Raw genomic sequence first — 255,375 nt, forward strand, 5'->3', positions numbered from 1 at the left:
ATGTGTGCAACAGTTAATCTCTTTAAGTCCTAGTTTGGCATCTGGAAAAAGGCATAGTAGTACCTGCTTTGCCCCTTGGAGTAGTATTCTGAGTATTATCAATGGGAGTTACCTCATAAACTAGGGGTGCAAACATGATCTCATCTCTTTACAGAATTAAAACTAGCCCAAGATCATATGTTCTCATCTAGCAGAAAGGAGAAAGGTCAGTATCTCCTTTTGGGGGCTATCCCATCCCTGAATTTTCAAGAACCTGAGGATCATAGAGTCCTAAGGTAGGTGGGTAGGTGGTCAGGTGGCAAAGCGGAGCTATAATCAGCCTATCGCCTCTGCTTCCCCTTGCTGCATACCGTCACTGTCAAAGCCACCTCTGAGCTCTCAGAGACTTCCTGCAATCTAGAAAAGGATGCCTCCTGTGGGCAGGTAGGGTGCTTGCCTTGGCAAGTGAAACTGGGGCTAGATTTCAGCCCTCACTTGTTTCCCTGAGCTGTGTGTCCTCACCTCCACTGGGAGGACCCGAGTCATTATGACACCAGGTCCTGCACTGCTGGCCAAAGAGATGCTCGCGAGGTGCTGACTGAGGTCTGCGTCAGTCTCCAGGGAGCTCTAGCGAGACATGGCTCTGCCTTCTGTGGGTCAGAGGGACAAAGCTCCTACTGCTCAACTACTTCAGCCCTTCAGGCTGCACAGTCCAGGAGGCAAGAGGCACCTGGGGAGCACCTGTGCGGTCTCCTCCTGGACGGCACACAGAGGGCCTCAGACGTGCCCCTCTGGTGAACTCCAGGGCCATTCCCCGTCCCCACTCCTCCCTTATTTTAGAGCCCTGCTGGTGATATTTCCTCCTAAAGCTGACACAAGTGACTTCCAGAATGTGCTATGACTGAGCAAAACAAAAATAAAAATTGCAAATTAGATTTCCCTCAAGACATCTTGACACATGCAAACATCGTACTGTACGATGATCTTTTTTCTTTAATATGCTGTTATGCTATAAATCAGATTTGATTGTGAAATAAGTCAGTGGCTTCATAATCCTTAGCAGGAGCCTCCAAAGATCTGAACCTTTCAGGAAACCCAACAAGCGTTTTTTCTGGATGGATCAGCTGTGATGGATTTGCATATGCAACTGGGGTGCTGACTCACCCTCCCAGTGCTCTGGTAGCAGGAACTGGGTGCCTGCAGCTCTCAGCTGGCCTTCCTTGTGACAAGTGACTTCCGCAAACAGATGTTGAGATTTAGGGGCCCAGCCTGGGGCTAGGGACTACAATTGCTGCACCTGGGAGTCAGCTGCTTACCTGCTGGTCTTCTCTGGATTAGTATTACTGCCTTCTTCTCATCTGAACTAAATGACCCCCACAAGCTAGTCTTCCTGTTAGAATCCATGGAACCACTGGAACCATGGTAGATGACATAAACAAGGAGGTTTATTTTTCTTTGTTTAGAATTCTAGCAAGAGTGACTTTTTTTTTTTTTAACTACTGAAGCTCAGTTAAAATCAAACCAAGGATTAAGTGAAAACACCAGCCAACAAAATCAATAAATCATTAACTTGAATGAACCTTAGAGGCCTGTTGCCTGGCTCGCTTTGCCACGTGACAGAAGGTTCAGTGACTTCTAACGTGGAAGGGAAGTTGGTAATGATTTCCCTGAGTGCGAATTCATTTATTTTCCTTGAGCTCCCGTAGTGAAGGGCTGACAGCAATGCTCTATCACCACCTAGTGATAAATACATGCACATCATCTACACCGATGGGCTCCCAGGTTGTCATGACATCCTCCAAATGAACTACTGTGTTGTGAGGAAACCTAAGTGCAACCGATCACATGTGACCGGTACCAAAGTAGAATCATTCCAAGACTTTCCACACCTTCTGATTCCATGCGCTGATTGTGCTGATCTGAGGGAAGGTGTAGAGAGAACTGGGAAGCTGGTAAAAGATTTGGGTAGTTGGAATTCCACTGCCTGTGGAATGGCAGGAAGTGAGCAGGAGAGATAAGTCTGTAGGAGCAGAAGGAGGAGACAGTGCCCAGGACGCAGCTTGGAAAGCTCTGCTGTTGCTTTGTCTCTTTGGTGAGAGAAATTAGGGACTTCGGGGAGGTGGAGTCCAGTATGGATGTTTAAGAAATTCTGATATTTACTTTACAAGGCTTTTTGTCATTTGACTTGGGAGCAGTGACAGGACTAAGCTAGATCTTAAATCAGGTGTACAGATAGCAAGCAGGCTACCTTTTATTTGGGTTATGCACAAAAATATGACATATACTATTATTTGGATATTGTCGGCAGCCGGCGGGGGGGGGGGGGTGTTAAAGATTAGAGGGGATAAACTTGTTCTAAGAATGGTGGGATGCCACTGATATATAGTGAAAAATATCAATCCTATGTGCCAGGCCCCCTCCTAATTGTGCTCTGATGGAGCAAAGACTGCAATATCATGAACAGCCGGGGACAAAGGGGAGTGAAATGAGGTGGAAAAGGAGGTGAACTAGAGCCTCAAAGCAGCTAAAGGAGACCCTGAAGGAGGCACAAAGGTAATGAGCCGAGGGCCCCTGTAATGGAGCCTGGCCACTGTCTGCTTCTCCCCGGGGCCCCGCTTGATGTCTGCACTTCTGAAGGGCAGGGCCACTTTTTTGTATTGAAGTATAGTTGATACACAATATTATACTGACTTCAGGTGTACAACATAGTGACAGGACCACTTTTGGAAAGAGTGTGAAGTTTTCTTCATGGGATTTGCAAACATGTGTAATATGTAGGTCAAATCAGCTGCATTTTTCTCCATAGAACTGTGTTATTGTTAAATATCTCCGTACCAAACTGCCAACACTTCGGCAGGCTCCGAATGTCACCATCCTTCCCATCCATCCATCTGCCTGTCTGTCCGTCCACCTAATCCGTCCATTTATTCCTCCTTTATCCTTCAAGTACTTGGGTTTGAGTCAAATGGTAGGTTAAGCATTGAGTATTCACTGGGGCTCGGTGCTCCAGGGAGTTCATCCACAACAGTCAGTCTTCTAGACTCCAAAGAAGATGTGCCCATCTCACCGGGAGAGTGTTTACTGCTCAGCCAGCTGGACCGCTGCTGATGGCCCATGTCACTCACGGAAAGAGCAGATGGCGCCCCTCACTGTTCATCATTCATGTCTTCTACTTATTCCCTCTGGGATTTCCTATCATGTTTGGGGCACAAAAAGCTTCAGGACTTTTTTGGCACCTTTGTCCAGCCCGGTCTAAGATATCACCAACAGAAAAACTGTTAGGAAGTGCCGCTGGCTCATGCTGCTGGCTTCCCGGTGACACCCCGGAGCTAACACAACCCAGGGGAAGAGAGTTTAATGCCCCAAGGAGTGAAATGTGACCATTGAGGAACAGGAGACTGGAAGGAGCGGGTAGCTGGGGGACCCCACCTGCTCCCTGGTGGACTGTTCTGGACTGTTCTGAGACAGTGTCCACACGGTTTCTCTGGACAGGTTCTCTATGATGATCAGAGTTTTGGTGGCACTGTGGCGAGCTCAGTAACGCATCACCTTACCTGCTTTCCTCCCTTTGCAGTTTTGCTTCCCTCTCCTCCTCCTCCTGGGCCCTTGGGGTGGCGCTCCTCAACAGTGTGCGCTCACCTGAATTTTGCCCCAGGCTCTGTTTTCTAGGGGCGCTGAGCTAAGACAGTCCACCTGTCCATCTTGGAACAATTACATCTTGGGTCCGGGGGACCCAGATGCCCACTGGTGAGGCGCTGGCGAGTGCGGTGCTGTGACTGAAGTGCCCATCAGGATCAGGTGGCATAGGGGGATGAATTGCCCAGAGGAACAAGAAGGAGGATAAGGGGGCGGGGCGCACAGAGCTGGTCAAAATACACGGGCTGCAGCCCGCATCGCCACTCCGCTGCCACTTCTAGTGGCGTTCATGGAGCAGCCAAGCAATTTCTGAGTCATTGAAGACATACTGCCCTACTTTAACCATGTGGTCCAACTTAATGTCACCACAGAGGGACCAGCTGGTGTCACGTGCCTTTGATGTGGTATGGTACGAGGCACACTGAAACCCCCGTGAAATTGTCTCAACAAAAACCTTTGTTTTAAATACAGCCGAGCTTTAGATGTAACTTTTCAAATGATAGGAAATAGAGATAGAGGAACAAGTTCAACAACATCACAAGGAAAATACTTTCAAGACTAGAATGCGGAATATTTTATAAGACAGCTGGCCTGGTGTATTAGTCCCCCAGGGCTGTGGTAATGAAGTACCACAAACGTGGTGGCTGAACCAACAGAAATGTATCGTCTTACAGTTCTGGGGGCCAGAAGTCCAAGACTGGCAGGTTTGGAGCTTTTTGAGGGCTTGTGGGGAATAATCTCCACGCCTCTCCCCTGGTTTCTGGTGGTTTTCTGGTGATCTCTGCTGTTTCTTGGCTTGAGGAAGCTTCAGCCCAGTCTCTGCCTTCATCCTCACACAGTGATCTTCCTGGGTCCAAATTTCCCCCTTTTGTAAGGACACCAGTCAGAATGTGGGCCCATCCCACTCCAGCATGACCTTGTTTTAACTCATTACATCTATGGTGGCCTATTTCCAGGTTAGGTCCCATCCTGAGATACAGGACGTTAGGATTTCAACATACAAATTTTTGGGGGAACACAGTTCAACCCAACACACCTGGTCTCTTCAAGAGTTCAGTGTCATTAAAAAAAAGAGAAGATCAACCTACAACCTAGATTCAAAGGGACTAAAAAGATACAGCAACAAAATGCACTGCATAAAGCTTGACTGGAAACAGGTTCCAAAATATTGGATATAAAAGTTATCTTTTGGGACAACTGGAGAAATCTGAATATGGACTGGATATTAGAGGATATGAAACAATTATTATTGACTTTTTATGATACTGTGGTTATGAAGGATAATATTTTTAGGAAGTACATGCTGACATATTTAGCACTGAAATACACACATATAGGAAAATTAATTCTTGAATTGAATCTAGGTGTATAAGGATGTTTATTGTTTTAGTCTTTCCATTTTATATATTTGAAAGCTTTCAGAATACAAAGTTGGGTTGAGGGAAGAGGTACTGTGGAGTGCAGCCTCTCTGGCCTTTAGTTTTAGTGTCAAATGCTGTCCAGGGTAACCTGTCCATATGTAACCACACTCCATGTTGGAGCTATCACTTGGACCCTAAAGCATGTTTTGGGATGTTTTGTTTCAATGAAGGGAAAAAGCCTTCAGAAACAATGTAGATAGTCAGATAGCCATATGGAAAATGTAATGGCTTAGTTCTAATATCAAATAAATCTATACCATTAAATAAAAACAATAAAAGAGACATGGGCTTCCTGCATTTGGAATCAGACAGACCTGTGTTCTATTCCTGTCTCCACTGTTTACTACCAACTCTGTCACCTTCATTACATGGCTTATCTGTTCTGAACCTTGGTTTGGTACCTGAAAGTGGCGACAGCTATTCTACCTTGTGAGGACGCAGCAAGGAAGTGCATTCTTTATACACAGCATGATATCCAGAATAGAGTAGGTGTTCCTACTAGTTTTTTATTGTTCTGTAACAAATGATCTCCACATAGTGGCCTGAAATGACAAAATGTACTATCTTACCATTCTGTGGGTTAGAAGTCTGGCCTAGGTCTTAGTGGACTCAAATCAAGGTGTTGGTGGGGCTGTATTCTCTCCTGGGCACTCTGGAGTCCGTCTGCTCCCTTGCCTTTTCCAGTTGCCGGAGGCCGCCTGCACTCCTTTCTCTTGGCCCCCTTCATCCATCTTTCCTGCTGGCAACTGCATCTCTCTGACTTTTGTTCCACAGCCCCATTCCTCTCTGACCTCTTCTGCCTGCCTCTTCACTTCAGAGTGGGTACATTGGGCCCACTTGTACCATTCAGGGTAATCTATTTTAAAGTCAGCTGATTAGCCACCTTCCACCAGCAACTTTAATTCTACTCTGCCATATTGCCTAACATATTCACAGCTTCTGGGGAAAAGGATGTGGACACGCTGGGACGATTATGCTACCTATCCCAGCGCTTCATTAGGAGAATTCATTATGATAATTATTTAGATATTCAGAAACTACGCTACCCTATTGATTTCCATATCCTGTTGATTTGGGTCTGCCAGGTTTCCATCTAAGTCACTTCCCCTTTTGTCTGTGGATGTGACTATCCTCCAAACAGAGCTGACTTCTAAGGTGCCTCCTACTGTTCTTAATTGCCCTGCAGAAACTTGCATGTTGAGGCGGAGTTCCTCAGCGCTGAGGCTGCCCTAGTCCTGTATATAGTGCCAGGGATCATCTTGAAATCTTCAGCTAAAGGCAGGGGCCCTCTCATACCCTGCTCTTTTCTAGGCAGGCATGGACATTTGAACTGGGAAAGACATTTGGTAGTAGCGCTGGTCATCTACTGCTATGTAACAAGTCATGATGAAACATAATGACTTTATCAACAACTGTATTACTATAGTTCATGATTCTGTGAGTCAGAAATTTGGCCAAGGCTCATACAAGTGATTCTCCTGATCCACCTAGGATTGACAGAGGCCCCTTGGTAATAATCAGTAGCCAGATGGGTCTTGAGGGTCCAAGACAACTTCACTCACAGGTCTGGTGTTTTGAAGGGCTGGGCTCAGCAGGGCTGTTGACCAGAGATCCCATCAGGATGGCTTCAAGTGTTAGAGTTCATATAGGTTGCTCAGGGCTCCCAGAAAGGACGTTCTAGTAACGAGGTAGAAGCTGCCTGGCCTCCTAATTTACTGTTGCTCTGGGAGGATGGCATTCCCTGCCTGGGGCAAGTTCCCTATGAATTTGATGAGATGGAATAAAGGCAAGTGCGAGATGTTGGGGGCTTAAAAGGGGGTTTTCATTCTCATGGCAGTAGGTTTCAGTATCTTTTCTGCTTGCCGCTGTCCCCAGTGCCGCTCTCTTTTCCCATCCCTGGCACTGGGAGGAGCTCTGTGGGCAGGTCTCTGGTGATCAGTGTACACTCGACCAATTATGTAACAGGAACACAGGAAAAGGAGAGAATGGGTATTTCCTCTCCACCTCTCCCCTGTGCCGGTATTCCTGGGACCGACCAGCGGCTCTGTCTCTGGGAGACATCCCATAGATGTGTAAACAGGTGTGGATGCTATTAAGACTGGGTGGTGAATCCTGGTCAGAAATTCCCATTTCCTCCACAGCTACTCAGTGTCACTTTAACTGTATTTTGCTTGCCTATAAAGCCATGGGCCACAGATTTTATGCAGCCACAGACCTCACCTCTCCTTGGGTGGAATATCAAAGAATTTGAGGCATGTTTAAAAACCACCAGGAGGGGCACCTGTTTGGGAATCATTAAAGATGCAGTGGGAGAGCAGGGTCATCCCCATGCTGGGCTAAAAGAATGGTTTTAAACTTTTTTTAGGGGGATAGGGTGGGCATCCTTTTATATTCTGATGAAAAGAATTCTGTCCTTAGGAAAATGTCAAATACAAATCTTAGGCAGAAAGACAGACATAAGTGGGGTGGACAGAGAATAAAGCCAGTAAAGCTCACTAAAAGGGACTCAAAGAGTTAACCAGATAAAACCAGAGAGCCAGAAAGGGCTCACAGAGTTAATTAATCAGTTGAAGTTTTAAAGGCCAGGAGTGACTTGGAATATCTGGATATTCCCCAGATGAAAAACAATTCTCCGGATAAATAAAAGTATCAGAGCACAAACACTCCCCAGATAAAGAAAAACATCATAGTGCAGCCCATGTCCCCATTGTACCAGTTAGATTAGGCCTCCAAGGCCAAAGATTGTCAGTCAAGGACTTCTCCGCCCTGCCAAAAACCCCATAAAAAGAAGCCTCGTAGTAAACAGAAGGCCTGTCTAACCTTAGGCAGGCCTCTCTGTTGCTCTGTTACAGGGCGCAATAAAACTTATTTTACTTTCTTGACTTTGTTTCACTCTGACTTTCCTCCATCTCTGAACCAAATTGCTTTCCAACACAAACACATACACATAACTATATGTATAATTTCAGGGGGTCCATGGATCCTCTGAAAACCATCCAGGGACTCTAGGGTGAGAAGGGTACATGTGTGGCCTGACATCTGGTAGTTATTTTAGAGATTTCTGACTCCGAGCTTTGGGTGGTGTGTGGCATCGCCCATCAAAGTACAGAACACAGAAGGAGGAACAGGTGTTGGTCATTTGTCATGTGTATGTGTGTGGGGGCTGGGACATACATGGAATGTGGGGTCTGAAGGTTGTCCAGATGGTTTGTAGGGGGGATAATTAGCAGACTCTTGTAATTAAATCTGGAAACCCTTAGACTGGGGCATTTCAGGGAGAGGTTTGCTGTTGAAGACCCTTATGGCTGGGGTCTAATCCAGTGAGTTTTATTAAATATCAAGGAAATGACACTTTTCTCAAATTCATTTCTTTAAGTAATGGCAGAACTGGAATGGAAACCATTGCCCTCACACAGAGCTACATGCCCTCACATTTTGTTTGGAATTTTGTTGTCTTCCATTTTATACCAACTTAGGGGTCACTGCAGGTTTCCAAAGAGTACAGTAGGGCCAGCTTCCTTAGTCTTCCTCGGAAGCCAATCCATGGAAAACAGAGTGAACAGTGGTGCCTTGGGCTTTCCCAGCACCATTCCCTTCTCTCTTCTGGACTAGCACTCAGATTTTCTTCTTCTTTTCTCATTCTTATGTTCAAGAGGTACTGACCCCATCTGCTGAGCAGGGTGGGTGTGTTGCCTATCCCTGACCAGTGAGTGTCCTGTCTGTCCCTCCAGCCACTGGAATTGATTGAAATATGGGCATATGAGAGACCTGTCCAGCAATTTGGAGAAAGTCACTCTCTTTCTACCAGGGTTGCTAACTGGCTAATGTAGCCTGAAGCTGCCGGGACCCTATTTTGGGTAAACCCTGCCTATGGATGAAGCCAGCCCACTAAACAGAGTGTGAGGCATATGGCCTGAAGTTCTGTATGGAGCCCCTGAACTAAGTTGTGTCTGAAGCCAGTCTTGACCCTGGACTTCATAGTTATTCCCAGAACCAATCAATTTTGTTTTGACTAAGCCAGTTTAACAGGGTGTCTGTCATTTGCACCTCAGGGAGTACTGGCCAAAATAGAAAGTGGCTCAGGATTAATGTGTCATTAGAAAGTGTCATTGTACTAATGTGAATTCCATTACTAATTTGGCACCACAGGTCCAGTTAGCATTGTTAGGAGAAAGGTATACTCCTTGAACATTTCTAACAAAAGTTAGATTTTGAGTAGCCCGATTGCCTAACTACAAACCATTCCTTACCGCAAGCAGAGCAATTCAGTGCTTTCCCTACTGATGATGCATCAGTATTGCCATCTCTACACACAAAGAATCGAATGTTCTAGAAAGAATGTAGGAGGTACACTTAAATTATAACAACTTACTTTTTTTGTTTTTTTTAGTTTTATTGAGAAATAATTGACATATATCACCATATAAGGTTTAAGGTGTGCAGCATGATGGTTTGATTTAGACATGTTGCGAAGTGATTCCCACAATGGGTTTAGTTTACATCCATTATCTCATACAGATACAATAAAAAGAGAAGAAAAAAAAGTCGTTCTTGTAATGAGTACTCAAACAACTTTTCTATATGTCATACAGAGGAAGAAAAAAAATTTTTTTTTCATGTTTTCAAGTGAAAAATATTTTGACACTTTAGCCAACATGTGTTGTACTACCAATACTGAAAGGGTGATCCAATTATACAAATCAAATGGGTTATGGACCAAATACATTTTGTTAAATCATAGTGAGCTTTTAAAGGGGATTGGAATCCAAGCCTTTTGAAAGGACGTAACTGTCATAGTGAAAAATAGTATGGTAATAATTTATTTCCCTACAAAGTAATTGTAACAATAAAGAAAAATCTTTCATCAACATCTTTCAGTATGAACAGTGTCTAAGTACTAATCTGATTTGAGAATTTTGGTAGTTTTAAGCAGTTTACAACAGAACCAATTTCAGTTATGCATTTTGATGCAATATGTTAAAGGAATAATATTAAACTTATGACACAGAAGAGGTGCGAAATGTGTTCTATGAATAAATTGGAAACTTGTCTGTTTGATCTGAAGACAGATTGGGACATCTATCAGTAACACTAAAGAAAAATTTATCCCTGGCCTTATAATCAAGTAAATTTTTTCTAATTTCTATCTCCAGCATGTGGAGGATGTCAATTCTGACAGATTTTTACAAATCAGTATTTCATACAGAGTTTGAAGTGAGTTCCTGAAATGATTAAATTTTCAACCTTTTGAGAGCCTTTAGGATTATGATAGTGTTAAGAGTAAGATGGGACACTTAAACGTGTGTTTAAGGGAGATTAAATTTGAATATAATACATTCTCAAAGGCCAAAGCATCTTTGAGTCATGGTGCATAAATCACTCAGATCTGACTTCAACAGCCTTTTTCATTTTCTAATAACTTAGAAGTAATTCATTACTCTCTTTAATACAGTATTATTGTGGAGTAGAACATAGTTAAACTAGTAACCCCTTAAGAACTTTGATGTTTGAACAAATCACAGTGTTTGAATAAAAATACCCAGACAATTGAGCATCATCTGGTCTTACATTGCTTTGGAGTGCTTTAAAACTTTGGTTGTAGATTATACGTGGGTTATGCTCACACAAAACACAACAGTCATTTTCCTTCTTCAAATTCTTGGAGAACAGAGGTTGAACTCTGCATGTCTTGGTGTATTTCGGGCACATTAACCACAGCTTGGGCAAGCTGGGTAGGTTTCCTGTGGACCACTGTTTCTACTGCTCTTTGTAACCTCCCATAGTACCAGGTATAATGTCATTCACTTATTTAATAAATATTTATTGGGCACCCATGGAGCAGGACACTGTGGGATTTCAAGGAGCTCACAATTTAATGGAAAGAGAGACGACTGAACTCTCAAAGACAGCCCAATTGCAAGAGTGCTCCATTGCCCCCTTTGACCCAGTGGTTTAATTTATGTGATCTTAAATAAATATGTAAAAAGCTAAATGCACAAAGATGTTCACTGCAGTGGTAAAGATAACAGTGAAAAACTGGAAATAACCTATATACTCAATAATAGAGACAGGGGAAGTAAGCTTTGGCATATGTACTTGATAGGATATAAAATGTACAAAATACATTTATTTGTGATTCATATATACTATTACGGGAAATGCTTAAGAAATAGGGCTAGGTGAAAAAGGCAGATTTAAACTGTGGTATTATAATATAATGGAGATATGCTATTGCTTGGGAAAACAAAAATCTATGCATGAAAAAATGTTAGAAAACATACTGAAATGTTGGTGGTAGGACTACAGATGATTTTTTTTCTTTCCTCCTTTCCTCTTTACTCTCTTTTTCTTCAAAATTATAGCACGTCTCTGCATGAAACTGTACTTGATATAAATGAGAGATGTGCCCATCAAAGGAGAAAGAGGATCGGTTTGGAAAGACTTCTTCTACCACAGTGGCTGCAGCCTTTTCAGTCCAAAATGTCAGCAGCGGTGGAAGTGTTGCTGAGGAAAGAAGTAAGGGGAAAGGATGAGAGAGGGAAAGGAAGAGGCGAAGTAGGGGAAAAGAGGTACAGAGGGTGGTGGTGGGGTCAAGGGTGCCCTTGCTTTCCAGACTCTGGACATGAACTCTTGGCAGACCTTTTAGCACAGCTAGGAGGATGGTTACATGGAGAGGAGCACGCTGCGCCAGCAGGTGTCAAGCATCCTATCAGCTGCATTTCCCTGTGGGAGGCGGAGGTGAGCCGTCAAGAGCTGGACTGATCATGACCCATGTGACCACACCTACAAGCAGGCGACAGGCTCCCCCTTCCTGCCTGCTCCCCAGTACCATCAGAATTGATCACTTCTTAATGTCCTGTGTATTCTGTGTCTTATAAATACAAAGATCACATGGAATAGGTTATGGGATTTGAGATAGCATGGGGGAATAAGAGATCATTTTAATTCAAACCTCAAGTCACAGCTGAGGAATTTATTGAGCACTGACTGCATAAGATGACAGAGAATGTTAGCAGCCAGCCTGGGTTGATCCTCCGTGTACGGTCTGGCAAGCTGCTTCTTGCTCTGCTCTGTTCTTAGAGACCAGCTCCTTAAGGCTTTTTAGAGAGTGTCTCTTCTGGGGGACCCCAAATTTGTACTTAACACCTGGGAGTGGATAGAGAGGAAGCTGAACTGAAAAGTAATGCAGAAAAGGTGAAGGGCTTCCCTCTTTCACACCCTTCCTGGGAAGTAAATGTTTCTCACTTAATAATGATGATGATGGCCAAACCTCATGGACAATTAGTAAGTGGTAGGGCTTATTTAGATGTTTTTATATATTAATTTTCTTAATTCTCTTAAGATTCTTATGAGGTAAGAACGATTATTGTCCTCACTTGTGCAGATGAGGAGGACACTGAGGCAATGGTCAGAGGCACGCTACTAAAAAGGGGCGAAGTGAGGACTTGAACTCAGAGAGTTGGATGGAAAGTCCATGTTTCCAATTACTAATTCACTTAAAAGAGAGGAGGAGGAAAAAGAGAAAGACAAAAAGGGAAGCAATGATAGGGAGAAAGAAAAGAGGGAAAAAAAGAAGATTGGGAATGGGCTGGAAGGGGGAAAAGGGAGTTTGAGGCTTATTAGAGGTGTGTCCACTAGGAAATGCCTGTCTCCTTACAGGAGTGAGGCGATGGACAGAAAACCTGCCTAATTTCTTTTAGGTCAACAATTTTTTTTTTTTGTGGAAAAATCCCCCCAAGACTTTCTACATACATGGCTCCTTTATGCCCTAAATTCTTTGTAATGTGTTACAACGTCATCCAGGTTTGGGAACATTGTTCCTTATGCCTGGAATCTATGGCTACTCAGAGACTTGCCAAGACCATGGGACTGGTGGGTTTCCAATCTCTTCCTGTTCTGTGTGTTGGAGTCCAGACAGATGGAAGAGTGGGAGTAGGTATAAAGGATGGTGAGAGGGAGGCTTTCTATTTACTGAGTTTCTTTGCCAATTTCTATGACTTATAGCCAAAAGACCTTATTTTAAAATTTCTTGATGAATAAACAATCTTACAGGATGATGGTTAGTAAAATTTCCTTTACCTTTGTTATACTTCTATTATGAATTTGGCCTGGTCTCTGAAAAAGAAATAGGTGTATATGACATTGAAAATAAGAGCTGAAAAACGAAAAAAGGATACACAATTAACTGTTTATCCAATGTGGTAACAACAATGGCTTGATTGGCTCTTTGGAACCGGTTGTTTTTTGAGCTAATGGGTTATGGTCATAATAAAGCTGTGGTCTGATATCCTCTTCACCCTCACGAATTCTTGTGACTTTTAAGTGTGTAGATTAGTGCTCAGAATATAGCCCAGAATTTAAAATCTGGACAGTGTTGGGGGGAAAATTAATGGGAATTCTCAACCCATTAGTCTTTGGCTAGAATTGCCTTCTCAAAAATTTAAAATCGGTAGTCTCTTTCATCCTGTTTATCCCACAGTGCTGTGTTTACTTCCCTAGAAATGTCAAGGTTTCTTCTCATCCCCATTTTTCATCAAAACCTGTTCAGGTGCTTCATTCACACCCCAGTGAATATGAATCCAGAGGGTTGTTTGAATATTGATAAGAATTAGAGCCTTAATATAAGGGGATAGAATATATGTAAAGTAAAATATGTGACAAAAATAGCAGAAAAGCTGGGAGGAGGAAGTGGAAGTATACCACTGTGAGGTCCTTACACAGTTGAAGTAATATAATATTATTTAAGATGGTTAAGTTAGAGATGTATAGTGTGAGGTACGCATCTTTAACTTACCTAAGGTAATTACTAAGAATATAAAATTAAGATGATATAGCCAAAAGGGAATGAAAAAATAAAGCAATGAAAACTCAATCTACAAGAAGAAAAAAAAATGGAGCAAAGCACAGAAGTGACAAATAGAAAACAAATACCATGACGGTAGATTTAAACCCAAACACACCAATAATCATATTAAATATAAATTATCTTAACACCCCAATTAAGGGGTAAAGGTTATCAAATTGATTAAAAATAAAAAACAACACAAGATCCAACTATACTTTCTACTATACAGATGGGTTAAAAGAAAAAGGGTAAAGATAGACCAGCCTGACATTAATAAAAAGAAAGTGAAGTGGGCATGCTAATACCAGGCAAAGAAGAGTTCAGAATAAGGAATATTTTAAGGGCTAAAAAGATTCATTTCATCATGATAGAGAGGTCAGTTTATTAATAGCATACAATAGCATACAATAATTCTTAATGTTAATCTACATAATAACAGGGCTTCAAAATATATAAAGTAGAAACCAACGGAACTGAGCATAGAAATAGAGGACAACACATTTATAGCTGAAGGTTTCAACACCTCTCTCAATAATTGATAGGACAAGTAGACACAAAATTATTAAGGATGTAGAATACTACAAAAATACCATCAACTAACTCAATCTAATTAAAATTCATCTACTGTTGTCCTAACACTTTACCCAACAACAAGACAACACAATTCTTTCCAAGTGTGCACACATTTAAACAGAAGACATTTTGGACCACAAAATACATTTCCATAAATGAAAAATCACTAACATTATACAACACATATTCACAGATCATAATGGAACTGAACTGGGAATCAGTACCAGCAAGATATCTTGAAATTCTAATATTTGGAAACAAAAATCACACACTTTGAAATAATGTGTGGGTCAAAGAAGAGATCACAAGGAAAATTGGGAAACATTTTGAACTGAATGAAGATGAAAACATGACTTATTATTTATGGGGTGTAGCTACAGCAATGTTAGAGGGAAATTTATAGAATTAAATACTTTTATTAGAAAAGCAGAAAAATATAAAATCAATAGTCTAAGCTAACACATTAAGAAACCAGAAAGAGAAACTTAAATGCAAAGTAAGCAGAAGAAAGGGAATAATAAAACTAAGAGCAGAAATAAATGAGACATAACAAGAGAAGAAGAGTGAAAATAGTGAAACCAAAACTGGTTCTTTGATCAATAAAATCAATAAACTTATCATCAGAAAAATCAGGAAAAAAAGAGAGAAGACACAAACGACCAATATTGGGAATAAGAGCTGGAACACCATTGAAAGAACATTATAAGGATGATAAGGGAATATTATTAACAATTCATGCCAAGAAATATGACAAGTTATATGAAATTCATTCTTTGAAAAGCAACAACTACCAAAGCTCACTCAAAAAGTAACTGATAAGCTGAATAGCTCCACATCTATTACACAAACTCAATTGTAGTCAAAAATCTTTCTGAAAGAAAATTCCATGACTAAGTGGGTTTGCTGGTGATTTCTACCATTTAAGGGGGAAAAAATGCACATTGTAAGCAAATACTTCCAGGAAATAGGAAAAGAAGAAATTCTTTCTGCCTCATTCTTTACATGTACCCTGAAACCAAAGTCATGAAAAGAAATGAAACTATAGACCAATATTCTTTATGAATTTAGATGGAAAAATTCGGAAAAAAGTTTTAGCAAGTCAAATCCACCAATATATTGAAGGGAGAACACATCGTGGCCAACTGGAGTTTATCACAGGAGGGTAAGGTTGGTTTATCATTTGAAAATCAATTTACCATATTAACAATAAAAAGAATATGGGAAATCTGTGTTATCTTCTGCTTAATTTTGCTGTGAACCTAAAACTGCTCTAAAAAATAAAGGCTATTAACGAAATATAAATCATATGGTCATCTAAATATATAGAGAAAAAGCCTGTGACAAAACCCAATATTTATTCATGATAAGAACTCTTAGAAACTAGGAATTACAGGGAACTTTTCTATCCTGATAAAGAGCATTATGGAAAACCTATAGTTAACATTAAACTTAATGGCTGAGGGAATGCTTTCCCCTTAAGACCAGGAACACAGCAAGGGTGTCCTCTCTTACCCCCTTTATTCAATATTGTACTGGAAGTTCTAGACAGTGCAACAAGAAATAAAAGGTAAACAGATGGAAAAGGAATAGATAAGTCATATTTTAATCAACATTTCAGTGTTGGCAAGGATTTCAAGCAACTGAAACTCTCAGATACTGCTGGTGGGACGCAAAATGATACCACCATTTGGAAAAAAGGCAGTTTCTTAAATGTTATACCTATACCAACTACACAGCCCAGTAATGCCACTGCTAGGAATTTACTTAAGAGAAGTGAAAGGAAGTGTTTATATAAAGACTTATCTGTGTATATGTGTAATAGTCAAACACTGAAAATGATCCAAATATTCCTTAAAAGGTGAATGGATCAACAAATTGTGGCATATCATACTAGTTACCAATAAAGAGCAACAAAATATTGATATGGGTATAACAACGTGGAAGAATTTCAAAATCACTAGGCAGAGTGAAAGAAGCCAGACAAGGGTACTAACATATAATTTCATTTTTATAAAATTCTAGAAAATGCAAACCAATCTACATTGACAGATAGCCAATGGGTGATGAGAATGGGTGATGGATTAAGAGAGTATGATGAAGTTTTTTGGGAGTAGTGGAATGTTCACTGCCATTGTGGTGAGGGTTTTTTGTGTGTGCACATGCTGAAACTCGTGCAGGTGCAGTTTCTTACATACATGCAGTGTATGCTATGTCAGTTACAGCTCAACAGAGCTCTTGGGAATTTAGCAAGCACGAAGCAGAAGGTGGAAGATGATGTTCTGGGGACTTTCCGTGCTCCTGAAATTTCACCATATAAGACTGTTGTTACCTACACTGCTTATATCCAAGTTTGGCCCTATTTTGGTGTAGACAAATAGCTAATCATAATTCAGGATTCCTGTGGGAGGCTTCCAAACATGCAATGTATTTATTTCAAATGGATCAACTGTTTCTATGTTACCTTGCTGTACCCAGTCTCCAAGAAAGAACTGGCAGTAACCACGGCACTAAGCTCCTTGTTCCAAAAACCGGGGAATCAGGTATGAGGCAGCTTAAAGAGCTCTTATTTTTAATCTTATTTTTTCCCCCAAATGAAATATATATACCCTGTGTAAATGCTTCAGAACACTGAGAACGAACACAGATGGTAAATCAAATTTAGGGAGGGAGGGATGTTCTATATTACTCCTAAATGCCAACTTCGAAACACTAGATGGCTCCCGTAATGTATTTTAGATTGGAGTTAAAAATAGGGCTCATCAGAATTATTGAGAAAGATGACAATCATTTTTCAAGCAATGAGTGCATTCATATGGACTCTGGCTGATGAAGAAAAGGAAAATGTAGTGCAGACGGAATAAAAACACATTCTTAGATTAGTACTTGTGACTGTTTCTTTCTCATTAAGGATTATACACACCATGTAGAGCCTAATGACTTGGTTGCTGCTAAAGTATTCAGGAATATTTAAAGAGTGTGACTTGGATTATTTCAGAAAAGAAACAATAAATTAGAAATATTTTAAAAACATGTATTTGACAGTTGGTGCTGAAAGGTTGCAGAATATGCCACCCCAAAATATGCCTGTAGGAGTTCAGGACATGCCTCCCCAAAATATGCCGCTTTGGCATATTGATTGAGTCAGAGGCACTTGAAAAACAAGAAATGCAGGGAGAGGCTTTCTCTGAACTCCTCTGATCTGCCTAAAGGCAGATACCCCAAAAGGAACTCAATCACCATAGATCGCCTCTCCAGGAGGTTCCTGAACTAGGGAAGACTAACTCTTGTCACAGGAGAGGGAACTAGAAGTGGACACCATACCCAGACAAACTTCTTCAACAACTCTCCTATCTCCCATGTGTGCTTCAAAGGGCACATTGATATGTGCTAAAAATCATTTATTCTCCCCTAAGGAACCTACACCCTCCCTCCCCTTTCCCTATTAAGATGGTACTTAAGCCTGAATTCTAGGCCACCTCCAGGAGTTACTCATTTTTCCCTGGGTTCTCCCGTGTATACATGTTAATGAACTTGTGTTTGTTTTTCTCTTGTTAATTTCTCTTTTATGGTAGGGGGTCTCAGGTAAGACCTCAGAAGGGTAGAAAGAAAATTATTTTTCCTCCCTTGTGGTATGATACTATAAATAGCAGTAAATAACTAAATGGTCAACCTTAACTTCTGCTGAGACCCTCAGGCATATTGATTATGTTTTGGATGTTTTGGAATGACTGTGGTGCTGAATTTTGGGAGAGGCCAGACACATGCATTGGCTAAAAGTTAAAGAAACAGATGAAGAAGAAAAAACACAGGTTTCGGAATTGATCATTCTCAAATATTGCCAGACATGTGAATTTACCTCACTTTTCTCATCTGTAAAATGGGAATCCAATAAACATTAGTTTACTTTTACCCACTGACGAGCAGACTTCATTCTCTTTATAGTAGAAACATCCATATCTATATCTGCAGAGTACCTTAGAATTTGTAAACATTTTCATATTTATGAGTGATTTGCAAACTTAAAAAAAATGTGATACACTTTTTCTTGAAATGAAATACTATGTGGATGCACCTTATGTAAGAAAATACAAAAGTGGATTTGCTCTGGTTGAACAAGGGGTGGAGTTTGAACCCTTCCAATGCCCCCACCACCATCTACACCTTCTTCCCCTCAATAGGGTCCCTTCTTCACGTAGCACAGTTTGAAAACCTCAGCTATACACTATTATCATTCAGTGAAGTACAGGACTTAGAATGGGCATTTATATGATAGAGAATTTTAGAAGCCAAAGGATTGTGTCTACAATAAGATCACATGTTTACTTACTCAGGGGCTTTATTCCAAGAGACATATGGTCCAATTTTAGAAAAGGTGCTATTATGGGGGTGCAAATGGATATTTTTTCCCAGCTGGTCTGTTGACTGATTGAGGAGATCACTTCTGTTTCCATTTCCCTGTCTCTAACATGGTTATATTAATTAATAGCAACCTTTCTTCTGTTTTCAAGGATGCCAGGGAAGGGATTCAAATTCACTGGATGAATCATTTTGCAAAGCCAGAGAGAAGTAATAAACCTAATTTGAAAATGGATACGGGCAAAGAAATTTCTTTTTATCTTAGACAAGCCAACATTTTCCTTGATGCCAACTTTTATGTAAATCTTGGCTTAGTGACAAATAATGGAGTTATCTGAAGTTTTGGATTGGAAAAAAAGAAATTGCTAGTGGAGTGGTGCACAAGGGATTCTTCTAAAGCAAATGAGCACCCGCTTCCTTCTTCCGGGTAGAGGTGATATTGTTCCCCTGTCAGGCCCTGTGGGATAGTCTTCCTGGAAGATGGTCTTGGCTCCAGCTTCTTTAAGCTCCACAGGGATGGGCAGATCTCACTCGTATATGCTCATGACCTTGACCACCACACTAAGCCTGCAGGTTGCTGTGCTATGAGAAGTAGGTTACTCATACTGTATTCATATTTGGTGATTTGGCTCCTGACATCTGCTATCATTATCTAGAAGATTCAGTTTGGGATTTCAGGCCAGGTGTGTTGGGTACTGAAGGGCATGAATCTAACTGTGGGAAGGGCTACAAAGAGAACTTATTTTGAAGAATCTGATCATACAGGAGTTGGATGAGTCAGTCATTTGGGTCTCTACCTCCTCCCGGTTGCCTGACTTTCGTCATGAAGGAGAGGAGAGGAAGAGTTCACTGAAGTCTGTCTGGGTTGGCAGCCCTGGCAGAAGATTTGGTGCAAGAGGGAGGGGGTGGAACTTTTGGTTGTACATGATTCCTGGGTTGTGGTGATTTCAAGTATCCAGTTTTTCCCTATATATTTCAGGCTCTTTGAGGAAGAGGGGTAATCAGTACACTCATCTAGGACAATGGAATCCAGACTTTTGGATTTTCACGGACCAGGAAAATTTCAAACAAAGTTTTTGGATCAACAGAGAGTTACTGGCTTTCTATTTAACCAAATAAAGTCCTTAAAAAAAACTCCTTTTGTCTTCAATTATCACCTTATTAACAAACTGACCTTTACATATCCCTGCCTCCCCCTACATGAAGGGAGGATTTAATCTACCAAAGGCAATCTTAAATTTAAAGTTTGGCTTCATTATCTTTACTTTCTCATTTTGCTGTGGAATTAGGAGCATTCTGCCATGGACTAGCACTTGGGAACCCCACTGTTGAGAACTCTGAAATAGTAGGGTGGGTATCTTAGGGGTGTGCTTCATGTAGCATTAGCAGGTAGTCTACAGTTTCAAGCAAGGTCTTCGAAGCTGCTGACTTTGATGAGGCACTCATGACCTTGTCAATAAGACTTTCTACCTTCCATATTTTGGATGGTGTTTTTGGTGATTGGGAGATACCAGAGGGAAGAAGAAAAAAAGGGCATCATCTCCTTCCCAGATTATGGACTTAATTCCAGCACAAGGGGCTATTTTGTCTGTGGTTCTGTTTAGGGTCACTCACACGGCACTTTGTTCAGTCCCAAGAGCAGCTCGTGTGTGGTTCCTGGTGTGTGTGGAGGGGGCAGGGGTTACAGGGAAGCTAAGACCTAATTAAAGAGTATCAGAGACTTCAGTAGGAAATGGGGAAATCAGGACCCTCCATTCAGTCACTTCATAATCACTGCATTCTTGGTGGGGGAGAGTGTCTTCCTTTATCAAGATCATCGTCAGGAGGGCAGCATCAGCAGAGGTGGGAGTAGGGCTGCCGTAATGTGGATACAGTCCAGACAGAATCAAGGTGAGGTCAGCCCATGCTGGGCAAACAGGAGGATCAGAGGCATCAGTGGTCACCAGGGTAAAGGACAAGAAATAGCAGAGGAGGGTTTCAGTACTAAAGTACTAAAAAACAGGTGCCCGACTCAGCCCAGAGAAGGGAGAAACGTGGGAATCTCCATTTCCATGATGCCTGTGGTTGGGCCGTGGGGTCAAAGATTAAAAAATAATAATAATAGACTTTATTTTTTAGAGCAGTTGAGGTTACAGATAAATTGCTCAGAAAGTATAGAGAGTTCCCATATAAACCCATCCCCCCAAAACAAAATTTTTCCCTATGATTAACATTTTGCACTGGTGTTGCTATAGTCCAAATGTTTGTATCCCCAGCCCTTCCCCACCCCCCCATTCATATGTTGGAAACCTATGAATGTCCAAGGTGATAATATTAGAGGGTGGGGCTTCCGGAAGGTGACTGGGTCCTGAGGAGCCGAATGCAATGAGTGCCCTTATGAAAGAGGCCCCTTGCCCCTTCCACCATGTGAAAATATGAGAAATTTGCAACCCAGAAGAGGCTCTCACTCAACCACGGTGGCATCCTGATCTTGGACTTCCAGCCTCCAGAACTGTGAGAAATAAATTTCTGTTTTTTATAAGCCACTCAGTCTGTGGGATTTTGTTATAATGGCTGGAACTGAGACATTTATTATAACTGATGAACAAATTTGTTATGATCAATGAACAAATATTTACATATTATTATTAACTAAAGCCCATGATTTACATTAGGGCTCACATTTTGTGTTGTACAGATCTATGGGTTTTCACAACTGTATAATGAGGTGTGTCCACTGTCATATCACACAGACTACTGTGGTCACTGCCTTAAAAATCCCAAGCTCTACCTATAACCTCTCCTTCTCCCCTAAATTCCAAGCAGCCAGACTTTTTGCCAGCTTAGAGTTTTGCCTCTTCCAGAATGTCATGCAGTTGGAATCATATAGGATGTAGCTTTTTCAGAGGACTTCTTTCACTTAGCAATGATGCATTTAAAGTCCCTCCATGTCTTTGCTTGGATTGATAGCTCCTTCCTTCCTTCCTTTCTTAAAATTATGAATCATGTTAAAATATATATATAAATGATAAAAATTGCCATCGCAACCATTTTTAAGTGTATAGTTTAGTGGTGTTCAGTATGTTACATGGCTGTGCAACTGTCACCACCACTCCTCTCCACTTTTTTTTTATCTTGCAAAACTGAAACTCTGTACCCATTGACTACAGCTCCTCATTCACCCCTTCCCACTATCCCCTGGCAACCATCATTCTACCTTTGGCACCTTAATTTAACTACTCTATGTATTGTATGTAGGTAGAATCATAGATTATTTTTCCTTTTGTTTCTGGCTTACTTCACTGTGCATAAGGTTCTTCTGCATTCATCATGTGTCAGAATTTCCTTCCTTGTTAAGATTGCATAATATTCCATTGTCTGGTTATATCACATTTTGTTTATCCATTTATCTGTCAACAGATACTTGGGTTGCTTCCATATTTAGGCTGGTGTGAAATGTCCTGCTATGAATACAAGTGTGCAAATCTCTTTGAGACCCTGATGCCGGGTCAAATGGTAATTGCATTTTTAATCTTTTGAGCAACCACTATACTGTTTCCCATAGTGACTACAGTACTTTACATTCCCATTATCAGGATACAAGGGCTCCAATTTCTTCACATCCTTACAAATACTTGCTATTTTCTGTTAAAAATTTTTTTGTTGATAGTAGCCATCCTAACAGGTGTGAGGTGGTATCTCACTATCGCTGATCGCTCATTTCCTTTTATTTCTGAATAATAGTCCACTGTATAGGTATACTAGAGCTGATTTATCCATTCATCTATTGAAGGACATCTTGGTTGCTTTCAACTTTTGTCAATTATGAGTAAAGCTGCTGTAAACACCTGTGCGTAAGTGTTAGCGTGGACGTACATTTTCAGTGTATTTGGGTAGATGCCAAAGAGCATGATCGCTGGAGCACATGGTAAGACTGTGTTCAGAGTTGTAAGAAAGCACCACCTGTCCTCCAATTACCATTCTGTACTACCAACAAGGACTACTTTTGTGGTCATTACTCTTGTTCTGTGTCCCTTGCCTTTCCTTCCTTGTGGCTGCTGTGTCTTGGGAATGGGAAAACTGTATATGCATCACTCACAACTGCCAGAGTCTTACTTTTATGCTTCTGCAGTATGACCTTCAACCAACCAGCCCTCTGGAGACTGAATCTGGGATACAAAACTGCTTGGCTTTCGGTTCTTGCCACGAGAATTCATTTTCTTTAGAGATTAAAGGATATTATGAAAATTAAAATTCTGAACACTCCCCAAAATAAAACTCACAATGCTGAACCTAAGGTACAAATCACTAATATTCTTTTTGGCTACACTTCCTTGCTGCAGGTAGTTGAATACATCGCAATATTTGGGACCCTTTCTTCCATAGAAATCTGTTTATTTTTCAGATAAGGGAAAGTGGTAAAGGACTCTTCCTGAAAGTATGGATCTGGAACTCACAAGTTTAAAATGCCAGCTTCTTCAGGACCATTCAGAATTGTTTTTATAGGTAGAATTTCTAAATGAAAATGACCCTTAATAGATACAATCCAAACAGAAATATCTATCTATATATATATATTTGTTCTCAGATTGCTGTATGTATTAGCCCCAAATGACAGCAATCCTCCACCAACAGTAGAATGGATAAATCAAATGTATTATCTTATTCTATTTATATTTCTTCTAGACAGACCTATCTCCATTATTCTTCTTTAAGTATGGAAGTATATACTAAATAGTTACTATCTTAGTACACTTTCCTCACTGACATTCATTTTACTCATGTGTGTGTGGTATATATGACTTATTTTGCTAGGTGCTGGGAATATAAAGAAGGTTAATGCAAAATAACAGCTCTGGTGGGCTTTACACTTCTAAGCAGAAAAGATATGTTGTCAGGAAAAGTAAAGAATACATGAGTTGAATCACAAAATAAAACAATAATAAGAAAGATGTGTGATAAGGCAAATGACCTCTTGTCAAAGTAATAATAAGTACGGTGAGCTCAAAAGAAAAATCCTTGTGAACTGGAGTGCTCTGGTTCAGCCTTTTGGATAATGAGGAATTTGATTTAGACTTTGAAAAAATAGGTTGATGGAGAGCCCTAGAGTTTGGGGGCCTTGTGCAATATCATTTATATTCATGGGTCAGTAAGTAGATCAAGCTAGCAGGAGTGTAGGCTTAAGAAGTGGGAAATAAATTTGACAGGTGGGTTGGTCAAAATCTTGTCTACTGTATTAGTTTTCATTGCTGTTGTAAGAACTGCCACAAACCTAGTGCCTTAAACAACACATATTTATTATCTCACTGTTCTAGAGGTCAGAAGTCCAAAACGGGTCCCACTGGGCAAGAATCAAGGTGGCAGCAGTGTTGTATCAAATTCTGGAGGCTTTAGGGGAGAATCCATTTTCTTGCCTTTTCCAGCTTCTAGAGGCTGCCTGTACCTCCTTGACTGTGGCTCCTTCAAAGCCAATGATGTCTTCTGGTGTCTTTCTCCCATTGCTCTTTCCATCACTGACTTTTCTGCCTCCTGCTTCCACATTTAATGACACTATCTGGGTCATCTAGGATAATTTCCTTATTTTTTGGTCAGCTGATTAGTAAACTTAATTCCATCTGAAATCTTAATTCTCCCTTGCCATGCATGATGGTTGGTTTTATGAGTCAACGTGGCCTGGGTATACTAGTCTTCAATTGAACACTATTCTAGGTGTTGCTGGGAAGGTATTTTGTAAGTGTGGTTAACATCTTCAACCAGTTGACTTTAAGAAAAGACAGTACCCTTGATATTTGGGGTGGGCCTCATTCAATCATTTGAGAGATCTGAAGCAAACACCAAGGTTTCCTTGAAGAGGAAATTCTGCCTCCAGACTACAGCATCAACCCCTGCCTGCCAGTTAAGACTGTTGGCCTGCCCTACAGATTTTGGACTTGCCACCAAGGGCAACTGTGTGAGCCAATTCCTTGAAATGAATTTCTCTCTCTCTTTCTCACATTCTCTCTCTCTATAGTTTACATATAGTCTCTATATACAGATATATATGGATTATATATATATATATATATTATATATATATATATAGCTTTTTTCTTTTGTGGTAGACAGAATATTGGTCCCCCACTGAGAATATATATATGACATCCAGCTAAGGAGTTTGATTTCTCTTTACCTTTAAGGAGATGTCATTGAAGAGATTTGAATGGGAAGTGATATGTTGAAAGATTACTTTTACAATGGTGTGTGGTTATATGGAAATGGAAAAAGACCAGAAAAGGGTAGAAACAAATCTAGATATGAGGTGATGTGGTTCTGGGTCAGTGTGGGTGGCTTTGGGAATGAAAAATAGACTAAGGTTTTCAAAGACTTTGGAAATAAGAATGAGCAGAATTGCAATGAACTTTATAGAGAGGCAGAGGGCAGGACAGAAAGAGGATTTGGAGCCTGAGTCACACTGAAAGATATCCAGCTAAGGTACAGCAACCATGCCAATAATTTAAATAGGTAGCATTTAATGTAAAGAACTGTTACCTAGTAAAGAGGTGGTTCACTATTAATAGGGGTAAAATAGAGCTGTAGGGAGAACACAGAATGTGACTGGAGAAATCAGCTATTACATTCATGATGGGGAATGTGATCAAGAAAAGAACTTCAGAAATGCTGTAGAGATCCCTGCCCTCCACAAGTTTGAATTCAGTCCTCTTTGGACAGGGCATGGTAGCCACAGAAAAGGTATCCTGCCAGCGACTGGGGAATGTGCTGGGGGCCTGTGAGGGCTGCCTAGGTGAGTCACAAGGTCCTCTGCATGACGCGTGGCAAGTAGCACTACAGAAGAAGGGAGGGTGCTCTCTTCTTTGGCCTGGCAATGTCCTGCCAGCGCCCCCTGTTGACAAAGACACATATCAAGCTAACTGGCAAAGAAGTCTACTGGGTCCAGTTCCATATTACAAAGCAGGGTAAAGAAAGGTGGATTTGTATCTGAGGAGCATTAAATTAGCACAACTTCCATTATAAAAAAAGGAAAAGAGCAAATAATAGAGAATATAGATGATAGTTCTTTGTTCATATATCTTGCCTTTCACTGAAAAGAAGTGACAGTGTTGCACCATGGTAAAACCCTTAATAAAACATATCTTTGGGAACAGAGAATAGGAAATAAAAGTATGCTAACTTTACCAGAGGAGCACTGGAACCTGAAGAAAGCAAGATGACTGGCAGCTGAGGATTTTGTGGGTCAGGGAAAGCTGGGTACAGCTCACTGTATAAGACATTTTCAATTATTTTCTACATTATTTATGCTGTTTGTGTGGTGGGAGGAGGGAACAAATGTGAGTTGATTTAATATGAGACTAAAGAAAAAAGCTGCCATACTGGTTCTTGTCTACCTGTTCTATGTATTCTATGTGTGGATCACCCTGACTGCCTTTCGACTGCTTGAAGAGTGTCCAAGTCAAATATTCCGGCTTTCATTCATATTGACGGCACTTACCAAAGACATGGACCCCTGCTCTGCTATGTATTGATCACGTGGCCTCAGTCAAAACTTCGTTTATTTGAGAAACAAGTTCTAAATTTGTAAAATGAAGAGTCTGAACCAGAGATTTCTAAGATTCTCCTGTCTCTGTAAAAGCTTTGAAAAAAATTCCCCTTCTTATAGTCCTGTTTTCCTCATGAATTTTACAAAGCTTTATTACACATACATCTGCCTCACACTATTATGTCTGGGGCTGAACTCTTTAACGTGGAGTCAGAGGGAGGCATACCTGAAACTCCCCATGCTTCCGTGAACTTTTTGGAAAACACAGCACACTTTTTGAGCATGTTGGGTTCAGCTCTGTTTAGCTTATTTTGCCTATAATATGTACAGAAAAGAGAACAAATGGCACAATACATAATTGGAGAGGAGACATCAATCAGTCTTCTGTCATCTGGAGTGTAAATTTTGAAGGTGGAGCTTAGATAATTTTCATCTTCTTGAGAGTCATCCAGTTAGTGCTGCGGCCATCTGTGTACTCAGAAGATGCTGGTTGAAGTGAGAGGCTTTGTAAATTCCAATTTCTGGTAGTTATATTTTATTATTTTGAAAGACTAGTTAGCCTGGCAAAGTTAGATGGTGTTCTGGCCTGAGCCTCATTAACTTTTGTTAACCTGATTAGTGGTCACAATGAACTCTCGATCATATTTGCTAATTTTCAGATTTTAAACTTTCTTTTTTATTCCATATGTCTAAAGGGAGTAGGATTTGATTCACAATACTAAGCTTCAAAAGTAACTTTGGGTAATGCCGAGTGCCAGTTCAGAAGCATGCATAGCCCCCTTTGGAGGGAATGCTCTGCCTGCATGCACTGGTGAATGGGGGGGGGCCTCTGGGCATGGGGTGAGCACATCCCCACTTCCCACCTGGCTCCTGCTTGCGACCAGGACTGGGAATGCTGCCCAAGGACTGCTGTTCCATAGGCTGGTCAAACCTTTCTTTGCGCTCTAGTTTCTAATGTTCATTAGTTTCTCTCTTGAAAGTTTGGATTTAAAACACACAGAAAATATGCTGAAACCCAAATATTAGGACAAAAGAGGTGGGAGAAACTTATGATGAGCTGTGCTTGAGGTAAAGTCAAGAGGTTGGAGGGGTGGGGGGGCTGGGTGGTAGAAATGATGAGTCAGCAGGAGTTGAGTGATCAGGAGATACAGAGAAAGGAGATAGAGTGTAAATAGAACAACCAGCCAAGGCCAGAGGGAAAAGAAGCAGATTTGCTATTTAGAACCAAGCAGTGGTCCCAAGATGTAGGGCGCACTGATTGCCTGATGACACAGTTGTGTTTTACCTGCTACAAATACTGTAAACATGCTCTTGGCAGAACTCTGGTGTTGAGTCTTGGTAACTGCTGATACTTACGTAACCAGATAAATATGGTGTTTCTCTTTTTCTACCTCTCTCTACCTTCAGTCCTAGCTGGACACTTAATACCTTCTGACTTTAAAAATTTATTATTATTTTACTTTTCCTGAGGTAGCTCTCTTCCTCTCCCATTCTCAGCAACTATTCAGACCTTTGATCAGCTGCTGCCCCTTCTATCTTAGTAGGCAGACTTATTTTCTTTGTTAAGAAAATGAAGGCCATTGGTCTCTATTCCTGAAACTTCTCTATGTTTGATAGCATATGTTATATATACTTACAAGGTATATATGAGGTTTAATATCTATTTAAATATTATAAATTTATTAATTTAAAACATACACATGTACTATAAAATTTATGATGTGATGTAATTATGATTAAGTCACATAACCTTTGTTATGTATCAACTTTGATATATTCTTTTGAAATGTTTTTCTCTATATAATGCTTAATATATACAAAACTGTGTTAATCACTCTTTAGTTGAAGGCTGTTTCTCTAGGACAAGAGAGAAGGTGAGGGCTGATGCTTGGGCAGCCAAGCCCCACCATTCAGGCAAAAGGAAATGTAAACCAATATAAAAAGAAAAGACAGATGAACTTCCATATTCTAAAAGCAGTAACGGCACAGGGCTCAAAATGGCTTGATGAAAAATTTCACTTTGTCTCCTCAATCAGCCTCAATTCCACCAGATGGGGCTCTTAATACTCTTTTGGTTCAGCAACTGAAAATTCCAAGTCATTTAGTTTTATCTTTAGAGAAGGAAAATCTATTTCCCATTATGAACCTCCAAGAGAATTTACCTTAGATAGGATTATCCTTAATAAGCATTATCATTGCTTAGTATCATTTAATATTATAAGGTGATTTATATATATAAGTGGCTAATTTGCTAAAAATCAAGGCATCCAAGTAGTTGAAATAAATCAGTTTGAGCAGTTGTGCTAAATCCTTTTGCAAGCTTTCTTTCAGGAAACAAAGACATTCATACACAAATGAATGTGTATTAATTAAGTGTTGCTCCGTTTTTGGGTTTACTGACATAACTTAAAATGTGAATTATTAAAAATTGCATTAAACCATTATGAAATTTATCACAACTGCAATACACTCAGCCCAATACAGCTATTTTGACAGGTTACGCTTTAACCTAGTGTTGGTAACTGAGATATTTTTTTTCAAGGCAGGGTGTGGATTCTCCAAAGAAAACATTTTGCTTCTATTTTTCTGAGGTTTAGACTTGGAAACCTGTGTCTCTTCTTGGACGCCTTCTCCATAACTCATAACTTCTGCTCAATCTGCAATGAATGACAACCTGGGAAGTCAATCTGAATTCTGATTTAGAGAGGGTGAATCAAATCATATGTCTGAGATTGAGCTGGATGAGATTACACAGCCCACCCTTAAACAACAGGGGTTTGTCCTGCACGGGTCCACTTAACACGCAGATCTTTTTCAGCACATACATCGGAAATTTTTTTAGAGATTTGCAGCAACTTGCAAAAACATTTTCTTTTCTCTTGTTTACTATTATAAAATATATCTCACACACAGAATATGTGTTAGTCGACTAGTTTATGTTATCAGTAGGGCTTCCAGTTGACAGGTTATTAGTAGTTAGATTTTTGGGGAATCAAAAGTTAAACATGAATTTTCAACTGTGCAGGGGTCCCTACTCCCTGCGTTGTTCAAGTGTCAACTGTGATGTCATCCTGCTGAACGGTCCTGAGTTAGGACCAGCGGCCATGGTTTAATAATACTTCAGGTCAGCCAGTCATGAAACGCCACCACCACCAGTAACAAAGGTAATTGCTCACACTCACCGTACGTTTCGGTACATTGGCTATTTTGTTCTTCTCCCGCAGGCCTCTTGGTGCTGGCTGAGGCTCCCTTTGGTGAGGAAAATTCTCCTGGGAAGGCGGCAGCTGAGTTCCTAGTGGCGAACACTCCCAGCAGCTGGGGCACGGGTGCACATACGTCCTGTGTATCTGGGGTCCCGCAGTTGCACGTTGCAAGTCAGCTCGGCGTGTGGCCCCGGCGGGGACACTCCCAAGGTTGCGCAACGCCGCAGGCCTGTTTATGCCACAGTCCGCCTTAGTCCCGGTTTCGCTGTCCGCAGTTTCAGTAACCAGGGTCCTGCGTGTGGAAGCAGATGCTTCTCCTTCTGACGAATCGTCAGAAGGTGAATAGTAGCTTCACGCTACGTCACAGTGCCTACGTCACACGTCACCTCATCTCATCACGTAGGCATTTGATGGTCTCACAATCTCACAGGAAGAAGAGTAAGTACAGCCCGATAGATATCTAGAGATAAGGGCAATTATATTGTTATAATTGTTCTATTTTATTTGTAGTTATAGTTGTCAGTCTCTTATTGAGCTTACTTTATAAATTAAACTTTACCATAGGTTTGTATGTATATATATATAGGAAAAAAACAGTGTCTCCAGGGTTCCCTACTTTCTGCGATTTCAGGCATCGCTTGTGGGGCTTGGGCCATATCCCCTGTGGATGAGGGGAGACTTCTGTACTAATCTTTCTAAAAGGAAAAGTGTTTTAAATTGTGAAGATTACTAAACTTTTATTTTCAGTATATGAAGCCTAGGAAAGCTGTCAGTATGTAAACAGACAGCCCAAGCGCCCCACCCCCACAACATTTGTGGCTGAAACATTAAAAGTTTGAGAATATATATGCTTATTGAAAAAATTAGGTGTATTTGTCGTATCTGGTGCCACGCCCCGTGATAGGAAGGATTGTGAGACTTCAAAGGGGTCGGAACCCTCAAGCCCACCCACCTGGGGAGGGGGCTTGGCCCAATCAGCTGGAGACAAGCGGGTTCCAGAAGGCATGGTAATAGCCAGTGTGGAGGGCCTCTTACAGGGTGGGAGGCCCTGAGAAGAAGCCTTCCGGGGGATTCTCTCCCACCTGCCCACCGTTAGAGCAAGTGAGGCTGTGACTTGTTCCCGGCCACGTGGCAGGGCCACAGGAAAGCATCTGGCACTGCTGAGCTTGTTTGGGCAATAAGGATCCTCTCGGGAAATGAGGAGCCTCGGAGCAGACAGCCCCCGGAGATCTGCCCAGAAGGCGGTCAGCCCCCGGGAACTCTGTCAAGATAGTGAGAAAGGAGTCACACTTGGTGAACACTTGTTATGAACCAGACTCTGACACATGGAGGGCTCAGTATGTGGGAGGCCAAGGAGGACAAAGGCTGTGGATTCAGATAACCACCGTTAACCTCCTGATTCTGTCTTTTCCCAGGCTGACAGTTCTAAGTGACTGAATCCTCTCTAAACCTCAGTGCATGAACTTTAAAATGGAAGTGCTTGCCCCTTCTTAACAGCCTTTCAAAGGACTGACTGAGATGACTTGCATAAAATGCTGATTTTACAGGGAGGAGGGGACAACTTCCCAGGTTTACGGAGCTGGTGAGAGGTCAGGGGATACCCACTGAGTCTCAGACTCCAAAGCCCTGACTCTTCTCGCAGTACCCGGTAGAGATAGGCAAAGATGAGACTAGATTGAAGGCCTGGGCTTATGTCACTTCAGCACCTGCACCTCTCGGGCACCGTGTTCCCCTGCTCCTTCCCCTTGATGACTCTCCTGGAGCACTGGCTGGCTCCAGCCTCAGAGTGTTAGCATTAGCTGAAGGGCAAGCTGGGATTCCATTGCCCCAGCTACTGCCTGACTGACTCCCTCACCTTCAAGTATTTGCTGAAACGTCACCTCTTCATTGAGGTCTCCCCTCACCACACAACCACCAGTGGAATTCCCAATATACATTTTTCTTTCCAAAAGCTATACAAGGGCAACAATCCTTGTCTGTCTTTCCCCCTCCATTGATGTCATGAGTCATGGCCACTTGCCCTTGATAATCCAGAGCAGCCAAGCAGAATGGTCCTCCAAGAGTCGCTTCCAGCATCTTTATATGATGGGAATGGTTAGTATAGGTGCTTTCCTGGCCAAGGGTTCAGCCCCAGGTCTTAGTGAGTGTAAAGAGATGTGGGGGTTCAAGTCCTGGCCCTTTTAATCTCTTTGGATCAAATATTCATTATTTTTCATTCATTCAAAGTGCCTGCTGTGTGCCAGATCCTGTTTGTTGCCCTGAAGCTGCAGTAGTGAGGTGACCTGTAAAATCTGTTCTCACATGGCTTACATTCTAATGTGGGGAGACAGGCAATAAGTAAAACATAAGTCAGTTTTAAAACCCTAGAGCATGGGCAGAAGACAATGTGGGCTGTAGCCTGTGATGGGGCCTGCCTTTGACGTTTGAAGAAGTCAGCAGAGCCCATTAGGAGTGCCTTGTATGTTGACTTGAATATTAATTTTTATGTTTGATTATGGCTTTGACGGTGGTTGCTGTTTTCTGGTACAGCGCAGAAACAATACCCCCCACATATTCTTATTTTACCTCTTGGGTTTGCGATGCACATCATGGTGAGATTAGACCAGCATTTGCTTCAGGTGACTGTGGTAAAAATAATCATAATACCATTTGGTTTTCTGATATTTCTAGAAAATTGATCATAAAATATGAGATTGATGATAGAGTGTGCACCTCTGTAGTTCTATGAATTCTGTGATAACTGGGTGTTTGAAAAATGGGTAGCAAGGTCATAGCAAATAAAAATAGACTTTTTAGGAAAAGCTGTTTGAGTTTCCCTGATTAGTGATTGAAATCAATTTCATTTAAGTCAAACCTACAAACTTCAAAAAAATTCTTTGAAAAATGTAATATGTAATACAAAAGTACAAAGTACTGTTAAGAACTGTAATAGAGTCTGACTCTATTTTTTGATGTCTGACTGCTGGCAGCTTTCAAGCATCAGCCTGCCTCTTCTGTGCCCCATGTTTAGGCAAGCTGATGAGAAAGCCTGGGTGCTGCCTCCTTTGGTGCTGGCAGGAGGCTCAAATCAGCGCAGGGTAACCCTCACCAGCCCTACCTCCTAGCCACAACGTAAACTAGGCTCCTTTCCCTACCCTCTCAGGTTCTTTTTGGACCAGTGTCCCCATAGTGCTTCAAAATGTGCCTAATAACCCTCGTCATACTCTTGGTTTGTGTGTGGCATCGGCAGTCGGGACACCCAAACCAAATTTTGAGTGAGGTCCACCTGACTCTAAAGAGTGGACACAACAAGAATAGCTTTCCAGAAAACATCAGGTGGAACACCCTCTCCCTTGTTTACCGTTTATAAATATCCATAACTATTTCACTAATTTGGCTCATTTTCAACAACCCTGGTGCAACCACAGTCTTTAGCAACATCCAGGCTGACTGTCAGTGCTTGTCTTCCAGCCGCACCTGCTTCTGAAACCAGCCCTGAGCTGGTTTAGATGTGTTTTGGGACCCATTGTGTTTGGCTAAGCCCAGGACACACATGTATTCTCTTGAGTCCCTTCCCTTTAGTCCTGTTGAAATGATCCAATCCATATGCTGCCTCAGTCTCTCTCGTTAGCCAGCAGTTTTGACTTAAATCCACTTCTATTGGAGGAGAGTCTTAACATTTCCCCCAGCTGGGCTCCACTCTCTGTTGTCACCAGCACTAACTAATGGTCTTTTGATGGACTGATTGCCTAAGACCCAACCAGCTGTTGAATCTCACCATTCGGATAAGACCTCCCCAGATGTTGAGATCTGCCCCAAGAAAGAGGTTTGCCATGTCCTTTGGACAGCGGACTGGGCTTTTTAGTTACCCTATGTGGGGACTGGCCCTATAGTGTGGGCACTATATTTCTGCGTCCCTTACATCCCAACATAAATGTACACCACCCACCCATGCCTGAATGCATCCACACAGACACTTTCATTCTGGCTGTGTTACTTTTGTCTTAGTATGCCTGATGGCCAAGGCTGCCAAGTAATTTTGCATAGGGCTTTATATTTTGTGTTTTCCTTGACTAAATTCTTATGTCATGATTCTACATTATGTTTATTTATTCAGTCAGTCAGAAAATTATCAAAATATACATCCTAGTCATATTTGCCCCCATCCATAGCTATTTGTAACCATCCTGTGAGAACTTCGTCCCTCTTTTTTACAAGGTTGGGGCTGGGATCTCCTGGTATAAACCGGTTGTAGGTGGTGGCTTGTATATGGCAGGGCTGTCCTCGTGCTGAAATTAGAGGAGATATTGCTTAATGCATTTGTTTTTAGTCTGATTGCATGTTCTGAATATGATGTTGTCAAGAGTTATCTTGATTTCACATGAAATAGGAAGGGCCATTAACATTTGTGCAATTGTTGATGATAGCGTCTTAACTGCAGAGCTGATTATTGAGCACACAGAACCAGGCATTGGTTTGCCTTTCCTTGCACCATGCAGATGACAGGTAGGCACTGAGGAAGGTGCTGAAGTTAGGGCAGGAGGCTGGGGCTCTAGGACAGCTCCGTGGTAGCTCCAGAGTCTGTTTGAGGGCACTAGCTCTGACCTGGTAGGGAAACTGAAGACAGAGTAAGACGTGCCTACAACCAGATGCTCTGTGGGGCCTATGCTTCAAGCACAAGGAGTTGCAGTTAATAATCTAAATATAAGAGTGTCCTGCCTGAACAGTCTCACAAAGCATATTTCACTTAAGTATATTTTTGGTTTAAGAACATCAGTGCAGAACTATTTTCTGAGACTGAGGAGCAGCATTCTGAAACCAGGGCCACATATAAGAATGATCTTGTGACTAAGTTTCCCCATTTTGCCACTTGTGTTCGTAGGCATTGCTCCTACAAACCAGTGGGAGGAAGCAGGAACACAGTGTTCCCATTTCCCTGTACTTGAGTAGAGAGACAAGAGGCAAATGAGGGGTTTTGACTGAATCAATTAAGTCCAACACATTTCAGTGGAAATTTAAAGGTGTGAATGTTTGCAAAGTTTAGATGAACATTTTATATTCCCCAGCTCCACCTGTTGAAATATTTCTCCTTTTAGGCTTATCTCCAAAGCCACTATTCCCTGAAGGCTTTCCAGATTTCCATAAGATGGTGTGCAGCCACTCCTAAGCCCCATGACTATTTCTTTGAGAATCTCACTTAAAGCACTGGTTTGCCCAAGGTCATATATTTCTTTCAAGACTTGTTATCCTCAGAGTGGTTTGTGGATGATGCGAACTTGATGAGACTGATTAGATCACAGAAAACTCTGAATAACAACTATTTGTAATGTAATGGCTTCAGTCAGGGGAACTTTAGTTTACTTAGTGATGTTCAAAACAAAAATATCCTGGATGATGGTGGGTCCATAGACGTGGCAAAGGAGGGAATGGGAGCTCCAACCTCAGCCTCATTGTTAAGATGTGGTCAGATAGGTGCTTCCAAGAACAGTCAAAATCTTGCTATGGAAGCAGGAAGCAATGTTTTGATTTTGGGGGCAAAAGTGTGCCCAAGTAAAGAACACACAAAGTCATTGGTGGTGGGCTCTAAAACTGCTGATTTTCTCCTCTTAATTCACTGAAGTGTTTAACTGCAAAGGAGTGCTCCCCTGACCAGACACACTCTGTTTGAGGTGCTGTTTTATTGGATCCTTTCTTGGTGAGAGCTTCTCCCCTGGGAGCGGTGGTTGGCAGTGGGGCTTATCGCAGAAAAGTTCCTGAGAGGGCACATGGCAGGAGAATGAGAATCCTGGCATGTCATCACTCAGGGGCTGATGAGAAATGAAATGGTTGCTCAGGACAAGTTATGGAGCTGTAAATGATTGTTATGTCTGATTTCTCTGCTCTTTCCACCTCCTCATTTCTGACCTTGCAGGGCTATGAATGGACTTAATCAAGGCTCTTGGTTGCAGGAGAAGGCTGTGATAAAGATTTGATAGTCAATCATGGCTAGAGAACTCCTTGCCAGCAGACACTGGACTGGCTGGATGTATGGTGCTTGCCTCATACATGTGATAAAGGACGCCTGTTCCCTCCCAACAGCTACAGGAAGTGAAAATTGGGTAAGTGATCTTCTTGGGTTGGGGTGGGGAAAGGAAGGAGGGAGAAGAAGTAAGTCCCCAAATATAGGCTTACCAATTTTATTGTAGTGCTGTCAGGGACCTTAGTACTTACAGAGTTTTGCCACCCATTGGACTGATTAATTCATTCAATAATGTTTACTAAGTGTTTACCATGTGCTTGGTAATGGGGGTACAATAGTGAACAAATCAGATAAGCAACTCTGCCTTCATGCAGCTTACGTACTAGTAGTGGAAGACCCATAGTAAGCCCATGCACAAGCAAGTTACGTGATACAGTAGAAAGTAAAGGACCTTGGGTTAGTGGGGTGGATGAGGCAAGTGTTTTAAATAGGGTGGTTCTCCTTGACGATGGGTTGCATCACATTTGTCGAACACTTGTGTCAACAAATAAGGGAGCCTCTTTCATTTTTTGGAGTACTTTCCTAGAAGCCTCTTGTTGTGCATTGAATTGGATCTGCTTTTCTGTAATGGGCATCCATTGGTTTTAAGGCAGCTGAATAATATAGCATAGGATGCATGGCTAAGGTCATAGGCTCTATAACCACACTACCTGGGCTTGGTTCCAGTTTTGCCAGTGACCACCTTGGGCAAGTTGCAACTCCTTCATGACTTGGTTTTCCTGTATTAACATAAACATAATGATAATGGTAATACTACCTACCTTGTGGGAGAGGTCAGAATTGCCTGAGTTGCATAGACCAGTATTTGGTACATTAACATGCCCAATAAAGTATCATTTAGTATTACTCAGAGGGTGTTGTGAAAATGGCATAAATGTATGACAGTGTCTGCATTAGATAGGAATCAGTGAATATTATTTTTTCTGTCTCTGAGATCCATTATCCCTTCCTTTCTTCTTAATTTTCGTTCTCCTCCTGCCACTCCCTTTTCTTTACAAAAGCTTAGCCACCATCTCAGAGGTTCTATTAAGAGGCATGAGTTCTATAGATATTTGCAGATTTATCAAGAAGCTGATGAGTCAGAGCTTCTAAGACCCTGACTTGCACAGCCCCTTCCAAGGGAGGAGCTCTAGCAATGTGTTTATGTGGTTCTGTTTTTTGAAAAAAATTGCAAAAGCAGGATATTCTTATGTTTTTTTCTCTTAAAAAGAGACACCCAGATTATTTAAATGTCAGTCCCCCACAGAATCTGGATCCGTCCCTATTGTTAGGTAATTATTTTATTTATTTTTAATTTATATTTAGAAAAGATATAGGAGGAAAACAGAAGTGGTGCTCAAAAAAATTTCTAATTTCTCTGATTCCCTGAAGATCCTATCCCTAAAAGCAACTACGAATTTTTTTGCATTCTAATAGGAAAAAAAATTTCATAAACCAGTACAGTAGGTATATATCTCTTAAACCTTTTACAATTTTACTGCCCACTGTTATGAAACTTAACTTTTTGTAATATGTATTTAGGAGACATCTCCATATTTGTAAATACAGAGCCATCTCATTCTTTTTATCATCTAACATTTCATCATTTCAATATATTACTTTTATGATACATTAAATCCATTGTTGATTGATATATGTCATTTCCATTTTTTACTATTATAAATAATGATTCATTGAATATCCTCTTACATAGATTTGAATTGTAAATTCGTAAGGCAAGTAAGAAATAGGGCCCATAATGAGGAGAAAAATCAATTAATTGAAGCTGATGCAGAATTGACTAAGATATTAAATTTAGTGGACAAGTACCTGAAAATAGTTGGAACTTTATTCTGTATGTTGAAATGGCTAAAGGAAAGGTTGAACATGTTTAATAAAGGCTTGTAAAATATTAAAAAGACCCACATATCTAGAAATAAAAATTACAGTATCTGAAATGAAAAAACACTAGATGGGATTAAAATCGTAATTCATTGCAGAAACATGCTAGTGATGCTGAGAAAATATCTATAGAAAGTAGCCAAAGTAAGGCAGAAAAAAACTCTGAGAAAATTGAAGAGAGCATTGGTGAGCTGTGGGAGAACTTTGGGTGAACTAATATACATGTAATTGAAATATCTGTGGGAGAGGATAGGGTTGAAGATAGAAAAATTATTTGAAGTGATAATGGGTGAATACTTACCAAATTCTATGAAAACTGTAAACCCATTGATCCAAGATGCTCAGTAGACCCCAAGCACAAGAAACATGAAGAAAATTACACCAAGACACTTCATAATCAAAATACTTAAAGTTAGTGATATTGAGAAAATCTTAAAAGCACCCAGAGGAAAAAAGAACATGTAATGTACAGAAGAAAAGGGTAAGAATTAGAGCAGATTTTCCTTAGAAACAAAGCAAGTAAGAAGGTAGTAGAGCAACAGCTTTAAAGTACTAAAAAAAAAGCCCATTCAGTGTAGAGTAGAATTATTACTTAGTGAAGATTTTTTCCATAATTAAAGAAGTAAAGACTTTTGAGGCCAACAAAAGCTGGAAGACTTCATCAGCTGCAGATCCACAGATCCACCCTGGGAGAAATGTTAAATTAAGTCCTCCAAGCAGAAGGAAAATAATATCAGGTGGAAACCAGGATCTACCTAAAGGAATAAAAAGCACTGGAAATGGTAACTGAATGGATAAATTCATAAGAATTTTTCTTATTGTTTAAATCTCTTTAAAAGGTAATTGATTGCTTAGGCAAAAAGTATTAACAATGTACTGTGTTGTTTTCAGTATATGGGTAAGTAAAATGTATGACAAAAATAGAACAAAGTCCAAGAGAGGACAAGTAGGATATATACTGTTGAAAGTTCCTATAGTATGTCTGAAGTGGTATAATGTTTTAAGGTCAAGCATGATGTGTTAAAGATACATACTATAAAACTTAACACAATGGTTAAAGTAACAAAACAAAGAGCTTTATTAATAAACAAATGAAAAACCTCAAAAGGAACCTCTAACAATGTAGCTAAAGAGAAAAAAAGAGAACAGAATACCAGTAAGACAAATAGAAAGCAATTAGCAAGATAGGAGATTTCAACCATATAAATAATCGCATTCAATATAAATGGTCTAAACAACCAATTAAAAGGCAGATGTTTTCAAATTAGATTAAAAACAACGAGATACAACTATATACTGCTTATAAGAAACACTTTAAACACACTTTAATTATAAAAACACAAATATGTTTAAAGTAATGAAATGGAAAAGATATACTATTTTAACATTAATCAAAAGAAAGCAGAAGTGGCTATAATCAGACAAAGAAGATTTCAGAGCAACAAAGATAACCAGAGGTAGAGTATCATTTTGTAATGATGAAGGGGTCAGGACCTCAAAAGGACACAAAAGTCCTAAATGTTCATGCACCTGATAACAAAGGTTCAAAATGAGTGAAGCAAAACCAGAATGACCTGCAGTGAGACATAAACAAATCCACACTTAGAGATTTCAATACTCTTCTTTCAACAACTGGTTGAACAGGTCAATAGAAAATCTTCAGGGATATGGAAGACTTAATACTATCAACCAACTTGACCTAATTGGCATTAATACAACAATATAACATTCTACTCAACAACAATATAATACACATTTATTTTTCAAGTGCATATGCAAACAGTTACCAAGGGAGACCACTTCTGGAATATAAAACCAGTTGCAGTGTATGTAAAAAGATTCTATCATAAAAAATATGTACTCTGATCAAAACAGAAAGATTTCTGTAAATTCAAAAACTTAATACTGTACTTCCAAATAATAAAACTAAAAATAAAAAAGGAAATTAGAAAATATTTTGCAACAAATGAAAATGAAAACCTAACATGCAAATGTTCGTAGCATAGTGATAAAAGAATACTTAAAGAGGAATTTTTATCAGTCAGTAGAAAAGAAAGGACTCAAGTCAACAACTTCAGCTTCTACTTTAAGAAACTAGAAAAAAAAAGTGAATTTAATCCAAAATAAGCAGAAGAAAGAAAATTGTAAGATTCACTGTAGAAATCAATGAAACAACTGAAAAATGACTGAGAAAACTGAACCCAAAAGTTGGTTCTCTGAGAAAATAAATTAAAATGGATAATCCTCAGGTCAGACTGATCAGGAAAGAGGGAGAAAATAGAAATTACCAATATTGTGAATCAAAGAGGTGATATCACTATAGATAATAGATAATAGGGGAATACTATGGATAATTTTATGGCAATAAATTTGACAAGTTAGATGATACTGAAAAATTATTTAAAGACATAATTTACCATATATATTATACACACATATATAATATGTACCATATGTCTATATAAAACTTGAATATCTCTATATATTATATGTTACCACATATATATTACATATATACATACATAAATTAAATTTGTAGTAAAAAATTCTTACAACAAAGAAAACCCTTGTGCCAGATGCCTTCACTGGTGAATTCTGCCAAAAATTTAAGGAAGAAATAATAATAATTCTACAAATACTCTTTTAGAAAATTTAAGAAGATAGAATGCTTCACGCTGATTCTTTGTGGCCAGCATTACTCTCATACTAAAATCCATGAAAAGACATAGTAAGAAAAGAAATTGTATTTTAAGGGAAGACCAATATTTCTCATGCATATAGATGCAAAAAATTTAGACAAAATTTTAGCAAATAAAATCCATCCACACACACAAAGAAGTTTATCTGAGTGGAGCTTATCCCATAATTCAAGGTTGGTGTAACATATGAAACTTACTAATGTAATACACATATTAACAAAATAATAAAAGACAAACCATTTGATCATCTCATTAGGAACAGAAAAAGCATTTAACAAAATTCAGCATCTATTCCTGATATGAACTCCCAGAAAACTAGGAATAGTTGGAACTCTTTTAATATGATAAAAGGCATCTATGTAAAACCTAATAGCTAACATTCTTAATAGTAAAAATCTCAATGTTTTCTTTCTAAGATAGGAACAAGGCTATGATGTCTGTCCTCATCATTTCTATTCAACATTATACTAGAGGTCTAGCCAATGCAGGAAGGCAAGAAAAAGAAATAAATGGCATCATCTAAATTGTAAAGAAAGAAGTAAAACTGTCTATTTGTAGATGACATAATTTTTGTAGATAATATGATGAAATCTGTAAAAGAGTTGCTAGATTAATAAGGGGTTTGGGAAAGTTGCATATTACAAGATCAGTATATGAAGATTAACTATTTTTAAAAACTAGGAATGGATAATCCAAAATTAAAATATAAAACAAATTAGCATAAAAATATTAAATACTTAGGGATAAGCCTGACAAAAGACATGCAATGCTTGTACATGGAAAACTATAAAACACTGTTGAAAGAAATGAAAGAAGACCTGAATAAATGTGTTTGCTGATCAGAAGATTAAATATTGTTGAGAAGTCAATTCTCCCCAAACTGATCTATAGATTCAACACAATTTCAAACAAATCAGCAGAAAATTTTTGTGGAAGTAGGCAACCAAATTCCAGACTTCTCATGGAGATGCGAAAAACCTAAAATGAGAAGGGCAATTTTGACAGTGAACAAAAGTGGAGGTAATACTACCTGATTCAAGAATTATTATAAAGTTACAGTGATAAAGGTAGTGTAGTATTAGCATAAGGAGAGACCTATCAAAGAAAAAGAAAGCCCAGAAATAGATCCATGCATATATGGACAGTTGGTTTGCAATAAACAAGCAATGGTGATTCAGAGGAGAAAGGATAGCCTTTCCAATGTGTATGTACAGTGACATTTGTTGCTGTAAAAATTAAGAAAAGTTTCTTTGGAATCAAGAGATGTTTAGTTGCCTTGGAGCAGAAATACTTTTTTTAAACAGCTTATTGAGGTATAATTGAAATATAAAAAAACTTACATATTTAATATATATGATTTGATGAGTTTGGACATATGCATACGCCTTTGATGCTAATACCACAATCAAAGTAATAAACATATTCATCACCCCCCAAGTTTTCCTTTGGTACCCCCCTTTTTTTGTGGTAAGAACACCTAACATCTACCCTGTGAACAAGTCTGTAAGTGCACAATACGGTATTGTCAGCTGGAGGCACTGTCTCGTACAGCGATTCTCTGGAACGTCTTCATCCTGCATAACGGAGACTTTATACCTAGTGAACAATTCCCCATTTTTCCCACCTCCCAGCCCTTGGCAACCATCATTCTCTTCTTTGCGCCTATCAGTTTGACTGATTAAGAAATCTCATGTAAATGTTAATACAGTATTTGTCCTTCTGAGACTGGCTTATTTCACTTTGCATAATGTCTTCCAAGTTCATCAGCAATTACTATTTTATGTTCACAAGGAGAGTAATTTATGTGAGTGGCTGGTTCATAGCCATTAATCTGGGGAATGTGTGACAGAGGCTTTTATTGTGCGTTGCTTAGCAAACCAAGGAGCTGAGGGACGAGTCACCTGGGGTCTTGGCCCCAGTGGCCTCACCCCCACATCTGATGGTCGGCTCTGGTCCTGTGGGCCTTCCTTCCCCCAAGCCAGGCCACTATGGTTCGGCTGCTCTCTTCAGCTGCCGCTCTCTCCTCTGGTGGGTGCTCTGCAGATTTTATTGCAAGCCTCAAAACGAGATGCTATTAATTACAAAAAGCAAAGGAGTTCACAATTCGGAACATGCCCACCTTCTCACCTGGAGGAAGGACAATACCTTTCCATCTTCCCAGGCTCCTGTAGGAGCAAGAAAAAAAAATCACAAATTAATATCTCAATAAATTATCCTGCCACAATTGTTTACCCATTAGTGTCAGAACTGTTTATCTTCCTTTTAAATTACTCTTGAGCTCCGTAGAGCAGAGTATTTTGTTTGATAAAATTTATCATTGTGAAATTACTTGCCACCGCTCCTCCAGAACCTCAGGTTTCTGAGTTAGTAAAATGGAGCACTGCAGTAGGGCGACTTTTCTTTATGAGGGATGTAGAGCTCTGTCCTTTGGATTAAGTAGAAATATCCGTTAGCATACACAAGTGCTTAGACTGGTATTTAAAACATTAGCAAAAGATTCTTGTAACATTTGGAAACTTCAGTTGGTGTTTTGAAAAAAATATATATAAAGAGATATTCAGTTTCTATTTTCTTCTGTAAATTTAACAGACAGCATATCCAGTGGTGCAACAGTGTATACTCCTCAGAATTCAGAATAAAGCCCAAATCCTCTTCCCTCGGATTCTAGATGTGCAGAGTGTATATAATGAACAGGGCCACCATGAACACTTGTGCAGAAGCCTTAGGCCTGTGGGGCTTATTTACCCAGAGGGATGGACACGGTTGTCTAATTCTCCAATAATGAGAAACTGGGGCAGAGAAGTATTTGTGTATGAGTTCATATTTGTGTGTTCAATAGTTTTATGAACCATGGTTTTATTTATATTTTTAAAGGCTATCAATGTCTCTTTTTCTTCCCCTTCAGAGCTGAACTTTGTGGGTGTTGGAACAGTGTGCCCTTGAGAAGATACTCAAAACACTACACTGGCCCTGTGTGGGATTGGGGGCAAGGGTGCAGTGTGAATAGAGCAGCTGTCACTGACAAGCCAGTGACAATCTGTTGATTGATGACAAAATCATAGTTGGACACACATCATGCTCCTCCCCAAAGTGTGTCTTCAGCCTCCTTGTCAAAGACCTTCCTCCCTCCCACCCTCCTTCCTTCCCCTGTTCTCCTTTTCTCACTCTCCCTACACCCTGCTGTCCCGGCCTCTTTCCCTACCTCCTGCGTCATTCCTCTGCCCTCTCTCCTTCGCTTTGTCTTTCCTTCCTCCTGCAAAGACAACGTCAGAGCAGATCTTCATGAAGAAAATGTTGGAACCTCCTCTATTGTGGTTTACATTCCAGTAGAGTGATTGGAGCCTGTCAAGTTTCGGGCAGGTGTCTAAGAATGTTAGAAAGGCAGAATACACTGGCATATTTCTAAAGGAACATGTAAGGTATTGTGTCTTAGGGCTTGTGTTACTGAAAAAAGCAAAATAAGAAGTCACTGTAATGGTTGGCTCACCTGGCCTTTGAAATGAGCGAAGAGCACGTTTCCAAATGGACTGCTGTTTCTATTAGTGCCTTCACTCCTGGGAAACTCAGAGCCATACTGGCATTCATGAGATTATTCTTGTTCTTGACTTTTAATGTCAGTGTATGTACTTATTAAAAATACTGTGGGAATCAGGACAGTATATGATTTAAAAAACCAAACACATGTGCACATAGGTTATATCTTCTGCTTCCGACAGTGCTGTGTTGGGGTGCCAGGCCCTTCCAACAGACAGGCAATAAAAGCTCCTAGAGGGGTAAATAACACAGATAAGGTCCTCTCGAATTAATAAGAAACCAGAGCAAATTCAGATTTGCAGATTGCCCAGAGCTTTTGAAAACATTCTAAGTGTTTTGACCCAAATGCTGTGGGAATGAAAGATCTGGAGAGTTTACCTGCATCTGAGGGCCAGCTTAGCTGCCATTTCCCCAGAAGGTCTGAGTGTGAGGCCTCTTAATTTGTTGGGTGACTATCTGCAGTTAGAATTGGGAATTAATTTTGGAACCAGTAATTCTTAGTAATGTGGGGGTGTGATGGTCTTCTGGGCAACATTCTGCCTGAGAGCACTTCCCAGGGGACCTTCCCCAGGGGAGGAGCTAGCGAAGCAAGAAGTGCCAGAGGGTGACTCCAGGGAAGAAGTTCAGTGTGTAAATGGAAATAGGATTGGCACCAGGAAGGTCTCTGCATTTATCAGATGGCTCAGACTCAGAGAAGCTTCTCATTGGAGTGGGACAGAGAAGGGCTTCAGAAGGCGCCCCCTGTTGGCGATAAAACCAGAAAGGAAAAAGGGAAGGAGAGGATCTGGTTCAGAGCTGGCAGAAACTTTACAAATACTCAGCAGAAGAGGGATGGTGGTTAAGCATACGTATTATACCCTCATACCATGTATGTAATGTGTCATGTATATAAGCAATACTGTATTATAAACAAACAGAAACTCATGTTGAAGTTGACTGAAGTAGATCTGTGCATAATTTATTCTTTGTTTTGGCTCTGCTCAGTGGCCCTGCTCACTCATTCATTTACCACTTTGGTTCCTGTGTTGAGACTGACACTCTATTGGGCGTTGAATGTGTAAAGATAATAATAACAGTACTTTCTGCAGAGAAGCATACAGTCCAGTGAAGGAAATAGCACTTTGGATGCATACTTACAAAGTAATGATAGAGATACATGGAGGGCTTTATGGAAATGCAGACACTGGGGTCTCTTAAGGGTTGAATTGAATCCCCCCCAAATTCATATGTTGAATCTCTGACACCCAGTATGTCAGAATGTGACTGTGACTGTGGAGATAGGGTCTTAGTGAGGTAGTCAAATTACAATGGGGTCATCAGGCTGGGCTCTCATCCAGTGTGACTGCTGTCTTTGCATAAGGGGAACTGGGGAAGCACACAGGTACACAGGGAGGAGGCCGTGGGAAAATGAAGGCAGAGATGGGGCCAGTGCTTCTAGAAGCCAGTGCACACTAAGCATTGCCAGCAAACCACCAGAAGCTGGGAGAGAGGCATGGGATGGGCTCTCTTCACTCCCATCCGCAGGACCCTTACCTTAGCTTCGGGGAGGAGGGTCAGAGACGGCTTCTGCAGAAAATGACAGAGCTGAATTTTAAGAATTGAACAGGAAGCTGCCAGATGAAGGGGGCACCGGTGTGTCAAATGACATTGCTGGCAACAGGAACAGCAAAAGTACTGAGGTAAGAAGCAGCTGGGGAGTGAGGCATGGGTGAGGTGTGTCGGCAGTGCAGAGAGCAGGCAGTGGGGAGAGAGATCTAGAGGATGTGGAGCTTGTGGCAGCTGGCGATACACAACAACATGTCAAGACAGAGTAGCCATGTTTCCTGCCTCTGGGCAGAGCACGCATGCTTAAATGCCAAGCTGGGAAACCTCTGTGGAGCGGCCAAGCCATGCCACTCTCCTGCTCCAGATTACTGCCCTGGTGGTTAGACCAGCTGCATGGCTCCATAGCGCCGGTGTGCTGACGGGGCCAAATCCTCGTTCAGCCGCGAGGGAAGAGCCGCGTTTCTGGGCTGCCAAGTCCCATTCTTGGGTCCCGGGAGGTCTGGCCCTGCTCTGCCTGTGGCGCCTCTCATCTCAGGGACAGTGATTTCCTCCTCTTTAGTGTTGCACAAAAGCTCCCAGCTGATGTTAATTATAGGGAATATTTAAGCATCACCTAAGGTCATGGAAATGTTCTGATTCCTGAACATTTTGTGTGTTTGAATTTCCTCACAATAGGTCTACTGCTAACGGAAGGGCTTTCACTCAGCTGCTTTGTTGCACAGGGTCTGGCTTCATAGGTAAGACGCGGTTCCTGTAAAGGCCTCCTGATGTGCAGCACTGGCCTCCTCACGGGATTCCAGGTGGCTTTGTCTGCATTTTCTTCCTCTGGTAGACATTTAAAGGATTCTTGTGAAAAGAAATGCTGTTCAGGGGTCATATGGCCAGAGATGCACAAAGATTTATTCTGGCTAATTGAGAAGATTTTTGTTTTAATGCCAAACCACCTTTTATGTGATCTTTAAAAATTCTGGTGCTCTGTACTAGAGGTCAGCCGTTTTCCCAGGAGGAGCTTAAAATTGAGGACATTTTTAACCTTTTCTTTTAGGTTTATTTAAAATTAAACTTAAAGTAAATATTATAGCTGGGTAACACTAAAATATAATGGTCTTTCCTTTATATAATTGACTTAAAATCATATTTGAATTATACATGAAGTATCCTAGTTATGAGTAATACACATTTCTTTTGAGAATGGTTTCTAATTCAGGTGATCTCCTTAATTTAAAAGGAAAACATCAGCATTATTATATACATAAGAATACTTTGTATTCTGAAGAATTAAATGGTCCATATGAACACATAATTGAAAACTTAAGATTTATTTTTTGAACTGAGAAAAGTTAAGGACAGAGGTCACCAGCATGTTGCCACCAGCATTCCTGCCGACACTCCACTTCCATTTACATTGTTGAACACTGACGGGCAGAGCTCAGGTGCTCAGCACCAAAGGTGAGCCAGTCACTACTCAGGAGCAGCCCCAAGTCTGAATGAAGGGGACACTGATGCATAAGTAAGTCAAGTGCTGTGTCAGGATCCGAACATCTGAATAGGGTGCAGCCCAGCTGAGCAGAGGAGACGCTTCTGGAGATGATACAACCTGAGGCCTGAAAGCTGGGCCTGAGCTCACCAAGTGAGGAAGGAAGGGAGGCAGCATTCCAAGGAGAGGGAGACCCTGGATGAAGGAAGGGTGGGTGGGGGCTGGAGGGTGCACGCTGGGACACCTGGGAGCTCCACGTGGCCAGAACATGATGCAAAGAGACGTTGGCTGGGAACGAGGCCAGAGCAGTAAGGTGAGGGCTCAAGAGGGGGAAACTGTGCCACGAACGGCTTATGGACTGTTTGTAGGGCAGTGTATGGAGAGCCTGGTCAGGTCTGTTAGTTTGGATGCTGATCTGGCGGCACCATAGTGAAAAGGTGGGAAAGGAAGAGCAGCAGGAAAGCCAAAGCAAGCAGTCCCGGCGAGGACGAGGGGGCCCGGACTGGAAGTGTAAAGGTAGGAGCGGGAGGAAGGAACGGGCCAAAGAGAAATTTAGGGACAGTGACCCAAGAATTGGGGTGTCTGCCAGATGTGGGGGGGAGGAAGAGTCAAGGAGGGGCCCTAGCTTGGTCCGTGGTGCTGTGGACTGAATTGTGTTCTCCCCAGATGTGTGTGGTGACGGCCTAACCCCCAGGGTGACTCTACTTGCAGATCGGGCCTTTGGAAGGTCACTAAGGTCCTAAGAGTGGGGTCCTGATGCAACAGGATAAGTGTCCTAGTAAGAAGACCCCAGAGAGCTCTCGCTCTCCCCACCCCGCCGTGGGGGAGCCCATGGGGAACAGGCAGCCGTCTGCCAGCGGGAAGGGAACTTCCACCGGAGGCTGAATCTACTGGCACCTTGATCTTGGAATTGCCAGTCTCCAAGACCATGAGAAAGAGATGTCTGTTGTTTAAGCCCCCAGACTGGTAGTTTGTTTGGGCAGCTGACCTAAAACAATGCCATTAACTCATAAAGAAAGAATATAGGGGAGAGAAATTTTTGTTGTTGTCTTATTTATTTTTAGTTTAGTTTTGGGCATGTTAGGTATGAGATGCTAATAAGGCACAGAAGAATGTCCACTAGGTAGGTGGTGATGGAGCAATGGGAAGTGGTCAGGTCCAGAGATAGTTTGGGGAGTTCTCGGTATAGAAGCAGAAGCCAGCAGACTGGAGGAGATTGCTAAGGAAAAAAATGTAGAATAAATAAGAGAAGAAGTCCAGGAAACAAGCTGCGGAACACTTAAGGCAAGCAGGAGAAGCAGCAGAGAGAGAGTAGCAGGAGAGAGACGTGTTCTAGAGCCTAAGGTTGTGTGTGTCACAAGGCCATTTGTCAATAGTGTCTTGTGCTGTGGAGGGTGCAACTAGGCTGAAGACCAGAAAAAGCACAGCTGGTAATTAGATCATTATTAGGAGCCATCTCAGTGTAGGGTTGTGGAATGAAGCCAGGTTACAGTGGGTTGAGAAATGCATGGGAGTTAAGAGAGATGAGCTAGACTATGATTTTAAGATACTTGCTTACAAAGCACACGACGGAGATGTGTAGCTTGGAAAGGAGGCAAATGTGAGACACAGTTATTTCCTTCTATGTTTTCAAAACTCCACATTAATTCCTGTTTTTATGCTAAGGAACCATGGAGAGCTAGAGAAACAGAATCATACTTTTCTTTTATGCAAAACATCCCTTTCATTGTTTGAGATTTTTAGATGTATGTCTTCCCCCCAACCAGGACAAGTCCCATGTCCCCTTTCCCTAGAGCAGCTCTATCTCACTGGTTCATTTCTGCTAACCTCCTGATGAACATCATGTTTTAATTAGGTGTCAGGACTCCCAAAAGTGAGGTTAGGGGTATGCATGCATTTGCCCCTGTAAGTGTGAGTGTGTGTCAAGGAATGTGTGTGTGTGTTAGGGGACAGGATATGAATGTACAATATGATGCCAGAGGCCTATATCCCATATGGGAAATTTAATATTACATATGTGTGTGTGTGTATGTATAAACATTGCCATAATTTAAAAAAACAGAAGACAAAACTTAGCCACAAAATAATTATTGTGGCCACTCTCTTTCCAAATTCAGGTTATAGTTAGAATGAAAAATGCTAAAGAAAACATGTGTTTTCTTTTTTCCCTCTGTATCTATCCCACATTTATAGAAAGCTACTTAGATATGCTTGTATGAATCTATCTTGGAGATTGGCAGTCCGGTGGGATGTCATGTAGGTCTCTGTTTTAAATTGCTTAATAGTTGAAGCAAAAGAAAATATGTATTAGAACATTTTTCCTGTAATATCTAAATAATGCATTAATTTAGGAAAAAAGTGATTCATATGTGACCTTGTATAATAATTTGACTTTTTAAATGCCACATATAGCACTTATCTGGTTTCTAGCCTTGCTGGGAAATGGCTGTATCCAGCAAGGATAAAAGGCTTCCAGCTGGGATAACTATCCTATAATTAGTGATGCATTTTTAAAAAGGAAAACCAGAAATTACTGGAGACATTTGATGTAAAAATCTCCACATTTCTAAAGTATGTGTGTTGATAGCATGACAGGTTTAGCCCTATGGGTGCAATGTTAAACACACACACACACACACACACACACACACACACAGAGTTTCTCATGCCAGAGTATTTGAGAAAGTCAATTTTCTTTCTACTGATTTCAGGAGAACTCACTGGGAATCAAATCTGAGTCTCTTGTGAATTTGTGTCACTTTGTGATATAATATGAAATATGTATTTAGTCTTTGGTCCCAGTTCCTGGCATAGAGCTCCCAAAACTATTGTAATTTCCTGAGTGATAGGAGTGTCTTTTGTTATAGTTCTAAACAAGAACTTTGTTCATAGTTCCTAACAAGAACTTCTAAACCTCCTGGAATTTTCTGAGAGACAGGGTGAGAGAAGCACCTTTTGTTATTCATAATAAGCCTGCCGCAATCTTACCTGGGTTTATGCTAATGAGGTGACTCTGGGTGGGCCCTTAGAAAGCTCCAGGATACGGTCTGGTTGTCCCAGGAATCAATCATGTGATTAGAGTGTTAGACCTTTCAGTCCCATCTCCCAACCTCCAGGCAGGGAAGAGGGGCTGGAGATTGAGTTAATCATCAATGGCCAATGACTTAATCAATTATGCCTTTGTAATAACACTTCCATATGACTCTCCAAATGACAGGTGTGATATAATGAGTCATAAGAAATACATATTTGGTCATTCACATGACCAAATATGTATTTCCCAGGTATATCTGGTCTCATCTACACTTCCTAAAGACACTGCAGAGTCTTCAAGGTGAAATGGGGTCTGGTCATGTTAAGGAGAGACTTTTGGACCTTACCCAAAGGCAGGGGCTAGAGGTTCAATCAGCCAATAGACAGTAATTTAGTCAATCATGACTATGCCATGAAGCCCTCACAGAAACCCCTGAGAAGAGCTTATTGCCTTCTTGGATCTTGCTTCTCTGTCAGAGAGAGTTTTGACGCTTGGGGAACCAGATCGCCTCCACGTGCCACCAAGCTGGGCCCCAATCTCCATGAGGATAGAAGCTCCTTTATTTGGGACCTTGCCCTTGGTCTCTCTTCATCTGGCTGTTAACTTGTATCCTTTATTTAACTGTATATAAGTGTTTTCTTGAGCTGTGTGAGCTACCCTAGCAAATTATTGAATTTGAGGAGGTGGTCATGGGAAGCCCAGATTTATAGCTGCTTGGTCAGAAGCACAGGTGACAACCTGGGACTTGAGATTAGCCTCTGAAGTGGGGACAGGCTTGTGAGACTGAGCCCTCAGCCTGTGGGGTCAGGGCTAACTCTGGGTAGATAGTGTCAGAACTGAATTGTCAACAGCTGGTTGGTGTCTGGAGTGTGAGAGAATTCACTGGTGGGAGAACTGCGACATATTTGATGGTCAAGAGTGTTGTGAGTAAAATCATCTCAAAATCTGTGTCCATAATACCTGATGATTTTATCACAGTGGTGTGTGATATGATAGGAAAAAATAGGAGGAATTCTCTATTAGAGCCTTAAGGATAGGTCTGTAGTATCTCAGAAATGAAAGCTGAAACCATTCCCCCTACATTACTTGGCAATTAAGTCTTTCCTTCCTCAGTGTTTCTGGAACATTCAGCTCATATCTTTATTGCTTCATTTTCCGTGTTGTACTGTAATTATGAGTTTGCATGTTGGTCTGTCCATTAGGATGTGGGCAGGCCTACTGGGAGGTCGCATACTGGACAGTGCTCTCAAACCTGGCCGTGGTCACAGTCACTGATGATTGTGTAATACTGATAGGTGTATTCCTGGTCCTCTGAGAATTAGATCCGAAACAGGGTTAGATAGGCAAAATATTTATTGGGGAAAACACCTGTGAAAGATGAGGGAAGGAAGAGCAGGAGTGGGCAGGGAGACCCAGCGGACCACCGTACAGGCCTGACACCTGTGGAAGGAAGGTTTGGGGGAGGAAGTTCCTCAGACAGTTGTGGGGATGCGTAGGTGAGGTTTATGGGAAGTGCCTGAGCAAAAGTTGCCTGAGAGAACGTTCTTGAACCCAGTAGAAATGAGCAAGAACTATGTCTCACCATGCACAGTATTTGGCTGGAGCATTGTGTGTGTGTGTGTGTGTGTGTGTGTGGGTGTGTGTCTGTGCCATAGACCGACCAACTGTCCTGGTTTACCTGGGACTGGCAGGGTTCAGGACCTGGGGCTTTTATGCCAAAACTGGGAATGTCCTGGGCAAATTGGGACAAGTCGGCAACCCTAAAGTGGTCTCGGTACAAATTCAGGGTGGTACCCAAAGGGGCAGCAGTGGTGCCACCAGACAACTGGGACATTCTCCCCTCTGCTCGTCCTTTTGAAAGAAAGCAGAATGGCTTGCTTCATCACTGCCACTGCCCCTGTGGCTTTTCCTGATACTAACCAATTCTCCAACTCTGTACACCAACTGGATGTCCAAAAATTCAGTTCAACTCTGACTAATCTACTTGTGTTATATTCCAAAAGTCAAAGGGCTAGTCCCACCAGACTGCCCCCATATCGGGTACCAGCCATAAGAGGGGTCCCCAGGAGACCCACTTATCTATCAGGTGACTACAGATTTGGGGGCTTCCACACCATCCTCCCTTTATGATTTGGGGACTCACTAGAATAACTCAAAGGACTCAGGAAAGGGCTCTACTTAAGGCTACCGCTTCATTATAAGGGTACAGCTCAGAAATAGCCAAGTGGACGTGATGCATAGTGCAGGGTGTGTGTAGGGGCAGGAGCTTCCGTGCTCTGCAGGTGTACCAACCTACCACCTTCTTGCAGCGTTCACTCACTCAGAAGCCCTCTGCATCTCATGGGTGCTTACAGAACTCAGCCCTTTCCGCAGAAGTTGGAGTTGGGCTGGAAGTTTCCACCCTCTAATTATGAGTTTGGTCATTCTGGTGACAAGTTCTCATTCTGACTATCTAGGGGTCCACCCTGAGTCACCTCATTAGCATAAACTCAGGTGTGGCCCAAAGGGGCTCATCATGAATAACAAAGACATGCCTATTACTCAGGAAATTTCAGGGGTTTTAGGATCTCTGCTGAACTGGGGTCAAAGACCAAATAGATATTTATATTATACCACAGCTCCTCAATCAGAGATACTGTTTGAAATGACCCCGCGTGGGGCCCAGACATCTAAATTTATTAAAAAACCACCCTAAACAATATACAGTCAGAGTTGAGAACCACCAGAAGCCATTCTTTACATTTGTTTTGGTGTTTGAAAAGGGGTGGAAAAGAGGCAAGGACTGTTTGGATGAGGTTTGTTTTGTGAAAGCAGCCGCAGGATTAGGGAGTAGACTTGGGCAAGTGGGCCTGGGGCTGAGGCTGGATGAGTGGGTGGGTTCTGGGGTCTGTGCTGAGTGTGGGAGACCTGGTGACTTGAGTGCTGGGAAGGCATATGCTGTGGTCAGGGTCCTGTAGGCCTGAGCTGGGCAGACTACCTGTACCCTTGTGTGGGGAAAACAGAACTCTCTGACCAGGATTCCTGCCTGTCCTTTGTAGTGCCCATTGTGTATATGATAAGAGAATGTTTGCATATTTATGGGATGTTTACCGGTTACAGAGCCACTGCTCAGTCATGGGAGTACTGTGCAGGGGAGGGGTAGAGAGGAAACACCCATTTTTTCCTCTGCCTGTGTTTCTGGTATATAATTGGTCAGGTGTCCGCCAGTCACCAGGGACCCATACACAGAGCTGCTCCTGGAGCATGGGAGCAGGGTGCTGGGCTGCTGGGAGAATGGAGAGAGAGCTGCGGAGCCCTGGTGCTCCTGGAGAATTAAGCCCGAGTGTGGGAGCAGGGATCTTGGAGGGCAGGGGGCATATTCGAGCCAGTGCACAGCTGTGGGTAGTGAGCTGCCTGTGACCACAGTGAGGATTCACATCCTCTTTTTCCCCCAACGTTTTGCCCTTGCCTTTTTTTCTGTCTTATCAGATTCATAGAGAACTTGCCCCAGGCAGAGAATCCCCTCCTCTGGAGCTACACCTTGGCACAAACCTTTATTCCATATCCCTGGTCTGTGACACAGTAGAGGCCAATTTTTGTGTAATCATAGGACTGGAGTACACTTGGGAACTTGGTATACACATCCTCCTCTGCCTGCCTGTGGGGCTCGCATTTAAACTCTAGGCCCCAGGAGATTCACAAAGCACTGAAAGCCAAATGGAAGGGAAAATACAGAAAACCTTCATAAGGAGGAGACTGAGTTCCACACAGATAGTATGTAAATTCTTTCAGTCTCCTCTCTACCTCTGTGTTAGTTTTTGAGGGCTGCTGTAACAAAATTCCACACACTGGGTGGCTTACATAGCAAATGTATTCCCTCACAGTTCTGGAGGCTTGAAGTCCAAGATCATGGTTCTGGCAGGGCTGGTGTCTTCTGAGGCTGTGAGGGAGGATCTATTCCACGTGTCTCTCTCTGTGGTTTGTGGGTAGCTCTTCTCCCTGTGTCTCTTCACATTATCTTCCTCTGTGCCTGTTTCTATGTTCAAATTTCTCCTTTTTTATAATGATACTAGGCATACTGGATTAAGACCCACCCTAATGACCTTATCTTAACTCAGATAATTATATCTGTAATGACCCTATTTGCAAAAAGGTCACATTTGAGGTACTGGGGTTTAGGACTTCAAAATATGTATTTTGGTGGGGGGACATAGTTCAACCCATAATAACTTCTTAATAAAAAATTTCTACTTCTGGCTTTCTCTTAAGTGCTTATCAAGAAAGCAACAGCTTGATAATGGCTATATAACACAAATTGTTCCAAGTTCTAGGAACTGATTCTCAGGTACATTGTGTTTGGTAAGACTAACCCTGTTTTTAGGCCAAAATAGTTTAGAAAGAGTCTTTCCATAATGATTGAGTTCAGCAACTAAGAACACTGTTAAGGTAAAATGTACCTAGGGATATAAATGTTGTGCTTTCTCTCTAGAAAGAATAGTCAATGGGAGGAATTACATTTCATCCTGTCATTCAGTTATTCCCAAGAGAGAACAAGCCTGGTAACAACCTCTGGGAATCACATGAGGCATGGGGCACATTGACTCTAAGGTGGGGATTACTCTATTGGTGATATCCTTAGCAACACCTCTGCTTATACATTACTTTACAGTGTGGAAAGGCACTTTCAGATACATGATCCTGTTTCCTTTCTCAGCACTGCTGTTGACGTAGGCAGAAAGGAAATTATCTTTATTGACTGTTGAGAAATAGGGTCTCCTAAGAAGAAGTAAATTGTCTAGAGTCACATAGAGAGTAGGAGGTAGAGAAAGACCTCATGCACGCTGACCTGAGGTCCTTTCATCTTATTTTTAACATTATTAAACTGTGAAATGCATCAGTTACATTGAAGAATGTATAAACCATACATGTATAGGTTAACGAATGCTGATGAAATGTGTGCCATATGTCTACCATGTAGGCTTTGTTTGCTCCTCCCTAACACATTATCACCCTTTCCCAGAAGTAACTCAGACCCTGACTTTTGTGTTAATGAGCTTGCTTTTCTTTATAGTTTTATCATTTAAATATGTATCCCTAATGACACACTGTTTGATTTTAAAAAACTGAGTCATGTTTTTAAAAAACTGAGTCATGAACACACCACTGGGTGTGTAAGGAAGGTGTAGTCACTGCCAGACAAAGGCTCCCGGGAGAGAGTGAGCTGATCTCTGGGCCAGAGTTGGGCTTCTGCTCTCCTACTAAGAGTTTGAAAAGCCTTTTGGGGAAGTCATGCTGAGGCTCTGAGTGAGTCCTGAGGAACATGGGGCTCAGGAAAGTCAGGGAACACCTTTTGTATGGAGCAGGTATTGGATCTCTGGAAGAAATTTCAGAGCTGTTTGCTGCTTTGTATTTTCTGCTTCTAAGCTCATTGTGGATGAATTTCCATCAGGGAGGATGTTGAGCAGAATCCTCGAAGGGGTGGGTAAATGAGTATCCCCAGGTGGCCCAGGCAGTGGTTTTTAAAGGGTGACTCCTGTTTTTAATGTGGAGATCCTGCACTCTGGAAATTTTCACCCTTTAATTCTTGGTATTTTCTTGTATTATTTCATTGATGATTTCCTCCCTATCTGTTTACTCTCCCTGAAAGTTTGTTTATTTGAGATTCAACATCTGCACTTGTCTTCTAATTTTCCTTGCTTTTCTATCATATTTTCTACATCATTATCCTTCCAGGAGACTTCCTTAATTTTGTCTTCCAACACTTCAATTGATTTTTTAATTTGTGCTGTAATGTTTTAATTTTCCGCAAGCCATATTTGTTTGTTTCTTGAATATTCATTTGTTTGCTTTAAAATAGCACCCTGTCTCTGTTCCACGGATGCAAAACTTCTCTTATCTCTCTGAGGCAATTAAAGCTATTTAAAAATATTATTTTTCTCTCTGAATAGTATGTAGATATTTACAGTTAATAATTTTTACAATAGGGATGAAAACTCAGTCTAACTTCAGAGCCTGCTCTCTTCACCATTGTCCAAAAATGCCTTCATTTTAATAAACATTGAATTTTGGCCATTTAGTTTGGCCAGTTCCACTAAAACTAAATAAAAAGTTTTAAAGAATTAATACACAGAAATCTGTTGCATTCCTCTACACTAACGATGAACTAGCAGAAAGAGAAATCAGGAAAACAATTCCATTCACAATTGCATCAAAAAGAATAAAATGAATCTAACCAAGGAAGTGAAAGACCTATACTCTGAATACTACAACATACTCATGAGAGAAATTAAAGAAGACAGCAATAAATGAAAATACATCCCATGCTCATGGATAGGAAGAATTAATATTGTCAAAATGGCCATCCTGCTTAAAGCAATCTACAGATTCAATGCAATCCCTATCAAAATACCAACAGCATTTTTCAATGAACTAGAGCAAATTGTTCTAAAATTCATATGGAACCACAAAAGACCCTGAATAGCCAAAGCAATCCTGAGAAGGAAGAATAAAGCTGGGGGGATTATGCTCCCCAACTTCAAACTCTACTACAAAGCCAGAGTGATCAAGACAATTTTGTACTGGCACAAGAACAGACCCATAGACCAGTGGAAGAGACTATAGAGAGCCGAGATATAAACTCAAGCATATATGGTCAATTAATATACGATAAAGGAGCCATGGACATACAATGGGGAAATGACAGCCTCTTCAACAACTAGTGTTGGCAAAACTGGACAGCTACTTGCAAGAGAATGAAACTGGATTATTGTCTAACCCCATACATAAAAGTAAACTCAAAATGGATTAAAGACCTGAATGTAAGTCATGAAACCATGAAACTCTTAGAAGAAAACATAGGCAAAAATCTCGTGAATATGAACATGAGCAACTTTTTCCTGAACGCATCTCCTTGAGCAAGGGAAACAAAAGCAAAAATGAACTCATGGGATTACATCAAACTAAAAAGCTTCTGTACAGCAAAGGACACCATCAACAGAACAAAAAGGTATCCTACAGTATGCGAGAATATATTTGTAAATGACATTCTGACAAGGGGTTAACATCCAAAATATATAAAGAATTCACATGCCTCAACACCCAAAAAGCAAATAACCCAATTAAAAAGTGGTCAGAGGATATGAACAGACAGTTCTCCAAAGAAGAAATTCAGATGGCCAACAGGCACACGAAAAGATGCTCCACATCACTAATTATCAGGGAAATGCAAATAAAAACCACAATGAGATATCACCTCACCCCAGTTAGGATGCCAGTATCAAAAAAACTATGAACAACAAATGCTAGCGAGGATGTGGAGAAAGGGGAGCCCTCCTACACTGCTTGTGGGAATGTAGGGTAGTTCAGCCATTGTGGAAAGCAATATGGAGGTTTCTCAAAAAACTAAAAATAGAAATACCATTTGACCCAGGAATTCCACTCTTAGGAATTTATCCAAAGAATATAATTTCTCAGATTCAAAAAGACATATGCACCCTTATGTTTATTGCAGCACTATTTACAATAGCCAAGATATGGAAGCAACCTAAGTGTCCATCAGTAGATGAATGGATAAAGAAGATGTGGTACATATACACAATGGAATACTATTCAGCCATATGAAAGAAACAAATCCTACCATTTGCAACAACTGGATTGACCTGGTAGATACTATGCTCAGTGAAATAAGCCAGGCAGAGAAAGACAAGTACCAAATGATTTCCCTCATTTGTGGAGTACAACAGCAAAGCAAAACTGAAGGACCAAAACAGCAGCAGACTCACAGACTCCAAGAAGGGACTAGCGGTTACCAAAGGGGATGGGGTGTGGGAGGGCAGGTGAGGAGGGAGGGAGAAAGGGATTGAGAGGTGTTATGATTGGCACACATGGTGTTGGGGAGATCATGGGGAAGACAGTGTAGCACAGAGATGACAAGTAGTGACTCTGTGGCATCTTGCTGCACTGATAACAGTGATTGCAATGGGGTGTGGGTGGGGACTCAATAATATGGGTGAATGTAGTAACCACATTGTTTTTTCATGTGAAATCTTCATAAGAGTGTGTATCAATAACATCTTAATAAAAAATAAATTAATAAAAAAAGATTTAAAGAAAACAAATCATAGGAGGGGAAGAAGAGGGGAAGATGACAGCCACAACATTTTAGAAACTGGATTTTTGTGAGAAAATATTGAGCTAATTTGTTTAAAAGGCTTAGCATGGTGACTGGCACCCAATAAATACATCATAAATTTTAGAAATGATTAATATAATAGTGCTTTTAAAAAATAAAGAACTTCTTTTCAAAAATATTTTTTTTTTGAGAGGGCATCTCTCATATTTATTGATCAAATGGTTGTTAACAACAATAAAATTCAGTATAGGGGGGTCAATGCTCTATGTACAATCATTAATCCATCTCAAGCCTAATTCTCGTCAGTCTCCAATCTTCTGAAGCATAACGAACAAGTTCTTACATGGTGAACGAATTCTTACATAGTGAATAAATTCTTACATGGTGAACAGTACAAGGGCATTCATCACAGAAACTTTCGGTTTTGATCATGCATTATGACCTATAAAGAATCAGGTCAAATATGAATATTCGTTTGATTTGTGTACTTGATTTATATGTTGATCCCACATTTCTCCTATTATTATTATTATTTTTATTTTTAATAAAACGCTGAAGTGGTAGGTAGATGCAAGATAAAGGTAGAAAACATAGTTTAGTGCTGTAAGAAGGCAAATGTAGATGATCAGATGATCAGGTGTGTGCCTATGGACTAAGTATTAATCCAGGCTTGACAAGGGCAGCAAGACATCCACGGATGCAGAAGATTTCTCTCAAAGCAGGGGGGGTGAGTTTCTGAGCCTCACCTCTGTTGATCCCCAAATTCTCACCTGATGGCCCCCCTGCGACTGTGCCTGTCTTAGGTTGTTCCTCCCTTGAGGAATCTTACCCGTCTCTGGCTAACCAGTCATCTTCCGGGGCCATACAGGGAAAAGTAAAGTTGGTAAGTGAGAGAGAAGCCATATTGTTTGCAAAGGTTAGCTTTTACTTCTTTGCAGATTTATGCCCTGTGGCTTCTATGCCCAGCACTTGTCTCGAGGTATCTTTACCACCTGGAGGAATTATGATACTCGGTAAATTCGATATGAGGCACGAATTCTATTTAAGGGTTGTAATTAGGAAGGAAGAAGAAAAGCTATAGATGTAGCATATGAAGGAAACATGGGAGGATTGATTATTTCTTTGACATATCTTCTTGTATAGTACCTTAAGTATGTATAGGTTTTAAACTACTAACTAATTTGCACACACATATTAACATAATAGGAATACAGTGACATAAACAAAGCAAATCTATAATTACCATCCATCTCCAGTGAAGCCAAGAAAACCATTTAGGCACCCTAGGCATTTGTGAAAATTTATCTATGATATGATGGATATTGTCCAACTGTACTTGAACCATCAGACAAATTAAAGCAGCCCATTTCTGGGATCTGTTCACATCCCATATGTTCTTTTAACCATAGATAGTCTATAGTCATGAGATTTTGGAGCGCTACAACTTGCACCCCTCCCAACTCCTGGTTGAGTTCCAACAGTACAGATCCGGTCAAATTCGTTGTCTCACTGTATGCACATGCCAGCCTAGACATCTACCTCCTCATTCCTATGGCCAGTCCAGGAGACGGTGGGCTGGATGCAGCCACAACTGCAGCATCGTCCGGATCCCTGTGGAGGCTTTTTGATGATCATCCCCCGGCACAAGTCCTCCAGAGAGTGCTGATGCCGGAAGCTCCTCCTCGTATCGTATCTTAGTTCATTTTCTGGGTATCCAAGCTAGGCCTTGATCTTCTGCATAGAAACAAACAGGCCCTTTGCCCACACTTTGACATGCCGTCTATACCACTGTGCAGAACTCATTGGAGGTCAGCACACAGTAACTGCTTTTTTTTTTTTTTTTTAATTAAGAGAAAGGTATATTATCAGAAAAGAGTACCTCCAAAGCTGATCATCTGACACCCTTTAAGTGATCAACATTAAGGGTATTTAAAGCATGCGTTGATCTTTGATTTACCAATAGTTTTATCCTGTTAAGGAGTAATCCCCCTTTTCTTTCTTTCTTTCTTTCTTTCTTTCTTTCTTTTTTTTTTTTTTTTATATTTTTAATCTACACTTACATGAAGAATACTATGTTTACTATGCTCTCCCCTATATCAGGTCCCCCCTAACAACCACATTAAGGTTACTGTCCATCAGCTTAGCCAAATGTTCTAGAGTCACTACTTGTCCTCTCTGTGTTGTGCAGCCCACCCTCCCCTTTCTCCCTCCCCCCCATGCATGCTAATCTTAATACCCCCCTTCTTCTTCCCCCCCCTTATCCCTCCCTGCCCACCCATCCTCCCCAGTTCCTTTCCCTTTGGTACCTGTTACTCCATTTTTGGGTTCTGTAATTCCACTGCTGTTTTGTTCCTTCAGTTTTTCCTTTGTTCCTATACTCCTCAGATGAGTGAAATCATTTGGTATTTCTCTTTCTCCGCTTGGCTTATTTCACTGAGCATAATACTCTCCAGCTCCATCCATGTTGCTGCAAATGGTTGGATTTTTCCACTTCTTATGGCTGAGTAGTATTCCATTGTGTATATGTACCACATCTTCTTTATCCATTCATCAACCGATGGACATTTAGGTTGTTTCCAATTCTTGGCTATTGTAAATAGTGCTGCGATAAACATAGGAGTGCATCTGTCTTTCTCAAACTTGATTGCTGCGTTCTTAGGGTAAATTCCTAGGAGTGGAATTCCTGGGTCAAATGGTAGGTCTGTTTTGAGCATTTTGATGCACCTCCATACTGCTTTCCACAATGGTTGAACTAATTTACATCCCCACCAGCAGTGTAGGAGGGTTCCCCTTTCTCCACAGCCTCGCCAACATTTGTTGTTGTTTGTCTTTTGGATGGCAGCTATCCTTACTGGTGTGAGGTGATACCTCATTGTAGTTTTAATTTGCATTTCTCTGATAATTAGCGATGTGGAGCATCTTTTCATGTGTCTCTTGGCCATCTGTATTTCTTTTTTGGAGAACTGTCTGTTCAGTTCCTCTGCCCATTTTTTAATTGGGTTATTTGTTTTTTGTTTGTTGAGGCGTGTGAGCTCTTTGTATATTCTGGACGTCAAGCCTTTATTGGATCTGTCATTTTCAAATATATTCTCCCATACTGTAGGGTTCCTTTTTGTTCTATTGATGGTGTCTTTCACTGTACAGAAGCTTTTCAGCTTAATGTAGTCCCACTTGCTCATTTTTGCTGTTGTTTTCCTTGCCCGGGGAGATATGTTCAAGAAGAGATCACTCATGTTTATGTCTAAGAGGTTTTTGCCTATGTTTTTTTCCAAGAGTTTAATGGTTTCATAACTTACATTCAGGTCTTTGATCCATTTTGAGTTTACCTTTGTATATGGGGTTAGACAATGGTCCAGTTTCATTCTCCTACATGTAGCTGTCCAGTTTTGCCAGCACCATCTGTTGAAGAGACTGTCATTTTGCCATTGTATGTCCATGGCTCCTTTATCAAATATTAATTGACCATATATGTTTGGGTTAATTTCTGGGGTCTCTAATCTGTTCCACTGGTCTGTGGCTCTGTTCTTGTGCCAGTACCAAATTGTCTTGATTACTATGGCTTTGTAGTAGAGCTTGAAGTTGGGGAGTGAGATCCCCCCTACTTTATTCTTCTTTTTCAGGATTGCTTTGGCTATTCGGGGTCTTTGGTGTTTCCATATGAATTTTTGAATTATTTGTTCCAATTCATTGAAGAATGTTGCTGGTAATTTGAGAGGGATTGCATCAAATCTGTATATTGCTTTGGGCAGGATGGCCATTTTGACGATATTAATTCTTCCTAGCCATGAGCATGGGATGAGTTTCCATTTATTAGTGTCCCCTTTAATTTCTCTTAAGAGTGACTTGTAGTTTTCAGAGTATAAGTCTTTCACCTCTTTGGTTAGGTTTATTCCTAGGTATTTTATTCTTTTTGATGCAATGGTGAATGGAATTGTTTTCCTGATTTCTCTTTCTATTGATTCGTTGTTAGTGTATAGGAAAGCTACAGATTTCTGTGTATTAATTTTGTATCCTGCAACTTTGCTGTATTCCGATATCAGTTCTAGTAGTTTTGGAGTGGAGTCTTAAGGGTTTTTTATGAACAGTATCATATCATCTGCAAATAGTGACTTTTTAACTTCTTCTTTACCAATCTGGATTCCTTGTATTTCTTTGTTTTGTCTGATTGCCGTGGCTAGGACCTCCAGTACTATGTTAAATAACAGTGGGGAGAGTGGGCAGCCCTGTCTGGTTCCCGATCTCAGAGGAAATGCTTTCAGCTTCTCGCTGTTCAGTATAATGCTGGCTGTGGGTTATCATATATGGCCTTTATTATGTTGAGGTACTTGCCCTCTATTCCCATTTTGCTGAGAGTTTTTATCATGAATGGATGTTGAATTTTGTCAAATGCTTTTTCAGCATCTATGGAGATGATCATGTGGTTTTTGTCTTTCTTTTTGTTGATGTGGTGGATGATGTTGATGGATTTTCGAATGTTGTACCATCCTTGCATCCCTGGGATGAACCCCACTTGGTCATGGTGTATGATCCTTTTGATATACTGTTGAATTCTGTTTGCTAATATTTTATTGAGTATTTTTGCATCTACATTCGTCAGGGATATTGGTCTGTAATTTTCTTTTTTGGTGGGGTCTTTGCCTGGTTTTGGTATTAGGGTGATGTTGGCCTCATAGAATCTGTATGGGAGTATTCCCTCTTCTTCTATTTTGTGGAACACTTTAAGGAGAATGGGTATTATGTCTTCTCTGTGTGTCTGATAAAATTCCGAGGTAAATCCGTCCGGCCCCGGGGTTTTGTTCTTGGGTAGTTTTTTGATTACTGTTTCAATTTCTTTGCTTGTAATTGGTTTGTTTAACTTTTGTGTTTCTTCCTTGGTCAGTCTTGGGAGGTTGTATTTTTCTAGGAAGTTGTCCATTTCTTCTAGGTTTTCCAGCTTGTTGGCATATAGGTTTTCATAGTAGTCTTTAATAATTCTTTGTATTTCTGTGGAGTCTGTGGTGATTTTTCCATTCTCATTTCTGATTATGTTGATTTGTGTTGACTCTCTTTTTCTCTTAATAAGTTGGGCTAGAGGCTTATCTATTTTCTTTATTTTCTCAAAGAACCAGCTCTTGGTTTCGTTGATTTTTGCTATTGTTTTATTCTTCTCAATTTTGTTTATTTCTTCTCTAATCTTTATTATGTCCCTCCTTCTGCTGACTTTAGGCCTCATTTGTTCTTCTTTTTCCAGTTTTAATAATTGTGATGTTAGACTATTCATTTGGGATTGTTCTTCCTTCTTCAAGTGTGCCTGGATTGCTATATACTTTCCTCTTAAGACTGCTTTCGCTGCATCCCACAGAAGTTGGGGCTTAGTGTTGTTGTTGTCATTTGTTTCTATATATTCCTTGATCTCTATTTTGATTTGTTCATTGATCCATTGATTATTTAGTAGCATGTTGTTAAGCCTCCATGTGTTTGTGAGCCTTTTTGTTTTCTTTGTAGAATTTATTTCTACTTTCATACCTTTGTGGTCTGAAAAATTGGTTGGTAGAATTTCAATATTTTGGAATTTACTGAGGCTCTTTTTGTGAGCTAGTATGTGGTCTATTCTGGAGAATGTTCCATGTGCACTTGAGAAGAATGTATATCCTGTTGCTTTTGGATGTAGAGTTCTATAGATGTCTATTAGGTCCATCTGTTCTAGTGTGTTGTTCAGTGCCTGTGTGTCTTTACTTATTTTCTGCCCGGTGGATCTGTCCTTTGGGGTGAGTGGTGTGTTGAAGTCTCCTACAATGAATGCATTGCAGTCTATTTCCCTCTTTGGTTCTGTTAGTATTTGCTTCACATATGCTGGTGCTCCTGTATTGGGTGCATATATATTTAGAATGGTTATATCCTATTGTTGGACTGAGCCCTTTATCATTATGTAGTATCCTTCTTTATCTCTTGTTACTTTCTTTGTTTTGAAGTCTATTTTGTCTGATATTAGTAGTGCAACCCCTGCTTTCTTCTCACTGTTGTTTGCCTGAAATATGTTTTTCCATCCCTTGACTTTTAGTCTATGCTTATCTTTGGGTTTAAGGTGAGTTTCTTGTAAGCAGCATATAGATGGGTCTTGCTTTTTTATCCATTCTATTACTCTATGTCTTTTGATTGGTGCATTAAGTCCATTTACATTTAGGGTGACTATTGAGAGATATGTACTTATTGCCATTTCAGGCTTTAGATTCGTGGTTACCAAAGGTTCAAGGTTAGCTTCTTTAGTATCTTACTGCCTAACTTAGCTCGCTTATTGAGCTGTTATATACACTGTCTGTAGATTCTTTTCTTCTCTCCCTTCTTATTCCTCCTCCTCCATTCTTCATATGTTGTGTGTTTTGTTCTGTGCTCTTTTTAGGGGTGCTCCCTTCTAGAGCAGTCCCTGTAGGATGCCCTGTAGAGGTGGTTTATGGGAAGCAAATTCCCTCAGCTTTTGCTTGTCTGGGAATTGTTTAATCCCGCCATCATATTTAAATGATAGTCGTGCTGGATACAGTATCCTTGTTTCAAGGCCCTTCTGTTTCATTGCATTAAGTATATCATGCCATTCTCTTCTGGCCTGTAGGGTTTCTGTCGAGAAGTCTGATGTTAGCCTGATGGGTTTTCCTTTATAGGTGACCTTTTTCTCTCTAGCTGCCTTTAAAACTCTTTCCTTGTCCTTGATCCTTGCCATTTTAATTACTATGTGTCTTGGTGTTGTCCTCCTTGGATCCTTTCTGTTGGGGGTTCTGTGTAATTCCATGGTCTGTTCGATTATTTCCTCCCCCAGTTTGGGGAAGTTTTCAGCAATTATTTCTTCAAAGAGACTTTTTATCCCTTTTCCTCTTTCTTCTTCTTCTGGTACCCCTATAATACGAATATTATTCCTTTTGTATTGGTCACACATTTCTCTTAGTGTTGTTTCATTCCTGGAGATCCTTTTATCTCTCTCTATGTCAGCTTCTATACGTTCCTGTTCTCTGGCTTCTATTCCTTCAATGGCCTCTTGCATCTTATCCATTCTGCTTATAAATCCTTCCAGGGATTGTTTCACTTCTGTGATCTCCTTCCTTACCTCTGTGATCTCCTTCCAGACTTCATCCCACTGCTCTTGCATTTTTCTCTGCATCTCATCCCACTGCTCTTGCATTTTTCTCTGCATCTCATCCCATTGCTCTTGCATTTTTCTCTGCATCTCTGTGAGCATGTTCATGATTTTTATTTTGAATTCTTTTTCAGGAGGACTAGTTAGGTCTGTCTTCCTCTCAGGTGTTGTCTCTGTGATCTTTGTCTGCCTGTAGTTTTGCCTTTTCATGGTGATAGAGATAGTTTGCAGAGCTGGTACAAGTGACTGCTGGAAGAGCTTCCCTTCTTGTTGGTTTGTAGCCTTTTCCTGGGAGAATAGCGACCTCTAGTGGCTTGTGCTGGGCAGCTGTGCGCAGACAGGGCTTCTGCTTCCTGCCCAGTTGCTTTGGGGTTTATCTCCACTGTTGCTGTGGGCTTGGCCTGGCTGGGGCTGTTCCTCCAAAATGGTGGAGCCCCGTTGGAGGCGGAGCGGCCGGGGGGCTATTTATCTCCGTAAGGGGCCTCTGTGCTCCCTGCTGCCCAGGGGGTTAGAGTGCCCAGAGATCCCCAGATTCCCTGCCTCTGGTCTAAGTGACCTGTCCTGCCCCTTTAAGACTTCCAAAAAGAACTCTCCAAACCAAAACAACAACAGCAACAATGAGAGAGGGAACAGAAAGAAAAAAAAAGGAAAAAACACGCGATTTTTTTTTTTTTTATGTCCTCAGGTGCCTGTCCCAGGCACCCACTCACTGGTCCTGCTGCCCTGTCTCCCTAGCACCAGGGTCCCTGTCCTTTCAAGGTTTCCTAAAAGCACCCACCCACCGGTTCCGCAGGGAAGGAACGCTCGATATTCTTTGTCCTCAGGTGCTGGTCCCAGGCACCCGCTCACCAGTCCCGCCGCCCTGCCTCCCTAGCACCGGGGTCCCTGTCCCTTTAAGGCTTCCAAAAAGCAGTCGCCAAAAAGAGAGAAAAAAAGGGGAAAAATGCGCGATTTCCTCTGTCCTCAGGTGCCGGTCTCAGGCACCCGCCCCCCGGTCCCGCAGGGAAAAACTTGGGATATTCTTTGTCCTCAGGCGCCGGTCTCAGGCACCCGCTCACCAGTCCCGCCACCCTGCCTCCCTAGCACTGGGGTCCCTGTCCCTTTAAGGCTTCCAAAAAGCGCTCGCCAAAAAGAGAAAAAAAAAAGGGGGAAAACGCGCGATTTCCTCTGTCCTCAGGCGCCGGTCTCAGGCACCCGCCTGCCAGTCCTGCAGGGAGAAACGCGGGATATTCTTTGTCCTCAGGTGCCGGTCCCAGCCACCTGCTCACCGGTCCCGCCACCCTGCCTCCCTAGCAACAGGGGCCCATCCCTTTAAGGCTTCCAAAAAGCACTCGCCAAAAAAAAACCGCTCCGGTTTCTTTCCACCCGCCGGGAGCCGGGGGGAGGGGCGCTCGGTTCCCGCCGGGCTGGGGCTTGTATCTTACCCCCTTCGCAAGGCTCTGGGTTCTTGCAGGTGTGGATGTGGTCTGGATGTTGTCCTGTGTCCTGTGGTCTCTATTTTAGGAAGATTTTTCTTTGTTACATTTTCATAGCTCTATGTGTTTTTGGGAGGAGATTTCCACTGCTCTACTCACGCCGCCATCCTGGCTCCGCCCCCTCAAAAATATTTTAAATGTGTTGTGTGTAATTTAAGAGCTTCCTTGTACTTAGCCAGGCTCTTACTTCTAAATGTGAAAGTTGAACCAGGAAAAAAAAAACCTTTATCATGACATTGGAGTAATAATTTTTTGACTAAATTCATTTATATTCTAAGGGAAAAATATCTGATGCGTGATGTATAGAGGAAAGAAATACCTTATCAAAATATGAATATGAAAGTTCATGGTGAGTGGTATATTGGAACTTGACACATCTCATTTCAACTGGGAGACACCCATAGATAATGCTACACTAATGTGGAAACAACACATAAAATATTATATGAAAGTATAGTCTCTAAATCATGGCAAAAGTAAATAAATTCAGAAGGGTTTGTTGAACACCGATGATATATTGAAAAAACCAAGTGCTGATTTTGGGGCGAATCAAAAGATAAAATCTTGATCTATACCTTCAAATAGCCTGTTGGAGCAGATGAGATACTTGCTAGTTAACTATAAGTCAAGGAAGAATTAAGTAGTGATTTTAACAGAAGTGCAAAGGAGTTTGGCAGAAGGAATAATTAATGTTGACCAAGGGGACTGATGAAGGATTCACTGAGAAGGGGGCATTTGAACTTGATTTTGTGGTTGGGCTAGGGCTCCCTCCTTTTGAAGGAAGTTCAGAAGCAAAGCGAAATGGGGAAATGTGTTTCCTATTCCAAGTGCTATCTGGCTCTTAATGTGCTGTCTGTCCTCACCTCTTACTATAGGTGGGGCAGGGTCACACAATTTAAGTGTTAAATGTTCTTAAATGAGTTCATTGGCTGATTTTCTTTCTCAAGTACACTGTCATCTCATAAGAGACAGATACCATGTTACATAATTATTTTGTATTTCTCCCCAAGCAAATCTTGCAGTGTTGGTACATGGCAGATTCTCCATAAACACTTGTTGATTGATACAGGAACTTTTCACTGCTTAGACAATACATTTTAATGTAGGAAAGCAGTACATAAGCAAAATATTAGAGCTCTAGGATTCCAATTATTTCAAAAATATTTTGAACTTAGTTAATATATACCTATCTTTTTAGTGGATGAGTCCAAAGAGTAATCACAACAACAAAAAAATCAAACACTTGAGTTCTCAAAAATGAATTTACTCATACAGACACCCACTGCAAAAAAAAAAAAAAGCCATTAGAAAAGTACTTATCTCCCAGCGAAAGTGCCCATGCTGAAATATTTAGAACTTTTATGAAGGAACTCCAGTAGAACTGGATCATGTTGGAAACACATGCCCCCTTCTCAGTGAATCCTTCAACAGTCCCCTTGGTCAACATTAATTATTCCTTCTGCCAAACTCCTTTGTACTTCTGTTAAAATCACTACTTAACAAAAGGACATAATGTTTGCTGCTCCTTGAGTAGGGTTTATTTCTGTAGTTCCTACTATGCAACTCATTGGACTACTTAGAACTATCTAAGCCTCTGCTTGACTGCCTCAGAGTCCTGCCTTAGGAATTGCGCTTCTTTTAACAGAACAAACTTCCTAATCTATTTTAGAATTCAAAGTTCAGCAATTCAACTATTAAACCATTTTATAAGATATCCAGAAAGGACGCCATTCACATGGACTTCCTTGATCACCCTTCTGTGCAATGCAGGCAAGTCTCTTCATGCCGTGAATTTATTCCACTAAATTGGTCACACACACACAGAGCTCTCATTTCTGCAAGATTTGAGCATGGACTGAAAGGTCCTAAAGGATGCACTTCTATATTTGAAGAAATGTTGAAGACAATTGTATGCATCTGAAAGTCCTTTGAGAAGAACAGATTCCAGGGCAATAACGTGAGACCTATCAAGTATAAATCCTGGCAGAGCAATTAAAAATCTTCAGGGACATTGTGGCCAGCCACCTCGTTGAAGTATAAGCCAAGGATGTAATCTTCCTTGACTTTCTGAAGATCTTGGTGTTTACAAGAACACTCACCAAGAAATGGAAAACAAGCTGCCTCAGGGACACACAAGTTTCGGCAGTGCTAAGATGCAGACACAGCTTCTTCACTGGGCTCTCTGGCTTTATTCCTGCCTGGGATACTGCCACACGCCCATGACAGTGTAGGGAGGTAAAGGAACAGGGACAGGCAGCCCCCTATTGCTGTGGTTTCCAGGGTGTCTTGTTCCCAGAGGGAATAGGGCGGAAGAAGGACACACCAGCAATATCTAATGCTTGTGCATTACCCTTGAAGTTTCCAAAGCATATTGCATGAAAGGTGGCTGTAGGAGTGTGTGTATGTGTGTCAGGGTGAGGGGGTGGGAGGGAGAGGTGGGGAGACCAGAAGCAGCAAATGACCAGAAGGTCCTTTGAATGAATTACTTTTCAATCCTTTCATCTTTAATGACCAAGTTTTCTGTGCCCAGAAATGCCCTGTGCTAAGAATACTGTATTAGACAAAGAAGTTCAAGCAGTAAGTAGACTTGCCTGGTGGGAGGCTTTTTGCCTCATAGGTGGTTATGCTCACACAAGATTCAACTGAGGTGAGCTGAAGAAACTTACCTGCCGTTATTCAGGTAGTGCCCATCCTGGAGAACCCAGGTTGCTCAGGTGTCCAGTCTGATAACCTAGTGGGACTTAGAGTTTTGGTTTGGGCTGATCCTATTTTAGGTGATAAGCTCCTTAAGGACAGGCAATATTTTTTCTGTCTTCAGGTTCCCAGTGCTTACCAGCATGTTCTGGAGAGGGAGGGAATGTGGTGAGTTCGAGAACCTAATGTTTGCTAGCCAGTTCCAGAAGCTAGGTATTTTAAAGGGAGAGGAAATTGGGAAAGGGGGAAATCAAGTGTTGGCAATAAAGCAGGAAAATTCTACAGAAATAAGAGTAATGAAAGTAAGAACCCAGTCCTGAAAAACATTCTGAGATCAGGACTGGGAGGGATGAGCAAAGAGGCCGTGCTAGGGAGTGAGGATAAGCAGGTTCAATACCTTGGACAGTGTCCTCAGGGCCCTTGTGCAAGCGCCTTGGCCTCTCAACTCCTGGGGAACGAGCGGGTCACAGGAAGTCTGGTATCTGATAACACCAAGTGGCCAAAGTCATCTCAAAAATCATCTTCTGCCTCCCTTTCCTTGGCCTCCTTATCTCTTGTAATATTTTCCTAACGGCAAGCCTGGGCTGTCTTCTTTTGTGTCAGTCTTATTTTCTCTAAGACCACAATGTTTCTTCTTTCATGTTCTTTGCAGTTCTGTCAGTGAACTGCATAGTAGGTGTTTCAGAAACTCTTAGTCTGAGAAACTCCCTGTATCCCTGGTGGAAGGGCTGTGGACCCCGTCCTCTTTCCTGTTTCCTTTCAGGCTAAAGAGAATCTCTAGAGCAGCTGTGCTTTGGATGATACCCGCCAAGGTGTGGGCGTATTCCCTCCTTGGCCAGGGAAAGTGCCCTTTGGTTTCAAAAGGATGGGGGGAAATAGCAAAAATGAGTTCTAAGGATATTGGTAAGCTTCATCCGAGTATTGGGTCTAAAATAGATGTTAGGCAGGGGATAGGGAGGCAAATACCAGGGTCAGAGGATGAAGCCAAGCTGAAAGTGGACGGGAGAAAGGGGACAGCTGGGCCAAGGAAGTAAGAGGTGGTGGTTTCCATGCTGCTTGCTAGCTTTGCTGCTGGCTCACGTTTGAGTGAGTGTAGGCATCTACAGAGGCCAGCGCAGGGATAAAGTATCGATTTCTCAGGCAGGGGCAGGGTTAGACAGAGACTTTCCTTTGCCTTAAGCTGCCTGAGATGCAGACAGAGAATAGTCTCACACAGGATGGGTCACACTAACCCCTCCTGCCCTTGGGAGAGAACAGACTTGCCTGACTGCAAAACCTCTACTTCTGTTTCTATTACTGCCAAAAGATAGCCATCTAACTGGTTTGCACAGAGAAAAATGAGTATTTCAGAACAGGAAATCCCATCCTGTGCACAGAGGGTAGTAATTCGGAACCCTGAAGTGCTTGATGCATTGCAATATGTTGTTTTCAGGAAAAATTCAATTTGGTGTCTGATGTCACAACCAAACTATATGTCTGTCACTAAGTACTCTGACTTTTGTCCATGAAGATGGAGAGAATGCTTTTGACAGGAAGGGAAGAGCTTTCTACTGATGTTGCTTAGTAACCACAACCTCACTTTTTTTTCAGTTTGTTGTTTTTAAAAATTCTACATCATGTTAAATTAATCTGAGGCATTTGGTTCCTATTTGTGTTCAGTGGCTGCTGTACAAACACAAGAAGGTGGACATACTTCCTTCTGGGCATTTAACTTACTAACCTGGCCACAGGATCTAGGAGCAATTGTTATCAACTTGAGGCAATGGACAAATTGGGCAGAAAAGGCTTATCTGGGACAATGAACATTGTCTTCACCCACTCACTTTATTGTCCCCCCAGCTGAGAATCAGTTTCTCTGCTCCTATACTGAAGGGTGATCACTGAAGTGTCTTTCCTTCTTGGCCACGGCCTCTCTGGCTCTGGACCTCCATCAGTGGGTGCCATGTCTTTATCTGTCCAGTCTACTTTTTGCCTGTTTCCAGCTGCCTGGTCCCTTTGCTCAATGACTTGGTATGGTGGTGCCTACACTGACTCTTCTGTGATTAAAGTATGGTCCTGGACTGGCAGTTCAGGACACTTGGTGCCAATCCTAGCTTTGGCCTGAACTTGCTAACTGAACTTGAGCAAGTTGCTTGGTGCATCAATTAGGATAGGTAAACTGTGCTGCAGGGACAAATAAATCCCCAAATCATTGTGGCTTTACACCACAAAGGTTAGATTCTTGCTTAGGGGGGTCTGGTGAGCACTGGGCAGCTCTCCAGGGCAGCTTTCTTCCATGGGATGATACAGGGATCCAGGCAGCTTTTATACTGAAGTTTCACCATCTCAACATGGGACCACCAAGGGGAAGAATAGAGGGGCACATTAGCTCCTCACTATTTTGGCCAGAAGTGACATGTTACTTCTGCTTATACTGCATGGGCCAGTTCTAGTGACATAGCCACAGCCTAACCTCAGAGAGACTGGGAAATGTAGGAGAACATCTCGAATATTTGGTGAGCAGAAGCTGTCTCTGCCACTCTTGGCATCTTGTGGCTCATTCTAGGCTTCTGCAAAATGACAGGGTTGGACTAGATAATTCCTTAGGACCCTTTATAGCTGTAAAGATCCAGGAGGCTGTGACTAACCACATCGCTGTGATTTCAGAGTAAGTATTCAGACTTCTCTAAGCATAGTTCTATTTTTAAAAAGAATAGATTAACATTATCTTCACCCACTCACTTTATTGTCCTAAGTGGAATAGTGTCACTTCTTTTACCATAAAAACTATTCCTTATTTTTAGAAAAATTAGACAAATTAAAAAACAGTAATTCTATAGGTTAAACTTATTTCAAAACAAATTCTTCAGTTGGGGGAATTTAAGAAAATTCTAATCATTTATTGTCCTAACTACTTCTTAAACAAATGATGAAAAAATCTACAGTATGTATAAACAACTCATTTTTCAATGAGGAAAACACTATTTGGCTTTCTATATTAAAGGATCGTGAAGTTATCTCTAAATTAATGCTGAATTCTCAGAGAAGTAAATAATTTCAACTGAAGGACTGAATTTCAACAAGGAAAGAAAATTCAGGTCTACTTATTGTTTTAAAAAGATATGCCCAGGGGCATCTGTAAATTAATACTTTTAATACATCCTTGTTCACCGATAAGTGAGATTTCTAGCAGCTTGGTAAAGTACTGTGAACGTCTATCCTTTGAAGAATGTCAGTCACCTGGCATTGCCAGTGATGAGCCCATAATTCTATGTGTCATTCAGTTCTATGTAGTATCTATGGTCCTTTTGGTTCTATGGACAGATGGAAACATTTTCTAAATATCTCTTTTGAAGGGTCATTGTTTAATGAGTATACCCAAATAAAATGACTTCCAGACCTGTTCTTCCATTTTGGATTTTTAGCAAAGTTGGTTTTGATTTAGCATGATATCTGCAGTTCTTAAAATTCCATAAATCCCCCTTAGTCTGAGACAGGGAATTCTCATTGTTGATGACTCTAGTGGTTTTAAAACATGGATGAAAGTTATTTGAGACTCATCCCATCAAGAGGTAGATTGTATATGCCTCCACCTCTTGAATCTGGGCAGACTTGGGTTGTTCTGATCAGTAGAGTATGGTAAACTGATGCAGAGGGGCTTAAAAAGTTTGACCATCAAAGGCCATGCTGCTTTTGCCTTACTTGCAGGAACACATGGTCTTACAGCCCTGAGCTGCCACATAGGAAGTCTGGCTGCTCAGGAGGCACCGTGCTGTGACGTGCGGAGGCTGTGTGCAGAGATCTGACTGGTGGTCCCAGTTTAGACCCCGTTTAGTGCAGCTGAATCATATCAGCCCAGGTACTGGACATGTGAATGAAGAAGGCTCCAAATGATCCTGTCCCCCAGCCATTAAGTCTTCGCTAGAGGTTCCAGACCTCGTGGAGCAGATGTAAATGTTCCCAACTGGCCCTGTCTGAATTCCTGACTCAGCACTGTGGGCATGATAAACCAGTGGTTGCCAGGACAGTCACCATCCCTGCTGGCTTGGAATTTGGAATATGCATTATCATGCTTTTTGTTCATTTACAAATGGAATATCTTAACATATTTAGCAGCAAAACCCACACATTTAAGTAGACATTTTCTTCAACAAAGCCACATTCAAAAATGGCATAATTTGATTTGATTTCTTGCTTCTCTACTGCATGAAATTCTAATACTTGAAGGCATGGATTGGATCTTTTCATCTCGTGTGCCCAGAGTCTGGCACTTAGGAGGCATTTAGAACATGTTAACTGAATTGTAAAAGACCAGGTATTGACACAACATCGACAGATGTCTCAAGTTGCCAAGAGATTTTGATATTAACCAGAATGGCTCAGAATTTCAATTATGAAGTTAAAGAGGCTATTCCAATCATTAGTTACCAGGGATTGGCAAACTATGGCCCATGGGCCACATTCACCCCACTGCCCATTTTAATAAACAAAGCTTTATTAGAATGCAAACACCCATTCATTTATGTATTGGCTATAACTGCTTTTATGTTACAGTGGCATAATTAAGTAGCTGTAACAGACACTGGACAGCCCGCAAAGCCCAAAATAATTATCAGGCTCTTTCCAGAAAACTTGCCCAACCCCTGAGTTAGACAACTTGAATGTTAACCTAGTAGTGTAAGAAGCATTGAGAGGTAGTGTAGACTCAAACAGTGGTTCTCAAACTTGAGTGAGTGTCAGATTCATCTGGAAGGGTTGTCAAAGGACAGAGGGCCTAGCCTCACCTCTTGAATGTCTGACTTAGCAGATTCAGGGTAGGGTCTGAGAATTTGCACTTGAACAAGTTCCTGGGTGGTAATGATGCTGCTGGACTGGGGACCATACTTTGGGAGCACTGGAGTAGTAGAAATAGGAATAAAGACAGACACTTCAAGATCTATTCCTGGCTCTGCTGTGACTCTCTAGCTGGATGATCTTGAGTAAGGATCTAATTGCCTCACCTGTATGTTCAGGAGACAGGCCTAAAGCAGGCCTTCCCAGATAATGTCTCAAGGTACTGATTTCGTCTGCTCTCAGGAGGTTGGGTGGGGCCTTGAGCCACTAGCCTCCTTCCCTAAACAACCTCCTTCCTTTATCCCAGAACGCTTTACAAATATTATTTTCCACATGTGCTAAGACATGTAGAAGACCAGGAAGTGTTGGACCAGAGGATTCTTAAGGTCTTTTTAGCTTTGAAATATTACAGGTTTAGGTGTTTTGATTCATAAACACTTCCATCTCAAATATGTATTGGTCATTGTATACTGATGTGGTGGTTAGCCTGTACCACACGTAGGTGGTGCTTGCATTTCTTTCTTATAAATTGGATGCTTTCCTACCTGGTTGCTTGCTTTTTCTCAGGCTGGGATTATGTGTCTGATAGCCTATTCTAAGGCACATGGATTTGATGTTCATCTGGCCATTGAGCACTTACTTGGCACTTCCTCGATGCTGGGGGCTGTCTGGGGTTTGTATCTTCTGCCCTTCCTTGAAAAACACCATCTGTATTCTCCACAGAGGCGTGGCTAGGAACTGAGGCTGTGTTGTCTTTCTACCTCCTCCTCCTCCTCTTCTCTGTTACAACAGAGAAAAATCTGAGAAAGCTATAAAGAGACAAAAAATCTTTTCCTCCCATCTTAAGAGTTCTCCCTGGCATGTGGTAACTTAATAAATGTTGACTGAATGAATAAACAGATGGCATAGTGTGGTGTATGCAGGGCAATAAAAAACCAAGCACCCCTACTTACTACTGTCTGAAATGCAGGCTGTCTCCCTATATATGTATTTGTGCATGTATTTATGTACAGGTATATGACTGAACACACACACACACACACACACATATGTATACACATATTTTGTTAAAGTCAGTGCCATGCTGGATCTTGTTCATAGATATTTCCATGCAATACTGTATGTATTGAACACCTACTAAGTTCAGGTTTATATAAGATGTTGTATAAAGGAAAGTTAAATACAGCTATTATTTTCAGTGAGCTTATAATTTTGCTCTGTAATTATTCTTTGGAAAAGTAGCTGAGAGAGGAGGTGGGCGAAAACTCTTTACTGAGAAACCATCTTTTGTCATAGGTTTGGTTTATAGTCTTTCTGTCTAGTGCCTCCAAATGATATTGAAATGGAATTTATTTGTTACATGGTGAGTGTGAGTCATCGTCTGATGAAGTGGGCACGGTGAATTCCAGAGGCAGCACAGCTAGAATAACATTTATCAAAGCAGAAAAAAGCCAAGGTTGGAAGGAAGCTTGCTCCAGAATAAGCTGAACAATCAAAGGTACACGGTGTACCTTTCTGCACTGAAAAGCTGTCTAGTTTTGTTGTGTATGTGGGTTTAAAAGGCCATTTCTAACTTTTAGCATTACAGCTTCACTTTTGTGGCATTTGCACATTTGCTGTCTGGGACTAAATGTCTGATTTGCTGCCCAGTTTAAAAAAATTTTTCAATTGAAATATAGTTGATATGCAATATTATATTGGTTTTAGATAGATCACATAGTGATTTGACAATTATATATGTTACTAAATGCTCACCACAATCAAAGAGATTACGATATTATTGGTTATATTCCCTATGTGTTACTTCCATCTCCATGACTAATTTATTTTATAACTGGAAGTTTGTACCTCTTTATCCCTCTTCATCCTTCTCATCACTCCCCTTCTGTCCACCTGACAAGGTAACCAACAATCTGTTCTCTATGTTTATTAGTCTATTTCTGCTTGGTTTGTTTGCTCATTTGTTTTGTTTTTTAGATTCCACATATAAGTGAAATCATATGGTATTTGTCTTTCTCTGTCAGACGTATTTCACTTAGCATAATACCTTCTGGATCTATCCATGTCACAAATGGCAAGATTTCATTCTTTTTTATGGCTGAGTAATATTCCATTATGTATATGCACCACATTTTTAACCATTCATCTATTGGTGGACACATAGATTGTTTTCATACTTCTGTATTATAAATAATATTGCAATAAACATAGGGGTGCCACCCAATCTTAATCAGACACAATTGGCATTGAATGATTGATTTCATAAATGTTTACTGATTGCCTACTATACAACTTATAATGGTGTAGCTACAGAGATAGATAAAATCTGATTCCCAACCTCAGATTGGTGGAAGAGAAAAAACAACTTAAAACACTACAATAAGATAAATCCTGAGAAGAGGTAGAAGGAAGAACTAACTACTTGGGCAGCTTCACGGGAATAAACGCTTTTGAGACTTAACATCAGAAAAGTTTTAATATACTCTGTGGTTCATTAGAATGACCTCCAATACAATTAATGAATTTTTGGATTGAAATAAAATCTTGGGAAATAGGATGGCAAACTGAAACTGCTCTTTACTAATATGGCTACATTTTAAGGGGGTTGATCTTTTATTATGAAAGAAATGTGTTGTTGAGTGCCATCCTGAGTGTGGGTGGGCTAAAATAAGTCTGAAGCAGTGTCTGGGAATAGAGGTGGAGAAATTTAATTGTTCTGCATAGAAGAGGGAGAAGAATTGGTAGTCAGAGGGATTAATGGGAAGAGTTATGAGAGGGCAACGAGGAAGGGAGAAGCCGGTGAGGTCATGGAGAGTGGGTCTCTAAGTGGCCTAAAGTGACCAGTGGAAAAGAATCCCTGGGAGTCCAGTGATCTAACGATGGGACATAAGGACATGGTTGCCCAGTGTTCTATCTGAAGTTGCATTGTTGAGATTCACATTGCTTCTTCCTAAAGTTTCATGAAACCTAACACATGCAATTTGTATGTCCTAAGATGCTTTGTATGGGTATGAGTTTGTTGAAAACCAGCTGAGAGCTGCATTCCATGGTGGGTTCTTTGTCATGCAGAAGAGAGAATGTGAACAAGGGGTCAAGAAATTCAAAAGTGGAGCTAATTCACAGGTGAAGACTTCCCAGACCAGAGGTGGAGCTGAGAGTAGAAATTCCTCTGCAACCTGTCAAAACCTTGGCATGAGCATCAAGCTGTAACCAGGAACAAGGGTTCAAGGCAGTTTCTCCAGTATTGGACGGGGAATGGTGGTTATCACAGCCAATAATATCTGGTTTCAACTAGAAATAGACTCTGCCACCCAGTGGCCACCTTTCCTTTGCTGTGGCTTGTGTGATGATAATTACTTAGTGATACTGTGTAGGCCAAAATAAAGTCCTTGACATAAAACATAGATTCTTAGAAGCTGAGATAGCAAATTAATCTGGCATGCATGAATTTTTTGTACCATTTTTCACATTTTGGAATGAGGTAAGGTACAAATGAATGAACAAACAAGAGAAATGACAAATTAGCTTCTTTTGAGACATTTACTTTGACAGCATCGGTTAATTTTGGGGGTTATGATGTGGATTCCTATGATCCTTGGCCAAACACACTAATTTTGTCCCCCATGATTTATTGCAGCTCTTTGGTTAGTAAAGATCTTTCACATCATAAATTGCTGTGTTTGGCAATGTGCTGCCGAAGTATAAATTACGAATCTATATCAACTTGATCAAGTGTTAGAGCAAGTGCCATAATTTGTCTTCCAAAAAGCAGCACAGAATGTTTTCTTCTATAGAGGTGTAATGTGAATCTTTCAACAGAACATTTATTGAAGGCCTACTGCATACAGAGAACTGTTCCTGGGGCTGAGGGAGGAACAGAGGCCCTGGTTCTGTTCATGGGGTGGTGACTCAGAAGCATACCCAATCAATGATCCTCAGCAGTGAGGTACATGTAAAGAGTCACATGAATAGTAGAAGCACTAAGTACTCATGGGTCTCTAAGGAGACAAGCAAAGTGGTGGCTGGGGTCAGATAAACCTCTTAGGAGATTTGAATTATGAACTGCATTGTGAAGAAGATACTTTTTATTTTTTAGAAGTGGCATCCATAAGGTATACATATTTGAAGTGTAAAATTTGACAAGTTTTGGCTCAGGTACACATCCATGAAACCATCATCAAAGCCAAGATAGCATATTCATCACCTCCAGAAGTTTCCTCGTGTTCTTTTGGACCTCTTTCCTCTCACACTTTTCTCCCTCCAGGCAGTCACTGGTCAGCTTTCTGTCATTAGAGTTTGCATCTGCTAGAAATTTTTATCTGGCTTCGTTTAAGTAGTACAGCTATTTTGAAATTCCTCCAACTTGTTGCATGTATCAATAGTTTGTTCTTTTTTTGTCATTGAATAGTAACCCATTGTATCTGCCCATCTGTTGATGGACATTTGAATTGTTTCCACTTCTTGGGTTATTACAAATACGTATGTACATTCATATACAAATCTTTGACAGACATATGCTTTTATTTCTCCTTGGTAATTACCTAGCAGTGCAATGGCTGGCTCATATGACCAGTGTCTGTTTAAGAAAGTTATACATTTTCCATTTATGAAATGATGGTACTATTTTTGCATTACCACCGGCAGTGTATGAGAATTCCACTTGTTCCACATCCACACCAACAGTTGGTACAGCTGGTCTTTTTAATTGTAGCCATTCTAATAGATGTGCAGTGGTATCTCTTTATAGTCTTAATTTCATTGGCCTAATGACCAAAGATGTTGACCATTTTTTCCTGTATTTTTTTACAATTGAAATATCTTCTCTGGTGACATGTCTGTTCACACCTTTTGTCTACTTTTTATTGGGTTGTCTGTTTTATTATTGAGTTCTGAGAGTTCTTCATATATTCTGGATTCAAGCTCTTTATCAAATATATAATTTACTCATATTTTCTCCCATTCTATGGCTTATATTTTCATTCTTTTAATTATATCTTTCAAAGAACCAAGGTTTTTTAATTTTGATGATATTTGATTTATGACATTTTTAATCTTATCAATCATGCTTTTGGTCGTATCTAAAAAATCTTTGTCTAACCAAAGGTCACAAAGTATTCCTCCTATGCTTTCTTTTAGAAATTTTATAGTTTTATATTTTATATCAAGGGCTATGACCCATTTTGAGTTATGGACTAAATTTTAATGAGAAATGAGGAGGATAAAATATGTGAGAGCAAAGGGATTACGGATAATTGCTCCAGTGTGGTCTGGGGACAGTGAGATGACTGGCTTGGGAGGAGCTTGGCACTGTGTGCTTTCTGTACTGCAGTCACATGGCTTCTTCTCTGTTCTGTGAACACGTCACACTCCTTCTGCCACAGGGCCTTGTACATACTGTTCTCTGTATTTGGAGTGATCAGCCTTCAGATCGCTAGTGCTGAGCCTGGTCAACCCAACGTAACCTTTGGCTCACAACTCAAGTGTCCCTTACTCAAGCTTTGTCTGACTCTCCAGACCAAGGCTGCTGTGTTACTCCACTCCACTCCATGTGGACTTCCCCCCAGAGTGGTACAAAGGCATGGTGTTCCTCTTAACTAGCTCAAAAACCTTGTTATACACTTGCATGACACACACAACTTTTTCTTTACAGTAGTCCTTTAATTTGTATTTGTGTCAGTATTTGATTAAAATCTCTTCCTCCAGTAGGCTTTAAGCTTTTCGAGGGTAGGGTCCATGTTTTCTTTTCTTGTAAATGAATCTCTACTGACTAGCACAGTGCCTAGCACATACTACACGCCCCATAAATATTTGTTCAAGGAAGGAAAAAAGAGGGGAGGGTGGAAGGAAAGACTGCACATAACACTGTGAATTAGATTGTTGACAGTGACCTGTTAAATAATTTGGGCTTTATTCTAGACAGTGGAGTTCTAGTTAAACTGTTCAAACAGGGAAAGTAGTATGAATAAAGCAGTATTTTAGAGTATTGTTGATGTGTAATGGGTGGACTAAGGTATGAGAAATGAAAATTTCAAAAAAACCAAGCATCTGTTTGAAATAGTTGGAGGAGCAGAGGGAGAAATGAATAAATGGATGACAGCTGTTACCTAAGGAATGACCTACAGGATTGCGCTGGCTGATGGGAATGAGAAAGAGTAAAGGGGATAGAGCCAGAGTTAACTCAGGAAAGGAAGTCCAGATAATTAGGAATTAGACTGTCACATGGGTTGATAAAGATACTGAGAACAGACAATATTACAGAGAAGATACAAGAAAACTATTTTAGTGCACTTAGTTTAAAAATATTTGCTTACATTTTAAGCTTTATTTGTCTTTGGTGAATTTTATGTTTATATTTATTTTACACTCTAGAAAACAAATATTTTGGGAAAAATCATATGCTTTTTGCCTGGAGCAAAATAACTATGTAAAATTACCTAAAATAGTGATTTGTGGGTTCTATAAAAATGTTATTTGTATCTTGTTTATTTTGTTAAAACTAGTAAGAGTGGGACATAGCTTCCATCCAGTTTGGCCCCCTAAGTCTGAATTCTTCCCTTAAACATCTAAAAGCTGTCTTGGTACTAGGTATTTGGAGGTGTATAAGAGCACCTTTGTATGTTTCCTGGGGGGTTCTGTTTACTCCCCTCAGTGCTCCAGACCATCGGTAGACCTTCAGTTTCTTTACCTGATCCGGAGGAAGGGCTGCCTGTTGGGGGAGCTTTGTGGCTTTGGACAAAACTCATTTGTGCAATGAGGATGCTAATAATGTAAGGTTAAAACGAGATAGTAAACTGCCTTGTACACAGTGTCTAATTAATGTTATCTCTTTTGGACTAAAATAACTTGCAGCCTACAATAAAATTATGAAGTTTGACAATACCAAATGTATGTGAGAATGTGGGTCGTTAAGATATCCCATAAACTGCTGGTGGGAGGGTAATTTGGTATAATCTCTTTGGTAAACTATTTTTCATTGTCTTATAAAATTGCAACTTCACATATTCTGATCCAGAAATTCTAGTTCTACATATGTACCCAAATACAATTAACCCATGTTCATGCCCATTGTGAGATATGTATAAGGATGTTCACAGATGTCCTGTTCGTAAGAACAAGAGCAATGATAATGGGCATTCTACTTTTATTGCTTATTCCTGACTTTAAGAATGTTTCTTTGAGAACGTTTCTAAGGCTAGCTCTGAGTTGAGACAGATTTATTTACCATGTTAAAGTAATATCCATCTATTTCTATAGTATAAAGAATCTTAAATAAGAATGTATGTTGAATTTATCAAATATATTTTTAGCATCATTCATAGAAAGAATACATTTTTATTCTTAGAAGATGGTATGGTGAAATATATTAATAAATTTCTTTTAGTATCCATACATTTTGTATTCTGGAATATACTAGGTCAGATGTATTACCCTATTATAGGTGGATATTATTTGCTAACATTTTACTGAGTATTTTTCTATTAATAGTCATATATCAGTTTGATTTGTATTTGACTTTTCCTGTTAAATCTTTGCTGGATTTTGGTGCCAATATTACTTTATTAAGAAGTACTTAGAAGTTTCCCTTCCTTTTTCATGCTCTAGAACAGATCAGATATTATTGCAAGTATGTGTTATTAGAAGATTTCTTAGAATTCCCCTGTGTAACCATGTGAGCTCATCACTTTTTTGATGGGAACTTGGTGAGACAGAACTCTTTGACAGTTTTTCTTATTTCTTCTCTAGAAACTGGTCTGCTAAGACTTAATAACTTATCTGGTGCTAGTCTGAATAAATTGTGCTTTTCTAGAAAATTGTGCATTTTATCTAATTTTTCAAATTTATTTATAGAGTTGGGCAAAGATCTCTATACATTATTATAATTTTTTTATAGTTATAGTTATTTGCTTCTTACCTCTTTTAAAAAAGTTTTGTGTATTTGTGGTTTCTTCCACTTTTTCCTGTGGTTTACTGCTATGTAACAAACCACTTTATATTTCAGTGGCTTAAAACAATGAACATTTATTTCTTGCTTGTGAATCTGCAGATTAGCTGCAAGTCAGCAAAGCTAGGCTATACCTTAGTCTCCAGGTTCAAGGCTGCAAGGTCAAGGCTGCAGTTCTAGTTTAGATCTGTTCCATGTGTCTCTCATCCTTTCTGGTCCAGTGGCCTCCTGAATTCATGTTGTGCAAGATGAATGGCAGGAAGCAAATGGAAACACAATTCTGAGTCATTCAGCATGGTACTTGTGTGCCGTCAAATATACCCACATTTCATTGGCTGAGACAAGTCACATGAACACCCCCAACATCACTGATGTAGAAAAATACAGTCTGCCTACTATAATGTTACTATAAAGTCATATAGCAAAGGAAGTGGCCATATAATTCTAATATTGAGTGGGCATAAGACTTGAGGACAACAATGTATTCTACCAAAAAATTTATTCTTTTGTCTGTTTTTTACATCCGTCTCACATGGAAAATATTCTTACTCTTACACAGGACATTTGAAAGTCTGATCCAATTATGACCTCTGGGGTCTTATTTATATTACTTTTGAATTTGTTCCTCTTTACTGGGAGAAGTGTGAATTTAAAGACAAATTATTTCCCCTTATTCATCCAGCATGCGAATGATGCAGTAGGGACAGGCTGACCTCCATTAACACACCTATTCAAAAGGGGATGAAGAGGTGGTACATAGGCTGTCTTTGGTTTATAGTGATACTCAAATTCTGTGAGCAGGTATTGCCTAGCCTCTTTATCCCAGGAGTAAGGCATATTTCCTTGTTAGCCTGAAATTCACTTCCTGGGAGTAGGTCCCCATTTTATTGTGCTCTGTGGCTCTTGACTTTGCTGTCTGGGAGTTTCTTTCTTTATCATTATATTCCATAGCCACTTCTGAAGCATGTATTAAAGAATATGCTATCCAAGCCACTTCCTGCCAGAAGAAAGTTGGAACAAAGGTCTTGTATCTTAAATAGTTACAGGCTTAATCCTGAAAATAAGCCTTTTTCAACTGGAAAAGTTTAAATCTCCTGTTAAAGAACTTTTGGCTCAAAGATTCAGAATCAAAACAAAATCTTATAATATCTAGAAAAAAATCATAAAAAAAGGTTTTTTTCAGAATCCATGGATTCTATCTAGGGGATCTTCAGTAGACCCTGCATAAATATGCATAAAATGTCTCCTAAAATGTCTGTGTATATAGTCTTGATTTTCCCAGAGTATGTATAATTAATTCTTGAGAGAGAAGCATATCTGAAAGAGAAGTGTGAGTGTGGCTATCAACACAACAAAGATCAAATATTTAGAAAACTCATGGAAGTTCTTTAGGGACTTGGATTATGGTTTATGTTCTGTGAATATTTGTTCTATGTTTTTTGGTGCGTCAATATTAAACATTATTGTATCTTCTTTTCAGATTTCTTGTCTTATTCTCAGTTAGTGCTTTTGGCCCCAAATTCAATTTTTTTCCCAGTTTTTACAGAACTGAAATTGTGACCCTCTGTTCCTCTTTGACTTTTGCATTTTCTTGGTCCTATGTTTAACACATACCCCTACTTGAGCTCTGCTTTCATCAGTCTTTCCATCTAGTTAGTGGTGTAGAATTTTCTCTTGCTTAGTTTCACCATGTGGGGTAAACTGCAGAATATCCAGAATCTCTCACCTCGCCTTAGTTCATTTACCTATCAGTAGGTGTTTATCCCTTCAGAGCCTCCTGTCGATCTGGGGCAAGGGGTGGAGAGGAAAACGGCCATTCTCTCCTCCCCTCTGTTCCTGGTACCTAATTGGTCTGACATCTGCCGGTCACCAAGGACCCCCCAATGGAGTTCCTCCTGGAAGGGGTGGGTGGGAAGTAGAGAGTGCACCGTGGAGGCCGAGCAAGAGCGGCGGTCAGAGGAGATGGATGGGGCCGGGCCTAGCTAGTGAATTCGAGCAAGCTGTGAGCTGTAAAAAATGGTTTCTCCCAACCTACCCATTCCCTTGACTTATTTCAGTTCCACCGGTTTCATAGGGCATTCACCCTAGGCCAGTAACATCCTTCCTGCTGGAGCTACACTCATAAATGGGGCTTGCGTTTTTGATTTCTCATTCTCCTTGTGGCTTTCAGATGATTCCCCAGCAGGTAAGAGGTTATTCTAAATTTAAACCACATCTTTAAACTGGAAGTTCAACTTAAGAATTATAAAGACAGGTGGGCTTTTATGACAACATATTTAACTGTGTTGATGTTAGTTTTGGTAACAGATAATTTCAAGAGCAGCATAATGACCAATATTTTGATCTGAGAGAAAAGAGGACATCAAGACAACCATGTCTGGATGTATTTTCCAAAAAACTACCAGATAATTTCAAAACTGTATATGGAATATCCCCAATGAAGTTTTTTTTTGAAGTCCTTAAGCAAGCTTCAATGTTCATTCCATTTGTAATTTTAAAAATAATTATATAAAAAGAAAATAATATGAAATTATATGTAGAAGAACTTCCATACTATTGAAGTAAATTGAAGCCAATATAATGGAATGGATCCTGGTTTGCCTTATTTAATCAACCTAGATAGAACTTAAAAGTTTAATACCATGAATGTTAATTTACACCATGAATACCAGTTGATTAAGTAAGAAGTTTGTGGTAATTTTTTAATAAAAGGTTGGGCATTAAATATTCATCAAGAATTATTTCCTTGATTAGACTATTGTTATTAAGGAAGAAATAAGATTGGACCAGAGTCATTCTGAGTCTAGAAATGTACTGTATAAGCATTAGCAGTTTCTTTAATTGATGTTGTTTTTACTGAAATACCACTTTTTGTACTGTAAAAAGAGAATAATATTGAAATATTTTTGTTTTAAAATGTTTTTATTCTTACCTAGAGTCTTGGAATTCAGGTTTTTAAGTTTCTCTTTTTCTTACTATTTAAAGGGGAAAAATCTTTTCCTTCTTACAGCTGAAAATAAAGTATCTTGTATTTTAATAAAATAATTCTCTGTAATTGGCATACATATTTGTTTCACTCAAGGATATTCCTGGTTACTGTTAGCATAAGTGAAGAACACACACAACTGCAACCACCATCACCAAATCTTAATACGGTAGTGTTAAAGCATGTACATAAATTCTTTGATACTCCTCCCTTCCAGGGATGGAGCTTAATCTCCTTCTTCTTGAGTGTGGGCTGCACTTAGCAGCTTGCTTCTAATGAATACAATATGGTGGAAGTGATGGTGTATGTATTCCAGGACTTGGTTAAAAAAAATTGTGGCTTTTTCTTTGATCTCTCTTTTTGATCTGAGGGGAAACCAGCTGCCATTTTGTCAAGAAACTCATAGTCCCATAGAGCATTCATGTGACAAGCAGCTGAGGTCTCCTGACAACAGCAAGGGACTGAACCTTCTCTCAACAGCTGTGATATGGAGGCCACACTGGAATCATATTTTCCAGCCCCCGTGGAGTCTTGAGGTGACTGCAGGCCTAGCCAATGTCTTGACTGCACCCTTACAAGAACCATCCAGCTAAGCCACACCTCAGTTTTTATTCCACAGAATCTGTGAGATAACAAATGCCTGTTTTTGTAAGCTGATAAGCTTTTAGATAATTTGTGACACAGCAGTAGATAGCTAAAACACTCAGTGTGACCAATTTTATTCTCTATAAGGACATACCAGTGCAGATCTTGTGCCTATATTCCACAGAGTGCAAAGAAGCCAGCTTAATACCCATCTCTTGTTTACTTCCATTTCAATGAACTGGTTCTGTCTTCAAAGATCTTGATATCCCTACAACCTCCTTAACAGTTGAGCCAGTACTAGAGAAAAATAGTAAAACATCAACATTTTGTGGATTTAATGGAAGGAAAAGACTAAATGTTTTGCCAGTAGAAGTGGGTTTCTTGTCCAAATAGGGAAAATTAGAAGCCTCAGTGGCTTTTGGCAAGAATTTCCAGAAAAGGAGTGAGTGAAATGAAAACTTCTCAATTCCTCACTTCCAAAATTCTAATAAATACAGATCAACAAGAAGAATAACAACCATGAATCCTGCTGGCTTACCTCATGAACTACTCCATGCAGGCTATAGCTGGAGAATGACTGAGGTAGCAGCTATTGATTGATACAGCAGACCAAGGGCAGTTTTAGGATTCAGACAGTGGATGAGGAAAGTGAAAAGTAAATGGCAACATAAAAGGAACAGTGGATTAGTGTTTACCCTATCCAGTCTCAGGAGCTAAGGCAGGTGATTATACCTGGGGCTTTGTTGTATTTATAGAGCAACTGAAATCTAAACCTATTTTCTGCAAGAAGAAGGCAAGTTTTAGATGATGAATCCAGTGACCAAATAATTCCTCCTACCTCATTTCTACCTTGAGACTGATTGATTACTTCCAGGTACCTTAGTTGGAGCTAGAAAATTCCTCCTACCCCCAAATATCTCCTCTACTTGAAACATGCCGTTTTGAATTTTACTTCAAACCGTCACTAGAAAGGAAGCCTGGTCCAAAAAGATCTATACAGATAATAGTATGTGAAATTGGCTTATTCTGATGGAAGATCAGAATGTATCATTTAAGAACAGTGTATTTTATCAGAAAATTTGTACATGTAACTCGTTTATGGAACAAGCTGTCCTTAATGGCAGCAAATCATGAAATATTTTTTTTCTTTTCCTAATGACTTCCAACATTGCTATGTTGAATCTGATCACACTTTGAGCTGATCCCATTGCTTTCCTAGTCACTTACAGGTTTTATTTTCATCAATTAATATTTCATTTTTTTTCTGCTCATCACAATTTTATTACTCTGTAAAGCTACATTTCAGTTAAAAATGTTTAATTGTGATAAAATATACATAGTGTAGAGTTTACCATCTTAACCATATCTAAGTATGGTTCAGTGGTATTAAGTACATTTATATTGCTGTGCAGCCATCACCATCCATCCCCAGAACTCTTTACATCTTGTGAAACTGAACCTCTGTACCCATTAAACAATTCCTGTTCCCTGCTTTCCCCCAGCCTCTGGCAACCACCATTCTATTTTTTGTCCCTATGGATTTTACTTTTCTAAGTATGTCATATAATGGAATCATACAGTATTTGTCACTTTGTGGCTGACTTATTTTACTTAGCATGCTGTCCTCAAGGGTTACCCATGTTGCAGCAGTGTCAGATTTTCCATCCTTTTTAAAGCTGAGTACTATTCCATTGTGTGGATATACCACATTTGTTTCTCCATTCATCTACTGATGGACATTTTGGGTTGCTTCCAACTTTTGGTTATTGCGAATAATGTTTCTATGAACGCGGGCATTTAAATATCTTTTCAAGACCTTGCTTTCAATTCTTTTGGGTGTATATGCAGAAATGGACATGGTGAATCATAGGATAATTGTATTTTAGTCTTATGAGGAACTGTGATACTGTTTTCCATAGAGGCTGCACCATTTTACATTCCCACCAACAGTGCACAAGAGTTCAGTTTCTCCATATCCTCACCAACATTTGTTATTTTCTGTTGTATTTTTTCATAGTAGTCATCCAAATGGGTGTGAGATGGTATCTCTTTGTAGCTCATTTTCATTTTAACATACTAAAATATGGAGGCCAATCAGTCTAGCGTCCAAACTTCAAGCACTCATTCAGTGCAAATAATGTTATTTATTTCCCACCCAGGCTCTTTCTTGACACATGCTTAGAAATCTACTATGGGGAAGATGGAAGTGAAGGCACATTCTCTTCCTTTGCTTTCTTCTCTTTTTCTCCCTTCTTTCTCCCATGTTCTTTAGCTGCTCTTTCTGACACCTCCAGGACTGAACACAGAGGAGGGAGGAGTGGTGGCGAAGGGCAGGCTCACCTCATCAGAGCTGATCCTCATGGCTCAGAAGGGAGTGAAGGCCACAGGGCAGCAAGGCAGTTTCCACCAAAGCTGGGGAATAAGAAGGTCTTTCCCATGGCCGGAGTGAGCCCCGTGGACAGTAATCAGGTTTTAATCATCCTTAAAGGCTTCCCCTCTAGATATCTGCCTGACAGGGCTAGGTAACTCTAATAGAGAGAATCCTTGGATATTCTGATATAAGTAGGTGCTAAGGAGGGATTCCATGAAGCTAGTCAGCTAGTGGTCAATACTAAGTCCCCAGTGAAATACTAAGACCCCCCAAAGGGCATCATTAGAGAAAGCCTTCCTGTCCCCTGCCAGAGGGCACCAAGACCAGGTTACAGCCGCTCTAGTCAGGTCAGGCCTGGTCTGCTCCTTCTGTCATGTTGGATAAGCACCGTTAGAAGCAGATGGCAAAAATGAAGCGGAAGGAAGGTGAGGAGCACAGCAGAAGAGGACCATGGCCCACCCTCTTGCCCACTGCAAGCTTCTTCATGAGCTTTGGTAGGAGAATAAGCTTCCAACTGGTTGGGAGACAGACTGAATCTTTGATGTAAGACTGGATTGAACTTTCTAATATGTCAATGTGGGGATGCTAGTTCATACCTGAGAGTGCCTTGAAGAATGTTATCTGACTGGTTTAGTGTCTAGGAGTGTGATCGGACGGCATAGCTCAGAGTCATGGCAGGGGCAAATAAAGTTGTTTTATCTGCTTGCACTCTTCTGAATCCAGCTTATTCTTATTAAATAACTAAAAACAGAGAATAGTAGCTAGCGCTTATTAGGTGCTCAGTAAATGTGATGTGTTATCTTCAAAATGATTATCATCACACCTAATTCTTTTCATGTTCAGATCCCGTCATGAAAAATCAGTCATGGAATAGACAGCAGGAGAGGGGCCATTTTGGGATCCATACAGGTTGTTTGGCATAGCATTGGAGTTACTTTATTAGGTACGGATAAGTACCTGGTAATTCCCATTTTCTGTTTAATAAAAGACACCCAATTAATAATTAATGTGACTTTGGTGCTTATTTCCTCTTGGCTACACTGAAATAATGAGGTGCATCGGGTATACTCCTAAACCACGCTAGAGGTCCAGGGAGCATGGAGCAGAGAAATGGGCTATTGAAGCGTCTTCTGTATTTTCAAGCTTCCTGACGTGACCGTAATGTAGGTGCAAAGACAGGCAGGAGTCGGAGTGGATTTTCTAATCATCCAGGAATCCTCCTGAAGCTGCAACATTCCAAGCAGATCCCAAGTTTACCACTGCCTCTAGGGAAGCGCCCTTGTTCCAGCCTGGATGCGACTCCTTCGAAGAATTTAAGCCAAATGTGAAACTGGAGGGCAGATTAATTGCTTATTAACCATCCTTCCTGGACATTACTTAGCACTGATGATTAGCTTTTGTGGTTAATAAGCTTTTTGTTGTAGAACAGTTTTAGATTCATAGAACTGCTGGATGGATAGAGTTCCCATACTCACCACACTGGCTTTCCTCTGTTACTAACATCTTACATTAATATGCACATTTCTTACACATGTACCCATATTGATACATTCGTATGAACTGGAGTCCATGCTTTTCCTGTTTCCCTCAGTACTCCCCTCTGTGCTTTCTCTGCTTCAGAGTCACATCCAGGATGTGACACTGTATTTTCTAGCCAGGTTTCCTTAAGCTGCTATTGGCCGTGGCAGTTTCCCAGACTTGCCTTGTGTTTGATTACTTTGACAGCTTTGAGGAATAACTTACTGGTCAGATATTTGCAGGCTGCCCCTCAGTTGGGATCCATTGCATGTTTTTCTCATGATTATATGGAGGTTATTGGTTTTTGAGAGGAAAATGAGATGCCATTCTTGTCACATCATATTCAGAGTACATCCTGTCAACATGACTTATAACTTTGGACGTTGACCTTGAACACCTGGCTGAAGTAGTGTTTGTCAGACTTCTGTACTCTAAAGTGACTCCTTCCCTTCTCCCCTTGTGCATGCCCTACTCTTTGGAAGGAAGTCACTTTGTGTAGCCCACACTTAGTGAGTGGGAGTTATGCTCCACCTCCGGGAGAGCTGAGTAGCTGTATTAATTATTTGGATGCTTCCTCCTGGGAGATTTGTCTCTTGTTTCACATGTCTATTAATTCAGTCACTTATTTATATCAGTAAGGACTCAGTATTTACTAGTTGATATTATTATATTGATATGATATGTTGATTTGTAATTCATACTATGTTATTTATTTTGTTGCTTTAGTTGTCCTGCTCTGAGCAGTGGGGGCCCCCAGAGTTGGCTCCTGTGTCCTGTAGGCTCCCCCAGCATTGTGGAGGTGGTTGCTTTAGCACTGTCTCACTTTCTGGCGTATGTGGTGCTCCAGGCTCAGCCTGTATGTCTCCTGCGGCAGTTCTGGAATCAGTCCTTTCTCCAAGGAGCCCTGATTCCTTTTCCTGGAGGCCGAGTCAGAAATAGTGAGCTGGGTGCAAGGTGTATTGTTACTAATGGCATGTCTTTGCTTCTAAATCCCCTTATCTGACAAAGCAGGGAGATGTAGTTTTATATATTCTACCAATGTATATACACACATCTAAAAATACTTATGTAACTATCTGAATCTATGTTAAGCTAGACACAGATTTATACTCATGTGTCCAACTCGAATCCATGACCACGTGGACCAGTGTAGCTTCCCCGCCTCGCTTACTTGTAATCTCTCACTCCAACAGGGAGAAACTTACTTCCATCATCCTCCATATTTATTTAACTGTTCAATGATTGTGCGTATGTGTAGTGGTTTCAGAATTGCTAATCCATACTCTTATGGGAAAGTCCTTTATCAGCTAGATTACAAGGCTATGTACAGTTTTGGGTTTTTTTTGCCTTTAGTTTTAGAGATTATTCATTTTCAGAGTTATTTAGGTCAGCATCTTCCCCTGCCCCCTTCAGTGAAGTTGTTTCAGAGATTTATAATTCAGCTAGATTCTTATGTCACACTCTCCATGCCAACTGATCAGAGTAAGGGCACAATCAAATGTAGCTGTTGTTAACAGATGTTTAATGGCTGCTTAATATTCATGGTTCACAGACCGTAATTTACTTAGACAACTGCCTATTGCTGAACATTTAGCCAATTGTCTTTTACTGGACAATTGCCTGTTACTGGACTGTTACAAATACACCAACAACAATCTTTTATATTAATCTTTGTGCACACTCATTATTTCATTATGTGAAATTTCTATAGATGGTTAAATCACTGAATTAAAGAACATGAACATATTTAATGCCTGTAATATTGTAAATTACCCTCTGAAAAATGTAACTTCCACCAGGACTAAATTAAGAAGCCTGGAAAGATAGACAATTATGACTTAAAACTAATTTTTTTCTATGTGACATATCAAAAATATATTTTACTACATTACATGAGGCTGAGCAATTTCCCACTATTTGTATTTAATCATTCTTTTATGTCTGTCATGCCCCTTACCTATTTTTCTTTTACATATAAGCTTTGTTTTTCATAAGCTCTCAGTCATGTGACTGTTCCGCTGAGCTTGAGACCTAATGCTTCACTTGCAGCAAGTCACCGATGTCCTCCCTGTCATCAGTAACACTGAACGGTCCTGCTCTATGGCTTACGAAGAGATTCTGTTTTCTGAACACAAACCGTGCAGACAGGCTTCCCTCTCTCCCTGCTGTTCTCTGGAGAGCCCAGCCCAAGAGACTCTTGTCTGTCTGCTCAGAGACGCAGGACTTAATTCCTCAGTAACTGTAATTATCAAGGAATTATAGCAGTGGTCTTTATATTTCTTTTCAAAGTGCTGTTAATATTTGAAGATTCTTTTCCTGGAATCATCCTCCTAGAATATGGTTTCAGAACTCTTCGGAAGGAGTGAGGATTTCGTTTGGTTGTACCCAATAGTGTGTCTGTGTGCATGGAGAAAATTTCTCCTCAGTTGACCTATACAAAGAAGCGTGCCACCTGGGCAAGACTGATCACCTCAAGGAATGCTGAATCTGAGACTCTGTAATGCATCTATCAAAAAAGTCTCCCTCAGGCTGAGTCATGAGACTTATTTTCCTCAGTTGGATCATGTCTTGGTTTTTTGGTCATTGGTTTCTCAGTTGAACCAATTCTTGGGGTCCTCATGGTTTTATCTTAGTGGTCTTTTTTTCAACCTGGAGCCTTGAGCATCGAACTGGACAGTGTGAGAGAATGGTAAGACCACAAGGGCAGCCCCTTGTGCAGCAGGCAGTCTTGGAAAAGTTACCTAACAGGGTGCCTAACAGCAGGACAGCTTAGACAGTTACCTAACCTTTCTGAGCTTCAGTGAGGATGGTGGATGGTGGATAAAGGAATTGGGCAAAATGGTTTCTTAATAATCACTAAGGACTCTTCCAGTTTCATATTTTGAATTGGCCTTATGGTCACATTTCACAGAGTGGCCCAGTCTAAAAGCTACATCTATGTTGCTTAACTTCTTCAACCCCTAAGAAAGGTCAAATCCATCCTCCAAATTCTTTCCTTTTCATAAATGGAATCGGAGGCAAGGGAACAGCGGCTGTTCTCTTAGTTGCAGTAGACTTTCCACTTCAACTGCTCACCTTCTTTCTTGTGTTAAATTTAGCAATCCTTTCTTCTTCTTTCCTAGAAAAGGAGCTATAAAAATCACTCCCTTTCTCAAACTCAAATTATGTCTTCAACCAGAAAGTAGTTCAGAATTTGGAATCGTAATGTTTTTCAAGGATTTAAAAGTAAAGCAGTCACACAAAGGCTACTTCATCATATTTTAATTCTATTTCATTTAGTGCTAATTTAAAACAGAAACCTGTGGAGTGGAACAGAGGGGATGGCTGTAAAGCTAGGAGGTAAAAGCTTGGGAAAGCAGATAATATCCTTTTCCCTCTTCCCAAGGACTCACCCCTTCCTCCTGCCCACGCCCAGGTTTCTCAGCATTTGATTTAATAATTGCAAGGGGTTCTCTGGGCTGAATTCATAGTCTCTTCCCCAGTAAAGCACGCCACCTCTCCTGATGACTCTGCCATCCCCTTTACAGTGGAGCCAGTGCTATCTGTCTGCTCCACGAATTCAATCAAATGGACCAGCGAGATGCAGCATCTGCAGGAGTAGATGAGAGCGAGAGCCGAGGGTGTCAGAGAAAGAGAGATTTATCAGCATTCTCAAACGCATGCTCTTCACTTGGCTCATTGCCTGCCAGTGTTTTTTTATTTTCTCTGCCCCCTCCTCTTCAGAGGCCCCAAGAACACTGAAGCTTCTTGGGAATTTCAGGCATAATTGAGAACTTCTTGGCGTGAGTATGATAACTGGTGAGACAGATACATGCTTAGCTCTGTGTGGCTCCACTTGCTGGCACTCCAGGGCTGATGCTGTAAGATTTGATGAAAACAAGTAATTTTTTTCCCTCAAGAATCAAGAGTGGAGAGGATCATACCAGGCAGAGCACATGGTCCAGCTATGCAGTGTGATGCCCAGGGGTCCTTCCAGGCAGCCATGGGACCAAGTAATGCATGAGGCCTGGGATAGCTTTGATTTTATCTCATATGATGTGTTCAAAATGGGAACCACAAAGGCAAGAGGGAATGAACCTCCCTGGCCAATGATGAGTGAAAAAACATCACCAGCTTGACATAAAGGAATAATACTGTGCCTTAGCTTTTCCAGTATTCTCATGGCTCAGAATGGTGTGATGAGCTGGTAAAGAGTTCAAGCTTTTAAGATCTGTGTGTAATTTTCAAATTCTCACTACACAGAGATGATTGACAATGTCAGGGAATGGGAACCAGAATTTGGGGAAGCCCCTTTTTTCCCCCTCCTGGTCACCTGCAATCCTTAGTGAGTGGGGGTGGGAGGAAGTAAATAGAATGGAATGCCCCATTCTTCCAGCATTTTAGGATTGCTCCCTAAGAACTTGGTCCACCAGACACATGGGAACCAAAGTAACCAAGTTAGGACCAAATAAGATCTTTGGAGTAACAAAGCATGGTGCCCTGGGAACTCAGGAGTGCTGGCATGTCACTGACCTCTGCCACAGACAAGCTGTGGGATCCTGAAAGAGCCACGTCCCCTTCCTGGAACTCTGATTCCTCATCTGTAAAATGTAATGAAACTCTGATTTTGGGGGGAATTGTTTTAGGGAGTACAGTAAGATTGCTTTAAACCTGTGTGAGCTGTCACAGAAAGACAAAGAGAAACAAACTGGATGTGTGTTCATTTTACAGTTGAGCCTGCGGAGAAGCACATTTTATGTTTACTTTCTTTGAACTAGAGCCTTCACCCGCAGATAAAAATGGTGATTATCTTTTAGGGTTGTGGTAATACTTCAGCTAGAAAACCACAAATCTGTATTCAAGGGCAAAGGGAAGATAAAACGAGGAAGGACAGTGTTGTCGTCATTGTAAATCAGTTCAGCACAGGGAATACAGTCAACAATACTGTACTATCTTTGTATGCTGACAGTTGGTAACTCCACTTACTGGGGGGAGCATTTTGTAATGCTTATAAATGTCTAATCACTGTGTTGTATACCTGATGTTGTATATCAACTATACTTCAATTCGGAAAAATTCTGTAAAGAAGCACTTTGGTGCCCTCACAAACTGGCTCACCCTGCGAGTTGCAGGAGCTTGATGCAGGCATCACTCTGCACGTCCACTGCCCCTGAGGATTTCTGGGTTAAGATACTGAGGGAGAAAGAAAGTCAGATGCGACGTTCAGAGTACCATCTACCAGGAAGGAGTCTTGTTCACAACTAATGACAGAGTGAAAATCTTCTTTTAAAAATTTATTTTGTTGTCATTAATCTACAGTTACATGAAGAATATTATGTTTACTAGGGTCCCCCCTTCACCAAATCCCCCCACAAACCTCATTACAGTCACTGTCCATCAGCGTAGTAAGATGCTGTAGAATCACTACTTGTCTTCTCTGTGTTGCGCAGCCCTCCACATGCACCCCCCCACATTGTACATGCTAATCATAATATCCCCTTTCTTTTTCCCCACCCTTATCCCTCCCTTCCCTCCCTTTCTCCCCAGTCCCTTTCCCTTTGGTAACTGTTAGTTCATTCTTAGGTTCTATGACTATGCTGCTGTTTTGTTCCTTCAGTCTTTCTTTGTTCCTATAGTCTTTGGGTTTGAGGTGAGTCTCTTGTAAGCACCATAGAGATGGGTCTCGCTTTTTTATCCATTCTATTATTCTGTGTCTTTTGATTGGTGCATTCAGTCCATTTACATTTAGGGTGATTATTGAAAGACATGTATTTATTGCCATTGCAGGCTTTAGATTCGTGGTTGCCAAAGGTTCAAGGTTAGCTTCTTTAGTATCTTACTGTCTAACTTAACTCGCTTATTGAGCTATTTTAAACACTGTCTGGTCATTCTTTATTTTTCTCCCTTCTTATTCCTCCTCCTCCGTTCTTTATATGTTGGTTGTTTAATTCTGTGCTCTTTTGTGCTTTCTTTAACTGCTTTTGTGGGTAGTTGATTTTATTGTTTGCCTTTAGTTAGTATTTGGTTGGTCTGCTTTCTTTGCTGTGATTTTATTTTCTCTGGTGACATCTGTTTAGTCTTAGGAGTGCTCCCATCTAGAAGAGTCCCTCTAAAATACCCTGTAGAGGTGGTTTGTGGGAGGCAAATTCCCTCAACTTTTGCTTGTCTGGGAATTGTTTAATCCCTCCTTCATATTTAAATGATAGTTGTGCTGGATACAGTATTCTTGGTTCAAGGCCCTTCTCTTTCATTGCATTAAATATATCATGCCATTCTCTTCTGGCCTGTGTTGTTTCTGTTGAGAAGTCTGATGATAGCCTGATGGGTTTTCCTTTGTAGGTGACCTTTTTCCTCTCTCTAGCTGCCTTTAAAACTCTGTCCTTGTCCTTGATCTTTGTCCATTTTTATTATTATGTGTCTTGGTGTTGTCCTCCTTGGGTCCTTTCAGTTGGGAGTTCTGTACACTTCCATGGTCTGATCGATTATTTCCTCCCCCAGTTTGGGGAAGTTTTCAGCAATTATTTCTTCAAATACACTTTCTATCCCTTTATCTCTCTCTTCTTCTTCTGGTACCCCTATGATGCGGATATTGTTCCTTTTGGATTGGTCACACAGTTCTCTTAATATTGTTTCATTCCTGGAGACCCTTTTATCTCTCTCTGCATCAGCTTCTATGCATTCCTGTTCTCTGGTTTCTATTCCATCAGTGGCCTCTTGCATCTTATCCATTCTGTTTATAAATCCTTCCAGAGATTGTTTCATTTCTGTAATGTCCTTCCGGACATCATCCCTTAGCTCTTGCATATTTCTCTGCAGCTCCATCATCATGGTTATAAGCTTTATTTTTAATTCTTTTTCAGGAAAACTGGTTAGGTCTATTTCCTTCTCAGGGTTTGCCTCTGTGATCTTGGTCTGTATCAATTTCTTCTGTCTTTTCATGGTGATAAATATATTTGTGGGTAGCTGGCACGTGTGTTGGGTAAGAGAAAGTCCCTTCTTGCCAGTTTGTGGCCTTCCTCTCCTGGGAGAACAGCAGCCTCTAGTGGCTTGTGCTGGGCAGCTGTGTGCAGATGGCGCTTCTGATCTTGCCCAGCCGCTATGGAGTTTATTTAGCTCTGCAGTTGCTGTGGGTGTGGCCTGCCTCAGGCTGCTGCTCCAATATGGCGGAGCTGCGTTGGAGGGGGAACAGGCGGGAGGCTGTTTATCCCCGTGAGGGGCCTCCGAGCTGTGCTGTGGGGGTTCGGGTGCCCAGAGTTCCCCGTGATTCCCAGCTGCTGGGTTAAGTGTCCTGGGGCACTTCCGTCCAGCTGTGGAGTCCCTGTCCCTTTAAGACTTTCAAAAAGCACTTTCTTTTCTTTGTCCCAGGTGCGCTGGCTGCGGGGACCTGCTCACAGGTCTTACTGTCCTGTTTCCCTAGTTTCCAGCACCCCACGCACGCACTGTGTGTCTGCGCTCTGGTGCGGATGGCTGGGCTGGGTGTTCAGCAGTCCTGGGCTCCCTCTCCCTCCCCGCTCCAACTCCTCTCCTCCCGCCGGGAGCTGGGGTAAGGGGTGCTTGGGTTCCGCCCGGGCTGCGGCTTGTATCTTATTCCCTTTGCGAGGTGCTGGGTTCTCGCAGGTGTAGATGTAGCCTGGCTGTTGTCCTGTGTCTTCTGGTCTCCCTTTTAGGATTAGTTGTATTTGTTGTATTTTCAAATATATATATGGTTTTGGGAGGAGATTTCCGCTGCTCTACTCACGCCACCATCTTGGTTCTCAATCCAGAGTGAAAATCTTGAAAGAGGAAAGTTAATGCTGCGTGGCCTTAAGTGTAGTCACACTCTGTTAAACACAGCAGAGGATTGCAGGGCTTCTGGTAAACCTCACGGTAAGCTGTATTCTTTAAACATACACAGGTAGTAAAAACCTGTTACAGCAGGGGTGCCCACAAAGGGAAAGACAGCTCTCTCTCCCTACATGGGCGGGATAAATAGGCTTCACTACATAATCAGTGTTTGCTAAATACATTATGTGTGATACAGGCTGCTAGGCACAGAGAAAAATACAAAGAAAAATGATAAATGAAGGAGCCCTTCTGCCAGTTGTCCATTGTATGCCCTTGCTTGCACAAGTTAGTCAACCCCTCAGTCTCTCAGTTTTCTCATCCAAAACTGAGGATTACACTTTAGGTTATTAGGTAAAGCATTTGGCAGAGTACCTGGCATCACACACAGAATGCTAATTACTGTTTTTATTCTGTATAAAAAGTAGTGGTAAGCTTCTTGGGAACTTATAAACCACTTTGCATTTATCAAGTCAGATGAGACGTCACAGTATTCATGCCTGTGTTCCCTGTACTGAAGGACTTTACTCACGAGACAATGATTTATCAAGTCATTGGATTCCTATAGTAACCTGGCAAAGAAGGTATTGTCATTTCCACTTTACAGATAGGAATGGAGGCTTACCGAAGGTTACACGCCTAGTGGCAGGGGGGTGGCTTTGAATCAATTCATTGTTCTTTGCACGACCAGCTGCCTCCCATAAAGATGTAGGGCTCACCCAGAGCTCACATGCTCAGGAGTCTTGCTATTTATTGGGATAGCCAAAAACTGAACAGGAGAAAATGACATGAGATAAGTAAGTGTCTGACACCCTAGTGCTAGCCATGCACCAAACATTTGTGACCAATTTTAGGGAGAATGATGGACTCAGCGATTGCTGTGGAAGTACAGCGAGGACGGGCCGAGTGAGAGAGAGTCAGTGCTACCTTGTGAACATCTGGTGGGTGTGATGTGGGAACACTTACTGCATCATTACTCATCTGCCCATGGCACGTATCCAGCTGTGAGGCAGAATTAAGTTCTCTTAGTCCTTGCCTCCCCTGTCTGTGGCCTCTCCCCTCCATCTGCCTACCTTCAGCATCCCGGTATCTTTGGGATCTGTCAACCTAAATGTCGCCTCCTCAGAAGCTGATCACAAAGCTCTGTAAAATTCTTAGAAGGTGAAAATGACAATTCAGATTTATGTAATCGTCCTTCCTCATTCTGTGTTTGCTACCCTCATCTCAACCCTGGTATGTGGACATTTGCACAGGGAACAAAGCCTGAAGGCAAAGTGCTGGTGAATGATCAGGCATGAGTAATTTGAGATAGTGAGAAATTTTCAGGAATGAGGGGATTTCTTGGAGCCATTTAAAAGATGTTACACACTTTCCCCTTCTGGTCTGCTTTTTAAAGATGGTGTAAATCTGTGAAGGTCAGAAATCAATAGGATCTTAAGTAAGTGAGCGCCGAAAGGTCAGGGAGTATGTCTTTCTTATTCACTGTTGGATCCCCAGCACTGGCATAATGATTAGTATATAGCAGATGCTAAATAAATGTTTGTCAAGTGAATAAATTATTCATTGAATGAATCAGTGTACAATGAATCAAATTATAGTGTGGCTCTTAAATTTATCCAGCCTAGATGAATATTTTGAGAATCATGAAATATTTGACTTGTTATAATCCCAAGATTTAAAGAAAGCCTTTATTCTGAGTAAAAAGAAAATCTCTTCAGCAAAGACAATGATAAATTGCATGGAACCTATTATTCATCTGCTGTGGAAAAAATACACTGTTCACTGGTTGCCATTATCACGTCACCCTGCAGCATGTACATACATTTCCTCTTCTTCTAATGCACTGGAATAGTCAGGCATTGACTTGACTTTAAATGGTATTGGCACATGTGTTTTTCTAGGACCTCCAGCCAATGGTTCATGAAGAATCTCTTGGAGACTGGCATCTTTAAACATTGGAGATAAGCTATAGAGCACTAGCAGTTACTATTTTCAGGGCTCTTCAATCCCTTTGTTAGATCTGTATTTCCATCTGATATCATCTTCCTTCTGCCTGAAGGACTCTCTTAAGCATTTGTCATTGGGTGGTTCTGTTGGTGAAAAATTTATTCAGACTTTGTATATTTGAAAAAGTCACTCTCTGGCCTGAATGTTTGAGAAATATTTTCATTGGGTATAGAATTCTAGGTTGACAGGATTTGGGGGTTTGGAGGGTGGGTGATAGAGCACATTAAAGATGTTGCTCTGTTAGAGTAGGTAAGTCAGTTAGACATAAACAGGAGGAAAGGGCCAGCCCATCACCAAGGAACAGTCTTCCCTGGACAATCACTAATCCTTCCTTAGTTCCCATTTCCACAGTCAAGGATGCCTAGCTTATCAGGAGGCCCAGACAGTCAAGGACACCTTGACTGGCAAGAGACCCAAGACCACAGAGGCTTCTCTGATTATAGTGCATGTGCAAGGTCCAAAGACCTTGTCTGAAAGTAACCTCACCTTATTAAAATAACATCTAAATCTAATTAGCACTGTGGTTTTTGCTCCCATCGGGGCTTCCTTGGGGTACTTATATGTAGGTGCCTGTGCACTGAGAAAAAAATTGTGTACTTGGACTGTCAATCAACTTGTCAATCAAGTGATGTAAGATGCAAGGCAGGACTTCTTGCCACCCTAAGAAAAACATAAAAGCCAACCTAATCCTAATAGCAGTGTGGCTTCTGGTTTCCAGACAGCTCATTCTCCACCCTTCTTGAGAATGTACTTATGCCTTGCTTAATAAAGTCCTGCTGTTTAAAACTGTCCTAAATCTGTCTCTTGATTGAATTATTTCCTTTGAGAAGACAAGAATTGGGGAAACAATGTGTTTTGTCGGTAACATATTCACTGTCTTCTTGCTTGCTTGTTTTTGATGAGAAATCTGCCATCAGGATCTTTGTTCATTTGTACTTAATGTGCCTTTTTTCCTCTGGTTGCTCTTAAAGTTTTCTATTTATCACTTGTTTTAAGCACTGATTCTGATGAGACTTGGTGTAGTTTTTTTCATGTTTATTTAGCTTGGGATTCATTGAATTTCTTGTATCTGTGCATTTATAGTTTTTATCAAATTTGGAAAAATTTTGGCCATTGTTTCTTCTTATATGTATATTTTTCTGTCCTTCCTTGCTTTAGAGACTCCAATTAAGCATATATTAAGTTGCCTGAAGTTGTTCCACAGCTCACTGGTACTCTGCTCATTTTTAAAAGTTTTTGTATATTTCATTTTGAACGCTTTCTATCACTACTTTTTCAAGTTCTACAAAGTCTTGCTGATAATCCCAGTCCCATCTGTGTGTTTTTCATCTCAGAAACTGTATTTTTCATCTTAGAAGTTCAATTTGAGTCATTTATTCCCCGTATCTTCCAAGTTTCTACTTAACTTTTGAACATACAGAATACAGTTGTAATGTCTGTTTAATGTTTTTGTCTGTAAATATATCTCTGTTAGTCCTGGGTCAGTTGTGATAGACCGATTTTCTTCTCATTATGGGTTACATGCTCCTGCTTTTCATGCCTGAAATTTTTTTTTGTACTTTTTGCCAGACATTGTGAATTTTACCTTTTTAAAATTCCTGTAAATATGCTTGGGCTTTGTTCTTGGATATATAATTAAGTTAGTTGGAAATAGTTTTGGATGAGGGCACTACTGAACCACAGCACTATTGCCATTCTGGACTGAATGATCTTTTTTGTAGGATATTCAGTAGCATTCCTGCCCTGTACCCACTAGACACTCACACCTTCCCCATGCCATTAAGTCATGACAATAAAAAACCTCTATAGACTTTGCCAAATATCTCCTGGGGGAAAAATTACCTGTGGTTGAGAACCACTGATGTAGGGTTAACTTTGCCACCCCAATGCTGACCCTTCTGAATATGCTACCCAGTGCCCTGTGAGTCTCTCCCATCTGGCTGGTGACAACACATTTTTTGCTAGCCCTGTGTGAGTATTGGATAATTATTGCCTGTAATCCTTTGGAGTGAGTCTTTTCCCAGCCACAGGTGGTTTCCTTACATGTATGTGCTGATTAGTATTCTGCTGAATATATCAGGGGACCCTCTGTAGACCTCTAGAGGGTTCTCTCTGTGTAGCTCTCTCCTCTGCTGTTCTGTTCTGCAAATGCTAGCTGCTTGGTCTCCTTAGACTCCTCACTTAGTCTTCTGGGTTCCTTTGGCAGCCCTGTGCTGTGACCTGGAAAGCCTCCCCAGGCAGTGACCTGGGACAGCATGAGAGTCGACTTGTTTCCTCTCTCTCAGAGATTACTAGCATCCTTTGTTGCCTAATATCCAGTGTGTTTGGTTAAATTATTATTTTTATATAACTTGTTCTGTTTTTTGGTTGTTTTAGACAGAAGGATAAATCTAGTCACTGTTATTCCATCTCGGCAGAAGTAGAAGTCCCTTTCTGATTTTAAAAGTAATACAATTAAATGAGGGAAAGCTTAGAAAATTAAAAAAAGTATAAAGATGGACTCAAATCACCCAGAAGTAATCATTAGTAACAATTTTAATATATTTCTTTCCATTGATTGTCATTCACATTGAATCCTCACCAGTGCTTAGTATTATAGCAGAAAAATATTTTGCTAATTTGATAGGTTAAAAGTAGTATCTATATTGTATTTTAAACTTCCATTTCTTTATTCATTAGATGAGGCTGAATTTTTATGTTTAGCCATATTTGTTATATTATTGTATTGTATGAGCCCTTAACATATTGAAGATACGAATGCTTTGCCTATCACATTGGGTGTCAAAATTTCCCCCCAGTTTAACATACCTTTTAATTTAGATTTTTTGACAAATAAAAATTTTTATGTAGTCAAATCGATCTTTTCTTTTGTAATTATATCCCTGTAGTTTTTATGTTCAAAAAGTCGTTCCCATCTGAACACCACGTGAGTATTTACCTGTATTTCCTTCTAAGTTTTCCTTTTAGTGGTTTAATTGAAATTCTTGTCTCCTTATGGTGGCTAGAATTTATCAGTGAATGAAGTGCTGAAGCAAATATCAAAATGGATTTTTTCCCAAAGAACTTCCTGATCTCAGCCCATTAATGAAATAGCTCATCCATTACACACTGTATTTTCAAAAAATTTATTTAACCTATCTTAGGTTCATCTCCCAGAGGAGGATCTTTATCTGGGACATCCACTTTGTTTCCCAAATCTGTGCATCCATTCTCAGGCCCGAGATATTTTTCGATTCGCACATTTCAGTGTATACTGAATATGTACTACAGAATCTCCAACATTTCCCACTTCCTTAGCCAAGGAGTTCCTGGTGGGAACAGGGTGTGGACACCTGCCAGTGCCACAGTGGAGCTATCTGCTGTGGCCGCTGATTCTCAGACATCTCGACCCTGGTCATTTTCTTGTAGGCTCAGTAAAGCAACCTCCTTCCCACTGACAGCTCTTCCCTACCAGCAGACACACTCACACACACAAGCCTGGTGCTATCTTGTCAGCTTATCACCCCCTCTGCCTGTCACTCTTTATCTGTTGAAGAGCCAAAGTAGGGAGAAGGTGAGAAGAGAGATTGCTGGTGCGTGTGCCACTGTCAAAAATCTAAATATAGGTCATACGAGTGACTAAAAATCATCTCCATGAATTTCATCTTTTCCCCAGCACATTTTCTCATATCTGCAATCTAATCCGTTCTTTGTTTTAATTAAATTCTTTGCTCCTGTTTCCTTATACTTCTCTACCTTTCTGACTACTTCCTCCCAGCAGAAATATATAAAACTTTTCAAAGGCTCACAGGCCTGTTCAGGAATATTCTGATTTTTATTCCTTCAAGCACATGGTGGGATTGAAACTCAGGCATGTTCCAGTGACATGCTTTGGCCAATAAAATAGCATAATTTTAAAGAATTAGTGTGTTATTTGGCATATAGCTGCACAACATTCCAGCTTGTTGGCTGCTGCATCGGCTTAAATCCCAGTGTAAGGATGACTTGGAATAGAGCCCTTAGACAGTAATGAAGAACATGTCCTGTAATTGAGAAATAAATCTTTGCTGTTTGAAGCTCTGAGATCTGGTGGATGTTACCACAGCATAACCTACCTAATCTGACTGATATGTAGTAAAAAGACTATTTTCAAAACCGAAGAATGGGCCTTATGGTTTGTGAGTCCTGGATGTATGTATACCTGTTACATGTTATCCTCACCATCTCCCAAGAACCTGGGTGGATGGATTGGTCAAGGACGATGGAGAACCCCCAAATGACAGGGTAACAGAAGCAAATATTGTAAACCAGAACTGTCCTTGTACCTTGCATGCAAAATACCACAGATGCTTTTCTTAGGATAGCTGGGTAGGAAGAAAATCATAGCCTTGTTTTCTGTGGCTCAACTCTTAGTTCAGTGTTTATGATAGACACTTGGGGTTAGTACACCAAGATGCAAAGGTTAGTTCATGTCCTAGTTTCCAATGATCTTGCAATTTTGTGCACTTCCCCAGCAGGTGTTCTGTGAAAGCAGATAAAGAAGTATAAAAATTCTAAGCAGATGCTTAATCAATGGTAAGCACCAGCATTTCTACATCTTATCTCAGGTCGAAAGCAAGGATCAGCATATTTAATTTTGGCTTCAGTTGGGCCTTTGTGATATAGGGGTCTTTTCTATGCTGCTTCCTTGTCTGCTATGTTTGAGCCAATAACTTTATTAGGTAAATGCTTTAGCTGAGCTGGTTGAATGGGGTAGTCATTTTTTATTTAAATTAGTTATTTCAAGGGTTTTTCATAGTCTGGATTTGAAAAGATTTCACTGTGTTTCATGGATCCTAGAGATTATATTCTAATTATTTGGGTTTGTTTTTGCCATCATCCCTGTCTTAGTTGTGGTTGAGCTTCATTGATGGGCACTAATTGGGTGGAAGGTTAATGTAAATTTGTTACCAGACTGAATTCGAGTCAGTTTTTAAAGAAATGTGTTTTAAATGCAAACAGCAACTCAAACAATCCTCACAAAGTTCTGACAGAAGACTACCAAGTGGAAGTCCTGCTGAGCTGCTGTTTTGCATAGATAAAACTCCTTTATAATTAGCATCCCTATTTGCGTACAAACAGTTGATGGGCTAAAGTCCTTAAAAATTATTTGCTCTTGCAAAGATTAAATGTGCTCCTGCAGCCTAATCTTTCTGCTTGGCAGAACCACTTTTCAGAGGCTCCTCTGAACCCCAGCCTAACCTACACTGAAATACGACAGACTGAATTAGCTCACGCCAAAGAAATACAGTGTTATTGAACACAGCTGGGTGCTTTTAAAATATTAACTGAAATTTCTAAAAATCTCTTGGCCACCCTGTTCCAGCCTAGGGAACAGAGGGAGAGCAGAAATCTCAGTCATTAGGAAGTTTCTGTCACTATGGAATGGGTTGTTTGAAATAGAAATTAAAATTGAATCGTAGAAAATTTAGAAAATATTTCCTGTGTACTTTTGGATGTGGATTGAAATCCATTCCTACAATTATGACCCTATTGCCTAAATAGGACCCTAATTCTAGATGCCATCCAAATAGAATATGGTGTGAATGGGATCCCATGGGACTGAAAGACTATAGCTGTAAAGCTATCTGACCGAGATCTCCTTGCTTGTGGCTATCGATGTGAGGATACGTGTTGCTCTTCCTTATTTATCTGACCAGGCTGCACTCAGCCTTTAAGACTCAGATCAAATACCACTTCTTCGGTGCCTTTCTGACTATCACTGGTGGTGGTCATGGCTTCAGCAGGAAACAGGTGCATACTCATATTGGGTGGTTTGAGGGGAGTTTGTAAAAGGGCTATTTACAAAGGTCTGGGCAGGGTCTAGGGAAGCTGCGTGGGATCGTGTCACACCAGGGCCTGAAAGAGCAAAGGGACAGTGTGTCACTAGGATGTGATGACAGTAAGTGTATGGCGGTGACCATAAAATAGGAACCAAGGCTTCCACAGCCAGTGCTTAGTGACTCAGTAGGGAAAAAGTGGGACGCAGACTCGCAGCCTCTCTCTGGTTCCTACCTTAACCCTCCCTTCATTTTTAGTGACTAGTTGCTAATAGTTAATCCTTGGGTTTTTGCATGTAACTTTTTTTTCCAAATAAAAAAAGGGGAAAGTGAGCTGGAGTTAGCGATCCATTTTGTTAACCCCAGGCACTCCCGTGGGCTTTCTGTTAATTACCTAGGCTCAAGTTCTCTCCACCTTTGGTGTTCTGGCAAACTCCCTGCTTGTACCTCAAGGACGCCTCTATGTGGCTCTCTCATGTAAAGGAGGGCTGTGGCCATCCATGGGGAAAAAGAAGTTTCTTGGACACATAGACCAGCCCTTAAAAGCCTTGGACAATAAATATTTTACAAAATCAAACCAAGAAAATCTACTGTTCCTACGAGGAGATTTCTATGGTGGGCTTTGAGGCTCTTTCTTAGAAAAGCTATAGGAGAGATCCTTGTGGACAAAGAGCCAGAACCGCCTGAGTGTATCTGTCACAGTGTGTGCTTTACTGCGCGTGTCAGCCTGCCTCCTTGGCACGCCTACTCCTGTCTAAGATCTCTTCTGCAGGGGGAAGCTGGGAATCATTCTAGAATCTCCTTTCCCTGAATGGTTCTGGGATACAGTTTGCCACTGAGAGGCAAGCTCATGGGACTTGGGAAGCAGTTGTAGGCAGATGTAAGTTCCATGGCAACTTCCCAGCAAGCTCGAGGGTAGTGGTTCTCAAGTGTTAGCTGCATCCGAAGCACTGGAGAGCTTGTTTAAAGCACAGGTTGCTGGGCTCCACCCCCAGAGTAACTGACTCAGTGTGTCTGAGTCAAATTGGCATTGCTAATAATTGCCCAGGTGATGTGGATATTGCTGGTCCCCATACCCCACTTAAAGAACCGCAGCTTTAGACAAGTAGCTGCTTCAATGCTTCCCTTCCCCTGAATTAAGACTCATCATATGTGGAATACATAGTGCAGCATCGGTTTCTCTGAAATAATGTGACCAGTCCACTGGGCAGGAGCAGAAAGGAGTCTTTCCAGGATGCTGTGGTTCCCAGCAGGAGGTCAGGTGGGCTAGGATGTGCTTCCAAGACCCACGTGCCTCCAGGGACCCCGGCAAGGCCCATCAGCGGTGCTGGTCTTCACCTTTCAATGGCGAAGGAACACCCAGGCCTCTTGCCATTGGGTTCTTTGACCCTTTGCTCTGTCCCACCACACAGCTTGGTGGACATTCACAGCAGGGCAAAACCTCCTTCTCCCAGCACTGGGAAGCAGCTGGGGAGTTGCCCTGAGTCACAGCTTGTTAGGGTCCAGGACTCCGGGGTTTCCCAGAGAACAAGACACACGGACACGGAGATGAAAATCCAAGCAAAGTCTTTATTCAGCCAGCAAGCTGGGGTCGACAGCACCTCCCCTGACACGCAGGCCGAGTCCGAGCTGCCGACCCCCAAGCAACTTTAGGTATGGTTTATATGGGATTTCTAGTCATTGCTCCGGAGCCTGCACATTACCCCAACCAATGAATTTGAAACACATTCTATACTTTGGCCAATAAAATTGGAACAGGGATACACCAGGTGCCTGACCTTTGCACAAGCATTCCTATGTGACTTTATCACGAGTTTCGATCCCAGGGGGGTCGTTTACTTCTAGTTATCTAACTTAGGGCAGGGTCCAGGAATGTTAGCCTTACGTAGTTTCTACGAAAACTGGGTGGCTCAGCCCTGTTCCCTGCATTCTTCTACATTCCCCCCTTTTCTTGATTAAACTGAGGAATCTTCCACAGTGGCATCCAGGGCCTGATATCTCTGTCGAAGGACCAGAAGTTGGACGGCGTTAACCCTTTCCCGCACAAACCTAAGCAGCCTATTTATTATGCACGGACCAATCGTAAGCAATAACAGCAGGATGACCAGTGGCCCTGTAACAGCCGAGAGTAGGGTAGCGAACCAAGGTTTGTATTTGAACCAAGAGTCAAACCAGCTTTCGCTACTGTCATATTCTTTACGCCTCTTCTCTAGATCTTTCTTTGGTTTGGCCAGGGAATCTCTGACTGCACCTGTTTTGTCTGCATAGAAGCAACACTCTTCCTTTAAGGCGGCGCACAGTCCACCTTTTTTTTTTTTAAGAACAGGAGGTCTAGGCCCCTTCTGTTTTGTAGGACCACCTCAGCTAAGGAGGTAAGAGATTGTTCCAAGTCTGATATTGTCTGTCGAAGTTGTTCTAGGTCCCTGTCGACAGCCCACCTCAGAGCTGTGAGCCCCTGTTCTCGAGTTACAAGGGCTGCGACCCCTGTGCCAGCCCCTGCCATCCCTAGGGCAAAAAGGGCCCCAGTGGTCAAGGCGGTAATAACTTCCCTTTTTTCCCTGTGGGGGTTTGGCCATTCTTCCCAATAAGAAAGGAGGGTCTCATGAGAACGATATACTAGGCGTGGTAGAATGGCCACAAGTACACAAAACTCACTGTTAGCATTAAACACAGAGGTGGATATGGCCGGGGTGAGGCCTGTCTTTAAACAGAGCCACCAACCCGAGGAGGGTATAATCCACTTGTCCTGCTTCCATGTATTGTACGTGTAGGACGAGCATAACTGGCTCTGGACTACCGGGACTGAGTTTACACACGCTCCCGCGACTGAGACCTGAGCGACTGTAAGTCCCCTCGGCCCCCTGTCCCAATAAGTGGGATAGGAGTCGTTAATGGTGTAGGAGCCATTTATCCCGATTGCCTCATAGAAGGGGGGTGAACCTGGATAGCATAACCAACAGGGACCGGTGAGGGAGGGAGTGGTGCGGTTCAGAGTCTCTGCGAATGCCTGCACCATTTCCCATAAGGGGTTACCTAACCCGGAGAGACCCGAACCCGGTTTTCTTGCGGGCCCTGGAATCAGCTTCACCCATGTAGCTTCCTCGAGAGTCCATACGAAGGCACTTATCAGCAGGATCCCCTTCATCTTCGACTTAGGTGTATTTTCAGGGAATTCGCAGGATGCTGCTGCACTTTCCACTCTTCCTCGTGATCACCCGGGTTTTTGTGAGGCAGGATTTTCCGAACGTGGGTGTGATGCACCCAACGAGCGATACCGTCAACCTTGAGAGCAGTGGGGATGGTAAACAATACAACGTAAGGTCCCTTCCACCTGGGTTCAAGAGTCCTTACTTGGTGTCTTTTGACCCATACCGTATCCCCTGGGACTATGCCATGTTCTGGGCTCGGAATTTTCCCGCCCCCGTAATATGCTCTGATTAGGGGCCAGATTTCCTGCTGCACTTTGGCAAGAGCCTGCAACACATTCAGATAGTCAGGGGCCAGGTTCTCTGCACCGGGAAGCTGCACTCGCCGAATTATGGGTGGAGGAGCCCCGTACATTATCTCAAATGGAGTTAAACCATGTACATAGGGGGAGTTCCGAGCGCGGAAGATGGCTAAGGGAAGGAGGGTCACCCAGTCCCTGCCAGTCTCCAATCCCAATTTAGAAAGGGTCTCCTTTAGGGTCCAATTCATTCTTTCTACCTGCCCAGAGCTTTGTGGGTTATAAGCACAGTGTAACTTCCAATCTATTCCCAAAGCTCGGGCTAATCCTTGCAGGATTTTGCTTACGAAAGCCGGGCCGTTATCGGAACCTATAGCTTCAGGGACCCCATACCTGGGGATGATTTCCTCAATTAATCTTTTTGCTACTACCTGGCTAGTCTCATGCTTGGTTGGAAAAGCCTCTACCCACCCAGAGAAGGTATCTACCATAACCAGCAAATACTTATATCCATACTTTCCTGGTTTTACTTTGGTGAAGTCTATTTCCCAGTTCCTCCCTGGAGCCCTCCCCCCTTTCCCGGGTACCTGCCGGGTGCAGCCCTCTTGGGGCTGGTCTTAGCATTGCACAGCTACCGCATTCTTTTGTGATCTGACGAGCTGCCTCATTTTGGTGGGGAAACACCAACTGTGCAGACTGAAAAAGGCTGAGCAGCTTTTTCCAGCCTAGATGGGTGGACTTATGCAGATTAGCAAGCATGTACTGCCCTAATGCTTCTGGCAGGATCAACCTACCTTCTTGGTCTCTACTCCAGTTTCCCTCCCCAGACACTTCTCCCGATACTTGTTTCCTAATCCACTCAAGATCCTGGGGGGAATACTCAGGTTTGGGTGGCAAGGCGGGCAGTTCAGGTATGGGTATTTCGAGGGCTGCAAGTACAAGGGAGTCCAAGAGGGCTGCCCTCTTAGCTTCCGCATCAGCATGGCTGTTGCCGATGGCCTCAGGTGTCTTCCGTGATTGGTGGCCCGGTACATGTATAACTGCTACCGCTTTGGGTTTTTCTACAGCAGCTAGTAGTCTTTGGACTTCTCGCAGATTCCTCAGTCCCTTCCCTTCCATGGAATGGAATCCTCTTTCTCCGTAGATGGCACCGTGGACATGGACAGTGCCAAAGGCATATCTGCTATCTGTGTAAACATTGGCCCGCTTGCCTTCTGCTCTTTCCAGGGCCTCAGCGAGAGCAGTAAGTTCCACCTTCTGTGCTGAGGTGCCAGGGGGCAGAGCTGCGCTCCAGACAACTTCCCCTTCGTGGGTTACTACTGCTGCCCCTGCTCTCCTGACCCCCTCCTGCTCAAAGCTGCTCCCACCCGTATACCAATTTAGCTCACAGTTTGGTAACGGTGTGTCTTTCAGGTCTGCTCTCACCTGGATAATTTCAGAAAGGATGTTCCCGCAGTCATGGATGGGGGTCATTGGATCTGGGTCCGGCAGAAGGGTGGCAGGATTTAGGGTTACCGGGTCAGAGAAGGCGATTCGTGGAGAGTCTAGTAGGAGCCCTTGGTAGTGGGTGAGTCTTGTGTTCGTCATCTATTTTCCTGGAGGATGCCTGAGGATCCCCTCTACGGTATGTGGGGCTGTTATTCTTAGATTCTGGCCAAAAGTCAGCTTGTCTGCCTCCTTTACCAGTAGAGCGATGGCTGCCAGGATACGCAGACAAGGTGGCCACCCAGAGGCCACTGGGTCTAGCTGCTTGGACAAATAGGCCACAGGTCTTTTCCACGGGCCTAGCTGCTGAGCCAGGACTCCTTTAGCCACTCCCTTCTTTTCATCTATAAACAGGATAAAGGGTTTTTCTGGGTCTGGTAGAGATAGGGCGGGGGCCCGGAGGAGAGCTTCTTTTAGTCTGTCAAAAGCCTCTTGTTGTTCCTGAGTCCATTGCCAGCCTGGCCCTTCTTTGGTCACTTCATATAGCAGTCGGGCTATTTCTGCGTACCCTGGAATCCAGAGCCTGCAAAACCCGGCTGAGCCAAGAAATTCCCTCACTCCCCGGGGTGAGGAAGGGACGGGGATAGTCAGGATAGTTTGTTTCATGGCCTGCGTTAGCCACCTGGCCCCATTAGATATTTTGTACCCCAAGTAGACCACTGACCTCTGACAGATGTGGGCTTTCTTGGCGCTGGCTTGATATCCCAGTTTGCCCAGTTCAGCCAGCAAGTTCCCAGTGGCTTCGCACTCCTCACGGGTTTCCGTGGCCTGCAACAGGTCATCCACATACTGCAGCAGTGTCACACGGGGGTGGCTCCTGCAAAAGGGCTCCAGGTCCTGGCGTAGGGCTTCATTGAATAAGGTGGGAGAGTTCTTGAAGCCCTGTGGTAGTCTAGTCCAGGTAAGCTGCCCTTTTCTTTCCCCCCCTGGCTCTTGCCACTCAAAGGCAAACAAAGGCTGACTGACTTCAGAGAGTGGAATACTAAAGAAGGCATCTTTCAGGTCCAGAGTAGTATACCACACATGCGTAGGTGGCAGGTGGCTGAGTAGGGTGTAAGGGTTGGGCACTGTAGGATGGATGTCTTCTACCCTCTCATTGACCTTTCTCAAGTCCTGCACTGGTCTGTAATCTCTACTGCCAGGCTTCCTCACTGGAAGCAGGGGCGTATTCCATGCAGATTGGCAGGTTTTAAGGATTCCTGTCTCCAACAGTCTATGGATATGGGGTGCTATCCCTTTCCTAGCCTCTTCCGGCATTGGATATTGCCGGACCCGAATGGGTAGAGCCGTGGCTTTGAGTTGAACAACGACCGGGGATAGATGTTTAGCAAGACCAATTCCTCCGGTCTCGGCCCATGCAGAAGGGAACCTCTGCAACCAAGAGTCCATTTCTCCCTGGCCCCCCTTTTCTTGATCCGCCTGAAACAGACGATGTTCGTTGGCCAGGGACAGAGTTAACATATGCGCTGGTTGTAGGGGCTGCCTTTCTTTGTCCATGATTTTTATCCCTTCGGGTTCAAAATGAATGCGCGCCCCAACCTTGGTTAGTAAGTCTCTACCTAACAATGGTGCGGGGCTCTCAGGTATGACTAGAAATGAGTGAGAGACCTGATGCCTTCCTAGGTCCACTTTTCTGCTAGTAGTCCAGGCACATTTCTTGGACCCTGTTGCTCCCTGGACTATACTTGTGTGTCCTGGGTTCAGGGGACCATGGGCCTGGTTGAGAACTGAATATTGTGCCCCAGTATCTACCATGAACCCAATGGGAGTCCCCTCCACGCACAGGGTTACCCAGGACTCAGGGAGGGGTGCCGAGCCTCGTCCCTGTCAATCCTCCTCTCCTAGATGCAGGGTTTTAATGGGGTTCCCTCCTCCTTGATCCCCCCTTTGGGGGCACTCCCTCTTCCAATGTCCATATCTCTTACACAGGGCGCATTGATCTCGTCCTTGTCGGGATTGGCGGGGTCCTGTTCCTCGAGGTGGCCTAGGGCCCTCCTTCACCCTGGCCAGGAATATCCTGGCCATCTCCTCCCTCTGCTTCTTATTCTCTCTCTTCTGAAATTCTGTCTTCCTTCCTATTTTTCTCCTGCATTACCCATTTCTCTTTCCTCAGCCTTTCTTCTCTATCCTCCAGAGTTTCCCTAGCATCGAAGACCTTCTCCTCCTGCTGCAGCAGTTCCCTAATAGAGATCTCCCCCAGGTCCTCCCGCTTGTGGAGTTTTCTCCGGATATCGGGGGCTGCCTGGTTGATGAATGAGAGGACTACAGCTGACCTATCCTATGTTCCTCTGCTTCCGGGTTTATGGGGGTGTACTGCCTGTAAGCGTCAAACAGCCTTTCCAGATACGCGGCTGGGCTTTCCATTTCCCCCTGAACAATAGTTTTTACCTGAGTCAGGTTAGTGGGCCGTCTGGTGGCCGCCCAGAGACCGGTCATCAGAGTCTGGCGGTAGACCCGGAGACGCTCCCTACCTTCTGCAGTCCCGAAGTCCCAATCCGGGTGCGTAAGTGGGAACGCCTCGTCGATGATGGGCTGGAGGGTAGTGGGTCTTCCATTCTCTCCGAGGACATTTCTCCTGGCCTCATTGAGGATACACTCTCGCTCTTCTGTCGTGAAGAGAGTGCGGAGCAATTGCTGGCAGTTGTCCCATGTGGGACGATGGGTAAACATAATGGACTCCACCAGACCTATAAGACACTTGGAGTCCTCTGAGAAGGGAGGGTTCTGAGTCCTCCAATTATAGAGGTCACTAGATGAAAAGGGCCAGTATTGATATTGTTGAGCGATGCTGGTACCGATGGCACGCACAGGCAGAACCGGCACTGCTCCTTCTGAGGTGGAGGAGGGAGCCTCCCCTTCTCGTTCCCTGGCCCCCCTGAGGCCTTAACTGCATTCCTCCTGTTGTACCTGGAGCCCAGCGTGGGGCCAGGGCAGGGGAGTGTGGGGAAGCTCTTTCCGGCCGCCTGCCTTCCTCTGCCGAAGAGTCTGGGGAAGCTGCGGCCGCCTGGTTCCCGCTGGGTTCCCCAGCCTCGTTTTCTATCCTCCCGGCAGCTTCACCCCTCTCCTCCGCATACGGGGGTGGCTGCTCAATTGGCGGGAGGGGGTAAAGAGGAGAACTGTCAGGGAGGACAGGTGGCACACTCGGGTTTTTGGCCCTGCGATTAGGGAACTTTAAATCTTCCTGGGTAACTAGGACGGAGGCCCTTGGTGGGTCAGTGGGAGGTTTCTCCACCAAAAAGGGCCTCAGCCAGGAAGGGGGATTCTTAGCCAAATTTTCCCAAACAAGGATATAGGGAAGTTGGTCAGGGTGGCCCTCAGGGTTTGGCCGGGAGATAACGGCTTTGACCTTGTCAATAAGGTCCATGGAAAGAGACCCCTGGGTCGGCCAGCCTACTCCAAAGGAAGGCCACTTGGCCGAGCAAAAAGCATCGAGCCTACCTTTCTCGATGTTAAAACCCACATTCAGGGCCTGTTTCCTAACCTTCAGAAAGTGGGAAAGGATCAGACCTTTAGGAGTAGTCTGAGTCTGGCCCATAGTGAAAAATACGAGGAAGACAAGGGTAAAAGGTAGAGATGCCACTCTAACAAGATGACTGGTATATGTGCTTGTGAACGGGTGCCTGTTGTTGCACAGTTTTTCTTCTGTGGGGGACGCGAATTTATCTGGCATTCGTGGCTGTGACCCCCTTATCCTGTCACGGGAGTCTTCTAGCGGCGGGCGCCCTAATGGCTCTTAATTGCCCGACCTGTGCCCGCAGGGAATGATTTAGTGGCAGAAAGGAGGAACAGAAAGAACAGGGAACCTTAGAACAGGGAGACTTAAAATAAAAAGTGCAGAAAGAAATATAAACCGAAACCAAAACACAGTAAAACAATCAATGATAACACTAAGCACACACACCACATCTGATCGCACTCGTTCGGACCGGTCCTTCTTTCACTCTGGTGGCACCACACTCACCACTTTCAGGATCTCAAAAACTCTCGTGATTCTCCCGAAAGGCATCCACTCGGACTGCTGCAGGGTGACGAGCTCGATCCCTTCCTCCTCGGGCACCAGGTTCCTGCCGATCGGACTTACTTTCCTAAGGCCGAGTCACTCGGACCCTAGGGCCAGGATTAGCCACCTGGACTTCACCCAGGGTCACTAACCCAGGGGCCAGGACTACCAACCCGGACTTTCTCACTCGGGGTCACTAACCCGAGACCATACACGGGATGGCGACTCCCACTTTATAATGGATTTATGCAGACATGAGGGGGTGACCCTTGAATTACACCGCCCCATCCGGACAATTAGACCGTGCCTCCAGCCGTCCTTTGTTCTCAGGGAAGCTGCACAGATCCCGGACGAGCCCCCAAATGTTAGGGTCCAGGACTCCGGGGTTTCCCAGAGAACAAGACACATGGACACGGAGATGAAAATCCAAGCAAAGTCTTTATTCAGCCAGCAAGCTGGGGTCAACAGCACCTCCCCTGACACGCAGGCCGAGTCCGAGCTGCCGACCCCCAAGCAACTTTAGGTATGGTTTATATGGGATTTCTACAGTCATTGCACATTACCCCAACCAATGAATTTGAAACACATTCTATACTTTGGCCAATAAAATTGGAACAGGGATACACCAGGTGCCTGACCTTTGCACAAGCATTCCTATGTGACTTTATCACGAGTTTCGACCCCAGGGGGGTCGGTTACTTCTAGTTATCTAACTTAGGGCAGGGTCCAGGAATGTTAGCCTTACGTAGTTTCTACGAAAACTGGGTGACTCAGCCCTGTTCCCTGCATCCTCTACAAGCTGATGATGGGTCCCCTGGGGTGGTGGGAACATACAGGATGAGTGGCAGGCAGGGACTAGTGAAGGAAGGTAACTGCAAGTGGCTGTGTATAGTGAAGGGGAACAAAGTTGCCTCTTTTGAGTAAAGGCACTGGGCTTCTGGTGAGGTGGAGGCCAAGGTGCAAGCTAGTAGGCCGTCTCAAGAGCCGCCTGTGGCAAGCTGAGAGGCCTGAGGTCCGTGGAAGGGGCTGCAGGATCACACAGGACCCTTTGGGCCACATGTGATGTCAGAAGAACCAGTGTTTGTATATTGCTTTACAGGCTACTGGGTCTCACACATCTTGTCTCTGAATTGTCATGATCTCATTGAATCTGAAGGTGGCCTTTTCTGCAGAAGAAAGACATATTTTACAGATAAAGAAACAGATTTGGAGGCCGAGTGACATAACCAAGATCCCAGAGTGGATTAGGTGGGAGAGCCAGAGCCACAACCAGCTCCCGACTCCAAATTCCAAATTCTATCCCAGGTGGCCTCCAGCCCCCTCGGGAACCCTGACTCTGAGGTCAAGAGGAATTCCAGGAGGTGCTCTATTTCAGATTTGAAGAGTGCCTCTTTCATGTTCTGCCTGGGAAAATGCACCTCCCCCTGCTGAACTACACGGCTTGTCTTCTTTTTTTTTGGTAGCAGAGCAAGGGAGAGGCTTTTATTGAGAGATACAGCGAGAGGACAGAGCTCCTCGCTCACGCCAGGAGGGGACAGGAGAGCCCGGAGTGGTGCGTTGTCTAGGGGATTTGTAGGCAGTTGGGGATTTTTGGGAACTGATGAAGGGCTTAGGGTGTGGGCTTGTTAAAAGTGGTCTTAGGATGTTTGTCCTTCATGAGACATTAAGTCCCTTTTAGCACGCTAAAGTGAATCTTACACATGATTACAAACGATTAGCATAATAAAAACATGGGCTGCTTTATCTGGGGAGTATCAACTGATCTCACTGAAGAATGACTCTAGAGTTTAAAGTTTAACACAAGAGTTTTTGTAGGGGGTTTCCTTGCATGTAGTTACATTGCTCTGCTTGTAAATATCCTGCCTTGCTTTTTCCGTAGGCCCTCTGCCTACTCTGACTACACCCACAGTCCCTGTCTCATTCCCCTCCTACAGATAGAGACCCTAGCTGATGCTAGGGAAAGGGGGCGAGGACAGCTCTGGCTGCTTCATGCTGAGAAGGGGTGCGGTAAGGAGTGTAGCTAGGTCTCCATCAGTGGTCGGTCAGGAGGGCCTCGGAAGATGGGCGCTTCCATCCTGGGTTCCGTTAGTATTACTATTTGTAGTTTTATGGCTTTTGGCAAGGCTGCCGGGAACCCTGCAAGCAAGGCACCAGGCCTGTTCTTCCAAGGGACTCTGCCAGCTCCACAAAGTCAGTCTTAGTTCCTCAAAGCTGTCTTGTTCATTTCTGAGTTTACGCATCTGTCTCTCAGGCACGACATTACAGTCAAAGCCTTGGCAATACAACCAGTGCTCTTAACTGGTCCATATTGTAGTAGTCCACTGGACTTTTGACTATTTTCCTTCCTTGTAGCAAACTGTTTAGCGGCATAACCTTATTATATTGTATACTTCTCTCAGGGGCCAAGCCTCTCTAATCAGAGAGTTTGTATTGAGGCCAGGCTTGTGTGAAGAAGATAAAGCCCTTCTTTTTTAGGGTTTAGGGATCGAATTGCTCCCAGCTCTTCAGAATTCATGCCAGAGGCATGTCTGGCTTTAACCTTGAAGAGGATGCTCCCACCTGGAAGAGAGAAAGACAGGTGTGTGATACCTGGTCGGCCTTTCCTCCGTGAGGGCGTCCCCTCGCCTTGGAGCCTGGGTGACAGTGGTTAGTCACCTCCTCTGCCAGGCCTACTGGACTTAACCACTCCTTACCAGTGTGGCCTGCACTCTGCCTTGATTCCCCTCTTGTCTTCCCACTAAGCAAGAGTCGCCTCGGAGCTCTGGATTTAACTGGACTTTACCAGTGTGCTCCTACTTTATGCCTTTGGGAGTTTTAATTCAGATTCTAGTTTCTTCTGCATGGGCTTTAGCATAGTACATTCAGGATCATTTCTTAAGCGCTCCCTGCCTGTCCGATAAGTGCAGGGACTGTATGACCTCTCAATGCCAGAGCCTTGGTCAGAGTCACAAGCCTGTTTCACTTCCCTGGGGCTGCAGAAAAGGAAATGCCACAGCCCCAGGATGGCTGCCTCTAAGATAGGGAGGTGAGTCGGATAGAGCCATTTACATGTCGGGCTCAGGTTTTAGCTTGACCACTTCACAGACCTCATTTACATTACACAGGAGAAAGTGGCACAGCCTTAAGAAGACAGCTTTGAATGAGGAACAGGGGAACTTTTCCCAAGGCTGGAGACAAAATTTAGACAGGCTGTTATGGGCAGTTATGGAAGGTGGTGGGGGGTGTCTGTATTCTTAAACACTAGTTTCTGTCACTCCTGAGAATTAGCCTGCTAGTTACCCACTGTAAGAAATCTGATCTGTGAGACAAGAGGTCAGGGGTCATCTGCTACTCTTACTTAGGCAGCAGCCTAGCCAGAGGTTCACTTTGTGCCATCAGATCGATCAGCCGGACCTGAGATCCAAGGACCACTGTTTGCTAGTCTGGGCTGCCCTCGAAGTCCGCAGATTAGGATAAGAAAGTAGGAAATCTGCTCAGCCACTCCCTGACATTCCCGTCCATGTGGAGGCGGGGGATCAAGGACCCGCAGACACCGGGAAACCTTTCACTGGAGACTTAAGACTAGTAGCTGACGCTATTCGTCTTTTAAGTGGCTAAAAGGTGCCCAGACACATTTTATGAGATAAAAAAAGTGCAGTATTAAGTCAGGAATAATAGCGAAGCTTAGGTCTCCAACCTTGCAGTGGTGAGCATCGGTTCCGTGAAACTGATGAAGTTAGGAGAGAGTTAGGGACGCCCCCTGCCTCACTGAGAGGCCAGGGCGGCCTGAAGAAGCAGGCTGGGAGTCAGAAGACAGAAAGAGAGACGCTCCTCATGGATACCCAGTCGGACTGTTGGGGTCTGATTCAGACTCACGGGCCTTTGAGAAGCCGCTGACGTGCAGCCTCAGCCTAGACTCTTGCAGGTGCCCACGGCCTCCCTCAGTTCCTCGCATCCAAGTAGAGCCTCTGAAAGGGAATCCTGGCCTCCACTCAGGAGACTTGCCGGGGGATCCACTGAGGGAGACACGGGGGATCCACTGAGGGAGACACAGGGGAACCTATAGCACGAGATTTGAGATCGTCAGCCAGGCTAGTCCCATTTAAGTGGCTGACGCGCGCCCGATGTTGTGTGCCACAGACGGCTTCCTTCTATAAGGACAATGAAAAAAAAGGATGGCTTGGATGCTGATACTCACCTCCGAAGCTATCCCGGACAAGCCCCCAAAAATGATGCCGGGATTCTAGTTCATGGAGCCGAAGAATGAGCTTCGCCAACACTCAAGGTAGGAGAGCCAGGGAGAGGCTTTTATTGAGAGATACAGTGAGAGGACAGCTCCTGGCTCATGCCAGGAGGGGACAAGAGAGCCCACAGCTTGTCATTTTATGTTGTACTTTAACATTTTGAAGTAATTACGTACTCACAGAAGTTGCAAACAGCGTAGACCTAGGTCATGTGAACCGTTACCAGTTTCCTCCATTTGGTACTCATCTGACAGAGTACATGCTCAGAACCGGGACAGGTGATCTTTTTAAGGAGCAGGTTCTCATGTAAAAGCCTTCCAAACCTGAAAATGCAGGTGTTTAGGAAATCTGATCATTGCTATAATTCTTACTGTCAATTAATTTGCTGAGTGCCTTTAATGCTTCAACAACAGGTGACATGAGATGCCCCTGCTGGAGAAGAACATTCCAGAGTCTCTTCAGAAGACCAGCCCCCAGGATTATTTCAAGGTTTTCTCACCTCTGTGTGCCTTCTGTCTCCTCTATGTGAATGACAGCTGGACCTTTATGAGATTTTCTATTAAAAGCAAATTCTGTGAAGGTTAGTGGATAGAGCAAGCCTGGCAGGCCTTTCTGGAAATGTCTATCTAGTAAAGAGAACAGAATTTGGAGCCAGTCAGATCTCAGTTTGAATCCTCATAATCAGGCATGTAATCGTTATTGACATTTCTTCTAGTATTGTCTTCAAATGTTAAGTAAAATTATAAATAATTTCTTATGATTTAACTTTCTATGTACATCTATGTTATTGGAATTTATAAACTCCTAAATCATGGTGCTCTCCACTTTTTTGCATTTTCCACTATGGTTTGATGATTAGATCTGGAAACACTGACAAGGTTGTTGAAACACAGGTAGGCTGGCTTCAAAACACTGAAATTCAATGACTATGCAAGGCATAATCTGCCAATTTGTAGTTATTAAAGAAATTAAAGGTACTGGTAAGCAAGAGCAGGTGTGTCATCCTAGAAGTGGAACGTGAATGTTAATTTAGAGTTTGGTAATCAGTGTCATATTGTCCATCTCAAAACCATTTACTTATGCTTTAGATTTGAGTACTGAGAACTCACAATGTGAATACCTTTAAAATTCTCAGAAACTCCACACTTGGGTGGGTTTCAGAGCCCTGTAAGAATTATCTTATATCCCTAAGATAAGCACAGTTTTCACAATTATTATGTGTTAGATGAAAGTCAAAAACAGCTGTACCAACCTTGAAAAAATACTGTTTTTTTTAAGGGAAAAAAATGACCTAGTTCCAGTGTTCCAAATAAATAGTGATTGTTGAAACAAATGCTATAGGTATCTGTTGAATGATGTGAGCTGCCTTCTTTGTTCACTTGATATTATATCATAAGCATGTCTCTGTCACAGTGTTGTATATGGAAACAGCAGCGCCAGGTAGAAGGTAGATGTGCAATAAATAGGTTATGGAAAATATATTGAAGTCAGATGTTTCCATCAGGCTGTTAAGGTTTGGATTTTGCAATGGCCTTTAGTCTTTCGCACAGGGCTTTGAGGTTCATGTAGTGCACAGAAAACATTTGTGAGTCTGCAGCCCGAAACTGTAGGCACAACTCTTCAATCACCATTAATGTCAAAGATTGCATACAATTTTTTGACAGCATTTATTGTAAGCAGCTCCTGTGGCTATGGTTGCTATTATCCTTGCCTTTTCTCCCTGTTTAAAAAGAATATCCTCAACAGGGCTGGAGTTAGTACAGGTCCATGTCAGCAGCCTAGGGCTGCAGGCTATTGTGTTTGCACTGGTTTCCTTTGTGCTGTTGGTAACGACTTGATTGTCTCAACCAGCAATATGATTTTCAACATGAGAAAAAATTATTTGTAGAAAGAAGTATTCATGCTATTGAGGCCTCAGATTCCTACCTTTTCAATGATAATGATCCCAAAGCAATTTCAAAAGAGATCACTGCTGATTATAAAAATAATGGTGCTGAGAATGGATTATGATTTCCCCATGTGTGACTTAAAAGCCTGGCAGACATATATGTGCAACGATTCCTGTAAGATCTTCATGAAACAGGTTTACTGCCCAAAACAATTTGGTGTTTTTCAAGTGACTTTTAGGATAACGTTGGGATTTTATCTCTTTGTTTGAGGGTGGGACAGAGCTTTTACAGCCCATGTCATCCTTGGCAGTCAGATCTAGATCTTGACAAGCGAGGATTTTGTTCTCTTTACTTAGTGGTATCATTGTGACTTTCCAGAAGTGAAACACCTTGACCTCGATGTTTTAAACATGCATGGTCCTGCTGCCAAGTTCGATTAAGCAGTGTCTGTTGCTCTTTGATGTGCCTTGAAAACGTTGTCACAGTCAGTTTAGCCTGTTAGCAGCCCTGGCTTGTGGGACTAGTTGTAGGGTGGCCGCTGGGCTGTGCAGACAGCTGTCCGTCCCATTGTGCTCACCACTGCTGAGTTGTATTGCCTAAGAAGCCAAGGTCAGTTTCATTTTCCTGCCCACCTGCAAAGAATTATTCCATCTACATGCATTAGGCGTCAGAGAATAATATGAAGTGGACTCCAGTTGTCTTTGGATTTGGATCACTTTGCTTCCAGATATCCTTGAACTCTTGGAACAGAGCAAGAAGAATCTATGCTTTTAGTGTGGTCTGACCATGTGGTGCCCCAGAAGTTATCTCTAAATATTTTTTCCAAATGACAGGCAGAGATGTCTGGTCTAGAGTTACTGTGTGTCTTGTATTTGTTGAAGTGGCCATCAACGGCATCTTGCTGATGACCCTGGGTGTTCACTGTACAATGATGACTGGAAAAGACTTACAGAGGCGAAGTATGCTGGTGTGTGTATTTAGCATCTGTTGGGGACCTTCTTTTTATTTGATCATCTGCAGAGCCTTCAGTGAACTGAGACTCACCTCTTACTATTTGTTTGTTACCTAACAGTATCTGGCAGAAATAGGTCTGTTATGCCTCCGTTGTAATCAAAAGGATCTCAGAACAAAGTTTTGGTTCTGGGCATGTGGACAATAGGTATTGTGAGCATTGTGTCCTAAGTTCCCTCCTGGGCATCAATGAGAAATCACCAGTAAAGATGGTATGACATCAAGTGTGTTAGCTCAGTGAGCTCATGACATCAAGGGGAACTTAGGGTTTGGTTGTGTTTGACTGCCCTATGTTTTTCAGCTTGTGTGTTCATTGGAAATTCCGTGACAAACCATTTGTAGAATAGGAACCTAGAAAACTTGTCCCTGGATCACACATCAATTCTAGGGACCACTGGGATCTAGGTTGCCAGATTCTTTATCTCAGGCTTTCCCTTAGAACTACATGCATAGAGTTCCAGTTAATGGGGAGCACTGTGGGTGTCTGTTCTGAAGGTGGGTTCCTGCTGGGACTCTCCCTGTTCACCAAGTGAGTCCTGTCTGGGTTAGATGCAAATTCTACAATGTCACACAGTTTAGAATATAGTAGAAGTTTTACTGGAAAAATGAAAAACTAACATAGGCTTAGGGTCATTGAGAGAAGAGAGGGCACGGATCCCCTGATTCTCTCATCATCCCAGAGAGGTGTGCTGGGCCAGGGCACTGGTGGACCTTCAGTGTGGGTCTCTATTCCAGTGGCTGGACCCCACTACTCTATAGGACTCCTTTTTTTGTTTTTTCACAGGCCAGTTAAGAGAAACTCCCCATGCCAGTGGGGAATACACAGATTGCTTGGCAGCAGGCAGTCTGAATTTGGGCTGCAGACTGTAGGTAGTAATTGTCTGGGAACATAAGCTGCCCAAGACCTAGAGACCTGTGGCCTACAGGACGTTATGCTCCCTCCTTCTAGTGGGAGGACGTTGCGGGTCTCATGAGAAGCTAAGCTTGGATGCAGCCCCTTCCTGATCCTGGCTGACTTGTAGTCCAGGCCACGCAGAGAGGGGTCCTATGGTTATATTCAGACACTTCTGCCTGTTGACCCCACCATGTCAAACAGTCCTGGTTTAACAACCAAGAGCAGGACAGGAAGACAGGAATTACTGTGGGCCCTGTTAATATTATCTGTTTAGTTTTATGCCATTTTGCCCATAAATTGAGTGGAAAAGGATAAGGAAGGAAAGAAAAGTCATCATGTATCCTAAAAAGACTTGTGATCACCTGGAACCCTATGTAGTAACTTCTAATTCACTGGTTCTGCAAATGTTTACTATTGTATGTCTGATACTGTGCAACATAGTCTTTGACCTTAAGAGGCTCACAGCTCCGGGTACCCCATAAGGATGTAATAAATATTTATGACTGATGATAGATAGTGCTGAATTCCATGGGGTGAATCTTGGGGTAGGAATAGAAGAAAAAAAGAAACAAATATTGCATTAGGTCCAACTATTTTCTCTTCAGGGTGTAGCTTGGAAACTGCTGTATTCCCGTAATGGGGAGATCTGAGCTCTGCTGGCAGCCATGTGCAGCGGTGTCCTGGGGCTACTTACACTAGCCCACGAGAGCCCGTTGTTACCTTTTCAGGAATTTTGCGAGGTGGTTGTTAACCACAGCCATGATAAAAAATTAAATGACATAAAATTACCCTTAAATAAATTATACTAAAAAAGAGGAAAATAATACTTAAAATTGATCACTTCCTAAATATTTTAGTACATTTAACTTTTATCTTTGCGCCTGAGGTTATTTACACCTAGTGCTTTTGCGTGGTGGAAGTCTGATATAATGGTATGTTGCTGTGCATCCCTTTCCCACTCTGCATCCAGTGAGGAGACAGTGGTAGCTTGAAATTGACCACCATGCAATCTTTACATTATGGAAATCACTGGACACTATAAATTAAGACTTGATTCACTTCCCAAACTGGAAAAATTTCAGTTTAATGAATATAATCAATACAAGGGTGAGAAATAGTTGAACCAGACAATCACATACCAGGTTTAATGACAGTACCCTTATTGGGAAAAGAGCGGATTTACTCTGCATTTTCTATAAAGCCACTGACTGTGTGCCGAAACTATCACTGAAGTTGCTAGCAGGAGAGGCACTGTTAATACAGCTGGTTCCCTCTGATCACGTGGAGGAAAGGAGATGGTCACTGCTGGTGTCGTGGACACGTCCACTGCTCGCCCTGGTTCTCCAGGTCATCCTTGCTCAGCTGCTCTCCAGAGCTTCCTCTGCCCTCGGCTCCGTGTATACAGACGGCAAAATCCTTTCTCTTGGTTGTGAGAACACAGTGCGATTAAAGCACTTTATTTTCAGTGTGATGATTGTGGACATCCTTGGAGAGCTTCATAGTCTTATATTTCTTGTAACAATGCTACAAACTATCCCAAACTGGGTGGCTTGATTACAGAAATGATCTCACAGCTCTGGGAGCTCGAGGTCTGAGATCCAGGTGTCAGCAGGACTGGTTCCCTCCGGGGCCTGTGAGGAGAACCGGGCCTGGCCTCTCTCCTAGCTTCTGGTGCTTTGGGGGCAATCTTTGGTGTCCCTGGTGTCATCCCAGTCTTGGCTTCACTCTCCCCATGGAGTTCTCCCTGTGTGCACAGCTGTCTCTGTGTCCGCATTTCCGCTTCTGTAAGGATGCAGTTGCATTGCGGTAGTGCTCACCTGAATGACCTCATCTTAACTTGGCCAGATGCGATATGGACCTTTCTCCAGATAGAATCATGATCACAGGTACTGAGAGTTAGGACTTCAGCATCTTCGGTGGGAGACACACACTACAGATAACACGCTCAGGGCACTATGAAAATTGAACTGAACCCCATCTCCTGGTCATCCCCAAGGTTCAGCACCAGGGACCCACTCCTGGAGGTGTTTTGGCGCTGCAGAATGAGCCAACTGCCTCTTCTCTGAGCTTCCTGAGCACTTACTACTTTGCTTGTTCCATCTCTTTATTTCTCCAAGTCCTTCTTTTTGGCGGTTAGAGAGAGAGGGAAGTTCTTGTCCCATGTCATTCTCAGGGAGAACTCGTGGAGTAACTGCAGGGGGAATATCAGTGTGGTAGTGGGTGTGGAAATGTAATATACCCTGTAAAGCCCTTAGAATCTTCTCCTGTAATTGTTGGCTTTCTTCGTGTTCCCCATTGGCCTGTGCATGTTTCCTGAAAGTCAAGGCTGTGACTTGTACTCCCACATTCACAGCACCAGTAACTTTGTTTTAAAAAGGTCCATTTAGTTAAAATTTTCCTTCTTTTTCCCACTTCCTTCCACCACACCTTGCTCACCTTCCTCAAACAATTTCAGAGGGCCTCTGTGTCTTAATCAATTCTACCACCTTAACGGTTTCCTTACCTATGCCCTCCTCTCCTTCCATTCATTTGTCTTGGTGTAGACACCCTTTGTTCAGCCAGACTGCCAGAGTGGGCTCTTAACCAAGAACTACCCCATACTTCAACCCAGCTGGGCTACTGGATTCATCTTTTAAAAATACTATCTGATTATTTTCTCCCTTAACACCTTTTCAAAACTGACTCATTTCCTACAAGATAATATTCAGACCCCTCAGGATAGAATGCTGTGCTCTCAATGACCTGGCCTCAGTTCCTGAAGCCTGTCTCCTGCAAGCTGCTTCTCTGAACTTGATGCTTCAGTGTGCTGAATTGGTCAGTTGCCACAAGTTACTGTACTATGTCATGACTGCTTTGGAGTATACTATTTGTGTTCCTGGAATGTCTTTCCCTTCCTTTTCCTGGCAAACTCCTTTTCACCTTTTGAGACCCAGTATAAGTTTCCATTACTATGAAATCTCAGATCTATCCAGGCAGAGTTGACACTCCCTTCATCAGAGACCAAAAGAATTTGGAACTTTCTTCTGGGGCAGTATTCATTGCATGGGATTGCAATGATTTCTTTGCATGTTTCTCTTACCAACGGGATTGGGGGCTCCAGCTTTATTCACTTTGCAAGTGAATCGTTTCATATGGTGTCCAGTGCCTGTAGATCTGGAACAGATGCTAAATGAATGAATACAAATCTGCTGACATTAAAAAATAAGACCATAAAACCTTGTGGCCAAGTTGCATCATAAACTCACTAGTTAACATTTAGTTAGGGTTTTTCTATCCTGTCAGTCTTTCTCCCACTTTACCAGTGAGCAAAGTGAGGTGTGGATGAGTTAAATTGCCAAGTAATAGATAATTAGTGCCACCTTGTGAGTTTGGAACTCAAATCTGACTCCAAGACTATGTTCTTAATCACTCCCTTCTACATACTGTAATATGAAGATAAAAATGATATTGGCTATAAAAGATTTTTTAGGGATAAGAGGTATCACATTTATTTAATTATCCCTTAGGGTTTAATTTGTTACATTAATATTTATTCCTTTCAGAAAAAAGAAATACTTGTCTTGAAAAGCCAACTGTTATCTAAATCAAATGGCAAGTGAATTTCCTTCAGAAGTTTTAATCAAACACTCAGATGGGGCACCTCTGGGAACTGGAGAGCGTCCATCCCAGCAGAGACTGAGGCCCTGGGCTGGCTTCGCCCTTCATCGGTTGCCTAGGGCATGAGGAGCCTGTTAAGGGTTTGAATTTCATTTTTTGTCAGGATAGGAGTCAGAAGAACTCAAGAGTCATGACAAGCTTTCTGTCACCCTTGCTGCCATCGAGTATTCAGAGCAGCTCTGTAAGAAAGGAAAGGCAGGGATTTTATCCCCAATTCACAGACTAGGACATGAAGGCTCAGGAGAGATATATGAAGCTACACTCCTGTGCTCCACTATTTTGGAGTCTACTTAATTCTCGAATGTATGAAAGGATTTTCTTTCAAGACAGACTCCCAGAGTTTCAGCAAGAATTTGACAGAGGAGCTGGTCCCTCTGTTTTAGAAGGGAAACATGCCCAGTTTATTTTTGCTTGCTGTTTCCTCCTTACTTGGCTTTGTTTGCAGCTGGGACTCCCGTTTTTAGTGTGCATGTCGATAGATGAACCTTAAAATTGACCCAGAGTAAGGACGTTTTGGTGTTGACATTTCCTGTCTCAGTTTCCTTCCCTGCTTCCTTGTGATTAATGGTCAGCCCTCCTCCCACCTGCGTTTCTGCCTTCTAGCGAGAGATGCACTCTCCGATAGGAACTGTTTTCCTGTGGTTTTGTAACTAAAAATAACAATAATAAAAATCTCCAATTAATCTCCTGTCTCCCCAATCTGCTTTGGCAACGGCTCTCTGGGTTGTGCTTGTGTGTCAGGCTGGGCAAGCGGCTGGCCAGTTGGAGAGCCTCTTCACACGCCAGCGGGAGCTGGGCCTGGAGGCTCCTGGGCAGGGGATCATTTCCCAGGGTCGGAGCAGGCAGCAGACAGGACCTTAGCTTGTTTTACTTTAAAAGAACCTTCTGTTTATTCAAGACTTATTGTGTGCCACTCAATCTCAACATGTCAAACTCCCTCTTCTATTTTTGACCCATCAGCAGATATTATATATGTTAAGGCAAAGTGTTTTTTTCGAAGCCATTAAAGAGAATATATAAGCCAGGTCTCAAGTCAGTGACTCCATCATCTCTGTTGTTTTTTTAAAAAACCTGCAGGCGGGGTTCAGTAGATCATTAGTAATCAACAGCACCTTTATTATACCTAACAGCAGAACAGGCCAGGCCACCCCTTCTGTGTGTCAGTAGGTGGCAGTCTGGCTTTGCACGCACTGTGAGCCTGGGATCAAGTGGGATTCAGAAATCCACATGCTGTGGAAATCCCCATCACCAGCTTTTTCAGATCTTTCTAGACCTAAAAGCAATGCATTTTCCAAGCCTGAAAACAAATGTGTGACAGAGCCATTTCAAGAAATCCTAGTTAATTGAACTCGGGGGAGAATCTTATTGGGACTCTTTAGTCCTTGTGGTGTGCAGTCAATTCCACCTTGTCCATAAATGCTGTGCCTGCTGGACACTTTCAGATCTGCCCTGCATGGACAAGGTCCCTGAAAGAGGCCTCTAGTTTTTACTTGAATGGCAGCTTTTTCCTGTTCTTGCTCATACGAGAGAATTCAAATAGCTGTGACTTGCTCCAGTAGTTCTGAATTCCCTGCGATATCATCAGTTGTGATGAAATGATCATGGGACTCTAGTAACCTCACAACTGAGACACCAATAATATGATATTTGTGATAATGACAGCTAATAAGTTTTTCCCATAAATTATCTATGAAAAATTTGTTTGCTAAGAAAACAACCCCTAAAAATGAAGTGGAAATCCTGTTGAATTTAAGGGAAGCAAGGATTGTACATGCAATCATAGACTGCATGAATTGTACCATGGTCTAGATGAAGTTGCATCATAGAACAGTCTCATTATTATATCAGGCTTTGCAGAATTTCTCAGGAATTTCTGAGTTAGTGGTAATCTTGAGTTGCTCATCTTATTACAAAGAATAAGGTAGCCTTCCTTTTGATATATATATATACCATATTATAGACTTTAAACTTGCAGTATCTGAATGTCTTTAAATTAGTAGATTAACTAAATTAGTTTCACTCTATTTGGGGATCTAACTAATTTGGTTAGTTTGACTAAATGAGTTTTACCCTATTTTTGAGTTTCATACACAAGGAATTGATGTAATTATCTAACGACTTTCCTCATCAGAAGATGTTGGGTCAATTTCCTCTTCTTCCCTTTCAGGGATCCAGTAATTGGTGACTGCTAAATGAGACTCTTTAGGAAGCATCAGAAGCTCTCTTAATAAACCACTGGAAGCCACTCTTCATTTCTTTGCTGTCAGAATAAGTGCTTACATCCTGGAATTAAACTAGAGCTAGAAGGAATCTGTCCCATTGGCTTGATGGGAAGAGTTTCAGGAGGGCATCTGCCCTGAAACCCCTCCTCCACACTGCCAGGTGTCTGAAAGTTGGGCTTCAGAGATGGTCCAGACTCACTCTCAGTCTTTTCAATTTCATTCATATCATGCAGTTATTTGTCTTGGACATAAATTAAAACCTTGGGCAGTTAGCAGTCATTTTCCAATTGAGAAAGCAATCCAGGGGCTCTGTCAAGAATGTGCCCAGAAAGACCCTTTGAGAGAGGAGGAAAGCTGAATGGTACTGGGAATGAAGGGGAGGGACAGACAGAGAAGATAATGACAATAAAAGCCCTTCTGTGGCCCCCAGGAGCCCTGGCCTGGCCCTGCCCACCTCCCCGACCTCACCCACCATTGTCCTTCCCTTGGCTGTTCGGCCTTTTCTTCCTGAGCACATCCTCCTCCTTACTGCCTTAAAGCATCCACGACGCTGTTCTTGGAAGATTCTCCGAAATGTCTTTCTCAAGACTTTCTCAGGGCTGGCCTACCTTGTCACAAACGTCTCAACCCCAACTTCACTGCCTCTGAGAGGGCTTCCTTGACCACCAGACCTCAAGTCTTCCCTCTTTCCTGTCTGCCCCAACCGTTGTCTCTTATATTATCCTGGATTGTTTTCTTCTAAGCATTTACACTCTCTGAAATGATCCTGTTTGCTCATTTGATTATATACTTATTTTCTATCTTCTTTCACTTAAATTTTGTTTTGTTAGAGAATTTTGTTTTGCCCAATGCTAGACGCTCTTATCTCTAGCCTCTTGGAAATTTCTTGGCTTTGATTAGGCAGTCAATAAATAAATGAGAAAAGAATAAAATATGAGCTTAATGGCTTCAAAACATGGGCTTACCTGTTAGAATCAGTAACATGAGACTGTTAAGAACTGACACGGGTCAGAGATTTTACCCTATCTGCAAGCTAATGAGTTAGCCTGCCACAATTTCATGTAAACTGGTGGAAGACACAGGACTCCCAGGTTTGAGATAAAGGATAGTTGATCATTCACAGTGATAGCAGTAGCTAGAGCATCAGCATTTTCCCAACCCTTCCTTTCCACAGGGGAACATAAAGAAGGCAAGGTAGCATCTGCACCTGGAGTAGGGTGCTTTGCAGGAGATGTACTGTGAGCTTAGGGGACCCAGATATCTTATAATGGGCTATAAGCATGCTTGACCATTGACTGGAGGGAGGCATCATTTTTATTATACTGGACAGTAAACAATATAACTACGCCTTTGCCCCAGAGGGAATGTGCTTGTATGTCCACATTCAAGCATAGTTTTTCAAGGATGCTTGATTGTATACAAACTTCTTTGAGAAGATAGTCTAGAACAAAGGTAGTTAGTGCTTCTGATTGCAAGATATACAGAAATGTGTGAGACTCATGGGGAACTGGCTCTCCTAGCAAAGCCCATCTTCCTGGTCTGTCTTTCACTAATCACTTTATCCCATGTCTTCTTCCAATCCCAGGAGAAAGTCAAATATTTGTTTAATGGGTCACTTACTTTATCCTATCTCTTACATACTCCTTTCTTTAGGGAATGGCCTATCAGTAAGTCAACCCATTCTCACTGAGGAATGGCTACATAGTTAGCTCTGTTTCAGGAGCTATGGAGCCTATCTTCACAGACTGCAGTGCCCATCTGTCAGTGGGTTTCTGTTGGAGTGCCAAAGGGCAGGCAAAGCGTGGCATAAAAATAGAACACTTTCGTGGATTATAATTTTTTCCTAGAAGAAATGGAGAAGCTCATTAGCTTTCTATTAAAATAAATGTAGATATTATATAGAATGGGGTACAACCTTCTCAAGGGTTTTAAAGATAAAGCAAAGATTTCCTTAGGCAGCACTGCTACCCCTCCCCTGCTCCAGAGCACAGATGGACTGTTTTTCTGCCACTTTAGCGGAAAATTTTGAAAGCCCTTTTTATAGAACAGTGTATTTCAAACTATGGGTCAAGATCTGTGAAATCAATCAGATGGTCTTGATTAACAATTAATAATAAAAAAGTACAATAGCATGAACAATTTCAGGGGGCATCATAAATATGAGTATTATTTTATTAAACATTTATATCATGTTTTGTAAGTAAATTGTGTGTGTGTGTGTGTGTGTGTGTGTGAATGAACTGGTTTGCAATGTTAGATGTATTTCTCACTGGGTTTTGGTTGCAGAAGTTTAACAGCTACTAATTTAGCAGATATTACAAAGCATAGAAAATTTTTTGAATCCATAAACATGTTCAAATCCATTGAAAGATGAGCTACATGAAAAAAATTAGTGGCGAGTGATGATGGAGACTTGGAAATAAGGCTTTCAAATTTTCAGATGGCAAAGCTGGAAAGAAGAGCAAATATGATGGATGATAGAATACAAATTCCAAGTAATCTTGCAGGAGTAAATTAGAGAGCCATGAAAGGAAATGTAAGCAATCAATATGAAATCCTGGCTTTATATATGAAAAAAATTCCATCAGTTAGGAGAGCCACTATTTCCAGGTTAAGGCAGGTTACAGCTCTGCTGTACTTGTGTATTCAGGCACATCAGCAGACCTCTCTTCAGTTTGCGGAGGGGTTCATTTGGAGAGGAATTTATAAGCCTGGTAGAGAGCATCTGGAAGATACTTGGACAAGAGTACACTAGAGGAATCAAGAGTAACATTTATTGATCATATATTCTATTTCAGGGGGCTTACACACTGTCTTCATGTATTGGGAGGTTATCAGCTGAAAATAAAATAGGGACTCTGGCTTCTGCTGCTGTAGTTGATGAGAGCTGTCATTCATTGAACATTTGCAGGACACTAGACATTATAATAGATGCATTGCATCATTTCTTACAACAACATAACTACATCCACCATTTATCAAACCCTGACTATGTATTAGATATACTTCAAAGCCTTTTACTTGGACTATTTTATTTAATCCTCCCAGTATCTTTGAGGAAGGTAGTAATTTTATTCCCATTTACAGATGAGGAAAGTGGGTTTCAGAGAGGAGGTAGTCACTTGCCTGGTATCACACAGTTACTAAGTGACAGATTTTGGCTCAGTATGAAGAACTCCTTAACCATTAAAACTGTTTCAAAATGGGGTGGCTTCCTTCTTGAAGAAATGAGATCATTGCACTCGGAACTAATCAAGTTGGAAACACCTTCCATTGATTTGGGATATTTCTCTGGAAGTCGAAGTTCAGATATACAAAGGTGACTTCAGGCAGGTGTAATAAGAGAAGTCTTCCTGTAGGAGATGGGATTTAGCCTGGTCCTTGAAGGGACAGTAAGAAGGTGATGGAGAAGAGCAGGGATAGACTTTTACAGATGGAAACTTCACAGTAACAAAAGCAGGTCTAGGCAACATGTATTGTACTGTACCTGAGGGAAAATAAGGAGACCTGCCTGGCTGGTTTCCTTCTCCACCAACCTCTTTGTCTGGTTGCACCTTCCTCTTATGCCCTTGATGCCAGTAGCATCCCCACTGTCTTAACTCATCACAAGGCTAGAGTCCTAGGTGTGCTAATGCCAGCCCTCCATCTTGTGTCTTGGGCAATTTCCTTTTGCCCCAACTAAATCCCACTCTGGATGGGGTTGCATAGATGAAGTTTAGGTACCTACTAAAAATTCTAATGTCCTCCTTTCAGCTCCTAGTTTTTGGTCCATCCATCCATCAGTTGCCCATCACTCCTTTCACTGAAAGATCTGCTCAGCTGCACTGACTACACTTCCGATTTGTCCAGGCCTCACTTACAGAGACTGTTGGGTAATGCCTCTAGGAATCCCTGCTATGCTGGGATCCAGTTTGAGCCTCAAGAGCTTTGTGGTGATCGTTTGATTTGTCTTGAACTCTTATCTGTCACTGGTGTGTCAGTTTTCTATTAGTGTGTAAAAAAATTACTGCTAATTTAGAGACATAAAACACCACCCACCTGACTCTGAGTTAATAAGTCTGGCTTGGCTTAGTGAGTCCTCTGCTTAGGGTCTCACAAGACTGAGATAAAGGTGCCGGCTGGGCTGAGGTCTTATCTGGAGACTGGGGAAGAATTCCCTTCCAGGCTCATTCGGGCTGGTGGCAGAATTGAGTCCCTTCCGAGTATGGGATGGAGTCCCTGGTTCCTTGCTCGCTGCCAGCTGGGGGGTCACCATTAGCACTCAGAGGCCACCCGCAGTCCTTGCCGTGGAGACCCTTCCACTGTCTAAGGGACTCCCTTGTCTTCTCTGCTTGAAATCTTTCTGACTTACCCTCTGCTATCAGCCTGAGAAGATGCTCTGCCTTTAGGGCTTCTGTGATTAGATTAGGTCCACAAGAGTATCTCTCTTTTGATAACTCAAAGGTGACGGAAGAATCCCTTTAAGTTTGTAACTTTCATCACATAATCACAGTGGAGGTATCTCATCACATCACAGGTCCCACCCACGCTCCAAGGGGAAGGGGTGACACAAAAGTGAGAGTCACCGGGGGTCATCCTGGGCTTCTACCTAGCACATTTAGCAAATACATCACTTTGTCTTCTCATCTCACTGCCTGAACGCTAGTGACATTAGAATGGAAGATGCTGCTCCATAACCTACGTCCCCCTTTAGCACCCTCTGTATTATTATCTTATTTGACTTTTATGTCAGTGAATCTCTAGTACTTGGATTGTGCAGTGCCTGGCTCATAGAAAATGCCTCATAGGATTTCGTGAGTATCATTCTGTGAGGTCATATGCTCACTCCCCAAATGTCAATAATACAACTGAGATTATTGCTCACTGCTGTGGGGGAGAATACCACCTCATCAGAGCTTTGGCCGTGTTTCACGGCGGAGGGCAAGGTCAGAATTTACTGAAGCCATTTGGTTTAAGGCAGGTTGCTGCACATGTAAAGTGTGTGGATGGTAGGGCTGAGTAAGGTGGATAAGGATCACCATACAATAGCCCTGTATTGTTGGAAACAGTGAGGGGAGGATTTTTGAGGCAAGGATTCAAAAAAGCTGAGGTACAGTTGCTTTCTCGTGGAAGAGTTGATGGTTTTTTAGGGAAATTCCTGTAATGAACAACCAAGGTCTTTGCTGGGCAAGAGTGTTCTAGAATAATAATACCATGTTAATATACTGGAGAGCCATGTGTGTATGGGTGTAGGTAGTTACAAACTTCATTCTCAAGCTGTGCCTGGGAGTAGATGACTTTGGTTCTCTTCTGGAAATTTTTACAGTTGTGTTATATTTTAAAATACTTACTTATGATTATAAAAATGTATTTACTAGCACAAAAACTTTATGACATGAAAAAAATCACCCAGAATTAAATCTCCTGGAATTTATGTTTTGTGTATCTTTGTCCACTTTTGTATTCTCCAGCATTATATTACACGCATTTTCTTATGTAATTCATGTTCCTTAAGAATAAAACTTTTTAATGGGTCTGTAATATTCTGTTTCATTAATGTGATGTGGTAGTTTTACACTATTTTCTATTATTGGACATTTAAATAATTATTTTAAACAATGATGCAAAGTATATGTTTGTACTTTCTTTGATAGATTCCTAAATGTCAGATTTTTGTGTTAGTATCACAAACTTAAGGCTTTTTACACATACTACCAAATTTATCTCTAGGAATATTATACCAACTTATATTACCTCTAAGATAGTCTGAGCAGTCTTATTTCACTGCAATCTTTCCCACAATCAGCCATTTAACATCCTTTGGTCAATCTGATTGTAGGTTGAACCATCTGAACTTGCCAATATTGGGCGGTTTTTGACCCACAAAAATAGCAATTTCAGGTGTTCACCCTAAAATATTAACAATAAAGATTAAGATAACAGCAACTATTTACTGAGCAGTTATGGTCCTCATGGGTGTGGGTGAGGGATTGTGTGTCCCCAGCCAGTGACAGAGAGAGGCTGTACTTTACTTTCTTGGCTTATCTTCCCAGGAAACTGCTTTGGTTCTAAGCTGTCTCCAGGGTTGATGCCTTAGCAAATTTGGCTATTATTTGGAGTCGTGCCTCTAAGGTAACATTTGTAGGAAGCTGGAAAGCAATTCACTTTAAAATTCTATCCAGGTAAGAGAGGTCAATTCTTTGGCATGACTGTCCTTTTCCAAATAGGAAACACATGCTGGAGTAATCTGGGGATTTGCCATTGTCAATAAATATGAAATAAGTTAAGAACTGCAGATTGAAAATTTCTAGAGCATTTCGTAATTCACCAGTACTTGGTTATAGGCTAACCCTGAAGACCCGAGTGACACCTTTATTCCCCGAGGGGCCTGAGATCCTGCTGGTCTCCAGGAGTCTGGAAGGCATGGAAGGGGTGAGCAGTTGATGTTTCTACCAACCTGATTTGGTTTCACTCTGGGATGAATTTTCTTGCTGAGATGAATTTTCTTCTCCTCTAACTCTTGTCAGCTCCAGTGCCTTGAGCACTTCTGGCTCCTAACCAGGCATCTACTTTAAACACAAAGCACAATTTTGCAATTCCATAATAATTTTCTGAAGCCAAGGTGGTATTAGTAATGGCTTCTGTCTTAGTCCATTCAGGCTGTTGTAACAAAACATTTCTGGGTGGCTTATAAACAGCAGAAATTTCTCAGTTCTGGAGACTGGAAGTCTGGAATCAGGTGCCAGTGTGGTCAGGTGAGTGCCCTCTTCCAGGTTGCAGACTGTGTCTGCACATTGTGGAAGTGTGTAGGGAGCTCTCTGGGGTTTCTTTTGTGAGAGCACTAATCCCATTCACGAGGGTTTCACACTCCTGACCTGATTGCCTCCCAAAGACCCCACCTTCAAATATCACCTTTAGGGGTTAGGTTTCAACATAAGAATTTTGGAGGAACATGAACATTCAGACCATAGCAGTTAGTTTCCAGCAGTTAAAAGTTTTGTTCCACATCTGCATAGTGGTTTATGCAAACTGATGCTGGGCTTGAGCTTTCTCTTTTAACTTGAGCACATCTCAGGGCTTGCCGTTTAATGATTGCAGGTGAAAATGACAGCAGCTATGCTACCCCTCGGGTTGGGGGAGGTGGAGGAGAAAACCCTGTGCCCTTTGCAGGGGACCTCAGAGCAGCTGAGCAGCAGCCCCAGGGCATTGACTCGCTGTCCTGTGAGCCTGGGCTGCTGTGTCAGGGGCACGTGCCAAGTCACAGTCACTTCTCAGTTGCCAGAGGTCTTTGCTCACCCCACCTGCCTCAGTCTATTTCAGGATTTAGTCCTTCTGTCAGGAGTTCCTTCTACTTAAAATTTAAAAATGCTGTTTTCTTCCTTTTTCCCCCTCTTCAAGTCATCTGGTGCCATGCAGGCAATAAAGCCCTGACCTAGCAAGTTCGAGATAAGTTTATTCATGTTTCTGTTATATGATTCGGTGATCATCTTTTATCTAGATCTTTGGGGTTTTACTTCTTCCCTTTTCAGGCTGACATGGACTTGGCAATGGTGGGGAATGGGTAGGGAGTGTTGTGTACACTAGTGTTTCCCAAATCGTGATGCTTACAAGTCACCTGGGGACTGAAAATGCAAATTTTGATCCTTTATACCTGGGTCAGAGCCTGAGATCTGCTTATGAAAAAATCCCAGGGGATGCTGATGCTCTGGTCCAGGGTCTGCACTTGTGGATTTTAACTTTGCCTGAACATTAGAGTCATCTGGGGAAAGTAAAAAAAAATACCAATGCCAAGGCATCATGCCCAGACCAGGGAACTCAGAATTTATGGGAGTGAGACCCAGACGTGGGTTGCTTCTTTAGGGGGGGAGGGGGAGTAATGACATTCTTAGGTGACCTTATGCTGTACCCAGAGTTGACAACCAGTGGATGTGGATCAGTGGGGAAAAGTATTAAATTCAGAGACAGAAGCCAAAGTTTTATCCCAAGTATACCACTTCCTTAGCATATGATTACTCAAATAGATGCACCTACTCTAGTGATAACATGTAATAATCAGTATATTTGTCCCCACCCATCAGGTTTGGTATCATCATTAGACAAAACGATCTGTGATGACTCTCCATTACATGTACCACAGACTCTCAGCTGGCAGTAGAAACCCTACAGATTTTGGCCGTCCTTGTTCACCTCCGACTATACATTAATTTTGTCAAATATTGTCCCTGGACACACAATGGGCTTTTCTAACCCACCTGACTTTGCTATAGCTATTCCGTCTGTTTTGAGATCTTCTCCTTCTCTATTCCCTTCTATCAGACTCCCCATATTATTTGGGTACAGCTATAGCCATCCTTCAAGACCTACTTCAAATCTAAGTTCTAAGAAACCTTGCCTTACTCCTCTCATTCATTATAAGTCTGTGTTTTATTGCACTTCCTTGTGTAATTTTTCAGTTTGTTGTGATTGTGAACTCCTGGAGAGCAAAGACTGTGTCCTATTTATCTATTCCTCCTGGCATGAAGCACAGTGAGTTTTCGCTTAGGGGAACTCAATAGTGGGTCGCTGAAGTTGAAAATATGGCCTCTGAGGGCTGTGTTGATGATCTTTAAGAGGTGGATTATGGCCAGCAGTTTCAGATCCAGCAGTCTATTCAGTGCTTTGGGCTCAGTGTGGAATAATTTTTTCAGTTGAAGTAACTTCAGAAGATTCTATCTAGACCATCTAAGTCAACTCTGGTTCAAAGGTAGGCCGAGTGTGTCTGACCCTGAGAACCTGAGGCGCTTGGGTGCCTTCAACATGTAAGGTTCCCTTGGCATCTCAAACCAGGAGTTCTGTGACAGGGGCTGACTCAGAATGGGGTGGTAGTTCTTAAGCTTTGTGCTGGAGGGGGAGGGGAAAGGAGCTAATGTGTATTATCACCAACCAGTTATTAAGCTGTTTTATCCATATGATCTCATTAACTTCTAATGACCCTATGAGATGGACATCATTCCTATTTTAAAGATAAAGAAAGAAGAGTTCAGCTAGATTAGTTTTCTTCCTGAGGCCACACAGCCGATGCATCTCACAGCTCAGGCTTGTACCAAACTCTGAATGACTCCACAAACAATAGCATTTCTTTTTAAGTGGACAATCTACACCTGGTTGTCTTCCAGTCTTTAGTTGAGACTCCCTTCTCATGATGGTAGAAGATGATCCATACTACTTGTTCCTGTGCCTTCTCACCCATCAGGATGGGAGAGCTCTTGGGAGAACCCTTCCCCCTTCTATTCATTCTAGACTGTAAGTTCAGTGAGAGCAGGGATGGAGAATTTCACCATTATAGGAGTAAGATTAGAGAAAGAATATTAGAGAAAAGGTTAGGAGCATAGACTTTGTTATCTGGCAGTGACCAGACTTCATGATCTTGGTAAATTACCTAAACTCCCTGAGTCTGGTTTCTTTATGTTATAGGTTGTGGTAAGTAGAGGAAGGTATTTAGTTTAGGACCTGACACATAATAGGCAGTCAATACATTTTAGAAGGACCACATTTTTCCTGATTAGCCTATAGCAGATGTGACTGTAAACCCAAATCCATACGCATGTTGTACCCTTCTGTAATTCACCTTAATTTAATGTAGGTCCCTTTCTTCTGGGATGAGTGAAAATGCTCCCGTTGAGTCTCTCATTCCCTTTCCAGGTAGGCATATGTAGGTTTAGGTAGTGCCAAGGCAAGATGGGGATGGAGAAGCTCTGGTCCCTTATGGCATCTGTCTGCAGTGGTGCCCATGGTTCCCTGGGTCCCAGTGGTGGATCTGCGCGCAGATAAATTCCCACTCAAAGTGCTTCCTTCTTGCAGCTCTGCTTAGCCTAGGAGTGCAAGTTCCTTCTACCTTTGGGTCTCACCACCCCTCTGATAAGCTTTGCTGCCTCCCTGGGACTCTAAACAGGAAAAAAGGCATAAGGCCCTTTCACTGGGAGCTGCCAATATTCGCTTCCCGTTGACTGACTGAGTCACTTCACTCAGAGACGCTGACACAGCACTAGCCATCTGTCTCTTTTATCTTCCACAAGCCTGGAGAATCTTTCTAGTCCAAGAAGGAGAAAATGTCCTCTTACCCCCAGCAGGCATTTTGTCCAAGCATTTCTATTTCTCTAAGGGCACCTGCCTTTGGAACACAAAAGATAAAGGATTCTTTGTTATCCTTTCCTTTCCACAACGTCACACTTTTCCTCTGAGGCAACTGAGCACAAACTGGCTTAATTGGGATGTGGGCGGGAGAGGTTAGGAGAAGCCACGGGTGGTGGGGGGATAGAAGTGCAAGGGGAAGCGAGGGCTAACATCTGAGAAGAAGCCTCCTGCCACTGCTCCATGTGGCTTTGTTCCCCCTGGTGATTCAGTGAGACCCTGGCCTTGTCCTTCATCCTGTCTGTTCTTAATCTTCAGTCTTTGTTCTTTCTGTGATTAGTCTGATTCTTTATGTGATTAATGCATTGTATGCAATTGTTCCTGTCAGTTTTGCCTGTTTGATTAGATAGTTCACTCATTAGTAATTTCCTACAGAGTCTATCTGCTGTTCTCAGGCAGTGAATACCGAAGAAATGTTGACTGACTAAGTCACAGAGGTGTAGACATGGATGCAACCATCTGTCTTAATTTTCTTCTTAACTCTTATTGTAAAAGGGCCTCTTGTCAATGTTCTTGCTATCACATGAAGTCCTTGTTACCAAATGAAACTATTTCTATATAATTATCTCATATTACTTGAATGTCACATGACAAAAAGTCCACATAAGGAACTTAGGCCTACTAAAATATGCACTTTGAGGTCACATATATTAAAAAGCAGATAGCCTGTTTTGAAGTATATCAACTTCCTGAGTCACACGGGGCTGCATGCTGCGTGGAGCCCTCGTGGGAGTGCGTGTGAAGCATTGCCCGGCCTCAGTAAAGGTGCAGGAAGGGGAAGTCAGACAGGAATAAGCAGAAAGCCATTTCCCTTTTTGGATAGAGTTTGGGCAAAACTGGTCTTCTGGTTTCCGGTCTAGCATGTAAGGAACTTCGAACCAGAAAAAAGCTGAGCAAAGTGAAAATCAGTAGTAACTCTTTTTACATCCATCAGAGATGTGAGGCTACAAGGCAAACCACCGCCCCCAAAACTGGAGAGAGAGGCAGCTAGAACTACACTCATCAGTTCAGAAGCCCAGGAGCAGAGTCTCCACAGAAACCATGACCCACGTGGGAAAACCTAAACTAAGATCGATGAGCTTCTGAAGGCTCAGTGCAGACCAGGCGGAGAGTCAGGGATTCCGGGGATCCAGGCTCAGGGAGGGGAGGGGAGGGGAGGGGAGGGGAGGGTTCCACCCGGGAGGGTCCCACCCCCCACCCCACCGAGGGCCCCACCCCTGACCCCACCCATTCATGAATTTTAGCTACCAGAGCCCTGTAAAGTTCTCAGCATGAAGATCAGAGAAAGAAAGAAACCTTTGTGCTTCAGGCAGGGGAAGGGGAAAAACAGCTGTTTTGAAATATATCCAGAAAATTTGCTCTTCTAAACAAGGGAATTTTTTTTTTTTTAAACCAGTGCCTAACCTACTGGGATTTTATAAAGGATTGACGCGGCGAAAGGCAACACCAACTCCGGCCCCCTCTAGCCTTGTCTCGCCTAAGTGGGGAAGGAAACAAAACAGAGCTGAGAAGTCCGGGTCACAGACCTTGTGAGGGTGACAGGCTCACAGAAGAGACTGAGACCTCATCCCAGGACTGCAGGACGTGTTCCTCCTCCCACACATCATGGCCACACCGATAGGGCTCTTGCGCGATAATAGGAGATTACAGTGGAAGGGACCGCAAGTCTCAGACGTTATTTTAGGAGAGGTTTGGCAAAACTGATTCAGGTAGAGATGCTAACATCAGAAAGGGCAGGTGGTTGGGCCACAAAAGACGAGGTGAATATGATGAGTCCAGGATGGGCCCACGAGTAATGTGCCGAATTCTGTTCTGGGCAAAAGCTAGCATGGCCTCTGCCATCGGGCAGATGTCCATCAGATAATGACACACATTCATGTAAATCGAATCTATGACAATTTTGAGGATCTGAGGGGCAGTTATGTTGTGCTATAAGAGCCTGTAGATGAGGAATTAGGACTAATCATGGAGGTATAGTAGGCTTTCCTCAGGAGCAGGTGTCTAAGAGCTAAAAGATGAGTAAATCTTAAACTAAGTCAGGACAATTTTGAGGTAGAGGGACAGAATGTGCAGAAACTCTTAGATGGGACCTACGTGGTGACATCAGCAATTGTGAAAGCCAGGAGTCTGGCATCCCTGGGTCTGCAGGAGCGCCCAGGAGTGCGGGATGGAGCTCACGGAAGGTTAGCAGGAAGTGCTGGTTAACACTTACAGACCAGGCAGTGTGTGTGTGTGGCAGACATGTTCTTTAAACTTCTATGCAGTTCTATAAAAATGCAGATCTCATATACAAATGACATCCAGTCTAAAAGTAGAATGAGAACAAAGCAGGATGATGGATGTACATGGATGGCTGTGCCAGCTGCTTAAATCATTATGCAGTTTATCAGGAAACTGAGTCTGGGGTACAGGAACCTGAGGCAAAAGTTTAAGGAAGTTAAGGTAGGAGCTTGGCCGAATGAAAAGAGCATGGCCAGAAAGTTGTCAGGCTTCAGTCCAGGCCTAGTCTCTTATCACAGCTTCTCTAGCCCATTTCCATGTCTACAGGTCAGTTTTCTTATGTCCAGAATTTTGATGTAATTTTTCAACAATATTTCCTGGCATTGCCAGCTCTTGGGTGTGGTGAAAAATACCAAATTAACAGATGGGAAGCAGGGCTGTGGGAAGGTGGTGCAGGTGTAGAACAGTGCAGGGGAGACATGGGGAATGCTGTTGGTTCCTTCACGGGTGGCGCCCATTTCACTTTACACGTGCGTGCTGAGTGTTCCTATGTGGTGAACAGTAGGAACACAGTGAATAAATAGTATGACATGCACATCCTGGCACCCGGACGCCTTCCCTCCACCATGTGGCCTTGTCGCTTAATGCAGCATCAATAGCTGTGAACACAAGCGCAGGGACTAACAGGATAAATCCAAGTTCCGCTTCTGTGGGTAAGATGTTTAGTTAACTTTCGGGAGGATTCCATGAAACAGGAGTAAAGGAGAGGGGGTGGGGGTAGCAGTCAAACTAGTGGGAGTGCAGATGGAGGGTGGTGTTAGGAGGCCTTTGCAGAAGAGCTGAGTTTTGAAAGGAAAGGAAGGGGACTGATTATAAAATGATGTACTTAAAAAGTTTTTATCATATACAGTATTTTATGTACAGGCCCTTTTGTAATAACTCCATATATGTGTTCCTGAAAACTCTTCCGAAAAATTGTGGATTAAAAAAATAACAAGATTTACAGCATAAATGGGATTGTACAAATTTCTCAAAATCAATAGCATTTTGTATCCAGAGACATATAAAGGTGATAATATTCTGATAAAACACAGGCCTGGAGAAACTTGCATGTAGGTCTGTGGACTCAGAACTGGTCCTTAGACGTTTATACCTCTGGGATTCATGAATGGTTCATTTCTAATAGTGACCAGTTTCATCAGCATTAAATTTAAAATCCAGTCTTCATCACTGTTTTTCTTATCAGAGGGAAACTGTCTTTGTAGCTTATTCATTTGTAATTGCAGCTTCCCCAATAGGCTTAAAATAAATGTTGTGGTTTACGAAGTTATTAAACCAGCCACTAATTGCCTTAAAGTCACTTCCATGGGATTTTAAGCTTTGTTTTAAGATCTTCATGTATTTCTGAGACTTTTAACAATGCTGAGAAAGGTTGCTCTTGATTGAAAGGGAAAAAATAAAATAATGTACTCAGAAATATGACAGAAGCAACCCAACCTCTGGATTTTATAATCACCATTCACTTAGTTCTCTATGAGCTAATTTGTGTTAAAGAAACAGACATTTTAGCAGAACAGATTGTAAATCATTTTATAAAACAAAGGCACTGGAAACTTGTTTAACCAAGTAAGTAGTATTGTCATGACAGAAGGAAACTGGGCAGACAATATGCTTTATGGCAAATAATGCTTAAAACTTTAGAAAATTCTTCATTTCTAAATGCTCTGTATGGACTGCACTGTGTACCCAAAATATGTATGTTGAAATCCTAATGCCTGATGGGACTATATTTGGAGATAGGGCCTTTAAGAGGTAATAAAGGTTAAGTGAGGTCATAAGGGTGGGGTGGAGCCCTCGTCCATAGAATTAGTGTCCTTGTAAGAAGATGCATGAGAGATCTCTCTCCCTTTGCCCTGTGAGGACACAGGGAAGGTGGCTATCTGCAAACGAGAGGTAAGTCCTCACCAGAAACCAGCCATGCTGGGATCCTGATCTCGGACTTGCAGCCTCCAGAAACTGAAAAATACATTTTTCTTGTTTAAGCCACTAGCCTGTGATATTTTACTATGGCACTCTGAGCTGACTAATACAGAGCCCTTAGTACAGTCTTTTAAATATTCCCAGAATAACAAATCTTTGTCTTAAAAAGGCACACTTGACTTTTAGAATCAGTCAAATGAAGCCAAGGCTATTGAATAAAAATGGATGAGTGAACAGAATAAGGGTATTTTCTAAAATAAGACAAAAAATGGAACATAGTTGTAAGCTACAAGCATTGCTTTTGATTTGTGTCTGTAAGACTGGATTTGGGGAGAATTATAAAGTGAGCAGAGGCTGCATCATTGCAACAGTTGTGTGACTCTCAGAGATTGACTTTGAAGGACAACAGTCATTTACAAAAGTATTTTTTCCTCAGTTGTAAGATAACAAAAACCTATTAATATTTAATGAAGAAAATTTCAAAAATTTCAAATGTATAGAAAAATAGAAATCTTCCACTACATCACCCTAGAGATGACCACTGTGAAATATTTGTAGGTTGCATTCCAGAATCTCTGGCCCCCAAATATCTACACATGCACATATACCAGCTCATGTATTTGGGATCACACGGAATATGGTGTTACGTCCCCTGTCTTTTTCCACTTAGCATTATATTACGAGCATTGAACAAGTAGCTCAATAGACTTGAAACCACGATTAAAAGTATTTGTGTAATGTTCCATAACATGAATATCCCAATCATTTCTTAAAATTGTCTATTGTAAGACATTAAAAACTTACCTTTTTATTTTTATGGTCAAAGCTTATAAATTACGAGATTTAAAACTTTAAGTTGTTTTATGTACTGTCCAAATGGATTTGAATGTAAAATGAGGTCTTGAATTTTACTTCATTTACAGCAAACTAAGTGCGTGTATTCCTCTTAGCAGGCAAAATTTTTAAGGAAATGAGAGTATAGTAGGGATCGGGTCAAGAGTTTTAAAGTAATCATCAGATAAGGCATATTTTTGGTGGAATTACATCACCACAGTGGACTTTTAATCCTATAATTGGCCCAAGTATTCCCAATGTACCATAAATTTAATCAGAGTGGTCTAATGTCTCAGATCAATGTTCCCAACTTTTTATAGTAAACCACTTAATACAAAATCCATAGCTCTATAAAATCTAATTATGAAATCCCCCTATTTTTAATCAGCTAATAATAAAGCTCTCATATCTGCACTTTAGCAAAAGAAAGACAAAAGATACATACTCGAGAATTTTCTGACATAGCTGAATCTTAGTTATTATTGAAGAAAAAAAACATGGAACATAGGCCATAGTTCACATGCACTAACTGTAATCAGCTGAAAGAAAAGAAGGAAACCAAAATACTGTTTTATCATACATGTCATTGCTCTATATTAATGAAATCCTTCACAAGTATAATTTGTTTTTCTCATCCTATGCGATTTTATGTTTCTATCCTTCAGCAGACCTACAAGGTAAGCATGCAAAAAACTAGGGAGGGTGTTTCCAGAACCACATCCCACTCTTGGACTAACTTCCCTGTTACTGGGTTGACGTGACTGTGGACATGGGGACCCCAGGACCGAGAGCTGGATCTTCTGCTTGGTCTCTGCCTGGAGAAAGGACCCACTGTCCTTAGCAGTTGAAAGCCCCTCCTGGAGGTTGTGACAGCTTATCAGATGCTCTGGCCAAGAAGTGAGATTACTGTAGTCCCCACACTTCCTTCTTCTCCATATCCTGTCCCAGTTCCTTGGGAAGCAGGTCAAACGTGGCTTCTAGTGGCTGCATATGGACGCTCTGAGGGACTGACACCACGTTCTCTGAAGAACAGGGACTAGAGATACTGGGCGGTGACAGTCACGGTGTTTGGGGTTGCCCTCTCTTGCTTACCCGTAGCTCCAGGGCTCATCCACTCTCCCCAGGACTATTTTAATAGTCTCCTAATTGGCTTCAGACTTTATTTTGTCCATAGCTATCAGATCTTTCAAAAACTTTAAATGTTTAGTTCTTTACGGCCTGTAGGGTTAAACTCTAATCTCTTATCATGACATTCAAGGCCCTTGAGATCTGGAACCCCCGCTCTCAGCTTCTTTCCCAGCCCCATGCCCATCAGACTCCATGCTTCAGCAATAAAGAAATTGTAGTTACCTGAACACATCTTGTGGTGTAAGGTTCTACATATATGACTTAGGGCAAGTTACTTAGCTTTTCTGTGTTTGGCTCATTTAGACATGGGGCTCCAGATAGAATCTTCCAGATAGTGTTATTATGAGGATTCAGTGAGATAATATGTAGATAGGGCTTTGAGTTGAGTCTGGCACATAGTAAAATTCTCAACAAATTCTCATTGTTATCCTCTCTTCCTGGGCTCTCCACCTTCCTCTGTGGTCTGATTCCTGTTACCCTTCAAGATGCAGTTCAAGTATCAGTGTTTACTTGCCTCTGTTAAGTCAAGATCAGTGCCTCTCTTGTCCCCCCCATACTTAGTGCCCACCATTCATATCTTCAGTTACACCCCTTGTGGTTAGTTTCTCACTGACTTGTCTCTGTCATGAGAAGAGACACATCTCAGTCATTTCAGTAGCGTTTGCGTAGCACAGGCCTTAGCTCACAATGAAACCTGACATGACTTTTTTGGGGTAATGGATTAGGATTAGGGTTCTACAGCTGCCTAATTCCTTCCCAGCCTGGCACCCATGTGTGGGGATGGGTGCTGGGTCAGCTGGGTTTCAGGCACACAGCCATGTCAGGTGGTCTCTGAGTGTCTGGCCACAGGAAGACATTACAAATGCCTGCAGCTGACTTTGTCATCCCCAGAAAGGACTTCTCAGCAAAATTTTATGTGCTGGATTCAGCGTAAGAGCCACCCTGGGAGCACAGAGGAAACAGATTCTGAACCTGTACCTTTCCCCTGACAGATGCTTGATTTACCGTCTCAGGCACATTCAGGTAGGTCCTGCACCCGTAGGAATATTTCTGTTGAGCACTGAGGTGAAGCTATAAGGCAGACCTGGACGTTGGGGTGGGAAGGAACATTGATGTTGCTTTCAAATATTGCAGATTCTTCTTATTACCAAACAAAGTTGTCCATGCAGCAGTACTGACCCTCATAAATCTCCAGAATAGCTCTTGTTTAAAATCTGATATAATTCCAAAATGTCCATAAAGATGATTAGAATATAGCACAAGAATACCTTGCCACAGAGAAACCTATTTAAAATCAGCTCAAAGCTGATTTTGAAAAATTGCAAGAAGGGAAAATATGTAAAGTAGGAAAAATGTGCTATAAGGAAAAAAAATACGTGTGAGAGACTATCACTCCGTGAGAGAATTGTAATCAGATTCCTCAGTTCTGTTGGAAAGATGATATTGGCACTTCAAAGTTTAAAAAAATGTTATTGAATTCTGAGGCTAAGAACAAGATGCCAAGTAAATAACAGATTAAGGGGTCAAAAAAAAAAAAAGAGAAATGTCCAATATTAGGACCCTTTGAGAAAATTACGTTACCTCCACAGTACTATAAAGTTATTAAAGCAGTATTAATAAACATTTTTTAATAACCTGGGAAATAATAAAGAAATAACATTAAGCCGAAGAAGAAAAAGGCAATTACAAAATTCTATGTACAGAACAATCTTAAGTATGGAAAATGCAGAGTAAGAAATAGAATCTGTCATACCATCACCATTGTTGTCTCTTAGTAGGTCATGGAATAATAATGCCCTTTTTCCTATGCTTGGCTTCTAGCAACTTATCTAATTAAATTAAATGAAAACATTTATTTATCATTTATTTGGCAATGTAATCTTTCATTTACATTTAGAACTGAGGCTTGCCAGCTATTTGCTCTTCTGGAATATTCCTATTTTCAGGGGTGTTGAGGCCTTGGGAATATAGACTCTCAGAAATAAAGTACCAGGTAGTCCAGCCCTACTGGAGGAATGCATTTGCAGCATTCCAGGTAAATGCTTGTTAGGACTTGGGAGCAGATGTGGCAAAACTTTAATTTCCTGTTTCATGTGAGCATCGCAACTTCCTGCACCATATGACAGCCTTCAGGTTTGAATCGGCAAGCGACAACACAGGGGCGGGGCTGGGGGGAGAAGGTGGGCACCTGTCACCGGAGACGAGGGCATCTAAGGGGGGCAGGAGTGCAGGGGAGGATGGGAGCCAGCTGGACAGTAGAGCCGACTGAGGCACAGGTGGCTTCGGGAGCTGATAGAAATGCAGGATGGCTCCGCTTGGCCTGGACTGGAGGTAAAGAAGAGTGCTCTTTGAAAATCACTCTGAGATTTCTTGCTTGGAAGCAGGTTGTTTTCTTTTGGAAAATGAGATAGACTTCCTTGCTCGTATGAATTGGAGTGAGATATCTCAATTTGAGAAGATTGATGATGACATCAATCTGTGAGACCACCCGAAAAAGCCAATTTAGAGAGATTTGTATACTGTGTCCATCCCTCCTGGCTTCCAGAGCCCCTGTCCAGGATCCTCATGTTGCTGAGGAAACCAAGGGGAAAACAACTTCACCACTTGTCAGAATCCTTGTTACATTTCAGCCAGAAATGTGACTTGTCTTTGACTCAGGAGTCCTGGGCAAAACCGCTTCTCATTCTAGAGCTGGATGGCCAGTGAGCATGATGCTAAGGAGTCTGGTCTGCTTAGATGATTCAGACGGGTGGTTGTAGGTTCCTCTTGTCCTTGAGAATTGCAGGGAGCTATCGCAGTTGATTCAGCAGATAATTTTGAAGCCCCTGTTACATTTCAGGGCTTGTTCTAGACAATGACAATAGAGTGGTGAGTAGTAGTTATATTGTATATATAGGTGTGTGTGTGTGTATATACTATAGGGAATTGGTCTAATAAATATCATTTTCTAAAAGAAGAGGGGGGACAAAAGATCACAGTGTTCTCAAAGCTGGATTTACAGTTGAATCTCTGAGACAGGATGTAATAAAGAAAAGAACATGAACCCTGGCACCAAACAGGTCCAGGTATGTCTCTGGGTTCTGACCTCGAAAGCAATGTAATCTTGGGCAAGTTATTTAACCTTGTGTCTCAATTTCCTCATTTATAAGATGGATTGCTACAAAGAGTCAACTTTTCTAGATAATGCCAAGTTGTTTTGCAATGTGTACCTTCCCATTAGTCCATATCTTCACTACTACTTGGCAATGCCAGACTTCTTGGTTGCCTGCCAGAAGCAAAGGTAGATCTTTCTCGGAGGAAGATAATATAAACAAAAGCTTCAGATTCCTCCAGTATTTTTTTTCACAGTATATTTCCCAGTGTGAAACAAATAGGTAATCTAGCATTCAAGGAGACAAGAACTGACCAAAAGCACCAGAGACACAAGAGACGAAACAGAATAGACCTACCAGCTAGTGAGGGTATTATACATGGACTTTAGGATAACTCGGTTTAATATACTCAAGGAGAAAAAAGATAAGCTTGAGGAGATCTTAAAATTATTTTAAACCAACCAAGTGGAAAGTGTAGGATTAAAAAATACAAAAGAGCAATGGGACTGTACACTTAAAAATGGTTAAAATGATTAATTTTATGTTATGTGTATGTTACCATACAAAAAGAGAGCAGTGGATGAATTTAACAGAAAATCATATATTGCTTAAGAGGTTATTGGTGAACTACAAGAAAGATCGGGAGAAAATATTGACTGAAACACTTAAAGGAATCAAAAGATAGACAAGAGTGTAAGAGATACATGGAATGTGGTGATAGGCCTAACATAAGGGAAATTGGAATCCCGGAGAGAGAGAAGAGAGAATTTGGTAGAAGCAAATATAAAGATATAGAGGCCAAGAATTTTCTAAAACTGATAAAAAATAATAGTGATTCAAGAAAGGCTATGAAGTTCAAGCAGAAGGAATTTATAAAACCATACCTATGCATATTATACTCACTGCTGAAAACCTAAGACAAAGAGGTAATTTAAAAAGCAAGGGGAAGGATAAAAGACACTTTGTTTATAACTTCTCAACAAAAACAAGCCATAAGACAGTGGAATGGCAACTTAAAATGATGAAAGGAAATAATTGCCAACTGAGAATTCTATGATCAATAAAATATCTTTTCAAAATGAAGACAAAATAAATATTATTTTTTTATTTTCAAACAAATAAAAACAAAGATAATTTGTCACCAGTAGGCTCACACTAGAAGGTTGTAAAAGTGGCTCTTCAGACTGGAGTAAAATGATCCCAGATGAAAGCATACAAATGCACAAAAGAATAAAGAACAGGAAATGTATGTGAACAAATTTAAATGAATATTGATTGTATAAAACAAAAATTAATAATGCCTTGTGGATATATATAGATACAGATATGATTAAATACAACACAAAATATGGGAGGTATTAAATAGAGTTAAAGTGTTTCAAAGTGTTTAAAAATCTTTGCATTATCCAAAAAGTGGCAAAAGTACAAATTTGTATTAGATGCTCAAGAGTCAAGGATGGATGAATAATGTCCATGTTGAGCTGCCAAATAAGAGAAAAGGAATGTATAACCAACAAGCTAATAGAAGAGTAAGAAAGGAACCAATGAAAATCAAATAAAGATGGTAAATTTAAACCCAAATACCTAAATAACTACACCAATGTGGGAGTGCTGAATTTTCTTTTTAAAAGACCAAGATTGTTACACAGGATTAAAAAATAAAGCTCAGCAATATGCTGCTGAAATATAAAGATATGGGTGGCTTAAATATAAATGAATGAAAAATTATGTGCCATGCAGAGACTAATATATAGCTGTATACTAATATTAAACAAAATACACTTTCATACAGGAAATAGTACCATAGATACAGAGGTACATTTCATAAAAAAAGGGCCAGTCAACAGGATAACAGGTCTAAATTTGTTTACAATGTGTAAAATAACTTAAAAACACATAAAGTAAAAATTGTCAGTGCTAAAAAGGGAAAAGACAAGTCTGTGCTCATAGCTGACGTTTTAAAAATAATGCCAAAATTCACTCAGTAACTGAAAGAACATGCAGGCAGAAAATCGATACACATACAGAAGAATTGAGCAACATGGTAAACAAAAGTGATGACGTAAGTACATCTATGTATTTTTTATTTGTCCAATGGCACATAAAATGTTTATATATATATATAGGTCATAAAGCGTAACTCACCCAATTTAAGGGGATCGAAATAATAGGCATCTGATCATGATGGAATTAAACTAAATAAACATGATAGAATCAATAATAAAAAGTGTTAGAAAACAGCCATTTTTTGAAGATAAATTCATTTTAAGTAACCCATGGGTCAAAGAAGAAATTTTAGCAGAAATTTAAAAAATATTTTGAATTTAATAATAAAAATACAATATATCAAACTTGTGAAATATAAGTAAAGCAATGCGTAAGAGGAAATCTGAAATCTTAAAGGTATATATTAGAGTGGAAGAAAGACTAAAAAAGTGATCTAAGCACACCTACCTCGAGAAGTTAGAAAATTCTAAGGAAGAATAAAGAAGAGAATAATAGTAATAAATTAGTAATATAGAAGGGAAATTTATAATAAAGAAAATGAACACGTTCAAAAATGGATTCTTTAAAAAGACTAATAAAATAGATAAACCTCTGCCAAGACTGGTAAGATAAAAAGAGAGATTTCACAATTACAATATCTGAAATAAAAAGGACCCATCAGTATAGATCCTACGTAAACTGAAAACATAATTAGGAGATATTATAAAAAAACTTTATGCCAACTGATTTGAAAATTTACTTGAAATGGACATATACTTAGAAAGACAAACCCTCTCCAAATTGACACAAGGGCAAATAGAAAATGTGAAGAGTACCATTTCTAAGAAAATAATTTACTCTGTGTTTAATAACCATTACCAAATAAAAATTCTAGTCTATATTAAGTCCTTGGAAAATTCTCTTCAATACTTAAGGAAGAAAAAACACCAATATTACACAAAATCTTTCCAAAAAAAAAGGAGAAATCCCTTTCACACTCATTTTATGAAGGCAGTATAACCTTAATCCAAAAATAAATGACAAGAACTTTACAAGGAAGGAAAAATCATAGGCCAGTTCCTCACAAATATAGATGTAAAAATATGAAAAAATATATATTGGCAAACAAAACTGAACAATAAATAAAAGTGATATTATTCCATGAACAAATTGACCTTATTCAAGAATACAAAGTTTGTTTAATATTCCAAGTCAATCAATGCCTATTATTATTATGTATTTCAGCATAGAAGAGGTAAAAAGACCATATCATCATCTCAATAGGTGCAGAAAAAAAACATTTGATAAAATGTAATACAACTTTAAAAAAATATTTACTTATTTATATTAAGGTGAAATACACATAACAAAACTTACTAATACTTTTTTTAGTGCATTAATTCACATAATCCACATATAACCCTGCAGAATAAGAGATAAGCACTATTATTTCCCTAATTACATAGCTGAGTCACAGAGAGATTAAGAAACTTGCCTAAATTCACACAGCTGGTAAGTGGCAGAGCCATTACTCAAACCCAAGCAGGCTCAGTCTAGAGCTTGTGCATCAGCCACTAAATTCTGTTTCCTGCAATGTACTCAGCTAACCTTCCCAGATGGAAAATGAGAATGTGAGCACAGGGCAGGTGGAGAGCCTCCTCTGGAACATGCTGTGCACACTATAGCTTCAGCTTGAATACGATGTGGGGTTGCAGGAGGGACAAGAAGAGAAAGAAATAATGGCTCTTCCAAGGGCCATGCATACGAGATTTGATAAGTCTGCCTTTGTGCTCAAAATGAGCCCAAGTTATAACTGGGGTTGTCTCCAAGCCGTGGGATAAACAGGATTTGTGGGGGAAGGCATGACTGAAGGTGGTGCCTGTTAGAGGCACCAAGCTCACTTGTCGAGGACACACAACCAGAAAAAACTCAATGAATGGATTCTAGTGGGTCCCTGGGGAGTGGGTGGCTCATCTGACCAGTCTGCTCCCAACAAGCACCCCCAGCACCCCTCTTAGGTTAATGAAAGAATGGTGGAGGTTTTCCAAATGAGTTAAAAAATAAACACGTCATCTCTTGAAATGCTTAGAAACTGAGAGAAGGAATAGATCCTGGGAGATGTTTTTGACCCACATTGTACCTGAGGTTTATTCCCAGATGGGCTGGGCTGTGCAGCTACAGGAGAAGCCAGCTCATGATTTATTGTCCTGGCCCCCCCTCCATGCATGGAATCCTTTCCCAAAGCTCCCCTTTCTGGACGGTTATTCCCTCTCACTCTTATACCTCACTCCCACTTCCTTTAAGGGACAAGGCTGAAGAGCAAGGTCTTTTTGTTCAGTGGTGAGGAAGACAATGGACTGTGACTTGTCTGACAAACAAGTCCTACAATCGTAGGAAGAAACCTGTCTCAGTTGATGACCATACTCCACTCAGGGTCACAGGGAGTCTGGTGTACTGTAATACAGGGTATGGTCTCTTTAGAATGGCTTGGAGTTCATTCTTTTGAAAGCTGTGAATATAATTCCCTAGAGATGTCACTAGATTGGGAGGTGGAGCGCAGGGCTCCAGAAAAGAAAGAGGCAGGGCATGACTCTCAGACATGAATCCAGGAGCCACAGACAGGGCACCTAAAAATAGTTGGTAACTGGTTGGGACAGGCTCTAACCCATGAGAATGGACACTGATGGCAGCTAAAGGCAGTAGGGCTGTGGTATTGTCCCAGATGAGTATCAGCCTGCCTACTATTGAGGGGCATGCTTTACTCACCACGGGGCTGCTCTGCCCGCAGCTCAGGCTGGCAGCAGGCCGGGCTCTGCCCTGGGCTGGAAGGGCAAGGACGTCTGCTGCTCCTCCTCTCCTCCCCACCCGAGCCTTCCTTTAGGCACGGTTCCTCCAGCAGGAGTTGCCTCCTGCACACGCCGATGTTCGTGCCCATCCAGGAATGGGGGGCCAGGGAACAAACACCATCCGTCCCAGCCAGGCTGCCTTCATGCTTCCATTGCTGTTACTGATTCCCTGTGTGTGTGGCCTCTGTGTGCCCTGATGACTTCCCATCATCGTGGGTACTGTTGGCTTCTTCCAGATCTCCAGTTCTGCTGAGACACTGGTCTCTGGGCCATCTGATTTCAGCTCCTGACAGTCACCCCTTTCCTTCTCCTTCCTCTAGGAGTGACTGACGGAGCCCTGAGGTTGCACAACTCCGGGAGTGAATTCCCAGTGTTCTTGTGAAAGGCATCACTGGCAGGCCTTAACGCAGAATACAGTGTTAACAGTGCCTTTGGGACTTGGGCAACCCTGCACCCTTATAGCCATTGTGCTTTAAAGAGGGAAATTCTGTGAAGCTGGAAACACTAGCTTGTTGAGAGATTTTTTCTGTCTGCGTTTGTGGCTTGGTCTGTTGTTTTGGTTTGACCACCATCTAGGCCTCCTGCTGTGTTTCTGGGTCAGCTAGTCATGGTACCTCTGGCACCTGGCTTGCTTGGTCACTTATAGTTCCCATGGAGACGGACATGAGACCTGGGACAGGCCTGTCGGAGCCCTTCTCTAGATTTTCTTTACATGCACTGGCAGGAAGATGCTCTCTTATTGCTGTGGAATTGCTAATCTGGGGCTCCAAGCATAGAACTGTCTATAGCCAAGCCCTGCATTTGTACAGACCATAAGAAAGAGGAGGGATTTAGACCAAGCACTGGAGACAGAGACAGAAACAGAGACAGAGAGAGAGACAGAGACAGCAAATAGAACTTTACTATTTGAATCCCTGAGGTCTGCTCTACCTTTGGACTGCCCCCTTATATAAGCCTTTACATGTCCAGCTTAGTTGAGTTTCTGTCTCTTGCGGAACACCCCTAAAAGCAATAAAATCCTGGTAACTTAGGCCTTTCTTACATTTGAGCTACAATAGTAACCGCTGGGGCAAAGTCTCTGGCAAGTGATCTTAAATTAAAATAATACATGTGAAACAACACAGCAGGCACCCACGTCCAGCCAGCCCTCCGAGCATGCCAGCAGAAGGTGGCCTCTGCACAGGGACTAAAAGCACTCAGGCCAAGCGGGGGCTGGAACCTCCACCCTAACTTTCCCCAGGCCTGCAGACCAGCATCCTTGCTACCCTGGGACCTGACAAACATTTTCTGCAAGGACAAGGCAGGACAAAATGCCTCTCATTTTTGTTGGCAGCCAGAATGAATGGAGAGCTGACTGGTCCCACACTGCGGAGGGTACCGGGCTGACGCACTGGTTGCCATGGTGCCCAAGTGCACTCTGCCGTTGCTGAAATCTCTGCACCTGTACCTGCAAAATAGCACTGACGGAGAGCTTATCTTTGTGCTGAAGGTAGTTAGTCATGCATTAAGAGCCCAGGAGAGCATTCTGCTGACCTGGAATGCGATGTCTCCGTAGGTCAAATTGGAACACTTCACTGATGTTCAATGTCATTTAAAAGCATTTACGGAGAAGCAGTGGGCGTCAGATCCCTGCAGGAGTGCAGAGAGCAAGGAGATCTTGCCCTTTGAACAGGGAGGCCAGGCAGTCGTAGCTGAAGGGTTGGCTTGAGTGAATCATAAAAAGCACAGCTTTGCTGGTGCTTGAAAGCCACCAGTGGAGAGAGAAAAGGACGTGCAGAAACTTCACATTTGTTGTTGCAGTGTGCACTGCCAGGGTGGGGACGGTGGCACAGACAGGGCCCACAGCTCTCCCGTCCTCTCTACAGTCACCCTACTCCAGGCCCTCCTTACCAACTTGTCCTGGACAATTGCAGTTGTCTCCTGCACATTGATCCCTCTTCTCCCTGAGGTTCTGTCCTCTTTTCTGAACTATCCTCCATCTAGAAGGGAGGTAATTCTATGGCTTGACCGGGATGCTCCCTTGCTAAGGAAACTTTAGTGGCTCCCTTCTGCCTTCAGCTTGGTATTCAAGGTTCTCCATGATTATATGTGACCTTCCTGTCCAGCTTTGTCTCTTATTCCTCTGCTTTATACATTTAGTTTAGCCAGATGGAACCAGGCACTTACCACAATACCCTCCCCATATCTCTGAACCCTGAAATCCTCCAAGGCACAAATCATTAGAAATTTCTGTCATGGATCCTTCCCTCTTCCCCTGGCCAAACATATTATATCCCTTTCCCAGTTCCCCTCTTGCATGGTGCTTGTCAGTGATCTTGAATCATGATTATTCCATAATTCTTTGTGAGCATCTTGAGGGCAAGACCATGCTTATTCTTTGCATCATGTGTACATTTTAGCATCGTTCCTTGTTTTGGGTGCTCAATTAGTGTTTGTAGTGAGTAAATGAATGAATGGATGAATGCATATTTGGGAATACGTTGTTACAGAACAATTTTTAAAATAGGGTCTAATCATGACTCATACAAATTAAAAATGAACAAATGTTAAAAATTTTATTTGCTCTTCAGTGAGGAAACTAATAAGATGCAACAACTGGTTCAAAGGAGAATTTTAAGAAGCAAACACACAAACAGGAAATAATGCTAAATCCATGTACAAATAGATGCACCAGCTTGTTGAGAGGGATGGGAGGAGAGGAAATCAGTTGTGCTTCTCTGGGAAACAAAACAAAATTCATCTGCATGTGTCTGTGGACAAAAAATATTTGTGAGATATTTTATAACCCCTAGAGTTGTAAAATAGTTCAAAAGTAGTAAAAGGTACACAGATATTACAGAATCAGATAACCCAGAAAGGGTACTTAGATGACACTTAGTTTTCCCTTGAAGACACCCGGCGATCATTTTGGTCCATTTAAAAGTTTTCACATTTTTTCCCTATACTACATATTATCTGAAGGGGGCCCCCAAAGCACTTTTCAAATTTGAGGTAGTGATGAGTTGCTGGTAACCAACAGAGCACCTCACCCTCTTTCTTTGTCTTTTTAATTCTTGAATACTTTTAGTTTCTTTACAGTAGATAGACATCTATTAAGATACTGGATAATAATGATAATAGCTAATACAATGTGCCTAGCACTATTCTAAGTGCTTTATTTATTTATGTAATTTCACAACAACCCTATGAAGAAAGTGCTAATATTCTCTCCATTTTAAGATGAGGACACTGAGACAGAGTGATAAAATAACTTCTCCAAAGTCACACGGTCGTGAGTGATGGAGCTGGAAGTTAAACCTAGAGCATTTGGCTCCTGAGTCCTTATACTTAGGTGCTTTTCTGGTAGGGCCACCCAAGGCCTGAGGGAGAGGATGACTGTATTCCAGCTTTAGGGGTGGGTTTAGGGTCTTTCCTAGGTCAGTCTTGCATGTTCTCCAATTCTAATGCATATCGTCAGGAATTCCAGACAAATAGTTTTGGTTTTAAGGCTCCTCTGGAGGAAGGCTTTCCCCTGACTAAGTATGTTTAACATAAAAACCTAAAATTGCAAAATCACCACATCTACCCTGAGGTTCCTTCAGGATTCTTCCAGGTTACTCCGCACCCCTACAGGTTAGAGTACAAGGTGGAGTGAGTACAAAATGAGGGTGCCAGTAAGTTATTCTCATTAAGTTAAATGAGCTTGTTTGTTAATATATTCATTCATCAAACATATTAGGAACATTGGCTGTGTAACCCCTCTTATTAGAGTTGTAAATGCTGTATTTGCACTAAAGCTTTGCGGTTTTAACAAGTCTTAATCATCAATATCCCTTTCAGTTTATCACAGCAGATGCACCGAGATGGTAATTTGATGAGGATACTGGAAGAAAAGACCTTGACGGGGCTCTAGGTGACATTTCGATAGTGTCTGAGAGCATCATGACTCAGCAGCAAAAGGCTCTGAGTAAATGAGGAAACCTGATGCGACCTGCCTGAGCCACGGGCTCCATTCCCAGCACTTCTGGGGGCCTGGACCTTTCTGTCTGGCTCTGGCTTCACAGCTTTCATGAAAAGCTTGGAGGGCACTGAGGGAACCAAGCCACAAATGTTGTCAAGTCTTGCAAATGTTAAGGCTTAACATCAAAAGAACTAAGATTATTCATGAACAGAGAGATATTTTGTGGCTGCTTTCAAATCCATGAAAAATAATTTTTAAAAAAAGACAGTGACCAACTTTTCTTAGGGCACACTGAATATGCGAAGAAATGGGTGTAGACATAAACATTGCTCAGTTGTGAGCGTTGTTAAATATTGGAATCCATAAGAGAAGTTAGGGATTATCTTCTGGTGGGCTTTAGAAAAAAACAGATTGCACATTTATAGGAGGCACACATGTGTGGCTTCACCAAAGGGTCAGAGGGCTAATGAAATTATTTCCTAAATTTCCAGGTAGAGACAATCTATGAATCTTGCCCAGAATATTTCCTCAAGATTATAATTTGCTCCAGGCAAATGTGAACCTCACATTAACAATATGAGAAGACATTAGGTAGGCTTGTTTTTGATTTTCCTGTAGCTGCCTTCTCCAAAACCCACATGCAGATACACTTCTAATATTTACTTAGTATTTATTTTATGTAAAGGCTTTGGTTAAAAGCCCTGGTTCGCGGCATCAGACGGGTCTTGTATGTGCCCTCACTGTGCTACTGTGCCTTCTCTTCACAGCAAGTTACTCATCTCTTCTGGGTCTCAGTTTTTTATCTGAAAAATGGAAAGATTATCTCTTCCCTCAAGGGATTTTTTTGGGTAAGAGAAATATGATAATGTGTAAAGCACTTTATAGTTCCCAGGACATTGAAATAGATAAGTAATAAAGTGTTACCAAATATTACTCTTTGCATACCAATAATAGGAAAATATTATTTCAAAAGTAACAATGCTCCATTTACATTTAAGGGATCACACTATATTTTATGTAATAGTAAATGTTATCCTAGTTAAAATATAGGCATATATATATATATATATATACAGCTTTCAAGCTAAAGGGCTTTTTTTCCCATAAAGGTGTAGTAGTACCAAATATGCATGGGGACAGGCACGTACATGTATGCACGCACACACACACACACACACACACACACACACCCCACAACATATTCTCAGCAAACATATGCATGAAGGTCTTTGGTGGCAGGTGATTAGATTACCAATTTATTTTGGTAGTTACGGATGGGCTTGCTAACTTCCCTTCCAGCCATTGCTACTCTCACTGCTATTACAGCAAGGCCAGAAAAAAATCACATAGGAACTGGGGAAGGGAAAAGTCAGTAAAACGGGAGGGTGAAAAGACAACGCAGAGCCACACCATCCCCTTCTCCGTCCCTCATCATCCTCCCTCTTCTGTATCTGAAGGTGGAGGTAGTCGGCAGGAAAATGGCAAAATACACAGGACTTCCACCCCGTGCTACACATTTCCAAGTGAGCAGTGGAAAGAAAAAGTGGGCCTAGGGTGAACATTCTCTCATTGTATCGTGTGGAGCTGTGAAGACAGGGGCAGGAGACAGAGAGGGAGCGGGGCAGGAGCCAAGATTCTGCTTCTTGGGACACCAGCGGTTGGGTATCTAGAGAAGAGCAGGGGACTCATTACCCATTGGAATAGCATCTTTGGGATAAAGAGGCACTGGCTTAGGAGAAAATGTAGATTTCTGGCTTGAGTAACACAATGGAACTTTGCGTTTATAATCCTGTTCCTCAACAGGGACCAAACTATCAGGCTATTTTATTTCTAAAAGAACCTCTGTAGAATGAGTGGCACAGCCTGAGGCTAGGCACAGAGTATTAAATGGTGCCTTGGAACCTGTGTGGAGAGGTCTTGGCTCGTTAGGGTGTGCACATGAAACCCCCCATCTCAGTGCAATTTTTATCAATGACTTTATCCCAAAGATCCTATTCCATTGGGTAATGAGTCTTCTGGTAACATGTTAGCCAGCTTCTATAACTCTGCCCACTAGGTTAGTAGAACAGTCTAACTCTGGGATTTAAGACACAGTCTTGGTCACTGTAAGATGCACAAACTCAAAGCTGCTTTTCTTTCTTCCCCTGAATGAGGGTAATCTGTCTGTGGCACTAGCAAGAAAGATTACCCTCAGCCCTGGCTGTAGCTCGGAACTTTTCAGTCTCCCACCCTGAGCCATTCGGGGCTGGGGCTTGAGTGGAGGTAGTTTTCCTAACTCCCAGGTGACTCTAATGTGCATCCCAGGCTGAGAACCACACCTGGATAACAGCTTGGGTGGGGGCGTGGCGGCCCATTGTCCCGGTCCCTGCAACTTCCCTTTGGCTTCCAGAGAATGTGGCAGGAAGCAGGAGAGCAAGGAGCCAGTGGTCCTCATTGAACCGAGAGTCGTGGTGGTCCTCCCCTTAGCTGGTCGCTGCTACTTCCCTGGCTCACAGTGCCTGGCACTCTGTCCAGTGGGTATCTGTATGCTGGCTCTGTCCTGACACACAGGTATGGGTCCTTTGGAGGGCCCTCAGGTGCTGGGCCAGATGGTGAAACCTAGGTGTCTTTGATTAACCTGCTTAATCACAGGGAAACTCACATAGTGTATCCCTGCCATGCAGGAGGCGGGGGTACACCTGTCAGAGTCCCTCCATCCTCCATATATGCCTCTCTACCTCCCTCTGATTCCCCTTTCCTTGCTCAGATGCCAGACCAGCACTTGTGTTGGCTGACAGATACCTGTATTAGTCAGGGTTCTTACAGAACGTGGAACCAATAGGATGTATCTATACATCGATTTAACTATCGGGAGATTTATTTTAAGGAATTGGCTTATGTAATTGTGGGAGCTGGCAAGTCTGAAATCTGTAGGGCAGGCTGGCAGGGTGGAGAGTCAGTGAAGTTGGTGTTGAAGTCTTGGGTCCAAAGGCAGTCTGGAGGCAGAATTCCTTCCTCTTCAGGAGACTTAAATCTTTTCTCCTAAGGCCTTCAACTGATTGGATGAGGTCCACCACATTATGGAGGGCAATCTGTTTTACTCAAAGTGTACTTGTTTAAATGTCAGTCATATAAAAGATGACTTCACAGCAGCATCTAGACTGGTGTTTGACCAAATAACTGGGTACTACAGTCTAGCCATGCTGACATATAAAATTAACCATTACAAAATTCCACTGGGAAATGAAATACAGAACCCTTGGTTCCAGAGAGAGTAAACAGCCCCTTCTCCTCACAGAAGGAAATAGCTGAGAGGGTCACCCTCTCCTTCCCTCTCTGCCCCATCTCCCAGTGCCTGGGGGAGGTGGTGGTGGGAGGAGGAGCTGGGTGTGGACTGGTGCTTCTCCTCTGGCCTGGAGGCTGGTCCCTGCTGAGATTTCCTGCCATCTTGTTTAGCATGTGGAATGCTTAGCCCCTGTTTTGTTCTCAACTTTGGGCCTTGTTAACACCCTTAGGATAACAGGAAAAGTCCCACTCAGTATCTTGGTATGTACTGAATGTTGCATATGATAACATAGTCCCAATACATGGTTTATTTATTTCTTACATGTATCTGGAACTCCCTTAAATACCTTGTGAACTGAGATATAGTCACATTCCAGGATTTGAGGGGCCTGATGCTTATACAACTTGGGGAACTCTTTTTAAGGAAAAATACACAGCTACGAACACAAATACAGGTCAGAAACTTGGAAGGGAAGTAAGAAAGTAAGAGCCCTGGAGTTTAAGCTTTATTATTGTGATGGACTGAATTGTATCCTCTCAAAATTCACATGGTGGAGTCCCAACCTTCTGTATTTGGAGGTAATTACATTAAATTAAATGAGATCCTAAGGGCAGGGCCCTAATCTAGTAGGACTGGTGACTTATTTATATAAGAAGAGGAAGAGATTTCTCTCTGTTTCTCTCTCCACTATTCTCTCCCCTCACGCCTGTCAGGACACAGTCAGCAGGCATCCGTTTGCAAGCCAGGAGGAGAGCAGGAGAGCCCTCACCAGGTGCCAGAGTGGCCAGCAACTTGATTTTGGACTTCCCAGTCTCCAAAACCATAAGAAAGAAATTTCTGTAATGTGCAAGCCACTCAATTTAGGGTATTTTATGGCAGCCCAAGCTAGGACAATCACTCTGAGGGTAAACTTGCCTTTGTTGAGATAACACGGGGAATATTGCACACACACACACACACACACACACAAACACATATAAACATATAGAATTTCATGACTTTCTTTTCCAGGATACATGAAGTTTTTCTGCCTTATTGGACAAACATTTTTTTCATTACTTCTCAATCCCTCTATTGCCATCTCACTTAACTCCCGAGCCCTGGTTACAGGTGTTAATACATCCTTATTAACAAGTGTTTTGGAACAATTCATACGTCTTCCATATGGTAACGGAAAGTTTTAACTGCTTGGAGTGACCTGTTTGATCAGTCTCTTTGTCTATTTTCTTTCAGAGGATAAAAGAATATTTGTTAGGCTCTGAATGCAAGGGAAAATTCCAGAGCCCACATTTAATGTCTGTTGGGTACAATTTATATTTTAAATATCATAATTGTAGCCTTTCCAAATCATTATTTTTTAATGTGGTTAAAGAGAATTCATTAACACGGTGCTGAAAATAGCAGTGACATCTGCATCACTAGTTGCCATGTAATCAGCAGGTTGGAAACCCACGGATATTTCTGGGGCTCAATGCCATGGGACCAGAGGGCAGTCACGCCTTATGCCATTGGCAGGTGGGCTTCAGCGGGTGGTAACAGTGGTCTCCACGTGAACTGAGACCAGCTTGTTCTACCTGCATGGCAACCCCACCTATGGTGTGGTGACCAGCTCTCTTACATTACACTCTGAGAATGCTCAGGGGGTGTTGTGGAGATCATGACTTTCTCTTGGTTTTTATTTACCTTTGTTTACAGAATTCTGACTGTCTACACAGAATAAAGGAGCAATTCTCAAGAAGAGGAAATTGCTAGAGCTATATAATTCTGCCATATTTCAGTGTTCCACACTTGCCTTCGTGAATAAAGATGCAGAATAAGAGTTTCGAGAGCAGGATGCAAGGTGCAGGGCAAAGGACCACACTGAATTCTCCAGCACTCCCACCCCTTGCCTCTGAACCCCAGACTTAGTCTCTTTCTTTCTCCTCTTTTTAATTTGCTCCCCAGGTACAATTTTGTCCTTAGGTTTCTTTTCCCTGTCTTACATCGCAGAGTTTTCTTTTTCTTCCATTTTTCCCTGCATCCTCCTCTCTTTTTCTCACTACTGAGAGTACTTTTCACTCCTCAAACTGAGGACCCACTATGGGTCCTTCTGCGTTCATCCTGTGTGCACATGCACTTTGAGGGGACGGTCCTCACTGCAGGGCGTGGCTCTAGGAGCTCAGTGTGGGTCTGGATATGCTAACGATGATGCTAACATCGGCGGAAGCACGGGATGACAGGTGACTGGAGCGTGTGCGCCCACTGGCTGGGGCTCCTTCTCCGCTCACCTGCCCTGCTGCCTGGCGCCTTCCCAGCTTCTGCCCAAGCTTCCACAGCATGCACAGGGACGAAAGCTGCTGCATGTCCCCAAGCGCTCCTCCACGTTCTCATCTCCTTTGGGAAGCCCCTGCTGCTCTCAGAATGCAGGAGGGGAGAAGAGGAGTAAGCTCTCCGTTGTCTTTGGCGCTCAGTTATTTTCTCATCCCTAAAAGAAAGAGAGAACTCCTTAGCACTCTGAGTTGGGATATCTCTAGGTCTGCCTTTTGAGGAAAGCCTTAGGGGGGAGGAAGACTTATCCATTCTTTCTCCCCCTTTGCGGGGTTATGGAGGGGCTCATTTTCTAAATCACCAATTCCATGGGGCAACTTTTAAAAGTAGAGACGTAGGGTGTTAGAAACAGGACTCTGGTGTGAGTCCTACTCCTGTGCTTCCACTCCTCTGGGTTCCTTCCCAAAAACTCTATTATTGTTATTATTATTATTATTTTCATGTAGGGCTAGGGGAGCATGTAATATTGAGTCAAGAGGTGGAGGAAGGCACTAGAAATTTTCACTTGCTCTTTCTACCCTTTTATACCTTAATCTTTATTGTAGATTTGTCATTGCTGCAGTAAATTTGTCATTTACTGACATTTTATAACAATAAACAATATAAATAGTGTAATAATAGCATTTGAAAATAATAAGTTTGAGTTTTCATTTACTTAACATAGTGCCTGACTTATAGGTACATAATAAATGTCAACTATTAGATTTACTGCCTTTAAAAAAAAAGTTCCATTTATTTAATTAACCTTCTTCCATACCAATAATTGACTCTTTTTTTCTCTCCATTGATTTTTATTTATAAAAATGGAGTTAAAAAAGAGAAAATGTTTCCCATTCCCCATTCTACTCTTTTCCCTTTGTTCTCCTCCCAGCAATTTCTCTCAAACTCCCCATGATGATGAAGCGGATGACATAGTAATGAAAAGCTCTCCTTTTTTACTCGTTTCTTTTCTTTTTGGCTCAGTTTTAAAAAATAGTAATGTTTCAACCTAGTTTGTTGGGGTATAAGTTTTCTATCTTTAGGGAAAGCAATGTTTTTAAAGATGTAAAAATACAGGGATTTTTTATTTGAGTGAGAATTTATGCAAGATATTGAAGTGACCCACATTTACTTGATTATTCAGGAAATTTGCACAATGTCCTAATAGTCAGAAACTAAAGTGGGACTGAGCTCATAGAAGAACATTTTCTCTTTTAAAAAGGCTTCTGTATTTAACAAGTAATGAATGAACCGGTAAGTGAAAAAGGTAGTTTGAAGGTGGATATCTCTGGTGTGCTCAGCTAAGGAGTGAATCACTCCATTAATTACCACATCCTTCTTGAATGTTGTGTGCAAGAAGTCATGTGTTCTGTATATGCTGATTAGGGGAGCTCTCTAGCCAAGAGAACCTTCACAGAGCATGCACCAGGTACTGCACTGGGGGTTCTAGCTAATTTCTCCATCTGTCGGCTGAGCTCTAGAGCAACACTGCAAATGCCTGTGAAAATCTCTCCTTAGATATTGTTCATAGGCTCTCAACTGGGCACGGCCAAGACTGAACTGAACTTCCCTCTGTCTGTAAAATGGCACCTTTTCACAGCCATGCCTGGTTGCTGCCTCTCCGCCATCCATCTCTTCGCATACGTCATGAAGGTCAGCTGATTCTCCCTCCTGTGTAACAGTAGAAGCTCTCTCCTCCCCTCACTTGCTGTTGTTACCACTGACCAGGCTCTTGTGTTTTCTCACCTAGGCTTTTGCAATGGTTTCATAGATTGTGACTCTCTAGAAATTCTTGCATTCTTTTCTGTGTGGTCCCTGCTAGAGTAACCAACCATCCCAGTTGGACTCGGAATGAGAGGTTTCCTGGGATGGGAGGACATGCAGTTTTAAGATAGGACAGTTCCAGGCCAACTGGGACAGTTGCTCACCCTACCTGTTAATATCTTTCAAGTCAAAGTCTGAGTCAGGTGGATCGGACTGAGCACAGATCATATGCCTACATACATTAGGAAAGGAAGCTGAGAAAGAATCTGTCTGGCATTTTTCAACTTTTCTAATGGAAGTTGGGCTTGGATTCACAAAGTGTAGGAGTCCCTGACTGGAGAAAGAGGATTCAGGATCTGGGTGACAAAAGTAAATGACAGTATATTCAGACCCTCTTCCTCTGCATCCAGTCTCCCTAATTATAGTGTCTTGTACATTCTGTCTCAGAGTACAGCTCACATTCTACCAAGTCCTCTCTACCCTGGGAATCCACTCCTGCTCCCTACAAAAGACACAGTCCAAACTTCCTAGTGTGGCCTATGTCCCTTCATGCTCTGGCTCCAAGCCTCCATGTCCAGGGTCACCTGCTGCTGTTCCTTGTACGCTCCTTCCAGCTCCCGGGACACTCTTTGCAGTCACGAATTGTGCCACATGTCTCCATTCTGTGGGTTTGGGATAAGCTGTTCCCTTCGCCAGGACCGCCCTTTGCTCCGCGTGTCGCCCCTGGGTGACGCCTTTCTGACCGCTCCATTCCAGAGCCAACTGGGCTCGATCGGTTATTTCTTCCTCTGGATGTTAACAACACTCGCCACGCTGTATTTTCATTTTTTATTTACATGTCTGTCTTTCCCATTAAATTATGAGTGCTTTAAGTGCTGGACAAAGAGAAGCCTTTTCTGGGAGAAATGGAGGAGGAAAGCAGGACAGCCCACTTGAAAAAGTGATATTCACTTAATCTGAATGAGTTCCACAAACCCATGTGGTAAGATATTAGTTGTTCCCTAAATATTAATTTCCCTGCTTTCACTGTACTAATAGGACCTCATAAACTTAACAGGCACATGGCTGCATACTGTCTACCTGTTTATTTTTGCTCTCGTACTGGTTGGACTGTGAACATGGGGCAGGAATTGGAGTAACCTTCCTCTACTTTAAGGTGTAGAGGCTGACGTTGAGGAAAGCGGATTAACAAGAGAGAAGGAACATGGATCCCCAGTACCTATAGCCAATAAATCATTCTGTGTATGAGAGAAATAAATTATATCTTGTTTAAATCACTATTCATTTGAATCTTATTGCCACAGCCAAGACTGTAAAGCAGTTAATGTGAGAAAGAAAAGATGTTAGAGGTGAAATAGCCTTTTTATATTCTGACTTAGGGCAAAGTCTGGTAGAAGAATGGGTGCGGGAGAGTTGAGCAGATACACAGATATATAACCCCTCTGGTTATGTCAGAGTGGGAGTGTGGGCCACTTTTTGTTACAAAAAATGTGATCCACTTCTCTGCATCAGCATTTCCAATATAGTTTCTTCAAACCTTTCCCTGAGGCACCAATCCCGTGATAGACTAGGCAGAAGGAATGAAAGTCACTTTGTTCTCCTTTCTCTGCTGACTCTTTTGATCTGGCTTTTGGATGATCATGGTGGTCATTAAGATTGCAGGAAGATCTATTACTAAGACCCTGCGTCAGTCTCCTGCAGAAATGCCACAAAGCAAGACAAGTGGACAAGACATATACAAACAGAAGACAAAAGTGGGTAGGTACATAGTCAGCTAGATCAATGACAGAGTATTGCTTAGTCAAAGCTCCTTCTTAAAGATTGAAAGAATATTTGGAAGAGGGAGAGGCATTGTGGCATGGTAGCAAAATTAAAGCTTTAGGGTGACAAGTGGGACTTGTCACTTAGTCATATATAGGCTGTCTGATTGTGGATAAATTCCTTAATTTATTTAAGCTTCACTCTCCACTAAGAATTGGCTAATAATACCCACTTCCTATGATTGTTATGAGAATTAGAAAACAAATTGTGGGTTCTCATTGAAATAGGTGTTATTATTTTCTTTTATATTTATGTCTTAATCCATGTGAAATTTGTACAGGGTGAGATAGACATTTGATTTTCTTTTTCCCATGTGGGTTCCCTAATACCTCTGCATCATTTATTAAAAGGAAAGGTCTGCAGTGCCACCTCTGTTATTTATCAAGTTCCATATCAACCCAGGTCTGTTTCTGGTCTTTGGTTTGTTGCTCTGTCGTGACCCAGTTGCTCACTGTCTTACGTATATATACATTTTATATGATGTCTTTACATCTGATATGGCAGTTCTGCCATCTCATTCTTCCTCATAATTGTCTTGACTATTTAAACTCTTCATCCAAATTTCAACATCAAGATTAATAAGAAACACTGTCAAGATTTTGATCAGAATAGCATTAACTGTATAGATGAATCTGGGGAGTGCTCGAAGCTTTAAAGCACTTAAATGTGGGTAAGATTTGGTAGGCAGAGAGGAATGAGGGGTGAGGAGGGAGGCAGGCAGGAGGAACAGCACGCGGCAGAAATGCCCACGGTGTGTTTGGTACATGGAGTGGTCTAGTTTGGCAAGTGATGGATACCAGAAGGGACATAGGCTGGGAAGGTACCTTATGTCAAATGTAAAGTGAACGCACAGAGAGAAGCCCCGGCCAACTCTAGAGCCCAGAAAATCCTGTGACATATGTCCAATGAAAATCAACGTCCCATCCAACTTTGTGAAGTAGTAATGCAATGAAGATTCATGTAAGAGAAGCTAGGGACACAGTGAAAGCCAGATGTTAATCAGACACAAAGCTGTGAAAATGTTGCTCTCAACGGGAGCCCTTTTTAAATGTAACATTATTTTACCTGTGGCTACTAAATCCATCTGTAAGCTCTCTGTAGAGATAAGAGTTAAAAAATGTACATTCTCTGATGATTTTCCACATGTGCAACCAGCTTAACCAAAAACACGCTCAGCCAGAGGCACTCATTAACTTTAAAAAGTGGAGCCTATGCAACCTGCCTGAACCTGCTGGGGTGATACTGGTTGTCTGTACACACATTGCACATTCAGCTTTCCTGTTGCTTTATCACTGTGATTTTCAGAGCCTAGAAAGCCACGCAGTTCTGTGGCTGTTATGCAGGACCCATGCTGGCTGAGTCCCCAGCAGTCATTTTAAAGGCCAGGCAGGTATTAGAATGTGCAAACTAGTGTTTGCCTAATCACAGTGTTTGTGAGCTAGATGGACTTTAAGGCTCAGTCATCCATCCAGTCCAGCCTCTCATGTACTCGGAAAGGAAGCAGGTCCAGAGGGGTGGATCCACTGCCTCTTAGTGAAACAGAACATTTGGGGCAGAGCAGTGACTAGAATTCAGATCTCTTGCCCTGTGGTTCACTGTCCATCCATGACTTGCCTTCTCCTTGAAACATCTTTGCTGTCTTACTGATTATTCTCCTTGCTGTCTGTCAAAAACACTGCTGATTTTCCTTTTCTGTTTTAGAGCTCTGGATTTAGGCTCTGACTGGTTTTATGTGTTCCTTGGGTTGGAGTTGTAATTACATAACTCACACTGCTTAGTATACACGGCTTGAGAGGAAAAACTGGGTCACAAAGCCAGCGTTCGTCTGCCTCCTCCAGGCCCACTCAGACTCCTCCTAAATTGTCCTTGAGTCCCACCAGGAATGGTCTCCAGTGGGCTTCTCAGATGGAGCCCTTCAGTGCGCTGCACCCCCTGCTGTTTTCCTCCTCCTTGTGTTGTGATGATATGCAAATGGTGGACAGGCAGCCCAGGTCCCGATGCTGACTTGTTGCCGGGGTCCGCCTCAGGCATCACGGCTGCTGCCAAAGATACCAAAGGAGCCAGCGATGCTTTTGCCAGGGCTGAGGACTAGGGCCCTGAGGGAGTCTCCAGCCTTGGGAGCCTCCTGGGTGTAATCTGAAGCCGGCATTGTACATTGAAAGCAGGGAGAGACCAAAGGAGGAGGCAGACCACCCCCGATTGGCAGGTGGCAGGTTTACTAAGCAAGGACTTTGCATGTATGACTGCAGGGCAGAGAGATCTCCTCATCCGCTGGCCAGAATCTTATGAGTTTATGTACAGGCCTTAACTGAGCCTACTCTCTCTAGATGGTCTCAACACCACGTTTCCATCTCATGGTTCTTTCCTTGGGCTGCTTCTAGTGAGGGGAGGTCAAGCAGAGCGTACGTTCCAAGCACAGGGGAGGGGCGAGGTTCCTGTGATTGCCTTGGTCCAGCTCATGTTACCTTGCTGACCTCCTTCTAGACACTGCCTGATGCCAACTCAGTTACCAGTGCCTGCCCATCACCCAACTCCTGTACCAACACTAAGATCCCAGCATGAGTTTCTGAGTGGGGAAACCTGAGTAGCATAGGTCAGGCTGTCCACAGAACATGCTTCTCCTCAACCTCAGATCACTTCATCAGCTTGAACATGGGTGCTGAGATTTCCGAGACCTTTTCTATGTAGGCTCTTGATGGACCCATCCATCTGCCTTCCAAAGACGCCAGAATCCAAGCATGGATTCACCAGTTCATGCTTAGACTCAAGCTGGGGCTCTTGCTGCATTTAACTCGGAAGAGAGTCTGTTGATAGTAGAGTGTATATAGAATATAGTTTGACATTAGTAGAGCAGATCAGAGCATAAGCTCTGGAGTTAGACTGTGTATATCATGATTTCCCTACTTGTAGTTGGGTGTGACCTTTGGTAATTTATTAAACTTCTTTGAGTCTCAGTGTACCCATTGAGAACAGTTGTGATTATCAAATAACATAATTTATATGTGGCATTTAGCACAATGCTTGGGATCTAGTAGAGTTCAAGAACTGTTGAATGAATAAGTCAGACATCTGGGAAAGAAAGCATTGAAAGAACAAACTTTTAAGGATGTATTTAAGTCTCAGAGACTCACAGAACATGAAACATGGAACACAAATTTGCTTAGCAGGTTCATTTTCACTCACCAAATTACTCATTTATCTAGTAAATATATGTCTTTGGATCTATTACATTCTGAGTACTGAGGTAGGCAGTGTGCATACCACCATGAATAGGACATATGTGGAGTTTATAGTTTAAGGAGAGAGAAAGACAATTCAGTGTGATTAGTTTCATGAGAGGGAAGAAAAGATATGAGGCTAAGATGCCGGAATTTGTGAGATTTATCATTTTTATGCACCTCTAAGAAAAAAAAGTTGGCAGTTTTAATTGTAATTGATTGTAAGACATCAATTTGGATGGACTGATCAATAATTTTCATTCTAAGACAATTTTCCAAGCTGTTAAAATGAAAAAAAAGTGTATCTTAGAATAAACTAAAACTAAATGAAATAAATAGATGGGCAAGAAATAAGAGTTTGAATATTTATTTTAGAAAGTTTCTGTAGAATAAAAAGGACAAAATATATAATTTGAAGATTAAAAAATAATATATAGTCAATCATTGTAGTGGACATTTGTTACTGTTTAGCTCCATCCTATCTGGGGAGAGGCCTCCTTTGTGAGAGTTGACTTTACCTCCCGCTATAAAAGCCAAAGGTAACCAAACATTCCCTTTTCCTACCACCTGGCAGTGGGTGTGTGATCACATGGCCCAGGTTTGGCCAGTTCTTTGCTCTTCTCTGGAACTTTGACCTTCAAACTAGTGACACGAGATGGAAGAGTAGGATTTACTCATAATGAGGGCAGCCAGCAGTGGAGCGAGTACTGTCTGTGGCAGGTGGTATAGGTGTTCTGAAAAGGCAGCTTTGTCTCGGAGTGGGAGGGACAAAAGGGCCTTTGATGGCGCTCCGACTGATCGCTCTCGTATCATGAGCTGGTGGGAATCTCTGCTCTCTGGATTTTACCATGGTGGGTTCTAGATCTTTTTGTATTCTTACAAATATTTTTGAGCTCCTATTCTGGAAAGTAGCTAAGTAATTTGGAAAACAGTTTGATCTTTTTGAGCTTTGGTTTTTAAGTTTTGTTAGGCTTGATCAGAGCAGGATTGAGTCTAAAGCTAATGTTACCTAGTGCTGAGACTGACCTTCAGGGTACTCTACCCAATGCTCCTTGACCTACCACACTTCCAGTCTGGTAGAAATAGGCACTCTGTTCTCTACAGTGGCTCTTCCCCGGCCTTCGTGAGGCTTTTTCTTGCATGTGTGCACTGATGTGTGCGCAGCTGGATCCATGTGGGAATCCTCTGCAGGTCTTCAGTTTTCTCCATGTAGCACTTCCCTCTCCAAACTCTGACCTGAACACTCGAGTCTCTTTGGTCTCCTGGAACACTGAGCCCACTTCCTCAGTGCGGGGGGTCCACTGGTCCCTGCCTGCAATCTCCTCCTCACACCGTGGTCTGGAATCTCTCCCAAGGCAGTTAGCTGAGGCAATGCAAGGGGAAACTCATTTGTTCCTGTCTCTTAGAGATTGTTTCCTTTCATTTGCTTATGTTCATTGTCTTGAAAGCATTTGTTCTATATGTTTTCAGTTTTCAGATGGAAAGTTCTTAAAGTTCCTATTCATCTATCTTAGCCAGAAGTAGAAATTCCCATTAACTTTGTTTTAGTTTGAAACATGTAAGTGTGGATTCTTTCCCCAATCTTTTAATGTAGGACCATGAATCTTTCTTTCACTTGGATTTTAAATATTGGAGTTGCTTGTTGTAAATTAAATTCGTCTTGCATTGCCTATATTTTCTAGTTCAGTTTCTTTAAAGTGGAAGCAATAAATGAAAAATAATTAGAAATAAATCTGAGTATATTAATCTTCTAGAGTTAAGGATTATTCTTAGTCCACTACTCTTGTTTCCCCCACACTGAATTTAACAGCAATCATCTTTTCAACTCATATTCTGTCTGAAGTGCAGCATTCAGCTTAGAATTCTAAGAAATAACTTTTCACTTTTTGAAACACTTTTTATACATCTTTTATTGATTTTTTAAATGTTGATTATGTAATTGCAATAGCAAGTTCATAAATAGGCTGTAAAATAAAAATAATCAAATTTTTTTATTGAAGTATAGTTGATACACAATATTGGTTTCAAGTATACAGCATGGTGATTTGACCATTATCTATATTATTAAATGCTCACCCTAACTAGTGTAGTTACTGTCAACAAAGATGTTATAGAATTATTGACTATATTCTCTATGCTTTACTTTCATCCCTGTGACAAATTATATTGTGACTGAGATTTTGTGCCTCTTTATCCCCTTTTATTTCACCCACTCACCCTAATCCCTCTCCACCAGTCACTTCTCAGTTTCTGTGAGTCTATTCCGGTTATGTTCATTTGTTTTTTTCATTTTTAGATTCCACGTGTAAGTGAAATCACATGGTATTTGTCTTTCTTGGCCTGGCTTATTTCACTGAGCATAGTACCATCTAAGTCCACTCATCACAAATGGCAAGATTTATTTCTTTTTTACAACTGAATAATATTCCATTGTGTATATATACCACATGTTTTTTTCCATTCATCTGTTGATGGACTCTGATTGCTTCCATATCTTGGCTATTGTAAATAATGCTGCAGTAAACAGGAATATATATATTCATTTGAATCAGTGATTTTGTTTTCTTTGTATAAATTACTTAAAGTGGAATTACTGACTTGTATGGTATTTCTGTTTTTAGTTTTTTGAGGAACCTCCATACTGCTTTACATAGTGGCTGGACAAATTTACCTTCCCACCGACAGTGTAGAGGGTTCTCTTTTCTCCATATCCTTGCCAACTTGTTGTTTCTTATCTTTTGGATAGTGGCCATTCTGACTTGTGTGAGGTGATATCATGTTGTGGTTTTGATTTTCATTTCCCTGATGATTAAAGATGTGGAGCATCTTTTCATGTGACTCTTGCCCATGTGTATGTCTTCTTTGGAAAAATGTCTATTCAGGTCCTCTGCCCATTTTTAATTGGGTTATTTGTTTTTTTTTGGTGTTGAGGCATATGAGCTCCTTAGATATTTTGGATATTAACCCCTCATTGGATAAATCATTTACAAATATATTCTCCCACACCACAGGTTGCCTTTTTATTTTGTTGATGGTATTCTTCGCTTTATAGAAGCTTTTAGTTTGATGTAGTCTTATTTGTTTATTTTTGCTTTTGTTTCCCTTGCCCAGGGAGATGTATCCAGAAGAATGATCAAGATGTTCGAGACATTCTTGCCTATGTTTTCTTCTAAGAATTTTATGGTTTCATGTCTTATATTTAGATCTTTAATCCATTTAGAGTTTACTTTTGTATATGGTATTAGACAGTAATCCAGTTCCATTCTTTTGCATGTAGTTGTCCATTGTTCCCAACACCATTTATTCAAGAGAGACTGTCTTTTCCCCATTGTATATTCTTGCCTCCTTTATCATAAAGTAATTGACTATATATGCATGGGTTTGTTTCTGGGCTCTGTTTTGTTCCATTGATCTATGGGTCTGTTCTTGTGCCAGTATCATGCTGTTTTAATCACTGTAGATTTGTAGTATAGCTTGAAATCTGGGACCGTGATACCCCCAGCATTGTCCTTCTTCTCTCTCAGGATTGCTTTGGCTACTTAGGGTCTTTTGTGGTTCCATAAAATTTTAGGGTTATTTGCTCTAGTTCACTCGAAAATGCTGTTGGTATTTTATTAGGGATTGCTTTGAATCTGTAAATTGCTTTTGGCAAGGTGGCCATTTTGACAATATTAGTTCTTCCTATCCATAAGCATGGGTTAGATTTCCCCTTTTTGTATCTTCAATTTATTTTGTCAGTACCTTAATAGTTTTCAGAGTTTAGGTCTTTCACCTACTTGATTAGGTTTATTCTTAGGTATTTTATTCTTTTTGATGCAATTGTAAATGGTATGGTTTTCCTGATTTCTCTTCCTGTTAGTTTGTTATTAGTATATAGGAATACAACAGATTTTTGAATATTCAAAAAATAACCAAATCTTGATTAACATTTAGTTAGCTGATGAGAGCAGAAGTGTCATGCAAATCCTAGAGAGGCATCTGTACATTTAAGGTGTTGGTTATCAGTCAGTCTGTTTACTTGGAGAGTTAAACTTGGGGAGTGTTGATTAATCCTGCTTGTTGGTTAAATGAAGATACATTAAGGGAGCAGCTGTAGTGATCTTTGCACTCTGCTCTGATGCTGTTAAGTAGGTAAGGGGAATGATTAGTTGGTATCTTAATGAAGTAAAAAGGGGTTTCAGCTGAATTTAAAAAAAGTGTGCATATATGTGTGTAAATAATAGTAATTATCTCTTTGACGTTGGTCCCTTTGATTCCAACTTGAATTTCAAACTTTTTCTCTTCTGATTTGTAAGTAGCTGCACAATTTTCAGTCTTCCTCTAAGGTATCTTATACCACAGATAGTAACCATTTTTGTTACTTCAGTGTCTGACATGTACTTGCAAAGACACCCAGAATGAAACTCTAATTACTGTAAGGTGATGCCTTGCTGAGCTAACCTAGTATTAAGGGAGCTTCTAGTTAATTTTAGTCTAGGAAGATGCATATGTAGTGAAGGCCTGAGTAATTTGATCTTTTCTTGCCTATATCATCATTCTTCATATCTTATCAATTGTTATATGATGCTAGATAGGAGTTTCTTAGCAGTTACGACTTTTTGGCATATTTGTTTGGTTAATTACTAATTACTGTGTTTTTCTTAGAATTTCCTTACTTCCTACTGACTTTCCATTTCAGGACAGTAGCCAAGCTTTGTTTTTCTTGCCTCCAGTGTTTTTACTGGGCACAGAGTAGAAGCTTTGTCCCTTCCTGTCATTAGAAACAGCAAAAGAGCTTATGCTGGGTTTTCAGTAGGGTACCCAAAGAGAAGACTTCTTGGAAGACAAGGACAAACATGCAGGGACAGGCATGAAGCCGGTTTGGCTCCAGAGCCACGGGGAGGTGTCAAGACCTCAGCACTGAGCCCCAAGCACTGCGTCTTTATCCTCAGCAGAGATTTCCATTAGACTGTAGCATGAACGCAGAGGGATACTGGACCCCAGAGGAACACTTCGGGTGTAGACAAGAAGGGTAGAGCAACAAGCAGGAGTGTTTGAAGGCTAGAGGCATGTCTCTCATTTTCTAGACATCATGGAATCTTTCTCAATCCTGTTGTGATCCTGGGAGGGAATGGGGCCATACTACTCAATATCCATCAATCTAGTGTACTGTGGCCTGCAGTCATACTTACATTGATTTGAAGACTACAAAGAAATAGATTCACATTTGAGTTTGCAAGCTAGAATTCAAACATGCTGCAATTTTTTCTACAGATATATTTTGAAACTGGGTGTGAAGCACAGTATTGGGATATAAAAATTAATGATGACCAAAACATAGACACTGGCTCTGTTCTCATGATTGTCTGTATCAGGGATTGCAGCCTGGGGGCCAAATCTGGCTGCAGCCATTTGTAAATAAAGTTTTGTTGTTACACAATCATGACCATTTGTTTATATCATAACCATGGCTGCTTTTGTGCTGTAACAATAGTGTTGTGCAGTCACAACAGAGACCATATCGGCCCACACAGCCTAAAATATTTACTATCTAATGGCTTATAGAAAAATTTTGTCACAATCTGGTCTATAGACATCAATCAAAGATCACACAAATAAATTCATAGTAAGTGTTCTGAGAGAGATACACAGTGCTTTAGTAATAGCTAATTCTCATATTGCACTTGGTCCATACCAACCACTGATTTAAGTACATCACTAACCCAATCCTCAGAACAGTGCTGTGAGGTAGGCAACATCATGATCCCTGTTTTACCAAGGAGGAAATTGGGACACAGAGAGATTATATGGATACACAGCTAGCAAGTGGGGCAGCTAGGATTCTAACCCCAGGGACTCAGGACTTTGAGTCTAGGCTCTAACTGTCATACTATACTATCATGTGTACTATGAGAATATGTAATAGGGGACATGTAAAAATGAACAAGTCAAGGAGGGGAGTAGGGGTTTTCCTTAGAAATTGGTGACTAGGCTAAGTGAGGATGGAGCTAATGAGGAAGAAGAGGCACTAACTTGGCAAGGGGGGTGGAGGGGTGGGTTAAGAGTATTCCTACAGAGGGACCAGTGTGCCCCAGATCCAGGGGTAGGAGAAAGTATGGCAAGTACCAGAGACTGAAAAGAAGGGCGGTATATTGTCTGGGCTTCAGAGAAGGAGGAAGGACTAGTTGGGGATATCGAGGCAGTGTATGTTCGCTATGCTGCGTAACAAAGTGCTGAAAAAATTTAGTGCCTTAAAATAATAACTTTATTATAATTGATTTCAAGGTTATATAGATCAGTGTGTAATTCTTCTGGGTTGGGCTAAGCTGTGCGCACTGGGGCTCACTCACCGTCTGTGGTCAGATTGGTAGGTGGCTGATCTTGGTTGCTTTCTCTCATGTGTCTGGGGTCTCAGCTGGGAAACAGCTGGTCTTGGTTTTGCTCTGCTTAGTCTGTCATACTCCAGCTGGCTTGCTTAGGCACATTCAGTGGTGGTGGCATGTTTCCAGTGGGAACGCACAGTCTCTTAAGCCGTAGTTTCAGTCCTGACTTTAGAACTCTGTTATGTCCATCCCGTAGTACTGGCCAAAGTAAGTCACAAGGCCAGGCTGGATTCAAGACTGGGGAAATAGACTTCACTTCTTAATGGAATGAGCTGTGAAGTCATATTGCAAAGCCCTGGATACACGGACAGGTGGAGAATTGGGACCGTTTTTGTAATCGACCACAGGTGGGTTGAGGCCATAGCAGGCAGGGCCTTATGGAGATTTTGAGGCATTTGGATTTATTCGGTGGGTATTGGGCAGTCACTCAAGGATTTTAAGGTGGACTTTATCTTTGCAAAGAGCATTCTGGCTTTGGAGAATGGACTATAAGGAAGAAGAGTGGACGTGGAGAAGCAGCTAAGAGGCTATTGCAGAAGTTCAGGTGAGAGATGATGGTGACGACCCAGGCTGCCCTGGGGCGCATGGAGTTAGAGAGAGTCGAGCTGTTGTAAGAGACAGTTAGAAGGTAAAATCTATAGGGTTTGGGAGTGGACTGAATATGGATTGGATGTTGAGTTTCTAGACCATAAGCTACTTGAGGGCAAGGATGGCAGTTTTCACATCTCTGAAATCTCCGTGCCTGGAACATCCTGGGTATTCAGTAACTATTTGGAGAAAGAAAGAATTACTGTATTTCACAGGGCCTGTTTTTTTCTCCTCAGTTATATGTAAATCCTTGGTGTTTATATGCAGCTCCCATTTTTTTTCTTTATTTTTTTGGTGCTTCTCAGAATCAACAAGCCCAGTGCCCATCCAGGACTACGCGAGGGCAGTTCACCTGTTAGCTCTCCCACCCGCACGGCAGGGCTGGCTGGCTCTAGCTCTGACGTACGGACTTAATAAGACATTCACACCCCCAACATGCCTTCTGCAGTGGTGCCTTCTGGAAGCTGCCCAGCCTCTTGCCTGATGGGGAAGCACAATATGGGCAAGTGATTGAAGCTGAAGGATATGGCGCCCTGGCTCTGGTTAGTTTGTTGTTATTTTCTTTCTCCCTGGGAAGGAATGTCACTGTGTGAAGCAGAGGTTCAATTATTTGAAAACAAATAAGGAAATTGAAGACCTAGCTCGTAGTTACGGAGTATTTGAGCAAGAGGCACTCAGCATAAAGGGTTTCGAGGGCAAAGGGCGCGCTAATGCGATTCTGGAGATGGAGACAGTGAAGCGAAGTGAGCAGTTTGCCTCTATTTCATGTCTGCTGATCGGGGCGGCCAAGGAGTTCTGCCTCCTTCAAGCCGAATCTTCACTCTCATATTTGCTGCTCTTCCCAGGGGAGCCAAGGATTTTGCTAATCGATTGGCTTTCTCTGGAAGGAAAGGGAATGGTTAGTCACTACTGCTGGAAGGGTCTTCCTGCCTACCTTGCTCTGCACGGTTTGGAGAGGCATTCACTCTGCTAGTGTCTGGGACTAATTTAGTGTGTCCAGCCCAGTACATTTCACAGAGCCCACGGAAACTGCAGTGATTGGAAAGGCGAGATTGCATTTTAAAAATGCCTCTGAGCTTCAGAGTGAAATGCAGAATAATGCAAACTTATTTTCCTGTATAACTAGCAGAGCAAGTGGTGTTGGCAGTTTTATATAATAAAGCCTGAAAATGGACCCCCAGTGCAATTTATTCAGTGCTTACAAGCTGCCCACTGGGTTTTTAATGAGGAAGATAGCTGTGCCTTAAATAATTGGCTCAAATGAAAAAACTGAGAGCACTCCTCTGCAAGCAACAATCTGGAGCCACTTCTGGGACTGTTACCTGGTTATTGTTGTGAAGTCAAGCTCAGAATGACGACCTCTCAGACTCTATTACAGAACAGACCCATTTTCTTTTTTTTTCCTGAGGAGACAAGATCAGGGCAGGTTGAGCAGGCTCAGTGTGAACCGAGTCCTCTTCATGCTTTTTTATTTTCAAAATATTGTAGGAGAAATTTCCAGCCTGGTGTGTGGGCACTTAACCGCATGCCTCCTATTACCACTGATGAGATTCATGCAGCTTGGCCCCTGCACTTCTCCGTACCCTTTAATTTAACAAGTTCTCCCATCATGGAGCTATTAACAGTAGTTTTCTAAGAAAAACAACCAATACCAGTGCACATACCCTCTGGCATTTTCCTGTCACTGCAGATATATACCCATCCAGGAAGCTTTTATGTTTGACACTAAATAGTGTGGGAGAGACTGACTATGCAAATGCGCAATGGCTGGGACGTATGTACACATAGAACTCTGACCCACAACCTGCAGCGGCCTGCCCAGGAAACCAGCCTCCTGTCTATAGTAAACAGTCAGGAAAACCAGCCTGCTGTAAGTCAGAGTCGTAGGAAGCCAGATTGCTGTCTCTAGTGACAATCCTGGGAGCTAATTAATAATTTTTATTGCAATCCACCTAAAATGGCCAGCTTCCCTTATTTTTGTCCCAGCTTCCAATTTAGAACCACCCAGAGAAGGCCAAATGTGGACCCCACCCAATCACATAGGAACTCTGCCCCTAGTCAGCCCACCGCCTCCAGCCTTCCCGGGGCAGCGTCCTCCTAACAGGGCACACCTGGAGCCTCCCTCTTTGCCTAGGAAGCTCCCCCTCCTCTACCTGCCCTTCAGGCTGCCAGACGCAAAGGATGGTGGCTGTTGTACTTGTTACAGCAGGCTCTGAATGCGTGGCCTCTGCCTGTTCTCATTTCCTTGGTCTTTGTTTATTTTCACACGTGTCTCAGTGATTGGGAGAGTTTTACATTACTGGGTGTGCCGGGGACATTTCTGGAGCTCCTTCTGCCATTCTCACCCTAGTCCCAAACGAAATGGAGCCGATGGAAGGCAAGCCCTGCCGCAGAAATGGCCTGCTTCAGGAGCAGAGCAGCTTGCCGGCCACTGCTTTCTAGGGCCGAGCGCGTCTGGGCAGCAGCATGTCCAGCCCAGTGTGGGAGTGCCTTTGAGGTGGGCCCTTCACACAACCCGGTGTGTCGGGCTCTCCGCCACCCTCCGTAGCCTCAGGCCAGGGCAGCTGGGGCTCCTCCGGTGGAAACATCTGTTCTGTCATCCCTCCTTTCACTTAGTCGTTCAGCATGCGTCTGTCATGTGCTGAATAGAAGGATGTAATTCATTATGTTTCATTTTTAAAGACATTTTTGAGCACATCCTTTTGATTCTGGAGAAACTGAAGGCACCTTGCAGAGCTCCCAGGCAATGGCTAGAGGTACAGCCACGTGGGTCACACTCATCCCTCAGTGCCTCCTGCCAGGAGGTTTTATTTTTCAACCCTGATTTTTCACACTTCTCATCGGTTTTCTGATGCTAAGCTCCTATGCTGTTGTTCCCAGGCTCATTGGCTCAGGAGGACCCTTGGGAGGCCCTCATTGTTGGAGGCCCAAGCACTCGGATATGCGTTTGTTCATTTATTTGAGGAGTATTAAGGCCCTACAGAGTCAGAGTTACAAGGAAGCTAAAGATCCTTCAGGCCCAGGGCCCGTCATTGTCTGGGAGGGGATCTGGCAACAGCTCCCATGATTTTGTAAAATGTGCAGAAGTAACCTTTTGACCACTGCCAGGCACCTGTTGCTTTCTGCTCCTAAGTCCCGTCTGTCACACCACTTCTTGGTGTTGGGTGAGCTTGGAAGAACTTTTGGGAATTTCAAGACCTTCTTAAGGAAGCTGAGTTGGGGATTCATTTTGTTTGAGTTTAGTGAGATAGTTTTATGTGTGCAGCTCAGTCATTGCCACCAAGGACTCATGATGGGTCAAGGGGCAAAGGCAGAGTCTCCACCCTACTGCTAATGATATTGATACTATGCCCTGTTATTTTTCACTTTCTTAGTGTCCAGTCAACGGACTGAGATTCTTTAACTTAGGTACTCACCACGACTCAACACGTGCTGGTACAAGATGCGAATCCTACCTCCCTTGTCAGCTCTGACACACTTCCCTTGATTTATCTTCCCCCTCCCCTCCCTTCCAGCATCCTTCTAACACACCACCTTCAATGCAGACTGGACTCTGTGCCCAAAAACATGCTTGTCCCTTGTCCTGAAATGGCCCTGCTCAAGCCTATCCACTCAGGTTCATTTCTTCCTTATTTCACATGAAATATTGACATACATGGAGATGACATGAAACCCATACTAACTCACCCCAGTGAGGACATCAGTGAAAAGTTAGCTAAGGGCAGACTTAATTTTAAGAGTATATAAGTTTAGTCACTGTATAACTAGTTTGAAATGTCCACAGTCTTACAGCTCACACATGCAAGAAATTTATATTTTCACAAAAATGACACTAATCCTAAACATTTGTACACTAGAATGAGTTTGAAAATGGAAAGAAACTTTCTAAACTAAATTCAGTCAAGACCACCAGTGGATGCCTGAAACTACAGGTAGTATTGAACCCTCTAAAAAGTGTTTTTTTCCTACACATATGTACCTGTGATAAAGTTTAATTCATAAATTAGGCATAGTAAGAGATTTACAGTAATAACTAATAATAAAGTAGAAAAATTATACCAAATACTGTACTAAAAGTTAAATGAATGTTGTCTCTCTCAGAGTATCTAATTGTACTGCATTCATCCTTCTTGTGATCATGTGAGATGATAAAATGCCTCGTGAGGAGGTGAAGTGAGGTGGATGACATAGACGCTGTGACGCAGTGTGAGGCTGCTAGCGACCTGATGAGATGTCAGGAGGATCATCTGCTTTTGGACCATGGTTGACTGTGGGTGAATAAAGCTGTGGGAAGTGAAACTGTGGATCGGGGGACTACTGCATTACAGGTGATTAAAGTATATGCAGACAAAAATGTAGGAAAAGGTAGTACAGAGGCTTGCCAGGGAATTAATTAGAAATATTTCTGTGGATGTTACGATGCATGTGGAATTTGTCAGGTTTTATTATCTTAATTTTTGTGACATCTTTTCTTATTCTAAATAAATATTCACTTACATATTTGACTTTTAATTAAACCTTTTATTTAGACACCACTGTAGATTCATGTGCAATTATAAGAAAGACAACAGAGAGATTCTGTATATCTTTTACCCTGTTTTCCCCATGGTAACATCTTGCAAAATCGTAGTACAATATAAAAGCAAGGATGTTGACATTGGTATGGTCCATATCTAATTTTTATATTTGCACTTTTGTGTCTTTTTTCTAAACAGCTCCCCATTGCCCAAGTATGATAAATTTCAAGGTCCCATTAAACCAGGATCTGCCCCCCAACACCTACCATGCACTGGATACCATTCCTGGTGCTGGGGATGGAGCCGTGAGCAAGAGAGGCAGCCCCACAGAACTTCTGCTCTAGTGAGAGAGTTAGACGGGACAGCACACAGCATGTCAGGTGACGAGTGCGAGCAGGAAGGGAAACAGGGCAGGGAGGTCGGGAAGCTGCACACAGACTGGAGTCACCGTTCTAAGGCTGCCTGCGAAGCAGGGACTCCCAGGTAGGATGACGTTTGGGCAGACAAGTGGAGAAAGGGAAGGAGCAAGCCAAGGGGATTTTGCAGAAGGAAGAACAAAGTCCCTGAGGAGGGAGCACTTCTAGGTACCTTTGAGGAGCAGCAGGGAGGATGAGTGAGCAAGGGTTTGAGACTGGAGGGACGATGAGGGGCAGTGGGAGCCAGGCCACACGGGCCGCAGTGGGGAGACTTTTGTTTGAAATGAGTCAAGAAGGTTATTGAAGGGTTTTGATGAGATGAATGACAGGATATGAATTACACTAAAAGAACCGCTCGGCTGAGAATACCGGGGGGTGGGGCAAAGAAGGAAGAAGCAGGACCAGCCTGATAATTTGCGGGGCCCAGTGTACAATGGAAATGCAGAGATCTTACTCAGAAAGCAGCAGAAAAGCTTTGCCTTTCTTCTGTGGTCTCCCCCTTGACCTGTCCCCATGTCTGCTGTGCACTCTGAGTGCACTCAGTCTCCTGGGACCCTGCTGGGTGGGGAGGATGGCAGTGATTGTTGGGGGATGGGGGTGGCTGGAAGGGGTAGTCAAGAATCTGTCCCGTGAGACAGCAAAAGGTGGGACCACCCACAGCTTTCCAGACGCCAGGCATGGGGTGCTTTGTCTCACTGGACTTCACTTAGGAAGCGCAAATTCAAGATACACTCATTAATAAATCAAGGCTGTCTCCACAGAGCAGTGAGGTCCCAGCATGGGCCCTCCCTAAGCCTGGAGCCCCGGGAGGCTGAGCTGGCCGCACATCGTGAGGCCGGCCCTGGCAGGGAGAGCAGGGGGCAGGCAGCTACAAGAATCTGAGGGAGAGAGTGTGGTCACTTGGAGCAGGGTGATACCAGGGAGGCGGAGGATGGGGAGAAGCTGGCACACTCTGAAGGAGGAATCAGACTTTCCTGTTGCATAAATGTGGAGAATGAGAAAAAGATCAGAGTCAAGCCTTCTTCCAAAGCTTTTGTCTTGAATATCTGGAGAAAGAAGGTTCCATTTTCAGAGAGGGGAAGCCTGAGGCAAGCGCTGACTTAGGGAGAAAAATCAGTAGTTTGGTTTTGGACTTTTTGAGGTTGAAATCCTTTTGGACATCAGAGTAGATAGTTACACATATGAGGCTGACATTCCAGGGAGAGGTGGGAGCTAAGGTATAAATTATGAGCCACTGGTAAAGAGAAGATGTTGAAAGCCATGGGACTGATTAAGATCACCTGGGAGTGAGTGTAGGTGAAATAGAGAAGTCTGAGCCTAGGGCCCTTTAGAGTTTAGAAGTACTAGAGAAAATGATCCAAGGAGGGTGGGATTCAATAAAGTTCAATTAATTGATTCTACAAATTAAATCATGCTCACAGTCACTGGAAGTTAGTTGACGTATGGCTTTTACTTGGCGTCCTTATACACGTGCAGGGGCTCTGCACATTCATGGCTGCCCTTTGTCATAGGAATAGCCCTGATATTTAGGGGGAGACTCCCAAGCATAGAAACTAGAACTCAAGTTCTCACCTGCTTTGCTGCTGGGACATGGGCAAGCGACTAGGTGCTGCCAATCAGACACACTTGCTCAGTACTTTGGGTAGCAAGCAACATCAGGACACAGGCTCTATGTAGATCTTCTAGGTTCCTCACCTCACCCTCTCCCACGAGGGAGCAGTGGTGGTTTCCCAGTGAGCTCCTGGTGCAGATGAGGTACTGGTGAGCCAGGGTGTGGGTGTGAGGGAATGAGGGGCAGCATCGGTGGTGGTCCCTCGTCAAGCCAGTTCTTGGTGTGGCTCCGGGCCGTTTCCATCATGCTTAACCATCAGCCTAGTTCTCCAGCCCTCCCAACACTCAGCTGTGAACACTCAGTATTCCTCTTATAAGCTCTTTTATTACAAGATTACTTTTGTTGGCTTGCAACTAAGAACACCAACTAAGATACTGCCCCTCAACCAGAATCCTCTAAGATATAAATGACTGATATAAGTACCTGACCCATCAGGCACTGTGTGAGTGTTTTGCCTTTTAATTAATAAATCTCACTTGGGATCTAAAGCTCCCTCCTAAGACTCTTAAGATCATGCTTACGTTAAATAAGCACTATATCTCTAAGGAGATATTTTGATTTATAGTGAAAACCAAATTACCATCACTGGAAAACTATTTCTGTCTTAGAGAAGATGTAGCTACAGTAGGATCTGTGCTCAAGACTACAATATTGAAGAGTTCTAATGGGAAGATCTGTTATTATTAAGTAATTTAATTATAAGAACTGCTTACTTTATCCAAACTACATTGTCTTAAGAGCTGATTGTGCCATCATTTGAAAATAACAAAGTGCCAATCTCAGTGCAATCATATTAAGTCCGTGACACAAGTCTGATAAGTCTGTGGGCAGCTACAAAAAAAAAAAGAAAGCAGTAATGAGCTTCTGAAGAATAAATCATTTTCAGCCCCTAGCCTTGTACAGAGAAGAGGCTCCCGTGGATGTGGAGTTGAAGAAGCAGGAGAGAGCTCGGCACACAAGTTGGTGTCCTGCCTCTGGCAATTACTGTAAGATTTGGTGAAGACACTTACCTTTTTGAAATGAGCAGAGCAGAGGCCATATTTAGCCTGATTACACAACGAAGCTTTGCACAGAGTAGTTGCTCAGTAGACATGTTTGTTTTCTTACCTTCCTTCCATTAGTGGTACCACCAGGATGACCTGCATATCACACACATTGCAGGATTAGAGCACTGTTGCTATAATGTATGTGTAAGCAGTCACATAAACTAGACGGTCTTTATTGTTGGCTAGGACAAGCTTCATTCTTTTTTCTGATTTGTTTTGCCATGTTTTGAGAATTGCGAGAATGCGGCAAGTACTTAACAGTTGCCAGAATGCTTGACAGGTCATGAGAAAATGGTCTTACCAATTGTTCTGGCCAGTGGAGTAGTGTACAGAAAATGGAAGTTCCATGGCCGGGATTCTAACCTCACCCTGGTCCGCCTGCCCACTGCGCACATGCAGTGCTCGCAGGCCCAGGATACACACGTGTGTGGCCAGTGAGTTTATTGACTCTCTATATAAAGAGGTCTGCCGAGTGCTCTGGGGCTCCGAGGCGGCGGAGAGGCCCAGAGGTGGAGACCGGCTTGCTGCGTGCAGACTTGCCCTGAGGTGGATGGGATTCTAACACTTGACTTGCCACCACAAGAATAAAGCTGGGCATAAACCCTTTTACCCCAAGAACATTCCTTGTCATTTTTTAGTCTCATGGAATCCACAGTGAACCTGTCTGGAGCTGAAACCCTCAGGTGAGACAAGTAGTTAAATGAAGTAATGGTGAGTGGACATCTGAAGGGTGTGTGCTTCATGTGTTTTTAATGTCATGAATGAATTAAAAGTGAATATCCAGATATAGTGAAGTAGAAAAATGTGTGTAGCCTGTCAGGCGGTATGGTGAACTGAGGGAGAGAACAATTACCACTTCAAATCCCAGAAATGTTGTATTTGATTGCTTCTTCAGTGTTGGGAAATCTGAAGTCTCCAAGGATATATTAAGAGTATCTTTTCTATTTTAACTTCTTCTGGACCCTGGAATAGAAACAAGGTCTTTGTAAAGACAGCTTACCTGTAAAATCAGCTTTTGGCTGTAATATTTCTCTGAAAGCCTCTGGGAGATGGTCAGTAAAGTAACATAGCCATTCCTTGCAGATCAAGGTCCCAACTTACAAAAAGATGTCTGGGTGTGAGGGTGGTTGCTGGAAAAGAAGGAATGAAGGGGGAAAAATGAAACATGATTGCAAAGTCCAGAGATGAAGTGGCTGCAGGCAAGGTCTGACCCAGTATCTTGATGATGTCAGTGAGATGTCCTCATCTTCCCACTCTCCCTCCCTGCCTGGTTCAGTCTGAGTGGGGGAACTCCTCGTGCCTGCTGGCTTCATGGGAGATAAAAGGTGCCAGTGTGGCTGCAGCTTTGTGGATGGTGGGGGACATGGAGGAGGAGAGGCAGGTAGGATGGGCAGGATGCAGACGTGGCGGAGGGTTTGAATTTCGTGTTAAGAGCAGAGGGAGGTCACTAATGAGTTTCAATCAAGGGAGTTACATGACATGATGCACAGTTTCAAAGAGCACCCCGTTTGTGACTACAGAATGGTTTGGAGAAGGGGCAGAGTAGAAGCAGGGAGGCAAAGAGTGGCTGCAGTGGTCCCTCAGGTCTTGACAAGGATTGGGCCTGGAAGATGAGAAAAAGGAAGGAATCAGGGTGAGATGCTTTATCCATGTCAATTCTGACAGTCCATGTTTAGAGTGTCTTTCCTGGTATTTATTTTTCCAGGGACCCCAGAAATACTACCCCGTGACCACTTTTTTAATGTTAATTTTGTTGGCTTCAGTTATCTGAGAGCCCTCTACCCAATATTACAAAACACAGGATAAAAAAATGAGTGATGGATACAAGAAACATTGCAGAATTAGACTTGTAAAGAATTCAGATCACCGAATTAGCAGAAAAACACTCTGTGTATGAGTAAAATTATTAAAAGGGATCAGGACACAAGAAAAAAATAAGGTGCAAAAAAAGAAAACATCTAAGCACATCTGAAAAATAAGCAAATGGAACACTTAGAAAAGGAAAATACAGTCATTATAAAAAATTTTAATAACAGGTTAAACATAGATTAAACACAACTAAAATGGAAAAAAATCCTGAAGAAATTATTCTGAATGCATCACAAATTGTATAAAGAGGTAAAAGATTTAAGTGACAGGTTAAGAAAATGAAGGATCAATATGTGTCTAGTGACAGTTCTGGAGAAGAGAACATATAAAATGAGGTAGAGGCTAAAATACAAGGAATATGGCTGACAGTTTCCTCGAGTTGATGAGATATGATTTCTTGATTTAGGCAGCACAAATCCTAGTAAGCACGGTAAAGTAAATCAACACTGGAGAATTTCAATACACTGCAGAAACCAAAGGGAAAGAAATCTTAATCAAAGAGAAGCCAGGATTATCTTTAAAAGGATGATGTATAGCAGACTTCTCAGTGGCAATAATGGAAGCCAGAAAAAAAGTGAAATAAATCGAAGTAAACCTTTACACCCAGCTGAGCTCTACATCTACCATGGCAAATAAAGACAATCAAGACCATCAAAAACTGAAAGAGTGTACTATTAACAGATTTTCCTCAATGGCATTTTAAATAACATACTTCTGGAAGAACTGTGAAGCAAGAATGGATAATGACACAATGAGATGCAACTTCATATCCACTAAAATGACTACAAGATAAATAATGGCAAGTGTTGGTGAGGATGTGGAGAAACTGGAACTCTCACACATGGCTAGTGGGGATGTAAAATGATGCAGCCATATTGGAAAGCAGTCTGGCTGTTCCTCAAAAGATTAAATATGAAGTTACTATATGACCCAGCAATTCCATTCCTGGGTTTATACACAATAAAATGAAAAATATGTCCGTTCAGAAACTTGTACATGAGCATTCACAACAACATTATTTGTAATAGCCAAACCACAGAAACAACCCAAATGCCCATTGACTGATGAATAGATAAGTAAAATATGGTATATCTATACAATGCAATATTATTTGAGAGTAAAAGGAATGAAATACTTTTACATGCTACAACGTAGATAAACCTTGAAAACATGTGAAATGAAGGAAGCCAGTCACAAAATACCACATATTACACTATTCCATTTATATGAAATGTCCAGAATAGGCAAATCTAGAGATGGCAAGTAGATTAGTGTTTGCTTCAGGCTAAGACGTTTAGGGGGAATGACTGCTAATGTTTATAAGATTTCTTTTTGGTCCTAAAATTGATCATAATGATGGTTGCCGAACTCTGAATATACTAAAAACCATTGAATGTACACTTTAAAAGATGAATAATATAATATGTGAATTGTATTTCAATAAAAATATAGGAAGGAAAAAAATGATTAGTGATAAAATTGGTAAATGCATGGGTAAGTAAATCTACTTTCTAAAAACTAACATTTAAAATAGAAGGATGGATAAAGTAGAAAACACTATTAACCTCAGGCTCTATTAATTAAAGTATTCATGCATGACGTTAATGAAGGAATAAGAAGAGAATAAGTAATGCATTCAATGCAAAAGAAAATAAAATCGATAAATTAATAGCTAAGGATCCAACTTAATAGTTAGAAAGGAACAGACCCAAAGAAAATAGAAGGGAGGAAATAATAGAGTAGAAAACAAATATACAAAAAGGCAGCCATCAAAGCCAAATCTTGTCTCTTAAACAGACTAATTGAATACAAAAATCCTTTGTCAATAATGATAGAACTTATAAGTAATTTTATAAATGAAAAGAGGACATAGCTGCAGATATAACAGAAGTAAAAATGAGAGATTATAAATAATTTTATGCCAATAGATTATGATGACTATCAGACATATATGCTAACCTTCATACATAGAAAAAGTAGTCTTGCCCTAGATCTAGAACCAAGACATGGATTCTGGCTCTCAGTACTATAATTCAACTCTGTAATGGAGGTCTCAGCCAGTGTGATTAGACAATAAAAGAAAGAAATATGTAAACATTGGAAAGATAAAGATGGGTCATCACTATTAGAAAAGTATATGTTCTTCTACCTAGAAAAACCAGAGAATCAAAACTGAGAGTTAAAGTGTCAGCATAAAATTTTTTACATCACCATCTTTTTATAATTTAATGGACAGCCCTGTTTTAGTGTCTTTGCTAAAGATGTGCTGTTATTATCTCATCCAATCCTCAAAACAAACTTGTCATCCATTTCACAAGTGAGGAAACGTGCTCAGAGAGGAGTTACTTTACCTAAATTCACAGAGTGAATGGAAGATTTGGGATTGGAATCCTGGGAACAGAGTCCCCAGTCCCTGGCATTTACCACTGGGCTTTAGTGCCTCCAAACAATCTTCTGCGCCAGAAACTGGAGGGAAGAGAAGAAGGTGTTCACAATTGTGGGACAAATCATAAATACCTGGAATAAACCAAATAAGATACATCTGAGACCTACTTGAAGAGAAGTGCTAAGCATTGCTGCAGGACATAAAAGAATATATCTACATGTGGGTAAAATCAAACCAGTCTGGGGGGATCTCATTACTGTAATGACATAATTTCTTTGTCATTCGTCTATAAATTCAGTGAAATCCCAAGCAGCACCTCAAAAGGTTATCAAAAGGGAATTTGTTAAGCTGGTTCTAAAGTTCATTTGAAAGAAAAATTTAGAAGCCATAAAAAAAGAAGATGTACAGGTTTGACTACATAAAAATAAAGATCTCTGTATGGCCCAAATTACCATAGTCAGAGTAAAAAAGAAAAATGACAGTGTGGGAAAAGCTGTCTGCTATACAAAAGACACAGAGTTATGTCCCTAATAAACTGAGCATCTGATGCTGATATGGAAAGACAAACAATCTGATAGATTAGATAAAGCTATGAACAGTCAATTCACAGAAAAGGAAATACAGTCAATAAAATATGAAACAATGCTCTAACTCTGTAATAGTCAAGTAAATGGAAATCAAAGATGGAGATTTCAATTTCTGTCTATCAGATTGGCAAACATTTAGAAAATTAATAGCATCCAGGACTAGCACGGGTGAGAAGAAATGGACATGCTCCTCATTGCTGATGGAAATTTAAATTGTTATAATCTTTCTGGAAAGTAATCTAGTGGTATCTTTTAAAATTTAATATGTCCTTTGGCCCAGAGATTCCAATTTTGGGGGAATCTAGTCTAAAATCAAACTACCAGTAAGTAAGGATATGTATGTAATTTGAGTGTGGTTCATAATGGAAAAAATAATTACCTGGGAAAAAATAAATGGTTGAATGAATTATAGATTATTTATACTATTGACAATTATGCAATTGTTAAGAAATACTGCATCATGTCTATCAGGAAATCCATAATGTTATTATTATAAGAAATTAAGTAATCCTCTGGGTAATGATTACAGCAGTTTTGGTGAAGCAAAATCTTATAACCTATACACCATAATCTTGTCTTTAAATATATTTACATATATATATATATATATATATGAAAGTTGTGAGAAGATACTTATAAAACTGTTGATATGGTTATCTCATGATGGTGGAATTAAAGCATGGAGAGGACTGTTGTTAATTATCTTTCCATATCTCCCTTGTTCTTGACTTGTTATAAGTATATATTATTTTTGTACATAAAGAATTGAGGGAAATAATTAGAAAGAACTTGCTACTTTCTCAAACTTTTCTGTACTTTAAAAATATATTGATACCCACAGGGAGAACAGTGTAGCACAGAGAAGGCACATAGTGGATCTGTGGCATCTTGCTGCACTGATGGACAGTGACTGCATTGGGGTACAGGTGGGAACTTGATAATATGGGTAAATGTAGTAACCACATTGTTTTTTCATGTGAAACCTTCATAAGAGTGTATATCAATAATACCTTAATAAAAAATTTAAAAAAATAGATATTGATACCATTTTTACTCTTTTCTGCCTCCTGATCCCGGGCTTTCTTTACCTTCGTGGAAGTCTCTAAGATGGGAGGCTCCAGGGTTGGTGAGGGACCAGCATCACACACCAGATCAGAATACATGCCACACTTGCTATGTATTGTGTGTAAAAGCATCCCGTTTTCCTCTAATTAATAGTTTTTGGACATTAAGTCTCAAATAAGCCCTGGAACTAATGTCAGTTCCTCCAAGAAGTGATAAACCAAATTCCAGATGAACCCCTAATATGCTCCTTTGTTCATCATGTCAGATTTACTAATCCCTTTTAGTCAAGGAAACATTTGTTTTCTCTGGCAAATATGGATGTTCTTAGCCCATCAGTAGACAGTTTTGTTAAAACATAAGAGGAGGAAATCCTTCATCTCTCAAGATGATCTTGCAGAGAGTCACTTGTGCAGGTGGGTGGCTAGTTGAAAAAGAAATCAGAGAAATTCCCAGCAAGAACTGCTCTGGAGCATGCTAGCTGGCATTTTCATAGCATTTTCTTCTCCTTCAGAATCCTTGGAATTAGTAATGGGAACTGCCAAAGTCAAGTTTAGTTCTTGCTAAGATTTTTTTTTCCCACTGAGTATGAGCAAGTGCAACTCCTAGGCTATGTGAATATAAGTCATCATTCCTGTCACGTTTGTGACATTGCTAAGTGTCTCTGAAGGCAAATGCAGTCTACCAGTCAACCCTTTAATCCATGAAGGGATTTAAAAAAAATTGTGGTAACATTATCATAACATACAATTTTACCATCTTAGCCATTTCTAAACGTAGAGTTCAGTAATGTTATGTATATTCATACTGGTGTGCAGCCAGTCTCCATGATGTTGACATCTTGCAATACTGAAACCTATCCATTAAACAACTTCCTGTTTCCCTCCTCCCAGACCTTGGCAGCCAGCATTCTACTTTCTTTGTCTCGTCTGAGTTCGACTACTCCAAGCACCTCATATAAGTAGACTTACACAGAATTTGTCCTTTTGTGACTGGCTTGTTTCTCTAAGCATGATGTCCTCAAGGTTCATCCATGTTGTAGAATGTGTCAGAACTGTCTTCCTTTTTAAGGCTCAATTGTATGTCTAGTAAGGAATTTTAATATTTGAAAAGCTTAGTTAGATACAAAATTTGAAAATCCATTGTTTTAATCCTGAAAGAGCTTATAATCTTTCTTTTTTCCCATCCTTCCAGCCTCCCTCCTCCCCTCCCTCTTTGTTTCTTGCTTTCTTCCTTTTAGTAAAGTTGCCTACTGTATGACTGACTGCTAAAAAATAGAAATGATGAAGATACTGTCATTGCCCTAGAAATTCTCAGAGCAGGATACAGCTGTTCTTCATGCAGAACAGGCCACTTAAGCATATGTTAAAGTAAGAAAGACACGTCACCTTAAATTGACCCTATTTCAGGGCCTCTTATTTCTAAGAATTCCTTAGGCCTGTCTCTTGCAAAACTCTTCCTCTTACTCATAGAAAGTCAGAGTGAGCTAAAAACACGGCATTTGATAATTTAGGACTGATAATTGGTTTATTGCCTTAGGCTCTAATTTCTGCAGCTCACAGAAAGCAGACCCTCTTCCGTGGGTTTTGGGCAGTATTTGTGGTTTGCATTTTCCGTTGTTGAGAGCATCAAGGAGAGAGGCTCCTGAGCCCTGGCCGCTCGATGCTCTGCTCTAATATTGGCAGACTTTTTTATATCCAGTAGACATAGACCATTCACAGCATTACCAGACCTGCTTCTTGAGGTCAGAATATTTTGTGAAAACTTAGGTCAAATCCTTCTTTATATTTGCCTAGAGCATCAGACCTCCTTTTACCTTTCCTGAAATTCTTTGCTAGGTTCTCTTCTGTCCTGTAGGGTTGAGCCCCTCAGGTCTTACTTCTGAGCTGATAAAGGGCAGATTTGACTCTAAAATGGATAACAGGGCAGAAAGGTGGGGACCAGCTTCTGTCACATTGTGTCTTTTGTTTTCTATCAATAGCCCCATTATGGTACACGGGCTCTTGGATTTCCTGAGGAATGGAGCTATTTTGTAAACAAAATGCTGTCATTTTAAGCCATTAGAATGCATTATATGAAATGTAATGGCCAAAGGAGAGCAATCAGGGAGTTGGGTGAGACAGAGAGTGAAATCTTTGGCTTTCTGGCTGCCTTGGGATTTGACTGCCAAAATGAACTCAGCCTTCACATTATCTATTGTATTAAAAAAAAAAATCCCTGAAGCAGAAGCATATGTGTGCTTGCCTTCTCCAAGTGGGGATGGATGCAGCAATTCCAGCTCCTGGTTGCTATTTCAATAGAATCTAGTGGTTTTGGGGTAAATATTCTTCTCTCAGATGTTATTTAAAATGCGCTTCCCCCATTTTTTGTGAGAAAACTGTAGCTCCTGAGCGTCTAAGGTGGCCACAAACCGTTGTAGCTGGTGAAGAACATTGTCTCTAATGTTTTGGCCTCGAGTACAGTGTAATTCTTGTTTTGTCAATAAGGTAAATGGTTCCACAGGATATCTGCTCTAATACTGAGTTTGGTGTGCTTGTCTCATTTCTACAGGAAGCAGATGCCAAGACAGGATTAAACATGCAAGGATTTCACTAAGGGACACTCCTGTGTGAGAGAAAATGGCCAGAATATAGGAAAAGGCTGGAGAGCAGAGGCTCAGCACGCACATCACATCATATCACACCCCAGAGAAGAAAAGGCATAAGGAAGCTTGTGTGGAAGCATCGGAAACTGCCAGGCAGTTCAAGGAAGCTTTGTCAAGACCGCTGCAGAGTCTCTGGGGCAAAGTCAGAGGTCAGAGGAGTCCCGTGTCTCCCAGGGTCCCCGCCAGTCATCCCCCGCTGGCTTGGCACATTCACTGGCGGGTAGCCTCATCTTCAAATTCGTAATTCAAGTAAGAATACTAGTTTTTCTTTATATACTTACTTTTGTCTCAGTCCTCTTTCTTACAAGTGCCTGCCACAATATTTGATAAATTGCAAACTTGGCATCTGAGGACAGAGAAGGTCAGGGTCTATGACTCCATGTTTTCGATGGCAGCCAGAGAGGATGTGAGAGCAGTGTGTGCGGGTGTGTGTGATTCCACTTCTGGGCCTGTCATTTCTCCTGCTGTTTTCTAGTCCTGCAGCAAGTGGAAGGAAAATGGCATGTGCAGACTTGGATAATGTTGGTAATTACACCCATCACACAAGGAAGCAGGGAGCAGCTTTTGTTCAGCAAATAAACACAATCCAACATTCAATGAATCATGTTTTTGCAAAATCACAGCACATGTGTATGCAGGGGGTGGGGCATGTTGTGTTTGAGGTTTTTGAGGCTTTTAAGTTGCTCTTAATCACTAGAAATAGGTCATCACGCCCTTGCTGTCTGAAAAACTTGGTGTCTTTTCAGCATAGTGAGCCTGCCTGATGTGAATGATATTTGTAGGGACGCTCAGAGCAGGGAGAACCAATCAGTAGGTTTTCCAATGGTTCTAGACTTAACTAGGGCAAAGTCACGGCAGCCTTCTTAGTCTATGCCCGAACCTTGAGACCCAGCTAGTCACAGCCTGAGAAGGGTGCTCCAGTATCTTCCTGCCTCAAACCTAATTTCGGCAGGGGAGAGAGAAGTCACCTTCCTTTAATGGAGGTGTCAGATATCGGGGGCTTTGATGTGCCTGGAAACCATTTGCTCTCCTGAATGTCCTAGGTGGTTTTTAATTTGGGATGTTTCTTTCCCTACGTTCCCTTTTGTGTTCTTCCTTCTCCTGCTTCTGTGATACAACTAGCCTTGCAGGACATAACTTTTCAGGGGCTGGGGCTGGTACTGAGCCTGCAGAGTGGGCCAGTGGGCTGAACACTGTGCAAAAGTCCATTTTTGGCCTGGACAAGGATACAGTCCTTCCTGAAGGGCATTTCTGTAGGCCTTTGGCCATTTGCTCTCATCCCAGCAAAGTGCCTGAGTGAGCAAGATGTCCCAGCAGCCTGACTTCTCAGAGATCTTTTGCTGGGATCCGGTCACAAAGTGACCATAATGTCATGGTCTCAAATATTTCTGGGTTGTCAAGAATTCATTCATGAGCCTGAGGTTCATGTCCAATGGGAATTCAGTCTCAGAGAGAATGCCTTCTTTTTGGCAAGGAAACTATCTTACTAAATAAATAAGTATAACATAACATTTGGCATATAACAAACTCTCCATAAATGTTGAATAAATTAAGGAATGAGGCCAACAGAAAAGCAGACAGTAAAGAGAAAAGAATGGACAGAAGTATTCTGTCTTTGAAGTTCAAGCCCTCTTGGTGTGGTTTTAGGGTGGTATGTGTTTGTGGGAAAATGCTGGGTGTATCATACACAGGCTGACCACAGCCATTCTGTTGATTTTATAATAAGGAGAATAAACAGGATGGTATGCGAGGACATTCACAGACACTAATCTATCTTTATATACATTTTTTCATTCAGTTTTCTTTTTAAGGAAGTCCTATGAGTATTATTGATCTTTTTTTTATTAAGGTGTCATTGATATGCAATCTTATAAAGGTTTCACATGAGCAACATTGTGGTTACTACATTCACCCATATTACCAAGTCCCTCTCCCCACACACCATTGCAGTCCTGTCCATCAGTGTAGTAAGATGGCATAGAGTCGCTGCTTGTCTTCTCTGTGCTACACTGCCTTCCCTGTGGCCCTCCTACATTGTGTGTGTTAATCGTAATGCCCCTCAATCCCCTTCTCTCTCCTCCCCACCGCCCTCCCCTACTCCTCCCGTTTGGTAACAGCTAGTCCCTTCTTGGAGTTTGTGAGTCTGCTGCTGTTTTGTTCCTTCAGTTTTTCTTTGTTGTCATACTCCACACATGAGGGAAATCATTTGGTACTTGTCTTTCTCCACCTGGCTTATTTCACTGAGCATTATACCCTCTAGCTCCATCCATGTTGTTGCAAATGGTAGGATTTGTTTTCTTCTAATGGCTGGATAATATTCCATTGTGTATATGTACCACATCTTTATCTATTCATCTATTGATAGACACTTAGGTTGCTTCCATATCTTGACTCTTGAATATTATTAATCTTGATTCATATATTAATAAACAAGTGTTCAGTACATGAAACAGAATACACTTGAGGGAGTTTCAACAGAAACTCATTTAAGGTTATCAGGTGCCTATAGAGTTAGCGCTAGGGGAATGGGTGCTAGGCTTGGCCTTCAAGAACAACTCCCAAAATAATTCAGAACAGACTATGAAGGAACCCACTACCTCTGAGGCTGTTTCTGGAGTTTTTGAGCTCAAGAACACACCACAAAAACTGTAATCTGAGGATCAAGAGGTTAGGGCAGGAAGTTGTCTTCTCTCTCTGCTTCTGTGCATCCACAGAGCTGGTGACTGCCCACTGGATGGCAGAGTACACCCACTGCCCTCACCAGCACTTCCTCTTAATACAAAAGCACCTGGGGAATGGGTGCTGGAAATCTGCGCCCAAAGCCTGGCTTCCCCCAACCTTGCTTGCTAGCAGAAAAGCAGCCTCTGCCTCACTCTGGCCTGCAGGTGTACAAGAGGACATCTAAATGGTGGAGCTGAGCACTCAGAACCCTGCCCCAGGAGCAGTTGCGGGACATAGTTTTGGTCCCGCCTCTGCATCACGGGAAGGCACATCAGGAGGGCAGAGCGGCAGCCAAGGGAGCCAAACCACCAACTGCTCGGGAGGAAATAAATCTCACAGGGGCTAAGTGAAATTTTTTGCCTAAAGTGAAAAGAACATAATGGTCAAATGCCCAGAAACTGGAATCTGATAGACCAGGGCTCAAATCTTTACTTACCAGTTGTTTGGTCTTGGACAAAGCAATGAACTTCTATAAAAGTTTCTCAGTCCTAGTTATAAAGTGAGAAGAATACTACTCCCCTCATGGGGTTGGAGTGAGAATTAAGTATCATGTCTGTAGAGTGCTCAGCACAATACGTGGAGCCCTGTAAGGGTCCAGTAAATTACTGACATGATTAATAAGGTTATGCAGTAAGCAGGAGGCCCAGGACACTCATCCTGGTGTGTGGTCTTTGCTGTATCTCCTAGGGCAATGGGGTTAGATAGATCATAAATGTTTTGAGAATCAAAATAAGTATTTATATGATGAATGCTTTAAAAATATTGTTTAATGATATTATACTTCAGATACAACTTATTGTTACAATTGATTGTAACTGAGGCATAGATGGATTCCACTAGCCTTACACCAAAATTGGCCTTAGTATAAGCACAATTTTTATTTTTTTTGTTTTAGCAGGTTGAATTGTATCTTCCTAAAGGGTGTGTTCAGGTCCTAACCCCCAATATCTGTGAAAGTGGCCTTATTTAGAAGAGTCTTTACAGAAGTAACCAGTTACGATGAGATTATAGCAGAATAGGATAGGCCCTAAATCCAGTGACTGGAGTCTCTGTAAGAGAAAGAGGAGAGAGATCTGGATACACAGGCACATGCAGAGGGGAGTCAACCAGTGCAGATGGGAGCAAAACCTGAGTGACACAGATACAAGCCGAGGAATGCCAAAGACTGCTGGCAACCACCGGAAGTAGGAAGGGGCAAGGGAGGATCAGTTTCCCACTGGCGTCTCTGAAGGGAATAGGAGGCTCTTGATTTCCCACTTCTAGCCACCAGGACTGTGAAACAATAAATTTCTATTGTTTTTTTTTAATACCCAGCTTATGGCTATTTGTTATGGCAACCCTCAGAAACTAACACATGCATATGCCTCATTATGTAATAAATGAATTCCTGATGAAGTATATAGGATTAAATTTCTCTATTCATGATTCTTTCAGGGCTATTTTACTTTAATTCCAGGTTAATATTTATTTGGTCGTCGCTCAAAAAACTTGAGATTCTCCTTGCCTAATTTTCCCTGAAGTAGGAATCGCAGCTCCATTTTACAAATAAGAAGTTCAAAGAGGCCAAGAGACGATCCAGATGGCGCAGCTGGTGGGCGGCAGAGGGGGGGCCTCTACCCCCAGGCTTTGGATTCCATCACCCGGATTCTTCAACTGTAGAATTGTGTTGATTTATGTCCCTGTATCCTCCCTTCTCATCTGTAAGGTGCTTTGTTGGTCTAGAAAAACTTTTCTGAAACTACCCTTCTCTCCTGGGGCCATACTGACTGTGACATTCACAGAGACTTCATAAAGACCAGGTGAAGAGCTGTAAGCAGTTGACAGCCAAAGAACATGTCAAAGGCAGTGATGAAAGGCCAAAAAACCTGGAACCCAGGGCCAAGAAAGAGAAGTTTAATTTGCAGAGGATTCCAGGCATATCCTTCTTTCTCTTCTTTACTATTTTCATACCATCTTCCTTCCCCACACATGTGACCCTTGTGAAGGTCATTGCATGATTTTCCTTTTTTTCTCCTACCTTTTCCTTCTTCATCTCTTTTCACTCTTTCCTTTTCACTGTTTCCTTCCTTATTCACTCAAAATATGACCTTAAATTATAAAGGCAAGTTTAGAAAGTTTGGAAAGTGTGGGTATGAAATTACCTATGGATGGTGGCTCTATAATATACTGGCATAGAATGGCTTATCAAAGGAAAGCAATAAAGAACATCAGTGAAAAAATTAGAAAAAAACAATTTCTATCTTTATCCCATTACTCACAATGTATATACATTAAGAAACACTCAAAGAGTAATCTTGCAAACTATGTCAAAATGTGCAAGCAGATGTGTTAATTTATATATAATAATAATAATGTGACAGCTTATAACTCAGTGACATTTGTCACAGAGAAAATGTTTCTTTGATATGACATCTTTCCTAGAAGAATCTAAAGCTCTGTATGAGGATACTGTAATCCATCCCTTCTCAAAGTAACAGCAAACTAATGTTGGGCTTTCATATTTACAAGGTAGGCAAGCCTACAATCTTGTGTCTTGAAAGTTGATTAATTATAATCAATATTGACTTATAGGAGGAAACCAAGAAAGAAAACTAAGTGGTGTCTGTATAGTATATTCCTCATGTTGATATAATACCCTCAGACTGTTGTCATGACTTTAGGACTTTAGGAAGGAGGAAAAATGTGCTTTACAGACAAATCAGAGGGTTAATCTAGTACAAAGGCTATTTATGTTAATACCAATCAATAGGAACAGAGCAATCAGGCTGTTGAGTTCCAGTGCTGTCAACATTTGCTAACATATAATTATAAAACTGTAGACTCTATCCTCTCTGAAAAAGAATGTGAACATTCTTAGAAAGCTCCAGAGTGTTGAATACTAGAGAATTATAATTAGATTGTTTTTTCCCCCAGGAATGAAAACACCATTCTCAGAAAGCACCATGGTTGATCTAGTGCCGTGATTCCCTGCCTATTGATCATTACCAATGTATTCTATCATTAGTTATTCCCCTTAAATACTCTGTCTGTTCCAATTAAATTCCTTGCAAAGGTTGAACAGACAGTAGGTAATTGAAAATACCCTACTTGAAATCTCCCCTTGGAGAGAGGTCTGGCTCATTTGCCATACGCTCAGCTCCTGGCTGCACGAGTGTGCTCTCATTCAAGTCCTTGAAACCACCTTGCAGCTGCTCTCTCTCCTTCCACAGAGTGGTGCATTACTGTTTGTTAAAGCAGAGAACTGAATTGCCTGTGCCATTGTTCGGAAGTTCTGCCTTAAGGTGAGGCATATACCTTCATTGCATAGATAACTTAAAATCACTGCTTTTGCCAATATTGTTATGATTGAGGACCTGTATTTTTCTTTTAACTTGTTTAAGGTGAGAAGACGTGCGTTTGGAAGATAATTTTCTTTTTGTTTGAGTATCTTAATTAGTGCCTACTTAGCAATTTATGATGCATAGTGAAAATCATGACAAAACACACATCAATACCAATATCCTCATTTTGAAGGTACCTGGGATTATTGTTGGCAGAAGTTATGGGGTCTAAATTGTTGTAAGACTCCCTTGAATTCTTTATGTAAACTCCAAGAAGCCAAAAATTTTCTGCTCAACATAAAGGAATTTAAGGGTAAGGAAATAATTCCAATTCTGGCTTGGAAAAGCCCACATGACAGTAGTCCATGCTTACTAATGAGATGGCAGCCGAGTGTCCCAGGGGCACTACAGCAAGGGTCGGAACTCACTCTCCTGTTCTTGTTTTCCATAGCCTCCAGCACAAGGGAGCATATTGTTAAATCTCTCATTGGTGGCAAAGTGAGAGTACGTCAGTGGAAAGGAATGCTGTAATGGGTTGGGTGTCTCAGGCATTTATGATCATGGAAAAATGGTAACTGTTCATATTGGGCATCTTCTGCCAAGTAGCACTGATGCTCTGCAGAAATATGAAGAGCAGCTGCGGATGAGTTAGATGCATCCGAAAACCAGGTGGGAAAGCTAGGGGGTCTCAGGTGGTTGTGGAAAAGAAGCTCTCATCTCCTCCAGCAGGAGGGTAGACATCAATTAGGACCTAGCCCAGACCTTAAGAATATGATGGCTGAACTTCAAAAACTGTCAAATGTCCAAGCAGAGCAGGTCTGCCATGCAAAGTTGAGAAAACCGGGACCTAGATGCATGGCATGGGGACATCTGGGTGGAAGCCCTTGGCGATTTTGACTTCTTAAGACTCCTCCAAACTTCTGAACCTACAGATGTTGCTATAATAGTGCCCTATACTCTCCGCAGCTCCCTGGAAATAGCACTGAGTACTCTTTCTCCCAAGGTGACATGTTCTCCCTCTCTTCCCAGGACTCACCTCCGTATCACCTAACTAGGCCAATTGTTAGAGTTAAGGGGCAGCATAACCCAGCTGGAGATGTGCAGGGCCTGATAGTAGAATAAAGGGTCTGTACACCAGAAGTGTTGCAAGACCTACCTAGCATATACTGGTAGAAGCCAGAGAGTGTGTGTTGGACTGGATACTGAGGGTACTGGATCAAGAGAGTGAAAACGTCAAATTTGACACATAAGTTTATTTACTTGGGAGCACTCTCCTAAGATAAAAAAATAGATAAGTTTAACTCTGGCAAGGATCCCAAGAAATGGCTTGACATTGCTACTCTGATGGTTCAGAGAAATGTGGAAAAAGTTATGGCCTATGCCAAGTGAAGTTGAAATGCCAACATTGCCAAGGAAGAATTTGCAGGGGAAAAAAGGCTCAAGGAAATGGGCAACCAGAAATAGGCTAGAAGGCTGGCTGGTTATGTTCCATAGAAAAACGTAGATGATATACCACTTACCGAAGGTACACAGGATGTGCCAATGGGAGGAGTATAAGCATCACTAAATATTCCATGGTTCATTCATTAAATGTTCTCTGCAGACCTGGGCTGATGGTGAGCGAGCCTATAATAGAACTTGGTTTTATGATGCTAGTAAGAATGGTGGTACCCTCCAAAGTAGAGCTCAGGTGTTGGCACCAATAAACATGGTGCTTTCCATACTCCATCTCATTTTCTATTTTCAGAGAACCCAAGAACTTAGGTTTGGTGCAAGCTAAATAGCAACACGTAAATAATAAGCACCTAGGCACATCACAAGAATTTCAGAATATCAAAGAGAAAAAGAAAAACTTAAAAGCCACCTGAGAAAAAAGGAGCTTACTAAAGATCAACAATTAGATTGGCAAAGTATCTTCTCATCAGTAACAATCAGTGAAAGTGACAATAGAATAACACCTTCAAAGCACTGACAGAAAGTGACTATCAGATGGGAACTCAGTATCCAGTGAAAATGTCATTCGAAACTGAGGACAAAATAAAGACACTCTGAGACAGGCAAAGACTGAGATTTCTCCATTCTAAGATCCAGTAAGTCAACTACTGAAAGACATGTGCTTCAGCAAGAAGGAAATTAAACCCGTAAAGAAGTGGGATTCAAGTTGCAATAGTCATTCATAAATTATTAAACAACAGTAATAAATGTAAACAAGTATAGACTAGTCTTTCCTTCTAGTGATTTTACTGCACATCACCTGTGTCTATTTTGCAGTGTGCTACTTAGTTTAGAGGTTCTGTCCATCGAATTATTTAATTGTTACACAGTAGGCCTTTACACACCCCAAAATATATGCCAATACTCATTTTTTAATATGCCATTATAGTGTTTGACAAGCATTAATAAAGGTGTCTGGAGAAGTAGAAAACACAGAGAACTTTTTAACATTTGAAAGCTGGATTATTGGTTCCCTAATATCCTCATTCCAACTGTTGCCTTGGCTAAATGAAAGGCGACTACAGCAGGCATTCTGAGATGCTTACCAGGAAGTCGAAAGCCTGAACTGATATTTCCAGGAGCTCCAAGGCAAGATTGTATATATTATATTTTAAGAAGGTGAAGGATCCAGTATTTATTAAGCACTTACTATGGGTTATATACATTAACATATGTTATTATCTTGACTCTTCAAAGGCACACTATAAAGTAGGCATTTTTATTACCCCTGTCTTATTGTTGAGGTAGTTGGTATTAGAGATTAAATAATTTTTAAAAGTCTCAACTAGAAAGTCTTAGCTGCTAAGATTTGACCTCAAAACTTTGGATCCTCAAAGCCCAGGCTATATCATTAGATACATCTACCAAGACAGATAAAATCAGGAAAGAGGGATCAACCAAATCTATATGCAAAATATATATTCACAGAGGGATGCGAAGATTCAGAATTTTTCCTATTCTTCAACCTATTTTTAGACTCCAGTGCTGTGTCTTTTTTCTCTACTCAGCCTTATATTCTGGTATTTTCCTGGAGTTTCATTCTTGGCTTGCGTCTCACTTGCTCAATTTCCAAATCTCAATGTCTAGCCTGAATGGCCAGTGGTTTACCAGATGTCCTGCAGGCATGGTCTCATTCATTTGTTCATTCATTATCCATCCATTAAATATTTATTGAAAACCCCTACATTCCCATCATTGTCCTAGATGATGAGTTTCAAATGGTACACAAGACATGACACTGCCCTCAAGGATCCTGTAGTCTGAATAGTTCAACATGTCCAAACCGACTCCCCTTGTATATCCCCATCAGCGTAAATGTGTGGCCTTTAAATCCTGCCAATTCAATGTCTGCCTCATCCCCCACCATCTCTGTTTCCAGTGCCTTCTTTCATGCCTTCATTTGCCAACTTCATCTGAACTACTATTTCAGCTTCCTTAATGCTTTCAGAACTTGCTTTCCACTTGGGTTCAGTATCTACACATGCCAGTACAAGTTTGAGCACATTATTTCTTGTCTTAAAACCATTGAACTGCAATTCTTTTTCTGTAGGGTAAGATCCATACTCCTTCACATGTTACCCAAAGCTCTACCTGATGAGGTTCTGACCTACCTCTGCCACCTGGTGCCCTATCTCTCAACCCCTGAAAACTGTAGCCCCCACTTCAGCCATAGCCATTTCATGTTTCCATAACCTTTGATCTGGAATGATCCTCCTATCCTAGACGGCATATAAAATCTAACAATCTTTAAATCTCAGTATAATTAACTCTTCCACGGAGAATCAAGAAAGGTCCGTTCTCTTTTTTTTGAACCCCTAAGATTATCTTACACAATAATATCATAAATCCCTTAAAAAATATATTGGCTTACCTGCCCAAATTTCTTCCCTTAAAACTCCCAACTCCTGTGGACAGGAGCTATGTATTTGTCCTCATGTCTCCAGGACCTAGTACAATGCTTGGCACATGTCCTATCTGTCCAATTCAATTAATATTTATTGAATGAATAGAAAGAAGGAAGATGTGGTTCATAAAGTGTTAGCCAGCATACGCTTGCAATGATAGACCATGAGTCCCCATAGGAAACAGCTTTGCTGCTCACAGAAACATGAAAATACCCAAAAAGCTTTTGGATATAGCTCAGCTTTGTAATTCATTTCTCAGTGTTGTTGGTCTACTCTGAAAACACAAAGAGCCCTTGATCAACTGCAGACATGAAGCAAGGTCTCTTCTAAGTCCAGTATGTTCTAGCAGCTCTTCTCTTAAAATACTGCTGTTTGAGAACCCTCCATTTCCTTGTTAGAGTCGAACAGGGTGTCACCCTTCTAATATTAGAATTTATAATTGAAAATTCTGTTTTCTCTTAAAGCTGGCAAAGCAACCGCTCATCTGCTTTGAAATCCTGAAAAGACAAATGAATAATAATAGTGAGAAACAGTGTTAGCTTACTATGAAGCATGTGGGTATTCTAAAAGATATTACTTTGAAGACTGAGCATGGAGAAGTATGAATTATAAACTTTGAGCTATATATGTTTTTGTTTTCCTTGAGAATGTTGAGACTTATTCCTTAGTTCTACAAATATATCTTTCTATTGTCCAAAGCCTAGGACTTTTCACTTCCTTTTTTACCAGATGGCCATGTTAAAAATCATTTTTGAAGTGAATTATTTTAGCTTTCAAAAAATAAAACATGAAGTGGCATGTATGGGAAATTAGGCCCATTCTATCTCGTTCCCTATTTTGTTAAACTTATTTTTAGACCATTTCATCAATCTGGACATTTTCACAGATATTTTTATCAGTTCAGCCTGTTCTGTATCACTTACCAGTCTGGTTGCTATGGTATGACAATGACTTCTTATTCTTTTCCAAACAAAAAATAACCTTTCAATGACAAAGCACTTAGGTTTTTAAAAAATGTATCCATACTCTCTCAGGCTATTTTCAGTTATAAAACCAACTGTACTTGAGCTTCAAACTCTCTTTAATCTTCAGTGTTATTAGAATAGGATTTGTGTCCTTGGGGATGGAGAGTTTTTAATTGAAACCCAAGCCCCACAGCACTAACAACACATTTGTGTGAGATGGCAGTTCGTGGGGTATTTACAGGAAGAACAGAGCAAGACCTCAGTTCATTCAAGCCAATTTAATAAATCCCGGTCCCTATTTAGACGTAGGCAACTAGAGAGAGGCCTAAAAATAAAAATAAAAATAATGTTAAAAAAATAATAAAATAATTCATGTGTGCATATTGAGCGATAGTCACTGTTTATGAGGTTTTCTGACTCCTCACACTCTTCGGGGTCAGTCCTGTTCTAATGCCCTTTTGTATGTAAGAAAGCAGGAGGCAGAGAGAGGTTAAATGACTGAATACCTACGGTCACATCACTCGTACTAGTGGAGCCAGGTTTTGAAGCCTGGCGGTCTGGCACCAGGGCTGGTACTGAAATGAAGCCGTTTACTCCCGGGTGTGCGAGGCCTTGCCGCAGAGCTGGTGTTCAGTTTCCGACTCCCATCCTCGCCATCTGTTTTGCGGCTGTTGCTTTAGCGAATCACAGGACCCACTCTGATCTGTTTCTTCCCAAGCATCTGTCCAGTCAGCTCGCTAGGTTAGTGCTTGCTTGCTCCCTTATTCCCGGCGGGGACACCATTCCTGCCAGCTGGGTCGTAGGTGCCCCAAAGGCAGGGACCAGTAGGGGTCTTACAAGTCTTCCGACGCCCAGAGAGCCGCGCTGGGCTGGGCGTCCACGGCTGCTCGGTGGGTGGTCGGTCAGCTCCGGGGAAAGTGCGCACACGGTTTGCCCGGTCCTCTTCCTCCTGTCTCCCTGCATCCCCACAGGGACAAACGACTGAGGGGTCCAGGCGAGAAGCTGATCCAGGACCCTCCCTGTTCTCTCGCTTTCCTTTGTCGTGGCGGCTAGAAGGTGGGAGGGGCCTGGGCCTTGGGACCGAGCTGGCAGAGACCCAGGCTTTCCAGGCCGGCGGAATCTACCGTCTTCCTAGTGCTCCCGAGGCTTCCTCTCCCGATTGCTCTAGATCAAAATTCCTTCAGAGGACCTTCAGACCTGCCCACTTGCTGTTTAAATCACCTTCAGGAAGAGAGAGGCCATCCTGCCTCTTGGCTCTCTGTCTTCGTTATGTCTGACACAGACACTTGGAACCATTTAGCCTTTGAGGACTCGTCATAAGGGAATGCCTGCCCGGCGCGCTGCTGCTCCGAGCAGTGAGGGGTCGGCAATGCGGTGGACCAGCCACAGGACGTGCGAGCTCGGGCGTGTTCGCTGCTTCCCTTGTGCCTCCAAATCTCCCACCTGGTTGTCTCACCTGGTCCTTCCAAATCAGAAACATACAGGAAAGGGCTCTCTGGGAAATGGAGCTCCGCTTGGCTGAGCTGACCTGTTACCAGGCCACACACCACCTTTACTGGCTCACAGAGGCGAGTGACACTCACCATGTAAGTGTTAGATGTCACCTGACGCGGCTTGGATGTCAGATATTTTTGGAAAGAGGAGCAGGTATCTCAGATGAAAACATGTGAACCCCAAATGTGCTCTGAAGGTCGTGGGATTTGGAATCAGAAGACCTGGTTTTCAGTTACAGTTCTCTCCCTGTGTTTTCTGGGAAAGTCACTGAAGTATTTATCGAATGCCTGGACCTCCGAGACTCAGATTCAGCAACTGTAAAGTGGGAACATCTGTTGGAAGGAGACCTAAATGACATAATACACATGAAGTTTTTGTCGTTTTCTGTTGTTGTCCTTAAAACTGACATGAAATAAAATCGACCGTGATCTGCTCTGCTTTCTGATGCTGTATGCCGGTGCAGCACGCATGCACGTCTTCAGGTATCACTGACACAGGCCTGTCTGCATAAGTTCATCTTTTCCCCTTGACGGTTGCTTATTGGCAGAAACAGGATGTTCACATTCCACTTTGGGGCAGAAAGTGGAAGGGGAGGTACAGGAAAGGATAGGCTCACTCGTGTGGCTTCCAGGTTTCAGGCCCTCTCTGGCTGGTGACTGGAGGCATCTCTTCTTTGCCGTGTGGGCCTCTCCATAAGGTGGCTCACACTTGGCAGTGGGCCCCCCTCAGCGTAGGCAAGTGTGAACGAGGGTGTCCAAGATGGAAGCCACTGCCTTTTATAACCTTCTTGGAAATGTTATCTTGTCACATTTGTCAAATTCTGTCTACTAGACATGGGTCACCGGGTCCAGCCCACACTCAAGGGGAGGGCCTTCCATGAGCTGTGCACCCCAGGAGGTGAGATCCTGACACCAATGTACAGAAAATGATGCAGGCTTTAGAGTTTAGCCCTGATCTTTTTCTACAAGTTCCACTAGTGTATTTCTGAAGTTTTTCTTCTGCTTTTATTTATTTGAGGAGAAGCTTTGGCAAATGGTTACATTTTCTCCTACTGCTTCGCTTTTGTCTTAAAGACTGACAGCTTAATTACTTAGACAAATGAATAAAATAAGGGAGACAGCCTATCATAATGATAAAGGGTGTGGGCTCTGATATTCATTTAGGAGCTCCACCGTTTACTGGGTGAGTTTCTGCAAGTCTCTGTGCCTCTGTTTCCTCAGCTGCAAAACAGTAATAATAATAGGATTTGCCTCACTACAGGGGACAGTGTAAGGTGCTGGTAAACCAGGCACATGGTAAACACTCAGCATATATCAGAGATATTATTTATTGTTATTGTTATGGAAGTGCCATATTTATTAAGCACCTGCTCTCCGGTAACATAATTTAGAATAGGAACCTAAAAATTCACCTTTATTTTCTGTGTGATTTTTTTTTTTTTTTCTGACTTGTGGGCAAAGTTTTATTTTCTCATAGAGGGGAAGGAGAAAGGCCTCATTGAACTGAATGAAGGCTGCTCTGGCGTTCCGCTAAGTAGCAACCAGACAGGACATTGGGACACTCCTTAAATTGTTTCTCACTCTCCCTCTTGGTTATGTTGCCCTTGATACGCTGCTGTTTGGGCTATTGTAAGGTTAGAATGATGTTTATACATAAGAAGATGAAAGTTTTTTTGCACATGGCCTTGAGCCCTCTGGAGGAAGTGTCCCTCTGAGGTCTAACAAATAAATTGTAAATAGGCAGCCTTTGGAGCAAAAGACATGAGACTCCTGGCTTCACTCAGAGGGAACACACAGGGCTTTGCAAGCGTGGCCTGCAGGTTTCTAAATGTTGAGGGAAGCACATTTTATCATGTAAGAATCCTGGTAGTTCCTCCTATGTTCAATGAAATATATTCAATTAAAAGTTTTATAGGGCTTTGTAATTCTGTTTCATCATAAATGAAAAATTGAAATCATAAAAAATATTTTACAACACACAAACTCTGAACTTTCCACTCAATTTTGCTATGAACCTTAAACGGCTCTAAAAAGTAAAGTCTGCTGAAAAACCCAGAATTTCTTAACAAAGTAAATGTTTTGATCAAAAAGCTTGATCACAAATGACATACGAGGCATAGGGAATTTAAGCTTCTGTCTAGATTGGTCAAACATTTACCCACTGCGTTTGAGGGAAATGATACATAGGCACTTATTATATACCAATAATAGACCTCTAGTTCAAGGGAGTATCATATTTGAGTGCTTTTTGCAAGTGTTTCTTTATGATAAAACTTGAGACATGACATGAGTGGTGGAAATTTCAGGAGGGGTGAAAGCCTACTTGGGGAAGGTGCTTTGATCTGGGAGATTTTCTGTGCCTCTCAGTTAATTAAACCATAAGACAGAATTGCCAAAGGGGCACTCCTGGAGCTGAACATGCAGGGGCACTGACTCATTAGCTTTGCGAATTTCCCAAGGATTGACTTCTTGTGATACAGCCTTCAGTTGTTCCGTTTTGTTACATTACTTTGGACCAGACATTGAGCCTTTCAACCTAGAACTGCAGATGTTATTGCTAATCCTCAAGCAGCCCCAAGAGGTAAGTATTTGTATCATTTAGGGCTCCTTGTGGCCAGCAACAGAAACCACCACTGGTTAATGTAATCAAAAAAGGAATTTGTTGGGCTCACTGAACCACGGGCACAGCTAAACATGTCAGCTTCAGGACGAACAAGAACCAAGGCATTTTGGGAGATTCAGGAGCAGAACTGAGTAGTTTGTCCAGGCTGCCTCTGATCGCTTCTGGACCTTGGCTCAAGTCTACAAATGATGGTGGGGTAGGGGGGGGGGTCTGTTCGTCCTGGCTGGAGTATCTGTTTTACCTTAGGATCTTTGATTGACATGGAATGGGGTGGGCTCGACTCCACAAAGGGACATGAGTGAGACTGTTGCCAAAAGAAGCAAGGCAGGGACACTGTGAAGGCCAAGATCAAGTGTCTTCAACAATATTCTCCTAATTTTAAAGTGAGGAAATGGTCAAATATGTTTATTATATGCCAAGGCTTGTGTCTAGGTGATGTCTCTGAGGCTGTACCCATGTGGGCCTAATACCCAAGCATCTGCTCCTCCCCTTGGCCCCCTCCTCTGCCGACTACTCTCTAGTCGCCTGAGCATAAAAGCGAAAGGATGACATCCATGCCCGCGTGATCCAACGGCCTGTTTTATAAAACCCTCTGAATTCCTGTGGGGAAAAGTATGGTTTCAATAGAACTGAGCCCTGCACAGCACTGTGTCTGATCTTCCTTCTTGAATTCCTGCGAGCCGCCCCCGGCCAGTTTTTACTTCCTTTACTCCAGCCCTGCAGACCTGTTTCCCAGTAAACAGGCTCGGAGGAACTGGTAAGTCAGCCAGGCTGAGGGGAATGCATGTTAAGCACAGGGGACCGTGAGCAGAGAGGAAGGCGTGTATTCTGGCGGTCACTGGGGGCACATGACCGGTCAGCTCCGCTGGCTTCTCCTCGCCTCCTCCCTTCGTCCTCTTTCCCACCTCCTGCTCTAGCCGTCTTTCCCTCTGTGAAAATAATAGCCCCTAACCTTAGGTAGTGTCACCCAGGCACCCAAGGCTACCAAGCTAGACAGCTGAGGGTAATTGTGAATTCAAAATGAGAAATCTGGGCCTTTTAGGGGTTGGTAGTTGTGGGGTGGTGACCAAATACTTAACCTAGTTTCTTCCCCAATAACAAGCAATAAAGATGTTAGTAGTGGCTTAGTCAACTTTTACAATGTGTTTGGACTCATGACTCAAAAAAAAATGCTACTAGCTATTAAAATATATAGCATACACAGTTTACTCAACATGAACATTTTCTGGTTGAGAGTTCATTTAAGCATGATTATTTCTATTTAAACATTACTTAAAACTGTTGTTTGATTATACTAGTCCTTTAGTCAAAGGAGGTGCAGTTAGAGCTAGGGCTTTCATTTCTATTATTAGAGGAGATGCTGTTTATCAGGTACCTAGTGCAGTGACAAGTATATAAAGGTACCCAATAAATGTTTTTTCCATTCCCTTTGTAAAATAAAGAAAATTTTAATTAATCCTTATTCATAAACTCATGTATTTTACTACTTTTATTCATTAAGTATTTACTGAATACCTACCAGGGATCAATTAAACATTTACCAAATACCTATCAGGGGTCAATCACATGTCATTCTCCTGCTTCAAATCCATCAGTGCTTTCTAGCGCCTCCAAGTGCCTTGCTACTCAAACTGTGGTCTGTGGACCAGCAGCAGCCCCTGGGGGCTTATTAGAACCAGACGGTTTCAGGCCCCAGCCCAGACCTCCTGAATCAGAATCAGATCTCAAAGTAACTTGTATACACACTAAAGTTGGAGAAGCAGTGACTGCCTGGACCAGCTTCCACTCCTTATCATGGAATAAGACTTGCTCCTGACTCTTACATCAGCTCCTGTCACTCCCTTCTTGGGATTCGAACTGAAACTCCCCAGACGCAAAGCTGTTTCCTGTCCCTGGATTTCTCCCATGCTATTCTCTTTGCCTGGAATTCATTTCACCTGGGATCTTTGTATGAACACATACTCTTTTTGAAAGACATGCAGCATGCATCTGTTCATTCATTCACTTATTCACTCATTCTATATGTACTTATTGAGTACCTACTATATGCCAAGTGCTAAGCTCAGGCATCTTCTCTAAGAAAGCCCCCCACCGAGATGGGTGGCCTTCCTCTCTGCTCTCTAATGTACCAGGCATAACTTTATCATTGATGTAAAATGCTTTGTTGACAGTTGATATTGACATTGACCACAGAGGGCAGGGAGCCTGTCATAGTCCTCTTCATCTCTCCAGCACCTCGCATAGTTCCTGGTCCTCAGGAGATACTCAGGCAATGTTTTTTTAGATTGAACTGTTGCACTTCTAGAAGCCAGCGATTGGGCCAGGACCATAGCAGGTGATCTCTGAAATTATTTATGACCCAAAATGAGCTTGCTCTTTGCCCACAGACCACAGCCAGATACTCTTACAAGCCGTCTGCCCAAGGGGGTGCCTCTCTGCTATGCACTCAGAGGCCCTGTATGGGCCCATGGCAGTAATGGCCTACTCCCCTGGTCATGTATGCACTGAACAGACTTGGGAGCTGAGAGTGTATGGCAGGAAGGACTCAGCACAGTGACCTGGGAAGATGATCACCGTGGGTGGCACAAGCTGGGGTTGTGGCTGTGGTCTCTCTGCCAAGCCTCTCCCAGCTGTAACTAGGTTCCCATAATCTGAGCTGCACCACATTTTATGAACTGCTGACTCCAGTCAGATTTCCTGCTGGCTCCCCACCCACGGAGGCAGGCCTGCGGGCAGCTGCAGTGGTGGCGACAGATTAGGGACTGCCATCTTTGTCAGATGGTAATGCTAGAGGTAATGACAGCAAGGCCTGTACTGTAATGGACAGGAACAATGGGAGGCCATTACATGAATGATTAAGAATAAATGAAATAAGTTGGAATGAATAGCAAATGGAAGGTGGAGGATCCTAGTAAAAACATGGGCTGGGCCCAGAAAGCCAGGTCTTCAGTGCACTATGATCTTGGGCAAATTGTTAAATTCTCTATGCTGCAGTCTCCCTGTCTGTAAGGCAGGAATAATACTAGTGTCTACCTTGTGAGAATGAAACAACGTGTTATTCATAAGGACTTGAAGTAGTGTAGTGCCTGACACACAATGAGCATTATGTTGCTTAGTAAACAGCAAATACTGCATCGCTTAAAAGTAAAATTCAACACCTCATGCCCTTCCCATCACTGTGAGCCTTCCTGCCAGCAGTGGCACTTGCCTACTTCACAGGATCTCCCTGGGCTTACAGCAGGAGGGTGTACTTCTTTAAGCCATTGCACAAGCCTTTAAAAAAAAATGAACAAAAGGGAAACAGCTGCTTTGTTTTTGAAAAGATTTGCCAAGCTCACATCGTTAAATTTAATGGCTGGGTGTTTCAAACCCTGGAGAACAATGTAATTTGTGTCATCACTGCTACAAAGGATGACTCTTTGGCGAGCATTTCATTTTGGTCGCCCGAAGACCTAACTTGAACAAAAGAAGCAAACACACAAACACAAACGCAGTAATGGAAAAACTCTCTTAGGCTTTGAGCAACGACTGTCCGGCTCAGTCGTGTCTTCACAGAGCAGAATAAAAATAGCACTGGCATTTGCAAAGTTATTTTTCTCACCGAATATTTTAATTTTTTAAAGTAATATTTTGTGATTCTAGAAAGTGAGACTGTGCAGAGAGTAGGGGTGGGTCCGGGACATGCCTCACTTAGTACGTCTCTTAAACATCCCCAGACTCTGGGGAGCAGATAATTTCCTCCAGTTTACAAGGGAACACCAAGGCTCAAAGACATTAAGTAACTTAACCTGAAGTTCATACAGCCAGTAAATTACAGAATTTAACTCTGCCTGCCTAACTCTCAAGCCTGTGCCCACTTCAAAATTGGTTTGTTCCTTTTTAAATGGGAACAAGGTATTTCTATTTGAATCTCTTCCATGCTGTTGCCAGGAACCAAACACGAAGTGCTTATGAATCAGCCCTATCTACTGTTTTATTCTTCATGCAAGAGATACGCAAGAGAGAGATTTGGCTTCCCGGTAGTCTCTGCATTCTGCTTGTGCCCGTGGGAGAGGGTGTGGTGATGATGGCCATGGAAGACAGCGATCCACCGAGGACCTCGTCTTGGGTTGGAAGCCTTGGTTTGGAACATTTGGTACATGTCAGTGCCCAAAAATCCCAATGACTTGACACAAATCAGTGTCTGGTGATAACACTCAAAAGAGACAGAGATGATTAAGGCTGTTAGCCATGCAGAAAGGGAGTTGGCTGGGACTGGGAGAGGGAGGATCCTCGAATACGGGAAGGCGTAGGGAACCCTGCTGCCTTCCTCCGGGGGGCCCTGCTCACCCCCAGCAGCCCAAGGGCAAGGGCAGGGGCTGTGGTAGGATAAGTGACTCACACCAGCTGATAACTGTCTGAAAAGGGCTTGTTGTACTGGGCATATGCCCTTTGTAACATTTGAGTTTCCTGTTACTATTACTCTTTAGGTGAAGAAATCAGGACAGAGAAGGCAGGAAGTAATTTCATTTCTCTTCTTGACACTGAGTCGAGAAATCAACTGAGCCTCTAAGTCAATTGCAGAACACTTCCCTGTAGTTGTTATTTTTGGATGTAACAATGTGCGTGTGGTGGGGGCAGGGGTAGGTCTGAGGGCGTCTATGAGAAAAGGGTCCGGGGCCTCGCTGTAGAGTAATCCTGGGGTGAGATGCTGCCTCGGCGCCACCCTGGTGTGGCCGGAAGGGCTCCTGGGTCTGAAGACAAGAGATGCTCTGAGTCCAGGAAAGCTGAGGTGGGTCTCAGCATGGTCCCACCTGCTCAGTGACTCTGAGGAAATTATTGGGCAAAGGAGTTGAATTAATGTATTTGAACCTTTTCAAATGAAAAAGCACTAGACAATATTTAAGTTTTATCGACAGACTGTGATGTGCTGGACATTTTTCTTTCCCACTTTCTCCTTCTTTCACTAGTGCCTCTACCATGCATCTCCAGACATCTCTATAACAAGGCATAGTTTCCTGGCTAACTGGCATCATCCTATGGCAAATCCTCCAGCGGTTGCATTTGGGTAGCTTGAATAAATGAGTGAATTTGCTTCAATACACAAGTCTTGGGAGATAAGAATTAAGAAAGATATTTGTATTCTCTACTGGAGAAAAATGACACAGTTGTGCTTATCAGTGCCATTGTGTGAGCTACCCTGCCTTCTCCTTTGACCCCAGTCAGTCCTCCCAGTGTCCACAGCCGCTGCTACATCTTCTCTCCCCTCAGACCTCCTTCCCACCTCCTCTCACCCTCTCTTGGCAGGTGCCTGTCCCGTCTGTCTTCTCCCTTCTTGAAAATGGAAGCCATCAGACAAATCGCACCCCACCAAGTTGCAAATTCCAAACCTACAAACTATCTCACATCCAACCCATCCCTTCCTTTGTAGAATAAAATTCTAATACAAAGGGGCCCTTTCTCCAGTCTGAGTTTCTGTATCCCATTCCTTCTGCACCTCCCCAAAGAATCCTGTTACACCAGTCATGGCTTCTTCATTCTTTATCCTTAACTCTCCACGTTCCTTAATAGATCATTCCCATCAGCGTCCAGTCACTGAATAGTAGTATCTTGCATCCTAGAGGAAAAAAAATAAAATTGCTCCACTGACAGCACAGTCTCCTGAGCTTGCTGCCCTAGCTCTCTCCCTTCCTCCAGCCAAATTTCTTGGAAGGGTTGCTTTTCTTCTTGTCTCTGCTTCAGGGCCACCCCCACCCCCCACCCCACTCCACTGTGTAGCTTCTGTTTCCATCGCTCCGCTAAGACTGATTTGGATCACTGATGCTCTTGCTGCTAATTTCCTTAGAATATTTCAAGTTCTTATCCTAGTTTGTCCTCAGCAACTTTTGAAAACATTCACCCACTTCTTAAAATACACTTTTTCCTTGTATTTTGTGACACCACACTCTTTGTCTCCTACTGTTCCAGCCACCACATCTCAGTATCTTTTGAGGACTCCTGTCCCTCTGATGGTCCCTCTCAAGCCCTTTACACCCACCACTCCCCGCTTCTCATATCCACCCCACGCCTCTTCGCCTCGGTTATCATCTGAATACTTGTAATTCCTGAATCCTGAATCTTTCGTCTGACCCCAGTCCTCCTCATCTACCTGCCTGGGGGTCCCTACACAACATACCTACAACCACACTCAATCATCTTTTCCCCTAAATCTGCTCACAATCACTTCCAGTGCTTTCCTGTCCCCCCTCAAAATGAAATCAAGGCTCTGCATGCTTTTCAAGAAACTTCAGGTCTTACAAACATACCTCTTCAGGCTCTTCAGGACCCTGATGATTGATGCTCCTGCCATTTTGACTAATTATGGTGCCCTGGACACTTCCTTCCCTCCTCCACTTCTGTGCCTTTGCACAGGCCATTCCTTGCACCTAGAACACTGTTCCCTACCCTGTCCTGTTTTGGTGCTAACTCTCTCACATCCCATCGCTTTCATCTTCATCATTTTTCCAGGAGTCTGTTGGAAGCCTCTCCTATGTACACAAAACTTCCCTCTAATAAACTATTTACTGTAACAAAGAAAATAAGGTTTTTTTGTTCCCAGCAGTTATAAATGAAGGGTTCCCTAATTCTCCTCCTCAGTTCCTTGAGCCTTTTCAACTGAAAAAGCCATTTGCTCCTCCTGGGGTAGTTGAACCTTCTCTATGCCTTTGTGGCACTTACTACCCTACTTAAATATTTTCTTTTACATTTACCTGTCCACTAGATCATGAGCTGCTAGAGTGGCGCTCAGTATTTAGAACAATCAATAAATGTTTGTTTAACTGAATTGACCTGAAATATAGTTAGATCTGGTTCTATAATATTACATTATGTACATGGATTTATTTTTTTTACTATAATTTACTTCATCATTCTCCTATTTTTAGATATTTAGAGTCTAGTTGTTTACTATTATAATAACACTGTCATGAGAATTGCTGTAATTAAAGCTTGTTTCTATTGTTTCAGATTATTTACATAGGTTTGAGTCCTGAAAGTAGAGTGGATAGGCCATTCCTGGGTAGGCAAAGGTACGATAATGTTAAAGACATCGTCCAGTTGATTTCCAAAGTTACTTCACAACTAAAATTCCCATTTTCATGACTATTTCACAAATTGTATTTTAAGCCATTATATAGCATGAACAAACATCTAGAAACAACACCTCATTGGCAGCATTGCAATAGATGCCTGAGTTTATAATTTACCCATTCTAAGAATATTGCCTGAGTGTGGAGGTCTTAACGAGCTGGAATTTTGCAGGACTTTAAAAGAAAATAAAAGAAAGAACATTTAAAAGACTGTCTGGATAGTACAAATTACTAGGTAGACAGTTTAAAAGGGCCAAATACAGGGCCTGGAGATTTTTAAATTTTAATCTTTGTTCATTTCCTCCTCAGCTACCTCAACATGTAATATTGATTGTTAATAATGGATGTTAAAGGCTAAGATGTGATGTATAGATAAAGCAAGAAGACTTCTTTTGATTAATTCCATTGCCACTAGAATGACAGCATTTCATGGACCAATTATAACAAGCCAGTATTTCTTTGTTGGGTCATTTGTTACAAGTCATGAACGCCCTCCTCGCTGGCTTTCATGTTGGAATGTCAAGAGACGTAAGACATAATATTGATGTGGAGAGAAACACATGGGTCCCCAAGTTGTGACTATTGATTTGGTTCTCTGTGTTCATTTGGGATGTCTCTTGTGCTTAACGATTCAGCTGATCCAATAGCCAGCCATTTACCCTGGCTGCCCTGGCCCGAGCAAGGCCCCACAGGCCTCTCTGTTGTGTGATGGGAGCTGCAGACTAAGTGTCCCGTTGGCTCATTTGTGAGTTCCAGCCTCCTCATCTGCAGGAAGAAGAGAGGATGGAAATCGTCAAAGGGACAGGATGGAGGCGGGGGTTGGGTGGGTAGAAAAGGTTATTTAAATAGAAATTATGACCAGTGACTAGAAAATCAAGACAGTGAAGATGAGTGTTCTCCAGGGAAAGATGAGCAGAAAAGGCTAATATGGAAACCATCTGAACATAATTTATGTCTACACCACGCCAATTATTTTGAAATAAAATCAATTCAGTTGAATAAATATTTTTTCTGAGTGTTAAGACTGTGCTAATAAAGCAATGAGAATACAACCCTTATCCTCAGATTGCTCACAGTTTACTAAGGGAGATAGATGTGTAAGCCAATCAAAATAGAGTGCATTAATGAATAGGCATGGAAGTAGCCCAAAGATGAAAACATTTGCCTGTTACTGAGGGCTGGGGAAGTGATGTAATCGTAGGGTTTTCTCAACAGTTAGTTATTTTCTAGGTCATAAAATGGAGGAATTTGCAATGGCATGGAGGAATAAAACACCATTTCTTATTTGGAAACCATAAGCAGTATGGTATTGTGCAAGAGTGAAATACCAAGGGTGGATTGTCAAGCTATGAGTAAGTTAGGAGGCTGGGAAGTTTCCCCGGACAAACTGATGAAAGGCCTTGTGGGCCTGCAGAAATGCATTTTGACCTGCAGGAAATCAGGAGCTGGTGAAGACCTGTAAGCAGGGGGCCAGCCGCTGGCAGAGGTCAGCAGTACAGGCCCTGGTCAGGCACTGGCACTGATGTTCTGCCACTGTCAGATCTCGGCTCTGTGCTTTGGTCAAGTTCCCTAGCTTCTAAAAGCTTGTTTTCTTAGTTTTATAAAAAATGTAATAAACGTATCTCTGCTTCATCAGGTTTTTTGAGGATTGAGAAAGTGCCTGAAAAAATACTGTTGTAGTATTATCATTACCATCATCTCCATTGTCATCGTTTTCCTACTATCACTTTAGTTTCAGTGCAGAGGATGATCTCAAGGCAGGGAGGGGAAATAGGAAAAATAAGCAGTTAAGAATCTATTGCAACATCGTAGGTGTGAGATGATAAAAGCCTAAATGGAGAGCCTAGATGACAGGAGGAATGGTGAGAGGAGGCTGCCTTGAGAAATACATAGGAATTATACCAGCATACTTACTGAATAGAAAGAGAGGAGAGAATGACTCTCATTTCTAGTTTAGAGACCAGGACAAAGCTGTGTTTCCATGGTAAGTGTATCAGAATGAAGAGAAAATAAATTTGTTTTTAAATGCCTTGTCTGAGTTAATGTCATAACAACAGCAACAGCTAGTATTTTACATAGACTTTACCATGTGTCATATACTAGGCTAACAGCTTCACATCTTCACATGTAACAACTCATTTGTTGCATGTAACAACCAGAGTGGGTAATATTATTATTCTAATTTCCTAGATGAAGAAACGGAGCCAGAGAGGTTAAGCAATTGTCTAAAGTAAAGGTTAAAATTATCGTAATTTCTGCAGAATCTTTGCGATTTTGAGTGTGCATTGTGACACGGATCCGCCTGTACCAGTTGGCTGGTCAGTATGTATCTTCACAAAGGAGTATCGCACATGCCTGCTTAGGGGCTGAGCTAGCAGTTGCCAGCTGCAGATCCGAAGGGAGGGGAAGGACAGGCCTGAGGACTGCCCTTCCCCACTGTGTCTGGGGGATCTTGAGACAAGGGGGTTTCACATCTCAGCCCAAAGGTCCCAGCTTATGAATATACTCATTCCTGACCCATTTAAGGAGAAAAGTGGGCTTATCTTTGACTGCCTGTCAATTCTTTATCACTTGAGAGACAGAGTAGCTGGACTTGCATCATTTCTTGCTTAAAAATCCACACTCACTGACCTACATAGGAAAAGAAATGGACAAATCTCTTCATTGACATAATAGCTTGAACAACTACATTATGTAGGTCCTGTTGAAACAGAATGAATGGAAAAACAGGCTACAGATTTATTAAAAATGTAAACAGAAGTCTTAGAGATATAAGGGATATCCAAAACATTTTCTCGATAATTTTTTTAAAGTTCCACTCAAAATTTCCACATTTAAAGTTAAGAGATGAACTCAAGCATTTCCCAGTGAAAATCAAACTGATTACCTGAAAGATCAGGTGGACAGAATAGTCCACAATACAGAGCAAAAATACAAAGAAATGGAAACCAGAGATGAAAATACAGAAGACATGGAAGACACAAATAACAGGAATTACAAAGAAAGAAAAGAAGAGAATTAGACTAGCATCAGACTTATTTACCTCACTGAAAGTTAGGAAACAGTATAGATCATTTATAAAAGTTTTAGAGAAATGGAATTGATGTCATATTTGTTGAGACCCTATGGCTGAAAGTGTCAAATACTGAAATTAGAATTTGCTTATTGTGTTACCAAAATTTCCTAGACCTAGAAAATTTCTTAGACCTAAGAAAATTCTTATGCTGAAAATGGATTCTTCACAATAGAAGGGGCAGGGTTTTTAGCATAAGTGGGCTGGCTTCAGTCCAGTAATCACAGAGAAAGAAATACTAAATGTGACAGTAATAGAAGAAGTTGTATCTCTGTTAAGAAATGAATATATTCCCTCCAAAATTCATATGTTGAAGCCCTCCCCCAATATGATGGTATTGGTTGATGGGGCCTTTCGAAGGCAATTAGGGTTAGATTAGGTAATGAGGGTAGAGTCCTCATGATGGGATTAGTGGCTCTATAAGAGAAGGAAGGGAATGAGATCTCTCTCTGTCTGTCTCCCTCCAATGACACAAACTGAGAAAAGCCCACGTGAGGGCACAGAGAGAGAGTGCCCATCTGCAACCCAAGGAGAGAGCTGAGTTGGTTGGCACCTTGATGTTGGACTTCCTAGCTTCCAGAACTGTAAGAAATAAATTTTGTTTTTTAAGCCACTCAGGAGTACCAAAAGTATATGGTATTTTGTTAGGGTAGCCCCAAGCCAACTAAGATAATCCCTGATATACAATTTTGGCCATAAGGGGTGAGGGTTCAGTGTATGTTGAGCTAATTTTGACCCTTATAATATCCTCCTAAGTGAACGGGGAAACTGGAGATATGAACAATAAATACTATAACAATAAATACCTTTATCATAGATGTCAAATGATTTTCCAAAATCAACAGGAAAAAGCAACTTAGAATGCCTTCATTTCCAGTGCATTTCTCATAGTGCACCTTATTTATGTATTAGATTTTTGAAGAAACATATAATTTTAAATTTAAAAACATCTACTAAAATATCTCAAACAAGTAGACACAAGGTTGAATAGTTTGCCCCATTTCTCCCACTGGATCCAGGGACCAGCAAGGCGTCAGGGTCCAAATCTAATTATTAATCACCAAACTGAAAGGTTCAGAAGGATTGGTCCTCTAGAAGCCCTGTATCATGGGTCTTAATTTGGGGGAAATTTCAGTTTTCAAGAGAACTGAGATTACTTACTAAGACTGCATTTAATTCATTAGTAACAGTTTGCAGCTGTTACGTTTGGTCTGTATAAGAGTGGATATGATCATCATAATCTCCCTATTACAGAAGAGAAAATTGAGGCCCAAAGAAGTTACATGATTATCCCATGCTCACTTAGCTGGTCTATGATAGTATCCAAACATCAGTCCAAAGCCTTTGATGGTAAAACTCGTGCTCTTCCTACAGATTTTAGGAACACTCACAAGAAGAAATGGGCTCCCTTACTTACAGGGACAGTTATTTGTCATGGCTGAGCTCACTATTTCTTGACCCTTGAATCAGTGCCAGGCAACTGGTGGTGACTGAGAACCAAGATTCTCTGGTTCATAAACACCATGTTCATACAGTGTGAGTGCTTAATAAGCTTGAGTTGGTAATGATGACAGTTGCAATAAGGCAGTCAGCCATGTACATAATAAACTGTCGGGAAAATCTTAGAATGGGGTCACCAACCTCATGACAGAAGGGATACAAAAATCAGAGGAACCTGTTGTCTGATCAAATAATTGAATATGCTTGAGATTTGAGGAATCAGAGCAAAACAAATGGAGTAGGAAGCTAGGTAGGTGAGTCCAAGCTGCAACAGAATAATGAGATGGACTTAACATGAAATGCAAGGTTAAGTTCAGCTAGCTTAAAGGAACCAGCATTTCAGGTGAATGGCAGGCACTAAAAAAAATGAGTTTTAACTGAAGCCCTGGTTGTTACTTAAAATATCATGAAGCCATTTGAAGCTAATCAAGTTAATTGGTTTCAACTGAAAATGTATGGAAACCTAATGAGAAAGTTGGACCGTGAATCTAAACAGTGGGAGCTTGATTTAGGGAAAAGCCTCAGTGAAAATTGTAGAAATGAAAAGAAAGGCATGGATGGAATTGTTAAAATAAACCAGGCATGGAAATGGAATAAAGAGATCTGAGATGTCACAAGGCCAAGTGGCTATAGATTTAAGCAATATATGGAAGAGGTAAGACAACTTGTTTTTTTGCATAAAAGACTTTTCTCCAGCATAAACACTAAAAGAAATTTTTTAAGGAAAAGCAAGAATTTAAAGAATTTAAAGAAAGAGATATTAGGATTTTCTAAAGGAAAAATCCTGCCTGAAGTTGTTGAAGAATGAAAAAAAGATAATTAGTACATGCCTCAGACCTAAAGTTTTCTACTGACGTTTCCCTGTGGGAAGAAGGAAGCACATATTGTCAACATGCAAATCATCACCTCAATATTAAGTCTATTTTGGCTGATGTGTATTAATATAACTGCATTAGCTTTCTTTTGGTTAGTGTCTAGCTGGCATATCTTTTGCCATCTGCTTATGTCAATCTTAATGATTTAAGTATTTCAGAGTACCTCTGTTGAAAGCATATCAGTATGTCTTATAAACCCAGTCTGATCATCTTTTATTTCACAACTGTGGATAAAGTGAACGTTCCTATGGCCACGGTTCTCACCTGGCCCTGGTCGGCTAGCTCACTGCACACGTGTTGGTAACATGTCCTTATTGACTCTACATAAAGAGCCCTGCCCAGTGCTCGGGGTGACACGGTGGCAGGGCTGCAAGGCTGCAGGAGAGCAGAGCAGAGGCGGGAGTGGTGGCAGCGCTGACGACAGAGACGGGGACCGCTGTGCAGGGGAGAGGCCCGGAGGCAGAGACCAGCTTGTTGCATGCCCTCTCGCTCTGAGTGGATGGGATTCTAGTGATTGACCTGCCACTGTGGGAATAAAGTTGGGTATAACCCTTTCACCCCAACAATGTTCTACTGTCATTTCTTTGGTTACATTGAATCCATAGTGACTTGCCCGGGGCTGAAACCCACTGGCAAGACAATAACTGAAGAATTAGGTCTATTTACATTTGTTATAACTGCTGGATTTACAGATTTACCAGGTCGTTTTGTGCTTGGGTGTGCCCTTTAAATTCTATGCTTAATTTCTTCTCTTAACCTTCTTTTAGAATGTTCTTATTTTGTCTTTTTCCTCTTCTACTGTAGAAGTTATATACACTGTATTCTAAAGTAAAGCTATATTTTTATCCTCCCCCCCAAACAAGAAACTCAGACAATTATTCACGTCCAACTTAATGTGTTATTGCCATGCATTTTAGTTCTTTGTTTTCTAATGCCACAAGTTATTTTAATTAAATCAATATAACTAAGTCAGTGTTAGCATTGGTTTACCCACATTTGCCATATCCTTTGTACTTTAGCTCTTCTTTCATCTAAGACTTTCTGTTTGGGATCATTTTGTTCTGCCTAAAAAATGGCCTCTAGACTTTTCTTTACTGCCTAAATATCTCAGCCTCTCTTGGCTTTTGGTTATTTGCCCTCATTTTTGAGAACTGTTTTGAGTTTCATCTTCTACATTGGCATTTATTTTCTCTTAGTATGTTGTGTGTATCTGTTGTTTCCAGGTTTCCATTGTTGCCATTAAGAAGTGAGCTGTCAAATTAAAAACCACTCCTTGGAAGTCTTGCTGTGGAGGCTTTTAGTATCTTCTCTTGGTTAATCTGTTTTCATTTTGCTCTCCGACAGTGGATTTCTTTATGTCTATCCATCTCCATATTTATAGCTGAGCTTCTTGAATCTCTAGATGGTTCCCATACTTTCTCATCTCTTCTTTCTTCAAATATTGGTTCTTCTTGATTTTTTTCTCTTTCCCCTTCTGGCACTCACATTAGACCTGTCAGTCTCTTTCATTCTACTTCAATGACTCTTACAATTTCGTTCATATTTCTCATCTCTTTATCTCTATCTGCTTCATTCTGCATCATGTATTCATCTCTATTTTTTAATTTACTTATTTTTTCTTACGCCATATTTTAACTTCTGTTTCGGGAAATGAAGGTAGTTCTTCTAGAAAAGAACTATGTTTGATTCTGCCAGGGAACTGGTACTACCACTATTCTGAAATCACTTTAAACTACATTTTTGACTTGATATTTTTTGGATAACCTATGTTGTGTGAATTGGGGGTGCAAACTGTGTAAAGGCCAGCATGTCACAAATTTTCAGGGGAGACTTTTCCCTTCTTGGTGACAAGACCCCAGACAGCGCTTGTCCTCAGTGTTTCCTGCAGAGAGAGGCAGGGAGGAAGTTTATTTCTAGCATCTCCCTTTAGAGAATAGCTTTGGGGGTGCAGGGTTTATGGAGAGGTTTTCTGTTAAATCAGGTCTTGGATGGAGCCTGATCCTGCCTCCTCTTTCCTAAACCCTGCAAGACCTTGAACACCAAGTCTCAAGTTAATGGCAAATCTACTCAATGCAAAAGCTGCCTCGGTTTTTGTTTCTGATTGTCTGTCTGTCTTTATTTTATTTAGTGAGGATTCCTTCCTTTTTTGCAAGCTTGTGGATGTATTTAAAATATTTTTTTGTTTGTTTTCATTCTATCCATCATTTTTAGTTGTTTTAAATGGAAACTAGTCTAACTGGATATCTAACCCATCGTTATTTCTTAAATCCACAGGAACTATAGAAGATAATACAATATGGACATGGGGGTTGCTGCTTAGGAAATTCCAGAAACCCACCAAAGTTGGCAATGAATGAGGCTAAGGCAGAGCCAAATCCGGCTCTCTCAGGATGACAGCTGTTGCTAGGGAGTCAGCAATTAGCAGGGGAAGGCCCTGGGGAGATTACCGACGGTCCATCAATAGATTGTGAAAAGTGCATCTTGCCTTATAATCGACTGATGTTTATAATACCTGCAAGATCTGCCTTTAAATAAGTGTGGTTTATATTTTTTTCAGCAATCATTTAATAGGTGCCCACATTACTCCCAGCTCTAGACAATTAGTGAACACTCAATGAATTTTCTGAATTAGAGCTATGAAAAAAAACCCAGCTAAGTGTACAGCCTTGATTAATTAATCACCCATGTCATGGATTCCAAGTTCTTAAAAATGCAATACAATTTGACTCAATTTTAAATGTTTCCTCAATATGTTAAGAGGGACTAAATTTGTTACAAGCTTTCATTCAGTCTTTTGGTTTTCATTTTCCAAAATATGAGAGATTTTCATCATTCTCACAGCAGATCACACTGATCCCATTTCCTCTCTGCTTTAGACACAAGCAATATTACAAATGTGTCCCAACAAATGGATGTCACTATATTGTTTTTAGCAATGATAACTGAATATATTTGCCCAGATTCAATGTGCTGTTGTATCTAAATTATCATAGAAGTGGAAGCTCAGGAAACATTGCAAATTGCCTGTATGCTGCTGTCAGAGTCTCAACTGGATTCTAAATCCAGTTATAGAATACATCAGATTTTAGTGATTTCGAGGTCAAATTTAGCTGCTCTGTAGGAATTGGCATTTTTCTGTTCATGTATCTCCATCCTCACATTTCCTCATGCCATCCATCCATCCTGGGATTTCTTTTCAAAAGTAGTAACAGTGCTTCAACATTTGAGGATGTCTTGAATGCTTCCTCCAAATACCAACAGCTTTTAATTTATGGATCAGGGTTTGTGTGTTTTCCCTCTTTTGCTTCTTTCTTTTCCTCATCTCATTAAATTGTTTATTTTTTGTACATAAGAAAAATTATTTCTGTTTAATTTTCCTTTTTAATCCAGTAAGACCATGGCCATTGAGTTTACTCTTTTGGCTAATTTGAGTAGTGATTAGAGACCGTCTTTTAAAAATTACTACTCAGTTCAATTGCCACTTGCTTTATCTTGGGTAAACACGATCATAGAAAAGGTAGAGAGATAATTATCTGTTAACTTCATTGTTTAATCTACCTAAACCTATTATCTGTTTATTTTTACTAGGTTTGACTTGAATAGATTTTTGTTTTGTTTCATTTTGAGTCCTCTATTTGGCTTGTTCCCTTCTAGTCTCTCCTTACCACGTTGTTTGGATTTTATAGTGCTAATTTTAATTAAACTTAAATTTAAAAAACTTGAAATTCAGTTCCTGGGTCATCCCAGCCTCATTTCAGGTGCTCACTAGCTCCGTGCTGGCCTGGCTGCCCTGCTGGGTGGTGCAGCTTATCAGTGCGGGAAGGCCTGCGGGGAAGCCCCGCTCTGTATTCCTCCCGGTTCCTCCTTGCCCCACAGAAGACAAAGTTTTAATGTGAAGTAAACCTTCCCTGTGTAACCATCATGTATTTTCTTCTCGGGTTCAAGGCATAATGTTCTGTCCTATTTCAGTCTGTCCAAGACAGCTTCATGGAAACCCCTTGAAGGGTGTGACACAGATGCTACCCCACATGCTGTATTTCACTGTAAAAAAGGAAGAAGTCAAAATATCATACTGACTTACGAGATCTCGAGAAAAACTTCCATTTCCAAATCAGATCATTGGTGAAAGAGCAGGGGACCAAATAATAGTCACGGTGCTAAGCCTTTCTGGGAAGACTGTTTTGAAATGTGTTTGCTGAAGGGCCTGTTTCTTGCTGCCTAGAAGTATGGTCAGCAACTTCTATATGATCTATGCTTTAAAGATCCTGGTCAATTTAAAATTTAAGTGTAGAGGACTGTATTAGTTTCCTTGGGCTGCTGTAGCTAGTTACTGCAAATTATAACAATAGAAATTTACTCTGATAATTCTCTAGGGCAGTAGTCCAAAATCAAGGTGATGGCAGGGCTGGGCTCCTGCTGAAGGCTCTGGGGATGGATCTTTCCTCACCTCTTCCAGCCTCTGGTGTCGCCAGCAGTCCTTGGCCTTCCTTGGCTTCTTAAGGCTGCAACACTCCAGCTCTGTTTCGGGCGTCCCGTGGCCATCTCCTCTCTGGGCGTCTCTGCCCACACGGATACCCGCCTACTTCAACATGATTCATCCTAACTTGATTACTTATGGAAATAAGATCACTTCGTGGGTACTGGGGTTAGGATTCTTTGAGACATATCTTTTTGGAGGGTACAATTCAGTCTACAGCAGGAGTGGGGAGGTTATGGACTCCAGAAGAATTTTTTTTTCTTTTTAGAAGGAGGCAAATAGCTGCTAAATTTTGACTAATATAGATCAAAAGTAAAAAATAATATGTATATATGTGTGTGGATATATATCCACACACACATTACCTACATGCTAGCAACTCAAATAAATGAAAATTGTATTAATATAGGGCTCTACAAGGGAGGCTGTATATGATTTAGCCCACTGTGTGTAATAAAATCATGAGTGTAATAAGCAGGTAGGTACCATCCTCTCAATGCCCCTATGTATACAACATTCAGAGGAGTTTTCTAAACTTAATACCTCATAAAAACATCAAAGTGATTTTTTGAAAATGGTTGGAATGAGAATTACTTTATATTTATCTAGGCATGCATACACATACACAGGTATATATATATATATATATATATATATATATATATATATATACACACACACACACACACACATATATATATATAAACATCTGCATCTTTGAATGATATATTCAGTTATATTCTTATATAAATTTCCATTTCTTATGGGTAATCTAAGTAGAAGCCTTAGCCAGTGTGTACTGGGAAAGGTCTTTATTCCACTGTAGCCTGGAACCCTTTTCTTCCTGCATTGTCCATGCTCTGCCAAGTCTCTTCCGTGTACCCCATGCTGTCTTATTTCATGCCATCCTGCACTAGGATGGGAATTTCAAAACATTGTTACTTAGATGATCTTCAGTCACAGCCTATGCAAAACAAAATCCACATTGAATATAGTCTTTCATCTTGGAGTCATTACTTCCCTTCCATATACTCCAGAACAAGCCGGTGCTTCTTTACATATGAGTTATGGGGATAACATTTAACTCTGTTCTTGACCCTGCAAGTTTCTCTTTCATGTGAGCATGAAGTCCTGCCTGCATTCTCCCCACCAGTTGCTGTCTCTCTGGGATCAGCATCCTGCACTGAGTTCCTGGGAGGGCATGTTAAATTTCTTTGGATTGCAAAAGCCACTTCCTGCTTGGAATCTGGGCCAAATCATATGTACAGCTCACTCTGACCAGTTCGGAATTGTAGTGTGACGTTATTAAGTGCTATCAAGTTGAGAAGGACTGGCTTCCATCACAGAGGTCGCCTGGAGAATGTTAAGTTCTGCAGAGATATTTTTCTGGAAGGCATTCACATCATCAGATTTATCATTCTGAAGTTCCTCTGTTATGAACTTATTTTCCCATAAAAGAAACCCACTGTAATTGTGTTCCTATAGATAAAGAATCTCTTGGTTAGTCAAAACAGCATTCAATAATACCTTTAATATTAGTAAATTAGAGATAGAAGAGACAAATGTAAAGAGAAAATATCACCCATGTGTATTTCTTCTTCAATGTCAGGAGTAATGGCCGCCCATCTTCCTAAAAAAAAAGGCACTTAACTATTGGGCTTGTTTTCTCTAATGGGTGCTGACACTTAAGCACCAGAATAGGCTTGTTTACAACAGGGAGTCCACAGGGCCTTCCCACATTCTGCTCTGCATTAATAGCATTCTGTAGGATGTGATGAGCTGCCTGAATTGACTTCTGAATGAAAAAGAGGTGCCACAATTGTTTTACTGGAAGTTACAGTTAATGTCCAAAGATAAGCTGATCAGAACTTGACCCACATGCAGGACTATTTACAATGCATTCCTCCTTAATAAGCGTTCGCTCTGAATTGATATTTGGCCTGACAGGAGCACTTTCTACTTAAGTACCAGGTAAGTAAAGGTAGTCTGACTGCAAGTTTACAATCAACACTTTTCAAAATGCCATTTTAGTAGGCTTGAGTATCTTTTCTTGTGCACAACAGTGACTGAAATGAGAATATTATATATATATAATTGAGAATATTATATGTAATTGATATTTACAGTCACCATAAGAATTTCTAAATATTGCTGATCATTTAACATTCTAATTCATGGACAGACTTGGAAAGCCCCTAAGTGGATTGCCTGAAGTAGTGAGCAGAGTCAGAGATAAAACGTAGGGTCTTATTACCAGATTCACTGATCTATTTGCTAAATAACCTCCTTGATATAATATAAATAAAATCTCATAGAAATATGGCATAGTCAGTGTAGGGGAAGTAAATCTGTATATATCAGCTTCGTTCCTTTCTGAATTGAAGAGGAAAACTGGCTTTAAATCTGTTATATAGTAGTTAAAGTTCCTTCTGCCTGAAGATGTCATCAACCTCAAATACCAACAACCCATCTTGGGCTCTTAGTTCAATCTAACTAAGAGCCCTCAATGTGCAATGTTTTATGCTACACAATTTATTCATTCAACAAATATTTACCTAGCACTTTATTTAAGCCAGTAACTAGTGATAAAATGGTGAACAAGGTAGACCCAATTCTTCAACTCATGGAGCCTAGTAACAAAGAGGAACAAAGAAAAAGGGTCAAAAATAAAGAGGGATAAGAGCTAGAGCAAGTGAAGTGTAAGGCATTATGGAGTATCTGGTAAGGCTTCCTGGAGAAAGAAACATTTAGTCTGAGACCTAAAGGATGAGGAAGGATTCATCCAGATAAAGTGGAAGAGGGAAAAGAAGGTGAATGTTTCAGAAAGAACACGAGCAAGACAGAACAGAGAGGAGAGAGAGAGTGGTAAGTTTGCTGAATAAGTGAACAAATAAATATTCAATCATCAAACATTTTTGAATGGGAGAAATAAGTTTTAGGACACCCAGTGGTATTTCTTTGGAGTCCAGTGTGAATTGTTCCTAGGGATGGTGATTGGATGTTTCTGTCTGGGATAAGTTAGGCAGAAAGTGGGGCTCTGAGGCAATTCTTAGGCAGGCAAAGGCCTTGTGGCCTCTCCCTCTTGGGTCTGCAATTTAAGGAGTCTGGATATACCTAAGGACCTTCCTGGATGGTAGTTTAAGAAGACCTCTGTCTATATGCACCCTTGTGTTTATTGCCACACTAATTGCAATAGCCCAGATATGGAAGCAACCTAGGTGTCCATCAAGGGATGAATGGGTAAAGAAGATGTGGTACAGATACACAATGGAATAGTATTCAGCCATAAAAAGAAAAGAAATCTTGCCGTTTGCAACAACATGGATGGATCTAGAGGGTATTATGCTGAGTGAAATAAACCAGGTGGAGAAAGACAAATACCATATGATTTCAGTAATTTGTGGAATATAAAAACAAAGCAAAACAGAAGGAACCAAACAGCATTAGAATCAAAGACACTGAGAAGTGACTAGTGGTTACGAAGGGGGAGGGAAAGAAAAGGGGATATGGGGGAGAAGGATAAAAGGGCACAGTAATTTGTAATCACAATATAAGTTGATCATGGGGACTGTTGAACCACTGTGATGTACAGTTGAAACCAACATAAGATTAATATATTACTGGTATATTAATATACCTTATATTAATGATACCTTAATTTAAAAAAATGGGGAAGAAGAGAGAATCTCTCCCCCAAAAAAGAAGACCTCTGTCAGTGGGCCTGCAGGTGACCCTAACCTTACAAAGGACTCTTAAACTGTGAGCGCCCGCCCGTAACTTAAATTATCTACTGCATCTTGCTCTGTTTTCTTTTACTCCTCCCCCAGCCTTGAGTCCATCCTAGTTTAAATGTTCAGGGAAACTCTCAGCTATGATAAAAAGCATAGGACTGTTGGTCTCCATCAAGTGCAGGACGGTAAAGGGGGAACCCTACCCCCCTGAGGCCTGTGTAGTAGTGGCAGGAACAGCTGTGCTGGTAAAGGGGAACCTCGGTGAAGGATGCTCTACAGAGGACATAGCCCAACTGCAAATCCAGTTCTTTCTCCCCATTTGCAGATTTTATTACCAGAGTAAAAATGGAAAATTAGTATTTAGTTTTATCAAAGGTTTGTTTGACATCCTGACTGATAAGACTTTGAAAGAAAGATTTTGGTGAACAAGTGGGATTGACAGTCACACCCTTTGTGGTATCAGAGCTGATGGAAATGAGAAGCCAGTGTGCTTGGTGAGGAGGTAAAATGAGTAGTTAAAAGTGTGGGTATCAGAGTTAGATTGATTTTCAAGCTGTGACTCTATGACTGCTTAGTATGTGTTATTTGTGGAAATAGTAGTATCTACTTAGTTAAAAAAAATGTCCAGGCAGTTTCATTATGAGCATGTGTCAAAATTTTATGAAAATCTTCAACAAGAGAAAACATCCTCTTACAGGCAAGGAGGATTCACTTTAGTAAAGATACTTGATGGGAAGAGACAGTAAGTAGATTATCCTTGTTAGACTGGTGATTAAAAAAAAAATAAGTCATTAGAAATGGTCACTAAACTCTTGACTGAATAATCAGCAATGGGATGGCTAATGATTTCCCTGAACAAATCTTAATCCTATTAAAGCTAATCAGAAACCTGTTTAAACATTTGATCAGTAAAATCCTAATATATTTTTGGAAGGAGGCTATAAATTACATCACAGAGACCAGGGTTGGGACAATTTCTTTTTTTTTCCTATTATAAGCTCATAGAGTTGTAGTGAAGACTAAGTGAAATATTATAGGGAAGACGCCTCCATCTAATGCCCGGAAAGTGCCTGATTCATGTTCATTGTGCTGTGGTTGGAGGAGGACTTTCCCTCCCCTGCATCTGCTCCCAACTTTGAATGGGCTCTAATCGGTCTGGTTAGGAGCTCTGCCTAAGAATTTTGGGCTGATTCACTTGATTATTTGTTGTTTGCTTCAGAAAGACACACTGGATACAATGTTCTTTGTTACGCAGGGTTTCCTTAATACAGTTTTTGATGTTTTGGGACATTTAAAGGTAAATCGAAAGCCTACTTTGAGGCATAAGAATTTAACCTAATAAAAGAATAGGAATTTGATGGTTGAAGACTGGTGGCCAGAAAATGGAAGGGGAGGTGTTGGAAGGATCAAGGGCAAGCTTGTGGCAGTAAACTGAGACCTGAGGGTGGGTGTGGCCAGTGAGAAACATCCTATTCTCGGATATGGCTACTTAGTTTTTAGTGCAATGATGTCTGATACTGCATTTAAAAGGTTTGCTGGTCTTATGTTGTTCTTGGGCAACAATCTCTTTCTGTTTACTACAAAACGTAACTGAAAAGCTGCCTCTGCCTCCTTTACCCCAAATTATACCACGTGAGGCTGTGGAGTGTAGCCTCCTGGGCTAGTTAACACGGCTGTGTTTGGCCTCAGGAAGATCCTGTAGTATGAGGAGCAATTTCTAGTGGAGCACAAAGGAACATCCTTTAGACTTGTCTCATTTTGGAAGTGGGTGTGGTGGGTTCCTGGGACGCACCCCCTTTTAGTGCTGATTTTGAGTGAACCACAGTTCTCCGCAATCCAGTATGGGATAACTTTGTATTTTTTTTTTGTAATAAAATGATTCTTTTAAAAATGAAATCAAGCCGTGAAGAAATGGCTTAATACTATTGTGAAAGTCCCTAATCTTTCCATCATCCCCCATTCCATTTCCCAGGAATGGGTATCCCTTCCATGGGCATCCCTTCAAATGTTTTCTCTGCCTCTGTAAATATTTGTTATATATAACTCATGTGTATACATTTATATGTAAAGGAAATGATTTGCATACTTCTTCACAGTGAGTTTTTGGGGGGTTGTCTCATGCCACGTATTATCAACATACAACCTTGAAATTTCCTTTCCTTTGTTTTACTGGCCAGCTCAAGAACACACATTTCTGTTCTTACCTTTCTTATTTGAATCTAAGAGTGAAAACCAAATTTAGATTGGTAGACAACTAAACTCAAGACTATGGAAATAAAATTGAGTGTTTTTTAAGTTCCCAGGGAATGGGCCATTTAGGGTCAGGACTCAGAAGGTGAGTTAATACTCCCGAAGTGTCAAAAACTGGGAATGAGAGAAGAGCTTTCTAGGAAAAGGGACCAGTTGGAACAAAGGCTGAGAAGCACATTAATGTGGCTGAGCGTTTGGAAGTGAAAATGATGGACGTTCTGAATGGAATTCACAGCATTCACTTGGGTAATCATTAACATTTACCAGGTGCCCTACTGACATCCTCATGTAACGGAAGGTTGGCTTAAGATTTTGCTTAACAGGGTTAACTTTTCTCTCTTGGTTCCTAAACTGTGTCTTCACTTTGTATTACGGTGTAGGGAGCATAGGTAGAAAATGGACTCAGCGAAAATTTAATTGGCGGTGTTTTTTATCTTGGCCAATAACTCTGGGACAAATCTTCTGTTAAGAGAACCCCAAAGGAGATGTACAGGAGGTTATTAATCAAAGTAAGTTACAGTGCCCTTCTTTAATTCCAAAGCAAATATTGGGCTTTCAGTGACCTAATCACTTTTCTGTGAAATTTTGCCTTAGGCCCAAAGCCACAGGAGATTCTTTTCTAAGCAATCTCCTTTAAGAACTGTGTCTGTTCTTTGCAATATGTCCTCACCTGTCCCACTGCTAAAATAAATGACTTCCTGCTCTCTTGTATCTGTGGTTAATTTTTATATACTTTTTCTATAGTGGGATATTTGGGGGTACCTATTATCTAGAGTAAGTTTGAATTTCATGAAAGTACTGATAGTCAATCATATATTTTACCTACAAAAATGGCAGTTTCATATTGTTCAATGTAAATCTTTATACTGCTGTTTATTATTAAAATTAGGGTTCATAATTATTTGTTTCTTACTAATTTTCTCACTTTTAAGTTTATGGTTAGTCAAAATGAATTTTTTATAAACTTCAAAACATCCCCCAAATCTATTGCCTTTCTTTCATTTGACTGTTAGGTGAGTGAGTTCAGGCCCTCTTATCATTTATCTTTACTATTTGAAGTATCTTTTTACCAGGCTTCCAGTCTCCTGAAAAATTTGCCCGTTTTTCTTGTTGTCAGTGTTATCTTCCTTAAGCACAATTCTTGATGACCTGTCAGTTTAAGAGCAGGTGCGAAAGCCTCACACGGCCCCCCAGCCGCCTCGTCTCCCCTCTGTCTCTCTTCCTTTGCCGGCTCCCTGCATCTTGAGTCAACTCTGGGTGCCTTCTGGTTACTTCCTCCCATGTTGCCCCTGAGTTCGGCTGAGTATCGTAGTTGCTTCTGTAGCAACCTTCTCGTCCCCAGATTATAAGGCCTTAGAGAGCAGAAAGAGTCTATAACCAGGCTTTGGCCTGGTTCTGAACCCGTTTGGCTGCTCATTGACGGAAAGGCTAAAACTCAAGAGACAATTGTTGGTGAAAAGGAAACTGCTTTATTCAGGAAGCCGACAACCTAGGAAGATGGTGACTCGTGTCCTAAGACCATCTCCAAAGCGCTGCTCGGAACGAGAGCGTTTTAAAGGGGAACTTGGTGGAGCCAGGAGGGGGCTAGCTGCTAAACAACAGCTCATGGGCAGACTTGCTGGCGTCCGGAGGCTGTGTGCTTCCGAACTGCCTGGGAATGGAATGTCTTTATCTGTGGCATCCAGGAGGCTCCAGGCAAAGTTCCTGAAACTCTGAAAGGTCTGGTCAGAGGGCAACATGGAGGGAACGTCTTAGCTTGTTTAAAAATGGAGTGAGTGAGGCTTTGTTAGAGCCTCTGACGAGTCATCTCCACATTCTGCAGAGCCTGCAGTGTCTAGTATGATGGTCGCCATATATGGAGTGCAGGTTTTGGACCATACAATCCTGGGGTGGCCATTCTTAGAGTAGTTGTGGGTGGCTCCCCCAGGGGTCATGCAATGAGATGGCCAGGTGTAGCACAGGGCATACACGGAGTAGATTCTCCATAAGTACTCACAGAGTTCAGCTGAATCTCAATTTAGATCCAGCCATGAAAGGTGCTTTTAGAGCACTAAAATCTGTCACCTTCTAACCTGGAGTTCCACTCTGATGTTAAATGGAAACAGATAATCATGGGGAACAGATGCTGGCTACCACACCTCCACCTGGCTCAGCAAGCTCCTGGATCTGCAGCCAAGACTGTTGACAATCTCTCCAAGATGCAAGATGACCCCCAGCCTCCAACTCCTCGTATCAAAGGATGTCCCTGCTGCTGTACCCCGTATGGTTATATTCTGCACATTCTCTGTACCATTTTCTGCTCATAGGACTGCCTGTGATGACAATGTGAAGCTAAGCATTTCAGCAGAGTTATGTTTTGCTCGCTTATCTGACGGCTTGACAGGGCAGCTTAAATTAGTTGATTGTATTTTCTGACTGTTCCTCTCATCCCTTAAAATGCAGAATAAACCCTGTAAAACGACCCCCTGCAATGTTCTAACTGGAATTTTTTTCTGCAGGTGTCAGCCACTTCTCGTTTATCTTCACTGAGTCCCTATTTCTGTTGGCTGTGGTGCTTCCTGTCTAGCTAGAAAACAAAAGCTGGCAAACAGTTACTGGCTCTCAGAGTTCAGCGGAGACCTAGGTACACGGCCAGTCCCACAGGGAGCCGTTGGAGCTGTTGTTGAGAGAACGTGATGAGTTTGAACCTAGGAGACATTAAAAAATAACGGGGTCCAACTGGCTTCTGGAACTGCTTCATATGTGTGAAAAGGACTCCTGAATGAGGCGATAGCTGAGATTTACTGAGCGAGTAAGAACGCTGGCCACCATTGATGAAAGCATGCAGTGTCAAGGAAGCTGTCTCACACTGCTGTGAGGTGTCAAATTAGGAGAACTGTTCATCACGAGCTGCCCAAGGATTTGCTAAAGAGGGAAACATGGGAAAAGCAATTGATTTAGGAATGCACACTAACTGTAAAGTTTCCTGTGGGAAAAATTAAGCAAATATTTAAAATGTCAGAAAGCAAATACCATGGGGAATTTCGGCCCCTCTTAAACACAGAATGTCTTGGCGTTGGTACAAGAAGAGGGCTGGAGTCATCGCAGATCCCAAACAGGGCAACGTGGTCCAAAGACTGACTGAGGCCAAGGGTCACAGGCAGACTGGTTAGTGGAGGACTAAGTGGGTGATTTTACTGATACACATCTTATAAAATCTGAAGGACAAGTTCAGGTAACTTGTGGGCAAATTTAGAGTGAGGATTAGGAGAAATGAGGAAGGCGAGAGCAAGGAATAAAAAGGGCTTTTTCTGTCTGTGGTGTGGGAAAGGGCAATGGCCCACAGGAAAACTGCAATGACCAGGATGGGTGCCGGAAGGGCTCTGAAGGTGTTTGGTGGGACCAGCTGAGCGCGAGGAGCCCCAAGTGCGGGGGCTGCAGGGAATCCTGAACCGACTGTGATTCACTTCTGGGCTATCCCAGGTCTGGGAATCCCTAGCTCCTGTCCCCCCACTGTGGGGACTGGGGGACACCGAGGCACATGGGGGAGGTGGAGAAGAGGCCCATCCATTTCCAGGGAAGGGGCTGAAGGAAACACACTTTCAACTGGTCCCCATCGAGTTAGGGGAGCCAGTTATCCTCAGTCCTGCTGTCAAGCGCCCCCTGCACACCATGGGGGCTTTGCAGCCCTTCTCTAATCTCAGCTCTGCCCCCGTGAAGACATCACCTTAGTTCTTGGGTTGGACAGTAGGTCATATAGCTCCTTCCCACCACCCCGAGAGATGGAAGTTTAGGTGTTGTTTCATCCAGCACTGAAGGCCCCTCTCAGTGTTCAGGCAAGGAGACGCAGATTGGATGTTTGCGCTGTGTCCTCAGACTCTGTGTGGTTCTCCTGGAAATGGTTTTGAGGATGATTCATTCTGCCTGGCTCAACCAATTCAGTTTTTGAGAAGACCATTTTCCATGGTATCTGGTGTGTTCAGAGCATGCTTCCCCCGCAGCCCTCTCCCCCGGCCCTGCCTCCTGTAGCGCTTAGCACCACTGGGTGGGCCCTGGAAAGTTCAAAGACGTATTTTCGTATGTGACCACCTGAGCCCTCTGATCAGGATTTCTGAAGCCCTGGGTCCTTCTGTCTGTCTGGAGAACACCTAAGGGAGTGAAGTGAGTGTGAAAGGATAGGCCTCCAGCGCACACACGTTTCCAGTCCAGTGAGAAAATGTCTTCATCAGTTTGGCTAGCCTACCTTCAAATAACCAGCATCAGTCAACTTCTGCGCCCTGTTTCCTGATGTTCTGGGCGGACCAAGGCATCATTTCCACTTGGCCCATTCATTGTGTTATACCAGAGGTGCTCACAGGAAGGTCAAGACGGGACGCAGGGCCTCTGTGACAGCGTTAACAATTTCAAACCTCAGCAGAGCCGAGTTTTCAATAAAGATCTTTCCTCCTTTTCCTCTGTGAAGCGAGGATCAAAGAGTCAACCACTTTTCTAGTGCAACGATGATGTTTCTTCATATAACGCTGAATACTAAGAAGGGAAGAGCTCATTTACCCACCACCATGAGAGTCAGCAGGTGTATCCAATTCAGATTATTAAGAGATTTCAAACACATCCCGAGGCATTCTGCTTGGCATCTCCCCCATTCATTCGCAGCCTAGCACTCTCCGTCACCTTTCCTTTGTTTTTTTACCCCCATAGACTTATCATCAGCTGACATACTATGTCTTCCATATTGTAAACAAAAATCGTTGCCTCTCTCCCTGTCTCTTACACACACGCATCATGGGATGTCCATGAGCGCAAGAATTCCATTGTTCTTCTGTCTGTTTTGTTCAGTGCTGGATCTCCTGCACCTAGAAGAATGCTCAGCACAGATAAGGCACTAAATAAATACTTACTGGGAGAGTGAATGAATGCCTCAGAAGATGTTTTCTTTGAGGTGAATATTTTGACCTTCTTTCCCAGCCTGCACACCTGGAAGCAAGGCCACTTGACCTGCAATGAGACCCCACCCTCCTTTTTACAGCAAAGTTCAAGAAAGACCTGGAGGATGGCTTAGGGGCACAGGCAAGTCTAGGGGTTAGAACCACTGAGAGAGCTCTGCGCAAATCTGGGGCTGGGCTTCATATACTGAACCCACATTGCAGACATGACCACAGCAGTGCGCCCGGAGCACGAAGCCCGGGTGCGAAATCCCACCTGCTTCATGCACAGTTTCCGTTGCCTGTTCCTGCTTCTGTTCCTCAGACAGCTCGAATCAGAATTTTCAAATGAAGTGAAGGAGAAAGATGTCAGTATCCCAAACGAAGCCAACTATGGACAAATGCTGTAAAGCCCCACAGTAATAAATGTTTGATTTATTAAAGTAAGTAAATGTTCACATCCCTTTAAGGGGAAGCTCATTTGGAGAATGATGGCAGTGCCTCCGACTTCCTCCGGGAATGTGTGTACTCTCTGCTCGCAGGAGCACCTCCTCCCTCACCGGCAGACATTCACTGGCATCCATTCTGGCCCAGGCCCCGTGCTGTGAACAGGTGCAGCTATGAGCAAGACACACGTATTTGCTCCTTTTCTAAGTTTGAGTCCAGTGGGAGATATTCACTGGCAATCATCCCAACCCCCCTTGTGATATTACCAGTCCCCACATATTCCACTATAAGAATTAAATCTAATTCAGGGGCCAGCAAACTTTATTGTAAGGTGCCAGATAGTAAATAAACATTTACGCTTTGTGAACCATATGGTCTCGGTTAGAACTACTCAACTCTGCCGTTGTAGCAGGAAAGCGGACATTTCGTTAATGAACGACCATGGCAGCATCACAGTAAAGCTTTATGTACAAGAACAGATACAGGCTGGGTTTGACCTCTAGATGCTCAGACCCTTCAGACGTCGCAGCAGACAGAACGGCCAAAAGACAAGAAATAACAAGTGCTGGTGAGGATGTGAAGAAAAGGGAACCTTCCTACATTTGCATTGTTGGTGGGAATGCAAACTGGTGCAGCCATTATGTAAAGAAGTATGGAGGTCCCTCAAAAAACTAAAAACAGCAACACCATACGACCGAGTAATTCCACTTCTAGGAATTTATCCGAAGAACACAGTGTCACTGATTCAAAAGGATATATGTATTCCTATGTTTATTGTAGCATTATTTACAATAGCCAAGATACGGAGGCAACCAAGAGTCAGTCAATAGATGAATGGATAAATAAGATATGGTATGTATATACAGTGGAATATATTTCAGCTGTAAAAAAGGAATATTGCCACTTGCAACAACATGGATCGGCCCAGAAGTATTATGCTCAGTGAAATAACCCAGGCAGAGAAAGAAATATATTATTTAATTTATGTGTGGAATGAAAACAAAAAAAAACAACATGAACAAAATAGAAATAGACTAACAGACACGGTGGAGTGACTGGTGGTTACCATGGGGGAGGGTTGGAGTGGGGTTTGAAACAGGTGAAAGTGGTAAAGATGCAGAAAATCTCATTCATAATATAAACTGGTCATGGGAATGAAAGCAGAGAGGAGAATATAGTCAATAGTCCTCTAACGTCATTCTATGTTGACCACACCACTTGGGGTGAGCATTTAATAATGTAGCTTATTGACAAACCACTATATTGTATACTTGAAACCAATATAATATTGCACACCAACTATACTTCAATTTAAAAAAAAAAGAATGGCTGCCGGCTGGGTGCGCCCTGTTGGCTGGTGTTCGCTGGGCCCTGCTCTCATTGCTTTGTTGCATTGTAGTCAGACTCTAGAGATGTGACTCTGATAAAGCTGTTGTTCTTGTCTCAACTTTCCATATAGTTTGTATACGAAAACTTATGAAAATATAGGTTGGTCAAAGAGTACAGACTTCCAGTTTCAAGGTGAATAAATTCTGGGGATCTACTATACAGCATGTGACTGCAGTTAATAAAACTATTCTGTACCTGAAAGTTGCTAAGAGAGTAGATCTAGAATGTTCTCATCAGAAAAAAAGAAATGGTTATGTGACATGATGGAGGTGTTAGCTAAGGCTGTGGTAGTAATCATTTTGCAGTATATAAATACATCAAATCAACATATTGTACACATTAAGCTTACACAGTGTTATATGTCAATTATATCTCAATACTGGAAAAAATAAAAATTTTTTTATCTCTAGGTTTATGATTGCTATCTGTGGGAAAGTTAGTTTAATAAAAAGTACTAAAACATTTTTTAAGAAAGAAAATATGGGTTTTTAAAACTACTTACTGTTCATTTACAACTTCCCAGCAAGCATTTCTGTCAGGATGGAGGATACAAGTTATACCACAACTTTGCCTCTGATCATAGCTGTCAGTCTGTGTGGTTATATGATGGAGATGCTTTGCTGTGTCTCCAGATGTTTCCTACACATCATTTAGTGCAATAAACAGAGAACACAGTGATCCGCTGACCCATAGCCACAGGCTGTATTTACATCTGAGACCACAGGGCCATTTTACTACCCCCAGCCTGCAGCGACTGTGGCATAAAGAGAAGGCCATCTTGCCATGTGTTTTTGTTCATGCGTCAGTGTTCAGCCATCCCCATCTCCTGAGCTGGATCTCTGCTCACCTTCTGCAGCTGGTTTGGGCTCCACCTCAGTCTCGGTCTGTTAATGGTCTAGGTGACCCCTGTGTTATGTATTTGTCATTTCCTTCTCCACATCCACTCTCCTTCTGTTTGTTCTCTGCCCTAGAAGGCTGACTTTTATGACCTGGATCAAAGGAATCTCCATCTCCCTTGCTTCCTTTTGGGTCCAGCCAAGGAGTCCTGACAAGAGACCTGTGGAGGGAAGAGAGCGCTGCCCCGGGCTCTCTCCCTGTGAGGTCCCCTCAGGCGCCCGTCCCTTGGCTGAGGAACAGAGCTCTTCTCAAAGCAACCAGCTGCCTAGAGCCTTTTAAATGCTCAGCCACTCCCTGTCTTTGCTCTCCCAGGTCTGGTGGCTGGCGCAGCTCCACTGCTACCAGCTCAGATACCTGCACTGTCTCTGCTTCCCCTGCATCCCACCCACACCTTTGTACTTCAGTTACTTTCTAACTAAGCCCTTCTGGATTATCCTAATGTGATGGTGCCTTCTGTTCCCATGGTTACCCCGATTTATGCAGTAGATTGGGACTCTTGGCTGCACCGTTACTGTGCCCTCTGGCAGAGAGCAGGAAGGCTGTGGAGAGACTTCTAGAAGCTTCTTTCAAAATCTCCCTCCAATACAGAATCTCTCATTGTTCATATAATTAGACTCCCCTGAATACAGTATTCTCCTGGCAAGAGTAGTCAAGTATAAGCCTCAAATTAGATGTCAGGTTGATCTGCACTGTGTGGCCCACAGCAGCCAGTCTCCAGGGCTGTGAATATGTCTGTAAACCAACAGCCCCAGGAGCTCCTACTCATGAGGCAGAACTCATGAGCCTTAGCAACTCAACACCGCTTAATGAAAGCCAAGCACAGTTCTCAAGCAGCTTTGTGGACCCCAGTAAGAAGGTAGACCCCAGAACAGTTTCTGGAAACAACTTGCAGAGCTTAGTTTAGCTGAAAGATCTTAGCATCAAATACCTTTGAAAGTGGTGGTTTGTGTGGTGATTAAGGACAGTTTCTGGAGCCAGATGTGTGTTGCATCCCAGCTCTGTGTGACATGACCTTCAGAACTCAGATGTGACCTTCAGCAAAATGGCTTTACTGCTGTGAATCTCTGTTTCCTCATTTCTAAAATAGGGGCTGCTGTGAGAATAAATTTGGTTAATATATATAAAATATTTGGAAGGTACCTGGTATATAGTACCATATGCATTACATTAACTATTTCTGTTATTGAAGGAAAAAATTTCCTAAGCATGTTTTATGTTGGAATCTGCTTAATTATGCTTGGAAGATCCCTTGCTGCAGACACACCCTTTTTTAAGTAAAGGGACCCTTCTCAGGCATAATGACCCAGTATGCTCTGCCAAGGTTTTTATATTGAGCCATTATTTCCTAGTTTTCTCAGTTAGCAAGTGTGGACTATGCACCTCTTCAGCGCGTGGCTCTCCTCACGCAAGGTGTGAGAGAATGCAGCAGCCAACAGGAAAAGCCCAGGCCCCACCTTCATGAAAGTGCTATGGAAAAATACAGCTCAGGCTGGGAGTCAGATGTCTTTGCAACTACACTTAATTTAAAATCAAGCCACTTGAGAACATTCAGCTGTAAGCGTGGCCTTCCCTCATCTCCCTGAGCACAGGGCAGCTAGCTGCAATCAAGCCGGGACTTACTCAGACTGTTCCCATCAAGACAGCAACAAAAATCTTTTTGTAGATTCTCATGACATGAGAGTAAATAGAATATCACAGGTCCTTAGCACTCTATTCCAGAAAAGTCTTCTGGCAGCACAAAAGGATTTAAGATTTACCTGCTTGAAATTAGGGAAAAAAAGGATTCTGACCATTTTATTTACAATGAACAGGTATTGTTTTTGTAGGAAGAACTTAAGATTTTTTAATTTTAAAAAGTTTATAGTTGCAATAGAGTACCTTTTTAAAGTCTCATGAAACACATCAGAAAGGAGACACACTCCAAGTTAACCCTGATCATGTTTGGATGATATGTCTAAAAACAAGTGAGAGAATTCTAAGGGTTCATGCTTCTTTTACAACTTTAAGTTGAGAATTGAGAGCCCCAGGATGAAAGGGTGGATTGTTAAAGGCCATTCAGGCAGGTGCCAATAAATAGTAAAGATATTTCCAAGAGAGTTACATGTGCTGGCAAAAACACTTTTGTCTGTCAGTCAAACTATAAGAGCTGCAGAAAATGCATTTGAAATTGTGCAGCATTTCTTGTCACTTGCCTGGCTTGGGAGCCCCTTGTACAATATTGTATAAAATAAATACACAGGTGAAGTTAACATCTGTGGTCCAACAACATTGATTCATTCCCCTTCCATCTTTGTTTTCTAGCAGAAGAGAAAGTTCCTGCTTCTACCAAAAGGAACAATGGTGGGTCATGCTTGATTGGCCTCCTGTCCTGGACCACCCTTTTTCCTCTTGTCCAAGATTACTTGGGCAAGAGCAGAGACTACTTAATCTTTATGTCCAAACAGCCAAGCATAGTGTCTTTATGTGGTCAATGCCAAAGTAAATGTTTGACGGAAATATAGGTGGACGGATGGAGGATAGATAGATGAAGATAGTATAATTTGGGGTTAAGGAAAAGAGTTAAGATGACTAAGAGAATGCTTCCACTATTATTTGAAATAGAGGGTATAAGGAAAGGAGCAAATTTTCTGTATCACGATGAGTTCAGTTTGGGATACGACCCATTTGTGGCTATGTGGAACATCTGTGAGTCTTTGGCATTTGTGAGCTTCTGGGCTTTGGTATCCTCATGGATAAAACTGAAGGTTTGATGAGGTGATCTCCACATTACCTTCAAGTTCTATGAGACTAGGTGTAATGATGAAGGATGAAGAAGACCAGAATTTGCCCGGTTTAGTGGTGGTTTTAAAATGTGGAAATACTCTGCATTAGCAAGAAGGCAACTGGGTGTTGGATTGTTAATATGTTTGGTTTTTGATACCTTCTTCTACTCTTCAAAATGATGTACACCATTTATGTTTCAATTAAATTCAGATTATTAATCTTTAGCAGATAGCTCTTGACATATTTGTCCAGCATGTTGCGACAAGTAGGCGGGAAGTTATTCTTTTAATATTTGTAGCTGGTCTCTAAGAGAGGTTGGGAATGGATTTTGAGAAATCCTTTGACCAGGGCAGGCCTAGTGGGTTGATTAATTAGCATTTATTTCTAACAGATAAACAAGATCTCTTAAATCTCTTTCAACTCTTAGTTTCCACCTTCTACCATTGAGCGACTGTTTTCCTTGTCCAGATCCACTATTTTGCAAACTCTACAGCTCTTTCTGCCAAAACCAAATGCTATCTCTTTTCTCCCCCTAGATGATTAACTCACTCAACCTTGGACCGAAATACACATCCACATGCCAGCAGTCAATGTTTTAGCTCCTCGTCTATCAACATTGTCCCTCTGCTCAGGTCTAAAAAAAGTCAGAAAGATCAGTGCCAAATAATGCTGTGCTTTTCATATCGATTCTTCTTCTCAATTTCTTTATAGATTTCTGAATATTTTATTTTTGTTAAGTCTTTCTTTTTGTTTTTTATTTCTTCCTCTTGAGTTTTCACTCTGACTGCTTTCTGTCTTTTTAAACACTTTAAAGAAATGGGTGTGGATCTACAATAAAATATGTTCTGCTAGACTCTGGAGATTTCTGACTTTAAAAAGGGCAGGGTGTACACTTACAACACAAATAACCACAACAAAAGTGCCACAGTATTTGATTTTTATTCACTTTTCAAGGCAACTGTCCAAAACACAGTCATTTTAATATCCACATCCTCTGTATAGATCTACATTATCCCTGCACTCAGCAAAATCGGCTCCAATCTGTTCTTGATCCAGTACAAGAGATTCCCAAGTATATTGTAATTTCTCTTTCTTCAATAGCTGTAATTATAACATTTTTTGTTCACAAACTCTTATTCAAAGCGTACACAGAAATCCATAAAGTGAAGATAACCAGGCTTTTATTTACTGTTTAATGCTAATGATGTTTAAATGGACAACCGGCGGCACTGTGAGATCGTGAGCTAGGACTCAAATCTGCAGAGATTCAGATACAGTCTATGAGTCACAATCTGTGATTATGTTCAAAGCAGTTTCAGACGAAATACATTTTATTAAAAGATTTTATTCAGTTGAGAATGTGTAAGCTGTCATTGGTATTTATGTAAGAATAGTGAATCAGAACATTCAATTTACCAGAAAACTCCATTTCTAACTATCTTGGTTATAAAAGGGGGAAGGGGTGGAGCAGGGTGGGGCAAGGAAGCCCCAGAGAATCTACACTAGCGGATCCTGATTCAAACACACCCTCTTGTCTCTTATTCCCATTTTAGCTATTTGTTTTTGCTAACTTTGTCCAAAACTTAGTTTTTTTCTCTGCTGCTATAAGGGTGTGCCCTTATCTTCTAAATACAACACATTTAGAATTTTGTCCCCTACATTTACTTTTCTGGGACAAAGCCTGGATTTTCCAATCTTAGCCACTAATGTGTCAGGGATTACCTCAAAATGACTCTTAAAATTGTTCCCATTGTTTAGTTAGGATAACTGAGGTTGGTAGAGGTAAAATAATTTGGGAAGTCAAGACATATAGTAAGCACGGAAGTAAACTGGAATTTTCACCAAGATTTGACATGTTCCCAAGGGCCATGTTCCTTTCCTCAATGACACAAGAAATTATTATTTATAGGTACTCTGTAATTTTCATTATATAGAAGAATCTCCATTAATTAGAAGCCAAATAACTATGACTCTCAGTTATTTTTTTAATTGAATTTTGTCTTTAAGAGAAAGAGAAAATTACATGAATGGTAACTCTTAATAGCAATTAAAACATAAACATGTATATATACAATTCCAGGGAATATTTTGTCATTCCCCTAAAACATATTACATTTAATATTCTATTCTTTAATATTATAAATATTATAGATCAATATTTTCAGAAATAACCACCAGACTTTTAAATAGCTCAAATCAATACTAAAATATAATTAACTAATTAAACAATATTGACATAGGGAAGTAGATTTACATATTTTATTTCATTTAAAGAATGTTTAGATCTTATCTTTCCCTTAATTTCTTGATTTACAGCAGCCTAACTATTCTCAGAGATACATTACTTCAAATTTTCTGTTGTAAAACAGTTAATTGCTTATTGTAGAATATTTAGAAAATACAGAAAAACATAAAGAAATTTAATAATCCAGAGATAATGTGTTATATTTTCTTTTTGTCACTTATAGATACAGCTATCTACATGATTTTAACCTACAAAATTGAGATTATACAATATATATACACATTTATTCTGCTATGAACATTTACCATACATAAATACACATAGCCTAAAATATTCTCATGTGGCTATATCATATTTTACTTAATGGTTCCTTCTTGAATATTTGAGTTGTTCTTGAATATTTGAGTTGTTATATATAACATAGCAATATATATTTGAGTTGTTATATATAACATAGCAATTAATATATTTGTCCCATCTTTTTTTTTTCTTTGTAGCATAGATTCCTAGAAATAGAATTATTGGAGCAAAGGGTAGAGATGCTTTTGAGGCTCTTGATACGTATTTTAAAATTACTTCCCAGGAGTTTTGCACCAGTTTTCACTCTAGGGTGTACCTCATCACACCATTACCAGCAATGGGAATTACTGTAGCTCTTAAAACTCACAGCTTGACTTCATTGTAAATTGTTTTCTTTGTGTTAAAAAATGACTCCCTTTTGGTCCATGGAACTTGTTACCCTAAAGGTTCTATTGTCTAATATAATAACAGTGAAAATGTAGAAGGTATTATGGTAATAAAATTATCTTTTAATTCGAACCTCACTTATTTTATGTATATATGAAATAATAATTTTCCAGATGAAGCTATTGTCTTGGGAAAGCTTAGCCTCTTGCCCAAGATAACCCAGCTAGGAGCTGATACAGTTTCAACCAAGTCTGACTCCAAAACATATATAAAATTTTATTTATTTTTTATCAGACACTTTAAGATCAGGCATTCAAGATCCATACCCCATGTCAACATTTCTCTACATTATTAAGATGTTCTCATCTCTTTGTTTCCATTTATTTTCCAGATGGACTATATGATCATTTTATCCAGTCCTTCAAAATTCATATTTCAACCACTGTCACATTAAAGCTATACATTAAAATCAAGGAAAATAATACCTTAATTGTGAGTCTTCCGCCACCATCATGTCAGGACCTCTCTTGGGTATCTATAATTTAGTCTCTTCCTTCAACTAAGCTTTTTCATCTCTCTTATTAAGGTGTTTTTAATTGTTTGTTTGCTTTTAACATTTTTCATTAATAACTAGGGTTTTTTATTTACTATATTTTAATCGATTATAGTTAACATTGATTTGTGTATATTTATTGGTGTTCCTTTTTAGTTATAACAGTTGTCCAGTTGATTTTCTAAGGTATTCCACATAGACAACTGTGTATGTGCAGTATTTTTTTCACTTAATTTCTACTGTTTCTTATTTCTCTATTTCTTGTTTCAGTGAACTGGGTAAAACTTCTAGAATGGTGTTGAATAGTGATGATACAGTAATTACAAGGAACATCTCTTTTTTGTCCTTTATGGTACTGGGATTATTTCCAATATTTTGCCTTTAAGTTAATGTATGTATGTGTTTTTAACTGTGGTTAAAATTTAGGGATAATGCAGTTAGTAGAAATCTCACCTTCACTTTGGCACTTTATTGACTTTTAGTTTTTAGTATTTTCACGGACAATTTAATGAGGAATTGGAAACAGGTATATGGACCCGAAAGCTTAGTGTTATTGTAACTCTAAAATTGAACATATAAAGTTTAGAAAGATTTTCAACAAATGGTATAATACAGTATTGCCTAGTTAACTTTAAAATTCATTTCCCTAAGCATCTCAGTCTTCTGAAGTAAGATATAATTGGCTTTTCCTAATTTGATTTATCCCACACTACATTGTTTTCCATTATGCATGCTATTTCACCTTCCCTTAGAATGTATAGTTTTTCTAGACGGGGACTTGAGGAAGTCAAATTTGGAGTTAGTAAGGAAAAAGCTCTTGAACTGAAAGTCTACCGTACATCGCATCCCACTGCCCTAGAACTCACTGATTTCTGCTGTTCTCCCATCCTGAGCTCTTGATGATCTCATGGTCAAGTCTAGCCACATTTCTGAAAGGAACTGGAATTCCTGAGGATAAAAAATTATATGGGCTTGTCCATCAGTGGATGAATGGATTAAGAAAATGTAGTATATACATATAATGGAATATTATTCAGCCATAAAAATGAATGAAATTTTATCTTTTGTGACAATACGGATGGATCTTGACGGCATTATGTTAAGTGAAATAAGACAGAGAAAGACAAATACTATGTAATCTCACTCATGCATGCTTGGACAGTAAAACCAGAAACATAAAACAAGGTCATAGATACAGAGAAGAGATTGGTGGTTGCCAGAGGCAGGGGTGGGAGTGGGTGAAATGGGTGAATGTGCTTAAAAGGTACAAACTTCTCAGCTGTAAAATAAGTAAGTCCTGGGTTATGATGTGCAGCATGGTGACTATAGTTAATAATACTGTATTGCTAAGAGTTTGCTATAGTTGCTAAGAAAGTGGATCTTAAAAGTTCTTATCACAAGAGAAACATTTTGTAACCATGTGGTGATGGTTGTTAGTGAGAGTTGTGTTCATTTTGTAATACATACAAACATCAAGTCATTATGTTGTACTCCTGAAACTAAAATAATGTTTTATGTCAATTACATCTCAATTTTTTTAGAAGTATGGACTTACAATGGTGGATACATATCATTATACATTTGTTCAAACCCATAGAACGCACACCACCAAGATTGAACCCTAATGTGAACTGGGGGCTCTCGGTGATGATGACATGTCACTATAGGTTCCTTGATTGTCACAAATGTCCCCCTCTGGTGTGGGAAGCTGCTAGTCTGGGAGGTTGTGGATTTGTAGGCAGAAGGGGGCACATGGGAACTCTGTATTTCTGTTTATTTTTTCTGTGAACATAAAACTGCTTTAAAAAATTAAATCTTAAAAAATCACATGGAACAAATATAATGTTATATGCTAAGTATATCTGCATAATAAAAACACACAGAAATAAATATGGGCTTAGTAGCCTCCAAATATTAGCTCAGTGTCCTTCCCAGAGAGCCCATGGACTCCCTCTCTGCTTCTGTTGAACGTCTAGCGTCTTCCCAAGGGACATCTTCACTGTGACTCTAGGATTCTGAATCCAGCAGGGCTAATTTCTCAGGACTGCTCTCTGCTCTCTAATCTGTCTTCCTGCCCATCCTTCCCTTTGTTTCTTCTTATATTCCTGCACCTTCAGCCCACACCATTCTCCTAGTAATGGCAGCTCTGAGGAGGGTCTTTCTATAAAATTACCCGGACCCCTAAACGCTGAGGCACCTTGCAAGAGTCTTTTCTTCTTTCACCTCATTTAAAAAATTTCTCTTATCATTAGTTGGTATAATCTCTGTGCTTGAAATCTAAAACTAACAAAAGCCCTCATCTTCAATACTCAGAATATTTGAAAACCTGTCCCTTTGCTGAAAATCCAAAAAATTATTCTGTAAACATTAAGCATTGAAAAAAATCAGTGAGTGACAGGGATCACAAGACTAACAGCAGAACAGTTCTTACCATGTAGGTCATGGTATCATTTGCTACATCATACAGTGTGCCCTTTACAGGGATCCATAGAAACATCTGGAGCAAGTCTCCAGAGTTGGTTATGTTTATCTCAGGGGCATTTCAAATCATATAGTTTTGTTTTCCTCTTAACCTTGGCTGCCAGGGAAGTCTGAATCACGTATGAAGAGCTTAGCTTTCAGAAATACAGGAACTCCTGCATGCATTGTGAGTAATGACTTTATCTGTTTTTTTTTCCTCTAATTTTTCTACTTTATATTCCCTTTGCTCTTATTTCCTAGTCAGTTTATGTGGTATGATTTTTTGCAAGCCCCCCAAGATATTGAAAGAAGAGAATTATACTCTTTAAAATGACAGTTCAGTTCTGACATGAGTGTTTCTGCCTTTACAAATTTTTGTTGGCCAGTTTAATTACATAGTGTCTTCCTTCTGCCATTTGGTACATACCTGGCTCATACAAGCTCACAGAGTACAAGACCAGTGTAGATGTCAGTTTAACTCAAACATCAGCAATCAGATTTTTCAGAAAAGCTCATCATGCAATAAATTCCCAAAGCAAGTAAAAATGACTTTGGTATTTACTGTATTATTATTATTATTATGAACACTATTATTATCTGTGCTATTTTTTCTTTGTCTGATAGGTACATATTTTGGGGAAAAAAAACCAGAATTTGGTTTGGAAGCAAATTTTCACCTTCACAACACAGTACAATAATCAGTCAGAATTATTGCTACATTCATCCTGTTTATATTGTTATTCTTTTAATGTGACCATGGAAACATGGAAAGTAGCTAATAAATCCTTGATGATACTCAGGCTGAATTTGATTTTACTGCCCTCCTGTATCGGTTGTTAATGTTGGGTTAATTGCAGCATATAATTTACCAGATGGCAACAGTAGATTTGTGTCATACAGTTTTTCATTCGATCTATAACAGTGCTTTATATGTACCGGATGCCTCATATTTGTTGAATCAATGATTATGAGAATAAAGGAATGAATGGATGATGAATGATCTAATCAGGATCAAACTTAAACATGAGCTGTGTCAGGGCTGTCTAAGGGAAAGGAATTCCATGGTGGGCAACTCAGAATCCATGTTAGAAAACACCTGTTCAAAAGTGAACCCAACTTTCTCCTAAATTAGAGGTGCCAGGACAAGGCTTTTGGCTTCCAGCACCCCTGGGATTATTTAAAGCTGCATCCCTGAGAAGGGTCTCTGATGCGACTGCCTAAACATTTGCAGGCACCTGAATTTTATCCATGTGCCAACGCTTCCTTACTCTTTAAAGATTACAGGAGAGGAAGCTGAAAAATGACAAGGAAAAAGAAACAAAGAACTCAACATCCAACTCCATCTCATAGGTGCAATACTAGCTGCATAATTTGAGGAGCCTAGTGTATAAACTCAGATTACCTTGTTCAAAATTATTAAGAATTACAAGGTTGTGACCATTAACATTAATCAACCATGGGGCCCTCTGAAGGGCTGGTCCTGACTGCATAGCTTGCACACCCATAAAACATAGCCATGCTTATATGTTCTCAATGTCTTATCGTTTCTGAGCAAAGAAAATTTAATAGGTCTGATGCAAGATTTTACTCAGTGCCATTCAAAAGAATTTTCTACCATGATGGAAATGGTCTATATCTACACTGTTTAATGTATAGCCACTCAGTACCTACTGCTATTGAGTGCTTAAAATGTGGCTGTGTGACTTGAAGTTCAAGTAGTCCTAGTGAAGAATTGTATTTTATCTTTATTGATTTTAATTAACATAAATTTAAATAGCTACATTTGGATGTGGCTAGTGGCTGCCATATTGGACACAAAATTTTAGTGAATCAACCAACCTACAGACAATAAAGAAAACCTCTCCATATGGAAAGAACTTGTAACAATTTTTATAACAATGAGGTCTGTAACAATGAAAATTGTAACAATTTATGACAATAAAAAGCAAACAATGCCTTTTACATTGCCTATTCTAAGCTAAGTGTGCAAGTTATCGCAATGGAAAGTTGCAACATAGCTCTCAAACTCATAAATAAAACAAGAAATTTCTTCAAGATACAGAACTCTGAATCTTGGAGGAGATCCCTGATTCCAAACTTTCCCAGGGATAATTTCCATGGTAACAGAAAATCCATCCAAGTGCAATTAAAAGTGAGTGACTCGGGTCTGTATATTGTTCAGTTCTGGTAATTTTACCTTTAATTATACTTCTCTAAGCCACTGAAGTGCTACCATGTGAGATGATATTTGCTCAGGACTGAGGCTGACAAGTCATTGTAGGAAGAAAGAAAAGGACCTAGACTTCATGAAGGGACACTGGGAAGTCTGCAGATAGAATAAAACGAGAAGAAAAGATGTGTTCTTTTGCTACTCTTTGGAATTTTTTTGAGTAGTGATGAGGAAGCCAACCATTATTTTTGGGGTTTCCACTTATTAGTATCCCATTTCCGCATAGAGAACTCCTTTCTCTTGAGTCCCAGGAAGCATCTGCTCTGGTTCCCCAGCCAGATTCCAGCATCCCAGTCAATCCTGCCTGTGGGCACTGGGCTTCTTTCTGCTCATCCTGCCTGACCCAAGGCCATGGCCACAGGCAGCTCTGGGAACCTCTAACAGAGGCGTTCCGGCAGACACGCGACAGACTGTCACCCTGGTTTAAACTTAATGCCCAGAAATCGGTTTTGGTGTGCATGATTTTTGTGAAAAAAAATTGTCATGTAAGAAAATTATACAATGAATACTAGTAGTATGAGTGAAGGAGAAGAGTTTTTGCATATTTATTTATCTATTTATTCATTCATTCATTTTTTAGTTGCAAATCGTATGTCCTTGAGTGATGAATGAGAACACGGGGAGTTGCTGAGGGAGCTAATTTATGGCCAAAGAAAAAAAAAGAGAGCAACCACCAGACCAAAATCATTCTCAGCAGGAAATAGTGTCCATGACTTAATAGAGCGATTGTCTGTATGGAGGATGTGAAGCAAATCTAGCCGCATGGGGCCATGGAAGACACTGGTGGCGACTGAGGCAAAGGAAGGAACAGGAGAAGGGAAGAAGGGAGGGAGAGAGTAATGGAACGTGGCGCTGACCCAGGCGGACACGTGATGCCTGTCCACATCTTTCATTCTGGCTTTGCGGGCAAAGTCTGTGATTACCTGTTTGCCTGTGTTTTAGCACAGGGCAGCAGTACCCCCCGCTAGCCTTGGTTGGTGCTGGTGAGCCAGAAGGGCGGCAGAAGTCCAGGTCTCCGAGCAGTAGTATTACGAGTATCACTCATGTCAAAGTAAAAGAAAAGCCCTGACTTACCGGAGCGACTTTAGCACAGAGGAGTGGAGTACAGTCTGCAGTGGAAGGTGGTTTCCAGATTTTCAGATCAGGGGAAATACTGGCTTTTTTATAGTTTTTGATGCACTTCCTTGAGGGCAGGGCCCCATTTTCCTTCTTTGGAGGCTTTCTATGTGCAATAAAATATTGCCGATAGAACTTCTTTGCACATGTGAAGGACAGGGAGGCAGGAAAAATGTTAAGAGGCATTGTTTCCATTCTTTTCTTAAAAATGTTTCTTTAGTCCCCTTAAATGTAGAAAAGCAACCTACCCCCCACCTCAGTATTTTTCTTTTTTGAGACAAACATTTTTGAAGCATCTAAACCTATTCTTGTGGAACATCCCATAATGTGGATTTCTGGTTGCTTTGCCGTGATTAGATTCAGGTCGGATGATCGTGCCGAGGATACCACGTGGGTGACGTGGGGTGCCTCCCTTTGCCACCCAATGGGGAACCATAATGGGTTTTGGTCCCGTGGTTGGTGGTACTAAGTTTAATCACTTCGCTTGATTGGAGTCAGCCAGATATTCCCACTGAAAAGCTACCTATTTCCCTTAGCAATGAAGTGATTTGGGGGATGATGCATTGAGATCACATGAATGTCCCATTCCCCCATTTCTACCTAATGGTCTTAGCATTCATTGTTGATCCTTGCCTGATTCTGCTTTTACGTGTAAATTACAAAAGGATGATTTCCTGAATCTGTCAGTCTTTCTATATTTATCAACTAGTATCCCTTTATTACAAAAATAGCTAGTTCCCTCTTCTTAAGTACATTTAAAATATCAATGTGGGCTCTCGGATTCAGTTTTTTTAGGCCTTTTCATGTTGGACATCATACCCTTTGTCTTAGATATATTTATTAAACTAGTGACCTGTGAAATGCTATTCCTATAAAACGCTCGGAGGAAGAAGGCATTCTATGGTCAAATAATTTAGAGACAGAATTAATCAATCATCTTTCTTAAAATTACATAATGCACATTAAGATATTAAAGACTCCAAGGAGTTCTCTAGTAAAAAAAAAACCTGCTTAACTTTGTTTAGGTGTTTCTCAAATGTATTTGATCATGGAATCCTTTTTCCCATTCAACACAGACTTGGGACTTGGTGAAATACATCTGGGAAAACACTGGCCAAGAGCCAAACTTGTCAATTAAATGTTCCAATATTTCATATATAATTGGAAACAAAGACTAATTAATGATGGCTGCATATCTATTTTTTCAACAAACCCTGTATGATCAAAGTAATTATTCTACAATCATTTTATGCCAAAGATCCACTAAGCACGCCATTGAAGGACTGGGGGTCAAGGACAACCTAAGTAAGGAAGGATTTCTTTAAAAGAATACAAAAATAATCTTAAAAGGAAAGATTGGCACTTGACTTCATTAAAGTGAAGGTCTTCTGTTCCACACTCCAACAAGAGTGTGGAAGGTAAGCTTTAGACTGGAATAGTGTATCTACAAATACACACCCAGGAAATACAAAGGACTCACACCAATATGAAAGGAAAAGACAACCAACCTATTTAAACAATGGGTAACTGACACAAACAGGTACTTTTACAAAGGAGAACAACCGATGGCCAATAAGCGTGTGCATATTATTGGCTGGCCATGGAGAAATGCAAAGGACAGTCCACAGTGACATACCACGGTGCACTCACCAGCATGACAGAAGTGAACAGCCCTGACAGTAGAGGGCATGAGTGTGGGTGGAGCTGGTAGATATGGTGAGGCACCGCCTGGATCTCCCTTCAACGAAGTGATTGTCGCCCCAGCCCTGAGAGTGCTGATGGTCATCATGTGCAGTCCTTCAGACGCCGAGGCTGCATCTCACCCAAGGTCACGGTGGCTGATGGATGGAAGGCACAGAGGCTTAGCCAACTTGACCCAACGTGGGACAGTTCTACTCCCACTGCCACTCCAGGTTTTTGATGGCTCTGCACTGCAGCTCAGCTTTTTCCTCTGTCTGGTTTCCTTCCTTCCACAGCGGTTGATTCCTGTGGCAGTCTGTATAGAAGTTCCTGCACCCTGAGCTGTCCCAGAACCTGTTTCCCAGGGAGGTCATCTGGTGACATGTACAGCTGAAGTTCTCACACATTGCTTGTTACTGTGCAAAATAGTACAAGCACTGGAGACAACTGTCTACCAAAGGCAAGCAGCAAGCATACCTGGGACCTAGTAATTCCATTCCTAGCTAAGGTGGGAGAATGGAGCACTGCGTCTGTCCACTGAAGTCCACATGCAAGAATGTTCATAGCAGCTTCATTCATAATAGACCCAGTGTCCATGAGCTGTAGATTGTATAAATAAATGTCAGTATGTTCATACACAGGAATACTACACAATGAGAGGAAAGAACAGACTGCTGCTCCATGTACCAGCACAGGTGAATCTCACAAACATGGTGCTGAGCAAGAGAATCTAGACACAAAAGAATACATACTGTATTATTTAACTCACATGAATTTCAAGAACTGGCATAACTAAACCATGGTGGAAGAACTCAGAACAGTGGTTTACCTCTGGGGTGTAGGGTGTTCACTGAGGAGAAGCCTGTAGGAACCATCTGGAATGACAGAAATGTTCCCTATCTCGATGTGGTCGGTGGTTACATATGTAGAAATTCATTGAGGCATACACTTAAATTTTGGGCATTTTACTACAGATATTTTATGGGTCAGTTAAAAAAAAACCCTCAAACTATGCTAATTCTTAATCCACTATAGGTTAATTAGTTTGTAGACTAAATTTGGGTAAGATACTACAGTGACCTATGATATCATCTCCTGGGGGTAGTGGGGCTGGGAGGGATACTTAGGGAGTCCTGATTAGTGCGTTGAATCAAGCCTCTGCAGCAGAAAGAAGCAAGCCTTGGGGCTTTGCGGCTGGAGGAGGACCACCCTACCCCACCCCTGCTTCACTCCTGGTTTCATACTCCTAATCTAATCAAAACAACTCCTTGCATTCAGATATCTACCACTGGATCTTACCACCTGCCTCTTGATTACCAAGGCTCTCTGAGAGAAAATCTCTCTAGTGAGGAAAATAATCTCATGTCATGGGCCTGTTAGGATAATCCACAAATCAAATCTGTTCATCTGTAACCAGGGAAATGCAGTAAATTGACAATAAATCAGCTGTCACCAGAGATTTGAGCTGTTTTGTTACTGACCATTATGAACCAACTTTACAAAGAAAAAAAGGGAATCAGATATTTCCTATTAAATTGATCTTACTGATTTATCCTAGACTTGACCAAGAGAGGTTAAAATTGTAACAAGTTAAGACTCAACTGCCCCACCACCTCACTGCAAATAACAGAATAACTTCCAGATTCTGTTGATGGAAAAATACGCTGCAGAAATGTTTGTTTATCATTTAATGAAGGCCAATCAATTTCCTTTGAATTCTACACTGGTATGGTAGATGGGTATTATGGAAACTGTTTTGCTTTAATCAGGAAAACTAAATTTAACTTAAGCCCATTTCCTAGTCAGTACTTAAATATAATTAGTTCCTGCCTTTCTAGTTAGCACTGTGGTTGAAAAGGACTTCCTGCATGTCTGTGAAGCACTGAACATTCATTCTAGAAACTGGTAAACATGATGGTAGGGGAGGGATCAAGACAAATGGGAAAAAAAAGATTACACAGTGAAATCCTTAGGCTGTAGAGCATAATTCTCTAAGTGGGGAGGTCATATGGAATAAAGCTCCCAATAGTGTATAGTAGCAGCCTTCTAAGATGGCACCCCATGAGGCCTGCTCCCGGGTATTCACGCCTGTATTTGGGTTCTCCAGGGAAACAGACCAATAGGATGTATCCATCGATCTATTTACCTACCTATCATCTATCACCTATTTACACAGAGAGAGATTCACTACACAGATTGGCTCATGAGACCACGGAGGCTGGCCCATCCCAAGACCTGCAGGGTCAGCCAGCAGGCCGGAGGCCCGGAGGGGCCAGTCTGTGGACGAAGGCCGGAGCAGCAGGAGAGCCGACGGTGTGGTCCAGGCTGAAGGCCGGCTGCCTCGGGCCCGGGAGAGCCAGTGCTTCGTTTGAGCTTAAAGGCAGGAGAAAGCCAGCGTCCTCGTCTGAAGGCTGTTAGGCAGAGAGAATTCCCTCTCACTTGGAGGAGGGTCAGCCTTTTTGTACCATCTAGGCCTTTAATGGATTGGAGGAGGCCCACCCATACGAGGGAGGGCAGGCTTGCTTTACTCAGTCTGCTGGTTTAAGTGTTAATCTCATCCAAAGACACCCTCACAGAAACACCCAGAATGATGTTTGACCAAATGTCTGGACTCCTCATGGCCCAATCAAGTCGACACATAAAATTAACCATCAGAAGGCTCCCATGTAATCTCCTCCTTTTGAGTGTTTGAGTATGAACTGCGCCTAGCGACTTGCTTTTAACTAGGAGAGAAGTGGGGAGGCGCCACTTCTAATGTAAAGTGCGAGGCGGCGGCTTCTATCCTGCTTACGCGCTGCTCTCTTGCTCAGATGAAGCCAGCTGCCACCCATGAGCTGCCCTATGGCCCACGAGGCCCACGTGGGCAGCCTCTGCCAAACAGCCCTAGAGCACTGATCCTGTCAATGACTCTGCAGGCAATGGAGGGGATCCACCTTGACCAGAGCCCAGACTCTCAACCCACAGAAACTGTGAGGTAATAAATGTTGTAGCTTATAGCCAGTCAGTTTTGGGGTCCTTTGTTACACAGCAATATAGCTAACTAGTACAGTATATAAATGAGCTGGAACATAGTGAGTCAGGATGCAAATACAATAAGGGAAATGGGTTCACACTCCACCTGCTGTCCTCCCACTGGTATTCGTCCTCACTTCCATCTCTGTTCCACCCCCTGAGGAGGGGGGCTGCTGACGGGTGCTCAGATGAGCCCCCTTCAACTGCTCCACCCAGAACGGAAGCCCGGGTCTCCCTGCTCGTCCCTTTTCTCCCTTGTGAGGGGAGAGGGGTCTGGAGGCAGTGCCCCAGAGCATCCTCTGCCTGTGAGCTGCCTGCCAATCTCCCCAGTCGGGACTGGGGCAGATGGCCTAGGGCAGCACCTTGCTACACGTGGCATCAGGCTTGCTTTACCCCTTCTTTGGGTTCTTGTCCCTAAAGAGGTCCTCCCACCTTTATTTGCACCGCAGGGGCAAGATTGAGGGTCTGGATCCAGGTTTCAGGGTAGAAGTAGATGGAAGCCCATGGGGAGGGTCCCACCTGCATGCCCGAGACCCTCACTGCAGTTTTAAATCAAAAGCTCTGGTGAGTAATTGCCTTTCCCTGACCCTGGTGTTTTAGGGTGCATGTGTGTAGGTGTGTGTCGCTATGTGAGGGTGCATTCACGTGGGGAGGAGGAAGGATGCAAGTCGGGGACTCCTGGATAATTTTCGCCAGTGTTCTCTTAATGATAACCCAACTCACCGTTTCCTGACATAGGCCAAAGCCCAGGGTGCTCATGAGTCCCAGTGGTCCAGGGCGGTACTACAGTATCCAGAGCGAGGTCCAGCTGCGGTCTGCGAAGAAAAGCTTCTTTGTTGTGAGTTGGCCTAGGAGTAGGCAGCCAGCCAGCCAGTATAGGCTGTAAGGAGAAAACTGTAGTTATTTCAAGACTTGACTTTTTCATGGTTTCTTTCCTTCTCTCTCTTCTTATCTTTCTCACAAAAGTAAGCTCTCAGAGTATGGCTCTGGGGAAAGTGGACAGAGACCATGGTACCTCTTCTCTGTCTCTTTCTCTCAAGATTATAGTTCGCAGGTTCATGACTGATCCAGTCCCTCTTACCTGGACAGAGTTCCTAAGTTTGGAGGGCAAATACCTAATGGCAACATTTCCCAAATTTTGCTCCAGATCATGCTACTATGGATTTTATGAAGAAAATGTCCTGGGGTCTGGTTAGTTTTGAAGACTTCAGTGGACTTTCTTTGAGCCTTTTCCAAGATGTGATGTGTATTATGCAGGGTTTTCCAAGCTCTGTAGACTCATTTTCTGGAAAACATCTCATGGTATAAGACCTCTTCAAAATACACTTGGGGTAAAATTTATCCAAATATATAAATAATGTCCATGTGCTGGGACAGCCAGTTGGCAGAGCTCCGGAGCTCTGGAATCTGGATGAAGGTTCCAGGCCATTGATTTCCTACTTTCTTCCCACCCAGATGTGATGAAGGACTGAATAAATGAAGCCCCGGGTCATTCTGGTTCATGCTTTTTTATTTCCTGTCTTACTCAGATTTAGCGACTCTCACCGAAATTCTATTGTTTTTCCAATAATACTATACAGTGTCTTGGCATTAGTAGTTCTCTACTAAACAATGACTTAT

At 41.7% G+C, this 255,375-nt stretch overlaps 1 long non-coding RNA gene across 1 annotated transcript; it reads left to right on the plus strand.

The window, feature by feature from the left end:
* Nucleotides 1-29,857: 29,857 nt before the first annotated feature.
* Nucleotides 29,858-191,723, plus strand: LOC140843493 (uncharacterized). Its single transcript, XR_012121319.1, has 3 exons — nt 29,858-29,964; nt 35,417-35,603; nt 191,249-191,723. It is a non-coding gene; the product is annotated as an uncharacterized lncRNA (long non-coding RNA).
* The last annotated feature ends 63,652 nt before the right edge of the window (nt 191,724-255,375 follow it).

Source organism: Manis javanica, chromosome 9, assembly GCF_040802235.1.
Source record: "Manis javanica isolate MJ-LG chromosome 9, MJ_LKY, whole genome shotgun sequence".
Classification (NCBI taxonomy): domain Eukaryota; kingdom Metazoa; phylum Chordata; class Mammalia; order Pholidota; family Manidae; genus Manis; species Manis javanica.